A 252,530-nucleotide genomic window follows, 5' to 3' on the forward strand; every position below is an offset into this window, starting at 1 on the left:
TGTATACTTGAGAATATTTTGGATATATGCCTAGGAGTGGTACAGCTGGATCTTGAGGTAGCACTATTCCTAATTTTCTGTGAAAGCACCAGATTGATTTCCTAAGGAAGACCCTAGGGAAAATGTTCACTCCTCATTCAGAAGGACAAATGTGATAGGCATTGGAAGCAAGAGAAGACAGGAAACAGGACAGCAGCCTTCCACAGATAGCCTCTGAAAGACTATATTGATAGAGGCATCGAAGCAGAGGCTAAGACTCATAGCCAAACTTTGGGCAAAGTGCAAGGAATCTTATGAAAGAAGGGGGAGATAGTAAGATCTGGAGAGGACAGGAGCTCCATAAGAAGAGCAACAGATCAAAAAAGCTTGGACACAGAGGTCTTTTCTGAGACTGATACTCCAGCCAAGGACCACTCATGGAGATGGCCTGGAAACCCTGCACAGAGATAGCACATGGCAGCTCAGTGTCTAAGTGGCCTCCATAGTAATGGAAACAGGGACTGTCTCTGACAAGAACTGATTGGCCTGCTCTTTGATCACCTCCTCCTGAGGGGGTAGCAGCCTTACCAGGACACAGGGGAAGACAATGCAGCCACTCCTGGTGAGACCTAACAGACTAGGATCAAAGGGAAGGAGAGGAGGACCTCCCTTATCAGTGGAATGGGGGAAGGGTACGAGTGGGGAAGAGGGAAGGAGGGTGGGATTGGGAGGGGAGGAGAGGGGGAGCTACATGGGGGGATACAAAGTGAATAAACTGTAATTAATAAATTAAATAATTTAATGACTGATAGTGTGAAATCGTTGTTTTGAAATACATAGTTTGGGGCTGGAGAAAAGCCACAGTAGCTACAAACACATAGTGTTTGTGCAGAAGACCCAAGTTTGGCCCCCGGAACCCATGTCAACCAACTTACAACTGCCAGTAACTCCAGCTCCACGGGATCTGAGGCTGCTTTCTGGCTTCCACAGGCACCTGTACACACACACACACACACACACACACACACACACGTGCGCGCGAATAAAAGGAGGAAAAGAAATAATACAGTTTACATGCACCCAAAGTGAAATATTTAGTGTCAAAAGCTGAGTGTGTGATGATTAAATAGTAGCTCTTAAGAAAATGCCCTGAAACTTACAGATGTGACCTTTTTGTTAAAAGGGTTTCTGTCCACGTAACTGAGTTAGAGAACTGTGAGCCAAGAGTATATTATCCAAATTGGTGCTAAATTTAGTGACATGTGCCCTTAAAGTGCACATGGTGGGGAGGAGACATGATAAGGAACCAGACTCTTGGTCATATGGACCAGGCAGTAGAGACTGGATCTATGGTAGAAATGGGAAGGGAAAAGGGTTCTATCTTCTTCAAAGCAAATGCTGTCCTGCTAGCACTTTGGTTTCAGACTTCTGGCCTACAAAACTTCGAGAGAATGAATTCTCACTGTCTTAAGACATCTGGTTAGCTGTAACTCATTATGGAAGACCTCAGTAACAAATAGTTTATTCTTTCTTTCTCAGCATCCTCATGTTTGTAAATGAGCTGGGTACACACAAGCTTTCAACAAAACATATGTAAACCCACTGAACTACGATGTTTCAGGATGCTGTCCAGTTGTCAACAAAACACATTTCATGGGCTACACACTATTTGTGGAGCTGATTTAGACATCACATATTTCATTTAAGATGTTTTTTGCTAAAAATAGCTAAAATGAAAGATTATTCAACAAACATTCCCCTTTGTGGGGTTGAAAGTGAAGCAATAATAGTTTTGCCTAAATATGGATACATGTAATCAGAATCACTCAAATGTCAGACACAGGACAAAATGGCAAACTAAGTAGGAATGTTCATGAGTTGCCCATGAGGTGAGATATTTGGAAGCTATGTGGATGCTGAAAGAATGGTGTCAGCACAATTGAACGGAGACATTCATAAAATCATTGCTTGGATCAGCAGATAATAACTAACTATTTGGGAACTGGAAGGGAGAAAACGTACAAACAATCAAAATCAGCAAAGTGCATCCAGGAAATGTGGAATCCACATGTCATATCACAGGTCTGGGTTCCCCAAATAACACACAATGGAGTCTGTTTCAAATTATTCAGTGACTGCAGAGTCCACAAGTAACCACGGAAGAACAACGGATCAGCCAATAGCAGCCTCTATTTTATGTCTGACACTGTAGGGCCTGTTTTTTCTCTAGGGAAAGGTGGGTTCTATGTAATAGACTCAGTTATGCCCACAACGTAATTCCATCACATGTTGATAGTGCTATGGAACTCCAATGTTTGTAAATAGGCACCCTTGAAGTTCACACCGGACAATGCAGCACCCTGATGTGCCCAAGGGTTCTGCTCTGATAAATTCCACTATGAACATGAATATATAGTATTACATGAACTTGTAAGTTACCTGGGAACATAGTTGACTGCTTAGATAAAGGATTCACAGGGAGGGAATAGTTCTGCCTTTCCACATCCTTAATCCACTTTGTTTGAAAAGTGTTTTAGATGAAGAAGAAAGGAGAACAAGAATTTCTCTGACAGTGATGCTCTCATTGGTGATGTAGCTTGGTGGTGGAAGGGCACCTTGTTTACCAGAAGCCCTGGGTTTAACCCCTCTCACTGATTCTTTGGCCATGCTGGAGGTGGAAGTGAGAGGTCCAGGACTTGGGCCTCATCCTCCACTTCAACCAGCTGGAAGGCACCTGGACTAAATTAGACTCTGTCTAAACGTAACAAAGCTAGGTTGTTCCTGATAGCACTGGCTCTTATTTTTAAATTCATGAAAGCAATGTTGATTTTTTCTCTCTCAATAGCTGTTATGGTTTGGATCCCAAATGTCCTTCACAGTTTTTCTGTGGACACTGTAGCAGCTGGTGACACATTGAGAATGGTGAAATGTCAGGGGACCCTAGTGAGAAAATAAGTAATTGGTCTGGATAGCATTTTTATTATTGTAATTTGGTTTCTAATTTGGGTTTAGGTTGGCTTTAGGTGGTTTTTGGTGGTACTGGGGTCTGAATCCAGGACCTTGAGCAAGTTATGCAAGCACCCTGCCACTGTGTTACTTCATAGCCCAAAAGAAGTCACTGGAATAAGCATGTCCTTAAGGGGTACATTGCGACCTTGGACTCCGCCTCTCCTTTACTCCCTCCTCCCTGCTTCCCAACGCTAATGCGTTCAGCAGCTTTTCCTGCTCATGATGTTCCACAGATCCGACATGACACAGCCAAAGGGCCATGGACAGAAATCTCTGAACCTGTACATCAAAATCAGCCTTTCCTGCCTCCTAGCTGACCATCTCACAAGTCTCGCTATGTTGATGGAAATCCAACACAGCCATGGAGACGGCAAAAGAATCCTCAGAATATGTGAAGAATTTGCCCCCAAAGTCGTATAACCAATAAAGAAATCTCTTCCTTGCAAAGCCTGTGCTACTCCCTGGTTAATGGGAAAATGCTGCCTAATAAGGGCCTCGAGTAAGACTGTCTTTAATGAACTGACCACTAGCCAAGTGCCTCCCTCAGCCTGTTCCAACTGACTTCATTGGATATTCGTAAATGCCTAGAGCTTGTCTCCCTCCTTTCAACCATCCCACCTAGCACTGTGATCACTCCCAATAAGATACCCAATAAATGTTTAATAGATGAACAAACCGAAGGTCTAAGAAAAGGGGAAAGAGCTTGTGGGGAAGAACAGCAAGGAACATTTTGGAAGTGTTTTCCATTGCTATATGTAAGGGTCACTCACTGATAAATATGTCAACCATATTGATACACGAAGTACTTAAAGGGCATCAGTGCTCAGCAATATGAACTATTTGAAGTTTCAGATGAGCTTCAGATGAGCTTTTTGGTAACTAGATCCTGATCCAAAAGAAAATCTGATTCACGGCTTTGTACTGTTCAGACATTTGACAAAAATTACCCTCCAGTGATATTGAAGATTTGGCCTGAGAGTGATGCGGATAACAGAAATGAGAACTGGGAAGAAAGGAGCAGCAGTTTGCTTAAAGGTTTGTTGATGGTTTGCTTGGAAGTGAAAACCAATCACACTTTAATCTCAACTTCAGTTACTGATTGAAGTTTTCTTAGGATAAACAAAAAAAATCATAAGTAAACAAAAAAAATCCTAAGTTTTGTTGGTGGCACCTAAGTATTTCTGAGGTTATTAGTTGGTCTTTCTGTCAACTTCTAGGACCAAACTTCTAGTAGACATGAGAAGTTGGCAAACTGCCTTAAAATCTTAGATAAGGACACGTTCTTGTTTTATGCTCCTCTTGCAAAATCCACCCATGGTAATCTGAAGGTACTAGCCTGCACCATGATCATTTTTTCTGTTGAGTGCCCACTGTACCACTATTCTGAAGAGACAAAGCATGTACAAGATATGAACAATGGTGCAGGCCAGGAAGTCAGCAAAGAAGATTTTGAAATGATTTTTAAAAGAAATAAACTTAGAGACACAACAATTCCATAGAAAATATTGAAGTGTTGAGGAAAATAATAAGCCAAAATCTTAGAACAGACATATAAGAATTAATCTTAATTTCACAATAAGTGAAGAAAATTGGCTCATTTAAATGAGAGAGAGAGAAAGGAGACCAGGAAATGGTAGACCCAGTGGTTTCCTAAGGTAAAAACAAGGGGTCCTAGGATTCATGTGTGCCAGGGACCCACTGAAAGGCTTAATAGGATACAAAGAGTCCCCAGTTTATAATGTCTTGATGTGAATTTTCTTCTTTTATGATAGTATAAAGGTGACATGCATTTAATGGACAATATAATTAAAATTTCTGTTTTTATTTTGTTTCTCAGGCTAGCAATGCATAGCTTGATCCTATGTTGATGCTTGACACAGGGAAAATCAACAGATGCTCTGCAATGTGCTATGCTGGTATCTTTGATATTGCTGTTTCCAAACGACATCCCGTCTATAAAATGCCCATCTATGGTTTCTGCTTCTAGCATAGAAAACACATTTTCAGCTTCAGCTTCTGACAAATTTATCAGGAAGCCACTCCATTATAAGCCAAGGGACATCTGTATTTGAAATGGATATTAGCAATCAAGAGTTGACAAGTTCTAAGAATCCCTTGACAAAGTAGGTAGCCCAGTTTTTCTGAGGGCTTGGCTTGGGTTCTTCCCTCATGCCTCATTAATTATCAACTTTCCACATCCTAGCCTTCTCAGAGAGATTAAGGTTGTTCTTTGCTGACATTTAATTATTCTCCTGAGAGGAAGTTGTATAAGCATAGATTTTTCAAACACCTACTTCATTTAAGGTTCTTAAACACCTTTACCTTCCTTCCAATTACCCCAACCTTAGGTAGAAGATTAATAGGAAAATGGGCTATAGACCTATTATAGATTCTTCCTGCTGATAAGGATTGGTGGGTCCTTTGGGGATTACAAAACTCAGTTGTCAGAATTTGAGCAGTCTAGTCCAACAGCGAAGAAGAAGAAGAAGAAGAAGAAGAAGAAGAAGAAGAAGAAGAAGAAGAAGAAGAAGAAGAAGAAGAAGAAGAAGGATTCAGTATAAGTAGTTAGACTACGCCTATATGGTAGGAGTCTGCCAAAATGGCAAAACTCTGCCAAAGCAGCCGGAAAATTTCTCTGGAGTGTTTCTCTCTGTGAAGTCCAGTGAAGGATGCGAACTGTTGCAAAGAGCAGCAATGCAAAAGTGTAGAGATGCAGAAAATGTTTCACTGTCTGTGGGCTTCTATTTATCCCTTCTCAGAATCCACAAAAGATGTTTTCCATCTCACAAAAACCACACCCCTTGCACCAGGTAGTTTTCAGCTGACCAACATCACACACCTTTTCTTGGGGGCTGGTTTCTGCAAGAGCAAAACATTCCCATATCACACAGTTGAGACTCAAACAAAATGCACATTCACTTGGCACAACAGAGTTTCCGAAAACACCAGAAATTTCCACTTCAAAGTTGTTACAAATGAGTGAGCCTGACCCCAGAGTACCCGACTCTTTGGCTCACTATACAGTTTCTATATTGCCATAGAGCTTCCCTTTTCCCCCCCAGACATCACCACAATGTGATATATACATAAGCCATGAGGGAAAGGTTTCCCTCATAAGGTTTCTTATGAAGCATAAGAGAGCTTCATGCTACTGCTGCTGCCTCAAATACTCCTTTTCTTTTGTTTTGTAGTGTGTGTGTGAGAGAGAGAGAGAGAAAAGAGAGAGAGGTAAGCTTCATGTGCCTTTCCTGGAGAGTTATCCATCTTGGTTTTTAAGACAAGGTCTCTCTCTGGGCTGAGGTCACAAATTTGGCTAGCCTGGTTGACCAGAAAGGCCCAGAGATTCATCTATCACCATCTCCCCAGCACTGAGATTATAAAACACACCACTTCTCCCAGGTTTTACATGGGTTCTGAGAATTGAATACATCCTGCCAGACCTATAAAATTCTTTTTCTTTATAAAGTACTTATTCCCTAGTATTTGTGTCTTTCACATGGTAGTACTATGGCTTTGGACAATTAAACCATCTGAATCTCACTTTCCAGTTCAATAAAATAGAGATAGTAAAATTATCCATCTGCTGAGCTGCTGTGAGGATAACATGAAATGCTGAATGTTAAGCAGACACTATATATTACAGTAAGATTATAATGGGTGAATATGTGACTGTATGTTGTTATTATCATTTTGTTTTACCAACAGTGAAGCATGGAACTCTACACCCTGAGAAGAATCCAACCCAAGGGGTCTCCAGCCATTTTTTTTCTTCTGATCGTTGCCCTCTTTGGCACTCTGATGCACACACACACATATACACACACATAAAGATAGTAACAGATGTCAATCAATAGAGAAAAATTGAACTCATGATCATGGTTACATGAAGGACAATTCCACTAGTGTCAGACACTACTAACAGCCAGTGTAGCTAATGATTTCTGGATGGAGATGGCACATCTAAAAACTTAGAAGACAAGATACAGACTCACTTCAAAGATTATTTGTGTGTTCATCTGTCTCTGTGTTGATGTCCCTCATGTCTCATTTATTAAACTGTGTACACAAAGGGCTCGTGGTTTCTTAAATACTGTAAAAGCCATTACACTAAATTTAATTTCCACATACATGATAATGACAAATAAAAAAAAACTGCAGTATTTTGATAACCAAACTAGTGTTTCATACCTGAGGGTTTGGAAAGTATCTTGAAAATTTTAAAATTTCTCTCTGTGTGAGCATTCTTTATTTAACTTCTCATTTCTCTGCTTGAATCTTCACTTACAGAAAACTATCTTCATCACCTGATAATATACCTGATACCTAATACCTGATAATAAGCAGGTATTCTACTTTACATGGCCATACTTGGAATGGTCTTTGATTGTGACTTCCTGGTGTTTTGTGTGATTCATCAACAGAAAGCCCAGCTTTGAACAGAGAGATGGTCACATTTTATCTCTCTGAGTAATCCTAATAGTAACAGGATTGTCCACTCTGACACTGCACTCTGTTTTGCCTGTTTTAAGCACACTGTGCTGCAGGCTAGGAGATGCACTTTCCAAGGCTGGACAACTTCTACTGGCTGCACCCAATGGACCAGACCTACAACTTATTGGGAAATTAAAGCCACACTACTGAGGGATTCATTTTCAAGATATCACCTCTGCTTTGAAGCAGCAGCATCTACAAACTCACCAGCATGATGCATCTTGTGCTGACCCATAAGTGAGCACACATTTCCAGATCTCTTAGTGTTGTGTCAGGAAAACCAACCCAGCCACTATTAAGTCCAATAAGACCAAAATCTAATCAAGTGAAGGTCAGGAAAGGACATTGAGCCTCCTTGTTCCAGTATTCCCAGAGCTGTATTGTGTATGTCTACATCCTATCTGCTTCTAACCTAAATCCTCTATAATAACATCATAAAAATGAGTGTATATGTAGATATTCATCTATGTTGATATATATATATATAATTAGTATGTAAACAGGTATTCATCTATGTTCAGATATATACATCACTACTTTATGAACAGGTATATGTGCAATCATTCCCCAGCCCCTGGGAAAATGTTGTCCCAACACCCCATGGTATACTAAACTCCTTGGATGCTCAAACCACTTCTCTATAGCCACTATTTGCTATTTTGCATATGCATTCCACATATTTTAAATTACCTAGACTACCTAATACATTGTAAATGCTGTCTACATAGTTTTGTCATGAATTTTTTTAGGGAATAATGACAAGATAATCTGTATAAAGACAAATCAAAGCTTAATAATTTTGTCTTGTTTTTTATATAGGTGTGTGTGTGTGTATGTGTGTGTGTGTGTGTGTCATTATGTAGCCTGGCTGGCCTAGAACTCACTATGTAGAGTGGCTGTTCCTGAACTCACAGAGTCTGCCTGCCTCTACCTCCCCAGTGCTGGAATTAAAGGTATGCAACACTGTGCCCTGCTAAGAATAACATTTTCAACATAGAAAAATTAGATAAAAGTTGAACTAAATGTTTATGAACAAAACTTTATGCTTACTCAAAAACCAATTCTGTGCATATTCAGTACAGATGCAACTTTATGCAAAGAATTTCCATCTGCATTTGGTTTAATCTAAAGACTCAGAATATATAGATATAGCAAATAGGCTCTATAAATGTATCACAAACCTGTGTGGATACATGTACCTATAGGTACCTATGTATTATACGTGTATGAATGTGTCTGCATAGATAATATGTTTAAATATGTAATATTTGTTTATGTGCAGTAATGTCATTTGTTATATTGGAATACATGTTTATATGTGACATGTCTTATATATGTTATATGTTTTGTATAGTATGCTTTCACTTTATTACATTTTTATTGAAAATAAACTTATCATATAATATGTTCTGATCACACTTTCTCCACACTCATCTCCTCCAAGAACCCCCACCTCCCCACCTGCCCAAATTTCCAATTTCATCCTCTCTCTCTCTCTCTCTCTCTCTCTCTGTGTGTGTGTGTGTGTGTGTGTGTGTGTGTGTGTGTGTGTGTGTTTCAAGGGAGGGTTTCTCTGTATAGTCTTGGATGTCCTAGAACTCACTCTCTAGACTAGGCTGGCTATAAACTCACAGAGATCCACCTGCCTCTGCCTCACAAGTGTTGGGATTAAATACCCACCACTCCCCAGCTGCTCTCTCTCTCTCTCTCTCTCTCTCTCTCTCTCTCTCTCTCTCTCGAAAACATAGGCAAATAAAAACAATGAACAAGATTTTTTTTAATGAACTAATTAACAAACAAACAAAAAATGTGTCCTGGCAAGCTGCACCCTCCAGGGAGGGGTGGTCAAAGAGCTGGCCACTGAGTTCATGTCAGAGACAGTCCCTGTTCCCCTTACTAGAGAACCCACTTGGACACTGAGCTGCCATGAGTTACATCCATGCAGGAGTTCTAGGTTATCTCCATGCATGGTCCTTGGTTGATGTGTCAGTCTCAGAGAAGACCTCTGGACCCAGATTTCTTGGTTCTGTTGCTCTCCATGTGGAGTTCCTGTCCCCTCCAGGTCTTCTATTTCCCCCTTCTTTCATAAGATTCCCTGCACTCTGCCCAAAGTTTGGCTATGAGTCTCAGCATCTCCTTTAATACCCTGATGGGTAGAGTCTTTCAGAGGCCACCTGTGGTAGGCTCCTGTCCTGTTCCCTATCTTCTCCTACTTCCGATGTCTATCCTGTTTGCCCTTCTGAGTGATGATTCAGCCTCTTCCCTAGGGTCCTCTTTATTGTTTATCTTCTTAGAAACTATAGATTTTAGTATGTTTACCCTATATTATATGGCTAATATCAACTTATAAGTGAGTATATGCCATATGTGTGTGATGCAACCAGCCCTGATGAGACCTGATAACCTAGGGTCAGATAGAAGGGGAGGAGGATCTCCCTTATCAGGGAACTAGAGAAAGAGCATAGGGGGGAGAAGAGGGAGGGTGGTGGGACTGGAAGGAGATGAGGTGGGGGGTGCTACTGCCTGGATATAAAGTGAATAAATTGTAATAAGTAATAATAAATAAATAAAATTTAAAAACAAAACAGAAAAAGTGGAAAAATGAAAGAAAGGAGGAACATGGGAAATGCATACAACACACATGCACATAAAAACCCATAAAATCACAATATCAGAAAATGTAATGTACAAGCAAAAGACTAATAAGGTTTTTTGTTGTTTTTTTTTTTTTTTAACAAAGCAAAATAAGGCAAAATGTGCATTGGCCATCTGCTGCTGGGCCTGGGGCCTGCCCTTAAAGTGGTGGTTTGCATACCCAACGAGACTCCCTTAGAAAAAATTTTCCCCTTTGTGAGTGGTATCAGTTGGAGAGAGCATCTTGGTTGGGGATAGAGGCTCACGTCAACTTTCCCCTTCTCGACATTGACTCCCCTATGATTCAGACCTGTGCTCACCGCCACAGTCTATGTGACCTCATATCTCTGCCAGTCCTGCTGTATCTAGAACACTATGTTTCCTTGATATCATCCACTCCCTCTGGCTCTTACGATCTTTCTGATTCCTCTCTTCTGCATAGTTCCCACAGCCCTAGCGGGTGGGATTGATGAAGACATCTCACTTAGGGCTGAATGCTCTAAGGCCTCGCACTCTGTTCATTGTGCGGTTGTGGTTCTCTGTATATTTATTGCAGGAGGAAAATTTTCTGATGATGGCTGATCGAGACACTGATTTGTGGGTATAGCAGAATGTCATTACAAGTTATTTTATTGCTATGTTACTTTAACATAAAAGTAGCGTTTGGTTTTTCCTTAGGCCCACAGCCTATCTAGTCTCGGATTCTTGGCCACCCAAGAAGTGTCAGGCAAGGGTTCCACTTCACAAAGTGAGCCCTCAATCCAATTAAATAGTGGTTGGCTACCCAAACATCTGTGCCCCTACTGTGTCAGTGCTTCACGTGCAGGTCACCATCGTGGACTGAAGACTTTGTAGCAGGGTTGCTGTTTACCCTTCTCCTCTGTAAGTGTCTGGAGTATTTTCCTGAACACTAGCCAGTAGGGGAGAAAGCTCTAGGAAGGCACCAGATGAACTCTTCTGTGTTCACTGAGATATATGTTTATGTTGTCTTCAGCAATACAGCCTTAACATCAGTTTGTGCAGAACAGTCAATAGCCTTGACAATAGCCTTAAGATTTTGAGGGGTTTCCACGAGGCCCTTTTATATTGTCTGTGTATAATATTCATATATACTTATCATAAGTTCAAATACATATGTGTATTTACATATATGTATGCACACAATTATACTTGAACTTCTGACTTTCCCACCTCTACCTCCTAAGTGCAAGATTATAGGCATAAGATTTAAGCTCCAAGCTTTACTGCATGCTAAGGCAGCACTATACCTACCAGCTGAGATACTTTCCCAGCTCAATAGTAGAAGATTATGAGACCTGTAAAAGTCGAGGAAAGGTTGTAAATAATATCTGATCTCCATAGTAACATTTCAACATCAAAGTTGCACTCTGACATCCAAAGTCTCACCTACAGACACAAACAAAAAAACAAGCAAAAAATAAATAAAAGTCTAAGACAGCAAAGTACATATATGTATATGTGTATATCATCATCATCATATATTTATCATTATTATTATTATTATTTTATTATTACACAAATGTGACTTCCTGTCTTTGTTGTGAGGAATCCACCAGAGAAGACCACTTAGACATGGGTTTAAGCCAATAGAAATTCTTTATTAGCTAATTGGCACCTGCACTGAGTATTTAGGATTCCAGCATAGCACTAAGCTTTTCTCGGAATGAGCTTTTCAGCACACACACACACACACACACACACACACACACACACACACACACACAAGTTCTGGGTTGAACTACTTCAGTTAAGAAAAACAGCCAGAAGGAGAACTGCAGAAGTACAGAAGCTAACAACAAGGTTAGTGCATTAAGAGACTTTCCCTGAACTACGGTCTTCGGTGGACTGGGTCTTGTTTTTATTTTGGCAGGTCTCACTTGCTATGTTACTCAGTTTGGCAGCCTGGATGGTACTTCCATCATAGAGAAAGTTGCACTAAGGTCTGGGGACCTGTTACACCTTGAGCATATGCTATTCTAGGGAATGTGCTATGATCTTTCCCTCCTTCCCTCCTCCCTTCCCCCAATGCTTAACTCTATATTAAAAGCCTAATTAGCTCCAACATGTCCATACTGACTTGTCCTGAAATTCTTCTCCACAGAGAAGACAGTTGAGCCTCCCCACACTGCTATGGCACTGAGCTGCACCTCCAGCTATCATTGACAATATCATTTAAGTTTAACTAGAGATAACAAAAAGCCCAAAACAAAGCTTGGACACTTCGTAACTCAAAGTAAAGATAAGAACAACCAGATATTTTTTTATCTGTCAGCAGGGAAATTCCAGTAATCACCCTGACTTTGTCATGTAGTGAAATGCTGAGACCATATTTAAAGGTAACCTGTGCTCCTTCATAATGATGTACTATGATGCAGTGAAGATATCATGGTGTTTAGTGGGCTAATGGGTCACAGGCAAGTAATCTAATCCAAGTGTTTTATTGTCAGAACCCTTGAAAGCATGGAAACATAGAAGCAAGACCTTGCTTCTTTGTTTAACACACAACAAAAGCACATGCCCTCCATCCTTGCACATTTAGCAGGACAAAGCCAACATTTGGTGAATGCTAAGTACACAAAGACCTAGTCTGGCGTTTATTTACCATTTGTAGCTCAGGTTTCTCGGAGAATCTGAATGGCTTAGTTACACAGAAACCTGGGTTGTTTCATATACAGACCCTTGGCCGTATCAGAGAAACCCTTTTGTAATTGGGCTAGATTGAGACTCAGCTCTCTGTTTTAACAAAATATTGCTCTCATTACAATACTATAAGATACTTTCTCATTGTTTATGCTTTACAGAAACACTAAGATTTAAACAGTTTGTCAGGGCACTCCCAAGGTTGCAGGGCAAAGTTGGATGTTCAGTGTCAAGAATATTGCCTAAAAACCTAATGTTATCAATGAGCCATACCACAAACTGAGGAAGATACCTTTCACATGTCAGTATTTCTCTACCAACTGCACCAGCTTCGTCTGGGCATGTTGGCATGTGCTCCTATTGTGTGTCAAACCTGAAGTTCCAGCGCTTGGGAACTAGAGGTAGGGAAGATTGCTTCAAGTTCAAAGCCAGGACAGTCTACATAGCTAGTTCCAAGCTATCCTGTCTGTGCAAATCGATCAGATCTTGAAGAAGAAGATGAAGAGAAGGAGGAGGAGGTGAGGAAGAGCAGGAAGAGGAAGGGGAAGAGGAAGAGGGGGAAAGAGAAGAAGGAAGAAGGAAAGAAGAAGAGGAAAAGGAGGCAGCTCAATCTCCAGTTCATAGCATTCTAGCTCTTCCTTGTGCTTTTATTTTTTCCTTCTTGTATCCCATTGCCAAAAACCAACATCACATAGCTTCTTTAATTATATTGCTAGTTGGTGTCTAATTTCACTGTTATTGCTGTGGTAAAACATCCTGACAAAACAACTTTAAGTCTGAATGGGTATATTTGACTTACAGTTTCAGGTTACATTTTAGGGAAGTCAAGGCAGAAACTTTAAACAACTAGGCACATTCTGAAAAGAACAGGGAAAAACATGTACATGCATGCTCATTTTCAGCTGGTTTTGTTTTTTTGGGTTTTGTTTTGTTTTGCAGTCTGACACTGTTCAAGGCCCAGCCCATGAAATGGTGAGTCCACATGGGGGTGGATCTTCTCACCTCAGTTAATCCAGCTAAGAAAACTTCTTCACAGACAAGGCCTCAAGCCGACCTGAGCGCTCCTTCTCCCTAGTGACTTTAGGTTGAATCAAGCTGACAGTTAAAATGATCACACTTCGTATGTTATTTTGCTCCGTAGCTCAAGCACACTGATAAACTAATGGATGTCACAGTCTATTTCCTAGCTGCTTTCAGCCATATCTCCATAAAGTACACAAAATTGCTTCAAACCAAAATATTTGGGAATCCTAATTAGCCATAAGTAGTTGAGGCAACTTGTCAGGAACTGGAAAGTTGCTGCCAGCTGCACTGTTTCTCAAACAAAACACGGAGTCTGAGCACATGAATCTTTCAGCTGGGTAATATCACCACAGACACTTCTGTTCGGCTTTACATTCTCTTGTTTAAAAGTTTTGCTTCCTTATCTCTGAAGTGTGTGTATTTATAGGTGCTGCATGCTTCTAAAACATGCCAACGTGAAGAATGATGTGGCACTTCAGAAAACCTTTGACAGCAAGTTGAAATTGAGGTTGTCCAAGAACTCCGCAGTACATAGCGTTTCAGCCCATTCTTCAGCGGTTTGGGGAGCTCTTGCCTCTTGTTCATTTCTGAGTGTACACATCAGTATGTACTGAGACGTAGTGTCTGTCTTCCAGAAATCCAGAAGCATGAGTCAGCTATTCAACTACAATCTACAAATTTGGTAAAGTATTGTGTCATGGAATCCAAGGCTGGTCTCCAGGGCCCAAAGATTCACTGACCCACCCAGAATGAGAGCAAGCTTCCTGAAGCATTCCACAGTGACTTTCAGGTGAAATGTCAGGGATCTCGTGCTAGCACTTCTCCAGTATGGATGTGCAATTCACAGCTTGATGAATGCAGTGTGATAAGGTCAATTGCTAAATATCGTATGAAACAGAACCATAACTTAAAACTATCCTTATTTAATAAATAAAAGTAAGCAGTTTTCCCTTTCTATTTGCTTTATATCTCACTTTACAAAGTTATGAAATTATGAAGTTCACAGCTTTATACAAAAATGTAAAATGTTTAGAAACATCTTGGCAGTCAAATAATAATATCCTTTTAACTAGGGAAACTTGGTTGGGATATGCTGCAGGAATATGTACCCTCAAAGAATATACTCAAGTCCTTCCCTCCGTGACTTCACGATATAACCTTATTTTAAAGTATCAAGTCCATATATTCTTACTTTAAGATGATGTTGTACGGGAGTAGGGTAGAGCCTTGAGCAATATGATTGTTGATCATATAAAAAGGGGGGAGAGAGGCGGAATATTACTCAATGGCAGACTGCTTGTCGGGCATGTTTTGGATCCTGGCTTCAGTCCTCAGAACTAAAAAAAAAAAATTATTTTATAAAATTACAAAATAAAAGGGGGAAATTTGGAAATAGACATGTACAGAGGATAGTAGGAGAAAACAGAAATGTTTGTGAGGTTTATCAAAGATCTTGGGAACGTTTTTCAAATATGTAATTTTAATGTTATTATAATGCAGTTATTTTATATCATTTTCCTCATTCATCTATTACATGAAGTAAGATGATCTCTAATCAGCCTTATGCCCTGTGACCTTGTTGAACTTGTTATGAGCTTTTGTGGTTGTTCGAAACATGCTTTAGGAATGTTGATGACCATGCCATTCATAATTGAGGCAACTTTATATCTTCCTTTCTGATCTTGATATTTCAACCAAAAGCATTTTAAATGATTCAAATTAAATGTTTTTAACTATGAAAATTGTTTAGCATTTTTTCATACCACAACTCATTTTTCAAAACACGCTACACCAAATTAAAACTTTTAAATGTTTCCATTTTATAAATTAATGTGCACCACAGGTTTCATTACAGAGCTTTCAAACATGATTTGTTTGTGCTATCTTTCTTCTTCACCATCCCCTGACCTCCTTTTACCTTCCACTCTGAGCAGACTCTTCTGTCTCCATGTCACTTGTGTTATGTTACTCTCTTTTTCCCATTCCACAATATCCTTTTCCCCTCTCATGGTCCCTTTTCATGACCTCTACACACACACATACACACACACACACACACACACACACACACACACACTATGTAAGTAGCAACATGGCTCATCAGGAATTACACTTGGCTCTAAACATAACTGACATAGTTTAGTCCTCAGAATCCACATAACAGAAGGAGCAACCAACTCCCTCAAATTGTCCTCTGACCTCTATCTACATATGTGCTATGGCATGCACATATATATAAGCACATACACATAGAGTTAATAGTTAATTAAACTTAAATTCTACCATGTATATAAAGCACATTTTCAATATGGGGTATCATGATGTAGCTCAAGCCACCCTTGATCTCTGAGGCAACCCTGTTACCTCTAGAAGTGCCAGCATTACAGATGTGAGACAGCATACCCAGCTAAGTTTAAACATGCACACAACATTCCACAAATCTATCTGTTCTCCTGCTGGTTTTTGTTTAAATGCAGCAATAGAACAGAATAAGGTTTTATTTTTGAAGAACTGTGCTAGAGGAATTCACAGTCACATTTTGGAGTCAACCTATATAACATAACTTCAAAAGATGGGTAGAATTGCTAGAGAAATGCTTTTGGATATAAAACATCTAAACTAGGTTTTGAAGAAAGTTTGGTATTCTGGTTGAGGTAGGAAAGATACAGGACTCTAGCAAGGAAAGGGACAAAGGGAGAGATGAACAAAGCATGTTACAAGTGTAGATAGATAAAAGTTTCATGAGGGATGCTGACAGCTAATAGCACAGTGTCCCTAGTGGCAGGCTACTGGTTTCATGCTCTGCTTTAAGGTTTTTATATAGTGAAGTATCACAAGAAAATTGTTCCAAAATCACAATCAAAAATACTGTGGCCTTTAGGAAGAGATAGCCCTTCCCAACACCACTGCCACTGGAGGGTGCACATGAAGGTTCGGTGAGCTTGTTTGCATAGCCAAAGAGATGACCTTGAAGCCATCCTGACAATTTCATTTAAATGACACAACTGAAAGACCCCATCATATATGCTATAAAAATGATTTAATATATGTCAAATACTCATTGAATATTCTGAATTCAATGCTGTTTTTAAACAAAAAAACAATGTTTCAAATGTTTTTTAAACAAAATCCCAAACATTCGATTTTACCAATAAACACTTGGAAACCTGATGCTGGGGTGAAAGCCTGCTAACTCAAAGGAGCAGAGAAAGCATCCAGCTGACCTTCCTACTCAGTCCACATCCAAGAAAGAAAAGAAGGAAGGAAGGAAGGAAGGAAGGAAGGAAGGAAGGAAGGAAGGAAGGAAGGAAGGAAGGAAGGAAGGAGAGGGAGGGAGGGAGGGAGGGAGGGAGGGAGGGAGGGAGGGAGGGAGGGAGGGAGGGAGGGAGGGAGGGGCAGGAGGAAGGTAGGTAGGAAGGAAGGAAGGAAGGAAGGAAGGAAGGAAGAAAGAAAGAAAGAAAGAAAGAAAGAAAGAAAGAAAGAAAGAGAGGGAGGGAGGGAGGAAGGAGGAAGGAAGGAAGGAAGGAAGGAAGGAAGGAAGAAAGAAAGAAAGAAAGAAAGAAAGAAAGAAAGAAAGAAAGAAAGAAAGAAAGAAAGAAAGGGAGGGAGGGAGGAAGGAGAAAGGAAGGAAGGTAGGAAGGAAAAGGGGAAGAAAAAAGGAAGGAAGGAAGGAAAGAAAGAAAGAAAGAAAGAAAGAAAGAAAGAAAGAAAGAAATCTTCTCCACACTGTCTGAAAACCCTTTTAAACTGAATGTCTCTCCTTTCTACTTCCTGTGTGGCTCTCTATCCATCCTCTGGATTTCCTCTCACTCTCTGTGTTTGCTTTTTATCACTCGTTGTCAATTGGTTGCTTGCTCTGCCTCTAGACCTAACCTATGGTTGACTTTATTTAATCCTGTTTACAGAAAGCCCTTGGACTAAAGGTGTGTGCTAGGACTGAGCCACACCACAACTAGAAACAGATTTTTCCAGTACACAGTCGAGGGTTTCACAGTATGATTGAATATCCCAAAACAGACTCTGTCCATCTGGCTATCACAGCACATAGAAGTATCTGTAGTCCCTACTCAGGGACTGGAGCAAGGCTCCTGTGTAGCTGCTTAGTTCCTCCAGCACCAGCTTTTCCTGATTGTACGTCTGGAACATAGCAGCTTGTCCCGAGTCAGTCTTCCCTGATTTCACCTCCTGCAGAAGCCCTCCCCTGACACACACACACACACACACATCTCAGCTCTGCACAAGGCTAAAGGCAACACCTGAACAGAAACTGAAAGCCTGCGGCTTGACAGGAGGTACCGAGGATCAAAGACAGCAGAGTTGACTTCCAGGGACGGAGAAGAAGCTAGAGTACACAAGGGGCCCAGGTAAGTGGAGGATAGGGAGAGAGTAGACACAGAAAGGGATGAGCAGTAGCAGAGCCAGGACGGGGTCTACTCGAAATTGAATATAAAAATGTTCATTCATGGGAGCCGGAGAGATGGCTCAGCAGTTAAGAGCGCTCACTGCTCTTACAGATCTGCTGGAGTTGGTTCCCAGCACCCATACCCGGCAGCAGAAAATCACCTGTAATTCTAGTTCCAGAGGATCAACTCCCTCTTCTGGCCTCTGCTATGCAGGCAAAATTGTTATTGAATAGTAACAAAAAGGAACTTGAATTCTAATAGTTTGATGGCCAGGTATATTTTGCTACAAACTCATCATAAAGCTATTAAAAAGTAAAGCTCACAAGAATGTTCTACTCTGAGTGCAGCTAAATGTAGTTTCACCTTTAAAATACTCCAAGGGAGGGAAAACTAAAACAAAACAAAATACTCTGGGAATGCTTTTAAAGAAAGAGTTAGATCCAAGACTTGTAGGATTATCAATAACTGGTTTTGAACTGCCTTGAGTCTTCTAGTTGCCCCAGGCTCTCCCGTAATGTCCTTGCCTAGAGACCACGGAAACATGACATAACAAAGCCCTCTGAGTCTGGATGCCTGGAGTCCTGTTGGCAAAGACAATCTTAGGACAGTGCCAGAGCCATGTTGACAGCAATATCCTCACTCACTCTTGCTGAAGGGGGGGAGCTTGGTTAGGGCCGCAGTGCCTCAGACATCTTTCCTGATTGTCCAAACAGCAGCCATTTCTGTCTGCTCAGTCAAAAGTCCACAGGAAAAGTGAAACCACCCTAAGTTTTTCAATCAAGAAATAATTTAATGAAGGGACCCAGACATATAAAGCCGTTGCATGGACTGAGAAACCAATAGTCATGGGAGCTTCTGTCTAAATTCAATAAATCAGAAAGAACAAGCATTCCAAGAAATTTTCTACTAGCTCGAAGTGTTAGATTCTCAGGAGGCCACTTAACAGTCCTTTTCAAACACTCAGTTCTTTCATCTGCTAATGCTCATTCAGCTGCCTTTCACTGCAAACGAAGACGCACAAGTCTCCACCGTTTTCTCAAATTCATTATCTACGCTAAAAGTAGATAATGTGATATTTTAGTACTTCTGCCCTGCAATGCTGGACAGAACTTAAAGAACAATGCTGTGGTATTCTTCCTTCAGTTTAGTCCCTTTTTCTGTTGTACATTCTGCCTATCTTCTGCCCCATGGAAACTAGTAAGTTCCACACCTCATCATCCAAAAAGACACTTGTCCAGAGTTCAGATAACACTGTGTAAGCCACTGTGGGTGGAAAGGTTCAGGAGCACTCTCGTGGAGACATTTTCACAAAACCCAAGATTAATCCCCTTACATGAAAAGAATAGGTTATGCAATACATACCAGAGAATGTTCCAGTAAAACCAGCCAAGAACAAACAATCCAGAAATGTGTTCAACGCGTTGTCCAATCCCAGCACGAAGGGAATCCACAGAGTGGGCAGAGATTGAGAGATTCTCTTTACCTGGAGGATATTGACTCCTTCTTCCAGACCCTCAGAGCACACCTCTTCTAAAGTAACACTGCGTGTGCCTGATTATGTGTGTGTGTCAGACTCCATCCCTACCTTGTGAATTACTTGGGTGTAAGCACCACACTTTGCTGAATTTTTTATTTTTCTGGTACATAATATGAAACAAGTACATAGTAGGATGTATTCATCAACAAACAGAAAGCAAAGATGAAGACTGGAAAGTATCTTTCACATGTCTTGCTGGCTGCTTAACATTTCCGTATACATACTGTACAGTTATTTCCAATACCACATATATAATTAGGATGAAATGTTTTGGAAATAAAAACAGAAGAAGAAATTAAAGGTAAGACAGAAGAAGAAATTAAAAGGTAACTAATAATAAAAAATAAATAAATATCTTAAAAAAAACAGAAGGAATAAAAATTTCTTAGGAAGACAAAAATGGAGATTTGTGGAACTTAGCCCACAAGTATTAATGTTGTTACATAGCTGTAGCTATTAAAGCTTGGGTGTAAACACTTGATGTTACTGAATGATCATATAACTCTCAGGTTTAACTCCTATTTTAAACTTGTGTGTATATTCATATATATTTATATGTATTTATACTCATATTTTACAAGTATAAGTATAAAATATCAGATATATATCATATATATTTTATACATATATATAGCAGTCCTATCTCAAATTTCACAAAAAAGAAAAAGGGCACTAAGAAAATGGACAAAAGAAAGAATTCACCATGTTGGAGAGAAAAAAATATCCACTGTTGGGGTACTCCCACCCCAACACACCCCATTCAACTTCTCTAAGCCCACCACAGGCATCACAACAGGCAGGGAGATGATTGATTAGAGGTGAAGAATGAAACTTGGGACTGTACTATCTTTGCAAGCACTGGGTAAAGCCTTCCAGAGACTGACCTTGTGGTTTATTCTTCTTATACACATAAGCACAGTAAAACTTTGCGAAGGCGTTTCCACGTGACAATTCTCATAACAGAGCTTCAGGAATGACTACATCCAAATCCCTTGCAAGGCTGCAAAGCACCTGTGACCTTTGCAATAAGAGTGAGTTCTGCTCGCTGATAAACAGAACTTAGGGCTAGGGCCTAAAGGAAGGATCAGTGATGAGCTTACAAATAGATTCTGTTGATGGAGGATACCAACTACATAGCCTCTTTCCTAGAGATGTGTTATAGTCCTTGAGAGCCAAAGCCCGAGATTAGGGCCCAAGCAATGCTGAGGATGTTGGAGGCATTCAAGCGGAGGTCGCTCCTAACAGAATAGCAAAGGATCATCAGATTGTTTGACCACTTCAATCCAGCATTTCAGGTGATCAGACGTCACTCATTTCCTTCCATTGGCAAAAATAGGTCCTCCTGATGGACAATCGTGGTTTCTACAATGCTAACTCTAAGGTGTGCTTCCTACAGCCACTGAAAATATTTTGAGGAATGTTTGAAAGATAATAAGCATACAGAATAATATCTCTTGACTTACTAAAAAGCATAAAATAAATTTAGCAGAAGGCTCCACGCAGCTCTGGATGTTCAATAGAATGAGGAAGAGTCTGAAGGCAGTTTTGAACCTGCATTGATTAGTCTCTTACACATCTGTCAAACAGCTTCCAGGAAAGATACTGGTAATGGAGCTAAATCAAGATCATTTCTAGAGCCGGGCTCAGTGGTGGATATCTGTAATCCTAGCACGCAGGGAGGCAGAGGCTGGCAGATCTCTGTGAGTTCAAGGCCACGTCTACAAAGTAAGTGCAGGACTGGCATCCATTTTGTCCTCCTACACAAAACTGGGCTCCCACCTCTGCCTCCCTCAGTTTTGGAACTCCAAGCCTCCATCACCAGCTGTCCTGAAACAACCACAACTCATCTTGATTAAGCCGGCCCTCTTTGCCATCTGTCTCGGGCCTCGGAGCCCTGAGCTCCACTTGGCCAGGTGTTCATGGCCTAACTTAAAAGAGAGTAACAATTATTTGCAAAGAAATCTTTTCTCCCACCCCACACTCCCCAGCTTAACCACAGATCTTCTGCCTCAGAATGACAAATTGTGAAAAATATATACCTTGGAGTCATTAAAGAAGGAAAATAAGGGATCTTATTAAGATTAGTAATCGTGCCAAGTAGCTGCTAACAGGTTATGACAGGGTGAGGAAATGAATAGCTGAAAACACAAGGGAGCAATGATCTTTCTCAACTTTCCATTTTATGCTTTGGATCTTTGTGTTCAGAGAGCCACAGAACAGAGATTAAACACATAGGAGGGGTTCAAATCCCAGATCCCTGTTGTCTACATGCACGACCTTAGCCACAGTACTTACATGCTTAGAGCAATGGTTTCTCCATTGTAACAGTATAATGTCTCCTTGTAAAATCACTGTGTAGACCAATATTTATTAAGATAATAAATAAATTATTTATTTATTTAATAATTAAATAAACTGTCCATCTATGGTTATGGACAGAAATAGAGTCAAGTCATGCTCAAACTTCTTCTGCTTTGTTATTGTTAATGTTTCAGTCTTCTCTCATTTTATCCACTTTATCCTTAAGAATTCAGGCAATCCAAAATTGTGAGAGTTCTAGACAGATGTTACAGTGATTGTTATTGGGTATTGGCAATCCCTCCAACATGAAGGAATGAAGGGAAACCTAAGGATCCTTCATTCTAGTCCACAGAGATCCATGTAAACTCTGTCAGCAACACTGATGATTAACACACGGAGGGAAGAGAGAGCTCATAATCTTCAGCCTATGTTGGATCTCTCATGTAAAGAAGTGGCTATACACCATAGAGAAAGGCATTAGGGCTCATGTCTCAGTGTCAAAACAAATATAATTTCAGAAGAATGTTCTTGGCTAATTTAAAAGTTGATTTTTACTATGTTGACTATGCCATCCATATTTGTTTGTTTTGTTTTAAATTTTCTTTGTACATGTCCCTTCTTTACCATTTCCAAGCCAAAGTACCACAGTTTCTCTATTATCAGTCATTAATGTTTTAATTACCCTTAGTAAGTGAATACTTGAAGAAACTGGGAATTCTCAAAGCTCTGGTAGTAACTCAAGAAAAAGTCACCAAATAATAGGGTATAGAAAAGCCTCGAGTAAAACTAGATGAGTATTGTTGGGAAGCTATGACGTAAGGATACACAAAGTCTTTTGTGTTAGAAAGTTAAAATGTGTCATTTAAAAGAAATAGCAACTATCAACCCTTTAGCTAAGGGGAAAAAAAGGCAGCTATAATCATTTAAATCTATGCTGAGAAGCATTTTTCATACACCAGTATATGAAGAATTTCAAGTTTTAAGTACAGTAAAAGTCACATAACCAAAATGTGACTCAAACAGGGGAATATTTATTCAGTCATTTATCTTACAGAGTTTCCTTTTCCTTAGTGGAATATTAAAGAAACCACGTAGGGTTTTTTGTTATTGTTGTTGTTGTTATTGCCTTTCACACTCTATAATAATCTTTTTTTCCCTCTACCAGCAGGAACACAACCCAGGACCTATGCTTGCTAGGCAAGAGCTCTTCCACTAGACTAAATCTCCAACCCACCAATGGCTTATCTCAACGGCTCTGGCAACTCCCTAAATGTATTAGCTACTTCTGTATTGCTGGGGTAATATACCATGACCGTGTTTATGTGCATTTTTGGTTCCAGTGGGTTAAAGTTCATGATGGTGAAGCCATGGAAGCAAGCAGCATGCAGAGCTCCCGAAGCAGGAAGGTGAGGGCTTGAACTGCAAGCACCAAGAGAGTAGTGCGACACAGTTTTGTAATCTCGGAGTCCCACCCCATGCGGCCGGGGCTACTTCCTCCAGCAAGGCCACACCTCCTAAACCTACCCAACCATGCCAACTGGGAAACAGTACACAAGCACCTGAGCCTATGGGAAATATTCTCATTCAAACTACAACACTAACTTAATACTCTGATTCTAGATTCAATCTTGACAGCCATCCTGTCTTGAAAAATAAGGAAGAAGAATGATTGAGAGAAGCACTGGATATTGCTCATCCTGTGTCCTCCATACACATACATATGCACACACCTACACACACAGACACCCATGAACACAAGCATGTACTCACATACACATACACACATTCTAAAAAACAACAATCAATTCCTTGGAAAGAATAATAAGATTATGCCTGTAATACCATTTGACCATCACAAGCATTTGTCTTAACAAATTTTTACAAATTCCAAAATCCTAACAGTCTCCAATCTCTCATGCTTGACCCTCGGTCCTAACACTTGTTCACTGCTAAAACATTACCAGTGGCTCAATCATCAGTAAATTTCAATACGACCAGTGTATTCAAGTTCAAGTCTGAGAAGGGTTTTGTTTTTTGTTTTTTGTTTTTTTAACAGATTGCCAACTTATTTTAAGGTCTTGTCCATCTCCTTATGATATGTTGAACACTGATTAGTAGTTTAGTAATTTTTAATATCTTTTTAGTTATTTGGAGCTGGGAATTAGTTTACTAAAATTCTTCCTGGAGGGTCAAAAGAAAAGAGATAAACAAAAATATTAGAATAACTAAAGGGGGGACATGCAACTGTACCAACACAGAGCTTTTTTATCCAATTATCTGTTCCTTTTCATGGGTGTTTCTTTGTTCTGCAGCATTCCAGTTATTAGATTGGCCACACTTTGAATAGTCATTTTTCTACTTGATCCTAGCGTAACCAGTGGATTTAGAAGCATGGGGGAAGTATCAATTGCCTCATGTGGGAAAAAGTTTTGTTTTTTTTGTTTTGTTTTGTTTTGTTTTTTTACTTCTCATATCCTTGGTCCTTACAAATTTACCTAATGGCATCAGCCCAAATTAAGCAGAAAACGAGGTAATATTAGTCTAATTATTTGGCAATTGTATTCTGAGGCTTATGTTGAAAGAAGCACAATTTAAATCACAAATCATATGAAACAGTAATTTGTTTTAAAATGCCAGATTTCTTGGCTCACACTCTAAAAAGATATTATAAGAGACCAAGTACAGCAGGAATTTTATAGGCTTGTGGAATAAAATATGTGAGGAATTTCTCTAGTTTATTTCCCTAAAATGAACCACACCATAAAAGTGGTTCCAGGGCATTTTATATACATACGAGTGTCCCTGAGCCCTCATAATTGCTGGGTTGTTAGACTGGCTTTCCTGTGAAAAAGCCTAGGAATTCCAACTGGAGCCTTTCCTGTCCCCAGTTGTTCCTGAAGGTTTGACTTAATTATCTAGCTGAGCTGCTGTAATTTGCATCCACAAAACTTGGTCCCATCGGGATCCAGCATAGCAGACTTTGGGGTAGCCGATTACAGTTTGGGCAAAATTTCTCAACACTGCCTTTACACCTGGCAGCCAACCCCAGGAAATAACATCCGCTCAGTTTCCATCACCCTCACCCCCTAATGTGTTTGTGTACTGCTGGCTGAAAACTGTAGCATGTTTGCAGTACAGATAGTACTCTGAATTAGGGTTTAAGTCGGTTCAGGCTCTCTCATGTGGCTGGAATGTTGGCATGGCTTGGAAAACAAAAGTCAACTTAACAACAAAAAAAGTTAGTTCCTCGAGGAAAGATGGCTACCGGGCCTGACAAACACATACGGCTGGATGAGGCTAACTCCACAGAGTGAGTTAGGGTGTCCTGGCCTTTCAGCCTCTGTCTGCAAACAGGGTGGGCTGTGTTCAAATGCCAATGTAATGATTGTCTCCACAGGTCTTGCTTTTCTGTGGTGACTTTTTCAACAGGAAAGCTCAGCAGTGCTCCTGAGCTCTCCTTTTGGAAGGCCCTGATAGCACTTAACAAGCTCAATGGATCATTGTTTGCAGACCTGAAATGTAGAACTCGGGCCCTAGGAGGAAAAAAAAAATTAAGTAAGATCATTGATTTGGGTATCTCAGTGTACCCTTTTTAACTTTTTCTCACTGGCTCTTTTCAAGTTTGCCTTAGATCTGTCTGCACTGAGCCATTTTAGAAACAGAAACCTGAAAATAACATTTCAAATGAACTAGAAATGTGGCACCGTCTACTTACTGTTGGGACATTCCCGGAGAGAATAAGATCTGGGCTCTGTAGAGAGGCATCAGGAGCTCTTCTGTTACCTCATCTAAGTTAGGCTTCACAGGGGCACAGATCAATTTAAATGGTGCCCCCACCCCAAATCCAGGAGCTTAGTGTGCTAAAATCACTATAAATTTATAGGAAGAAGATAATAAGTTCTGTCGACATGCACTTATTAAGTATCTCTCTTATGCCAGGCCCTCCAGTAACCTAAGCTACATGTCTTGTCAAGTTTACAGGCAGAACACCCTAGGTAGGTCTGTGAGTGAGCTTGCAAGTGTGGGTGGCACCCTCCCATGGCCTGGGGTTCTGGGCTGAATGAAAAGAAGAAAGTGACCTGAGCGGCAGTGTTCATCCCTCTCTGCTTTCTGACTACACATGCAATGTGACCTCACATTCCCACTGCCACGACTTCCCTGCCCTACCATAATAACTGCACTCTCACACTGTGAACAATCCTGCCTTCAGATATGTTTGTGTTCCATCACAGCAACAAGAAAGTGACTGGGCTGGAGAGATGGCTCAGTGGTTAAAAGCACTAGTTGCTCTTGCAGGGACCTGGGTTTGATTGCCAGCACCAACATGGTGACTCAAAATTATCTGTAATGATGATCCAGTCCTAGGGCACTCAAAGTCCTCTTCTGACCTTCACAGGAACCAGGCAGGAACGTGGTGCACATACGTACATGCAGGCAAAACACTCATAAACACAAAATAATAAAAATAAATCAGTCTAAAAACTTAAAGTAACTAATGTACTAACACTATACAAAATGAATAGCAGCGTTGAACATTTCTGAAAGTGGTTGAATCTGCCAAATACCTTCCATTGGAGCCCTTCAGTAAGCCTGTGTATTAAGTAGATTTCTGAATCATATTCCAGATCCAGTTAACCACATGGAAGGGTGGCAGCTAGCTGAACTTCTTACAATTCCCCTGACGACACTTTCAGTGAGTTTTTATTCCAGTCTCAAACCTGCCTTCACATTTGCACCACCAGGAAATTTAAAACCTCCAATGACTGGCACCACAGCAAACCAACCATGTCAGACCCCAAGAAGATGAGAAGGCCTAATGAGCTCTTGTTGAGTTTGGGTTTTGTTTCTGGAACTGCAGGGACTCCTAAGACACATCCAAGTCTGCAAACGACAGACACAGGCTATAAATATTGTAAGCATTCAGAAAAGGAGGCGGTCTGCAGTGGTCAGAGCCTACCTTTGCTGTCCTCTTCTACCTTGAAGAAGACAATATGTTCTCTTTGGAGAATGCCTGAGTATGGGTGGGTTATTATTAATAAAGTATTTATGCAGCGTTTATTCAAGACATAGCATATTTTATGAATGTCTATCTCTTAATCACATTTATCATCAATTTATCCCCTGAAATGTAATTAGAAGAAAATTTTATTACTACCTAAACTGTAGAGCAAACAAGCAGCATTTTCCTGAGGACACGCGGCAAGTTCATTCTAAGAATCAAACTATACTGATTTTCTCTCCAGAGCAAGAAAAAAACATTTGGACAGGCCTGGTTGATATGTATGCTCCTTGATGCTGAAGATTATTCAGTTTACCTATGACACCACTCTATCTAATAACTGCAGCATCCTTTGAGGCTTTTTCTTTGGGTTGTAAGAGGGATATGGGAAGGGCCAGCCATCCTATCTACCCAGTTCTCTGTAATGCAGCAATGCTGACCACATTAATGGGCATTTCATCCACCCATTTGCTGGGATTTAAGACCAATGCCTAATAAAGTCCCTTGTTTATTAGTAATGGAAGCAAAACCAGACTCTGAAGAAATGCAGAGAAGAAGCTCAAGGCTGCTGAGAGAACTGCCAGAATGAACGGGAATCGAGACAACCACTATCCAAATCAGTACACCAGGCTTTAGGCTGCAGCATGGGACTGAGAAGGCCCAATGCTGGACCTAGGTTCATGGTCCTCTAAGTGTGTGGGTATCAGAGCCACTCGGAAGATATATTAAACCACAGATAACTGCACCTGCCAACAGTTTCTGATTAGTAAATCTGGAGGCAGGGTTGAAATTTCATATGTCTAGCACGTTCTCATCTGCAGAGGCTGTTGATCTCAGGATCACACCTAGATCCCAGGCCAGGGGCTAGGCAGACCAGCATCTAAGAAGCAACTGGCAGTTATCAGCACCAGAGAGCTAGAAGCAAGCTGTTAAGTGAGAATGCTGTTAATGAGAACCAAATACAGAGCTCAAGGCACACAGTATGTCTGAATGAACATAGAACCCCACCTAGAAATAGAGTGTGATGGGAATAAGCTGAAAAGAACTTTAATCAGAAAAATTCCTGACTAAGACCTTTCTGCCAGATGTAGGTGAGAGGGAGGTCTTGGCCTTGGAAAAAAGTAAAAATTCCATATCTGGACAACTATCTATGATGGAGGGTTAATGAATTAGCAATTCTCCAACATCTCCAGGCAAGGATAAAAGTAGGGTGGCCAACCATACTGATTTTCCCAAGACTTTCTTAACTGTGGCACCGAAAGTCAAGATCTCCGGAAATTCATTGCTAGGCCAGCTATTCACCTCAAACGTGGTCTCAAGAGACTGGAACCTAGATCCACCTCATCTTGTCTGTGGCTCCACCATAAGAGGAGAACAGCCTGAGTGGGAAGAGGATCCACTTGGAGAGAAATGAAGAGCCAGGGCACTGATTGCAACATATGGCCTTGGAGAGAAAGGAAAGAGGTGCCCAGAAATACGGCCTGTAATGCAGAAGTACATTTGCTTTAAATGGGCAAAACATTTTAAATTACTCCCCCCGGCCTGCAGTTTTTCTAAACTCCCCAAAGTGAAAAAGTTCAGTACAAACAGAGCAAGCCAGACATCCCGTAGATGGAAGTCTCTCTCGCTGCCTTTTGACAATCATCACACACACTTAAGATCTCATTAAGTATAGCCTTAAAGGGCCCTGATACACACAGTCCAGCCAGGAGGGAAATAACATTTGTAAATATTAGTAGAATATCCTGTGGTCTTTTGGTCTCCCTGTAAAAATAATAATAAGCTATATTTAATAAACAGATATTTCATAATGATTAAAATGTTAAAAAGTATTTAAATGTAAGGAACCTTCTCTTGAAATGTGGATTCTCCATAAGATGTTTAGTGTCATAAGCTAGCCGCATGCCAGGAGCATTTTAATATCATGGACAAATATTAGTTACTGCCCACCAGAAAAGAGTGTATGCAGGCTACTATTGATAGTGGCACATCATACCAATTAAGGCAGCCTTTCGAGGCATCCTTTTGTAAAGCTATCCATATAGCATTCGAATCTTATTTTTCTTTTTTTAGGACTCAGCTTTAATAATGAGCACTGATATTCAGTAAATGGGTATATAATTCAATTTTGAAGGACAGGAGAGAATATGACATGATGTAATGACTGTGTAAACCCCAGATCCTTGGAGATTAAAAGTTAGAAAACAGAACAGTATCACCTTTCAAATGGTGGTTGGCCACTGATCTCTCCATGCCAAGAATGGTTAGACTCATGTCCCACAGCGGCCCATATTCAGTGTCACTTTCCCTATCTCTGAAGAAGATGGGGAACTGAAGAAACACAGCTTAGTCCTGTCTCTGTTTTTAACGTAATGTATATGCGACAGTTGTTTACCTGTCGGGCAGACTTAATTTAGTGACAAACTGCTGAAGAGAACGGATTATGCTTTATTTTGTTTTTTAAGAATTGCATATTTATATAGAACTCTTGCACTTTAAAACAACTATTCCTATGGGTAAGGCTTTGGGGTTACAGTTTATGGGTATCATAAATCAGCACAGGGTGCAGACACTGGGCCATTTTCTCTGGAGTCATTGCCTTATTATCAGGGCTAGACTTTAGTATTCTTCCCTGGCAAAGACACAAGATCTCACATCGTAGGACAAACATTCTGGAGTCTTACAAAGAAGCAGTTATGCTTCAGGATGTGGTGACGGAGATATGATCACATGGAGGGCCGACAGAGGAAATGACAATCAGGATTCGTCTCGTGAGCACCCGTCACCTGCTCTCTTCCTTTCCTTTCCTCTCTGTTCAATCTGTGACTCACCACGTGTATCAGTTACCACTGAAGTAAATAATTAGTAATAAAATCCCAAAGGAAAATCATTGGAGTGCATTCTTGGACACAAATTTTATGGCAGTAATAAAATAAATGAATCACTGAGTTGAGGACAGGCTCTATTACAAAGAATTTATATTGTGATATAAATTGGGGGAAAACTGTTCTAAACTCAATAGATTGACGAAATTAAAACTCCCCTTAAACATCATGTTCCCACAGAAACCAAAGACTTACTTTATCTCATGATCTGCATAGTACTACCCTAGATTCTTAGCTTGCCTCACTTATCCATCATTAAACGATTCAACATGTAAGTGTTGAACTGCCTATCAGTGGCTATACCAATAATAACTTCATTTATTGATCCACAAAATGAAACAGTAGCTATGAATTGAAAGGCTCATGTCAAGAAATTCATGTTAAGGTTCTGCTCCTATTTTCTGAGTGACAACCACATGTGAAGGATTGAGCTATAAGCACTTTAACTCATGAAGGTACTTGCCATGCAGTAGATATTGGGCTGGTTACTTTGATATGTTTTCTCATCTCACTTACATGAAACCTTCATCAGTACACATTTAGTTTTGACATATAGGAAATGGAGACTCAGAAAACTCAGGTAACTCATCCAAAACAATATAATCAACCATGCTTTAATATTGGCATTTTAGCTGCAGTCCCCTAGCTATTTCTAATATGTGATGTTTTCTGTCTTAAGTTCATGTCTTAGTTCTGCTCTGTAACGAATATAAAAGGGAGTATTTGGTTAGGAAGATAAGGGGAGGGAGACAAAGCACATAGAGTTTGAGCCAGCTTTGTCTACGAGTCAAGAGCTTGACTTGCCCTGTATCACACAGTCATAAGTCCAAATACAACATCACAGTGCTCACAAGGCGGGGAGCATTGTGACCAAAGGCAACCTAATAACTTGACAGCAGTGACCTAAACAGACAAGTGTGATATTTCCCAGCAGGAGTATTTGCCTATTTTAAATATTGTTCAAAACAACTCTTAGAACATATCTAAGACTGTTTTATTTCCATTTATGTTGCCATAATAAAAAAAAAAAGGTGGTCAAACAGCACTTTACAGAAGATAAGGTTTATTTGGCTTACAATTGCACGTTACAGTTCTTCATCTCAGAAAAGTCAAGGCAGGAACCCAAGCAGTTAGTCACATCACACTCATAGTGAGAGCAGAGAGAGCATAACGATATGGATCCTGGTTTTCTTGCTTCACTGTTATGCAGTTCAGGGTTCAGCCTAGGGAATGGTCCCTCCTGGGCTGGATCTCCCTACATCCACTGACAATCAAGACAGTCCCACACAGACATGCCCTCATTAAGACTCTTCCCAGGTGACTCTGAGTTGTTTCAAGTTGACAGTTAAAACAAGCCAGGTGTCGGGGTTCATGCCTTTAATCCCAGCACTCAGGAGGCAGAAGCAGGTGGATCTCTGTGAGTTCGAGGCCAGACTGGTCTACAAAGTTCCAGGGCAGCCAAGGCTACACAGAGAAACCCTGTCTCTAAACAAACAAAAACCTACCATGAATGTATAGCCCAGAACATTAATTATAAAGGAAACAAATGATTTCCCAGTTGAATCAGCATGAATCAAATTATACTTTTCTTGGATCTGCCATTTTGAAATTCTTCACTTGGTAATTCTTTTACTCTGTTTACTTAACGAGTGTGGGTGTTTTGACTGCAGGTTCATCCGTGCACCATATACACACCGGAGGCGGAGGATGCCCAGAAAATGGTGAGTATTAGATCTCCTGGGACTGAAGTAACAAAAAGTTGTGAGCTGTCATGTGACTGTTGGGAATGAACTCAGGTCTCCTGGCAAAACATCCAGTGTTATTAACCCAGGAGCCATCTTTTCAGCTTAACTTAGTAAGGTTTTTTAACTTCATTTTATTTACTTTGTGGGATGTAATCACTACACACGTTTAAGTTACAACACATATTCTGGAACTAGGCCATCAGGATTCAGATGGTGGCTCCATTTGCTTCCAACAGCAGAAATGTAAACATCTCACTCAGCAGAGTGGTCTAGCTTCATTTCTGTGGCTGTGAAGAAAACACATTGACAACAAAGCAACTTAGAGGAGAAAGGCTTTATTTCAGCTCATTACTCCAGTCTATTGCTGTGGGGGAAAATGAAGACAGGAACTTGGAACAGATATCCAGATTACATCCACAGTCAAAGGGAGAGAGAACTGAATACATGTTGGCTTACTTGACTGCTTGTGCTCAGATGGACTTCTGTACTTACATAATTCAGGATGCCTTGCCTAGGGAGGTGTTGCACCCATTTTGGGCTGGGTCTTCCTACATCAATGAACTTAATTAAGGCAATTCCTTTACACACATGCCCGGCCCCACTAACACAATGCAAACAATCCAACATTAAGACTCTCTTCCCAGGTGGTTCTAGGTATAAAGCTGACAGTTTAAGCTGACTATCACAGTGAGCTTCCTTTAATTCACCCATAATATTGGCAGAAAGTGCTTAGGGAAAAAAATGGTAACATTATAAATGCCAAATAAATACCTGATTTTTTCAAAAAGATCCAACCATATAAACAAATATGAACCTATGTGTTTCCTTCAACGTCCTTGTTTTCCTTCTTAGGTATGACCTTTAGCATTGTTTATTAGACATCCATGTATGTATACATATGTATACACTTGTCACTTCATACACACATTGAGCATGAATGAATGTTTCTTTTTTTTTCCATAAATATGAGCACACTTCACAATGTTCCTGTGTGTACTTTTAAATAGATCTGTCACAGTTCTTTATAAATGATTCTTACTATTCCACTCTGCAGATATACCATGAATGTTTAACCACAACCCAAATGACATATGCTTGTTATAGAGACAGACATGGAGGATTGGAGCTCACATAGCATCTTCATTGCTTGCTTAACTGCTTCATTTCTTTCTATCTAAAATATAAGACAGTGGTGCTATTTACATGGCTTCTAAATTATTTCCTTGGACCATCATGAATTAGGAGTTTGTGTCTCCTCTCATTAGTCAACTTACTGCAAAAACCCAAACAATTCAGTTGACTGTTCTGCTATGGACAAATGGCTGCATATACTGAGATATCTTTGTAAATGACATTGTTTCATAACAGTTGCTAGCTCAAGCTTTAACACACATACGTAAGGTTGGAGCTCTGGTGTTGTTAGTTTTTTAAATTTATATTCCTTTTTAACTTTTTCTTCCTACTCCACACCAACACCAGGAAGGAGAGAGAAAGGGGTAATGGGATAGGGTATGCAGTTCTCTTATCTGCTTCCTGCTGGTTGGGGTCATCAGGTTCCTTGGAGCCAGTCCAATCCTTGTTTCAGGATATCTCCAACTTCTTGTCTCACAACAGCAACCAGGAGTAGCAAGGGAGAAGCAGAGCAGCATTATTCTCTTCACATTCTCTGGGCTTTGGCACTTATTCTGTCTCCAAAGTCCTCAAATTTAAACTGTCTGAAGCTGGCAAAGAGCTCCTCTCAGAGCTCGTAGGAAGCAAATAGTCTGCTGCTGTGGACCATCTGAATCAGTCCCACAACCCACACCTGGGACCAAAACAAAAACTGTTATGCCCAGTTCATGAGACCCAAAAGACATTCAGGAATTGACTCCACTGTAAATACATCAGGGTTTATTACATATGTGTTCAAACATGGGACCCAAGTCTCCCTGATGCAGCAGTAGAGAAATGGGACCCTGATCCCTGGATGCACAGTGTTTTTAAAGGGAAAAACCAAAAGCTGGGGGTTTCCATGCCTTAGCGTTACAGGATTGGGTAAAAGTTATAGGGGCAAGGTGAGCCTTTGACTGAAGCTTAACTTACAATGGCTATTCTTCTAAACTACATCTGGAAAGTTGGGGAAAGTTTTTCCACCCGATTCTGATTGGTTGTTGCCAGGGGAATTATCTCTATTTTCTACCAAGTGTTTATTCTGTGATATTTCCTGGAAGCTATTTCTAGGAGAATTAACTTTGTTTTCTGCCAAGTGCACATTCTGTGATATTTCCTGGTACCTGAGTTCAGCCCCCAGTCACAGGTGTGCACAAGATGGCTTCTTATGTCAAAATGGAGTCACTCAAGCTAACTTAAACTCTTCAAAACATGTTTATATCCACAACACTCTGGCATTTTCTCATTATATATATTTGAAGTATGTCTCTGTGACTCTTTCCTTCCACATTTTTCCCTTTAGTCTCTGTGACTCTTAATCTCAATTGTCAACTTGATGAGATCTAGGACCACCTCAGAAGTGAGCCTCTATGCGTGCCTTTGGGGGATAATTTTTACTAGGTTAATTGAGGTAGAAAAAGCTACCTCACTATGAATGGCAATATTCTCCAGGCTGAGAAACTTAAACGGTATTAGAAAGAGGAAGTAAGTTGAGCACACGCCTTTATTCCTGCTTCTTGACTGTAGACAACATGTTCCCTCATGTTTCTGTTGCCATGGCTTCCCTACCGCAATGGACTATACTCTAGAACTGTAAGCCAAAATAAATCATTTCTCCCTTAACTTGCTTTTGTCACAGCATTTTGTCACAACAACAAAAAGAGGGATGAAGAGAATCACTGAATTTCTGTTATGCTTCTATCTGTTGAGCATATCAACAATCTCTTAACTGCATAGGAAAGAGTTAACTCCACCAGCCTGAGCTACCCAAACCTAGCCCATTCCCAGGATGGGCTTGTTTTCATGGCCCATGGCGAGTTCCAGAACTGTTAGAATGCCCTGAGAACTAAGGGTGTTTTGACCACTGGGAGCCTTGATCCAAACTATACTGTTTTGTCTGGACGATTCTGCCAACAATGTGATTAGTGGTAAACACCTGCTTGCCTGCTAGGCGTCTGGGACTTCGGTGGCTGTGGTCAGTCTACGCAGAAGGCCTTGAGTGAAGAAACGTGGACTTGTAGGCTCAGGCAAGCTCCCTGCAAACAATAGTGTGTGTGTGTGTGTGTGTGTGTGTGTGTGTGTGTGTCTGTCTCAGCTCATGCTGGAGAATTAAGTACACAGCATGCAATTTCACGGAAGGAACACTTCAACATTAAATTTTGTCATTTAGACATATGCCTTTTCCTTCCGTGATTTTGTATTGTCCTTTTACTGTCCTGAACTATAAGAGAATTTCTAAACCAAGTGAACCTTTTCAGGCAGCCTCTGAGCCTGGTGGTAGCCTGACTGACAAACTCTTTCAAAGAGTGACTAAAGATCACATGACAGTGTTGAGGAAAACAACTGTTTGCTGATACTTCCTAAAACAAGCAGGCTTTCTTCAGGACCTTGGTGGTAGGTAGAGAAAGCATGGCTCTGGGGTTTGGTATAGGAGGAACTAGGCTCACTCTGAATATAGAATGACCAAGTGTAAATTAATGGCCACAGTACAGAACGGTGATCAAGAATGGAAAACTACTAGAAGAGCCATCAGGATAAGGGAGAAGCTATGTGAACTGCTCCACCAGGATCCCTGTTGAAGATAAACTACAGTAATCTGACATCACCTGTGGAATGGTAGAAGATGAGGAACACAGTCAGATATGAAGGGTGATTAGATATAATGGAGTTTCAACTGAGGAGTTTTGTCAAATTGATTTTGCAATATTCTTGGCAAAAACAGAACTTTATGAGAAAGTGGCAGGTGGAACTAGAAATTTCAAAAGCCTGACTGACATTTAGCCAAGCATAGTTTCTATTGGTGTGCAAAGCACACCACACAACATAGAGCCAAGAGATATTGATATCACAACCGGCAATAACCTGCATGACTGTGGTACTGACCTGACTAGAGAGATGGGAAATGAAGAAATGATGGACACATGAACAGAAAAGCTGGGGTTGGCTGGGCTATGTGCTCTGATGAAGATGCTCTGGCAGCCGCAAATTCAGCATGTTTATAACATATAGCTGAATAAAATGGTGAGTTACCTAATCTTGATAGAAGGTCTTTGTAGGGGGCAGACTCAGGCAATCAAAGGAGGAAGCTGTGTTTGTTTTTTGTTGTTTTGGTTTGTTTTTTTGCACATATTGCCAATATCCTTGAGGGGAAGGCCTCACCATTCCTGTGAGCCTGACCTAGGAAAAGCCTTACTACTCCCATGAGTCTGAATCTTTGCAGTCCTTAACAAGGCTATGCCTGTGTCATGAATGCTCATTCATACAAGAGTGCACTCACTCCCCAAAATATTTCTTATAAACATAAAATAATGTTATGTAAAGCCAGGTGCAGCGGCGCATACCTGTAACCCCAGCACTCATGTTTGGTGGCTCACAACCTCCCATAACTCCAGCTTCAGGGCACCTTAATGCTTCTGGCATGAATGCATGTTCACATGAACTCATATGTGCATGCCCACATGCAGGTACACACACATACGAATAATTAAAAGGTAGATAGATTTGTTTAAAGGAAGCTGGCTCACAGCTTGAGGGTATAGGCCATCAAGCTGGGAAAAATATTCAGTAAGGATGTGACGCACTGGTCAAGTGATATGCTTCTTCCAGAAACTTGAACCTCCTAAACCTCCCCAAACACAGCCACCAACTGTGGACCAAGTGTTCAAATGCCTGAGCCTGGGTGGACATTCCTCATTCAAACTATCACAAGTATCTATAGTTTTTCTATTCCTTTTGCCACCTTGAAGGGAGACTAGACATAAAAGGGCCCTCGCCAAACCCAATAATCCTGGTACCATGATCTCACTTCCAGTTACCAGACTGGGAACTAAATCCCTGTCATTTATGACCTCCTACACACAGTTTGTGCTTCCTTGCTACAGTAATCTGAATTGTCTGAGACACCCACTGAAACCACATTTTTAAAAAATGTAGTAATTAAGAATAACAACATACAGAACGGACTTGTGGTCCAGAAGCTTTATGCAATGAGAAGCAACAGTAACCAGCCAGTTCACATGCAGATATATCATATTAAATTCGGTCATTTATTATCATAGCTCAAAATCTGTAACACAAAAGGTAAAGGATGAAAGAGAGATGGAGAAGAAATGAAGTAGAGGGAAGGAGGGGGATCCACAATCATGGTGGATAATAGCTACCTTACTAGCTCTCTCTGTATTTAATAAAATAAATAGGAATTTATTTTAATCAGTAGGAGCAGAAAGGATTGAACATGAGCATGTTCTTTCAAAGACCAAGACCAATGCAAACTAAAAGGTAACGGATGTCCATGTTGACCCATAATTGTTCCAGGAAATAGGATTTGAAGTGGTGGTTGGGGAAAAACAACAAAATAAGTTGAGGTAGCCTAAATTATTTGTCTGTAAGAGGAGAAATATGACCACTGAAAAGTATACCAATTAAATAAATGAAAATAAATTCAACAATCACAACAATAAATAAACTCAAGTTTAAAAGTTTAAAAATAGAATGTTGTATTAATAGTTTCACAGCACTGTAACAAATACACAACGTAAACAGCTTAAGTAGAGCGGTGCTTTGTTTTGGCCTGCGGTCTTACTGTGGATTTCAAGGTCAGTGGATCCTTGCTTTTGTCTCTAGCTCAAGACAACATATCATAACTGGAGAGGGTGGTGTAGCAAAACTCTTCACCTCATGGCTAAGGAGGAAAAAAAAAGAAAACAATGAGGAGAGTTGGACAGATCACACTCTGCCTCCAGCAACAAGCCCCCAGCAGGCTAAATGCCTTCACAGGGTGCTAATTCTTAAAAGCTCTAACTTCCTACATCCCTGGAGACCAACCTTCCAACACAGGCCTTTGGGAAACATTTTTTTTTTCATTTTTCTTATTAGTTACATTTTGTTAGCTCTGTATCCCAGCTGTATCCTGCTCCCTCATTCCCTCCCAATCCCACTCTCCCTCATGTCCTCCCTGCCCCTTTCCAAGTCCACTGATAGGGGAGGACCTCCTCCCCTTTCATCTGACCCTGTTTTATCAGGTATCTTCAGGACTGGCTGCAAAGTCCTCCTCTGTGGCCTAACAGGACTGCTCCTCCCTTGGGGGGTGGGGAGGTCAAAGAGCCAGCCATTGAATTCCTGTTAGAAATAGTCCTTGTTCCCCTTACTATGGGAAACCAATTGGGGAAACATTTCATATGCAAACTCTAACAAATACAAAGCTTTCAAGTCAAGAGAAGAAAATGTATCCAATGAAAAGCAGAAAGTAGGACTGGAAAGATAACTCAGCTTTCAATGGCATTGGCTACTCTTCCAGAGGATTCAGGTTTGATTCCCAGCACCCTCCAGCTTGCATGTCCTAAGCATCACCCCAAGCAGGGCCACTAGTTGGGGATAAAACATGTGAATACCTGAGGCCTAGGGAGACATTTCTTATCCAAATGACCATGAGAACCTTTTGCAGTGGCCAGCAACCAACTGTCAGTGCCAGGGAATCCAGCATCTTCTTTGGTTCTCCACAGACACGGCAAAATGTATACAGACATACATGCAGGCAAAACACACAAAAAAATAAAATAATATGTTGAGGGTTATTAATACTTATTACTGATTTATCTTTTAGTTAAACAGTGTTTATTCCTAAACACCAACATTTCCCCCTTTAAGCCCAGAAGGCTTATTTGCCACACTTGAAGCCATCTCCATATGGAGGTTCTTTGATGCTCATCATCTTCTTTGAGGTAGGTGGGGTGCTGCCAGGAGATGACCTATCTCATTGTCCAAGTGTCTTTAAAATAATAAAGACATTTTTAAATGCCATATTCTGTAGGTCTCTGAGGTTTCTGAAGACTTACCTATCTTTATAGAATCATGTCTATCTGTTAACCCTAGTATGTATACTCCTGTGATAAAATAGACTAATGTCTGCCATGACTATGAGTTGATTAGCAATTAACTTCCATTACCTAATACCCAGAACAGTTTGTAATAGCAGTTTAAGAGTATTGGAAGTAGCCTTGAATTTGTATCAATATACTAAAATTTACCAATGTATTGAAAATACTTATTTTTGTATCAATATACAAAATCCTATACCAGAGTTAAAAATAACCTTATTTGAGAATAACAAATTAAGCCTTAAGTTGAGTAGATTCAGTAATATACCTTTTGTCTTATTATTCCTATAAGATATCCCTGTGTTCCCCTTTCTTTCTCTTTAACCCCTTTTCTCCTTATCTAAGAAAGAAAGATAGAGAAAAGAAAAAGGGAAAGAGAGAAATCCCTGATTCTAACTTTCTTTTCTCTCTGAACCGGGCCATTAATAATTTATAACCATCACCTGATGACAATAAACATTCATAGCCACAGAAAACATCCAAAAACCTACCCAATCCCCCTTAAAGGAAATTTGACATCATTCCCATGAATTTTTCTCTAGCTGACCTTCTGGACACACAGAAATCTTGTTACGGGGGCCCCAAAGGAAATTGAGAAAAGTCATTAATTAAGCAAGCATTAACATCTTTGGTCCATTCTTTGAATGTTGAGAAATTTAAGGCTTAATAGAAGTCCTGTTTGGAACAGTCTAAAATATTAGACCAATTGAGATTAGTAGCTTTCTTCAAAGCTCTCTTGGGAGCAGGCTTTGATGAGAAACAGCAATGGAAGCAGTTGAGGCAGTAATAAGCAGAATGCTGGAACAGATGTCTCAATGTCTCAGCATGCTGGAAGGATGAATTCTGTCAGGTTTGATCCAGTATCTCCAGTGTTTGGTCCCTTTGTTCTGCAAACATATAATATCTCACAAGCATTGTACAGTCCTAAAATTATAAATGTATGAGATGTGCAGGAAGAAACTAAACTGTAAACCAATTTTATCTATGCCAATTAAAAGAATGGCATAATAAATTTTGAGGTATTGTGGCCAAGGATTTACTGGCCATGTAATATTGAAGTTCTGGTTGGAGACATTTTTTTCTTATGTCTCAGTCAGTTTCAGAGTTGTTCTCATGTGAAGGGATCAGCAATTTATGTTGCCTGTTTTGTTTGGTCTTCTTGATTTCTCTCGTGTGTGGCCGAGATCTTCAGGTGGTCTTCCTCTGTCATTTCTGATTTTTATTAGTTTTGATGAAACCCATAATTTCCCTTCTCCTGTGTGAACATATGCAAGATCTCTTCCCCAGTGTAACACATTCCCTGTTCTCCATTTTGGAATTTGGACCTTTATTGCTGCTCTAATTCAGCAGTCCTTTCTAAATTCCATTGTGTTTTAGCAGGTGTGTTACTTATCTCATTTAAACACTTTAAAATTGATAAGTCATTATTTAATCTATTTGGGGGAGATACTATATTTCCCTTCTGTTTTATGACTGTTAGATATTTTCCTAATTGTTTGACCTGTAGGATTGTAAGTTGTATCTGTAACAGGTTTCATGTCATGTCTAAAATATTGTTGAATTCCAATGGATATACATGCTGAAGCACCATCAGCCCCAATTTGCAAGGGCATCTCCAAAACACACACTATCTCTAACAAATATGTAACCATAGGATCATGCTCTCCAGAATTTAAGGCAAAAGCCTACTGGAATTCTGAATATGAATCTATGGCATGCTGCTTGTATTTCAGTTCTCCAAACTCTGTAAAATGGAGCACACCGGCCACTGTACAACCTTGTTCTAAGACAACACTAAGCAGGATCTGCATTTCTACTTTAGCATCTAGATCTTCATCTAGTAACTGAACCTTGACCATACACACATAATATCCAGTCTGAAGAAGTTGGCCTATAGCTGTAGACTTTCTCTCCAGCATCTCAGTGGACTGCCATTTTGTAATATCGTCAAGCCTCTGTGGACTTTTCTCATCTGGAACCACCTCTTTTAGTGTTATTGTAAGTACCAGATTGTATTGTTCTAAAGGCTATTTTGATTCAAAGATTTCTACAACCTCTGTTCTATGGCTTTTAATTTTTCCTTACTCCTAGACCATTGTTCAATCCAAATAGGTTGGTCAGCCAGCCACCTTAGCAGTAAATCTATGGGTGTTTTATCAGCAGTGTCTTCCCAACATGAAGTTGAAAAGACGGCCTCTGCTGTATTTTCTTTATGGGCAGCCTGGACAAATGTCATTTTTGATGACTTTTTTAATAATTTTAACTTCTTTATCAGGAGTATTACCTGTTTGGGGGCTTGCCTTTCAAACTGGGGGTATGTTAATATGGGTTTTCCATTGTTGTATAGATCTCATCCCTATAAGTTTATAGCTAACTCAGCCATGTATGGCCTTAATTTTTTTTATTTGGCCTTCTCGTCCTGTACATTCAAGCCACGTGACACTTTGTTTTACTTTAGATAAAGTTCCAAATCCTTGGAATTGGATATCCACCTCTTGAAGTGACCAATCTAGGGGACAGGATTTAGGAGTGATAATTTTGACATCAGCCCCAGTATCCACCATGCCTTCGATTTCAATATTAGTTAAAATTACCTTTAACTTTGGCTGTTGATCACCTATAGAGGTTTGCCAGCATGTTTGTTTTTTGTTTCCTTCCTGGTGTTTTGATTTATCTATAGAACTTGCTCTGATCTCCCTGTCTGATTTTTTAATGCTTATTCCAAGAGCAGTGGTGTTTAATTTTCTTGTGGAGAAGTATCCCTGTCCTGTATGGGGGCCTTCAAGAGGCCCCCTTGGGCGTTTTTTCATAAAGGATTACCCCATTTTTCTGTTGCTGCTCTACATTCACTGGGCCAATGTCAATCCTTGTCATATCTTCTGCATATTCTAGGAAGCACAGACTCCCTTCTTGAATTATTCTGGTTTTCCTTGTAATTTCCTTTGTAGTAACCTCGCCTACCACAATTATGGCATTTCCCAAGGCCTTTAGGGATAGCTTCTCCTACCAAGGTCATACTGGGTGAGTGAAGTCTGATGTCAATCATATTTCTAAACCATTCATCTATTGGTGCAGAAGTTGCTCTTAATAGCCTTATTGCCTCTTTGCATTCAGTATTAGCATTTTCAAAAGCTAAAGATTAGTGCCTTTCTAGCTAGTGGATCTGACATACTTCTATTCACAGCTGAGGTCAATCTTTGCAAAAAGTTAGTGAATGTTTCACTTGGACCTTGTATGACCTAAGCAAATGGCTCAAGCCTTTTTCCTGATTCCTCAACCTTGTCCCAGGCATTTAGAGCTGCTAGCCAACATAATGCTAAGGTTTCTTCATTATATACAGCTTCTATCTCTGCATCAGTATATTGGCCATCACCAAGCAGCTGTTCCTTAGAAACAACACCACCTCTGGCTCTATTTTAGTAGGCTATCTCTCTAGCCTCTTCTCTTCACCATGAAAGCCATTGTAAATATGGCCCAGGGGACCTCTCAAAGTCTCTAATACAGGATGGGGATAGTCCTCCACAAGAAAATTAAACACCACTGCTTTGGGAGTAAACATTAAAAAATATTGCCTTTGCCATATCCTCCCAGTCCTTTGGGATTACTCTACTTCTGATTGACCAGGAAGTCAGCATTTGTTTTAGAAATGGTGAATGCATTCCAAGATTAGTGACGCTTTCCTTAAATTCCCTCAGATCTAGCACTTCCACAGGACACCATTCAGCTTCGTGATAATCCTGTGGATGATCATCATCTGCTGGTCTCTGTTGTAAACTAACTGGATAAGCTAACGTTTGTTTTCTAACACCTTTGTTTTGGCTTTCTTTATTTTTATCTTTCACCTCTGCCTGAATATTTTCTTCACGTACTATTCTAAAGTCTTTTATCAAGGTCTGTACCCATTTTTCACATCTATCTTTCTGTTGTTTGTTTTGTTCAATAATCTCTTGAATCTCTTGTTTTATGCCTTGCTTCCAACCTTCATTTTTTCTTTATATTGTTTTACTTGTTCTTTGTGTTGTTCCAGTATCTTTTCTAAAGCCTTTACCTTTGAGAAGACATAAAAGGCTAATCTAATGATTAAAGTTAAATTGAGGACTATGATTGTAACCATATTCATAATTTCTAAATTTTCCTTTATTTCTGTCTTAAAACCATAGAAGAAATTGTAAGACCTGGGGTCTCATAGCTCAGGAGTTCAATCGCGCCCTTCCCAGAAACTCCCCCAGACCAAGACTCGTTGCAAAAGCAAGAGGTTTATTAACCATAGTACAACGGGGTCACCCTTGCTGGTCAGCAAAGAGTGGCACCGGGAGACAAAGGCCTTTAGGTTTTTAAAAGAAAAATTGTGGGAGATTTGAAGTTTAAGTTTTGGCAATTTAGGATTGGATGAGGAAGCTATCAAGTAAGATAATTGGTTAGGCTTAGGTGCTCAAGCTTGGCCAGTCCTGCCAAGTGTGGATGCAGCTGCAATTTAAGGTGGGGGTGGTTAGCTCATCCTTGAAGATTAGGGTTGCGGGCTCTTGGCTGGAGGTCAAAAGCTACTCAGAAGAAGTCTAGGTTTGTTGCTAAGAAATGCTATCTCAAGGACAAGGGTCTGGTCGTTCTTTTGCTGAGTGAAGGTCATTGCTTGCTTGCCCTTTTTTTATATCTGTCCTCACAGATAGGGTCACATTCCTTCACTCTCTGGAAAGGTACTAAGAGGCTTTAGCTTAACCTGGACCTAAAACTCAAAACTATAGGCTTTAGAGGACATATAGGTTACAAAGTTAGCCTAACCCTTTCAAAATTATCAGCCAACCTCCAAGAAGTCTGTTTTATTGTCTCTCCCATCCCGTTCGCTTTGTTTACTTAAAATTTGTGTGTGGCTTAAACAAGTTACCTGATCGTAAGTTCTGTTCCCTGTCTATGTTCTTTTGTGCTGTGCTTTGTCTCACAATGCTCCTGTTTATCAGCTCACAAAAAAGAGGCGTGGTTTTTCCTCCCACCTGTTTTACCTCATCTCTACTCCTTTCCCAATAGGTTGAGTTCTTGTCTAACTTGAAAGAGCACTTAGTTTAGACCTAATAAACTGGCCTTTTACCTTTACATAAGCTTTTGTCCTGAGAAAGCAGTTTAAACAGCCTCCCAGCTTTTCTTCCAGAGCTTACCAGTTTAGATGCTTAAGGCTTCTCAGTCTGTCTTGGTTCCTGCTTCCTGGGAGGAGTATTTTTTCTGCCTGCCTCACTGGATCCTGACCCCTTCCTCACTCTGTGAAGTTATTGGGTCCACAAATGTTTGCATTTCAGACAGGCAAGAACCCCTTCTCAAAGGGATTTTGCTTTCTCCTTGGCTCACAAAGTCTGGCTTTGAGAAGCTTCCTTGTTAAAAGAGCCACTTTTCCCCTCTACCTAAAGAAACGCCTCTCTGAGGTTTGTATGTATCAATATTTGTTTTTCTGGAGCCTGCTGGAGGCCCTGCTGCTCTGCGGGGGTCTGTCTCGTCAGCAATCTGTGAGCTTTGAGTTTAGGGACTTCCTTTGCTTTGTTTTTAAGGACAGAACTAAAAAACTGCTCTAAGTTTTACTTTTTATGTAAGTTCTTACTAGATTATTGTAAATTCTGCCACATGTTGGTACGCCATTTGTTATGGGTTATTAATATTTATTATTGATTTATCTTTTAGTTAAGCAGTGGTTATTCCTAAACCAGTTGTATACCCAAATCACCACACAGAGACTGGGATTTATTTAATTAACCTAGAGCACAATGCTGGGCAATAGTTACTCCATCCTAAACCTCCAAGCCTGCATAATTTCCTCCCATTCAGATTTCTCACATTATACGTGCTTTTAGTCACATCTTAGGTCCAGTTCATCTCTCCTGATGGTTCCAAGTTCTCTCCTGCCAGTATCTCCTCTCCCACTCCTCCCACTTGCTTCCATCTCCTCCCCACAGGGCTGGTATATTCCACCCTATTCTCTCCATTGCACAGCAATGGCTGGTTGTTTTATTGAAAATACAAAGAATAAATGGTGGCATGTTTACGCAAACTTGAGACAGGTAATGCTTAGAATAAGCATCACAATGCAGTGTCTGAATTGAAACCAAATAGTGGGGAAGAAAAATCAGAGTTTGAATGAACAAGGGTAAATTGTATACATTCCACAAGAACATTATACCAACACTAATAGTAAGAAGTTGAAATGAAAATGAGAAACGTCCCTTCTTATAAACAAAACAAAATAATGCCCAGATGGCCCCGCTTATCATTTCTGCTGAACTTTCAAAAATTTGCTTCTTTCCCCCATTATCATCCCTGGCACTATATGCAGTTTTAGTAGGCTGCTTTGTCGCTCTAAGCCTTGGTTTCCTCTCCTAGATGCTACAGTTGTTATTATAAATAAGATGCTTACCTGGATGGGAAGGATTTAATATACATTATCTGGTAGTTTTCCATTCGCACTATTTTTACTAGTATGGTACGGTTGCTTCAACTAGTAGTGCTCACATCTTTATAGTTCTTGAGCTCCTCACCATGGCTGATGTAGGCATAAGGATAAGTCTATCAGCATTTTTAAACTGACTTAAGCAATTACATAAAAGTAAGTCTTAGAAGCATGGTGAATGTTTCTTAGGAAAACAAATGCCATCAGAAGAAGTCTGAATTAGAATTAGGAATGTGACTTAAGTTGATACAGTGATTGCCTTAGTGTTCACTAAGCCTTGGGCTCCATCCCCAGCACTTCATAAAACCAGGCATCACAGCACATGCCTTTAATGCAGCACTAGGGAGGCAGAGGCAGGGGAAACAGGAATCCAAAGTCATCCTTAGCTATACAGTAAGTCTGAGTTCATCCTGAGCTACATGAGACTCTGTCTCAAATAATAAGTGTAGTAACAACAGCATTTTGTTACTACATTCTGCATTTTCCTGTCAGAGTTTTACTCCAAAGAGCAGATAGCACAGATTAGGCAATGCTTCACAGTGGAAAGGAGCATAGCTTAGGAACTGGTTCAGAAATATTTGAGTTCTCTTGCTTTATTGTTTTAATTGGTTGTAAGTTAAATGAGTAATCTTATATGCATGCTGCATTAATTCAGAAAGTGACAAATTTGAGTGTAAGTTGAATTCTTACCTAGTTAGAATTCATTGAAAATAATTACAAGCTGGCAGAAGCCCATTCCTGTCAGTGATTTACTGGAAGATCTATCTAGTTGCCCAGCCCAACTTCCTACATCCTTGCCATTACTTAGAGAAAATAACAATGGGAAGTTTAGCTTTGCACAAGTCAATGTTTTTTTTATAAAAAAAAAAAACACAAAAACATATATTTATTAGATTTCTTAGTTGCAGAAATTTAATCATTTTATCAGTTAAGTGATTGGTGGCTTATCACTCTTGCTCAGATTCCAAGCCTTTTCCAAACAGATATGCTTATAAACATAGATCTGGAGCCTATGAAGCTATTGCTTAACATAGTGAAGTTCAAAATGGGAAGAAACTGGCTTCATACCCATTCTCTCCAAAGACACAGTTGCCTTTTTTTGCCACTAGAAACATAATGGGGATAAAAATGCCTGAACTCATTGCAACATGTTTGGAAAAAAGAATGTTAGTGTGAAATATACAGAAGACCCAATTCTGCATTTTCCTGTCAGAGTTTTACTCCAACGAGCAGATAGCACATATTAGGCAATGCTTCACAGTGGAAAGGAGCATAGCTTAGGAACTGGTTCAGAAATATTTGAGTTCTCTTGCTTTATTGTTTCAGATAATTATTTGACCCCTTTGTGACCTTCATTTCCTTAGAAAAAATATTCTGAATTTGATCTGATGTTTTAAAAGCTATTTCACTGAGCAAAGTACTTTGGGTATTTGTGAATTTACAAAATGTTCTTAACCTCTGAGGACAAAATAAATAAATAGGTTAGAGAAAATTAAAACAAGCCCAAATGACTGAGTGCATGTTTTGAAATCCCTCAAGTACAGGAAGAACGTAGGTGGAATAAAAAAACAGTCAAACTGGAGCAGAAATCTAAGGAAATCTCTGAAGATGTCAAAAATTATTTTATATGAATCATTGTGTTTGTGTTTCTTTGGTTATTCTTCCAAAGAAGAGGAAGAATTGTAAAAAGCATGAAAAAAAAATACTTACTGAAATTCACTGTTCAGCAAGAACACCTCTGTACCCAGTGAGTCTTCCTGGGCTGTCAACAAGTTCACCATCAAAAAGAAGTGGCAATGCTAGGTGCTGAGCTTGTGGAGAAGCATGAGCAAGGTGGCATGGTGGCACAGGCCTATTATCCCAGCCCTGGGGAGGCTGAGGTAGGAGGGTCTGAAAGTCAAGGCCAATTTCAGCTGTAGACTCTGGGCTCCAAAATGGGACCCTATGGAAAGAGAGACAGCTCAAGGAAAAGAGATGGAGAAGGGGAAAGTGGTACAGAGAGAAAGAAGTGAAGAGAACCCTGTGTAGTGACACATGCTTGTAATGCTTTAACTTGATGAGCAGAGGTATGTTTGCTAGTTCAAGATCATCTTTATAGATCAAGTTCATGAACAACCTAGGGAACATGAGACCATGATTGAAGAAAATAAAAAGAAGAGAGAGGAAGAAAGAAAGGGAAAAGAAGAGAAAGGAAGGACCAGGGAAAGGGCCAGAGAAAGGAAGAAAGGAGGGGATATATCTGAATTAGACAGGATTCTTGCCTACATGAGCTTCTTTAGGTGATGAAACCAGGTGAAAGATGAAACACACTGCTGAAACACTCAGACTATAAGAATTTTCAAGTCATAGGAAGATGAACTCTACTCTTGTTCAAAGCCTTTCTACCCCTGAGAGTAGCCTTACTCCTACATCTAGTCCGGAATCCATAAAGTGTTCTAGTCCATAGTTACTTATACCTCCTGTTAGATTCTTTTACAAAATGCCTCTCTGTTCCCCGAATATTCTTTATAGGGGTTCTCCATATTGTCTGTAAGGTCAAGAGAGTTACTTGCCCTTAAGAATGCAACCTAGCAATCAGAGACAAAAGAACACTACAACTAAGATGAGAGATTTCAGAGCGAGAGGACTCTGAGAATCTAGAATCACATCACTGGACGACTTTAATCCTCAGTTTCCCCATCTGTACACTGAGGCTACTAGTAGTCTACCTTGTGGAATTGTATGGATCAAATGAGATGAAAAACTGTACTTAGGACAGTCAAGGCATAGAGATGGATGTGACCAGCCTTGCCTATATGTATATTAGCATTTTTCCTCCATGAAATGAAAAAACACCTGACAAAACCAACTCGTGGAGGGAAGGGTTTGTTTTGGCTCATGGTGTGAGCATAGTCTGTCATGGGTGGAAAGGCACAGAAGTGAGAGGGGCTTTAGCAAAAGATGCTTCTGACAGTTGGGGCTGTTGCCTCCAGAGTCAGGAAGCTGAGGAAGATTAATTCTAGTGCTTCTCTGGCTTCCTTCTGTTGTGGTTGTTGTTGTTTTCCTTTTATTCAGGGTAGGGCCTCCAGCCCATAGTATGCTGGATCCACATTCAGGGTGTGTCTTCTCTTCATTAATCCACATTTAGTGAAGGATGAAACTTCCTCACAGATATACCCAGAGCTATGTTGCCTAGGAGAGTCTAAATCCAAACAGGGTGACCATAAAGGTTAACTCTCATAGTAAGTGTGTTCGTTGAGGCGTTCCATAGAGAGTTCCTAAATTCCTGCTCTCTGCCAGAAAGCACTCCGGGACTGAACCCCAAAGATGAGCAGGAAGGAAACAACACCCATGTATTTGTACAAATATTACATATCAATTAAAAATTTTTTAAATTTATTTCACTTTCTAAATTTTTTCTTTTTGTTCTTTTTTGTTTTTGTTTGTTTTTGTTTTTTTTTATTTATTTTTCGTTCTTTTTTTTTTAATATCCCAAACCAGTTTCCCTCCCTCCTTTCCCCCAAGCCTCCCACAACAACCATCACCACTCCTCTCCCCCAGATCTCCCTACCCCTGCTTAGCCTCAGAAGGAGCAAGCCTCTGTTGGCCACCAGTCCACAAAAGACAGGAGGAGCAGAATGCTAGGCTTGGAAGGCCCCAAGCACAACAGAACAGTCTTCTGGAATCACTTTATCAAGATAGTTCAACTTTATTCAGGGAGAACAAAGGCTATATAACTGCCTGGGGGTGGGTGGGGGAATCCCAGGATAGGTGTACATAATTGGTTATAACCAGGCACTTCAAGGATGCTTGATTTGCATTAAACAGCAAAGAACATGTATCAGACATGGTTTCGGCGTCCGTCTAGAGACACTCTCCAGATGAGGTCAGGCAGAGAGTAGGAAGTCCTGCTGAGGAGAGAGAGTCTTCCATCTAGCACCCAGCTCAAAATGGCTATTTGGACTGGGGGTTGGGGGGCTGGAACCTCAAACAGCAGGGTCCTCCAATAGGGACATTAACCAAACACTGAATAATAAATTACAATAAGACCAGGCACATACCATGACATCAAGGCCGGACAAAGCAACCCAATATGGGAGAAAGGGTCCCACAAGTAGGCAAAAGACAAAGTTTTAGACTTCATGGAGCCTCCCCTTCTCTTGTAAATGAGAAACTAAACTCAATTAATACAAAGTACATTAAATATCATTTGTATGTCCATAGTACTTTGTGCAAAACAGAACCTAGGAATGTGTTGAGGAAACTATAATAAGAAGACGAAGAAAGAAAGGCATGCTTGGAAAATCTTGTACTCCTGGGCAAAGAAAACAGCAATTATGTGAAAAAGCCTATTGTATTCTGCTAAGAAAACTTTCTGGAACCTAGTCATTTAGCATTTCTTAAAAGCCAGCTCCCTCATAGTTTAAAATAGAATAGATTGCACAGAGTTTCCACCCCAACGCACCACATTTTGCTTGTGTGGCACAGGAATGTGAGGAAGGAGCTAATTTTTGGAGCGTGCTGTTCAGCCAGGTGAGCAGGACCACCTTGTGTTCTGGGCCTTTCAGCCTAGAGCGTGTGCCAGTTGGAAGCCTTGGCTCTGCTCCTCCGCCTTAGAGGCCCTGGAAGCAACCAGTGGCCAGGGTCACTGCAAGAGGCCAGCGGGCTCTATGCCTCCGAGCTGAGTCTCACTCCTCTAAGATTTGAGTTACAACTGGAACACAAGTTCCACCAGCACGCCCAGCTACTCAGGATGTGTCCACTTCCCAGTAAACAATGAATTTAAAAAGAAAAAAAAAAAAACCCTTCCCTTTAGTTTTCAGTCTAATTATAAAGATGTATTTAATTCACTGGAAATAAGTGGAAGCTGTAAGTTCATGGAATAAGGGTACTTTCCTTAATGCCAAGTTTTGAGAACCATGGGGAAATTTGGAAGGCCCTTGTAGAAGACCTCGATTCTGGTTTCATCTTTAATTAAGTAGCTTTTTGAACTTTAACAAAGTAACTAACTTCTTTGGGCTCCAATTCTCATATCTGTGTTCTTTACTTGTTTTATTTCAATAATTTATTAAAAACCCATCCATCATATGTCTAACTCCATCACATGTTTCACAAAATAGCCTAGTGAAGTGCTCTGTTAATCCATTTGGTGCCAGCACAAGTGCTTGACGCCAAGTAATTTATAAAGAGAAAACCTTTCTCACAGGTTTTGAGGCTAGAAGCCCAAGATCAATATGCTTATATCTGGTGCCTGGTGAAGGCCTTCTTCCCAAGTCCTCTGGAGGTAAGAGACCCTGTCCTCATGTCAGAAGTCAGATGGTGCAGAGAGAAAAACTGCTTTCATCAAACCTACAGCAGTAACCCTGGTGTCCTAAACACCTCCAGGAATGTCCCCTTCCAGTGGGGATTAAGTTTCCAATATCTGAGTTGGGGACAGGACTCATTCAGACCACAGCAGATCTTTATGCAGGACAGTGAGGAAACGAAGGCTAAGGTGGCCCATTTGTTTCCCAAAATGGATAAGCCATGCGGCAAGGTGTGATCTAAGATCCTGATGAAGTCACATCTGCTTCCTACCAAACTCTAACCTTTAATTTGCTAGAATGTGGGTGCCTCTGTGTTTGTGAATGATACACCTTACAAAAAAAGCACATTGCCTTCTTGAACTTTTGACTTCCATGGGTTCTACTTCACCATTTACTTATACAATAATCCCTTTGTTCTATACTTCACAGTGGAACAATTTAAAATCACTGAGTTTTACACAGAGGTATCTGAATTTCATCTTACAGATTTCAGATTTGATCTCAAGAATAGAGTCTGTCTTCCTTCTACCTGTGACCCATTAATGGTGGAGAAATGTTGTCTAGATCTAACCTACCATATCAATTTCCCACACTGTTGGGCAAATCAACCACTATACCAAGTCACACCTAACACACACAACTACTTCTGACTGCCTTATGGGTAAAGACCTGTCCCATTGCTAGCCCACCCACTAACTGGTTATTGAGTTATGACAACATAAGATCAATAAATCCTTACCCATCATGACAGAAAGACTATGTTTAAAAACTGAAAATGCAAAAAACAAAATAATAAGCAAGACAGTTGGTAATTAGTGAAAGACAGAGAAGACACTGGCTTCACGAAGCTTTCGATGGGGGATACTTACCAAATGTGAAGCTAATAGAACACTTTGAAAGATCCAAGACAGGTCTTGGATTCAAAATCATTTCCATTTCCTGTCTCGTTTTCTACAGACTGTTCAACTAGGAATCCTGCTCTTGCACTGCTGACCAGTGACCTTCCAAGGCAATATGAGTGTGTTAATAAGCTATCTGATATGATGCAATAAGTGACTCTTCTAGACAACCAAATGTGCAGAACTAAGCCCTTTGCTGAACTTCAGCAAAGAAACTAACTTCTTTGGGCCCCCCCTTTACATATCTGTAAACTGAGTGTCCTATACCTGCTTCATTTCAATAATTTATTTAAAAATCACCCATCATATGCCTACAAATGTTTTCATAGTCTCTATACTGTGATTCCTCTCTGTCGTATCATGTTTACAATAGTGGATTGAGCATCCGGTCTGCTGATTTCAAGGCCTGACTTACAGGTGCTGTTTGCCCCTGCCTATTGTTCTTTCAGCTAATCCAAGGGGTGCAGCTGCAGCCATTAAGGATTTAGTGAAAAAACACCCAGTGTCATGTCTCCATGTGATAAATACCACAACCAAAAGTAATTTGGGATGGAAGGGAAAGGGTAATTTCAGCTTACAACTCTGAGGATATAATCTACCACTGAGGGAAGTCAAGGCAGGAATTTAAGTCAGGAACTGAAGTAGAAGCCATGAAGGAATGCTACTTATGGGTTTGCTCCTCCTGACTTGCTTGGTTTGTTTTCTTACACTCCCTAGGACCAGCTGTCCAGGGGTAGTGCAATTTACAATAGGCTGGGCCCTCCACAACAATCATTTATCAATTAAATGCCCCCACAACCTTACCTACAGGCTGGTCTTACTGATGCATTTTCTCATTTCACAGTCCCTCCTCTCAGAAGACTCTAGCTGGTGTTAGAAACTAGCTAGCATATATCATAACTTACCTCACAGAAGAGACTGTGATCCATGTTCTCTAGTGGTAAGTCTTAAGTATTTGGTTTTAATACAGTCATAATTTTATATCACTAAAAAATTTGATTTTTAATGTAATACAATGATAGAAATACATGGTATTGATTATTAGTACAAGCAATAAATGTTCTCACAGTGCAGCCAACAGGCCTGTCTTCACAGAGATTTGTTTACCTAATGAAGACTGCCTAGGAAAAGTTGAGCCAAGGGTTTCTGACCTCTGCTTTACTCAAGGTGTTCTATCCTGGTTATTTGGTTTCCATGGATATTAATGAGTTCTGTGTGCTTCAGAAAGGAACAAAGCACTTGCTATTTCCTAGACTGGCTCTTGGTAGTCCAAGCCCTGTTAGGTTGTCAGTTGCTCTCAGAAATCCTGTTCACATATTTAAATGTAACGTTAGCATTTCCTTCATTGGCTCATTAACTGCCCTTCGTGCAGGTTAACCAGTGGCCCCAAAAGAGGTCTCCAGTTTCTATACAAGAGTGATGAGCAATTCACACCCTGCACCTCAGCCAACACAAATGTTGTGACTTTTTACAAGCAGCTGAAGTCCCAGAAGGCCACGCGGTTCGTGGCATGATATATGTAGAAGAACAATAAAAATTTTTATGGCTCTGGGGGAAGCCAACAAGTCCCAAAAGTGCCTGAGGCAGGTAAGCTGGTGTGTCCTCAGGTAGCCTCACACTGTAGCCACTTCAGGAGACCAGATGTGCAGCGCCTGGTGGGCAAACTTCAAAGTCATCTAAGACAAGCAAGCACATTTGGGTTGTCTGAGAAGCAAGGGCAGTAGTTTTGAAGCATGAAAGCTAAATGTTTAATGTTTAATGGACAGCATGGATTTTTTACCCTTGAAATGTCAAAAATGTACATTCCACTCTCTCTCTAGTAAGAAACAGACATGCTGACAGAAGTCTAATCGGGATGTCTGTGCCTGAAGCTCCTAACGTTTGTATCTAACTTCTGTCTAATGAAGGCGCCTTCTGAGAAGCTACATTTGCAGCCTGTATGTCTAGCAGAACATTACATGGACATTTGCCCCTTTGGTCGCAGGCTGCCAGGGCGGTTTTGCATCAGTGTAGATGCCTTTCTCTTCACAGGAAGGTTTCTGGACATCACATCTTCCTACCCTGAAGAAGTACGTGTCTTTTGAAATCCAGTTAGTATTTCAGGCACCCAGCCAATGTACAGATAGTAATATCTGTTTGTATGATTAAGAAATTTTAGGACTCTAAGAGGATTTGAAGAAATTATATTTTGGATGGGGATTATCTTAATATTAAGTCTGGAAAAGAATAAATGACTATATCATATATATTCTCTCTCTCATATATATATATATATATATATATATATATATATATACACACACACACATCCAGTGCCATGTCTCCATGTGATAAATACCACAACCAAAAGTAATTTGTATATATATATATATATATATATATGTGTGTGTGTGTGTGTGTGTGTGTGTGTGTGTATTTGACTGGTTTGAATCTTAACTGTCCTATAGGCTTGAATTTTGGGTGCTTGTTCTCTGGCTGTTTTGAGGGGCCATGGAGCATGCCCAGGGATGTTGTCAAGAAGTGGAAATCCTCTCAGAGACTGCCTTTCATCAACTAGCCGAGGAGGTCAGTACTGAGACCAATCAGAAGATGTTATATGTGCAGCCACCCACAATACAGAAAAGACTGCTGTGGAGGAGGAAGTGGGGAGAATTGTTCCCACTATGAACCTTTTTTAGCATATACTCACTGAAGTACATATACACACTGAAGCTATGAAGTTTGTATAATTCTCTGTGTGCGTGTGTGTGTGCGTGAGTGTGTTATACTGCCAAACTATGAGCTCCTCCATCTGAGGTGATATTTTACTAAATGTCATCATTTGTGCATTGTATTGTGAACAGTCACTTTTCTTATTGCTATGACAAAACACTGCACAGAAGCAACTTAAGGGAGAAACGATTAATCTGTGCTCACTGTTTCAGAGACTTGCAGGTCCATTTTGACTGGAGAGACGAGGTAGAGTATTGACTCCATGGCAGTGAGCTACAGCAACTGCTGAGGTCACCGTGGTCCAGGAAGCAAAGACAGCACCAAACCAGGAACTCCCTATAACCTCCATAGACTACTCACTCCCAAGTGCTCTACATCTGCCATCCATGTTCAACTCTTACAGGCTCCATGGCCCCCCAAAACAGCCAGAGAACAAGCACCCAAAATTCAAGCCTATAGGATAGTTCAGATTCAAACCAGTCAAATACACACACACACACACACACACACACACACACTATATATATATATATATATATATATATATATATATGAGAGAGAATATATATGATAGTCATTTATTTTTTTCCAGACTTAATATTAAGATAATCACCATCCAAAATATAATTTCTTCAAATCCTCTTACAGTCCTAAAATTTCTTAATCATACAAACAGATATTACTATCTGTACATTGGCTGGGTGCCTGAAATACTAACTGGATTTCAAAAGACATGTACTTCTTCAGGATAGGAAGATGTGATGTCCAGAAACCTTCCTGAGAAGAGAAAGGCATCTACACTGATTCAAAACTACCCTGGCAGCCTGTGACTAAAGGAGCAAATGTCCAAGCCACCCTACAGATGCACTCCTGAACCATACGGAAAGGCAATGTTTAGGAGGCTCTGACTTAACTACCTGAATGACAGCACACACTGTTCCCATCCAGATACACTTGTTAATGAACCCAGAAGTCCCTGGCTTTTGCTAATGACCTCAGTTGGGATATTTTTTAAGCAATCTTCCTCTGTTTTTTAATTCTATGCCTTGCCTGTGAGAATTCCCATGCCAGAAGAAAATATGTTTTTGATTTTACAAAGAAACATTACCTAAATTAATGTTTTCTCAGTAACAATGTCTTCATGTTACAGACCACCTTTCCATCCTTGGGGGAAAAAAGAAAGCGACAGAACACATGCAGAGATCACCTTCCTCTACCACAGAAAACCTTCCCTTCCTCTCATCCAAAACTGCCACCTCTCCCCTGCCAAATGTATTTCTCACAATTCCTTAGGCTTTCCCTCCAGGTTTTTAATTTTCAAAGTCTGGCTTAACAGCCACAATTTAACTTGGGGTTTGTAGAGATCAGACTCTAAGAGGATATTAATTTTTTTTTAATTGAAGATACTCGTCTTAACATTCATACAATGTTCTTAAATAAATCTATTAACTTCCCAGATAAGGCTGCTAGTAAATCATTAGTTGAGCATAACTGATACTGAATTAATGTATATTCTATTAATGAGATCAAATGCAGAATCATGTATTCAGAGAAGTCCTATCCAATAGAAACATAGCATGCATACTTACATTTTTGCACAGCCACATTCAAAAGTAAAAAGATTGAAATTAGTATCCTATTTAACTCAAACTGGTATTATTTCAACATGTTCTTAATATTTAATATTACTAATGAGATATTTTGCATTCTTTACAAAATCTCATACTTGTGGCACTTCCCATAACCTGTTAGCAGCTTGTCTAGTGCTCAGTAGAGCCAGGCAAAGAGAATAGTGCACACCTAAGGGGTGCTAAGTGTCAAAATAGAAAATCCATACCTTAAACTGTAAGTCAACTTTCTAAAAAATTGTATTTTTACTGAAAATTTCTATTTATACTTATGGACTATACCATGATAACTCAATACATGTTTACAATGAGTACTGTTCAATGTACTAATCTCTTCAACTGCTAGTCATTTTTATGTGTTTGGAATGTTGTGATATGCTAATTATTTTTAAATACAATGGATTTTTTTAGGCAATGGCTCTCCTTTCATGCTAACGAGGAACCAGCAGAGGATGCTGGAGAGATTGCTCAGAGGTCAAGAGCACTTGCACTCATAAGGACTAGAGTTTGGATTCCAACATCCACATGGCACATTAGGTATCTAACACATACCTATAAACCCTGTCCGCAAGGAGAACAGAGACAAGCAGGATCACTGGAGCTTACAGACATCCAGCTTAGCTGAGAAAGTGTGAGCCCCTAGAAGAATCCTGCCTCGAGGGGGAATAGGTGTGCAAACACTCTTACAACATAAATATTGTATTTTAGCATTCGTTTTTGAGACAAGGTTTCTCTATCTAGCGCCTGGCTGTCCTGGACTCTCTTAGATCAGGTTGGCCTCCAACAACTCACGGAGATCCTCTGCCTCTACCTACCTGAGTGCTGAAATTAAAGGTGAGCGTCACCATGTCAAGCTCATAAATATTTTGAAAGAACAGTAACCTGAAGTGTTCCCTGTGAGCTTCGGTGCTCTCATGCCCACGTATGCATGCCCTCCTGGACTTTCAGGAGCGCTATTCTGTCCTTCTACCGCTCCTGACTACGGGGGAGCAGCTTCAAGCTCCTGTTGCCTTGAATTCCCTACTTTGACGGGTAGAACCTAGAACCATTCTATTCCAGGATATTCTATCAGAGCATTTTGTCACAGCAACCGGAGGGAGGTTAAGACACAAGTGAGAATGTGTGGCATGTCTCTGTACCCGATATAGTCAATTTCTTATAATGATCTCAAGATCCGTCCACACTACTAAAGATGACAGCTTTGTTATTTTATATGGCTTAGTCATATTCTGCTGTATATATAACATGCTTTTCTCTAGTTACTCATTCACTGAATCTGGGGTGAGTCCATATTGTGTCTAGTATGAATACTGCTGCAGTGAACGTGGGATTTCATCTGCTTTGGATATAAAGCAGTAGAAAACTGCTAGATCATGTGATAGGGTGTTTTTGCTTTGTTTTGGTGGTGGTTTTCTTTTTTAGCTAATTCCATATTTAATAAAATAATACCTATTTCTAAATAATACCATAATTTCTAAATAATACCATAAAATACTACCTATTTCTAAAATTTCTCTTCTTTAGCAAATCAGAAGCACAACTCTTAGTTTGACTTACAAATTAAGGGATTCCATTAGGCTATTGCTTTCTTATTAACTGTCTGCTAGACTGAGATTTGATCAGTCAGAAAAAGATGACTGAAACTTTAATTCCAATTCTAAGCCATTATTTTCTGATTCACCTGGACCATCATTTGAAACCCCACTTTCATGGGGTTTTCATGCACCTTTCATGGATGTTCAGGTTCCTATTTCTCATCTTTCAGAGGCTTTATTTGAAAGCTCATGCTTCCATAGCAAAAAATAATAATACTAACAATAATAATGGGCCAAAACATCAGACATTTCTCAGTTTTAGAGGTCAGAAGTCAAAGGTCAGCTTTTCAACATGGTCAAGTAAGGATGTACCTCCTGGCTTGCAGACAGTCACCTTTCACTATGTCCTCACAGGGAAAAGCTGTCTGTTCTGCAACTTCTATGGCTATTATGCCTATTGTAAGGGCGATGTCCTCATTATCTCCCTGAAATTTATCATCTCTCAAATGCCATGTAATACTTTTTATTGCTTGACAACTAGACAGGATCCAGAATCACCTTGGAAACAAATCTCTGGGAACATCTGTGAGGGAGTTTATTTATATTGAGTTAAATTAGCTGGAAAGATTTCATACTGGACTTGGGCAGCACCATCGTTTGGCCTGGGGACCTGGGCTGAATAACAAGGAGAAACCAAGCTGAGAACTAGCATTTACCAGTCTCTGCTTTATAACCACAGAAACAATATCACTAGCTGCCTGGGTCCTTTCATCATGTCTTCCCTAGCACAAAGGACTATATCACCTCAAACTGTGAGCGAAAATAAGCACTTAAATTGTACAAGTATTTTATCACAGCACTTAGAAAAGTAACAAAGGCCTCATCTCCAAACACCATGCTGTAGCCCAGGCTGAACACAAACTTAAAGTGACCTTTCTTTTCAGCCTCCTGAATGCTGGGATTACAGACATAAGTCAGGCTTTGAGATTGTGTTTTCTTGAATGATACCTGTAAGTGTTAACTAAATGACCAAGTAATATAACTTTATTGCTTAATTATACTGCTAAAGACATTTCTAGTTTCCTTAAAATATATATAATTTTATAAGCAGGAATTCACTTAATGAATTCTGAACTAAAATATCATCATGCTAAAAAGCAGATAGATAGATGATGGGTATCCATAAAAATAATTTTCATGAACAGTAAATTTCAGAAAAATGATGAATTCTACTCATGGTTTTTCTAAAGAGAAGGTGTGGTCATTGGGCATGGTGATTACTGGGCAGTTAGAGGTACTTCTAATGCTTTGCTCTGTACAAAGACAATGTAATTATGAAAATAACTGTGAATGTCACACAGGATTTAATATTACAGCTGAAGCACCATCAAAATGTATTAACCTTCCAATAATTTCAAGAAATTGAAATGAAATATGCTTGGCAATAACTGGACATTTTGACACCAATAAAAATATTTTATGTAGTTATGTGATAAAAATAAATGTTTTATTTTTAAAAATCTCCAAAGGGAGTTTTAACTGGGAAAAACAATCATAATTAATAGGATTTCATGCAGGGTGCAGGAGCCAAAGACAACATTTTAGACCAGCCAAAAGTGACGCTATTCTGGTCCTACATTTCTAAGATCTGACCACCTGTAGAGATCTTTAGTTTAGAGAATTAATTTTCCAAGTATGGACACACTGAGAGTCTCTCACTTTTACGTGAGTTTCTACTATGCCAAAAGGAGCTGAATGCACACTTCAGCTTGGTGCGCACCTGTTCCTTCAGTACAGAAGCCAATGTGTCACTACAGGTACCATCTTGAGAAAAGGTTTTGGGCCTACTATTTCTGAAAACATTGGGAAACTCAGATTTGGGTTGTAATATAGAATGTGTATAATGCAATCAATATTCACATGGAGCCATGAAATTATACAATAGCCAAGGACTCATCATGACAATTCTGGGGGTTGATGCAAGCAAAAATGTACATCACATATATTCCTCTCGGTGTATGAAGTGATAGAATTCCACTCTCCCCTCATACCACAGCATATCAGAGCATATGGTGCTTGTTCCTTGCTTTAGGAATTGTAAATAAAGGTGCTACAATCATGTGTATGCAGGTTTGTTGTGGGCATGTTTTTGATGCATTTATGTAAATAGTAAGGAACACCATTGATGAAATACAGGAAAATTCAGTTTTGTAAAAAACTACAGAACTGTGTTCCAAATGACTATGCCATTTTGCATCCTCACAGCATTTGTTGTCAGTGTTTTGTATTTTCTTCATTAAAAGTGTGTAATGGTATCTGTGATGGTTAATCTTGCTTGTCAACTTTACTGGATCTGGAAGAAACTAAGAGATAACTGCTAAGAACACACCTGTAAGGGATTTTCATGATTAGGTTATTTGAAGCAGGAAGATTCACACTAAATGTGGGTAGAACCTTATGGTATCGGCCCAGATAGTAGGAGGTGCGAGACAAAGCTTTGTATTTAGCCCCACTGCCTAACTGTGTGTCAACTGCAAGTCCTACCTGGTTGATGCTGCTGCTCCCACATTCCTTCACTGATATCAGACCCAGGTCTCCAGGTTGGGGCTGCTGAGGCATCCTGCCTCATGGACTGACAGGGTCTAGTCCCAGCACATATTCAGGGCTTCCCTATGAGGAGATAAGGACTCAGCAAGGGAGGAGTGAGTCATGTGAGGTGGCCAGGGGAATCTGCAGTCTGATTGACTAGCAATCAGGTTGCCTTGTAACACAGGTTTCACAGAACAAAGACAGAATAATAATTATCTAAGAAGCACAGACTATATCGTTTTGTGTCTGTACATGAGTTTGATTTTTCTTTACATGTCCAGGATTCATGTCACAGTTCCGTCACAATTAGAAAGTACAAATTGAACAGATTTTATTTTTATTATTATCCCTGTAACTCCAAAGAATCTTAAAAAAGTCTTTGTCAAAGCAAACACATTTATTACAGGACAGCCCACTAAAAGCAGGTGGCATTTGCAGTTCTAAAGCACTCCAGACAAACAGAAAATATCTGCCCTGATCTTCTTATGAATAGCAAATACTACTACCTAACTCCTTTTACCGTATCATTTCATCGTCTATGCTATAAAATAGGAAAAGATTATTTTAGTCCACCCATCTTATTTACTGAGTCCTATTCCTCTGTATGATCCCTTATCTTTAAACTACATTTTCTGAGAACTCTAAGCATATTGTAAAAGGATGCCAATTATCTCTGTTTACCGTGCACTAATTATACTATTTGAGTTTCACTAGGGGCAGATACCCCAAGAAAGTTCCTGGAGTTACAGCCTTATTGAGAAACCCCTAGCTTAGTGCTTATCACAATCTCCAGAGCATAAGGAAGACTTCCAAATAGGCCAGATAAGGTTATTTCCCTAAATGCAGGAGAGTAGCAAGTTCCTAAAAAGACTCAGACAAAATTTTCTTGGGAAAAAAGATAAAATGAATCATAATGCAGGAAGTCCCCAAGAATGCAACACAGACCAAAACCTAAAAGTGAGAGACAGAATGACAGCAATCACAGCATTCAGTTCAGGTTTGTTGGAACTGTGTCAAACAGCTGTGCCAGTTTCATGGCTTTTGCTGTTTCCAATGGATATCGCTCTACCAATGTACCAAAAAGCTACTAGGTTCTCAGTCTTTTAAGTGTGAAGAATATTATTAGACTAATCTGAGTGTACTGTATCACACAGTCTGATAAATATTTTACTATGTATTCATTCTATCAGTTCTGTGCCTCTGGAGAACCCTGTTTTGTGGCTGATTTAATTTGCAGTTTTAAAGATATATGAGAGTGTGCTTCATATGCTTGTCATCTGTACATTTTCTTTAGTGAGTTATTTCTTTAGGTCACTTGTACACTTTTATTTTGAGAGGATAGTATTTTACAAGTTTTAAAGTCTTTTTAATATTTGAGATTATAATTATATTTGTCCCTTCCCTTTCACCCCTCTAAACTCTCTCACGTTATCCTTCATTCATGGCCTCTTTTTTCACCATTATTGCATATATACACACACATATATATTCCTAAATATAACCTGTTCAGTCAAGTGGTGCTTGTATGTATGTTTTTAGGGCTGATCATTTAGCACTGAACAACCAATTGGTGTGTTCTTCCCCAAGAAAGACAATCTCTTCTACTCCTAGCTTTCCTTAGTTATCTTTAGTTCTTTGTGTAGAGGTAAGGCTTTGTGGGCTTTCTTGGTCTACTTTTGCATGTCTGTTGGTGTCATCCTTGTTCTGCTCATGTTTGGGCAGTCATGTGGGTAAGATTTTATAAGTGTAGATTTTGATGTTTGGAGACACAACTGTACAACAACCCCCCTGATCTTCTGTTACAGTCTTTCTGGCTCCTCTTCTGAAGTGTTCTGTGAGCATTAGGTGCAGGAGTGTTTTGTAGATGTATGTTTTAGGACTGAGCTCCACAATTCTACAATTTTTTTATCCTTTTTTATTGTTTTGTTTTTGTTTTATGTTATTTTTTCTTATTTTTTTACAATTTATTTACTTTATTGTAAATTTATTTCTTTTTTTTTTTTTACAATTTATTTACTTTACTGATTGTAGCCCCCTCCCTCATCTCCTCCTGGTCCACCCTCCCCCCCATCCTCCCCTCATCCCCCAACCCCTAGTCCACTGAAAGGGGACTATCTGACTATCCCCTACTATCTGACCCTAGCCTATCAAGTCTCATCAGGACTTCCTGGATCCTCTTCCTTCGTGGGTTGTCAAGGTTGCTCCGCCATGGGGAAGTGATAAAAGAGCAGGCAACCAATTTCATGTCATAAACAGTTCTTGCTCTCCTGACTAGGGAATCCACATTGAGACTGAGCTGCCTATAGGTTTATCTGGGCAGGGTTCTAGTTACTCTCTATGCATGGTCCTTGGTTCATGCATCAGTATCTTCAGGCACCCCTGGGTTCAGAGACAACTCTACATTTTGAATGGTTGTGTTTTTCTATGGTGGGCTCCATCTGTTGCAAACAGAAGTTTCCTTGATGAGGGGTAGAGGCTACAGTTGTCTATGAGTATAGGACAAAAGTTTATAGATTGTTGTTAGGAATTATGATGGTTTAGTAAACTAGAGGTTGTAGATTTTTCACCACTATCCATGGCATCACTAGTACTAAGTGTTTTCGTTGGTTTACTGTAGCACGCATGATTTCCCTCTTATCAAGCAGGTCTTAAGTCCAATTAAAGAGCTGTTGGTTACTAGCAAGGTATGTGTGCCACCAGTACACAGAGTTATCAAACTTGCACATTTTTCAATCAGGGTGGTCTTTAGTGTTGACTTTAAGAGTTCTTTTGAACATTTTGGCTAGCAATTATTATCAAGACATGTCTTTGGGGGACTGGAGAGAGACTCAGAGGTTAAGAGCACTGGCTGCTCTTCCAGAGGTCCTGAGTTCAATTCCTAGCAACCACATGGTGGCTCACAACCATCTGTAATGATATCTGGTGCCCTCTTTTGGTGTGAAGGAGTACAGGTAGACAGAACATTGTATACATAATAAATAAAAATTTTTTTTAAAAAATTCTATCCTTTCTTAAAAAAAAAAAAAAAAAAAGACATGCCTGAAAATATTTTCTTCCAGTCTGTGTCACAGTGTGTTCAGTATTATGATCAACCTTAAGGAGGTATGGAGATATTACTTTACAGAAGTGAAAACTATTTTGAAAGAATCTTATGATTCTAAATATTCAGAACCAAACTTCAACGTGCACACACACACACACACACACACACACACACACATATACACAAGAATGCCCTTATTTAAATCTTGCATTATTTAAGTACTAAATTTAAGCACAATTGACTGGAGTGCCTACAGTCCCCTTATATTAAGAAAGGTAATTTTGTTAGGGTTGGTGCCACTCCTTGATATCAATGATAACTGCAACTTGTGATTTCTGTTAAAATACAAGTCAGGCTAAGGTGGGAGAAGAACTATTTCTTACCAGAAAAGGGAAGAGGTATTATGTCATGCTAAAATACTCTTGGACCAAAGCCTTCTTCTGATTAGAAATAAATTTTATTATAGCTTGTTATTGAACTCTTATGCCTCTGAGAAATTTTAATTTTGACTACCAAGAGAAAATACAACCATTAACCATAGTTAATGGATGGCTGGTACTGGTACATGATCTCAACACCATATCATCAGCAACCATAACCAGAGATGGAACCAAATACCCTTAGAATAATCAATTTTAAACCTCTTGGAAATATAGCATGACTGCAACAAACCAGAAAAACGCAGGACTCAAAAGAACTGTGGCAGTTCTACTGCACTCATGGAATCCATTTCTAGTTAGCTTAAGGGAAAAGAAATTCTTCACAGGATAACCAGGGTGTAACACAGCCAGCTTTGAGAGGTCCAAAGATCAGCTTTAGGCTGAACTTTCAAGAGTACCTCTTAAAACCATACTGCACAACTGAGCTTCTGGCACTGTCATGGTCAGACAACTGTTGAATCAAGAATGCACTGCTATAGTTGATGGTTCCAGGCCAGACCATCAAAACCATCCCTTTTATAGCCACAGAATTCGGGAGCTGTGCCTTATCCACACAGTTGAGGAGCTGAAGATTCCATATAGCCCTTCGGGAAAACCAACTCTGCTTGCCAGCAAAACTAGCATAGTCAATAGAAGTCAGTCTATATCTTAGTGTTCTGCTCACATGGCTGTAAAGGACTGGTGAAACCTAAGTCACCTCTAAAACCAGAGCCTCAGAACAGTTTTAAGGTCTCCAACCTCAGTAACTTCAGAAGCCACGATAAAAGGAAGATTAAAAAAATACCCAATGCAGCGAGAGTGTCACACTCACACAGACAAGAGAAAAGCAAGGGTGGGACTGTCAACATAAAGCTTAGACATAATTTCAGAATTCTAACTGTGAACCGAGTGAACAAAGGAGTTGAAGACAGTCCCAAAGCAACCAGAGCAGTCACCAGCGTGACTGATCCATCAGCATCAAATCTGTCAGAAACCTGACCTCCAACTCTCCAGGGTAGACAACTGAGTACAAGCACTGAGCTAGAGGACCATGCTCAAAGAAAAACAAAACAAACAAACAAACAAAAAAAAAACAAAAAAACAAACCCCTACACTCTGAAAAGCTTGGAAGGCAGAGAAGACTCTTTCTTCTAAAATCCTAAGAGCTGTTCAGGGATGTAGCTCATTGCTTCTGGACTTACCTAGCATGTACAAGGCCCTGAGTTTGATCCCCAGCACTGAAAAAACAAAGCATGGCAGGACATACCTGTAATCCCAGAGTGAAGGCAGCAGAATCAGAAGTTCAAGGTCATCCTCAGCTACATAGAAGCTCGAGGCCAGCCTGGGCTACATAAGGCTCTGTCTCAAAAAGAAATAAAAATGGGGGCTGGAGAGATGGCTCAGTGGTTATGTGCACTGACTGCTCTTCCAGAGGACATTCAATTCCCACCACCCACACAGCAGCTCTTAGCTGTCTATAACTCCTGTTCCAGGGATTTGACACCTTCACACAGACATACAAGCAGTTAAAACACCAATGTACATAAAATAAATTTAAATGTACATAAAATAAAAATAAATTTAATAAAAGAAATCAAAATAATGAAAATAGGGGCTGGGAATATAGTTTGGGGATGAAATGTGTACATAGGTCTGAAAATCTAAGGTTCAATGCCCAACATCAAAAACAAAAGAAGAAGAAGAAGAAGAAGAAGAAGAAGAAGAAGAAGAAGAAGAAGAAGTAGTAAAGCCAGTCATGGTGGCACATGCCTTTAATCCCAACACTTGAGAGGCAGAGGCAGAGGAATCTCTATGACTTAGAGGCCAGCCTTGTCTACATAGGGAGTTACAGTCCAGCCAAGGCTACAGAGTGATACCCTGTCTCACCTCTCCCCTGAAAAAAAGGGCAAGTATGTACAAAAGTACAGACAAGTCACAAAAGAAGAAATTCTCATGATGAACATATGAATACAAGCTTAATCTCAATCAGCAGTCAGACCAATTCAATCTAAAACAAATGTCTAATATTAAATCAAATAATAAATCTGCCACCAAGAGATGGCAGGAGTACAAACAAGTATGCTAGGTTTGGAGAGAAATGGGTAATAGCTAGAAAAACTGAAATGTATGTAATAGATCTCACACCAGGAAATGTATGTCCAAAAATGGAAGAAAATTAAGGAAGTTGTTCTTGAGAATTGTAACAGACAAACCTTGGAAAAAGTCAACATTTATCAACAGGCATTTATTTATTCTAGATAGAAGTTTTTAAACAGTACATTATGGTGTGGTATCTAAAAGCAGTGAGTAAGCTTTACTCATCTATTAAACATAAGCCCTGAGGGTGCAGACATGCTCAGCAATTAAGACCCCTTCTTGCTTTTCCAGAGAACCCATATTCAGCTCCCAGCACCCACACTGGGGCAGATTAAAACCTCCTGAAATAACAGCTCCAGGGGCTCTTCTGGCCTCATCGGGCACCCTTACACACATGGAATACATCCACACACATACATATATACATTAACAAACAAAAACACTAAAAAAAACACTTTAAGTTTTAAATTTTTGAGTGAAAAAGAAATTGAAAAACAACATATGCAACCTTTTACTAGCTATACACTTTTAAAAATACATTTTACCAAAACTTTATACTTATGAATATATGAATGCGAAAGTATAAAAGAATCAGTCAAATGATTATACACCATTATCCATAAGACGTTACCAAGAAATTCAGGTCAGGGGTGGGAGAGATATCTCCAAAGTTAAGAGTATTTGGTTGCTCCTGAAAAGGTCCCTAGTTCATCTTCCACCACCCAGTGGGGCTAACAACTGTCTGTAATTTCAGTTTCAGAGGGTCCAACACCCTTTTCAGGCTTCCTGGGCCCTGAACGTGCAAAGTGCACAGCCACACATGCAGGCAAACCCCCATTCACATGAAATTAAAGTAAATGTGTGTTTTCTTAATTGATCTTGCAGATGACCCAGTTCTGATTCCCAGAACCCACATGGGTCATGGAGAGATGACTCAGTGGTCAAGCACACTGTCTGTGCTTGCAGACGACCTAGGTCTGATCCCAGCACAACAACCAACATCCTCCCCTAACCTCTGCATGCATGAACACGGGCAAGCACGTCCATACACTCATGTGCATACAATACACATCTTTTAAATTCTCTGCTTCTCCATGAAGTTAAGGACCCTTTGTTCTCAGGTTCACAATCATCCATAACTTTCGTTCCAAGGGATTAGAAGCCTTTTCTGACTTACTCCAGCACCAGGAACTCACATGGTTGCACGCACATATACAAAAGCAAAACAATAATCCACATAAAGAAAGTTAAAAAAAAAAAAACCTGAAACCTTAAAAAAAAAAAAGGAACTAGAAATATATAGCAAGTTAAGAGCACTGGCTGCTCTTCCAGAGGACCTAGGTGCGCTTCCTAAACACATGGCAACTCACCATTGTCTGTACCTCCAGTTCCAGAGGATCTGACCCCTTCTCCTGGCCTCTGCAGGAACTGCACACCCATAGCCCACAACACAAATGCAAGTAAAACATTCACATTCGTAAAAATAAATCTTTAAAAAAAATTCAGGCCACAAAATGTGGTAACTTGAATGCAGAAAGAACGGCCATTTCGTTTTATTTCTTGTACTTGAAAGTTATTTTAAGGATGAATGTGAAAATAACAGTAGTACCTTCTTTTTTTTTAATTTTATTTTTATTAGTTACATTTTGTTAATAGTAGTACCTTCTAATGGCACTTTAAAAAATGGTGTTTTTTTTTTTTTTTGCATGTGTGTGCACTTATGCCGCCATACCTATGGAGGTCAGCGAGCGACCTGTAGGAATAGGTATTTTTGCAAGTCCTTAGAAGTTAAAAGTGGAAGAAAATTTCCAAAAGGCATTAGTAGTCACCTTAGTAAAAAAAGTAACCGAGGATGGTCAAAATAAGCGTAGTTGATAAAAATAAACATAGGATGTTCATAAGATCAAATCTGATGTTGGTGGTTACACAATATTTAACTACTTAAGAGTTCCAAGATAATCTGCTACACTGCTGCCTTGACACAAAACACTTTCACCCCAAACTCCGCCCCAGCGTCAGGCCAAAGCGCATGCGCGCGCCCGGCGCGTGCGCACTTAATGCAGGCCGGTGAGACGCGGAAAAGGAAGATGGCGGCGCCGAGCCTCCCCACGCCGTTGTATGGACACGTGGGTCGCGGAGCCTTCAGCGACGTGTACGAGCCCGCGGAGGACACGTTCCTGCTGCTGGACGCGCTCGAGGCGGCGGCGGCGGAGCTAGCAGGGTGCGGAGAGGGTGCGCGCCGCAGCGGGAGAGAGCGGGTGTCCTAGAGGCGGAAGCCGGAAGCTCTGCCGCCCTTCTCCGGAAGTAGTGTTCGGCCCACCTTCTGGTGACGGTCTGCCGAGCAGGGTTGAGGAGGAGTTTCCCGCGTGCGGAGACCTTAGTGCGCGGGCAGGTGTCTCACGAGGCTGAAGGTCACCCTGCCGTGCCTTTCAGCTGTTAATCTAAAGAGTAAGCACGCCCTGGAAAGCACCCTAGTGTCGCGACCAGAGACTAGATGTCTCAATGTTAAGATTTTTAGTAAACACTTAAATGTCGCGTAGGGTTATTTTAACCCCGTAGTGCATAAATAGCAACCTTTGGCAACGGAAGGACACAAATGATGGAGTAGAGATAAACCCTCCCAACGTACCCAAGGAACAGCCGTTAGCCCTGCGAGCGCATGAAATGTTACTGCAATCGAGAAACTGAATTTTCAATCGAATTGTTAGAAACTTAGTTGCATTTGGTCAGAACTATTATGAAAGATTTACATAGTTAAATGCATCCGCCTGCAGGATCTTCACTCCCCTATTGGCCATAACCTTTAAAGACAAAAGTAATAAATGCCCACATGTTAATTTTTTAGTGAATTTGAATTTAGAGCGGCAAGACGGCTCAGCTGGTAAAAGCCTTTGCTGTCAGCCTTGGGGACATGAGTTCAGTCCTCAGGGCCTTACGGTAGAAGGAGAGAAACTACAGGTTGTTCTTGGACTTTCAGTTGTAATGCTGTATGTGTCATCCCAACACATAAACACAAAATCTAATGAAACAGTTTGCTGAAAGAATTTGGGTCATTGGCTTAATGGTCAAGATTTGAACTGGGTTTCTCTAGAACGAAATAGCCGTGTTTACCCCTCTTAAGCTTTGTCATATTTTTCTACTTTTAAAATGCTCTTAAAGAGAGTCTTTCATCGTAGACGGTGGAGGATTTAGGTTTACTGGAAAATCTGTGGAATGGTGGGTTGTAATGTGTATGCCCAGTGTAGCCCAGAAAGATTTACAGCTACAAATTGCATTGCAGAGCATGCTGTAACGGAGCTGACCTTGTTACAGAGGCTTGGAATTCTAATTATTTATGGGTCTGAAATGGTTATTTCTAAAAAGAAGCCACCTGGTAAGATTCACAAGCTTTAATATGACCCAGTAATGTCAGATAATGTGGCTGGTCCTAAATTGAAAAATCCTGTAGCTCCTCCTTGAGTAGTTGTTTGAAAAGTTAAGTGCCAGAGATTCCGGTTAACTATCATCAGGCCAGTCAGTCATGAAAATTAAGTAGTGCTTTGGTATCCATGTATCCATGTATAGTGCACCATGGAAATAAATTTATTGAAAAATAACAAAGATTTTTAAGTTTAGAAAGCCAAGACTATTGGTGCTCTAAGATCAGACACTGAGGTACTTGCCCACATTAGTATTCAATAGAGAGGTCTCAGTTCTGCATCTGTCTAGGTAGGAGAAGGGCTTTTACCCCTAGCATATGCTGCCGATTTATTCAGATACTTCAAGGTGACTGTCAATCTGTTATACCCCTTAACATTTACCAGGTTTGAGCTATGCAACAAGCACCAAATGGTTGTCAAAAACTGTAAATTTCCCTTATATATCCCTTATACATATATTTCCTATATATTTGCAAGTGAATGATGGTGCTGGGAAAATACAATATAGAATAAGAATTACCCTCCATGAAAAATATCTTCATAGGAATGAAACAAATATTTTGTTGTTGTTGTTGTCAGAGTGGAAATATGCCTTGAAGTAGGAGCAGGGTCTGGTGTGGTGTCTGCATTCCTCGCCTCCATGATAGGTCCTCAGGCCTTGTACATGTGAGTATGTGATGCCCTTCCACACATCATAGGTCATCATGACTGTGGCAGCTTGGGTGAAGTACTTAAAGTAGACAGTATATCTTTCACAGTGTTTCAGTAAGGACTCGTCACAAATTATGCTTGCCCCAAGTTATAATTTCATGTTCACTGTTTCATCCTGTGTGATTTTAGAAGCAACATAACTTTAAGTTATCTCTACTTTGAATCATTTTCAGGTAAACAGTTTGTCAGAAAATAGATAGAAAGTTAAGTTTCCTTGCAAAGAACTTGAGAATATAAGAGCTAGGAAACAGTCATCAGAAGATTTTGCCACAACAAAACAAATGTGCCTTCTTCAGCTTGTTATTGTCCATGTATTTTGTGTAGCAGTTTCTAATCAGTAATTTCTTCCAGTTTTCATTTTGCAGGCTGCTTAAGCCATACTAAAATAAATTCCTTCAGATGAGTGAACAGATTTGTTAGCAACACTTGTCATCAGTATAACAAGCCTTTGTTCTCTTTTCCTTTGCCATTATAAAAACATCCTGATTTTTTTTTTTTTCTGTGCAAGGTAGAGTTAGCAAAGCATCCACTCAGTAATGGATTTGTGTCCATACATTATCCTGATCTTTTTTTTTCCTGTTTATAGGTGCACTGATATCAATCCTGAGGCAGCCGCATGTACGTTAGAGACAGCACGCTGTAACAGAGTTCACATTCAGCCAGTAATTACAGATTTGGTGAGCTTTAATCCTTGTTCAGTAGTAATCGATTTCTTTTCAGTTAATTGAAGATCAATAAGTTTTGATGCAAATAATCTTTGGTAATTTTTTTTTATGAGACAAAATCTCATGTAGCCCAGGCTAGCCTCAAACTTATTATATAACTAAAGATGACCTTGAACTTTTTTGTTCTTATTTTTTTTAAAGATTTTTATTTACTATGCGTACAGTGCTCTGACTGCATGTACATCTTCGTGCCAGAAGGGGTCACCAGATCTTCTTATAGATGATTGTGAGCCATCATGTGGTTGCTGGCAATTGGCATTCAGGACCTTTGGAAGAACAGTCAGTGCTATTAAACTCTGACCCATCTCTCCAGCCCCTTGTTTTTATTTTTAATAAAAATTTTCTCTTTTTTTTTTTTTAAGATTCTATTATAATTACATAATTTCCCCCTTCCCTTTCCTTTTTTCTTTTTTTTTTTTTTTTTTTTTTCTCAATGCAGTTTATTCAGGAACATTGAACAATCCTCGGACCCCGGGGAAAGCCAGCCCACAGCTTAAATAGCCTCTGGGTAGCCAACCCAGGCGTGCCACGGGGGCAATGCAGATAGGTCCACATACATGGAAGCAAGCCAGATCCTCGGCCTTAGCCAAATGTGGAGTTGTTCGTGACAGAGAGCACTCACCATCGGGAAGGTGGAAGGCGGAAACCAGCTCCATCTTTAAGGCATAGCATTCCGCAGCTCTCTACAGTTCCCCCTTTTTGTTTTAGACGCATCAGGCAAGAGTAGAGGTCTGATCTCTGATATTAGAAATAAATTGGGACTTTGTACCGATGTTCATTTAGGTGTCATCCACCCAAAGAGCATCAGACCCGTCCAATACCTTTTTCTCAGAGGCGGGACCTGCCCTTTCCTTTTTTCAAACCTTCCCATATGCCCCTCTGTGCTCTCTTTCAAATTTATGGCCTCTTCTTTTCATTAGTTGTTCCATGCATATACAACAACTAATGAAAAGATTAGTGTATGTGCACATATATATATGTGCATATATACATATATGTGCACATACATGCACACACATATATGTCATATATATGTATACTCCTAAATATAACCTGCTCAGTCTGTATAAAGTTACTGTATGTATGTTTTCAGGCCCGACCATTTGGTATTAGATAAATGCTGGAGTTACAGGTATGCATCCAGAGAGTAATTAACTTCTGACCATAAACAGGGCAAAATGTGATTTTGTATCCAGTTCATACTGGGTTAAACTTAAAAAGCGTATGCACAGCTAGTGCAAGAGCCTGGATGATGTCACACATTTTTTTTTTTCTTTCTTAGCTCTGAGTTTCTCTGGTGTATCTTTGGCAGTCTAACACCCTTATAGTAACAGGATGTTTGCATTTCTGAGTCTTATTAGCAACTCCCCATGGGAAGGAGTATCTCAGCAGAAATCTTGGAACGAGAGTTGTTTGGGTCATGTGTCTCAGGACTGGCGTTTGAAGAGTGGCTTTGACCTGGGTCATAGTCCCCCAACCCCGTTCCACATAGATCCTACCCAAGCTTGAGTTGAGAATGAAAGGAGATACAATATCCATGTCTTAGTCACTTTCCTATTGCTGTGAGGAAGGAAGAGGGAGCTAGGATAAGAGAGAGAAGGAGGGAAAGGAAGTAGGGGTGTGGCAGGACAGGACCTGGCATGGGCTTTTGAAACTTCCAAATTGAAAAAGCACCTCCAATGGTATACCTCCTCCGAGGCCATATGAGCCTAGGGTGCCAGGCCCACTCAAACCACCACAGTCCCATCAAACAAGGATATGTAAGCAGAAACAAGGAATACAGGTCCTGGGACAGGCAAAATAAATGATAGCTTTAGAACCACTGCTAGTTATTCATTCATTCATTCATTCATTCATTCACTCAGATGGTCATTCACTCAGACAGTTCTCTGTATCCCAGTCTGTCTTAAATTTTCAGTGTAACTGTAGATGACCTTTAATTGTAGCTTCTCCTGTCTCCAGATGTAGATCACTACATCCCTACTTCATTGTTTTGTTTTTATAATTTTTGAGAAAGTTTTAAGTGTATGTGTATGTAGTTTGCTCTTCATGTATGTCTCTGCACCACATTTCTCCAGTGCCCACAGAGGCCAGAAGAGGGCATTGGATCTGTTGGGACTGGAGTTACAGATGGCTGTTCGTCACAGTATCGGTGCTGGGAGTTTTGAACCTTGATCCTCTGTAGGAGCAGCCAGTGCTCTCAACCTCTGTGCATCTCTTCAGCCTTTCATTGCTTTAAGAAATTCGGATGATATCATTTAAGTTTCAGTTACTCATAGGTCCTGTGGAATAATTTCAGATTTGTGGTATTTTTAGTTACAACAGTGAAATGCTGTTCATTGTCAAAACTCAAAATAGCATGCTACAGGTGGGCATAAGAAACAGAATGCTTTCTGTGCTGCTTTTCTGGGGTGGGGGTGGAGAATATAAAAGTCTAAAAAAGGCAAAGGTAGCTTTGAACTCTCTTTGAATTAAGAGTGACTCTGATCCTCTGCCTTACTCTCCCAAGTTCTGGACTTGCTGCCATGCAGTGTTACACCCAGCTCTCTGGGATTGGTGACCAGCATTGTTCTAGCCCTGACGAGGACAGGCAACTTTACTAATGTTTCACGTGTACAGAAGACTTAGCATCTAGAATTGACCCCAACAGACAAGAAATTCTTTTCATATCAACAAAACCTCGCATGGTGATGTAGAGCTTCATGTCTCCCCAGTGTCTGTAAAGAACATTACGCCTGGGTTTTGATAGACCAGTAAACCAGGCAGAACAAACCCTGACTATTTTTGAGACAGATATGGAAATGGAGGTGTCTTTGAATACTACAGTGTTAATAAAAATATCTCTAGGGTTATAGCCTGGGTCTCCTGTCCAGCTCTAGAAACCACATAGCAGCTCAGGGATGTGACTGAAGTTCTCCATGTTGGAGTTAACTCCTTAGTAGTTAAAGTTTGGCCCTGAATTAAATTTTGACAGGCTTCAACAGAACTATTACAGTCAATTTACAAACTCTTTTATATTCAAAGATTGTTTGAATTTTTACATTAAGGGATTGTTACAGCTATCATAGAAAAATTCCTTATTTGAGCTTACATGTTTAAAAAGTAGTGACCAGCTGGATATGGTGGCTCATTCCTATAATCCTGGTACTCAAGAGCATCAGATGGATTTCAAGTTTGAGACTAGCCTGGGCTACATAGTGTAACTCCTTTCAGAATTGTCATTGTTCTTCATTTTTAGAATACAGTCTTTAAAAATACATATTATGTATCTCCTTACATTGTTAAAACATACAATCACTCCAGACAATAGTGGTGCAGGCCTTTATCCCAGCACTAGGGAGATAGAGGCAGGTAGATCTCTGAATTTGAGGCCAGCCTGATCTACAGAATGAGTTACACTTTAGCCAGAGCTAAAACAGAGAAACTCCATCTCGGAAAAAAAAAAAAGTGTCAGTTACTCTGAATTGTATGGTGCTAAGGAAGATGCTGACAGTCCTTCGTTATCTTTTCACTGTTGTCCTGTCTCACTGTCATCTATTGGCGGAACATCTGTCCTCCCTGTTCATGTGCTTCATGCAAGAGAAGCAGACACTTCTGACTTGTATTTAATGTGAGGGCCACCCTAAGTGTCCCTAGTGCAAATGAAGTCTGTGTTTTGCTGCATGTATTCACCATTGCCAGGGCCTCTTTCACTTACTTATTTTTCAGTTCTTGGAGATGTTAAGGCAGGGAACTGGCCAGGCCTGGCTAGAGATGCCTAGAGATGTAATAGACATTTAGTCCTTGGTTACTTTTTATTTAAATCTATTTTGATGTCAGAAGTTTCTGGTTCAACATTTTGAACGTTCCTTTTTTTTTTTTTACAAAATCCAGTCTGCAATTATTTCTGGATAGCTGGATAGTACAAAACACTGTGAGTTACAAAGCAAAAGCTTCTCTATTTTCCTTATCTAGCATTTCTGGAAAATTATATTTTAGAGTGTTTGTTGTTGTTTTGGGTTCTTTTTGTTTTATTTATTTATTTTATTTTATTTTTATTTTTTTAAGACAAGGTTTCTCTGGGTAGCTTTTTTGCTTTGTAGACCAGACTGGCCTTGAACTCATAGGATCCACCTGCCTCTGCCTCTCTGACTGCTGGGAGTAAAGGCTGGAAATTAATTTCTTTCTGGGCTTGAAAATGAAGTTTTGTATGTGCGAGTGTGCATGCATGCATATACCCACCACACCAACCAGTTCTTGCACTGTTGGAGGAACAGATAAATCATCTTTTGGTTTGCAGGCAAAATTACATCAAAATTATTTCAAAGAATAATTATTGTTTTCCTTTTTAAATAAGCAGAAAAGGATCTGGAGAGATGGCTCAGCAGTTAAGAGCACTGGCAGCTCTTACAGAGGTCCTGAGTTCAGTTCCCAGCACCCACATGGTGTCTGACAGCCCTGTATAATGGGATCTGATGTCCTCCTCTAGCCTGCAGGCATTCATGCAGACATAGCCCTCATATACTTAAAATCAATAAATAAATCTTACAATTTTTAAAGAAGCAGAAAAAGAATTACTTCAAGTAATTTTTAAAGACAGGTCTTAGGAATTCTTTTTGAATTATAACTTAACAGGCTTATCAGGATAATAAAATGGGATTGAGTATATAAATCTGGATTGGAAAATTCTCAGATATCACTTCATAATATATGCTCAGTGTTCATAACCCAGTGCAATATATGTCTAGTGTTCAGATGGTGTGGCTGAAAAAGAAGTAGCTTTATTCGTAGCTTTCTATCACACACACACACACACACACGCACACGCGCACTCGCGTGCATGAGTTTCTTAGTTACAGGAGATCATTGTGTAAGTTATCAGAGATATCTGTCTAGCTCTTCACAGATCTACCGGAAATACATTTCATAGAATCAAAGCCCACCTCATAGCTTCTAAAAGTGAAGGCAGCGTGTAAACATGTCTGCTGTTGAGTAGATGCCATATTCAGCATGTTTGCTCTTACCTCTGCTGATTTTTAGCTTAAGTTCATGTAACTACGTCTGCATGAGAAAATTAAATATTTCTGTCTGTAAGTACTTTCCCTCCTGAAAACATGCCAGAGAGTAATTGTAAAGACTTATTTATTACTTAAATCAGAATTCAGTTTAACTGTATTGTTGCTGCATTCAGGTCCAAGGCTTGCTGCCCAGATTGAAGGGGAGAGTGGATCTGCTGGTGTTCAACCCCCCCTATGTAGTGACTCTGCCCGAAGAGGTAAGACCCACAGCAGAGGCTAATCACTGTTTCCAGCTGTTTTCGGAGAAAAAATGAACTTCATCCGACTTTGATTATGGCTGCTAACAACGCTCCTCTCACTATACATACGTTGTCAACAGATACTGTAAGTGACAGAGAAGAAAACAAATACTGATGGAAGTACAAAGTGTAACCTGTCTAGTCAGAATTCTCAGCCTGATCAGACCATAGTGTTTAAGCTGACCCATTACTGTAAATAACACATTTACAAAGCAGTTTTTAAAAATACTTCTAATCAACTATAAATTCACCAGCAATTTCCTTCTCAAAGTCTTGGGTGTCATCCCATTACATTATCAGAAATTAAGTGTCTAGCCAATCCTGATCTTCCATAGGGAAAGAATAGATATTCATGTATTTTAGAATCTCCACAGTGAGGAGGTAAGCCATATCATCGTTCTCCTAGAAGGTGAAAGAACATAGTAACAGACGAACACTAGCTTTTCTTTAAGTGTGCTTGTTGTATTCTTTGGTGATTTTTCTCTGACAAAGCTGGTAAATATTATGTTCATTTCCACTCTAAGATGAAAGGCTTCCATTTGCCTCTTATGACTGCCCCCGCTGTGCTCACATGAACTGAGGAGCCGGAAGTCAGTCAAAAAGGGAACAGCACTACAGTGTCTTATATTCTGCTTACTGCTCCTTTAATAAAATACCACACCTTGGGTAACTAATATATATATTTATCACAGTCTGGAGGCTGAGGAGACCAAGCCCAGAGTGTGTGGCTCTGGCAAAGGCCTTTCTGCTGTGTTATGACAGAGGCATCACATGGTGAGAATGAGCAGACATTCTCTTCTCCCTTTTAATATGGCACCAACCCATCATGGTCCTCATGATCTCTCTAACCCTAATCAAACTACCTCCAAATGCCATCGGCATAGCAATAGATTGTTTCTAATACATAAACTTCAAGCGCAAGAAAAAGCTATGAAAATGAACCCTGTAATAAAAATGGTTCAATCCAGGCACAGATGGCTAAGTGGGTAAAGGTGCTTGCCTGTGAACCTTATCCCCAAGATCCACATGGTAGAAAGTCCCCCAACAACTGTCCTCTGACCACATGTATACCCACACACCTACACACAATAAATCTAATTTTTAAGAATGTTTCAGTCCAATAATTTAAATCCTTAAAAATTGTTCAGTAGCTGGGTGTGGTGGTGCACGCCTTTAATCCCCTAACACTCAGGAGGCAAAAACAGGCAGATCTCAGTTCCAGGCTAGCCAGGGCTACGAAGTGAGACCCTATCTCTAAACAAAAACAAACCGCTCAATAAGATAAAAACTGAAATGGACAGAAGCTTACTACATTTCTATTTATAATGACTGTGTCTGTAGCAAGAAGGGCTAACTCATGGTTATGGTTTCAGTTCATCCTGAGAAAGCCAGGCAGTAGAGAAACAGTTGTGAGGCCCGCTTGGAGCCTCATTGTATTTCTAGTTGAAACACTAAGACTCAGGTGTGTCTCCTGAGCCTTATGTCTGTTGAGATACAAAGACCAAGCTCTTAGGCAATGTCTTAGGAGATCTGGTGCCTTAATTCCCAGAGCTGAACTATTAGATGGGATCAAGACACAAGCCAGGCAAGATTCCTCAGCAGGTAAAGAAAGATGCTTACCACCAAGACCTGAGTTGTAACCCAGAACCCACATGGTAGAAGAAAACTCACTCCCCAAATTTTCCTTTGATTTTTATGAGCATGTGCACATGTGTGTGCACACACTTAGTTTTGTTTTCGTTTTAATCTAGCAAAATAAAAAAGCAGTGGTCTGGAAACGAAACAATGATTACAGCCCATAAAGTATAAAGGCAAAGTAAAAGCAATCACAAAGGTTAAAAATACAAAGACTTAGAGATGACATCCAGAAGACATAAATAAGCATTGGAGCCTTACAAATCTGTGGCTGTACTCACTGTCACATTCAGAAACAAAAAAATCAAGTGCTGTGGGTTGTATGTGTGGTCTCTAAGGAACAAGAGTGGACCCACTCGATGGCCCAGGGAGCAAGCAGTCAGAAGGCCACTATCATGTGCCTGCAGCCTTCTGAAGTGGAATCCTCTCTGCTTTGGCCTCAGGGTTGGGCTGCTGTCAGGCATTCCTGAAGTCATCTTCAGTTAGAAGCAGATAAATGAGATGCAGTAGCCTGGAATCTTATCATAGGATCAGTGTGAGGCCTGATAGGGACTGACCCTTGTTGATATAGCCAGACAAGTTCCTACAAAATGATGGCATGAACAGAGATGGGTGTACTGAGCAGGAGGAGCTTGCCCAGAAGAAAAGCAGAGGAAATCAGGAAAAGGAGGTCTCCGGAAAGAAAATTCTGATGTAAAAGTAGAATTAACAGATCTCCTAATGAGATTGTGAAAAACCGTATTGAGAATGGGCAATAGGTCTGGGAATAATCAGAATTAGATTCAAAGAAAATAGACATAGCAAATGTCAGACACCAGCTAAATAAGATACATCCTTTTAGTAAGGTACTGTAGCAACATAATGAGTTAGAACTATACCAGAGGAAATGAGATTTCCTTGAGATGTTGAGTGATGGGCCTGGGGTTGTGATTGAGTGGATGAGATGCTTGTGAAAGTGAAGACTCAAGTTAGTATCCTCTGAACCCATGTAAAAGACATGCAGCAGTGCATCTGTAATCCCAGCAGACCTGTGGCATGGTGGTAAGCCCACACAGCAGCTGGCCTGGTATAGGCAGTGGTGAACAGGAGAGACCCCCACGCCCCACAAGGTAGAAGGCATGGATTATGTCTGATCTGCACATGCCTCCACACACATACATGCTACTCATGACATCACCTGCACAAAAAGAGAGGCAGGGAAGAATGTGGAACAGTCTTACATTCTGAACCTCTGTTGAAAACAAAATTGCTGAGGATAGGGGAAAGGCAGACAAGCAAAATAGAAAAACCTGCCCTTACAAGCAGGTATACATACTTTTTTTGCATTGTAAAATTAAGTTTGATTGTAATACAAGGACTTATTTTAAATTGCGAAACATGCCATTATTAAGTTACTAAAAACAAAAAGCATGATCATATATAAAACTAACATCAAGTATGGGTAAAGGCCACGGTAAGAAATAAGAACACAGTGTGTCAGCATTGAACTTAATTTGCATTGATCTCTTCACAATATTCCTGTGGTTTGGATTTAACTCAGGGGCCCATGCATGCCAAACGGGCTCTGACGCTGAGCTATATTCTGTCCCTTGGATTTTTGAGACAGGGTCTCACCATGTAGCTCAGGTTGGTCTTGAAATTGCAGCCAGCCTTCTCACTTCTAAGTACAGAAATTGCAGGTGTGCCCATTTGCCCAGCATGCTGTTGTATTTGTTGGGTGATTAAAAGTTCTTCATAGCATAAGGACTTCAGGAGTTTGGCAGAGTGAGATTCAAAAGCCAAGGTACATTCGTGTGATTTGTTTTGGTGATGTTTTAATGTCAAAAAATTTGCAATCTCAAACCTGAATCAAAAGTCTCTGTGATTGGTGGCAGGTAGGAAGTCATGGAATAGAAGCAGCTTGGGCCGGCGGCAGGAATGGCCGGGAAGTCATGGACAGGCTCTTCCCACTGGCTTCAGAACTCCTCTCCCCAAGAGGGCTCTTCTTCTTAGTGACCATCAAAGAAAACCATCCAGGTAATAAAAAGACAGCTTCTCGTTAACTCTTTATTTTGCTGACAACAAAAGCTTAAGTGTAGAAGACCCTAACTAAGTAACTTATAAACTAGCCTGGGATGTTGAGCAACTTAATCACTCACAACAGGTAATATAGCCAGAAGTTGATATTGAAAGAGGAGACTTTTAAGAGGTAAAATGTTTAAAAACTGGTTTAAAAACTTGTCTTCTTGGGACAGGGCAGTTTTCTGTCATTCATAAACTAATACTCATATATAATCTCTGACATCTAAGAATTCACCCTCAGCGTGGGTTCCAACAATAATAGAGAAGTTGGTTACTCCTATAACATCTACACCTGGGAACATCGTGAAGGCAGGCCACTGCTGGAGTTAAAAGGACTCATAGCTTGATGAATGGAGACTGATTACTTTTTCCCCCAGTAGTACGTATAAGAGCTTCCAGCACCATGAGCACTAGCAGCGAGGTGAAGCTTGCAGTCCAGGACCAGCTAGGTTTCTAGAGTGTGGGGTCTTCAGCAATATGGTCTGATAGGGTAAACCATAGATTTGGCAATGGCCTGCAGGGTTTATTGGGCAAGTTGGTCTGCGGAATCCTTTTGGTCAACTAATAAAGATACAGTCAATTCTTTGTGCGGGACAGAGTTATTTGGTACTCTGTTCTTAGTTCAGTCTGAGGTGTTTTTTTTTTTTAAACTAAGATTTTTCCTTTGTTTTGTTTGTTTGTTCTTTAATGTGTTTTTGTGTGTATGCCTGGGCTTATATGTACCATGTGTGTGCAGGAGCCTAAGAAGGCCAGAAGAAAGCATTGGATCCCCTGGGTAATCATAGAGATGGTTGTGAGCTGTCATGTAGGTGCTGGGACTTGAATCCAGGTCCTCTGCAAGAGACATAAATGTTCTTAACCACACTGAGTCATTTCTCCAGCCCCAGATTTTATTTTCAACAAAAGTAAACTGATTGACACTTCTCTGGGCATTGTCAGGATTCATTTTGTCAAAATTTTCATTGACCTCTTCCAGAAAGGATATATGGTAGAGATTGGCACCAACCAGCTAAAAACTTGATTGTTTGCTATAATAACATGAAACAGTTATTCTATGCAGTCTGGTGGGCTAGCTGTACAAACCAGGCCTTTTGAGGTCTGACCCTCAGAGCATATTAAAGCTGTGTCCCACCTCTCTGAATTCCAAGCTTAAGTTAGCAGACATTCATTATTTAATCAGAGGAATTCAAGGTGTTTATTGCTTGGTGATCATGCATATCATCAAATGATTTAATTGAATTTTACCTTTGTTTCTTTCATTTTAGAAGAAATTTTTAAAATACTGAAGACAAAAGGTCTGCAAGGGACAACAGCACTTTGCAGGCAAGCAGGCCAAGAAATCCTGTCAGTCCTCAGGTTCAGCAAGTCTTGAAAGCCACTGAAGTAATAAGCAAGAGCTGCTGGAAGCTGGACACAACTCAGTAGGCTTGAGAGTGATGCCATTCCCTGCCCAAAAAATTTATCAGATATTTTCATAAAGAAAAAGTAGGGCTGGCTAGTAGTGGCACACACCTTTAATCACAGCACTCAGGAGGCAGAGACAGGAGATCTCCGTGAGTTCAAGGTCAGCCTGGTCTACAGTCTAGTTTCAGGACAACCAGGGCTACATAAAGAAACCCTGTCTTGAAAAATTAAACAGAAAAAAAAGAAAAGAAAAAAGGGGGGACTGGATAGACATCTTAAAAGGTTAAGACATGGGCTGCTAATACAAAGGATGGGGGCTCAGTTTTCAGTACACACAGGGTAGTTCACAGCACCCATAACTCCAGTTCCAAGGGATCCTGCCTTTTTCTGATGCTAAGAGTACCAGGCACACCCATGGTATACATACAAAATGTAGCAAAATACCCATAAGTAAAAACAAAATAACTAAACCAAAAAAAAAAAAAAAAAAAAAAAAGGATGCAAAGCTGGGGCATTTTGTTTTCAAAGAATCAAGCATATGAGTATTTCTGTACATATGCAGATAAATGTATAATATTTATACTTACATTTTATATATTTACATATGAAAATGTTTGATTTAGCATTAGCTATCATAGCAAAGCAGGGTGATTGCCCTAAATGTCCATCAGAAAGGACACTGGTTAAAGTAAATCTCAGTTTATCCATACCACTGAACATATAGCCATGAAACATGGTCCTGAACTGGAGGATCCATGGCAGCTAGTTACAACTGAGTACAGAAAAGCTGCAGATGAATTTTATTCCATACATGCTACTTTAAAAAGCCACCCAAAGAATTGATGTGTGTACATAGCAAAGTTCTGGGAAATAAACTGCAGGAACAAAAGAACTTTCAGTCCTTTGTGGTGGGATTTGTTTTACACGATGGTAATATTAAAGAGTGACAGTGGATTATCATAATCAACCTGATAAAGAATCTTAAATGCAGTTAAGGGCTGTGTCTCCATTCTTTGAACAAAATAGCATCAGGGGTGAGTGATGGCATCCAAATAGTCCAGCCTCCTATGGAGGTAATCGTAGATGATAATTTGTAGGGATTTTGCCCACCTTCCCTGAGATACTTCCTTTAGAAGTGGCAATGCCCCAGTGGACAACCCTTTACCTGTGTGGACATGAGAGCACTGACTGGACTCAGTTAAATATATAGATAGAATTTTTAAAAAATTTTGTTTTTGTGTGTGGATATATGCTGCATAAGGCCAGTACCTATGGAGTCCAGAAGACGGTATCAGATGCCCCAGAACTGGAGTTACAGGTGGTTCTGAGCCACCCAACACAAGTGCTGGAAAACAAATTTAGGTCCTCTTGAAGTGCAGTACAGTGCTTTTAACCAATGAGCCACCTCTCAGCTCTGTATATATACTTTTGAAAGTGGGGTGTGAAGTTGCAGATAAGAGGAAGTTGATGTGTGAATGTGATCAGGATAAACTGTATACATGTATGAAATTTTCAAAAAATAAAATTGATAATCCCCAGTTCATGATAGAATAACCAGGGTCAGGATAACTTGGTGATCAATATTCTGTATTCAGATCTGTAAAGATACAGTATCAGGCCAAGGGCTGTCACTTAAAGCAAGAGCAGTTGTTGGATTCTGAGGCCTGCAACTGCAGTTTAAGATAGGGCCTGCCAGAGGCCCTGTGTGGAATCCCCACCTGACACCACAACCTCAACCACTGCACTTGCTGGACTATAGGCAGAGTGCCAGAAGAACTTAACACTGCAGCCTGGGCATGAATATGGAAGGAGCAGTTGTAGGTGAGACTCTCAGGTACTCAGGAACACTTGTTTCCAACCTAAAGTCTTGCCTCTGGGTCCTGTGGAAATGCTGCAATGTGCCATACTTGGGGAGTGGACTGTTAGGTGAAAACTTGTTGACTTTAGCAAGCAGCACCAATGGAAGCTCCAAAGGGAAAACCACACCACTGAACTGTCAAGAAAAGTACAGGGAAACATACAGGGTTGCATATTTTACCTTGCCTGCAACCTGCATTAGTCAGGTACAGTTTCATTGCTGGCCAGTAAAACCAGGCTCCTACACAAGAGCAGCAGACATAGCACAACAATTAGTATGGACACTGGCATGGTCTCCACCAGTCTGTCTTGGTCCTAAGTCCTGTGGGGGTGAGAACAGGAGTATAGCCTCACCAGATGCATACTATACAGGAACTCTCAGGGAGCCTGAGTCTTTCCTTTGCATGCTGTCTCTTGGTGTACCTTATGTTTACCAGACTGACCAGACTGCTGTGGAGAGAAACAGTAACCATGTTTTCCTGCTCGGGTTGAGAAAGGATGAAATGGAACAAAGTATATGACACTGTGAAAATGCCCTAATTAGGCCCATTTCTTCAAATGCTACCCTCCAGCACCCTACTGAATCTGAGTAGTAGACAACGAATTCCAGGATACCTTGGTGTTACTCAAAGGAATCCTTAAAGTTCACAGTAAATTAAAAATACCAGTGACAGATGAATACCCTTCCTAAGTAAGACCTTTTGTAAGGAATATTCGCAAATTAAAAGACAGGACTATACCAGGCAGTAAAGGATTTAACCACAGATACACATTTCTTTTCCATCTAATTTAGAGCAGCAGAAAATAAAGAATAGTTGGGGTATAAGACCTGGAAGATAAAATTTAGTGAGAGTTGAAGAGCTGCTGGGAGGAACAAAACTTTAAAATGTTGTGATGGCTATTCTTAGTAGTCAACTTGGCTACATCTGGAATTAACTAAAACCCAAGTGGATGGGTACATGTGTGAGGAATTTTTCTTAATTAAATCATTTGAAATGGGAATACCCATCTTTAATCTGGACCTTCTGAAATGGGAAGATCCATCTCTAATCTGGGCCATACCTTCTGCTGGGTGGCTATATAAAGGACGTGGAAGAAGGAAGCTTTTGCTCTTTGCCTGCTAGGTGCATTCTTTCACTAGCTTATACTGAAGACCAGATGAGACATCCAAATGTATTTGCCCAAAATGGCAATTAGGAAGACTGGCAGGTATGATGTTGAATACTGGTTAAGTGAAGAAGCAAGTTGCAAAAGATGACACAAGTAGGATAGCACTCTCAATTTCTTTACAGGAAAAAAAAAAAAAAGATTGCTATACATTATTTATGGATACAAACAAACAGCATAAAGTATAAATCATCAAGTAGGAAGGAGATGCACAAACTTCAGAACAGCAAACTAGCTCTGGAGAAGGAAGGAGAATGGGCCAGAGAATACAAAAGAGTAACATTTTATTTCTTTAAAAATCAGAAGCAAATACGGCAAAATAATTTGGGAGGAGTTCATACAAGGGATATATATTACTATTTTCTGTATATTTGAAATATTCTATAATGGTATAATAATCAAATAATTACACCATAAAATTTATGAAGTGTTAATATTATTTAAGTCACAGAAATGCATATGCATATGTGAAATGATGAGAAAAATAAGAATTAAAAATAAATTTTAAAAATTGCTGTTTGGCTTGAGGTTAAAAGTACATTTGTACCAGGGCTTTGACTCTCAGTCAATTTTAAGGCCCTTTCATGCTAAGTTTATCGGGGCTGGTATCCTGTCTATGAGTGTTGTCAAAGCTAAATAATAAAACCCAAACGTGGTATTCTGAGTTTCAGTCTTGCTTCTGGAAAGCTTTTTTTAATTTTTTTTTTTTTAAAGCATATCAACTGTAGTGAAGTGACAACTATCCACACAAGTCTCACAGGAAGTTTCCAGAGTGCTGAGTGTAAGGAGCTCCTGATGCCCACACACTGCAGGAAGCCAAAGCTCTACTTCTCTGTCTTCTCTTTTGCTCAGGCTTCAGGTCACAAGTCAAGAACCAATACTGGAAAGGTTATAAACAAAATTTTATTGTAAAACTGCTTTTAAAGGAAAAGAGTAATTTTCAAAGGGGCATCGCCATTCTTGTGACTACTGTGTCAGAGGCAGACATAGAAAGGTAAGAGTGTTGTAAGGGTTTAAGAAGAGGTAGTAGAATTTTGCTATCTACACTTCACTCTGTTTCGCAACCTCAAGACTGTAAGATAATAAATACTACACAGAAGAAAAAATAATCAGGAGACAGACAAACTGATGCTGCATCTGTAACCCACACATAGTGCTCACTCTAGACTGCAATCCTGACCAATTTTATACTACTTCAATAACAGTCTGTTGACCAGTTGATGGTAAGCAGGAATTTTATTTGACAAGAGTTGCACCTTTCTAATTAAACATTTGCAACACAGATGATGAACTGACCTTTTAGGTATCCTAACGTCTAGACTAGATATGAAATGGAAGACTGTAGTAAATTAGTCTAAGATCCAAACTTCCATACTTTATACTTTGGATATAGTTAAAGGCAATGGTACTGTAGCCAATGGCAGTTTTTCACTTGTTTACATACTGCAGTCCATTAAGACTTAGTTTCCCCAGACTTGGTGGTTACACTTTAATTCCAACACTTGGGAGCCAAAGGCAGGCAGATTACTGAGTCCCAGGCTAGTCCAGAGCTACACAGTGAGATGTTATCTCAAAACAAAAACAGAAAAACTTAACTTTACTTACTACTAAATCCTTCATTTCTGGTAGTTTTAAATAATTAGCTCACAAAATTTAAAGTCTCCTACAACATTTTTAAGTATTGGTTTTTCCACACATCATTGCACTTTAGTAATACTTATTCCTTTCTTAATAGACAACCACCATTTTACTTCACAAGAATAATTTAAAAACTGCTTCAAATTCCCACTCTTTGGAGACTCACTGAACGGAGTAATAACTTCATCCAACAAATTTACAATTCAAATTTCATTAACATATGGAAATAATTCTTTCACAAGCTAAAGATTAATGTCATGGATATAATTTATGAATTTTGTAAGTCTCAACAGAGCTCCTTGGAGTTCATTTCATTCTTCCATGTGAGGTTTCAGAGCAGGCTTCAAACAGCTTTGGATATGGATGGAAATAGTTTAGTGTCACTTTATCATCTATGAAATTCACTAATTTTTACTTATTGTTTGTCATCACCAACAAACAAATCTTAGTTTTACCTATAAATTTAAATCAGTTCAGTTCACTTGCCTTACACTTGGACTGTTCTACAACACAGACCAATAAACTGGATGGTTTTATAAGTTATAATATAGTTTATGCTTTTACAAATTTCAGTTCTATAATTTAGGATATTTTTGAGAAGAGATATATTTATTTTTAAATATACAAAGAGATTAAGCCATTGATATAAATATTTTCTCTCAAGTATGTAAAAAGAAAGTTTCCAAAGATTTACAAAGCAAATCTAAAGAGAGGGGAGCCTGACTTGAGGATCACATAACAGAGATGGCATTTCTGTCATGCTCACTGGCTTCCTCACATTGGTACTTCAAGATGAAACCAAGTCCACTGCCTCTGGCTTGACTTACTGCAGGGAAAATTTCCAATGAAAAAACACCTCAGAAAAAGGTCTCACGACAGAGTGGACAAGTTGATTTGTTGCTAGATGTAAACCATTTGTACTGGAAAAGAAAAGGTTTTAATGTTAAAATAAATTTTAAAGCTTTCAATTTCATAATCTGTAATGACAAAATTAGAACATATTAAGAATTTTGCCTTCCATCTCCAAAATTAACACAACTAAATGCTCTTTCTAGAGGCTACACTGTGATCCCTTGGCCCTGTATACTAAGGCTCATTCATAAAACTAAGGTAGAAGAAATATATATGAAGAAATGAACTCAACATCCTACAAAGAGCAAAAGATTCTGATGCTGGGCGGCTGTGTCAAGTCTTGTAGTGTCCCATCCTGGACCATTAATTCACTAAATGCTAAGAGCCCGAAAGTATCCATTCCTTAAAGTGCTTTGATGCACCATCTCAGTAAATCACTAATAATCTTTTACTGATTTTTTAAAGTCACTTCTTAATATCTACTATAAGCATATATTATTTTCTTAAATTGTGTGTTTGCATAACAGGAATGTGCAGTGGTGAGGACATGAGGTCAGGGAACAATTCCTGTAGTTTGGTTCTCTCCTACCTTTACATGGTTGCCAGTCTTAGGCAGCAAGTGTCTTTACCCACTGAATCAACTTACCAGCCCTACACACCATCTTTCAAATAAATATCACACATATATACAGAGTACAAAAAAAAAAAAAGAGTAAGAAATATCTCTTTGCCTTACCAAGCAAGCAGAGTGGAACTTTTTCTTGCATGTTCTACATGCTTTTTTGGGAAGAGAATAGTTGAAACCATGAATAACTGAGAAGCAGATCATACAATCTTCAACACCCTCAAATCGTTTGTCTACATTATTCTTCCATAATGCTAAGCCTTCCATAATACTTCCATTCTGTAGTAAAGAGGAAAGAGAGTCACCGATACTGACAGCCTCCAGATGGTACTTTTATTCACTCCCACAAAATCAAAGCTGAATCGGGCTGATTGATTATATTATCTCCTAACTTCCCTAAATGTTATTATAAATTATCTCTGAATTTTTAGGAAGAAATACAATTTTTCTCATTAAAGACAGTTTTTCCAAGAAATAATTGGTGTTAAAGGCTTAAATAAGATTCAGGTAGTAGCACAGAAGGGTAATTTGGAAGCGGGTTAACCAAAGCTAAGATGTACGAGAAACCCACACCTTATAAGCTAATTTAAATTTCTTTGTTTGGGCTTTTTAGTAATATCTAAGAATGTATATCATATTTCACATAATATATTTTGATCATATCTACCAATTGCTCCTTGATCTTCACTCAGATCTGGCTCTGCCTAACTATTACCCAAACTTTGTATCCTCTTAAAAAATATATATATAATTAAAACAATTTTAACATAATATTACCTATGTAGGAATGGCTGGTTAGCAAGGTCTCAGAAGCCCCCAAACAACAAAGGCTTCTACTGTTACCCCTGGCTGCCCACCAGAACTAGATAAGACACAACACACTTTTGTTGCAGAACATAGAGAAATCAAACTAGAACTGACCTGAGCACTTTCTCCCTGCTTTCAGTGTCAGAAGGTGCTATGTAGGCCACTAGGGGAGAAAGCACATTAATTGTCTTCTCCAGCCTTGGACTCTACTATAATACTGACTTTCCAGCAGGAGGTACCCACTGGTGCAACAGTGACAAGACTGCTGTGAGGGGAACCTGCAGCTTTTTCATAAGCCTGCTTCGTAAGAGGGGTTCAAACCTTCCATAAACCTGGTCAAAGCCCGTGTCCATATTTTATTTTGCCAAATGACAAGCATGTTTTTAGCTTCCCTGTAAACATTTATGTTTCAAACCCGCAGATAAATGATGTACTTTCTCAAGTGGGCAGCGATACAGAGACTGATAGCTGGTCAAATGCCGAGACAATATGTGACAGTTGGCTGCTAAACCCTAAACAAGGCAACTGAATCAACCACCCAAAGCTTAGGAAGAGGGAGCAGAAAGATGTAAGCAGCAGAAGCTATGAAGGAATGCTGTCTGCTGAACAGGACATGGCTTCTGTACTCAAGAATTCACTGCAGCTATGGCACAGAGTCAGCCAACAAGATCAGTGCACAGTACAGCAGGCATGATACCAACTCAGGGGAGTGGGGCTACTTATGACATGAAAGAGATGACAGATAAAGGACAATGAGTTGAGAGGGAGCTGGAGAGGGAAGCTGAGAGAGCCTATGCTCAAGATACAGTGTATAAATATAGGAAACTGGAAAAAAATAAGATATTCTTTAAAAAAGAAAATACCTTTAAAGTCTTCTGAACCAATACTTTAAGTGTTAGCTCTAGCTTCTCTAAGGAAGTTAGTCATTTAGAACAGCTTTCCTAATTTTCAACTGATAGTGATGATATCATCTGACCTTGCAATTGATTCATAATAATAGAATAGAATTTTGCTTTAAAATAATTTTTATTGTAAAATATATACTTTTTTGTTTTTATACATATAAAGAAAACTGGAGATTTATAATTTGTTTAAAGATCAATTAAAAAAAGTTGAAATGCAGGAATAAAGGTAACTGGGAAAACATTCATTAATACAGTCTCTCCTGAGAGCCCCTTCATTTCTTTAATACCATGTGTTATTCGACATCTGCAATGTGAATGCAATAAAGCCCATGTCTACCAAACAACAGAAAAGTAATGACTGAACTTTGAAAATTAAAGCAGAAACGGCAGCTTTAGGAATGCATTTGATGCATTTATCCAAAAATTTTTTTTAATTTCCACTTTAAGCAAAGAGACTTTGTGTCTAGCTGCTCTTTCCAGTAGATCCTCTCTCTGGTCTGAAGGGCAAATGTGTAAGCAGAAACATACCTGGTGGGTGAGGTAAGTGCTTAACTGCAGCATCCAGTTGCGCCACTGCTGCACAGCCACCCCAATCCTTTTCCCACTTTCCACTGTTATGGAACCCAAGGGATAATTGGAAGGCAACTGTATTATAAGTTCAATCACTATGTCTTCAATGGTGTAAGTAGCCATCACTTCCCGAGTAGTAGCTCGTGCCTTAACCTACAACACAAGAAAGGCGTTTTTTCTTTGCCAAGTAACTTTCTATTATTATTGAAAGTGAAAACACTTTGACAGATCTACTAACAGCTGAAAATTACAAAGGAAGATAAGGAGAGGAACATATCATTTATCAGGGACCAGGCATCACCTGGCATGTGGCAAAGCATGAAAGCACATGCCTTTAATCCCAGCACTCTGAAGGTAGAGGCAGGGGAGACCTAGACTGGCCTACACAGTGAGTTTCTGGTGAGCCAAGGCTACAAAAAATAAGATTTTAACATGCTTTAGAGTGACTTTATGACACTTGGTTACTCTTATAAGATATACTTTGTGCATAGGAAGTACCAAACTGTAATTAGGTCTTAACACAGGAAAGCACTGTTGAACAGTCAAATGCTGGGTGCTTACCATGTCTTCCTTGACAGAGGAATCAGAAAATAAGGTGAATCATTTTCTATAAATTAAGGGTTATAATTTGTGATGACATAAGCAATCAAAGCTATAACTACTATTTTTTTCTAGAAGTCAAGACAATACTAACCGTCATGCCATTGAATAGCTGTGTACTTGTTTGTACAGAAGATATTTCTTGAAAAGAAAGAACATTGCTGACATACTTGCTGGTAAATCTATCTACAATATTGAAAACACGCTTCTCACTGCTGTTCCACCACAGCCTAACCATGGCAGGCAAGTCTTTTAAAGTCATATGATAGACTGAACATGCCAAGTGTGGAATATGGTATGGCAGAGTTGCTGTTTCTGAAGAAAAAAAAAAATTCCAAGTTAGTGATGTGCACTTCTCACCTGGAATAGCAGACTAACAGTATATTTCTGAGAATAGTGTAGTAGCTCATAAAACAGGAAGACCGCAGTTCAAAGTGTTAGCATCTGCATGCACACTCAAACTGAACTACAACAATGACATGAGGTAGCAGTGAAAATCCCACTAATACAGAAAAGTCTAGAAATATCCTTTGTTTCACACGAAAGACCACAAATGAAATGGGACAAGTGTTTTTTTAAAAGAGAAACATTTAAGTGTCCTTTGTGGGTTTTGTTGGTTGTTTGTTTTTTGATTATAAAAGTGAGTTGCCTCCTTTAATGTCCCCACAGCTCATTGAGTTGCTGTACTGGAAAAAATCATCCCAGGGTCTGGAGAGATGATGGCTCAGTGGTTAAGGACCCTTGTTGCTCTTGCAAAGGAACTAGATTCCCAGCACTCACATGACAGCTCACTATGTCTGTAATTCCAGTTCTAGGGAACTGACATCTACCTTCTTCTGGACCCTCAGGGCAGAAACATGATGCAGATACATGGAGGTGAAACACTCATAAAGATGAAATAAAATAAACCTAAAAAAGTTGAAAAACAAAGCCAAACACCTAATCTTTACACCACGCAAAGCATCTTCAGAGCAAGGATTTTTCAGAGTTCTTCATGGGCACAGTTATATTACAATACAGCCAGGTGCTCTGCATTTCTATCTCCTCTCATTTCTAACTAAAATGTAAGTTTCCAGTGAAGAACATAAACTTCACTTACTTTTGTTTCATCAATCAAATAGAGATAGTGGGGCGTGGTGGCACATGCCTTAAATCCCAGAAGAGGTGGACAGATCTTTATGAGCTTGAAGCCATCCTGGTCTACACAGAGTTCCAGGCCAGCAAAGGCCAGAGAGTGACACCCTTTCTCAAAAATGATTCATATAGAATATTAAGTTTCAAAAATTAATGAAATTCTGATCCCTAAGTTCCAGCTATCTGTCCTATTAGATAAATTTGAAAAATCTTGAATTTCCACATCCTCCTAGCTGAAACTCCCATTGAAGGTCATCCTCGATGTTTAGTACAACTTGGTCTGAGCAAAGTTTCTAAGAAGGATGCATACGTGTAGCTCACTGACCTCTAATACTCAGCTGAAGCTCCTCAGTGAAGAATGTTTTGGGGTCCTTATTTGACACCTCAATAGCTGTCTCTCCATAAGTAGGGTTTTCTGGCATAAGTCTGAACAGATGATAGAGTAATTTATTTAGACTCTTTGTTTTCCGAAGGTACATTGAATACAGAGCACGAAGCTGGTGGGAAGCAAAGAATGGATTAGTAAACTCAACTAAATAAGGCAAAAGAACAAACTAGTAGATTATACAATGATATGATAAGATGTATTTCAACACTTGGAATTATACAGAAGAGGCCAGTGTAATTCAGTGGCCAAGCATTAACATGCACCGAGGCAGTAGGCTCATCTACAACACTGACAAAATAAGAGACAGAGAGAGTGAGTGACTGAGTGAGAGCTCTATTACAGGAGCGCTGCTATAAACGATGTGAGCATATTTATTTCCCAAATGTGCTACGTGCATGACATGGCACTGCACTTCTCCTCGTTACTAGATATATACTTCTAGCATTACTCTCAGATCAGCTCCCCATCAATACAGTCACGTTGGTTTGCAGGCTTTATCTGAGCCAAGACTATCTAGTTGCCATTCCCCACAGATGACTAACTCATACTCTGCCACACATTCCTTCCACACCATAGTCTTAATCTTGCAAATTCCTGAGTAAAACTAATTTCATTTTCAAGTCTAACTTTATTCTACATCAAATATTATGCCATTCTTTTAGAACAGAACACACAAATGAGTAGCACAAAATGTTTTCACAATTGTTTCACCACTAATCAGGAAATTCTACATAAAAATTTCAATGATTTTTATGGATTTTATGGATTTCTATGATTTCATGGATTTCTAGTTCATCTTAAAATTAGGAAAATCTGGCACCCTAGACCAGACAGAACTCTGGGTGATATTCATGCTTCATAACTACCTGTTTCTCAATAACCAAGCCTGTGATTTCACATCGTTATTGCTTTGGTTTGGATTACTTTCTTTGTATCACACACCTCACAGCACAAGTCATAAGATCTGGAGTTGATTAGGACATACTGATAAAACACCCTTGCAATGGAGAAATCTAAAGACAGAACCTTTACCAAGTAGCCAAGTTTTACATCACCAACACACCAAACCTAAGACAGCAAGCCACCTGACTTCTCAGGAGAGGCAAGTACCTCTGCTGAGAATCATGGTTCAGTCCAACACTGCACATGTGTGTGCTGGCACACACCTATATTCCCAGCACTTGGGAGCTAGAGGCATGTGGATCAGAAGTTCAAGGACAAAAAAAAAAAAAAAAAGAAGAAGTTCAAGGACATCGCAGCCTACCTAGTAAATATGAGGCCAGCCTTGGCTACATGGAAGTGTCTCAAAACATAAAGGGCTAGAGAAATGGCTCAGTGGCTAAGAGTGTGTACTGCTCTTTTAGGTCCTCATCTCAGTTCCCAGCCTCTCTGGCAGGCAGTTTTAACTGCTTGAAACTCTAGTTCTAGAGGTTCTGACTTCATAGGCATCTACCACATATATACATAATTAAAAATTAAGTAAATCTTTTAAAAATTAAAATGATAGAAACTGCATCTCTGTGGGTATGATTTTATGTTGCTTACTATTAACGGTAGTGGGACATACCTATACCCGCAGCATTTGGAAAGATAAAGCAGAAATACTGCCACAAGTTGAAGACAAACCTGGAGCTAGACAGGAAGTTCCATGTCAGTCTGGTCTGCAGAGTGAGACATTTTTAAAAAGTTGTAGGGAAGCTGAAAAGACGGCTCATCAGGTAAGACCATGTGCTGCTCTTGCAGATGACTAGCCTTGATTCCCACGACCCATACTGGGCAGCTTACAACCACCTGTAACTGGCTACAAAGGATCTGGCATCCTATACCCTCTTCTGGCCACTCACAAGCTCACACCCGGACACTTACATACTTTTGTTGTTGTTTGTTTTTGTTTTGTTTTTCAAGACAGTTTGTCTCTGTGTATCAAGCCCGAGCTATCCTGGACTCACTTTGTAGGCCAGAATGACCTCAAACTTACAGATATCTGCCTGCCTTTGCCTCGCAAGTGCTGGTTTAAAGGCATGTGCCACCAGGCCCAGCTATGACACTTAAACAAAAGTAAATATATATGCATACTTAAAAATGAAATAAACATCTTTAAAACACTGTATAGAAGTTCATGTATCAGGAGGATTAATAGTGTGAAAATGACCACCCTACCAAAAGCAATCTGCAGATTCAACACAATCCCCCATCAAAATCTCAACACAATTATTCACAGAAATTGAAAACAATAATCTTCTATTTCATATGGAAAAACAAACAAACAACTCAGGATAGTTAAAGCAATCCTGAATAATAAAAGAAGTGCTGAAGTATCATCATCCCAGATTTCATGTTGTAATAGAGAGCTATAGTAATGGTATTTGCATAAAAACAGGTATATCTATCAGTGGAATAGAACTGAAGATCCAGAAATCACTCCACATTCCTATAAAGGTCATGTCTCAAAACTCACAAAGAGTTTTGTTGTTGTTTATTTTTAAATAAAGTATGAGTAGTTCTGAAGAAATAAAAGCTAAAATTGTACATGATAGCACACACCATAATGCTAGAGCTGGGGAGGCTGAGGCAACAGATTTGAGTTCAAGTCCAAGCTGGATTATATAACAAGATTCTATCTGAAAAATGAAAGAAGGTAAGAGAGTGTGATATAGGCAGAGAGGTGCAGGAAAAGGAGGGGAGAGAGACTGAGATCTTTCTTCTGAAATGTGAAATAACAGAGACATCTAGTGGCCACTGTAGTAACTAGATAATTAGGTTATTTTTTGCTGGATTAAAGTTTTGACAAGGAGGAAATAGAGCTCATGATTGGGTAGTCCTTCAAAGACCGTCCTCAGAACACTAGTTTTCAGTGATGTAGCAACTGAATCTCTGTGGCAAGATAATGACTTCCATCAAAAAGCAACCCCCTAATTCCAAATCTCTAAAATCACTGTTAGAACACAAGTCAGACCATAAAAGATCTTTCTTTGAACTAGAGAAATTAGTTGTTTACATCCTGTAAGGTTGAATGTCCCAGACCCATTTCCAAGATTCACTCTGGAGGAAAGAAGCGTGCATTTGGAAGAATAAGTAATCCTGGCAAGCAGGTGTATGAACCTGGCTTGACAGGTTTAGACTGAAATGTAGGGCATCCCTGTTCTGAGTCAAAAAGATAGGAAGGCGAGAGCTTTGAGAAACACATTGCAACAGAGTAGTCCAAAGGGGTCACGTGTAGTTATTCCATAGCATTCTCACCATCAACCATTCCAAAAGTCCCGTATTTATTTACCTGAGATGAAGCAGCTTTGAAGAAAGTAAGTATTAGCTTCCAAGTAAGGAGGTATCCTAGAACATAGCAGAAATCCTCACTCAGTGGCTTAATGGTAACTATGTGCCCCACAGGAACACAGCCCAGGACATTCTCCAGCAGGTCCTCCTGAGTGCTGAGGAGAGACATCAGCGCTGCCGGTGGTGACCTGAGAAGCAACACAGTACCATGTACTTGTCTCTCAACAAACTTAAACGTACTTAACAACTTCAAGCTTTAAAAAAAGAAAATCTTCCCTTATTTTTTAAAAATAGATACTAGATGTCAACACCCAAACACAGTTGCAGAAAATACCTATCCCAACCTCTGATTTATAGTTCAGAAAACAAGTCCCATGGCCAGAGAACAAATGCTTATTTTGTAAAAGCATTAGGCTCCCATGTTGTGCTGAGCCCTTTACAGTGTTGTACCAAGAAAGGGGAGAAGACACTGAGCCCCGCCTTACTTTGCATTTCCAGTTCGTACTGTCAACTTACTTAGCAGTTAAAACCTCTCAAAAAGGTCATCATAATTTATGCAAAGGATAAACTTTTCATCGGAGTATTTCTCTTTTGAAAAGCTTGCTGTTCACATTAACTCAGTAGAGTTAACTTTCTCTACTGGATCACTTAACTCAGTACTGTTTTCATGTGAAATTAGGAGCCCTAAAAAGTAAAATCCTCACTGGCCTTTCAAACTTTTGTCCACAGTACTCTAACCTGGTTCTTTGTTTTGTTTTTGTGTATTTTCCCCTGCTGGCATCCTGCTGCTAGCTCATAAACCTAGGCTTTCTCTAAGCTTCCATTATCTTCCTGGTCTATAACAGTTGTCATGACTACCTTACAAACACCATCTGAAGTTGCATTCCATACTGCCATCCAAAACTGTTATATCACTTCTGGAATGGTTCCACCTCAGCTTGCTTCTTTGCGAAGTATACAGCTTGCGAAGTATGCTTTACCTCATGTAAGAATCAGCTGGTGGCATACTATGTGCTAGCAAATGATGTCCTAAATCCTTAATAATTCCATCTTCACAGACTATATGTGATGTGTATGTGTTTGCCTAGATACACATGCACAGGCAGAAGAGGACACAGGGTTTCTTCCTCTATCACTTTCCAACCTCTTCCCTTCAGACAAGGTCTTCTCACAGAGTCTAACATTCACTCTGGCAGGCAAGCTCTGGGGACTTGACTGCCTCTGGGCACCCTGCTCCCAGTCCTGGGATAACAGGTACATCTGGCCATGCCCAGCACTTACGTAGGTACTGAGGATTCCTAGCCCAATACTATTTTTAAGGCCATCTCTTCTCCTGCTCCTTAACTACTATTCTAGCATCACCTTCCCTGCTTTATACACAATAATTCATTTCAACTCTCACTGAACCAATGAGAATTACTTGTGGGTTTGTGGTGATCCCAATCACTCTGCATGATATGGAAAGTAGGATAAGGGACAGAAATTCTTTCTGTCATAGAGCTTGCTGAATAATTCACATCTCCCCTGTATATCCTGAACTGTCACGGCTCAGTGTCTTTGCCCATTATTTCTTCTGTGTCCTACTGCAATGTCTATCCTTTTTCTTAGCACCTGTCACATGTACATCCTGTTACAAAGAGCTGCATCCATTACTTTATAAGTTCCTTAGCAAAATCAATGTGCTTACTATATATTGTTCTTGCCCCTCAACACCTATATTTTGTGTACAAATAGGGCTCTATAGATACCTGAAGTGCTTCACTATCTACACAACGACCACACGGCCGAAGTTTTGATGAACAGCAGCATACTGAACTGAACTGATTCAGAAATAAATAGATAGACAGACAGACAGAGGGTAGGGGAGATGGCTCAGCAGTTAAGAGCACTGAGGTTTGATAGCCAGCACCCACGTAGCATCTCACTGTCATCTGTAACTCCAGTACCAAGGACTTTGATGCACTCTTCTGGCCTCCACAGACACCAGGAAACACATGTGGTACACTGATATACATAAAGACAAAACACCCATATACATAATTTTTAAAATAAAAAGAGAAAATCTTTAACATCAACTTTAGATTTCATTTGCCTTATAGAACTTCCAAAGGGTATGCATGCAGAATTAGTACAAATTCTAGAGTCAGAGTCTGCATTTCAGTTTCCTAACATCAGGAGGCAAAAGATAAGAATCTAGAAATTGAATTATGATGGAAAATGGAACTGGGATGACTCAGTGTGTGAAGCACTTCCTGCAAAAGTTTAGGAACCTGACTCTGGATCCCCTGAGCTCATGTAAAGCTGGATGTGGTAACAGAGCTCTTCAATCCCAGTCCTCAGAGAGCAAGATGGGAGACAGAGGCAGGAGCATCCCCAATGGCTGGTGGGCCAGCTAGCAGGGCAAATTGCAACAGCAAACAAGAGACTACCACAGACAAGATGGAAAGCGTAACCCCACCCCCACAAACACACACACATACACACCAGGGTACACACTCATACATGCAAACATACACTCAACCTTACAAGGCTGGTTCTTCCTCTTCGTCTCCATATGACTTCAGATTATCCTGATCATACTGTGGTAATTCAGGCATCAGTCTGAAAAGCAGAACATCACTTTTCAATACTGAAATTGTCTACTGTTAACTTGTGCTTAAGGCCAGCAGGACATACTTTGTGTGGAGTATATCTTTTAATAATTCTTTATTCTTTTCCAAAATAACTACTTATGGCCAAGATTATCTAAATACTGGGACAGAATTACACTGGGACAGAAGTGACAAGGTCAAAAACTTGTCCTCCCCATTACTAGAATATATAATCCAGTCTCATTTCTCATTTAATTTTTTTAAAGATTAAAAATCCATGCGAGGGCTGGAAAGGTGGCTAAATGAACTTAAAAAATATATAGCATGTTTCAGAGACTAAAGTACTCATCCAACTGAAGATGTCTTACTTGTATAGCATGTGATAAGCAGCAATCTGCACAGGTCTGGCTCTGAAGAGCAGCAGTGGGGTCAAAGTATTCAGCAAAGTCTGCAGGTACTCTGGCAAGTTTGTTTTCTGGCTGGAAATCAATCTCACAGGGAGCTTGTGACTCAGCAGCTGGTCCTTCGAGATATACGTTAGCGTTTCACACATGGGTTTCAGCATTGCGTTCTGAAAGGAGGTTTCAGACAGGTCTTTGTTTTCTCCTGATATAAAATAAAGAAACACATACAACTCATAAGAAAGAAACTGAGTGCCTTGATCAAATATATTAAGAAAACCAATTAAAAACTAGATACAATTATTACAAAAGTCCTGACGAGAAACAAACTGCTTTTCCATCCCCCTCAACTGTTAAAATGAGCTCTACCACACACTTTTAAAAGAGTCACTCTCTAGAGGGATTATAGCCATGTACTCTGCTGAATTACTGAATCTTAACTTGCAATAGTTTCTTGATACCAAGCCATCTTTCACTCCATCTGTACCATGAAGCAGCAGCATAGAGACTGTCTCTAAGAAACCAAGCTTATTTTAAAATTTTCAACAGTTGTTTTCAGTAATTATCATTATGCCCCTTTGCACTTACCTATAGCAGTTACCAAAAGAGGTAATAGCAAACTGTGGATGCCTTTAGAAAAAAACTCTTTCCACTCACTGAGCAGATTTACAGGAAGATTGCCAATGGTATCTGGAGTTACTGAATCAAAAAAGGCACTGAGATCACAGGCCAGGTCAAAGCTGACACAGGCGAAGAGTTGTACAAGTGGAACAGAGTACAAGGCCTGGTTCTCACTGGTTGTCTAAGAAAACAATAGAAATGAAATAGGTAACCAGGCTGCTACCAGAATACCACAAACAATGCAGGATGAAGCATTTGTTCATCACTTTGAATCAGAGGAAGAGAAGAAAGAGGAGGAGGAGAGTGAGGAAGAAGAGAAAAAGGAGAAGGTTGTTAAAGTACATAGTTCAGGAGAAATTCATGTATGTTTACATCAAACAGCTTTCAAAAGTAAATACCAGGAAACTAACAATTATCAATGAACAATTTATTCTAAAATGAACCTTTTAAATTTGTAAAGTCAGAAGAAAATGCTTGCTTTTTCCAAGTACATTAAGTACTCATTCTTTCGAGCTTTACAAGTTGAACATTAAGTTATCTTAAAATAAAAAATTCTAGGATGAGATGGAGCTGAAATCTAACTCACCAAGTGGTAACATGGCAAAGCAGACTCTCACCACATCTGCCCTGACTGATCTGCGTTCACAGACCTCAGAAGTTACTATTTCTATAGTTGCTTTGATTTGTGAAAAGAACACTAATTCTACGCGCAATGTGTTTACCTTTCACAAATTACTTAAGTATACTGCACAGCATACTTTAGAAAAAATTATACCCCAACAGACAAAACACAAAACAAAAAGATCCCAAAATCTTGCCATGTGAAATCTAACCTAAAAAGACTGTGTTGCAAATACTGAATTAAAACAAGTTAATGGAAGATTTAAATGTAGATCTGACACCTGGACTCATGAAATTGCTATCCTTTTTCTGGTCTATCCAGCACTAACAGGAACAGCTCCAATGTATTTTAAATGGTTTCTTGACAAAGAAACTAATGAAACTCATGATTTAAAGACAGGGTAGAAAGCAAAGGTATACAGGAGTGGGCAAAGACCACACAGAGCTGATGACACGTGTAGCTACTTTACCTCCAGCCAAGCCAGCATGGAACACATGACAAAGTCCCATTCACTCTCCGCTAGCGGGTACGAGCAGTGCTTCAGAAACAAGGAGAGGAATCGCATGATTTCTGTGTTCACTCCCAGAACCTCAGGACTTGCTTCTGATAAATTACTGTGATACAGACAAAGACAGTCAACTAAAGAATATTCCATTTTACAACAGGTATGCATAAGTGATGCCTTAAATATCTACTAAAATTTTGTTAACAAAAAAAAAAAATTGTAAGGATAAAATACTGAATCGGGGTCTACATTTTACATGGGGAAAATAAAGTATTACCTACCAACTGAAAAGAAAAATATCTTCATGCTGTTTCTTCCAGCTTATTATGATTTTTAATATACCATGCAATAGCTGTTTGTCATCTACACTTCTGGTTTGCAGACAAGAATTAAAAATGGCAAGATGTCCAAAAGCTCCTAAAGGAAAAGTCAGAGTGAAAAGAAAAATAAATTTTAAACAGCTTCTATAAAGCAAGTCAACTCTGGAAAGCTAAAAAGGTAACACACAAGTTACCTTTTTAGAAGCTTTTCTTCCAAAAGAAAAGCTTGAGCCTGTGTCCCTACAATCTCAGCCCACGAGAGGTAGAGATAGGAGAATGCTCCCATCCAGACAAGTCTGGGCTACACACAAGACTTTGTCTATGTATAAATTAACAACAATAAGCAAATCTATTTAAAAGGTATTATACTAAAGAGTCAAGAAACGAGCTTCTCAACCCTATGGGCACAGGTGTGTCTCCATGCTCACCCAGCATATAGTCTAGAATAGGGGATTAGAAGGGAAGGAGATAGGAAATGCATGGTATTGGAATTTATAGTAGCCTGTTCTATTTCTGTATATAGGAAGGAGCCTTTTCTACTCACCTTTCAAAAACAACAACAAAAATGCACAGCTATGGAGGGTGAAGTTAAATAAAGTAGAAAATAAAACATATAGAATTGTAGAATTCTGTAATTAAAATATTTACTCAAAAAACATAAAAGCTTTCTGGTAAGCTTTTATACTATAAGATGTTCAAACCTTCTAAAGTAAAATTTCTAAAGAAAATTTTAAAGCATTTCAAATTCTACTACTATAAAACACAAAGTCTGCTCTGAAAGCCATGATCTTCCTTGAGCAGTGTCCAAATTAATACATTTAAAATGCCTATAGGAGTTACACCACTCAGCAATTTAACTTCATTCCTATGGGACCCTATCATTTCAAAACCCATCTTCTGATCATGCAGCATCTCTAGTTAAATGTCAGCTCAACTGAACTATCTGCACTCACTCTGCAGACCAGGAATGTTCTTTCCAATATGCACTAATGTTCAAACATGTACCTCAACACCTTACTTGGGAAGCAGAGGGAACGCTCCTTTCTGCCACTTCCACAGCAGCATACTGTGTGTGCTCTGCTACACTCAGTTACAATAGGATGGAACATGACTTCTCTCTGTCTTCTCTACAATAGGAACTGCATGGATATGCTTATTAAATCAATAAACACATGAACTAACACACTGCAGAGTTCAAAAAACTTTCAAATTCTACAAAAACTATTCTTTTACCTTTAGATGTGCAATCAATAGTTGACTATGGAGAAAGGAGACATGGCTTTAAAAAGCTACTTGGGTGGAAGGTTGAGGATGTAACTGTTTAGTGGTAGAGTGCTTATCTGGAATGCAGAAGGCCCTAGATACCCCAGGACCACATGATAAAGCCATAGATGGAAACAAATGACTATAAGGCACTTCTGAATACAAACTTTCTCTCAAGGCTTTAGCACTTCTGTTCAAAAGAGGTAATGGTCACTCTTCCATCTTAGCAATTACCAACTTGACAAGTAACAAAACTATGAGGTAGAAACAAATGAACTCAAGTAGACTTTGCCACTTGTACCTTTTTTTTTTTTTACATATTAAGAAATCCTTCTTTAATCTTAAGAAATTATTAAAATGTAGAATGTTACCCAGCAACTAACCATTAATACTGCAAAGGTCTTCTTTAGTCCAGCCCAAAAAAGCAGGTATACATTGAGCACTAAATTCTTTCTTTTCTTCTTTAGACAAAAATGGACAGAGACTTTGAATGGTATGCAAATTACCTTCTGTTAGAGGGAAGAAACTGTTTAGAGAGAAAATATTACTTACAGTTATTCTATGTGTATAGCTATTTTGCAAAATTCTGTCATTCAGACTATTCTAAAGTCTAATGTACAAATACTTGTCCCAAAAAAGAAACCATGAGACTGATGATTGCTAATTCCAATTTTTTTTTAAATTTTGTTGCTTTTTATCTTTTCTGCTCATTTCTCATTTTTGAAGTGAACATTCATAACTTTTCTAGGGTGCGGTGATTTTCCATCTTTACCAGTGGGCTGGACTGCACACAGCCTAGTAGAGGAGTGTGTTTGCACAGCATTTACTAAGTCCTGGTATCAATGTCTAACATCAAGAAAACTAAACACATAAAACCCCAAGTTTTCTATGCAGAATGGTACCAATGATTAAAACAGGACATACATCTAATTAAGGCTTATTTTTGTTATTTTTATTCTTTTCTTACTTCCCATAAGTAAATAAAGTTACCTCAAATAAAATTTCTTAATTTTTTAAAGATTTAAAAAACTGAAATTCAGTTAGCAATTCTATAGTGCCAGAAAACACACAGTATTCCAGGCAGGTCAGTAAATGCAAGAGCAATCTGAAAGTGGAGCGTACCTGCATAGCCACCCCACTCTGCTCATCTTATACATTACTGCATTCTGCTGTGCACTTTCATACAACAGTCATTTATTTAAGAAAAGACAAGGGGGCTGGAGAGATGCCTCAGAGGTTAAGAGTACTGGCTGTTCTTCCAGTACTGAGGTTCTGAGTTAAATTCCCAGCAACCACATGGTGGCTCACAACCATCTATAATGAGACCTGGTATCCTAGTCTAGGCATACAGACAGACAGAACACTGTATATAATAAATCTGAAAGAAAGAAAGGAGGGAAGAAAGAGAAAGAAAAAGAAAGAGAAAGAAAGAAAGAGAAAGAAAGAAAGAAAGAAAGAAAGAAAGAAAGAAAGAAAGAAAGAAAGAAAGAAAGAAAGAAAGAAAAAGAAAGGATGGACAAGGGTCTGGAGACAGTTCGGTGGTTAAGAGCACTTATTGCTCATACAAAAGACCCCAATTCAGTTCCCAGCACCCACATGGCTGTTACAATCACCTGTAACTCTAGTTCCAAGGAATTTAAACGCCCTCTTCTGGAATCCATGGGCACCAGGCATACACATGGTACACATATATCCATGTAGGCAAACACATAAAATCAAAACTAGGGAAAAAAGTAGAGGCTGTGAGACCAGGAGACCAAGAAAGGTGCTATTAAAAAAAAAAGAAGAAAAAAAATTTTTTTCCCACTTCCATACAACAAATAAGGTATAGGTATGTTGAGAACAGAAAGTATTCCTATTAGAAGATTTAATTTAAATTTATATTTACTAGTGTTTTGCCCAAATTTCTTTGTGTACCAATTGTATGCCTGCTGCCTTCAGAGATCAGAAGTTCTGTCTGATCCTCTGGAACTGGAGTTACAGATGATTGTTGGTAACCATGTTGGTGCTGGGATGCTGGGAACTGAACCCAGGTTCTCTGCAAAAGCAACAAGTACTCTTAACTACTAAGTCATCTCTCTGACTCCCTAACCAAAAGATTTTTGAGGAAATTGGGTTTATAAAATGTTCTTTTTCTGAAAGAATATAAATGTTCTTGAAGCATTAAGTTAGAAATGCTTCAATAAAAAAAAAAATCTGTTAATTCTAGCACTCAAGCAGCAGAGGCAAGCCAGCCAGGTTTATAAAATGATGCATTTCAGGTGAAGCAGGGCTGCATAGTGAGACCCCATCTCAAAAACCAACAAATGTGACTCCAATCAAACCCTGTTCAAATCTATCAGACTTTAGTGCTCCTTTCCTTTCATTCAATTCCCTCACTGCCCAAACCTTGATTTTCTTGATTCACAACAGTGTTCACTAATCACACATGGCTAATGTAACTAATTATAATAATAAATTGAAAAGTGGAAAGCATATTAATTAATACCTTTCTTTTCTTTTATAATATGGTTTTACTTCATCAGATGAAATACTTCGGGAAAGGATCAACTTAGCAATAATAAGAGACCAAAGTGTGCCATTTTTTCTAGATCTAAAAAAAAAAGAGGTAAAATATAGATATAAATACATAGATAGATACATAGATAGATAGATAGATAGATAGATAGAGGTATGGATCAATAATTCTGAAAATTGTTAAGATTTTAAAAAATTGTTATCAGGATTCCATCTACAGAATTAAATAAATTTTGATCACTAAGTAATCCAAAACTTTGAACCTAAATGCCACTAATTACCCAAAGGTAGTTCTTCTCAACTGGAACTGAGCTCTCATTCCCAGGTAAAATCAAAGTACCTCAAGATCCAATACGAGATGACCTTAAACATCTGACTTGAAGACCAGAAGGCACAGAAGGGAAAGGGCTCTCTCCCGGAAAAAAAACTGAGTCTTAGTGAAGGGAGACTATTAGGAACTCAGGTTTTGCATTGGTGGTTCAGTAGTAGAATTTTCTATTAGGAACTCAAGAGGGAAGCCATGTAGACCAGGCTGGCTCTAGTACACAGATATCACCTGCCTCTATTTCCCATACAGAAATATGGGTACTGGGATTAAAAGCCTGCATCACGATGCCCATCAAGCTGTGTCAGTGTGGACCAGTGATACAGAGGAAGTCTAGGACCCTCATACTCTAATACTGGTAAACTAAAACAGAAAAATGTCATTCAAAAAGTTAAACATCTAACTACTGTAATGCTACAAGGACTATTCTCATGATCCATTTTCCTCATCTGAGAAGGATCAATTCATAGCCACAACATTAAGATACATCTAAGTTACAGGTACAGTTAAAAGTACAGGTTGAATTTAGAAGCAATGGGAAAATCAGTCACATGTAACAAATTAAAACAATGTCTACAGACTTCTAATTCTTTCATCTTCTGCCTCATGAATGTATTTACGGATTAAATAAAAGGCAAAATTCAAACACCTCCTCTAGAAGATTACAATCTATAAAGTGCTTACTATTTGTGGTGGTTTGAACAGAAATGGTCCCAATAGACTTATGTGTTTGAATGTTTGCCCCATATGAGTGCCACTTTTAAGAAGTCTGGTTTTGTTGGAGGAAGTATCTCACTGTGGGGGTTGGCTTTGAAGTCTCCTATGCTCAAGCTACACCCAGTATGATACACAGTCTCCTTCTACTGTCTTTGGATCAAGATGTAGAATTTTGGGCTCCTCCAGTACCATGTTTGTCTGCACATTGCCATGCTTCCTGCCATGATGATAAAGAAGCAAACCTCTGAAACTGAGAGCCAGGCCCAATTAAATGTTTTCTTTTATAAGAGTTGCCTTGGTCATGATGTCTTTTCACAGCAATAAAACCCAAACTAAAACACTATTAAAAGGGATTTAAATCAACATTCTGATTGAAACAAAAGCACAAAATGGGCTTACAACTTAAAGATGGGAAAGCCATAACACAAATAATTACTTTAAAAACAACTGAAAGGTAGTCTTACCTGTTAAATAACAGCTCCAAAAGGCTATCTGTATTACAAAATACGGATAAGTTGCCATAAGTTATATTCATTTTTTGAAGCATTTCACAAAATCCAGTTAGAAAAGATGGTGGATTGTCAAGTTCTTCACACCACTGCAATGAATACAGCAGCTCTGCAACTAAGAGAATGGAGAAAGCCAGTTATCAAAGGCACACTGTGTACAGTACCCAATGCTGACTGTACTGTCATGTACTATCAAAGCTTGTGGAAAACTGAGTCTGGGGCTCTTCCTTGTCTCTTCCAAAACTCTTGTCGTAAGACAAGCTGGCTTCCTAATTCTGTAACAAGAAAGTCAGTAGGCATCTGAGGGCACTGAAAACATGGTGGTAAGGACAGGGATAAAGCTATGTTTCCACCTAGCAATCAATGCTTATCCCACAATCTAAGAACACCTGCAATGGAAAAAGGTTTCATCCATGAAAGTGAAAGCGGCTCACCCATGAAGAGGGCCAAGAAGACTCTACACCTGTGTCTCTCCTTGCGTTGGTATCTGCTGGATGACATTAAGTGCCTGCTATGATGATGTTATTTGATGGTATTCATTCTTTTACACGTAAGCTTAACTGTAGCTGACACTGTTTGACCAAGGCTCAAAAGGAACTCTTACTTTTGCCTCAGTTGGTTTCCCCCGTTGATTTCTGCTGGATATCTGTAAGCTTAACTTGAAGATGTTACCTTTTGTTTACGCTCTTAACTGAGCTGTTCCAGTCATCTGTGCTAGATGCTGTGACTGTTCTATCAGGTACTTGCTATTTCTCCTTTCACTTTTGCTTCTTTCACTTTCACTTAATAAATTTGCTTGCTCAAAACCTAAAGCACAGCCATCATAGCATAGAGAACACATGGTGACTGGCCATTGAAACACTTTCACCCTGTACCCATTTTCTAACTGTGCTCACTCATATAAAAATAGCTATCAGCTGGTTTTCAAATTGCTTTGAGATTTGAGCGGATAATTAAAGTAACAATAGCTGCCAGCATAAAACAGTACACCTTTGTTGGGTGCAGTGGCATGTACCTACAGTCCCAGGCACTAGAGAAGCTAAGGTGGGAAAAATCAGGGACCAATATGGTACCTAAGTGAGACCCCATTGCAAAACAAATACCACTCCTCTTCCAAAGAGAGCCCTAATTTACTAGATACTGGAAACAGCTAGCAGCCAGGAGTGAGCCAGTCGTGGTGGTGCATGCCTTTAATCCCAGCACTCAGGAAGAGGTAGGCAGATCTCAGTGAGTTCAAGGTGTACTTGGTATACAAAAAAGGTAAGGGCTCAGCACTTAAGAGCACTTGTCAAGGTTTTTTTTTTTTCCCAACACCCATACCAGATAGCTCACAGCCATCTAACTCCAACAGATTAAACACCTTTGGCCAGAGGGCAAGTGCATTCTCATGTACATATGCACACACATACACATAATTAAAAATACAAATGAGGAGCTGGAGAGATGGCTCAGAGGTTAAGAGCACTACCCGCTCTTCCAAAGGTCCTGAGTTCAATTCCCAGCAACCACATAGTGGCTCACAACCATTTATAATGAGATCTGATACCCTCTTTCTGGTGTGCAGGCAGAACACTGTATACATGACAAATAAATAAATCTTTAAAAAAATACAAATGAATCTTAAAAAACAAAAACAGGAAAAAACAAAACAAGAGATTCTAGCCTAAGACAGTAGCTTCATGACAATTAGGCAAACACATGATCCAATGTAAACTACATAAGTAAACATGGGGAGGTAGCACGTGCCTTTAATCTCAGCACCTAGGCTAGCAGGAAAATGTCTGTGGGGCCATCAGGGCTACATAGTAAGCCCCTGTCCCAAAACAACAAACCAAAAAGTAACCATACACCTCAGTAGGACACTGCTCTGTATTCAACTCTCTTAGGGCTTTTAGAATAAAAGAACCAAGAGTCTAAAGCAAAACTTCACAATCACAGATTGTTAGCACAGCAAAAGCCAAAATTCTTATAAAATCATGTGTGAGTCATGAAGTCAGGAGCCTTGAAACCTGGTCCTCCAATAACAAACACTCTTAAGTTAGTAAAAACAATTACCTTATTTAACTGACAGCTGACAACACTAGCCTAGCAATTTGGGAGACAGAGTTTGCATCCAGCCTGGTCTACAAAGCAAGTTCTAGACCCGTTAGGGCTATACACTGAAGACACCATCTCAAAAAATTTCCATCAGTCATTTGAGAAAGATGACAATGATTAAACGTCTCCATACTTGGTAAGCTATGGCAGGCTGAGAGTTTATTAAAAAAAAAAAAAAAAAAGGAAGGAAGGTGCTAGAGAGATGGCTCACTGGTTAAAAGCCAGAAGACCTGAGTTCAGTTCCCATCAGCCATATTGACCTACTCAAATCTGCCTGCACCACTAGCTTCTGCGGTGATCTGAGATGGTCTTCTGGCTTCCAGGAATGGCCCCATGTATAAAAACATAAAGTAATACAACAGCTTAAAACTGGTAAACCAACAAGAACAAACCATCATCTTCTACTTTTCTGTTTGGACAGTCTCTGAGCAATGTAAATAAAGTGCAGCACTCAATAGCCAAATGAAATTTCATCTTTCTTCCATAGAACATGTATTCTCTCACATGTATGCAAATTTTCCATTTGAATACTACTGTGTGCAGGACATACCTACAGTATTACAAATGGGGAATTTTGTTGGGATTCTAAATCTTCTTGAGCTTCAACATTTGAGTGTCTACCTGTCAATAAAATAATTAGAGCCATAAAGGTAAGTATGTTCAAAATCCAAAAGAAATTTCAGGATCCTGATAAAGCACGGAGCATTACACCAACTGTCTTCAGGGCATGTGACACAGAATCTCCTTACGCTAATGTTATGCCAGCTTAAATAAAATAACTGAATTATGCTAAATTATGCTGAATAAGTAATAAGATTATCGCATATCTAAACCAAATTATAACTTTCATTTAAAAACACACACACACACACACACACACACACACGCACATATATATATAGCCTATTTAAATCTTCATAGACTTACTTATTTTCTCGAGGACATTGTTTTCTAGGACTAGTTTCTTTTTCTGTACAGTTAAGATCATTTTGCTCAATAATGATGAAGTACACAAATGGCTGGGAAGAATCTTTGTGTCTTGTTCTTTAAAATCAGTCTTGAAGCATTCATAATTTAAACTCAACCTTCCCTCTAAAAGAGGTCTGTGTAACCACTGTAAACAGAACATACTAAATTATATGCAAGTTCATTGCTATTCTAAATTGCTTATTATCGATTTCTAATTTTTGTTCACTATATTACCCAGTTTCTTTTGTTCAAATGAGGCTATGAGAATATGTAGCTTATGTGAAAGCACAGTAGCCCAGAAGCTTTGTTTGTATCAGAGCAGTCACCACAATGCACAGTTCTTTAAGATAACCAAAGACAGAAGCAGACCTTAGACCTTATTCCTCTTTACATGAGGCTGACACCAGTGTCAAATGGTATATTTGCATTAATAACAACTGTTATTAATGTTCAAAGACATAAGAGCAATGCAAGAAACACTGTTAAATTTTTTTTTTTCGACTCCAGGGTAAACAGACTGAAACTGAATGAAACAAACTTCAGAATGAGATGTGTTCTTCAGCATTAGACTCACCTGAATAGGAAGAGACTGCCTCATCCTGTCCCATTCACTGTCACTGGGCATTACACTTCCAATGTAACCTCCAAGAAGAGAAGAATCCTTGCTCTCTACAAGAGTGCTCAGCAAATCACCAACAGCAGACAAGAGGACCTGAAGGCTAAAAACAATGCAAAGAATGGCTATAGTTATAGTACAACCAGGTTCAACAATCTAGTACATCCAATTATAGAAATAGCATACCTGAGCACAAGAACACAGAAAAGAGAAAGTGATCTTTCCTACCCCTCACCATAACTAAGTAAGATGTGCAGACTCAAAAGTGGGGGTTTAATCTCACATTTATAATCTGAAACTGAGCGATGCTTCTATCTCTGATGTAGCAGATGACCATTTTCAGATGTGAAGTGTCTGAAACACAACTTCCTAATGGTAAGAAGATGAGTATTTGAACCAAGCCCAAAGACACTGTATGCATTGTTTTCAACCTCACTATATGGACAGCTACATAAAATGTTCTTGTAATCCCGTATCTTACAAATGAACAGCCAAGGACAATTAGTATTACGGTGGCCATTAAAGATCACAGTTAACATTCCAAAATCTTTAACAGAATAATGCCACACCATGCTACTAACTACAGATAGTTTAACAGTTAAATAATCGTTCAACTGACAATTTAAATGAATAATGTTATGACAATATGTTTTCTGAAAAATCTGGGCGGCCTAGTTTTGTAAGACTCTTACACAGACTGGAACTCACACTTATCCATGAACTTTTTTTTTTTTTAAGGCTGGCTTTCACTATGTAATCCAGAATGGCCTCAGCTTATGATGCTTCTGAGTGCTAGGAATATGGACATGCACTATTATAGCCAGAATGAGATCTTACACAAGGGACACTGTGCAACTGTACACAAAAGGTTACCTTGTATTATCCAAAGCTGAAGACTGAACCTGGTCCTTCAGCCACAGAACAGACAAACGTAGGAAGGTACTCTCATATGTACTTGCAGTTTGATGGACCAATAAATTTATGGCAGAGAGCAAAGTATTTTTCAGTTTACAGATCAGAAAATCTAAAAACCAAGGTATTATCAATAATTTGTAATCTCACTGAATAAACTCTTATCAGTACAAAACATCTGAAACAAATTTGCTGAGATCTTTAAAATGTTATTTTAAAACAAAATACAAAATTACACTCTCATAAATAAAAGAAAATAACTGCCATATTCATGAAACAACACAATCTAGTTTGTACCATAAGACTATAAATGATAAGGTAGCTGTTTTCCCTACCCTGAGCTTCTTTACCAAAAGTCACTGTCCTTTGAGGCATACAAGTTATCTTTCCCAACAGAAAAGTAAGTATTAAAGACAGGGCTAGAGGAAGAGAACTTGCATCTATAAGATTTTTACTGTTTTTGTAAAAAACAGGGTCTCCTTGGGTAACCCTGGCTGGCCTGGAGCTCACTATGTGAACTCATAGATCTCCTGTCTGAGCCTCCTAGTGCTAGAATTAAAAGCATGCACTACCATGCCCGGCCTCATCAATATTATTTTTATGTTCCTTTCCCAGATAAACTTGAATACAGAGGGCAAAAGTTTAGTCCTTACAAGACAATCTCAATTTCATTTTTCATACATCAAGAATCTATAACTTGGGAGCTGGAGAGATGGCTCAGAGGTTAAGAACACTGTCTGTTCCTCCAAGGGTCCTAAGTTCAATTCCCAGCAACCACATGATGGCTCAACCATCTATAATAAAATCTGGTGCCCTCTTCTGGTGTTCAGGTAACCATGCAGGCAGAATGCTATAAAATAAATCTTAAAAGTGAACTCCAGTGATCTATGAGAACGGGGTGGGTGTGCATCCGCGAAAAGTTAGGGTGAGGAGTAGGGTGAATATGATGAAAATACATTGTATGCATGTGCCTAATTTTCAAAGAACTAATAAAATATATTGTAAAAAAAAAAGAATCAATAACTTTTACTATAATAAAAAGATTTATCACCATCATCATCCCTTTATAAGTAAGGAAATTGAGTCAATAAGAAATGAGGTACAGTAGGCATGGTAGTGCACACCTTTAATCCCAGCACTGGCGAGGCAGAGGCAAGTAAATCTCTCTGAGTTCAAAGCCAGTCTGGTATACATACTGAGTTCCACAACAGTGAGACTCTGTCTCAAAAAAAAACAACAAACAAAATAACACACAAAAAGCAATAAGAGAGGCTAGAGAGATGGCTCAGAGGTTAACTGCACTGTCTGCTCTTCCAAAGGTCCTGAGTTCAATTCCCAGTATCAACATGATGGCTCACAACCATCTATACTTCGGGATCTGGTGCCCTCTTCTGGCATGCAGATAGAGCACTCACATACCTAAAATAAATAAATCTTTAAAAGAAGAAGAATGGAGGAAAGGAGAAGAAAAGACAGGACAGGAAAGGAAAGGAAAAGAAAGGAAAGGAAAAGGAAAAAGGTGAGGTACCTGGCTGGTAATGTCTTCAGCAGATAAAGGTGCTGGCCCTAAGACTAAGTACCTAAGTTCTATCTCTGACAGCCATGTGGTAGGAGGAGGGAACCAACTCCTGCAAGTTGTCCTCTGACTTCCACACAATCACAGTGCCAAACACTCATGAACCACAAATGCTCACACATACCTGTACACACATACAAAATAAATAAATATAATTCTAAAAGAAATAAAATAGCCTATTAGTGCTACTGAATGAAGAGGTGAAGATTCTAAATCATTGAGTATGGCCCCTTGCACAGTGGTTCCTTGATAACAAGCATGCACTTTAGAAATTTTTAGCTTGGTTTTTAGAACTGAAAACATGACGGTGCTATTTTCTCAAAGTTCTTTAAACTAACAAACATTACAATTCAAGTAATAAAACCTGGGCACTTACACTCACTATGAAGTCAGAGCCAGAGATTCCCAATAAAACATTTGAGCAGTAGGCTATTACCTGGCAAGTGATTTCGTTCATTGCTCTGAGCACATAACTGAAAGAGAGTTAACATCAAATCTTCAGCTGGTGGCATTAGTAAGCCTCTTCCTGCTGAACTGAAGTAGCTATGGGCCACATCACAGACAAAAGACACTGAGGAGTCACCGTTCTCAGCTTCTGACAAGTCTTTTGTTTTGGATAAAGTTTCATGAAGTTTAGCAATAATTCTTCCAACATACATTTCTCCAATCAAGTAATCTACAGGAAAAAAAAATCCAAATAGGCAAATGTAAAGAGTATTAACAATACATTTTGAAATATCTAACCCTTTACTAGCAATCATGTAGATCTTTCTGATGTTTTATATTTTTAAAGCCATATATGTATATATTAAACAACAAAAAATATTTAAAAACTCAATCTGCCCTCTCATATGTAAGAGCCCTCAAGTTTAAAAATCAATTTTAAGGTAAAACCCAGCAATAGCGTATAAAATTCAAGAGTGAGCTGTTATGTTCAAAAATTTTTAAATCAAAATTAATACTATATATCTTTCAAGTCACAACATGTAACAAACACAGTACTTATAACAAATGTAAGGTATTATAGAAAACATCCCTTATCTCAACCAACAATGTTCGGACTGAAAATATGGAATTCCCCCAGGAGGCAGAAAGGTTTATCAATCCTGCTATAAGACAGAAGTTGTGATCCCTACCATTTTTAACATGTTGGGATATTGCCAGTCTTAGCAGAGTCCATTGTTCTGAGGAGTGAGATTCAGAAGATCCTGTAGATTCCAAGTCCTTACCACAAAGACAGTCTGCCAAGGTAACCAATTTCTCTCCAAGAATACTGCCTTTTAGCCAAGGAGTTACTAAAGCATGTTTATCTGAACTAGAGCATGCCTAAAAACCATAAGAGTAAAGATTAGAAGCAAAATCAAAAGATGTGTCCAGATTATTGCATGGCTCCCACTGGCTCCCTTCATCATGTGGTCCTAACTGTCCCCACTGCTCTTCCACTACCTTCCCACTCCCCAGAACGCTGCTGCTGATCATTCCCATGCTTTGTTGTTATCCTCCAACCATGCATATTCCCATATATCAAAATCCCACTTAGTCTTTGAAAATCTGTACAAATCCTATCTGTTTTTTCAATATCTCTCCATCCATTCTAGTATCTTGTCTTTCCAATGAGACTGTGGGTTCCTTGCCAGCAGACAGTTTTAAACTTCGATACCTGCTACCAACCCTGATATGTTCAATGAACAATGAATGAACTCTGAAGATAGATTCATAAATGGCCTCTTAATAGTACATTTTTGTTCATTAATTTTTCTCAAATTAAAGAACAATTAATATATAATGGCCAATGACTTCAATATTAACAGTGGGGTTTATTTCTCCAGAGTCTCTGAAATAGAGTGCCTAGGGCCAAGTATCTAATGATAACTTTTTTATTTTTGTTGAGTGGGGAAGCAAGAGGAAAAAAAACAAAACAAAACAAAAAAAAAAAACTTGTAAATCCACCCCCAAAACCATGCTGATCCATGTTCCCAGAGCTTCTTTTGCTTAAAGGCTGAGAAGAAAGGAATTTGCAACTTGATTCATTTCAAAGCAATCTGGAAAAAAGAAAACCCAAGTGCACGTTGGGTAGTGGCTAAAAACTGCTTATCTTTTATGTTAAAAATTTATAGACAATCAGAGCTTACATTTCAATCTAAGCCTTATCATTTAACTAGCCTTATGATGTTTGACAAATCTCTCAACCAATCTGGGCCTACTTCCTAATTTGTAAAGCAATAGGCTTAATCTTCAGAAACTGCAAGTTTCACTCCTGATAGAGAAAATAAATGTCAGAGTAAAATGTCTCTCAAGTTACTGAGACAGGGTCTCAATGCAAGTGAAAGACTCTCTGTAGCAGTAAGAAGCCAGGAGAGCTGGGAGTCCCAGGAGCCCAATGAAGGGGGCCTTACAAACACCGCACAGGAAGATGTTCTTCTGCACAGACACAAGCAACTGGATGACCAGGCAGATACAGATGATTTCAAGCGGGTGGATATACATTTACTCTGTCTTTTCTTAGTTTTTAAAAATTACATTTGTGGTGTATATGTGCGTGTACATGTGCATATGTGTGTGTGTGTGTGTGTGTGTGCACACGCACGTGAACAAGTGCATGTGTACATGCATGCACATTGTATGTATGTGGACACACAACTTATGGCACAGGTGTGGAGATCATAGGACAAACTGCAAGAACTGGTTCTGTCCTACCAAGTGGGTCCCTAGGATCAAACTCAGTTCATTACCTTTACCCACTGGGCCCCTATCAGTTTACTCTTAGTAATTACTGACTCTCCCTATCCTGATTCAAGGCTTATCACCCAGCTAATCCAGCTCTTCATGTTGCTTGCTTACAAACTACTAAATAAATGTAAATGGTCGGCTTGCAAGTTATAATCTCAATAAACATTAAAAAAATACTTTGCACTCACATTCAGTAAAAAATAAAAAATTGATAAATTGATGAAATGGGGAATGATATGAACATAATTTAAAAAGTTTTTTTTTTTTTTTTTTTTAAATAGTGCTAAGAATCAAACCCAGGGCCTCCAACATACTTGGAAAGTGTTATACCTCTGAGCTATGCTAACAACCATGAAGTAGTTTCACAAAATAAGAAAGTTTGTGAAAATTAAACAATGTAACTATATTTAATCATCACCGAATTGTACAAAAAAACACAGTGGGACTGAAACATAGTTCAATGCTTGCAAAGCATGTGGGAGGCTTTGGGTTCAATCCCCAACATAGCAAAGAGGAAAAAAGAAAAGAAATGTTACGATAGTTTTATCTTGTATATTTCACTACAATTTTTAAAAAAACATAAACTCACATAAAGTGAGAAAAATCAGTAAAATATGTTCTAAGAGGAAGTCTCTTAAGTAGCTGATCATAAGCATCTATGTTTGAAAATTTGGTTGTCATTTAAATCATCATTAGGAAATAATACTAAAGCCATTTTTTAAAAAATTCCAAATTTCATCCTTTGATTTCATCTCATTACTTTTTTTTTTGTTGTTGTTGTTGTTCTGGACTCGCTTTGTAGACCAGGCTGGTCTCAAACTCACAGCTATCTGGCTGCCTCTGCCTCCCACGTGCTGGCAATACCGGCCTGCACCACCTCACCCGACATGTCTCCTTACTTTTATTATCTGTTTTCTCACTTAATCAAGTGGCAAACTGTACACGGCTAAGGCATTTTCACATCCTGCATGGTTCTTACATAGAAAAGATTTTCCAGATGTGCTCTGGTCAGAGCTAGAACCATTCACTTCACTTCTACAGAACACAATAAGCAGAACCTTGTAGCCTCAATTAGAAGACAACACAATGCTGTCTGTATCTCCTCCTAAACAACAAGCTGGACTCTTCAGAGTCAGTTTCTCATTAGAATTTAAAATAATAAAGATGTGCTGTATCACACACTTGACCACAGTCAGTATAAAAATAGGACTGTGGTTTTAATTTGTCTATATCCACACACAAAACCAAAAAAGAAAAAAAAAAAAAAGAGGTGGGGGATGCTTAAAATACCTTTTCAATGATCTGAAGAAGAGAACTCCATTTCAGGTCCTCCTGAAAGAAGAAAAGAGTTAGAAAGTTACAGGACTAATAGGAACACTCTAAAAACATAACTGAAGCTCTGCACATCCAAAACAAAACTGCATCACTTTAGGCAGTCCAGCTTTAAAGAGACGAAAAAAGTGCACTTTAGTTACCAACCTTTTGTCACTGTGGAATTAATCATTACTTCCCAAATCAGTGAAGAGCATATTGTCTTTAAACTGACATCCAGAGTCAAGTAAGTAATCCAAAACCAGCACCCATACAGGTTTATTCTTATCATGCATCACAAAAATGTTTGTAAAAGACATATGAAGTAATACCTTGGTTAAATCATCCAAGATATCTTTCCTTTCCACATCATTGTCACAGCATCGGAGGGCACTATACAACATGTCCACCAGGAAGGCCCCATCCTTCTTCTGGCTCTCATTTAGCCAGCCTACCAGTTTCTGATATAAGAACTGCACTGCAGGATTTTTTTGTGCAAGTTGGGCTAGTTCCAGAGATTTGAGTTTGTCAATATTCTTCTGATCGTCACCGAGGAGAATTTTAAATACTTGGCCTGAGGAGAAGGAATCGAGCAGTGTAGAGAGAAAGTGCATGTGTTGTTCTGACTTCTGCTCATTGACAAAGTCAATGCTCACCTCTGCAAGCTTACACACTAAGTCTTCCAGATATTTCTTCCTTAAAGGAGACACAAGGTCTAAAGAATTGTGAGATTCTGTCACTCCTTCAGAGCCTTCACTGTTCTCTCCTCCTGAAGACATGCATTTTTCATTCTCCTTATTAACTTCAGGCGTATCATCAGCAAACCTGACCTTGCCACATTTCTTTCTGTTTGACTTCAATGAGCTCCTTGGCTTCTGAAGGACCCCCACTAGGTTAGACACACTCAAAACAGACCTCAGATCCCCATCTGGCTCACTGATTTTCTCCACACAGATCTCTGACAGTCTTTCCCAGAAATTTAGCAGAACATTCTCCAAGTTGTAATCCGTTTCAGCCTCTTTTTCTCCATCTGCTTTGGTTTCCCAAGAACTTAATGTTTCTGCTAAATGGTTAAACATTGACTCATGTTGCAATCCTGGGTCTTTGAGAATTCTATCAATAAATGGGATCAACTGAAAGAGAAGGTAAAAATTTTTAATTTCAATTTTCAAGGAGTTTAAACAATGTTAAAAACAGCATAAAAACAGCCTCTTATTTGAAGGCCAGGGAGATGGCTCAGTCAGCAAAGTGCTTGCCAAGCCAGGATGAGGACACCTCACTTCAATCCCCCAAATACATATTAAAAAAGGAACAAAACAAAACAAAAAACTGGCAGATCCCTGGGTTCACTGGCCAGACAGCCTACCCAGATCTGTACATTTCAATCCTGCTTCAAAAAGCAAAAAGAGAGAGTCCTGAGAAATAACACATGAAATTGTCCTTTGGCATTCACACGCACTTAAACATGCACATACCTCCTCCCCTCCCCCATCTCGTTTTCCCATCAGATCTCTGAAAACAGTTAACTTAAATATTTTCTGATCATTCAAAAAGGTTGACAATTTTACTATATTCCACCTCAATTAATTTTACGATGTAATCAACCATAATTTATAATCCAGTTTTCTTTGTATCTTCTAAGCTCAATCAGTTATTGCATTTTCCCCACTTAATTAAAAGATACAAAAAACATACAGGACTAGCAGCTGCCAGGTGAGGTGATGTATGCCCATAATTTCAGCCCTTGGGAAGTGTGCACATAAGGATCAGGAGGCCAGTGTCATCCTTGGCTACAAGGAAGCTGATGGCTAGGGTGGGCTATATAAGACCTTGTCTAAATAATAAAGAAATAGACTGTAAGCTATTGGGAAGATAACAGGCATTTAAGCATCAAAAAGCACCTTTCCTGAATTAGAAAGGTAAGAGATAGATCTTGAATTCAAGGCCAGCCTGGTCTACAGAGTGAGTTCCAGGACAGTCAGAGGTAGAAAGAGAAACCCTGTCTCAAAAAACCTTAGGGGGTGGGGGTGGGGGCGGGGGAGAGAGAGGGGGAGAGAGAGAGAGAGAGAGAAAAGAAAGGAAGGAAGGTAAGAGATGGTAATGGGGCTAGAAAGATGACTCAGTAGTTAAGAGCATGTACTGTTTTTGTGGACGACTGAAGTTCAGTTCCCAGCACTGTACCTCTAATTGCAGCTGCAGGGGATTCGAATTATTCATCTAGACTCATCAGGTGCCTATATACACATGCATAGAGCCATACCCCACAGATAGACATAAAATCTTTTAAAAATCCAAGAGAGAGCTGGGAGGCAGTGGCCCACTCCTTTAACCCCACTACAGCAGAGGTAGGCAGATCTTTTTGAGTTCAAGGCCAGCCAGGGCTATAGAGCTAGTTCCAGGATAGCCAGGGATGCACAAAGAAACTCTGTCTTGAAAAACAAAACAGAGAGAGAGATAGAGAACCTGTTCATATGATGATCACAGACAAATACAAGTGTTCATAAAGGGGTAAATGCAACTGAGCATTTTAGAAATATCAAGACTACTAAATAATTGAAACCTACACTACATATCACCAAAAGCACCATGCAAATTCTGTTTTAAACTGTCTCTCTACAGCAATCAGAAATTTAAATCCAGAGACAGGACTTGATAAATTAGTCTATGGATATTACAATAGCAACTGGAAGTACAGAATTTTTACTTATATGGTCAGAAATACACCACTCAATGTGCAACTATTAAAGTGAAATCCTTACATGGAAGGCTACCAAAAACTACCAAAAACCTTCAGGAAGACACTGATCTCGAGTCTTTCCTCTGGGTGCAAAGCACAGGTGGTCTGCAAACGTACCTGCTCATTGATGAGCATCTGCTCCATATCCTCCTCGCCTAAGTTTTGTTGCATTATAAACCGTAAACATTCAAAAAACGCAGAGATGATAGCTGAGCACTCAGAATAGTTTGCTTTGGTTTTCTCTGTTGACAGCCTGAGAAATAATAACTGTGGATTATTCTTCCAAGAAAAAAGAAATTAAGAACTTAGAATTGGGGCTGGAGAGATGGCTCAGCAGTTAAGAACACTGCTCTGCCCTTCCAGAGGTCCTGAGTTCAATTCCCAGCAACCACGTGGTGGCTCACAGCATCTATAATGTGATCTGATGCACATTTCTGGCATGCATGTGTACATGCAGATAGAGCACTCATACATTAAACAAACAGATAAATAAAATTTAAAGGAAAAGAACTTAGAATCACTAAAGACATTAAAAAGATATCACACTAAAGATTCAAAACCAAATTATTAAAACTAAAAAATAAGAGCAACCAAAATATTATAATTGATGATAATGTAAATGTCAAGAACTATAAAAAAGAAAAAAATTTGATTTCAAACCTAGGTTAAGACAACATATTTCCTGTTTATGCATCAATCCATATATAAATATGAAAGATGAAACACAAGCAGAGAAATTGTGATATTTAAAATGTGAAAATAGTACAAAATAATTATAAAAATATACACTTTATTAAACAAAAGGTGAACTTTTTAAATTTTTTTCCTTTTCATTTATTTATTTATTACAATGTACTCACTTTGCATTCCAGCTGTAGACCCCCTTCCTCGTTCCCTCCCAATCGCACCTTCCCTCCCTCTTCTCCTCCCATGCTGCTCCCCAAGTCTATGGATAGGGGAGGACCTCTTCCCCTCCATCTGACCCTAGACTATCAGGTCTCCTCAGGACTGGCTGCACTGTCTTCCTCTGTGGCCTGGTATGGCTGCTCCCTCCTTAGGGGGAGGTGGTCAGAGAGCCAGCCACTGAATTCATGTCAGAGATAGTCCCTGTACCCCATACTAGGAAACCCACTTGGACATTGAGTTGCCATGGGTTACATCTTGCAGGGGTTCTAGGTTATCTCCATAAATGGTCCTTGCTTGGAGTATGAGTCTTAGAAAAGACCCCTGGGCCCAGATATTTTTGGTTCTCGTTGCTCTCCTTGTGGAGCTCCTGTCCTCTCCAGGTCTATCTCCCACTTCTTTCGTAAGATTCCCTGCACTCTGCCCAAAGTTTGGCTATGAGTCTCAGCATCTGCTTTAATACCCTGCAGGGTAGAGTCTTTCAGAGGCCCTGTGTTGTAGGCTCCTGTCCTGTTCCCTGTTTTCTCCCTCTTCCAATGTCTATCCTGCTTGCCTTTCTGAATGAGGATTAAGCATCTTATCCAGGGTCCTCCTTCTTACTTATCTTCTTTAAGTGTACAGATTTTAGTATGTTTATCCTATAATATATGTCTAATATCCACTTATGAATGAGTATATACCATGAACTTTTTAAAGTGTTAAATAGAAGTAACTTTTTTTGGTACTTGGGCATGGGACCTGTGACCTTGCACATGCTTATAAGGCAGGTAAGCTTTATCACTGGTCCTTAAACAGCTCTAACATGTAATTGTTATGAACATTTAAAAACTAGCTTATAAGCGGATGGCACATGCCTTTAAGAGGCAGGCAGATCGCTGTGAGTTTGAGGGCAGCCTGGTCTACAAAGTGAGCCCAGGACAGGAAACCCTGTCTCAAAAGCCAAACAAACAAACAAACAAACAAACAAAAAAAAAACCCAAAAAACCAATATTTAAAAATATTAAAAAAAAAAAAATCTAGCTTATTTTCTGGATTTGGACATCTACATTTATCAATATAAAAATACCATGACTCATTGAGAAGATGATCTATTTCTGTCTAGGCACTTCACTGTATTTAATCTTTGTACTGGATACTACCATAAAAGCTTTGACAATTTTCAAAGAAAGAAGTGAGTTGGCTGTCAGTCCATGTCCTATAATCCTAGCCATCTAAGAAGCTAAAGCTGAGGCTCAGGCACCATTCTGCCCTGCTTCCTCTTTCCTATTTCTCAGAAAGCTTTAAGTGCTTAGCAAACAGAAGAAAAAAAATGGTGAAATTCAAATAAGAAGGAAAGCTATGAGAATAAAAACAAGAGAAATCCCTTTGCTTTTAAAATCAGAATTTAGGCTGACAAGATGGCCCAGTAGGGTTAACAGCACTTGTCACAAAGCCTCACAAAGCCGGAGTGCCAGAGTTCAATTCCTAGGACATACACAATGGAAAGACAAAAGAGGTTCTGCAACCTGCACTTTAACTTCATACATACACCATGACACACAGGCACACACATGTGTGTGCACATGCATACATACACCATGAAACACATAATAAAGAAATAAATGTAATTTTTTTAAAGTTAAAAAGATATAATTGCTTACCCAGTAACTAGAGAGGTGAGAAAATTTTTGAAGAAGTCCAGCTTTGGCTCTGTAATGTACTGGGGAAGTTTGCTGATAAACGGTAAAAGATAAGGATATATGACAGCAGCTAGACCCCGGCCACCTTCACGCACCATAGCCATCAACTTGGGAAACACACTTTTTTTTGCATTTACATGAAGCCAACAGTCCTAATAACAAAAACAACAACAAAAATTACAATAGTAATTAAAAATTATAAGCATGCTTCTCAAAAGAAAACAAATCTCAAAAATAAAAATCAAATTAAAAGAAAAGACAAAAGAAAATCAAGCTGAGAATGGTCACGGAAACCTGTATGGCCAGCACTTATGAGGCTATATAGCTGTACATATTACTATATATTGCTATATAGCAAGACTCAGCCTCTAAGAAAGAAAGACAAGAAAGAAAAAGAGAGGGGGGGGGAGAGTGAAAAAGAAAGAGAGAGAAAGAGAAAGAAAGTAAAGAAAGAAAGAAAGAGAGAAAGGGGGGGGAGGGAAGGCAAGGAAGAAAAAAAGGGAGTAGGAAAGGGAATTTAAGATGTATGCCATTTTATTGGCCAGTTCAACATGTTTAGTTAATTTGTTTAGCATTATTTCCAATGAGTTTTATTATAGGAGAATGTGTTGATCTCTCTCATATGGCATTTAGGGAAGTATGCCTTCCTTCCATACCTCAATAGTTGTCAGTGTGTAGAGCACAGCTTCCCAGAGAGATGGGCAGACAACAGGGTCGCTGTCATCAATATTAAGCAGTACAGATGAACTCACTTTGGAAGCTTCCTGTTTCATCACCTGAGGAACATGTTGGCACAAAGCAGAAACTAACTCAAAATATGCTGAGCGGACCTAAAAGAAACGGAAAGTGGAATTAAATTAAACCCTGCTGATGCGTGACACAACTAATTATGGCAGTGGCAGGTGACAACTACTCACAACTTCCTGTCCATGTAACTAAACGCACTATATAAAAATACCTTCTAAATATTAAAGAGCAACAATCTAGCCGGGCACAGTGTGCACACCTGTAATCCCAGCACTCAAGCAGGCAGAAGCAGGAGGATCTTTGTGAGTTAGAGGCCAGCCTCGTCTACAAAGTAAGTCCAGGACAGACAAGGCTACACAGAGAAACCCTGTCTCGAAAAAAAAAAAATTAACTATCTGGAAAGATATTCAGAACCACCAAGACAAAATAAAGGCTGAAAAAAATATAAATTTTAACACAAATTGTACTTAATAACAGAGGGGTTTCTTATATATCGAAGCAAATATAAAATATGACATTAGCTACAACAAACAGAGAGAAAAGCAAGCATAGCAATACAAGTTAATCATCCACAAACTTCATAACAGTGCTTATCTAAAGAAACTAAATTTTTGCTGGACAATGGTGGCACACACACCTTTAATACCAGCATCCAAGAAGCAGAGGCAGAAGGATCTCTGAGTTCATCCAGCCTGGTCTACAGAGCAGATTCCAGGACATCCAGGGCTACACACAGAAAATCTGTCTCAAAAAAAAACAAACAACAAAAAGCATTCTATCCATTTTCAGGATAACAGACCATAGATCTAAAAAAGAAGCATTTTCCTAAAGCAAAAATGTATTAATCTAATAAATTTAAATGTAAAGCTCAAAGGTAGTGGAACATTTAATGTTTTCCAACCAACTCAGTTGACATGCTGAAACTTAATTGCTGTGTGGAAATAATTATTAGGTAATGAACATATCACATTAATAAACACAATTAATACATAACAAAAGGAAGCTCAGCATATTGGCAAATGACTTTAGTCCCAGCACTCAGGATGCAGAGGCAGGTAGATCTCTGTGAGTTCAAAGGTAGCCTAGCTGGTCTACAAATAGTACTAGTTCCAAAATATCCAGAATTATATGGTGAGGCTGTCTCAAAAAACAGAACAACAACAACAACAAAAAAAAAACAAAACAAAAAAGCAGGTAAACGGCGCAGTAAGAAACTACACAACTACACAAAAGGGTTTGAGGGAGCAAGTTTGCCCTTTCAAGTCTTCCAACATAAGAGGATGCAGTGAGAAGAACCCATCTTTGAAGCATAAACCCATTTTTGAAAAAATATTCTGTAATTGAAGATATGCTAAAATATGCATCGAGTCGGATAAAAATATTTTTATAATAGTTTATTTTATAGCATAAGTGTTTTTGCCTGCACTTACATGTGTACCATGTGCATGCCTGATGCCTGCAGAGGCAAGAACAGAAGCCAAAGCTAGGGGTGGAGGTTCTAAGAAGTTGTTTGAGCCCGTAGAACTGGAGTTACCCATGATTATATGCTGTGTGGGTGATGGAAACTGAACTCAGATCCTCTGCAACAGCAGCAAGAGCCCAAACTGAGCTATCTTCAGTTCCTCCATCAATACTTAGCTGGCCTCTGTAACTGGGAGATATATATTTCTACTTTTATGACTTATCTGGATTTAGTAATTTTGTTTGAGTAGTATGGATGGGCTAAAACAAGCAGATTAAACAATCAAGTGGAAGACTAAATAAAAGAAACTATCCAAAAGCAGCACAGAGAAAAAACTGTGAAAAAAACACATGAGATATATATGATAGACTACAGATCTAATCTATAATTAATTATAACACCAAAGAAGAAGAATGAAATAAAAGAAATAACTAGAGGCAATATCTGAGAATTTAGGAGGCAATTAAATATCCCAACCCACAGATTTAAGAATTCTAATAAATCGTAAGCTAGACACATGAATGTGTGAAACAAACTTCAAACCAGAACATATCATACTGAAATTAAGAAAATGTAAAGGGCCAGGTGTGGTGATGCACACCTTTGATACCAGCACTTGGGAGGCAGATGCAGCTTGAACTCTGTGAACTCCAGGCCAGGCTGGTCTATTACACAGAGAAACCCTGTTTGGAAAACAACAAAAAAGAAAATGTACAGAGAGCTGGTAGTAATGGCACATGCCATCCCTCAGGAGACAGAGGCCCAAAAGTGAAAATACACACCTAGCAAAGCATGTATATCAGTTCAATGCTTAACAGCAACAGAGAAGTAAAAATAGATTACAAATCTAAGAAAGACAAGTACATCCTGAAGGACCAATCACAGAGATGTGCCTGCATGATTTTAAACATAAAAAATAAACATGAGCATAAATACAGCAAAATCAGGGGAAGTTACAGAAAAGTTTTAAAATAAAAACCATTATGATACCTGAGGTACACTGTGTTTTCCATACTTCCAAAACTTATTCTGTGATAAAAGTGACTTAAATTTCTCCTCCAGAGCCTCGAGCTCATTGTTAGGTAAGAAGCAAAGCACCCTCTTCAGTGCCAATAAGGAGCACGTCACAACTCGATGGAATTTGGCCTCTCGCTCTTCCTCTGGAACAGTTCTGGATTTGAAAAATAAATGTTAGAGTGCAAAGAAGCCAAACTACATATTTGGCACCTTTATATTAAATATTTTTTAAAACTTCCACCAGCTACCTTATTTTCTGTACCTTTTTCCTGTCTGCAAACACCTTTCAAAATGTAAGCACACACAGAATGTTTTCTCAAACTTATTTAACATGAGTACCTATGTGTCTATGCCATGGTGTGTATTCGTATGTGCATGGGTGCATGCTTGTCTGCATGTGTATGTTTGTGCGTGTGAGCTGGAAGTCAGAGGATGAACTGATGGAGTGCTTTCTCTCCTTCCACCATGCAGGGCCTAAGGACTGATATCAGGCTGTGAGAACTGATAGCAAGTGCATTTACCACTCAGATATCTGGCTGGCCCACAAGGAGAATTTTAACCACACATTTTGCAAGTAACAAAGGAGAAAGCAAATGCAAAGCTAACAGTATGGAGTAAGTAAACAAGTATAATGTTCTCTCAGCAACATGTACTAAACAATTTGAGGAATGGTGATAAGGCATCTGACTACTTTCCTTGATTGAGTCTTAACAGTTTGGTTACAATATAACAGTAAAGGTAAGGAAAAAATTTTACTACTCTTTTTACACAACTATTTAATAACATTTTCAAGTATACCAGACCTTAAAATAGTTCTTGTGGCTGTGACTGCCAAAAGGTTAATAAAGCAAACAAACAAACAACCCAAAAAACAAAAACAAAAGACCAAACAACAAAGCAGAAGGTTGTGGTGCATCCCTTTAATCCCAGCACCAGGAAGGCAGAGGCAGATGGATCTATCTGTATTTGAGGCCAGCCTGGTCTCCAGAGTGGGTTCAAGGACAAGGGCTACAAAGAGAAGAAACCCTGTCTTGAAAACTAAAACAAAGAAACAAACATACAAAAAAAAAAAAAAAATTAAAATTCTAATACAATTACATACGTATCTCAGAAAATTTACATTTAACAACCAGCCAAAGTTCAGACAAGCACCATGTAGCATACTCTGAAATAATTTCATCTGTATTTGGAATTCATTCTCAAAATATGTCATACCGAAATCACACACAGCAACCAAGGAAGTAAATAACTAGTGTTAGTTACTTAGAAACAATGTAACTTACTGAGGGTCACTGAGTGTATCAGGAGTTTCTTTTAGAATATGATCTTGTAGTACCTGCAACAAAACAAAAACCAACAAAACAAAGGAACTGTCAGTAGTAATCAGATATAGGGAAAATCATGTTTTAAAAATTTCCATATCCTCAACCTACCTATCCATTTCATACATCAAAGCTAATAGGTTTTTATTTTGCCCGTTTTTCTCTTTCTACCTATCCCCCACATTGGCTGCTACTGAGGTAAAAACAGGGTATTTTAGGACGGCTCCAATTCCCATCAAGAGAACTTTTCCGCTAAATACTTGCAGCTACTTGTCATTCATTATTCTCACTAATCAACTGAGAGACAGATTAGGCTATGCTTTCCTTTTCCATCTCAGGCCCACAGAGAGCACACACTGTGCACGTGCAGGTCAGGGGAAGGCTCTCTCTGCCTTTATGAGGGTTGTAAGGAACAAAATCAGGGACTTAGGCTCACTTGGTGACCACTGTAGCCACGGAGCCGTCTCGCCAGCACCTCTATACCCTCTGAGGCTACAGAAATCTTTTATGTTGATTGCATCTAAGAAAAGAGACACAGTCTATTTCTTCTTTACACATTTGGTAAAAGAGTTATCAGATGCCTGAGAACCCTTGGACACCTTAGAAACACAGGGACAGAATGATTCCAAAAACTCACACTTGTAATTTCTTCCTTACAAAACGCTACAGCTTCAGGTTGCTTGCTTGGAGGGAAAGCAGCTTCAAATGCATCTTTTGCTGCAACTGCAGCTGGTGGATATGTATCACACTGAGCCATTAGCCAATGTCCCATTACACTTCTTAAGTATGGAGCTAAGTGCTTTTTTACTTTAAGGATGAGTTTTTCAAAAGCTTGATGCGTAGCTTCTCGAACCCGGCGATCATGATCCTGTTAAAAACAGAAATGTGATCTAAAACAATACTAATATTTGTAAATATTCTACAGTAACTCACAGCAGGAAATCGTCTATGTATATAATCAAACTCATATTAGCTGTTGACAAGGTAGAGTAATAACTCAGTAGTGGAACATATGTTTTAGGTTAAAAAATGCCCTGAATTCAATTACAAACCATGAAAGAGAGAGAGAGAGAGAGAAAGAGAAAGAGGAAGAGAGAGAGGAAGAGAAAGAAAAAGAGAAAAAGAGAGAAAGAAAAAGAGAAAGAGAAAGAGAGGAAGAGAGAAAGAAAAAGAGAAAGAAAGAGAGAAAGAGAAAGAAAAAGAGGGAAAGAGAAAGAAAAAAGAGAAAGAGAAAAACAAGATAAAGAGACAAAGAAAAAGAAAGAGAAAGAAAAAGAGAAAGAGAAAGAAAGAAAAGAGAAAAGAAAAGAAAAAGAGAAAGAGACAGAAAGAGAGAAAGAGAAAGAGAAAGAGAAAGAAAGAAAGAAAGAAAGAAAGAAAGAAAGAGAGAGAAAAAACTTGGTTTGAAATAGAGAATTTATTGTTTCGTTACCAGCAATTATGTGAAATAATCCCCACTTTTTCCCCCTTTCCAATGAAATTATATCCAAAATAGGTTCAAACACGAGTAACTATAAGAAACTCATTCTCAATCTTCTGTAGCAAATACAATAGAGAAATCTTCTCCAGAAATGAATCATTTAGGCAGAAACAGACTCATAAACTCTAATGCTTACAAGGGAAATTTTGCAGAAGATTCTTGGCCAGTATGGAAGAACCCCTTTGACAGCTTCCGTGTCTCTCTCTGTGCACATAGTTCCAAACTCTTGCATTGCCTGGAAATATTTAACATAAACAAGAATTAACAAATGTTACATTGCCCACTAATTTTCTTTCTTTTGCTTTGGAAACTTAGTCTATTTTATTTAAAAGGAGAATGAACTATTTCTGTCTATTCCACAAGGAAACATGAAAAATCCTTTCAAAATCTACTACAGCAGAAACTTAACCATTGACTTTTAGAACAAAGCCAAGTGGTAGCGGTGCATGCCTTTAATATTGCCACTTGGGAGGCAGGGGCAGGCAGATCTCTGAGTTCAAGGCCAGCCTGGTCTACATAGTGAGTTCCAGGACAACCAGGGCTACACAGAGAAACCCTGTCCCCAAAATAAATAAATAAATAAATAGATAGCTAAATAAAGGAATGAATGAATGATAAAAGGGTAGGGCATCAGCTACCTGAAGGCTGAGGAAGACTACTTATCTCTGAGTTCAAGGCCAGCCTGGTCTACATAGTGAGTTCCAGGACAACCAGGGCTATACAGAGAAACTCTGCCTCCAAAAACCAAAATAAATAAATAAAGGAATGAAGGAATGAATAATAAAAGGGTAGGGTATCAGCTACCTGAAGGTTGAGGAAGACTACTTAAGTCTATAAATCTCAGAGTAGCTTAGCAATATCACAACACTGCCTCTCAAAAAAAATTAAAAATAAAAATAAAAAAATTGTGTAAATAGTGTGGAGACAGCTCAGCAGTTAAGAGCATCGGCTTATCTTCAATAACCCAGGTTTGGTTCCAGGCACCCACATAATGACTCACAGCCCTAACTACAGTTCCAGAAGATCCAATAACTTCTCTTGGCCTCTTGGGCACACATATGGACATAGGGCCCATATATTAAGGCGAAAAACTTAAATACAAACATACATAAATTCATACATAACAATAACCAGGCATGGTGGCTCACATCTCTAATTCCAACACTCAGGAGGCAGAGGCCGAAAATTGTCACAAATTTAAGGATAGCCTGATCTACATAGTAAGTTCCAGGACAGCAAGGGCAAAACTCTAAAAATAACTAAAAATTAAAAAAAAAATTACATTCTCCTATCATGAGTAAGTCTATCATGAGTAAGGTTGTAAAATGTGGTTCAAAACTTTCAGAGCAACAAACTAATTTATAGCCCAAAAGATAAATGTCAACTAAACTTACGTGTCAAAAAAAATTACAACTGTAAAAGAACTAATAACAAATTACTGCACATTTTTCTTTACATCAAATATATCTAAATTTATTCTAAGAAAACTATATTCTTTTTTTTAAAGATTTTTTATTTTTTTTATGTATATGAGTGTTCTATCTACATTTACATCTGCCAGAAGAAGGAATCAGTTCACATTATAGATGGTTGTGAGCCACCATGTGGTTGCTGGGAATTGAACTCATGACCATTGGAAGAGCAGACAGTGCTCTTAACCACTGAGCCATCTCTCCAGCCCCGAAAACTATATTCTTAACTGTTTTTGTGAAAACAGGGAAACTTGCCTTTAATTTTGTTATGACATCTTTTTTAGAAAGTTTCCGAAGCACCATTCGGAATTCAGCATCTACGACACTGTCTATGTCTTCAGCTCCTTGAATAGCAGGAACATAGCCAAGGTCACTGTGAGATGTTCCAAAACCAATAAATCCAGTCACTGTTCCCTGCTCCTTGGCAAGGAGTTCTGCAGCTCGGCCGCTGTTTGAAGGCTGATAAAGAAAAGGGGGAAAAAGAATCAGAGCACATTCTCACACATACATTAATTAAAAGTACTTTTTCTTTAAGTTAATATTTAGCTGGGTGCAGCGGCAAACACCTATAATCCCAGCCGTGGGCTAGGAGGCAGAGGCAGGCAGATCTCTGTGAATTCAAGGCCAGCCTGGTCTAAAAAGTGAGTCCAGGACAGCCAAGGCTACACAGAAAAACCCTGTCTCAAAAAAACAATAATAATTTTAATTATTAATAATAAACTGATTCTGTTTTGAACTACTTTCAGTATACTGACTAATATTTACAATATACAAATCTTCTACTTCTAAAAGTTAGGGGATCTGCTATTAGAGAAAAGACAAATATTTGAACTATACAAAGAAAATTTAGTCACTATTAACTAAGAGGCAGGTGGATCTCTGAATTCAAGGCCAATCTGGTGTGCAAAAAGAGTTCCAGGACAGTTAGGGCTACAAAGAGAAAATCTATCTTCAAAACAAAAACTAATAAAAAAGCCACAAAAAACAAACTCCTACTACTAAATCATTGAAGGCTGCAGTGAGAACTGAAGCATCAATTTGATGGTGATAACTAGCAGCAAGAGAAAATGTATCAAATCCCAGCCTCCCGTTTGAAACTACTTCCTTAAATGGACAAACGGTGACTTTTACTCAATTTCTACTGTGGGTATAATACACAATTACTATTCTGATCTTTGCAGGTTAGATACTTATACTCCTACTTAAATAAAAATTACAACCTAAGGGCCAAACAAAATGGCATAGAAGGTAAGTACACCTTATGCCAAGCATGAGGACCTAAGCTACATCCTAGGACCCACATGGAGAAAGGCAAGAACTGAATGTCCTCTGATCTCCAAACAAGTGCACATGGGCAAGCATGCTCATGCAATACAGAAATAAATAGTAAGAAGCACTTAAACAAAACAAAACAAAACAAAAAAGAACATTGGGCAAGCCAGATGGTGATGCACACACCACTGGGGAGGCAGAGGCAGGCATCTCTGAGTTTGAGGTGGAGGCCAGCCTGGTCTAAAAGCAAGTTCCAGGACAGCCAGAACTACAAAGAAACCCTGTCTCACAAGCAACCCCCCCCCCATAAAAAAAAGAGAACCTTGGGCAAGAGTACTAATATAGTCTTTAGAAGACTTGCCCTCACCCCCCCAAGTATGAAGTTCCCCAGAACCCATAAAAAGAAGTGTGGTGTGGTTGCTTGTAACCCTGACCCTAGAAAGGCAGAAACCCCAGGTCTCCTTGTTAGCATCTCAGTGCTCTCCAGCCAAAGAACAAGGTATTTAACAATTGAGGGACAACAATCAGCTGTGTGGTGGTGCAAACCTGTAATCCCATTCCCCAGCATTTAGAAAGGGAGGTGGGAGGATTTTGGTGTTAGAGCCAGACTCAGTCCAGCCTGATATATATAGGACCAAGTCTCAAAACAAACAAAAAGAACAGTAGTTAGCCATCTTAGTTGCACAAGTCTGGGATTCCAGCACTAAAGAGGCTGCAACAAGATCACAAGCTTGGGGCCAGCCTGGGCTACATAAGAAGTCTCAGACCAGGCTGTACTACATAGCAAAATCCCAAATCAAAACAAAACAATAAAACCAGACACATATATCTATAATCTATAAATATATGTGGCACCCAGCACTATTTTCTATTGAACATATGCTACTTGTTATGTTCAAGTCCAGGCCCAGTAAGATGGCTCACAGGGTAAAAAGCACTTGCTGTGCAAACCATCAGGCAATCTGGACTTGCAGGCTGGGAATCCACATAAAGGACTTAAGGAATAGGCTCTAGAAAATTATCCTCTGACCTTCCCCATTGGAGGTAACATTTTAAAAACTAAACTTCAGGGGGCTGGAGAGATAGGTCAGTGGTTGAGAGCACTGGATGCTCTTCCAGAGAACCCGGGTTCAATTCCTAGCACCCACATGGCAGTTCACCACTGTCTGTAACTCCAGCTCCAAGAGTTCAGAAACCTTCACACAAATATACACAGAGGCACAACACTAATGGCCATAAAATAAAAATAAATAAGTTTAAGGGCGCAAAACATTTTCAGGGATAAGTATATTTAATTTCAGACTATAAATACATATTTGTTGTTACCCAAGGGAAAAAAAGATAACTTTACCATGGTCAACATTAAACAAATGCCATTGATTAAAAAAAAAGAAAAGAAAAAGAAAAAAACAAAAACAAAACAAAAAAACAAAACAGCCAGTTTGGTCTACAGAACTAGTCCCAGAACAGCTAAGGCTACATAGAGAAACCCTATCTCAAGGGGGGGAAGGGAAGTATTGTGCACTTCTAGTGTGACAGACTAAGAACGGCATCATACAAAGCAGTCTGGTAAGAAATGGCTTAACTTGAATTGATATAAGGAAACGATTAGATGAGTCTAAATAAATCAAAGTAATGGCCAACTCTTCCTGGTTATTATGATATAAAGGACAAGCTCATCCTTGGAGCAGGAAACAAGAAACTATTTAAATCAAAAAGCTTAAATAATGGCAGCCAAAGGAAATGAGAGACTTGACTGAGCCATAAATGCTTTTTAAATGTTATTATAAATGCTTGCAAAATGTTGTTATCTAAAAACAGCATTAAGCCATTCGTGGTGGTTCATGCCTTTAACCCCAGCATTTGGGAGGCTGAGGCAGACATATCTCTGTGAAAGAATTCCAGAACAGTCAGGACTAGTCAAAATGATAATAGTAATAATAATAATAGAATTAAAAATACAAAGGTTAGTAAAATGTGAACTACAAGTCTGTACGTTGTATTTGGGTATTCTGCCATGGTGAAAGTTTTGTATTTTATATGAAGAATGGCATTGTGGTATTGTTTTCAGAGTATATAAAGTTGAGAATTTAGAATACACAAGGTTAAATACTGAAATTAACTCCTAAGGGTCAGCAAAATTTATAAATTAAGAAAGGAAAGAAAAATCTGAACAAATATTAACAGCTGATAACTGGAAGTAAATATGGAAATTTCTGGGCTTGGCACAAGTCTTTAATCCCAACACATTCAAGGCAGTGGAAAGTAGGTCTCTGTGAGTCCTGTTGGTCGTCTTCATAGTTGAGTTCCAGGCCAGGCTGAGCTACACAGTGAAACAGTTTCAAAATACAAAAACAAAACAAAACAACAACAACAACAAAAACAGCAGAGTACAGTGGCACATGCCTGAAATCCCAGCACTGGGAAGGAAGGCAGAGGCAGGCCAGCCTGATCTACAAAGTGAGTCCAGGACAGCCAAGGCTACACAGATAAACCCTGTCTCAGAAAAAGTTAGGTTGGAGGTGGGGGAGAGGGAGAAAAGGAGACGGGGAAGAGAGAAGAGGAGAGAGAGGGAGAGGGGGAGAGAGGGAGAGAGAGGGAGAGAGAGATAGAGGGAAAGGGAGAGAGGGGGGAGAGAAGGGGAAAGGGGAGAAAGAGGGAGACAGGAGGAGGGGGGAGAGGGAAAGGGGGGAGGGGATAGAAAGGGAGAGGGGGGAGAGGGAGAGGGGAAGAAAGGAAGAGAGAGAGGAAAAGAGAGAGAGGGGAAGAGAGGGAAAGAGGCAGAGAGGGAGGAGAGGGAGAAGAGGGGGAGAGAGGAAGAGAGAGGGAGGGGAAAGAGAGGAGAAGAGGGGGACGGATGAAAGGGTAGAGAGAGGGAGGAGAGAGAGGGACAGAGGGAAGAAGCAAGGGGGAGAGGGAGGGAGAGAAAGGGAAGGAGAGGGGAAGAGGAAAAGAGGAAACAAATTGCAGATTATAATTCTAATAACCTTACCCTTTTAGTGAATAAAGTTTTTATTGTGACAAAAATTCAAGTGAAGCAATTAACATGGTAATTAACCTACTGTAATTGTTAGGTTTTGATAGTGAAATCACTAACGATATCTAACTCAGAAGTGGTGGAACAGTTCTATAAAACCAAACTGTGCTAAAACCAGCATTTGTGTGTGTGTGTGTGTTCCATTAGGATAGGTGCAGCAGAAAAACACCTGCCTTTACAATGTTTATAAAGCAAGATAGAAATTACAAGGTACGCAGTGTTAGCATGGAGAGTAGCTACAAAAGGTGACTGATACTGGAGGAAGGGTGCACTGAGGTGTCCAGAGCCACCTAACACATGGGCGTCCGGAGACTGCCAGGCCAAGCCAAGACGTGGCGAATTCAGGGTGGCCAAGATGAAGCAGGAGGAGCGAGGTGAGCGTGAGGCCAGAGACCCAATGGGCTACAGCGACCTGACACCGGGCATATTATCTACGGGCCCAGGCCTTGGCCTGGAAAGCCACTGTACATTTCCGCGCAAATGAAGCCCACGTTGGCTTCTTCCCACAGCTCCTACATCAACCTCAGACACCTGGCAGGTACCACCCGGGGGCACCCTCACACCGTTTCCCGGTGACACCTCCCTGTGCGCGCTCCTGACACGCACAGCTCCGGCGTGAAACGTCGTTTGGCTCCTAACTCCTCGACCTGCCCACCCGCGGGGACGCACACTCGGGAGGTCACACGCCGCCCTCACGGCCCTCTGGACAGCGGGCAGCGTGCCGCGGGCCTGCCCTGCCAGGCCTCACCCTCAGGTTCCCTTTGGTCCGCTGCTTGTTCTTCCCGCCCATGGTCGCGGTGGCAGCCGCGTTCTCTCTCTTGAGAGACGAAGTTGACACCGCCGAACCAGAACTTCCGGTCCCTCCGGCCGGAAGGGGACTCATTGTAGCAACTTCCCCCCCGGCCCACCAGGGCCTTCCGCTTCCCACTTCCGCTCCCGCCTTCTCTGTCAGGACTCTGACCAACCGCTGCCTGAAACGTAACAAAGAAAGCCACACCTGCGTGAGTGGCGTCACTGCTGGCCAATAAGAAGCCAGGATTGAACCTGGGGCGCCAAATCACGTACTAAGTACTGGCAGTGTAGAGATTCCTTTCCTAAGGGTGGGGATTTGACTTCGGCTCTATTCTCGCACAAGATTACAATAGAATGATGTCGCAGCAACTGTACTAAAAGGAGCTAGAAGTAAAGAAAGTGATGTAATCATCGGCATGAAAAACAGACTCTCAGGCCTAGGACTAAACAGTCATATTCTGAATTTAACAAGACTCCCGTTCGTACTAAAATATGGATACTGTTTTCATGCTATATTCTTTGTAGATCTCCCCCTCTTTTCCATATTAAAGTGAGGCAGGAGTTAGGTCATGAGAAAAAAGCCCACAGAAAGCTGGATGAATCAAACTGAAATATCTGACATATCTATATCGTATGAAATTTAGAGTGCAGCTCAATGGGAGAGTACTTGTCTACTACAGACGAAGGTCTAGTCGAATATCTAGCATCATACCCTCAAAATTCTCCTTAATGAGAATTTAACGAGCATCAAAAGATTATCAGTGAGCTATTATGTGTCTTGATGTAATGGAATAGAAAGTATTCAAGACCTATTAAATATTCTTGCAAAAAAGTCTAAAAAGAGTCTAAGTTTCATATCTAATAATTTAAAGGATACAGAGGGCATATAAAATGACACTGGCACAGTCCAGGAATTCAGAATGTTGGAAATTCTACCAAAAAAAATAGTTTCACAAGTAAATATAATGGTGGGAAGAAGGGAGAGAAATATATTTTAAAATGCCTAAGACAGAATTTGCAAATATAATGTGTGGCTCTTGTTTGAATCGAATTATATGCCAATTAAAGGAATGTGAACTTAGATTGGAATTTTTTAATTGTAAAGGTTTAGTTTAGTATGCACACCTGTGTTTGTGTGTGTGTGTGTGTGTGTGTGTGTGTGTGCAACACGCAGATACCCATGGAGGCCAGAAAAGGAAATTGTATCTCCTGGAAGATACAATTTCAGGCTTCTGTGAGCCACCTGACATGGCTGCTGGGAACCCAAGTAGAGTCCTCTTAGGAAGGGTTCTTTTTTTTTTTTTTTTTTTTTTTTTTATTTATTATTTATATGGTATTCTGCCTGCACACCAGAAGAGGACACCAGATCTTGTTATAGATGGTTCTGAGCCACCATGTGGTTGCTGGGAATTGAACTCAGGACCTTTGGAAGAACAGCCAGTGCTCTTAACCTCTGAGCCATCTCTCCAGCTCCCGTAGCAAGGGTTCTTAAACCTTTAAACTTTCTCACTGCGTTCAAGCACTGGTAAAAGTGGCATCTCAAACATCATTGGAAAAACTAGCTGCTGTTGGAGAAAATAACTATTTATTGCATGCCTCACTTCAAAATGTTAAGTGTGAAGCCATCAGGGCTGACATTCAGTGGTTCTGGGGTTTCATAAAGGCTAAGTTAAGGCGCTTACTGCTCTCCCAGAAAACCCAAATTCGGTTTCTAGCACTCTCATCAGTGGCACATAACCATCATGTGAGATCCAGCTCTGGGCGATCCAACACCCCGTACTGATCTCCACAGGTAACCACATGCACAAAAATAAAAATAAATGTATTTGTAATGAAGCTATTAGATATTACATAGGGATACACACGTATGCCCTGAAAGTACAAAGAAATATGAGAGTGCTATACACTTTCCATCAAAGAGCAAGACTGTAATCAGCAGCAGTACAGGAATTGGAGACTCTGAAAAGATTTGTTAGCAAGGTGGCTCAGCTCCAAATCTGATAATCAGAGTTCAATTCCCAGCCAGGATCCACATGATGGAAAACCAAAACTAAATTCTGCAAGACGTTCTCGGCCTCCACATTCAGTACAGAACACATAGGAACACATACACATGGACACACACACACACGTGTGTGTGTGTGCTCTCTCTCTCTCTCTCTCTCTCACACACACACACACAAAGTAAATAAATAAATGTATAAATGTTTAAAAAGTAAAATTATACCTGGGGCGCAGTGGCACACACCTGTAATCCCAGCACTCAGGGAGGAAGAGGCAGGTGGATCTCTGAGTTTGAGGCCAGCCTGGTCTGCGCAGTCCCAGGACAACAGAACTACATAGCAGGACTCTATCTCAACTAATTAATTAATTTGAAATATAAACTGGATGAATACTATTATTAAAATCAAAGTATAAGCATCTAATTCACGGTGAAGAAAATCTTACAGATGTGTGTACGTAAATTTATAATAAATACAATATAGAAATGATAATATAGTATAAATTAATAATAAAGGTATATTTAGTTATTTTCTCCAGCAGCAACTAGTTTTTCCAATGATGTTTGAGATACTATTATTATCAGTGCTTGAATGCAGTGATTATATATACATACATATATACAAAAATATACATATGAATTTTAATTTAAAATATGGCTGCTTAAGCAAGGGATCACACCCAAAGACCTTCTAGGTCTGTGTGATACAGCTGAAACACAGACATTCCTTTACTCCCAGGAGACAGAAGCAATCAAATCCCTGAGTTCAAGGCCAGTCTGGTATAGAGAAAGAGTCAGGTAAAGAAAAGCTTAGATCCAGGTATTGTGGTACACACCTTTAATCCCAGCACTCAGAAGACAGAGGCATGCAGATCTCTGAGTTCTAGTCAGTTCTGTTCAGGCAGTTTTCAGTTGAGTCAGTGAGTTGAGTTGTTTGTTGCAGTTCAATTGGTAGAATTCAGAGGCATTTTACCAGGAGAGTTTATAGAGAGAGGTTGGAAGAGAACAAACTATACACAGTTCAAGACAGAATGAACCAAAATGAGAAGGAATCAGAAGATTAAAACAGACTACTAGAGATAGGTTGAGGCTAAATGGAGCAATTCAGTCAGAAGCTGAAAAAAGCCAGTTTGAATCAGTCAGCTTAGAGAAGAGTTTTGAGCCAAACAGCTGAGTCGAATCTGCCAGCCAGAATTCAGAAAGAGCTAGAAAGGGTGAGCTATTCAGCAGTAAGTAGCAGAGGCTGAAAACAGTCTAGGCTAGATTAGACTGTACGGAGGCTAGAAGCTTCTAGGTAGACCAGGGTTAACAGATGGAGGCAGGAAGCCTCTGAGATGACAATTAAATCAGTTGAATAAAAGATACTTTAACCAGCATTCTGAAAGGCAGACACAGGCAGAGCTCTGTGAGTCATAGGCCAGCCTGGTCTACAAAGTGAGTCCAGGACACTCAGGCTACACAGAGAAATCTTGTCTCAAAAAAACAAAAACAAAACAAAATATATATGTGTATACATATATATCCATACATGTATGTATATGTATAAATATATCCCCAAATCTTCATCCCAATCCTCAAAAAACATAATAAGAATATTTCTTTTAAAAAACCTTGGAGCTTGGCAATGGTAGTAGATGCCTTTAATCCTAGCACTTGAAAGGCAGAGGCAGGTGGATCTCTGTGTCCTGAGTCTGAGGCCACCTTGGTCTACAAAGCAAGTCTAGACAGCCAGGGTTTGGTCACACAGAGAAACCTTCTTTCAAGAAAACTAAATAGGCAACAAAGGGAGTTCCAGGACAGCCAAGGGTACACAGAGAAACCTTGTCTCCTAAAACCAAAACCAAAGTAAACAAACCAAAAAACAAAGACTTTACTGTTAGTATATGGAATGCCAGGGTAGTTTCAAAGCCAAAGCTTTGAAAAAAAAAATCTGACAAACTTTTGACTGCTGATAACAAGCATAGAGACTTTAAAATTTCATTTTATTTTGAAAGTCTGGAAATAGCCAAAGGTTAATTTTGGGGCCACATGTGACAAGTAAGTAGGACTGGCATCTCTGTAGATGTCTTGGCCCATCATTCCCTTCTCCTGCTGTCACTTCAGAGTGCTGGGATTATAGGCATGCACCACTGAGCCTGGCTGGCAAGGCATGTTTTGACACATGCATCTCAACTGTATTAATTTTTTTCTTATGTCCCCAATGCTATAACACTCTAGAATGGAACTAAAATTACATTTTAATATAGAATGGGAAGAAGCAATGAAAAGAGGAGCAGTGGCCCAACAGTCTGACCACCCCCCTGCTCAGTCACTGTCCTTCTACACCGAAGAACATCTGGAAAACATCCCCACATCCCCTGGCATTTAAGAACTGATACAGCTGACCGAAGTCCATGTGGTTTCCTCTGGCTCCATGGACACTGAAGGCCTTTTCTTCAAAAACTGAAAACTTCTGTTGTTTTGCCATTCCTTCAGTTGTACCATCAAAAGGAATATCTTCTCGATGGCGAATTAAAATTCTCTTCCAGTTTAATTTTCTCAGTCTGAAAAACAGTTTTTCAAAGTAGAAAATTTCCAAAATATATTTCCAATAGCACAGAGAATAGAATTTGTTAAGACACACACATATCAGAATTGAGAGTGGTTGTACAGCACTTAATCCCAGCACTTGGGGGGCAAAGTGCAGCTCTGTGAGTTGGAGACCAGCCTAGTCTACAGAGTGTGTTCCATAGCATCCAAGGTTATATAATGAAATCTTGTCTCAAAAACAAAACAAACCGTAACAAAATGACAATAAATTACTTACTAGTATATGTTCCTGTAAGTAAAGAGGCAATCTTGCAGGGGCTTATTTTCACCAAACAGTTCTAGTCATGATTCCAATGAAACATTCATTCATGGTCATCATTATTTTCTCCCATTAGACTCTGATTTATTTTGTGAGAGGGTCACGTGACTCTCAGGCTGGCCTCTATTTTGCTATGTCACCAAAGGTGGCACTGAACTCTAGATCCTCTGATTTCTACCCTCAAAGGGCCAAGATCACAGCCATGTGGGGCCAAGATCACAGCCATGTGCCTCCATGCGTGCTGGATGTGGTGCTTAGGACTGAACCCAAAGCCTTGTGCTTGCCAGGCAAGCACTCTACTAGCCGAGTTACAAACTTAGCCACTGCTGCAAATATTTCAGAACTCTTCAAATGCTTAAGGAACTTCTCAGAACTAAACAGAGAAATAAGGTCAGTGGATATCCCCCTGAAGCACAAGTATTTCTGCATCTCTAGCATCATCTTTCACATTACAATCACTGATGTGATATATAACACAGGTGAAAACCCACCTTGACCAGAATTCTTCACAAGCACTCTGTAGGCCTTCCACACAAACAACACCAGGTTTCCCAGGCATGCTGAACCCACACAGGGACAGCTCCTTTGCCCACTCTAGAATGCTTTTTCTTTTGCATTTGTTGTAGATATGATGGCTATAGATCCAGAGCCTTGTGACAGTGAGGTCCACTGGCTGGACGGTGCTGTCCTTGGTGGGGGAGACTGAGGTATCTCTGTCGACATAGTCAGAGGCATGCTCTCTCACCCACTCTGTGGCATTCAGTATGCAGACATCTCCAAGATAGTTCTTCTCCAGGTGTGCTGTCAGATCTGTGTTCAGCTGAGTCTGCTGGGACCTACTCAGTGACGCTGATCTGATGAAAACAGACAGGGAAAACTTTGGTCAATTTTCTTGGAAAAGCAAACAAATGCAAGGAATACTTTTATTTTCACTTTGTCCTGTATAGTGGACATGATTTCTGTACATACCTGACTGTAATTTCGGGCAAGACTGTAGGGTATTTAAAGGGAAGAATGCAAGACAGAGAAAACATCACCTGAGAAGAGGAGAAAGAAGAAGATAATGCTGTTATTTACACACACACACACACACACACACACTATTCTTGACATGCTCTAATTTTTTCCAGAACAGAACAGAATTACCATTGCTTCCTGAGCTAAGTCCAGGTTCATATTGATCGTAAAGTATACTTGTGACGAGCGCCCCTCCATTGTCCTCTTCTCAACACAATCTTTCAGCTCCGCTAATGCCAGCTGGTCATTCACTGTGAACTCATTCTCACCAGGGAACATACTGGCCAGGAGATCTAACTCAGAGAGCTGGGCCTCGGCCTGCTCTATCTCAACCATGCTGAGACTTCCGTAAGTCCCTAAGGAGTTAAGGATAAAAGAAAGGATTTATACATAGGATCTTAGGAGACTTCAACAGAGTGACATGGTCATTTTCTCTAAAAACACTTAATTCCTTCATAAAATTTTTTAAAAAAATAGCCAAAGTCTTTCCCCTCTGTTATTATATATTCCCCTCTGTTTTATATATTATGCGCTAAGGACCAAAACAATTAGGCAGGGCTGGAAGTAGTGTAGTAGGCAGGAGTGCTGCCTGTTCTTCCAGAGGACCTGAGTTCAGCCCCAGTGCCCATGCTGCTCCGCTCACAGTGGCTTGTAACGCCAGCCCCAGGGAGCCTATGCTTTTCATGGGTACCTGCAGATATACGGCATGCAGTCTCTCTCTCTCTCTCACACACACACACACACACACACACACACTCACAGGCTTTTTTTTAATTAAGTAAGATACTGAAATTCCAAAAATCTATGTAGTATTCTGTCTCTACACAGTGGATTATCTAGACAGTTGATCTGGCATTTCTAGTTACAACAGTGGCTGGTCTCCTTGAAGAAAAAAACTAAGTAGTCAAAAGGCTACAGCAAAGATACAGTCAGAGGAGTGGCTGTGACCAGTTACACTGGAACCCAAGGTGAACAGAATAAGACAGCAAGTTATGGGTCTTTCAAGAAAATACTAACACTTACTAGTCTTTTACAACTTTTATTTCTTTTATATGTGTGGGTGTTTTGTCTGCATGTATGTCTGAGTACCATGTACTTGTCTGGTACCTGAAGAGGTGAGAAGAGGGCATCAGGTCCCCTGGAACGGGAGGTAAAGTTAGTTATGAGCCACCATGTGAGTGCTGGGAACTGAACTTGGGTCCCCTGGAAGAGTGGTCAGTGCTCTTAACAGCTGAGCCACCTCTCTATCTCCCATTTATTGGTCTTTAAGTGGAAGAGACAGATGTGTTGGCTCATATCTGCAATCTTAGCATTCAGAAAGCTAGAAAACTGCAAGTTCAAAGCCAGCCTGGCTACAAAGTGAGACAAAACAAAGCAATAAAATGTGAAACAATATATAGAAAGAAAGGAAGAAAAATAGAAAGAAAGAAAAAAAGAAAGAAAGAAAGAAAGAAAGAAAGAAAGAAAAGGCAAATCTTCCCATAGCTCAGGCAACCACTTTTAATGTTTTAAAAGTACAAATTTAAAAAGCTGGAACTGCAGAATAAAGTTAAGCTATGAAGATATCATCCACTTTCAATGGCTTCTTGCCTTAACTATGTAAGTCTTAAATCCAAGGCAGAGTTTTGATGGTTCAGATCAGAAAACTAAAGCTGCTGGCCAGGCATGGTGGTGCATGCCTTTAATTCCAAAACTTAATTAAACTGAGACAGTAACTCAGGAGGCAGGGGCAGAAGGATCTCTGAGTTTCAAGTCCAGTTTGGTCTACAAAAACTGTTCCAGGCCAGTTAGGGTTACACAGTATAACTAAAAAGAAAAAAAGAAAAAGAAAAAGAAAAAAAAGAAAGAAAAAGAAAGAAGGAATTTAAGAAACTAGTTTAAAAGCTAAACCTGTTGGTGTATACCTGTAATCCCAGTAGAGCCAGGTGGATCTTCATGAGTTCAAGGCCAGCCTGGTCTCAAAAAAAAAAAAAGAAGAAGAAGTGGAAGTAGAAGAAAAGCAAGAAAAAAAAGAAACTAGTTTAAGAAACGCTTGTTGTTGTTGAAACCTGCGTCAGACTTTAGCATAGCAAAATTGTAGCCATTTTGATTTACTCTCCATTTTGATTATAAAGTGAGATTAAGTTCAAGTTTTCAGGGTCTGCCTTCCAATGATTACTTCTCTATGCTTTCATTTCTCAAACTTTGTATACTTTGTTACTAGGACACTGTAAAGTCCCCCAACTGCAGAACCAATCAAATTAAAGGTCAGTTAGATACCCTTTGTCTAGCTAGTTAAAGTGATATAATGCTGCCCACCCCTTACTACCTGGTTGTTTCCTAGTAGGGGCTTGTTACTTACACCTGGTTACAGTTTTGCTACATGTTTGTTACTTAGTTGCAGTTTTTCTTACAAAAAGCCTGATTTAGGTACAGACCAGCATCAGTTAGGCTCCCAAATCCTTTCTGTGACCCTGATCTTGATCAGTCTGGAACAGGCCTTCAATAAACCATCAATATCTCACTGAGATTAGTATCTGAGTGTGGCAATTCTTGGACTACAACAATGAAAAAAAACAAACGTTATAAATTCATTAAAATATACATTGTTATTAATGTTCATGAAATAGCTGCTTTAAGACAGAAAAACAAAAAAAATAGTAAAGAGAACAACGAAGTATCATTATTATAATTATTAGTGTTACTATCTTATAGAGTTTGGGATCAAAGACATGGTCTGGAGCAGTGATATTTTTGGTACCTGATCACACATGCATGATCATGTAAAAAAAAAAAAAAAAAAAAGTAAAAAAAGAAATGTACCAAATAGCTAACAGTTGGCTCAACAAGGTTGAGAGAAGACTTCCGCTTCCTAGTTTATACCCTTCAGACATACAAAAGATGCCTTCCCATATGGCTTCTATGAAAAGCAAGTAAGAAAGTGTAGTTACCCAGGCAGTAGTGGCACACACTTTTAATCCCAGCACTCAGGATGCAGAGGCAGGTAAGGCCTCTGAGTTCAAGGCCAGCCTGGTCTACAGAGTTTGTTCTGGGATAGCCAACGCTACACAGAGAAACCCTGTCAGGACGCTGTGGCCAGTGTTTAAAAGGATGGGTGAGTTACCAGGAATATGTAGCACAAGCCTTTAACTCCAGTACTTTGGAGGCAGTGATAGGGACAATCTCAAAATCACTGAGATTGTCTGGGTCTAAATAGTGAGATTATGTGTCAAAAGTAAACTAAAATAAACAAATAAAAATTTTAAAAAATTATTCCTTTCTGTTGCAGGATATATGACCCCAGGGCTGTGAACTGTAAAAACCCGTTTCGAGTTGTGGAGTAGCTCAGCTCTAGCACACACCTTTAACCCAAGAGCTAAATAAAGTTAACCATAGGTCAAGAGGCGGATCAAGTAACCAGCTGACAGGGATTAAACAGAAAGGGGGGCAGGGACATTTAGAGAAAGGCATGTAAGATGGTGTAGAGAAGAAGGAACTTTTGGCTTTTGGTTTTTGTCTTTTTCCTTTTGAGTAGAAGGGCTTTTTCTTTCTTTTTTTCTTTCAGACAATGGCTGAGTAGGAAGATCAACTAGGTGCTTTCTCTGTCTCTCTGAGCTGGTAGGTTTTCACCCCAATATAGGGCTCCTGAGTCATTATTGGTAAAATCGAACACATGGGATTTTGGTTTTTAAAACAATGCTGTCAACAGTTATTTGAGTGCCTGCTATGATTTTTCACTGCTCATTAATTCAGAAAATGCTCCAAACACTTACGTGTGCCAGGCATTGTACTTGACACTTAGAATATAATGTTGAATAAAAGGAACAACAAATATCTCTGCTCTCGCAGAGGTTTAATTTAGTGAGAGGAGTTCTTGACATAAAAAAAAAACCACAAACGGTTGTAAAGTGCTTAGTGAATAACTATGGTGAAGACTCTAGACACAGCAAGAATACTGAGCAACCATTGGCCAAGGGATGTGAGACTATGTAGGGTTATGAGGAAAGGCAACTTCTTGGTTGTCAACTTGACTATATCTGGCTGGAATCAACTAGAATGCAAGCTGCTGTGCACTTCTGTGAGGAAAAAAAATTTTTTTTTGAGATAGGGTTTCTCTGTGTATCTGTTCTGGTCTTGCTTTGTAGACCAGGCTAGCCTTAAACTCAGAGAGTCACCTACTGTGCTGGGATTATAGGCATACAGCTCTGAGCCAGGGGGAAGGATTTTCTTGATCACATTATTTTTAAGTGATAAAACACCCTAAGTGTGGGGAAACAGATAAACAGATGGGAAATGAGGAAACTGTTCTTGGTCTGCTTGCCTCACTGGCAATTTATCTACTCTGTTCCCACTGCCTTCTTTTGATGGTATTAGAGATACCTTCTTTGGGCTCCTGGACTTTTCCAGTACCAGACTGGCACTGCTGACACAGAAAGCCTTGAAGACTGAGCAACTATTGAATTCTCATCCTCTTCAGCGTGAGACAACCATGGTGGACTACCTGGGTCATACTGTGTAAGCCTGTCTAACAAATCATCATTTCTAGGCAAGGAGTGTAACAGCATGTTCAGAAAACAGCAGTCAAGGGTGTGTTAGACCAGCTGGCTAAACAGAAAGCAAGCTGGGGACAGAGTCAAAGAGCACAGAACCTTGGATTCCATCCTCACTGACACAGAAAGCCACTGCAGGAATTTAACTCATGAAGGGATCTCTACCCACTGCTATGAAGAAGCAGGGAGAGCTGGGAGAGATGAAGGGAGCTTGGATTAGGATAGTTGTGGTCAACCTAAGTGATGGTAAAGTCCTAGATATGAGAATAAGAACCATGAGATTTGCTGATGACTTACATAGCTATGTAAGAATGACCCCAAAGTTCAAGCTTCTGGAAAGATGGATTTATCATTCATTTAGATGAACATAATCGTGGGAATGTGATACTTGCTCTTTGCACTTTGACTAGCACTGCCTATTAATAATCTGTTCAGTAGAGATACCCAGCAATCCTTGAAGCACACAATTTTGAGGAGACAAACACTTAGGGTATTCATCAACTCTTAAGTCATGTGGCTGAAGTTGAGGGAAGGTCCTGGTCAATGTGGGGTTTTGGAAGTAAACAGAAGTAGCAAGTAAGTGTAGCATGGAGCAACCCACGCAGACAGCTGCGGGAACGAAGTTACTAATCAGTTATTTGCCAAATTATTCGCTTTCAAGACTTCACTCCCTGCCCCCGTTAAAAAAAAAAAAATTCTTAAAATAAATTTCTAGCTCAAGATTGTTGTGAAAAGGTAGATGAAAATGAGAATTTCCTTAATAGGGACGATTTTCCTTTTTGAGAAAGGGTCTTCCTTGCTAGCCTAGAGCTCGCTATACAAACCAAGATGGCCTAGGATTCACAGAGAACCAACCCCCACACACCTGCTAGCCCTGCCTTTATCTCCCGAGCGCTGCGACCCCGTGGAATTATTTAGTAAGGAACTAGACCAAAGCTCAGGTACCCACGTGAAAACGCGGGCACAGTGACAACTGACTGGGTGGCTGTGGACTGTGGGCGGGGCCAGGAACCACCGAAGACCAATGGGCGGAAGTGTTGCTTCCACCACCGCCCGTTCGGTCCGCTCCAGGAAAGAGGCTCTTAGTTCCGCTTAGCCTGAACGCTCCATCGCCACACTCACCAGAGCCGAGGTTCCCGCACTGCCGACGCCCCGCGGCTGGATGCACACTCACAGCTCAGGTCTCACCCAGCGAGAGAACGGGAACGGTACGACCTTTGAAGTCTTCCTGAGGGAAGGCGGCTAGCGCTTTGCGGACAGGCGCCTGCGCGTGAGGATGCAAGTCCCGGAAGCAGGAAGCTCCTCACTTACGGCTTAGCTTGATATCTGGAACAGCAAAGGGATACTTTGACCCTCCAGGTGCTTCTGGGTTTTTTTGTTTGTTTGTTTGTTTTTGTTTGTTTGGTTGGTTGGTTTTGGTTTTCAAGAGTTTCTTCTCTGTGCATCCTTGACTGTCCTGCACTGGCTTTCTAGACCAGGCTGGCCTCGAACTCACAGAGACACGCATGCCTCTGCCACCCCGAGTGCTGGGTGCGCCACCGCGCCCAGTTCTGCTCCTGGCTTTTATTCTTAACACTTCACCATCCCGGATTCACTGTCTTACTGTCCGCTGGGGCTGTGGGAGTGTCAGAGAACCAGCAAGGAATGTCAGCCAGCAAGCTTCAAAACAAATAAATCTTTATCTATCAGCGAGGGCAGAAACATTCAGTAGCTTCCATACGGTATAGAAATGACGGGTCTATACATGACGCGTCCCTGCCCCAACGACTATTTTTTTCTGAAGCTAAGCAAACTTTACTGAAGCAATGTAACTTCAGCAAACAGAACTTGGTGTGTACTACGGGGCTATCTGTGGTCACGTCTCAAGAGATGGATGCTTTTCCAGAAAAAGGGAAAATTCTGGGCCTAAAAAGTGTTTAGTAGTTGAATTTTGACTACTGTTATGGGTTCAAAAATAGCCACATACTGACCACTCGAACACCAGACTCACACTGGTGGAAGTTTATTGAAAGCTGAACAAAGTCAGGGCCATAATCTGAGCTCATGAGCCAGACTTTGACGCCAGTCTGTTTCTAAGGCAGGTTTTTATACGAAAAGCGGTAACCAGGTATAGGAAGTGGGGGGTGGGGTGGGGGAGCATTACATCATTTTGACTAGCTAAACATATTGCATCTAGGTAGCTTGACAAAGCCCTTCAAGCTGATTTGCTGGGAATTAGGGTAGGGGAGCTTTGGGGGGCTATCCACGTTTCCGGAATATAGTAAGGAACATAGGATGTTGCGTTTGTAACTCTTGACAGAGCATACATTTATCTTTAACTCAAGCAGAACATGCGTTTATCATCTATTTTATTCTAAGTAGCAAGTATTTAACTATTGAATTGTTTCCTGATCTCAAGCACCTCGGGCCTGAGAACTTGAACTTAATTTCACCTTATAATCAAAATGGAGACTTGGAGACAAAATGGCTTCTGATATGCTAAAGGGGACAACAGGTGTTAACAGAGGAGCTACAGTTATGCTAAGAACTAAGGTGGAGGGGCTATAATAGTTTAAGCAGGTTAAGCAGGTTACAACACTGCTAGAAGCAAAACTGACATAAAATCTGTTTTCTTTCCTATCTAACAAACTTTTCCTAAGTGAGAAAAAAGCTCAGGATCTCCAAGACAAGGCAAACTTTACTCTTGATCGAAAGGGAGCTCTTAGAAGAAGGAACACACAGACAGGAAGTGCATTTGGTTTTTTGTTGTTGTTGGCTGGTTAATGAGATTTTATCAAGGTTTATCAAGGGTTTCTCTGTGTTACCCTTGCTCTCCTGGAACTTGCTCTGTAGATAAGACTGGCCTTGAATTCTTCCTCTGCCTCCCATACTCCCCACCACACCCCAGATTTAGTAATGTCTGAATACGTTTTGCATTGTCCCTAGTGAAAAGATGTAACTGCTATCTAGTATGAAATGCTGTTTCACTCCCTGCAAAGCAGGGCAGATTTTCCTATGGCAAAAGTTATGTAAGACCTGGGGTCTCACAGCTCAGCTCAGGAGTTTTAAGATCACGCCCTTCCCAGAAACTCCCCCAGACCAAGACTCATTGGTTTATCAACCATTGCACAATGGGGTCACCCCTGCCGGTCAGCAAAGAGTGGCACTGGGAGACAAAGGCCTTTAGGTTTTTAAAAGAAAAATTGCGGAAAATTTAAAGTTGCAGTTTTGGCAATTTAGGATTGGATGAGCAAAGTAAGATAATTGGTTAGTCTTAGGTGCTCAAGCTTGGCCAGTCCTGCCAAGTGTGGATGCAGCTGCAATTTAAGGTGGGGGTGGTTAGCTCATCCTTGAAGATTGGGGGCTTCAGACTTTTGGCTGGAGGTCAAAAGCTACTCAAAGTCTGGGTTGGTTGCTAAGAAACACTATCTTGAAGGCAAGGGTCTGGTCCTTCTTTTTGCTAAGTGAAGGTCATTGCTTGCTTGCCTTTTTTCTATCTGTCCTCATAGATAGGGTCACATTTTTCCATTCTCTGGAAAGGTACTAAGAGGCTTTAGCTTAACCTGAACCTAAAACTCAAAACTATAGGCTTTAGAAGACATACAGGTTACAAAGTTAGTCTAACCCTTTCAGTTACTGTTCTCAAATGATATGGTGATGGAGCCTGGCTCCATCTTAGCTTAAAATCCATCTTATACTAAAGACAAACTAAGCTCATTCTGTTTGTGATTGAATTTCTGTTTCTCAATGATTGAGATGCCTCACCTGTAACCTTAACTACAAGTGGTTCTATACTGTTGGTTTCTGGAAATGGCAACCATGTCTTTGTTTCAAAACTACCCTGCAACCCTACCTGTATTTCAAAAGGTTATTTGGACTACGTGTTATTTGGACCATCTTGTTATGACCTTTTGTTATGACCACCTTGTAACCGTGTCTTTGTTTCAGGAGGTTGCTATGACTAATTTGTTATGCTTATGTTCTGCTTCTGTAACTCCCCTCCCCCATTTGCCTGCAAATCCCCCATTTGGAAACTCTCTACCCCTGAGCTATAAAAACCTTGCCTTCCTCAGTCTAATCCCAACCTCTCTCGAACCCCATTTTAGTGGGAGGCAGTTTGTGTACACGAATAAAAAAGCTTGCTGTGATTATTTGCTTGCTGTGATTAATTTGTGCATGAAGATTTGGCTTGGTGGTCTTTCCCCTCCTGTTTTTTGGGATTAACAGATGTTAAAAAAAAAAAAAAAAAAAAAAAAAAAAACCTGATCTAAAGGGGTGTGGAGATATGGCTCTTTTAAAGGACCTGAGTTCAATTTCCAATACCCACATGCCAGCTCACAACTGTCTGTAATGCCAATTGCAAGGGATCTGACCTTCACACTAATGCACCTAAAATAAAATTAAACAAATTATTAAAAAAAAAAAAAACTGATCTAAAAAAAAAAAAAAGATGTAGGTGTTAGGTCCAAAGGAAACTCCAATTCTTCAAACTCCAAAAGGCAGAAATGAGCTTGTTATACCCAGTTCGCGAGCCCCCAAAAGATATCCAGGAATCGACTCCGTTGCAAAACACATGAGGGTCTTTTTATTGAAAAATTACAAGCTGCAGCTTGGGCTACACAGCCCCACCGCCGAAGCGGTGGGAGCTGAGCGCGCCGCCCCAAGTTAGTTGGGTGATTTATAAGATTCTGGTCCCTCCCAGCATGCCCAAGGCAGGGGCAGTTCCTGCCTGGCAAGCATCTATTGATCAAAATGCTACATTTTGAATTGATTGGCTATAGGAAGGTCCCCAGACCATAATGACCTGGTGTCCCTCCCTAGGGGAATGGGCCAGTTTCCTAGCAACTGTTATCTTTAGTAGATGGGGAAAGAATGCAGTAAGGCCGTCCTTCCCCTCAGGGCATTACTAGACTTCTCCACCCACATAGTTTAGGCCTTAATCTGCTAATTTTTAATCTTTTTGGTCTCTCAAGCTCAATTTGGGCTATTTCTTGTGGTTAAATAAAAGCCACATTCCTCAGGAACTTGTTAAGCTATTTCTCTACTACCAAAAGGAGTTCATTTTCCTTACCCTAGGCAGAAGGGACCTATAGCTACCTGTGATGCTTATTAGCATGTCAAAGCTCATGCTGGCCACCAGGCTCCCTCAGTATCACAAGTACCTGTTACATTTCCTAGGCCCCAGCTACTCATTTTCCTTATAACCCTGCTATTCTTGGATATTCTAATTCTGTGTGTGTGTGCTCCTGCTTATCTCAGTTTTCCTTACTCTCTATCCCTTCCTATTGCCCCCTCACTCAAAGATATCCCTGGCCATTCCCAATTTGCTGTCCATTTTCAGTCTTTCTCTTTTCTGCACTCTTCCAGATGCCTCTGGCTGTTCCCTCTCTTGTATTTACAATTAAAAATCTTCCCCTTTTGCCAGTAGTCCCAGGGAGGCAGAGGCAGGTGGATCTCAGAGTTTGAGGCCAGCCTGAAAGAATCAGACTAACTTTGTAACCTATGTTTCTTTTAATTGCCTTATAACTTATATTTGCAAGTTTTAGGCCCATGTTAATTAAAGCCTCTTAGTGGTTCTCCAGAGAGCCAGGGAATGTAAAAGTTCCTGACATTAGCCATTTGTGAGGGCAGAGATAAGGAAGAGAACAAGCAGAGATCTCTACTAAATGGAGAGAAAATCACCGGCTGGCCACCAGTGAGATGGGCTTTGTTTGGAAACTGGGCCAAATGGCCCCAATCCTTCTCCTGACCTTTGATCCAAAGCCTGTAACCCCCACTCCTCAGAACAGACATGGGATGAGTTAGTCACTCTCCCATCTTTAACTGTGGATGGCAGAAAATTCCAAACTGACTTGAAGATCAGATATTTATGACAGGGCTGACTGGACCTAAGGGTGACCAGAACTAACCAATTAGTTTAAAAGTTAAACATCTCATCCAATTCTAAATTGCCAAGATAGCAACCCCAGGAGATTCCCACCTTGTGTCTTTTAAAAACCTAAGGTCTTTGTCTCCCTGTGCCACTCCTAGCTGACCAGCAGGGTGACCCCACTGTGCAGTGGTCAAGAGGAACCTCTTGCGTTTTTGCATCAATGGATAATTAGTATCCTGAGTTCTCTTCATACCTTCTTATATTTAGGCTCTTGCTGGGCCTAACAAGCCTGGGCTACAAAGTAAGTCCAGGAGAGCCAAGGCTACACAGGGAAACCCTGTCTTGAGAAACCAAAACCAAATCAAAATAAAACTTCCCCTTTGTGTGGAGCCATAGAATAGCTGTTTGACTCTTGCCTGCTTGGAATCTATGATGCACATTGTGCCTCGCATGGTACAGTGATTTTCCATCCCTGAACCACAGGTGCTGCTTTGGGCTTTGTAGAGGTTTGCTCAGCCCTTTAGATTTGGCAAGGTATAGTATGAGAACTTTCCTCCCTCTTTGAGAATTTCCTTGAGAATGTCCTGCTTTGCGATTTTCACTGAAACTAGTTCCTCCCCCCAATTGCCCATTCTTACTGTTTATAAGCTGTTATCTAAAGAACAATAAACTAAGACCTGATCAGAATTTTGTCTTGTCTCCATTCTTCATGTCTCTTGTCCCATCCCATTCTCACCTCCTCTCTTAGGGTCTCGTTTGACTGACCTGTGGGACAGGTCACCCCTTAACCATAGCATAGAGCAGTCATGTCATCAGTTTATATACTAGAAACCATCATGAATATTTCATCATACCAGCTTTGTCACAGCTTATGAAAAATAAATTGCAAAATAAGAACAGGTCTCTCAAAATACAAGAGCATGTACAACACTAGACTTTAATGTTTGTTTCTTTTGAGCTAAAAATGAAATGTCTATTTTTTTTTTTCAATGCAGTTTATTCAGGAACCTTGAACAATCATCTGACCCTGGGGAAAGCCAGCCCACAGCTTAAATAGCCTCTGGGTAGCCAACCCCAGCGTGCCATGTGGACAATGCAGATAGGTCCACATACATGGAAGCAAGCCAGATCCTCAGCCTTTGCCAAATGTGGAATTGTTCCTGACAGAGAGCACTCACCATCGGGAAGGTGGAAGGCGGATACCAGCTCCATCTTTAAGGCACGGACAAAAAGGGGCAACTGCAGAGAGCTGCGTAATGCCGTGCCTTAAAGATGGAGCTGGTATCCGTTACGCAGCTCTCTGCAGTTGCCCCTTTTTGTTTTAGACGCATCAGGCAAGAGTAGAGGTCTGATCTCTGATATTAGAGATAAATTGGGACTTTGTACTGATGTTCATTTAGGTGTCATCCACCCAAAGAGCATCAGACCCGTCCGATACCTTTTTCTCAGAGGCGGGACCTGGGGCATCAACCCCCATGCAATCAGACATGCTCTTCTCTGGGTCGAAAGCGGCTGACCCTGAGTGCAGTGCTTAGCCTCACATCCTGAGCGTAACATTTTAGCTTTTTATGGTATCCAACCATGCTTGGGGAGACTGTCCTGCTTCAATGGCTGTAAAGGCCTGAATGGTCATGGCTGCATTACGCTGGAAATGTCTATCTTAAATTTATATTTGCTTTGTTTTGATGACTGCACACATCTGTGTTATTCATATGCTATTATGGTCACTCCAGAAAATTCCAACATTTTCCTTCTTAGTTCCTACACTTCTCCAAGAGGTACTTACTACTGCTCCCCAGACACACATTTTGTGTGCTCTAGAACTTAAGATGGTTCAAATCAAACAGCAAGTGTCTTTGTTTTCAGTATATTTTAATTTATATCTCTATTAATGTTGATATTTCCTTCAGGATAGTTTACATTTACTTAATTTTTGAGTGTGTATGTGCATAGCATGTATGTGTTCCATGGCCTGGGTGTGGAAGACTTGTTTCTCTATTTATTTTTTGTTGTTACTGTTTTTGTCATCATCTTCCCCCAGGCAGGATTTCTCTGCCTAACAGGTCTGGCTCTCCGGGACTCATTCTGTACATAGACCAGGCTGGCCTCAAACTCACAGAGTTCTCTGCCTCCTGAATGCTGGGATTAAAGACTGTCTTTCTCCTTAGCTTTAAACTCAGGTCACCTGGTGTCAGAGCAAGCTCTGCAGCCCTCTGAGCCATCTCAGGGCCCCAACATTATACTGTAATGATGCATCAATGTTGGCTTGCTTAGTAGTGTTCTGGTGATAAAACAATCTTTTCCTCCTATTTTGTTTTTAAGTGGTGCTGTAGATCCAATCCAGGACCTGGTGCATGCTGACCAGGTGCTCTCCCACTCAGCCACAACCCTAGTCATTTTCTATTTTTTGTTTCCAATATTATGGCTACATGATTTTTCTTACACAGCACTTTTTTTCTAATGAATACATTTCCTCAATACTTAAAGCACTTAGTATGCTCTAGACACTTCTAGATATTAGAATTATAGACAAATATGTATGTCCTCCATATATGTGTGCATGTAGACACATACATCTGTATATGTCCTCCATTCATACATGGAAACATGCAAGTAAATGTCTCAAAATGATGGTTAAGTGGCAGAGATGTCAAATAAGATGAGAGTGCCTCAGCGACCATGTTAGTTGGGCTGCTTAGCTTGTATCTGTGAGCATGGTAAGGCACCAACCACAGAAAATTAAGGGACAGAACAAGGCAAAGGAAGCAGGCAAATACAATGATGGGGAAAGAGGGGAGAGAGGGACTTGTCATTGGGTCTTAAAAGTACTGAGCTTTAAATTCTCTTCCCCTGCCTGGGTACGGTGGGCACGCCTTTAATCCTGGTAGTCAGGAGCATTAAGGCTGGCTGTGCCCTGATAGTTCTCAGCCAGCCTGTTTTACATACTTAGTTCCAAGTCAGCCATGCTACACAGTAAGATCTTGTCTCAAAATAAGTGAGTAAAAGAAAACCCACAATATTTTATCACCAGTAAAGAACAAAAAGGTTAGGGTTCCCCTCCCCCCAAAAAAAATTAAGTATGCATTACACTGGCCAATTTGATCACTTATTTCACAACTGTTTTGAATATTTAATTTATAATCGGTTAGTTGTCAGGAAGTCCATGTACCCAGAAACAAGCTTAAGATGGATTATAGAAGGATTTCTAGTGCTTAAATAAAAGCCGGCATTCTTCAGGAACTTGAAGTTTTCCCTCCCCAAAAAGACTCATGTCCCTTGCCTCTCTCTGGCAGAAGGGGCATATGATTCTCCATTGACATACACTTGTGGTTGTCCATCAAAGTCCATGGTGGCCTCCAGGCTCCCTCAATCCCCATTCACAAGTACCTGTTACACTGTTCAAAGCACCCACACTAGCCTCCTGGCCCTTCACATCCTGGATTCTTTCTTGCACTGGACTCTCCAGATGCCTTTGAATATTTTCTATCCCTATTCACAACGGAGCAGCAGTTTCAATGGTTTCTTTACTGAGACCCCTCACATACGCAATTAACTGTTCTTTTATTGTGCTGCTTACCTCTGCCTGTTCTGCTACTGACATCCATATGTAATTTTTTCTGTGATTACGGTGTCTATTGAGATCGTTTAATTCCTGTTACAAAAAGCTTGGCAGAAAGTGTGTACTTACTGTTTTCCATCAACCAACTGTAAATGTTCAAGAGTTTACACATTAACACTTTCCTTTAACTCCTGTCAGTTTTGGCAGGGTCAACAAGGTGAACGTCAAGGTTGGAAGAATGATTATTCACTTCTATAAGTGGATAGGGCAGAATTAGGGAAAAATGAGAGCAATTTATAAATGTCTCTCTGCAGTTGGCCATACTGCAGAAAGAACGTAGTTAAGAGAGGTGACTTGAAATCCAGGACATTTCAAGCTTAGACCACCGCCTGACAACCACTCTCCAGGAGGTTTGAATAACTCCACAGGTGACGCTGGAGCCTTGAAAGTTGGCCGAACGCGCACGCGCAGTCCCAGGCGTCGGGGACGCCAGCCTCGGCCGGGCCATTTCCCACAATGCCGCGTCCCGGAAGGGTAACTGGTTCGGCGGCGTCGCTCGCTAGTCGTCACCAGGAGGAAGCGGAGCTGGCGGCCGGCTCCGGGCCCGTCGCGGGAGGCAGTTATGGGCTCCGTCGTTCCGGGTGAGTGAGTACTGGCCGCTGCCGCCGCGGCCTCGCCGGCTGGGAGTGCTGACAGCCCCGGGGGGCGGCCGGGAACCGGGAGCCCCGGGCCGGGGGACGTGGCGCGGAGCTGTTGGGTGGGGGGCCGGCTGGCGTCCGGAAGGTGGCCGGGTGGCTGGCGTGCGAGCTCCGGGGAGCTCCCGCTGGCACCATGTGGTTTGTAAGCGCGGCTGGCTCAGTCATCCCTGGGTGACAGTCTATCCCAAACTTGAAAGCCAGGTTTTAGACCTGCAGACGGGTTTTCCACACGCCGGTGGAAGAGGTCTTCCTCGCTTAGGCAGAGGAAGACCGGGTGGGCAGGAAAGGAAAGCAGTCGGCTTAATAAAAAAGATGACAACATATGCGAGCAATAGTTGGTCGAGCCAGTAGTTGGCCGGTTCTTACCTAAAAACTCTGAAAATGCCTGGCAGAGTATTAATGCTTTATGGCACCCTTTCCCACGACTCATCAGTTGTCTTCACAGCTGTCAGAATTTTATTGTAGCTTCTTTCAGTAGCAAAGACTGACTTCTCAGGTCCACTGCTTGCCCTCATTAAAAATTTGTCTTTCAAGTTTTCCTTTGCCGTCTCAAAGGAAACTGCAGTACTTAAACCAGATTTTCTAGTGCCGTCTTCACAGCTGCAGGCTTTTGATTAAATTATTTGCTGCCTTTTTAATTGTCACCTGAAGTTTTGCCCTTTCGTCTGTCTGTCTGGTACTATTTATCACCTGTCTGTCTGTCTATCTGGTACTGTTCTTGGTTTTTCAAGACAGGGTTTCTCTGTGTAGTCTTGGCTGGCCTGAACTACCTTTGTAGACCAGGCTGTCCTCTAACGCACAGAGATCCACCTCCTTTTGCTTCGCCAAGGGGCTGGGACTAAACGTGTGAGCCACTACGTCCAGATTCTGGTACTTTTTTGTTTTTTCGAAACAGGGTTTCTCTGTGTATACTTGGCTGTCCTGTACTTGCATTGTAGGCCAGGCTGGCCTCGAACTCACATAGATCCTCCTCCCTCTGCCTCCCTGAGTACTGGGATCACCACACCTGAAGCCAGCACACCTGAAGCCACCACACCTGAAGCCACAACACCTGGCTTCTGGAACTATTCTTATTTGTTTTGTATTCTTATCTGTCTATCTATCTATCTATCTATCTATCTATCTATCTATCTATCTATCTCTATGTCTGGAACTTGTCTTATCTGTTTTGAGACAGTTTCCACTGATCGATCGATCTATCTATCTATCTATCTATCTATCTCTATGTCTGGAACTTGTCTTATCTGTTTTGAGACAGTTTCCACTCTATAACTCTTACTGGCCTGTAACTTTCTAACTGATTTGCCATCAGAGTTTTTCTTGAGGACCTACTGTGTACTTACAGTAGGCAACATAGACGGTCTGCCCAGAACCAGTTCTTCTAAAATTTCAGATTACATAGAGCAAAAATAGCATGTTCAGATTATGGATTTGAAAGGCAATTTGCTGCAGTAGAGAGACAGGTAAAGGAGAGTGCATCATTCTTTCTTCTTCTATCGTTTTCAAGACAAGGTCTCTCTGTGTAACCTTGGCTGTCCTGGAACTCCCTCTGTAGACCAGGCTGGCCATGAACTCAGAGATCTGCTTGCCTCTGCCTTCTGGTTGCTGGGAAAGGCTGGGAATAAAGCGGTGCTCTACCACCGCTCTGCTATGGCATGTTTTCTTAAAGCTTCATTGAAGCCCAGTGAGTTGGAGGGCAGCCTGGACTACACAGAAAACCTTGAAAAACAAAAACAAACAAACAATTAAATTAAAAAGTATGGTAGTTTAAATAGATTTGGCCTCTATAGACTGTGTTTGAATACTTGGCCCACAGGGAGTGCCAGGATTAGGTGTGGCCTTCTTGGAGGAACTGTGTCACTATGGGGGTGTGTTTTGAGGTTTCCTATGTTCATGCTCCACCCAGTGTGGAATGAGAGCCTCTTCTAGGGTGCCTTCAGATCAAGATGTAGAATTATCAGCTCCTGCTCCACCACCATATCTGCCTGCATTTCCCCATGTTTCTTGCCATGATGATAATGGATTGACTAAACCTCTGAATCAGCCTGCCCCTAGTAAATATTTTCCTTTATAGAGTTGCCTTGGTTTTGGGGTCTCTTCACAACAATGAAACCCTGACTAAGACAGAAGTTGGTACCAAGGACTGGGGTATTGCTGTGATAGACGTGGGTTTTGGGTTTGGGTTGGTGGTGGTTGCTGTTGTTTTTCTGTTTTGTTTTGTTTTTTAGGAATGTGGATTTGAGGTGTTTGGATCAGAAAAGCAGCGGTATGCTTTGTGTGGGCCTTCATGGGCCATACTAGTAGAAACGTGGTACTGGCATGATTTGAACTTTGGGGACCTAGCTCAAGAAATTTCAGAATTTTAGTAATTGCCTAGAGTTCGTTCTTGGAGAAAATGTTTTGGTGAAGAATGTGGCTGCTTTTTGCCCTTGTTCGAAGACTCTGTGATAGGTCTCCAATGATGAAATGAGCCAGTTCAAGCCAAATTAAAGTATAAAAGCAAGCTTATTGGGGGCATCCCTCAGGTAGGTTTACCAGTCCCAAGGAACAGGGCCAGGGAAGTCACCCTTGCAGACAGGGAGAGAGAAGAGGGGCAAGAAGAAAGAATGTGCTCACAGAGAGAGAGAGTGGGTAATAGGGAAGAGGGAGAGAGAGAGAGAACACCAAAATGTCGGGATTATATAGTGAAGAGCCTCTGGGGGAAAGGAAGCTCAGCTCCTGGGCTAGAAATTTCAGGGTAGAGGATGGGGAATGCCAGCCATGCCCTGTAACAGGTAGGGACTGAGGGATGCTGGGAGAACTTAAAGGCAAAGTCCACTTTGGTATGTTAAATAGGCACCTCAAAGGCTTGTCCCAGGTCTGAATCCCAACATCCCAGCCTTTTGGTGATAGTCATGACTACTTCCTGCTGACATTGGGGATTCATTATTGGAGATCCAAAAGCTGGAATGTGGCTAGGTTCAGGAAGAGCATGTTGCTGTTCAAGGTCTACAGGTCCATCTGGGGAGATGGGTGTGAAGGCCCAATTGAAGCAGTTTGTGAGGCTGGACCAGAGCACCTGTGGGTAGCCACTTTGGAGCTGTCCTGGATACAGGTTTAGAGGAAACACCTGGCCTTGGCAGAATACTGGAACAGATATAAGTGTTACAGGCAGAAAGTAAAGTTAGACCCTCAAACACTTTTTTAGATCCTTATAACTTAAGCTTTCACATCCTCAGGCCTTACATAAACTTTTACACTTTTTTGTATACAATTATTGATGAGACACAGGTGGTTGATTACTGGGAGCAGTCACTGTAAAGTGAGTATCTTTAGATAAAGGAAATAGTAAAAAGTTACTTTCATTAGTCTAATCTTCAAACCCATTAGAGACCTGAGGAAAATAAATTGTAATGTAAATAGCCTATGTCTCAATTAAAATGGCAGAGACTAGTCCATAGTCCACTACCTAGACAGAGAAGTTAATTAACTATTATAAAAAAAAAACTGTAGCTTAATATAGATTATGGTGCTGGCAGCCCCTTAGTTAACATGGCAGTGAAGCCATATTTCTTTCCTATAACAGAAATGGCTGCCAGCCATATGCCTGCCCATAATCAGTATGGCTGTTAAACATGACTTCACCTTCTTTATCCTATGGTTAGGATGGTGACCAGATACATGTTTATATCCCAGAATGGAATCATACCACATGGTTTAACATGATCTAAGCACAGAATTTCAGTTACTAACCCTGAGTTGTGAATTTTAAATTAATCTTTTGTTATAAGTTTAAAACCAAATGTTGCAGATTACATGGTTTTTAAAGAGCATACTATAAATCCTTATATAAGTGTTAAGAGCATAATCTTTGTGTGTGTGAGAGAGCAGAGTACAAAGAAATCAGTGATAAAAGAGTGGAGAAGTAGAACTTTAAGTGTAGAGCACAGCAAGTATAGATATATTTGGGAATCATTTGTCCAAGTAAATTTGGAAATTAGGGGTGTCAATTTATAATAAAATGAGTCCATGAAGGAACAGAGGGTGTTTAGCTTAGTACAGGCCAGCTGCGGGTAACCAGGAGGTAGAAAGAGCATATGGCCCACGTGGGTGAGCTGAGAGCCAGAGCTATGTGGAGGACAGAACTGGCTAAAGAATAGAACTCTAGAATTTGTAATTGAATTCACACAGACAGATAATCTGTATACCTTAGGAGGGTCAGATCAGCAGTTTGGCAGGAAAAGATATGTTGTAGTGAAGGAGGGTGTGGGATGAGAGCTCAGTCCCCCTCCCCCCAAAAAAACTGGATGTAGAGAGTTTAGACTGAAGTTGTCTGTGCAAGGTCTTAGACAAACCCGGTTTGGATAAATTTGCTGCAAACACCCTACGGTGTCTGAAAATCGAGGCTTAACCCCGGAGGAGGAGTCCATTTTCTCAGCCTTTGCTGAAAACCCAAAGACTCAGGGCAGCATCCCTCTCTGAGGGTCCCACTCAGGGGTGGGGTGGCTTCAAGTCAATGTTTATCTTTGAATCTGAAAACTCCCCATGGAACAAAGACTGTCTTTGTTCCAGAACGGACATTCTAGCCGTGGTGCAGCCAGGGACCCAGAATATATACCAGGTACTCTCATAGGCAGTGGCTGGGAACAGATTGCTCACCTAGTCTAAAGTCAAAAGTCGGTCATGTCAGGTGGAGAGAAACATAGGGGAAAGGAGTGCTGTCCTGTCCTCCCTTCTCCCCAATCCTCCATCTCTCTAGTCCCTTAAATGATATGCAAGCACCCAGGTCAACTGGGGACTCAACGCCTCTCAGTCTTGGCGCCAGACTATAGGTATTTTTCTGTGATGAAATGAGCCAATTCAAATTAAAGTATAAAGGCAGGTTTATTGGGGTCAGCTTTTGGCAGGTCCACTGGTCCTGGGAATGAATCCAGGGAAGTAGCCAGGCAGATAGGGAGACAGAAAAGGTGAGGAGGAAGAAAAAGTATGGACAGGCAGAGAGAGAGATTGAGAAAGCTGACTGAGGCTGGATTATATAGTGAAGCCCTGGAGAGAAGGAACCTCAGCCCCTGGGCTAGAAGGTTCAGGGTAGAGGGCTGGGTATGCCAGCCATGCCCTGTAACAGGTAAGGACTGAAGGATGCTGGGAGAACCTAGAGGCTTTGGTATGTTAAATAGGCACCTCAGCTCCCTATCCCTGGTCTGAATCCCAGTAGTCTGCCTGGGGTGGGTTTTGATTAATTGCATTGACAAAGGAAATCTCAAAAAAGCCTAGACTCTGTCCTGTGGTTCACTCTTATGAAGAACTTTAAGTATAGCAATCTTAGAAAGGAAAAATACAAACCGAGCATGGTGGCATATGCTTGTGATCCCAGCATCCAGGTGGATCTCTGAGTCCAAGGCCAGCCTGGTCTACAGAGCAAGCCCAAGACTGCCAAAGCTACACAGAGAAACCCTGTAAGAAAGAGAGAGAGAGAAGGAAAAAAGGAAAAATACAAAATACAGGGTTCAAGGATTAAAGGGGCATGAGGAAGTAGAATGGAGCTAAATCCTGTGTTCAAGTATATTAAGTAGAATTAATGGAGTGGTGACCTCGAGCAAGATACACCCAATAATTCAGTCGCTTTGTGTAGGAGGATAGTTCAAGGCCAGTGGTGTTTTGAGTTGTAAAGTGCAATGGACATGCAAAGCTTTGAATGTGGCTTTGTTGAATTTTTATTTTCTAAATTATATAAATCATTTATTTCTTTCATATTTTGTTTTTTTGTTTGTTTGTTTGTTTTTGGTCAAGCCAAGTTTATCTTGTTTTCTAGATGGTAATTTTGTGTCAGTGAGAAATCCATAAAGTGCCAACATGGGAAAGAAACGAACAAAAGGGAAAAGTGTTCCAGTTAAGGCTTCCTCTGAATCTACAGGTATATTTTACCAATTGTTATTAAATCCTGTTACTATACTAAATGAATAATTCCTGGTAAATTTATTTCTATGCGTACCAGTGCTTTTTCTTGTATGTATTCCTGCACTATGTGCATGCAGTGCCTCTCAGGGGCCAGAAGAGGGCATTATATCCCCTCTATTTGGAGTTACAGATGGTTATGAGCCACCACCTAGGCACTGGGACTTGAACCTATCTGGAAGAGCAGTCAGTGCTCTTAACTGCTGAACCATCTCTCCAGTCCCCTAAATGATATGCAAGCAGTGTATGTGTAATCAGGGGTTTACTATTTATTTTTATTATCTGTACGGTTGTTTTGCCTGCATGTGTGTCTGTGCACCATGTGTGTGCAATGCTTGTGGAGGCCGGAAGAGGGCATCCCAGCCTCTGGAATTGTAGATAGTGGTGCTTGTTGGCTGCCATGTGGGTGTTGGGGTTGGAACCACAGGTCCTTTGGAAGAGCAACAGGTGCTCTGAAACACTGAGCTGTTTTTCCAAACCTATTTATTTATTTATTTTTTCTAATAATTTGTTTTTATTTTATGTGTATTGGTATTTTACATGCATGTGTCTATATGAGGGTGTCAGATTCCCCGGAACTGGAGTCACAGACAATTATGAACTGCTTTGTCCGTGCTGGAAATTGAATCAAGCTCCTTTTGAAGTATAGCGAGTACCCCTATATATTTATTTTATTTTTTATAAGTTTTAGTTTTATGTGTATAAGTCTTCTGACTGTAAGTATGCAGTATGTAGCATGTCTGGGCAGAGCCTGTGGAGGCTAAAAGAGAAAATTGGAGCCACTGAAACTGGAATTAGTGAACATGGTTGTGGCTGAACCTTATCTCCAGTGCTTTTAAGACAGGGTTTCTCTATCTCTGGCTGGCCTTGAATTTACAGAAGTCAGCCTGCATTTGCCTCCTAAGTGCTAAGATTAAGGCATGCACAACCACACGCAGCCTAGATTTTATTATTGTATGTGTGTGAAGTATATGTGTGTTGAGGGGAAGTAGTGCCTGATGCAATAGTGTGAATGTGGAGGTCAGAGGACAACTTTCAGGAGTAATTTCTCTCCAGCCAGTGTGGATTTTTGGGATCAACCTTAGGTCATCAGTCTGGCCCTATTGTAATATTTGTCTATGTGTCATTTGTCTTCTACATTCATCTTTTTAAATTGTTTTATGTGTAATGGGCATTTTGCCAACATGTGTTTTTTTTTGTTTTTTTTTTTTTTTAAACCACATGTCTGCTTGGTTTATTGGGAGGCTAGAAGAGAGCTTTGGATTTCCTGGAATTGGATTTACACACAGTTGTGAGATGTTCTGTGGGTGCTGGGTTCTCTGCAAGTTACTTCACTGTTGCTGAGCCATCTCTCCAGCCTTACATTCACATTGATACCTTATTGATATAAAGGATCATGACTGCATATGCTAAATATCATGTTTTCAGAATGATGTTTAATTTATGTAGTGAGGAGTTGAATACCTGTTAGTGTTAGGCATTGAAACATTTGCTCTACTGTTATAAATGTAGAAATCTTTTTACCTTTTAGTGTGGTCAGTGGAACAATAATGGTCCTGATAGCACAACAAAATGCTTGTTTTCCTGAACCTTTACTGGACAGTAGCAATTGTAAAACTCTTTGCTCATTTGATGTTTTAAAGGATAGTTCTTTCCCCCTCCCTTGTAATCTGATTCTTTACTGGGATGTAGTGGTTTTTCTGCATGACCTTATTTATGTTAACTTCTTAATTCCTGTTCATTGGACAAGAAGCCAGTTGTGCGATTTGATTAGTTTCTAAGACTAGTTTCCATCAAACAACTCAAATTCATCAGAATGTCTCCAATACCCTTTAATTACTTTTCCCCAGTCTGATTTCCAGTTGCAATTCTGGCTGTCATTTTTTGTACATTATATGACTTCATCATTTAAGGAGATAGCATACATTTTTACACACTTTTATATGGTAATTGGTCTTTTGGATTTGCTCTATCTATCATATATCTATTTATTTATTTGAGACAGGGCCTCTCTCTCTCTCTATATATATATATTTTTAATTTATTTTTTTTTCTGGCTTGGAATCCCATGTGTAGACTAGGGTGGCCTGAACCTACCAGAAATCTTACTTGCCTATGCCTCCTAAATGCTGGGATGAAAAGGTGTGTACCACCAACCTGGGTGCCTTTCACTATTTGAGGACATGGTTTTCAGTATGAGTTTTGAAGTAAAATAAGACTTGACTCCAAATTCTGGCATAGTCATTCAGTAGTTACTTGCTTTTATATACTAATTTTTGTTTTCTCATTTGTCATTAGAAATAATAGTATCTTCCTTCTAGGTAATTATAAGGATTAAATGAGATGAATGCATATACAACAAGTTATAGGATGTATTTAATCAATAGCGAAGACTTGATTACTGCAAATATCTTTCAGTACTTCACTTTATCTCTTGAACTTTTTGTGTCATTAGATTTTTTTCTAAGGGATAGTCAATTTGAGAAATTCTTATTCATCGTCTTAGTTTCTGTTCCTGGTGGCATGTGAACTGCTTAAGAAAGAAGAGGAGTGACTTGGTCACTTTTAGGTTTTCTGGGCCAGCATCATGTCAGGCCTGTAGTAGGTGTGTTACTGAATGAGTGAAGAACCTCTTTCCTGTCCTTCAGAGATCAAAAAAAGACATACTACTAAAGTCTTTACTTTAATGAAAATACCCAGGTAAAAATAAATGAGTTTGTAGATATGATTATATTTAAAATATAAAAATAAAATTTCTGTCCTTGAAAGATGGCTCACAAAGTTAAGAGTGTTTGCTGTGCAGTCATAAGTCCTGGAGTTTGGTTTGCAGTACCCACATAGCCCAGGTTTTCCACAAATGCTCTAAGGGATCAGCACTCTCCTGGTCTCTGGGCTTGCTCTGCATGCACACACCCCCGTATGCATTCACACACTTACACAGAAATAAAAATAAATCTTAAAAAAAATGAATTTCATATTTGTGAAAACTCTTTCTCAGAAGAGTTTGGGTATAGCTTAGTGGTAGTGTTAGTCCAGCGTGTGAGGCCACAGTCTTTCCCTGGTACCACAAAGAGAAAAAGGAAATCAGAAAGTGATGCTCATCCTACTGACTGTGGTTGTGCACTTGGACCAGTATTTCTGAGGGCAGAGAGGGATGTTTTTGAGGGCATAGAGATCAGTTGACAGAGCCCTACCCTGCCACAACCACACACAGGCATCCTTCTTAAACAGTCTTGTAATTTCAAATGTTAGACAGAATGATGAGTGTTCTGATAGTCTGAAAGCTCATTAGTAAATTTAATGTTGAAATTTGGATACATTTCAATATTTGCAGTAAAAATCGAAATTTAATCTTATGTTGCTTTTCTTTTTCTTTTGTCAATAGAACCAATGTGCAGACACCTTAGAAAAGGGCTGGAACAAGGCAATTTGAAGAAAGCTTTAGTGAATGTGGAATGGAATATCTGCCAAGACTGTAAGACTGACAGTAAAGCAAAAGATAAACCTGAGGGAGAGGCAGAAGACCCTTCAGTTTGGCTGTGTCTTAAATGTGGCCACCAGGTATGCTTAGACTTTAATAAGTATGAGACTTTAGGAAGCTCTGAGTTTGCTTTGGTAGGTCTTGTGTAAAAACAGTTTGGCTGGCTAATGTCAGCGCTCTGTCTATCTGATTCTGAGACTAAAACCTTTTTGTTTGTTGGTGTTTTGGGAGGGTTCCCTAAGGTACCATGGTTGTAACAGTGAGGGAGTAGTAATAGGCAGAGGGCAGAGGAGGATGAAGAAACAGTTGCAACAGAGCGCTAGTGAATCGCAGACTGACTCTGGTGCTTGGGATGTGTCCTGAATAGAGGAAAGCTAGACCTTTGTGCCTGTGCAGAACAGGCCTTGCTCCTGGAGAGAAGTTGTAACCTTTAGCAAGGCAGCTAGCTCCCTTTCACTGAGGATAATTCTGGGGATGGTTGGATTGGGTTCCTGTCTTTATCAAGTTGTATTTCAGTCAGCTGGAGGAATGAGTACCTTGGTCTTGGAATCTGACTGGAGCATCTCATTGTCTACTATATATCATCAGCCCCCTGATATGGTCAAAGTACTAAATAAAGCTCAGGCCCTTGGTCACCATTAGTTGGTGGCATGTTTATTTTATCTGTCTGTCTGTCTGTCTTCTTTCTATTTTGAGACAGGGACTCAATATATAGCTCTTGCTCACTATACAGATCAGACTTGGCCTTGAACGCACAGAGATCTGCCAGCCTCAGCCTCTTCAGTGCTGGGATTAATGTTACCTTGCCCAACTGGAGGGCAAGTCTATGTTAGGAAACTAGACTCCTAGTCAGTCTTACCATGAAACTACAAGATAAGACAGACAGCCAATTTTTGCTCCATTTAAAAAAAAAGATTTATTTATTTGTTGTTTTTTATTTATACAGTATTTTACCTGCATGTGAGCCATCAGGCCAGAAGAGGGCACCAGATCTCATTATAGATGGTGGTGAGCCACCATGTGGTTGCTGGGAATTGAACTCAGGACCTCTGGAAGAGCAGCCAGTACTCTTAACCTCTGAGACATCTCTCCAGCCCTTGCTCCATTTTTTAAAAATAAATATTTTAAGCTTTATTTTTAATTATGTGTATTGTGAATGTCCGTGGTGGATATGTGCATCTCAGTGCAGGTGTTCATGGAAGCCAGAAGAGGCTGGCACATTCCTTGGAACTGGGGTTACAGGTGGTTGTGAGCCACCTGGTGTGTGTGTGTTCTGGGACTGAACTGGATGAGTGGTATGCAGTCTTTGAGGCTGAACCATCTCTCTCTCTCTTTTTGTTTTGTTTTTAAAATTTTATTTTATTTTTATTAATCACAGTTTATTCACTTTGTATCTCAGCTGTAGCCTCCTCCTCCACCCCCTTCCAATCCCACCCTCCCTCCCTTTTCTTTTCCTGTGCCCCTCCCCCAGTCCACTGGTAGGGGAGGGCCTTCTCCCCTTCCATCTGACCCTAGTCTATCAGGTCTCATCAGAACTGGCTTCTTTGCCTTCTGTGGCCTGGTAAGGCTGCTCCCCCATCACATAGAGGTAATCAAAGAGCCAGCACATGAGGTCATGTCAGAGACAGTCCCTGTTCCTATTACTTGGACACTGAGCTGCCATGGGCTACATCTGTGCAGGGGTTCTAGGTTATCTCCATGCATGGTCCTTGGTTGGAGTATCAGTCTCACAAAAGACCCTTGTGCCCAGATTCTTTGGTTCTGTTGCTCTCCTTGTGGAGCCTGAACCATCTCTTAAGCTCATCCCATTATTGTTTAAAAGTTGAAATTGTATAGAAATAATTACAGATTTAAAGGTAATTATAGTCCTAAAAATTGACACACATACTCTTAGACATTTTGCTTAGTTTCTCCCAAATTGATACAATATCATAGCTAAAATTTTGACATTGATATAATTCATCAACTTAGATTTTCAGTCTTAGTCCTAGGTGTCTGTATGGGGGCAGTTTCTGTGTGGTATACCATTCTTTTACTTGTGTAGATTTATGTATCCACAGTTAAAATACAAATAGTTTTAGTATCATGTAGAGGTGTTGTATTGCCCTTTCTAGTCCCACTGGCACCCTTCTCTGCATACCAAAGTTCTAGAAATTTTGTATGGGGATGATGTGGTTTTTCCTCATAAGGGGATAAGCTTATGCTGCTAGGCATGGTGGCTTTTAAAGCAAAGTCTATGGATGAGTTTGTTCTGGTGGCAGTGATGGTAAAGGTTTCCAAGATTAACGAAATAACATTAACTGACTTCTATAACTGTGAAAGTACTGAGTACATTTTAGTCAAAGAGAAAAGCATGAGCATTAACTGATAAGGAGAGTTGTGGGTAGGGCTTGTTTAGCACTTTAAGAGAACAACTCATACTGTTTTTAGTTGAACAGTGCATAAAAAGACCATCATTTTTAGGAATATTAAGCTGAAAATATGTATATGATGGAAGAAGCTTAAGAGAACCTTTTCAGGGGTTGTTATAGAGTCTGAAGGAGATCTGATGTGGATTGATGTGGATCTGATTGGAATGTGTGGGTGTATGGTGGGGACAGAACCAGGATCTTGTTACACAAGGCAAATGTTCTACCATTGTGTGGTTGTGTTTTCATGGCGACTGGAAAGTATAAATAGTTGAAAAGGAAGAGTAATTTTAGTGCCAAAATGTCCTTTTTTCTTGAATATTCTCAGTTGCCTATGGATATTTAAGTTAAAAAGAAAACCCAGACATTGCAGAGGCTACATTTTTTTTTTTAACGTCTTTATTTTGTGTGAATATGTGTGTGCATGAGTTAGGGATGGATCATGCCCAGGTGTGCTAGCAGAGGTTAGAAGATAGCTGGAAGGAATATGTTCTCTCCACTAAGTTCTTGGAAAACCAAAATCAGGTTTTACCTGTTGAACCTTCCTCATTAGCCCTCAACACTTTATTTTTGAAATTGTAAAAATGACAAAGTTCTTGAGGTACATGTATGTTCATGATGGGTTATAAACTAATCTGGTGAGTTTTTGGCTTTGAGGCTTATGATTATGACTCCCTAGGGCTGTGGCAGAGATTCTCAGGAGCAGCATGCCTTGAAGCACTACATTACACCAAGATCTGAGCCTCACTATCTGGTGCTTAGTTTGGACAACTGGAGTGTCTGGTGAGTTTCAACTCCTGTACCTATTGACTAGGGATTATCTGAAGTACTAGAGAAATAAACTATTAAAAAGTAAACTTGTACTGGCTTGTCACTTAGCACTGCATAGCAGAAAAACAAGTTCCTTGAAGACAGGGATCATCACCTCTTTGTTTCTTTTTCTTGTGGTGGTGTTTTTAGTGTAAAGATAGGGACACCAAGTAGAAATTTCAAATAAGTGAGAATATAGTAAAAGGATATAGTAAAATTTCTACAAAATTATTGTTACGTCATTATGTTGTCTCCTAAATTATAACATTAACTGTTCTTTGTTTCATTAAAGACTGCTTTTACAGTAGCATTTGTTGAATATCATCTGTCACCTGTAACATTTGTTAATTTTGTTGGCATAGGTCTGTAGTTTAAATGACGTATACAAAAGACTCTGTAGTGCATGCATATGAGTGTGCATGTTGTACATGCAGAGGCCAAATGGTATCTTCCTCTGTTGCTCACCACCTTACGGCGTCGAGACGATCTCTGTTGAGACAGTCTCTCACTGAAGGGGAAGGTTGTTGAGTGTTTGTTTGTTTGTTTGTTTGTTTGTTTTGTTGGTTGGTTTAGCTAGCCAGGGGACTCCACTGTACAATATTAAAATTACAGGCGAGTGTAGACATATGGGGAGTCAAACCCAGATCATCATGTTGTGCAGCAAGTGCTCTTATGCACTGAGCCATATCCCAGGCCAGAACAGACTTAATGGATGAAGAGTGTCACTCAGCTGTGGAGCACATGGCTAGCATGCATGAGACCTGTGTTCCGTTCCTAGAACATCATATGGGGGAGAAATGACAAAAACCACTTTTTGATTTTAATGATGTACCCTGTGTTTGCATGTATGAGGACAGAGGACAGCTTTCACGAATCAGTTCTCTCCATTGGGTTCTGGGGATTGAGCTCAGGTTGTCGGGATTTTGACACAAGTACTTTTATCCAGTGAGCCATTGCCATCCCTGCTTCTGTTATTTTTAGTAGAGTAACTTGACAGTTAAATGATTTGTCTGTCTGTCTTGTAGTTTTCAGTTTGTCAATTTTTTTCTCTGTTATAGGTGTTACAAGTGTGACGAGGAGGTCAAATACTGTAGTTCAAACCGATTGGGCCAAGTGGTTGATTATGTTAGAAAACAAGCTGGAATTACAACTCCAAAACCAGGTAAAACAATTTATTTCTTAATAGCCATCTATGGCAATGTTGGATTTGTGTAGCTGCTTTTATTTACTTACTCACTCTTTTTTTTTTTTTTTTTTTTTGAGACAGGGTCTCCCTGTGTAGTCCTGGCTATCCTGGAACTTGCTATGTAGACCAGGCTGGCCTTGAGCTCACATTAATCCTTCTGTCTCTGTCTCTCAAAATGCACCATGTCCAGACATTCATTTATTTTTTGTGACCATGTTTTTCTGTAGATGAGGCTTGCCGGGTGTTTGAGTCACCTGACTCAGCCTTTTGTTCACTGGATTACAGGTGCATGACCCCACACCCAGTTAATTTGTTACTCTAGTATTGCACATAGCAGGTAAGCCATGACTCATTTTAAACCGAGAAGCTATTTTTGGTGTTACAATTAAATACAATTAAATAGGGTGTGAGAAATGATTTAGTCATGTGTGATAAAGGGCCTGGACTAAGGTCATTGAAGGTCAAAAGAAGTAGGCACTCCTCTCATAGCTCTGGCCCAGAACTTACTATAGACTGTGTGTGTGTGTGTGTGTGTGAGAGAGAGAGAGAGAGGGGCAGAAAGACAGACAGAGAGACTGTGAGAGAGAGGGAGAGGAGTAAGTGTGTGTGATGGAATCATAAGGACTTTCTTTTTCTATTTTTCTTTTATTGAAGGTTTTGTAAATGTAACTTTTATTGACCTGATTCAGTTGTCAGCTCCAATGTTTTTTGCCTCTGTCTGCTAACCTCAACCTAGTCCTGGAAGCATCTAGTCTCCATACAATCTAAGCCTAGAATGTTTCCAGCCTCTGAGACTTACTGCTGAATAAGCTCTCTCTCTCTCTTATTCTCTCACTCTCTCCCTTCCTTCCTTCCTCTGTTCCCCCTTTCGTTTGTTTGTTCGTTCCTTTCTTTCTTTTTTTAGTTTTTGGTTTTTAGAGATAGTTTTTCTGCATAATAGCCCTGGCTGTCCTCTACACCCTTTGTAGATTAGGCTGGCCTCGAACTCACAGAGATCTGCTAGCCTCTGCCTTCCTAGGATTAACGGTGTGTTCCACGGCACTGGTAAACTCACCCTTGTATGTTCTTGTCAGTTCTGGCTGGCTGGTTCAACTCAGCTATTTTGGCTCAAACTCCTCTCTAAGCTTACTGATTTGACCTAAAAAAGCAAAAACAAACTGGAATAAGACAGAACAATTATAAAAATAGCCAAAGGACAAGCACGAGAACCACATAATATAGATGTAGAAACACACATGTCTGCATACACAGAAATCTCACAGAAACACAAAACTAGAAATCATAATAGATACTCAAAGGCCTTGTTGGGGGCAGGGTTGCTATAAAGCATTAGAACACAGAGAACCTCCAAAAATGCCATTGAGTTCAATTGGAGATAGCTTCTGGGTTAGGGATGAGATCAGGTCATGTGTCTTCTTCCACTCTGAGAACTGGGACTCCATCTGGTACAGACCCATGCAAGCCCTGTGCTCTGGAATCTCAAAATTGTGGTGGCTTTGGATTGCCTCATAGGGAGTGCTTCTGAGACCTGTCAGGTGTGGTCACTTTGGATCCCAAGTAGAAAGTGTTTCTAGATATTGGATGGGCTGGGAGGGGTCGTGCTAAGAGAGTCCATAGGAGGGAGGAAAGCTGGGTGTGTTATGAAGGTCTGTGTAGACCCTTGAGAGTGGGTGCATAGAAGAAGGAGAGGCCACAGCACATGGTCTGCTACAAAGCTGGGGATGAGACTAGGGCATTGGATTAGAGGACAGGAAGGAGAATGGAGGTTGCTTATCTGATTTCTTGGGTGGTGTGTGTAACAGGTTTCCAGAAATGCCTGTAGATTTAACTATACTATATTTAGTGTGGTATATTTGTAATGGAAAACTTTCAGTCTATCTGTTAAATAAAATGAATACATACACATGAGTTTTTAGACAAAGGTTGTGTTTTGTTTTTTGGAGATTCTGGACTTCTATAGCCCTGGCTAGCCTAGAATTCACATAGATCTGCCTACCTCTATCTTCCAAATGCTGGGATTAAAGGTATGTGCCACTGTGGCAGGCTAGAGGTAGGGTCTTCTGTAGCTCTACTGATCTTACATGTATTCAAGGATGACATGAGGTTTTGATCCTCCTGTCTCCACCTCTCACGTGCTGGTATTACAGACATACAGTACCACTCTTATGAGATGCTAGGAATCAAACCCTAGGCAGACCAGCCTCGCACTCACAGAAATCAACCTGTCTCTGCATCCTGAGTGCTTTACCTATGCTGCTACCACCACCCAGCATTTGTGACTTTCTTTTTTTGTTTGTTTCTCAATGTAGCCTTGGCTGTCCTGAAAATCACTCTGTAGTCCAGGCTGGCCTCAAACTCATAGGGATCTGCCTGCCTCTGCCTCATTGAGTGCTTGGGTTACAGCCATGAACCACTGTGTTTGGCTATTTGTGACATTTTCTAATGGTCAGGCGCTTAGGTTCTTCCTGAGTGAATTGGCATGGTGTACAGTGTTTGCTTTAAACTTGTTATTTAGTAACTTGTGTTGACAAATGTCTTTTTCAAGCCCCAGTTGTTTATTTATGTCAAAATTGGATTTTGGTTAGAATTAATTTGAACATATTATGCTTACATTGCTCTGTGTTCTAACTGTGCATGGTAAGATATTTTCATATATAGAGATATTTATGTAATAAAGAGAAGACTTCATAACCAAAACATATGCTACTTTTACACTTGTCAAACTTGATTATATCACCAGTTCTGAATGTCTGTTGCTTCTTTTGTGAGCTTACCACTACTTGTAAGTATCAGTCAAATCCATGCCAGTGGTCAACACTAGTTTAAAAATTCTATTTAAGTGTTCTAAATGTCACTTTACATTTAACATAGGCATATTCTATACTTTCCCAAATCTTCTTTTTCTTCTTTTTATAGCAGAGAAAGATAATGGACACATTGAACTTGAAAATAAAAAATTGGAGAAAGAGAGTAAAAATGAACAAGAGAGAGAGAAATCAGAAAACATGGCTAAAGAAAATATTCCCATGGACTCTGCTTCCCAGATAATCGTGAAAGGACTCAGTAATTTGGGAAATACTTGCTTCTTCAATGCAGTTATGCAGGTGACAAAATTATCTTATGCCCTCAAACTCTGAAGGTAGAGATAGTTGTATCCTCCTGTGCATTCAGTGTAACAAGTGCCTATTGCAGTAAAGCACTGGCCAGCACTGTTAGCAATGGAGTTTCAAGCAGTCATAGCCCCTGCTCTCATGAGGCATCAGGGGACACAGGACAGCCTGGTACAGAAAGAAAGATGTAGTGGTAGTAAGTCGTGGTGTGAGTTACTGTTGGGATGTAGGAACAGGTATTTCCACCCCAATCATAGCAGGAGAATGCCCCTCTGAAGTGATGTGTGCGCTCAAACCTGCTTCATGAGCTGTGGAGAATTCAGAGAAGAGCATTCTGTAGTATTTTCTCTTGTTGGTAGAGATGTAATGAAGACTGCAGTGTTGGTTGTAGTTTTCTGTTTTGGTAGAATAAACACATAAATGCTTGAGTGGCTTGATTATTGATTTTGTTTCTATCCTGCATTACAGAATTTGTCACAAACACCAGTACTTAGAGAACTACTAAAAGAAGTAAAAATGTCCGGAACAATTGTTAAAATAGAACCACCTGATCTGGCACTAACAGTATGTATTTGATGCAATTTAACTTTACTTATTTTTATTTTTAATTTTGAGACAGGGTCTTGCTCTGTAGCTGTCCTAGAATTTGCTATGTAGATCAAGCTGACCTTGAATTTAGAGATCTACCTGCTCTGCCTCCTAGGTGCTGGGATTAAAGGCGTGTGCCACTATACCTGTCTCTTTAGTCATTTTAAGATAGGTTCTTCTGTATATCCCAGGATGGCCTGACAGTTCCTATGTATCCCAGTCTGACCTCAGATCTTGGCAGGCCTTCTGTTTTGGCTTTCTAAGTTCTTGGATTGGAGGTGTATCTAACCATGCTAAGCCAGATTTTTAAAATAATTGACCCAGAAAGATATCTCCGTGGTTAAAGTCACTTGCTGCTAAGCCTGCTGATCTGAGTTCAGTCCTTTGGACTGCCATGGTAGAAGGTGAGAAATGACTCCCTAATATTTTTTTCCTGACTTCCACGCTTGCATGTGTACTTACTTATTTCCACAAAATAAATGTGTATAAATAAATAAAACTTGACTTTGTAAATGTACATATTCCAGTTTGTTCTGAGGAATTGAAACATCTCTGCCTTTTTGTTTGGTTTTATTTCAGTCAAAGTTAAACAGTTTAGAAACAACTTAGGAGCTGAGCAGTGGTGGCGCACACCTTTAGTCCCACTGCTTGGGACGCAGAGTCAGGCAGATCTCTGAGTTCGAGGCTAGCCTGGTCTCCAAAGCCAGAATAGCCAGAGCTACACGGAGAAACCCTGTCTAAAAAACTAAAAAAAGAAACAACTTAGGACAAATAGCTGTTATAAGAACCGTTTACTATGAGTATGCCATGGGTTTTTTATTTGTTTGTTTGTTTTGTTTGGTATGTGTGTGTTCTACCTCCCTGTTAGGAATGTTGTTAATTGTGAAGCCCCCAGCCTGCACTGTTATTTTTTATTTATTTGTTTATATATGTATGTATTTTATGTGTATGAATGCTCTGTCTACATGTACAAATGCATGTCAGAAAAGGGTACAAATCCTATTATAGACAGTTGTGGGCCACCATGTGGTTGCTGGGAATTGAACTCTGGGTCCTCTGGAAGAGCAGCCAGTGCTCTTAACCACTGAACCATCTCTCCAGTCCCTGTGCTGTTGTTTTTAACATCTTTCAATTTGACTTAAGTATTATGTAGCCAAATAAATTACCTTATCCATTGTTGTTAGAATTTTGCCTTAGCTTTCTCAATTCTTAGGTAATGAGTTTCTATCCATTTAAAACTAAAATAGAGATTAATTTTCTTTTAGAATTTTATTATTAAAATTGTATGTGTGAGGTGTGTGTACCATGTTTGTGTGTGTGCCATGGTATGTAGCTGGAGGTCAGAGGACTACTTTACTGAGTGGGTTCTTACCTTCCACCTTTCCACAGTTTTGGGGAACTCAGGTTTCAGTTATGCACAGCAAGTACTTTAACCACTGAGCTTTTTTGCTGGCCCAAAGCTGATTTTGTTTGTTTTTTGTTTTTGAGACAGGGTCTTTCTCTGTAATCCTGGTTGTCTAGGACTTGCTTTGTAGACCAGTCTGGCCTTGAATTCACAGAGATCCACCTACCCCTGCCTCCCAAGTGCTAGGATTAAACTGACTTCCAGGAGAACTGATTCTTTTTTTGAGAGAGAGAGAGAGAGAGAGAGAGAGAGAGAGAGAGAGAGAGAGAGAGAGGGTTTCTCTGTGTAGCCTTTGCTTTCCTGTACTCACTTTGTAGACCAAACTGGCCTACAAACTGCCTCTGCCTCCCAGAGTGCTGGCCTTAAAGGCCTGTGCCACCGTGCTTAGCTCAGAGAAACGGCAAGTTTCTGTATCTCTTGATATACACTTCATATGTTTATATTGGGCAGTTCCATCAGTATCATTGGCTTATTACATTTTGGTTAAGTAAATGATTAACATTTGATTGAAATAATTTTTATTCCTATTTGCAGGAGCCTTTAGAAGTAAACCTTGAGCCTCCAGGTCCTCTTACTGTAGCTATGAGCCAGTTTCTTAATGAGATGCAAGAGAACAAAAAGCAAATTGTGACGCCTAAAGAACTATTTTCTCAGGTCTGTAAAAAGTGAGTATCCACTTGATTGTGCTTTGCGTGCATCAGTAAGATGCTGAGAAAAAAAGTTTTAGACTGATAGCATTAGAGCCAAATGAATAAACATATTTCATTCTGATTTAAATTATCACATGCTTCCTGTGATAATTAAAGCTGCCTAGCATGTTCTTACAATAGACACAAATTTTGAGAAAACTGTGACACTGTTACTCAGATGTAACTCTAAAGCTTTAAGTAGTCAATTCATCACTTCTTTCCTTTCATCTTTTTTTTTTTTTTTCTTCAGAGCAGCACGTTTTAAAGGGTACCAGCAACAAGACAGCCAGGAGCTACTTCGCTACCTACTGGATGGGATGAGAGCAGAAGAACACCAAGTTAGCATACTCTGAGAATCCAGTCTTGTACTGTCATGGGCTCACCTGCCATTTCCTGCCAGTCACAGAGGCCACTGTGCTTTTAGACACTTATTAATGCCAGGTTTTCCAGCCAATATTCTTCTTCATTAGAATAAGTGAAGAGGATTAAAGCTCTTCTCTTAAATTGAGATTTTTTTGTTTGTATATTTGTTTACTGGATGCTTGCAGCAGTACCACATTTAAGGGCTCTGTTTACACTAGACTCCACCGGGAGAGATGCAGAACACTGGGAAACATTTCTCCCCAAACAGTCCTTGTTGCAGCACTCTTTCTCTGAGTATGGCTTAATACAAGTGCTAAATCCGGGAAGCATTTTGAATTTAAGAGTCAGGGGATGGTTTTTACAACTAAAAACTTTTTTGTTAATTACTAGGATATATAATGTATTTTGGAGGTATGACTTTTATTAATTGCAGTAACGGTAACAGCAGTCATAACTCATTGTTCACTTATACTCGCCTCTTTTGTGTTTGATATGAATTGTCTTACCTAGTTCTTGGCAGCCATCCTATGAGGTAGATTATTTTCTTACTCCGTAGGCTGTTGTAGAGATGTCCCATGCTTAGTTCAGGTCACTCAGTAATGACACAGCAGGACAGTAAGTGTTGGATCTGATTCTTCTAGCTCTGGGGTAGCCTCGCTAGCACTAAGTATCACTGTTTTCCTGAGGTGGGAGCATGTTCTGAAAAGCAGTGCTGAGTAGGTTTAAGACCTGGAAATGCAGAGATCACACCTGTATTCAGAGCCTTGATTTATAGGCTTAATAGACATGATTTTTTTTTTAGCTCCTTGAATTAATTTTGAAAATGTGATTATCCCAATAATTTGGGGAGCTATATCTTAATCCTTTCTTGAATTTATTACATATTTTCTAAGGAAAATAACTTTAAAATTTAATAGTATATATATATTCATTTTATTACTTTTAGAGAGTGAGTAAAGGAATTCTTAAAGCATTTGGTAATTCTACTGAAAAATTGGATGAAGAAGTAAAAAATAAAGTTAAAGGTAATGTCTGACTTTTTGAACTAACACACTATAGTTGAATTCTTCTGTACCGTAGGACAAGATTACTGGCACATATATTTCAAACCCAGAACCATTTAAACAGAATTTATCCGTGTCACCATTGAGCTTTAAAAATTAATTAGTCCTCCAGTGTTAAATACTTTGGAAAAGTTTATAATATGTATGTATTCTGTGTATGCATTAATATGTTGAGATCTATAAAGATAGAATTGAGATAGCGTCACAATTTTTTTCAGAAACTAAATTAATAAACAGTAAAGTGAATGGCACCAGTTTGACTTATCAGTAGCTGCTTATTAGTCATAAAGTTGGCTTAGCTCCTGTTGTGTCTTTTAAGGATTTAGGACAGGGTCTTACTCTAGCTCAGGCTAGGCTAGAACTCGCAAATCTTTCTGCCTCAACCTCTTGAGGGCTGGAATTACAGGCATGACCCACCACTTGTGGCTTTGTCCATGGAACTTAATGTGACAATGGTGCTCTCCTGTAAAGACACAACTGCCTACGTGGAGCTACTGACCATTTGACACATGGCTGATGAGACACAAGAACTACATTTCATTTTTATTTAATTTATGTAAAATGTAAGCAGCCACAGTGACTAAGGGATTCAGGTTCCGGCCACCTCAGTCTCCTCAGCCTCCCATCTGCTGTACAAGTATTTTCCTACACCTGGCACATACCACTTGAGTAACGCTTATACAGTTTCTGTATTTTGAAAATTAACTGATTAGATATTTGGACTGGAGAGATGGCTGAGAGGTTAACAGTCTGGTTGCTCTTCCAGAAGTCTGTGCTCAATTCCCAGCAACCGCATAGTGTCTCACAGCCATCAGTAATGAGATCTGGTGCCCTCTTCTGGCGTGCAGGCATACATACAGGCAGAACATTGCATAATAAATAAATAAATCTTAAAATAAAGTGATTGGATAGTAAAATACTCTCTGACTTTAAACATGTCAAAAGTATTGGTAGGGCTGTAGAAAATCAAAGGGAACATTTTCCCTGATAGTTCCTTGGGTTGTTGTTTTGTTTTTAAATATAGGAAATGTTCAGTTTTAGAGCTCACAAACCAAGTTGTATGTTTTCTCCAAGTTTTCTTTTTCGAAACTGCAGTCTCTTATCAATACTGGTTGGTTGTATTCAAATGTTAGTGCTGGAACAAGGCAGGATCTAGGAACTAACTAGGATCAACTAGCAGAATCTGGTATTGTCATCTTACAGGTAGATGATAAGACTCATTGACTTGTTTCTTACTAATAGACTTTAGATAAGAACATTAATATTTATAAAAGGTGATTGTGTCAGTTATGTTCTCAGTGGTAGAATGTATGCTGCTAAATTGACAGCTTAAAACTATAATACTGGTAACTATGAATAGAAGAAACTGTTTAGGGACAGGAAATTAAAGGTAAAACCTTAGATAAGTAATTTAAACTTTTCTCAATTAATTTTAAGAAATAATTGTGATTTTTTTGTTGTTGTTGTTACAGATTATGAAAAGAAAAAGACAATCCCAAGTTTTGTGGACCGTATCTTTGGTGGCGAACTAACTAGTACAATCATGTGTGATGAATGCAGGACTGTAAGTGGTTATCTTTTGGTATGGAGTTGGACATTAGTACTCACTGAGGGCAATTAGTATCAATTCTTTTCTCGGACAGAAGTACTTAGTTAAATATATTGCTAGTTGGTTTTGAGATGTAGCCCAGGCTGGCTGGGGCTCACAGCCCTGAGTCCGGGGCGCCCAGGTGTGCACCCCCATGTGCAGCCCTCACAGGGTGTGCTCTTTACTGTTGTGCGGTTCTTTCTGTTTGTTTGGTGGTGTTTGCTTCTGTTTTGGTTTTTAAGACAGGGCTTCTCTGTGCAGCCTTAGCTATCCTGGACTCACTTTATAGACCAAGCTCCCTTGAACTCAGGCCTGTGCCACTGTGCCCAGCTTGTATTTTTTTTTTTAATTTCATATTTTCTTAATCCTTTGCTTATTAAATCCCACCTTCTACCCCTCATCTCTGGGTGGTGGGAGAGGAATCCTAATAGGTAATATTTAATGTGAGTGTCTTTCTTTCCAGGTACGAAATGCTTTAATACTAAGCTTTAATTTTTTTTCTTTTCCTTTTACATTGCCTCTTTGGTTGGTTAAGGTCTCCTTGGTGCATGAATCTTTCCTTGATTTGTCACTCCCAGTTTTAGATGATCAGGTAAGACTATTTTATTTTATCAAACAAGATTTGTTTCCCCATGTGTTCATTGTGTCTTTGTTTGATCTTATGAGGAACATCTTACCTTTTAAGGATGTAGTGTTACCAGCCAGCCCATGGAAAAATTTTCCAGGGTCTATTAGAGATGGAATCATTTTTAGGATTTGAAAAGAAAAAGAGCTATTTTCTTTATTAAAGTGTCTAGAATTCTTTGTACATATTATCTTGAGAGTATATAGGCAAATATTTTTTTTCTCATTAAAATAGCAGTTTTCATTATTTAAGGCTTTCCACAAGTCCTTTGCAGTCTTAAGTGCATAAAGATTAAATAAAAAATTATCATCTCAGTTTTATACCATATTGCTTTGGTTCCTTTAAGTGGCTCTAAGATACAAAAGAATGTTGCTGGGTGTGGTTTCTAATGGCTTTAATCTCAGCTCTGGGGAGGCAGAAATAAGCAGATCTCTGAATTTAAGGCTGGCCTGGTCTGTAGGGGGTTCTAGGCCAGCAAGTGACACAGTGAGAACCCTACTTGTAAGTAAATAATTGAATATTGAATAAATCATAATTCAAATTCATATGAATTAGGAACCCTTTGCCCTGTTACGCAGAGTAATTAAAGTCTTACCAAACTTTTATTTACTCTCCCAAAACTATCATTTACAAGCAGAAAAAGGAAAAAGTAAAGAGGAGTTCTGTGGTGGGATATAGAGACCACAAACACAGAATATGGTTGCAAAAGAACATATATAAAACATGCTCTGGCATGTAGCCAGTAAAATTATTTTCGTTCCTTTTTTACCATACTTACATGTAATACTTCCTTTTTTGTGGGAGTATGCAGCAACTGGCTGCAGGTGCTCTTGAAACCCCGGAGGAGCTAGAGATAGGGGTGGCTGTGAGTCACCTGGCATAGGTCTCTCCTTAACTGCTGAGCCATCAGTTCAGCCCCTGATGCTTTTTTGTTGTTTTGTTTCATATTTTCTCAGCACATGATGATTGTTGTCTTTATATAATGTTTCTTTTTTCTGTCTCTTTTTTCTTCTTTTTTGTTTTTTGAGATAGAGTTCTCTGTTTAACAGTCCTGACTCTCCTGGACTTACTCTGTACACCAGGCGGGCCTAGAACTCGCAAGAGATCCACCTGCCTCTGCCTCCTGAGTACTGGGCTTAAAAGCGTGTACCACCACAACTGGGCCTTTATATAACTTTTTGTATATTGTGGAAATTATAAGAGTAAAAATCATTAGGTTACATGAATTTTCATTTGCCAAGTAGTAGTAGTAGTAGTAGTAATATTTTGTTTTCCTCCTATTTTAAGAGTGGTAAGAAAAGTATAAATGATAAAAATGTGAAAAAGACAATGGAGGAAGAAGATAAAGACAGTGAGGAAGAGAAAGATGACAGCTACATGAAAACAAGAAGTGATATTCCTTCAGGAACAAGCAAGCACATACAGAAAAAGGCAAAGAAGCAAGCCAAAAAGCAAGCCAAGGTGGGTAACTATAAGAAAAATTATGCTTTTCCTTTATTCATTGTATATTTACTTTTTTTGTTGTTTGGTTTTTTTGTTTTTTGAGATGGGTTTTCCTGGAACCTTGGCTGTCTCTGTGTAGAACAGACTGGCCTTGAACTCACGGAGATGTGCCTGCCACTGCCTCCCAGAACACTGGGATTACAGGGGTGCTCCACTACCACCAAGCCCAGAGCTTCAACCATGCAGCAAAGAAAATGCTGGGAATGGCATGGGCTTTTGAAACCTCTGTGCCTGCCCCCAGTAACATATGTCTTCCAACAAGGCCACACCTCACATGTACCTGTGGGGACCATTGTATTCAAACCACCACAAGAGGGTAATCATACACCACTTCATCTAATAATTGGCTGCTCAGTTTTAAGTTTTAGAGCTCTACGTAGATCACTTCTCAAGAAAAGACACCATCCCTTGTATTGCCATTTCCACAGTAGTCCAACGTTTTGATGAATAGTGATTATTCTTGATTTCATTTAAAGAACTTTTTGTCATAATTTACTTGAACTCTGATAATAAAGGAATTTTTTAAATCAGAATTTGAAAGTGAACACTCCTTATAAAATGACTTGGTTGAGAACCAACAAAATATGATGTGGTATGTGCACTCATTTCTTTTTCTGTTTCTGCTTCTCTCCCTCTTTCTCTCATTATGTATACTTCTGACACAGAACCAACGAAGGCAACAAAAAATTCAAGAAAGATTTCTTCACTTAAATGATATCTGTACCACTGACCACACTGTAGACAATGAGAATGAAGCTGAAATCTCACTTCTGGGAGAAGTGGAAGTGGATATTGAATCCAACCATGTTTCTCAAGAGGAGGCTGCACATACAGAATTTTATGTTAATCAGAAAGATTTGAATGACCAAGAGAAAATGATAGAAAGTATAACTGGCAGTCAAAACTGCCCAGAGGACCTGGATGTGAAAAGTGTCAACACTGAGAGTGATCTGGGGATTTTGACATCTGCAGCCAAATGTCCTAGGAATTTAAAAGGTGCCTTCCAGGAAGAAAGGACCAGTGGAGAATTAGACATTACCAGTGGTTTAAAAAACCTTAATTTGAATGCTGCTGTTCATCCCGAAGAAATAAATATAGAGATTCTGAATGGCAGTCATTCTCCTGTGGCAAAGGAGTACGAGGTCATGAATGAGGATCCAGAAACTGCTTTCTGTACCCTTGCAAACCGGGAAGCCTTTAGTACTGATGAATGTTCAATCCAACATTGTTTATATCAGTTCACCCGTAATGAGAAACTTCAAGATGCGAATAAACTGCTTTGTGAAGTGTGCACAAAACAGCAGTGTAATGGACCAAAGGCAAATATAAAAGGTATTTAGGTTTTTTTCTTGCTGTTAACACTGATATTAAAGTGCATATTTTGCAGGTAGAATACTTGTGAATTATAGTCTCATGAGGGTGTGGAGAGTTACTAGTGCCCTCTTGCTTGTAAATATTTTAATAGAGGAAACTTTATTGGCATGGCTAATATACTGTACCCTAACAGCAATAAAGTGGAACAGCTTGTTTTCTGGTCTCTTCCTAAGGGTAAGTTTCCCACTGGAATGCTGTCATAACTTCCTGGCAGTGACTGGTTCTCTGCATTCTCATATCCTTGCCAGAATTTGTGATGGTTCTCTTCTCCCTTACATCAGGGAGTCGGTGTTCTTATGTGGCACCCAGAGCAAAATGACAGGCTTTCTCGTCTCCTTTCAATGTGGAACAGAGAATATCCCTTTTGAATTGCTTTGCTCATGTTATTTGTTTGAGTAAATGGGATTGAAATGGAGTAGGGTGTCACGGATTGTTGAAGACCTTCACTAAAGTAGAAGTATTTGAAAGTCATTTATTTACATGTAGATACAAAGAATAAGTAATGTTTTAGAGTAGGCAGTGGCAAGCAAGCCAAAATCCATAAGCTTAGTACTGTTTTTATAGTCTCTTAGTAAAACGTGTTTCTTTCGGTTTTAATCATTTTCATAGAGGGAGATGTGCCAAGTACCTCCAGACATCTTGATGATGTAACGGTTCTCCAAGATATCTTAACTTTATGGTGTGTGGGATTGAACGTAGGGCCTTGTGTTTTTTGGTGCTGAGTTGTACTTTAAGCCTTAAACAACAACAAAATTCTGCTTGAGACTCTTTTGCTTATGTAACCCTTGCCTGTCCTTAAACTTGCCATCCCCTGCCTCTACCTCTTAAGTACTGGGACTATAGGCATGTGCTACCATGCCCCTCACCTCCTCAAAACTGCTTTTAATTGGTATTCATAAGTGATTTGATGATATGGAACACATACTTCCAACCCTAATTCAATGTATTGCTTACTATGTGACATTATTTGGTATATACTGAGAAAACACTTGATTTTGCCTCTTGGTTAATAAACACACACACATTTCCCTGCAAGATTTTGTTAATCCTGGTTTTAGGGTTTGAGATGATCTTATAACAGACTGAATGTTTTGGTGCTAACATGTCTCCTTTCTGTAGGTGAAAGGAAATATGTTTATACCAACGCCAAGAAGCAGATGCTGGTTTCCCTTGCTCCTCCTGTCCTCACACTTCATTTAAAGAGATTTCAGCAGGTACTCCTCATAATCCTAATTTGTTTAAATATGTAATGCTTACTTTATCTGTTCTGAATTTGTTTCTGCTTTCTCTTAATTCCAATTTCAAAAATGTGGGCTATTTAAAAGAGAGATGTATATAGGTTTGTTAAAGTGGAGAAATTTACAGTCCTGACTTCTAGAACTCAGGTTTGTAGTGTCTTATTCAAAGCTTAACTTGAGATTGGAAAAACACCAGTTTACTTCTAAAAACGTTTTTTTTGTTGTTGTTGTTTTGTGTATTATATCTTTTTACTGACTTGATAAAAAGGTGTACATTGGATATTCATATTTTGTGACTGGATCTTTTCTGGAGATTTGATATATTACTACAACTTTCAAATTTTCTAGGATTTTATAGGCATTTTCCTTCTTATTGGTCAAGTTTTGTCTTGAATAGCTGGTTGGGTCTTACTGGCATTGTGTGAGCATGGAGCATGAACTGAAAAGTGATTCAAGGAAAATATTTTGCTATTGCCGAATTTCAGGAACTGAAAATCTCTGACTCAATCTCGTATTTGGGATGGCTAAGGCACAATCGGGGAACTCTCATCTGTAGTTTTGGTAGTGTGTAGTACTTAAAGAAAAACCTAAACTAGTTGGAAACAACCATTGAGGAAAAACTATTTCCCTAGAAAGGGCTGGGTATCGGGATCTCATTGGACATCAGAGGGGACAGTCTGTACAGCTTTTCCAGGAAAAGAACTCAATCTGTAACTCTCCTTTTTTTAGGCTGGTTTTAACCTACGCAAAATTAACAAACACATAAAATTCCCGGAAATCTTAGATTTGGCTCCCTTTTGTACCCTTAAATGTAAGGTAGGTAAAAACGATTTTTAAGGGAAATTGTTAAGAGAAATCATATCAAATACTTCTCCAGTATTTCACAGTAAGTATGGAGTTGATATAGTTTTTGAAGAAGGACTGGGATGTAGCTCAGTGACAAAAGTGCTTAGCTATAATTATTTGATCATTATATCTTTATAATTTCAAGATCTGAGATAAATCATTTTGAAGACTAGCTTATTTTAGGTTGTCTTAGTGACTTTTCTATTTTTGTAATAACATACCATGACCAAGTCAACATATAATAAAAAGTGTTTGTTTGGGGCTTAATAGTCTCAGGTTAGAATTTATGACCATCATGGTCAGGAACATGGCAGCAGTTAGGCATATTGAAGAGCTCATGTCTTGAGACAACCATGAGGAAGAGAGAAATAACTGGGAATGAAGTAAGGCTTTTGAAGCCTCAAAGTAAACCTCTTAGTAACATACTTCCAACAAGGCTTCACATTCTAATACTTCCCAGTTTCACCAATTGGGAATCCAACATTCAAACATAGGCCATTCTCATTTAAACTACCACACAGATAAAATTATTTTGACTTATTATGGGTATTGTTATAAATAAAAATGGTATTAGGCTAAATATCATTTAGTATTAGCCCCATGGTTATTTCGGCGGCATTATTGAACCTGCTCTCATTAAGATATAGACATCTGTTAGATTTTTTTTAATAGCTTATTTTTATTTTATGTACATTGGTGTTTTGACTGCATGTATGTCTATGTGAGAGTGTCAGATCCCCTGAAACGGGTTACATACAGTTGTGAGCTGCCATGTGGGTGCTGGGGATTGAACCAGGTTTCTCTGGAAGAACAGTCAGTGCTCTTAACCACTAAGCCATCTCTTCAGCCCACCTGTTAGATTTTATTTACCTTGGGCTGGGTAGATATTTCTACCTAAGCTATCTCAATAACCTCCCTATCTACCTCCTAGCCCCCATCCAGTGTAATCTGCCTTAATTATACATTCCTATCTGGGCTACCTTCCATCTATAATCTTATAAATGCTTGCTTATATTTTTCATCTTGGTGTTTTTTCTCCATCCCTGTCATCCTTGGGATCTTTTTCTCCCAGCCCATGTGGTTCCTTTCCCATACTAATCCATTGTGGCATCCTCCCTCCTCTTCCTGACTGTCTGTTTCCCTTGGTTCTCCTGAACCCAAAGCCTGGGAACCTTAGCCACGCCTACCCCATTCTACCCTGCCCAGGTTTTAGATCTTTTGATCAACTAATAAAGAATAATGTCTTAGGAAGGTTTACACAGCAAGGATAGGGCATAACCAGATCTTGAGAGCCAGTAATTAGCATCAAAATACAAGGATCAGACCAAGCCCCCCAACTTTATCAAGACATTGTCTTAATGGTTGAGGGTACAAAAGAAAGAAAAGATGGGCAGATATATTACTAGTTACTCTCAGTTTAATACAAGGTTACCTTGACAGGGTAGGTATACATGGAACACATAGTCTGCAAAGTCCTGTATATTGGTGTTTCAGAGAAGGCCATATGAGGTAGAACAGGTACAAAAACAAAATAGTATGAAATAGGGTAGTACTTGCAAAAGACTACCAGTTTTACAGCTTACAGAACAAAGCCTAGGGATTATAAGCCAAAGGTGATAGAAATGAGGACTTTCATGAGGAACTTGGCCTTAGTAGGTGTGAAAGCAATTTGGTGACCAAGTCCCACCTGACTGTTAACCTAGGATATATGCTTTAGTGTGGAAGTTGGATCTGAGGACAGACTGAAAAGGCTGAGTTAGGGAATTGAATCAATTCAATTAGTAAAGCCAGGAGAAGGAGGGTGAAAAAAATCAGGAGATAAAATTAGACTCTTAGTGTTAGAAAGGGAGGCAGAACCCTTTAAATGGATTTTGAGTGTGACACAGAGTTGAAGATTTCTGGATCCAGGCTTGAGTGAATAGACACATGGGGTGCTATAAGTAAAGATAGTGCCAGGCATGATGGCACACTTTTTTTTTTTTTTTTTTTTAGGTTTTTTTCAAGACAGGGTTTCTCTTCGTAGCCTTGGCTGTCCTGGACTTGGTGTGTAGACCAGGCTGGCCTCGAACTCACAGTGATCTGCCTGCCTCTGCCTTCACACCCAGCTCATGCCATATACTTTCAGTCCCGGCACTCAGAAGGAAGAGGCTGGCATGGCTTACAGTTTGTTCCAGGATGGCCGTCCCTGTCTCAAGAAACAAAAGCCAGGGAATACAGGAAACAGGCTGGAAGGATTGAGATCAGCTTTGGATACACTGATTTTAGATATCTTTGATATGCATGCACCTGAGTCTTTTGGAATGTACATATCTTACATCCAAGAAAGAGGTCAAGGCTTGACATACAGATTGGAAATCAGTGCATAGACAGTAATTCAGAATGAGATGCCATTTGTGTTGAGCCCAGAAGATAGGACATAGTCAAGAACAAGAAACAAAAGCATTTGAGTGGAGGAAAGATGCCAGTCTGTGTCTTGGTTGGAAAAGAATTTCAAGGATCAGAGAGGTCATGCTGCTGTACTGCATTTTAGTTGCACTGTTTTAATGGAAGCACAGTCCTTGATGTGTAAAAATCAAAATGCCTTTCTCATTCTGGTATGATTTCAATGTTAGTATGCACCAAATTGTCATTTTTGTTACTGGGCACTGCTGTTGCTGCTTCACGGGCTACTTCAGACTGTACATAGCAGAGTGAAAACTGAAGGGTACTTGAGGTTGAAGAGCATAGAATAAGTGAGAGTTAGAGGAATAAAACACTACCGACAGACTGGGCTGTTTAAGATGTCTCAACCAGCAAGTCTAAAATCCAGTGTTATGGCTGAAATTGAATGACACTAAAAACACCATGCATGTCACCAGCACACATACCTCTTTGGGGAAATGTAGGACTTGGTTTTATTTGGGGAGAGGTTGCAAAGGCAAAGGACAATTTTGAGGGGATGGGAAGATGAGCAGAGCTGGGGTGCATGATATGAAATTCACAATTTGAAGTTACCAATAATCTTAAGGATTAAAAAAATGTATCAAAAAGTTCAGAAAATATGAGAATATGGAGGCACAGTTCAGGGTAGGACTGTTGAACAGTGGTGATACTTTTGCCAAGAACACAAAGGAAGATGGCCCCTGCTTGAGGGAATTTGCATTTGTCATGAGATCTATGGTACAGGGTCATAACAAGTACCCTTCACTTTTGGTGAAAAAGTACAAAATGCAAGCTAGCCTTACAATGTTCATATTGGTGGCAGAACCAGCATGATGGCCAGGGGTCTTAAGGTACTTTGAAATTTTCCTGAGGCCTTTTATCTGGCAAATTTGAGTTCAGTTAGTATCTATAGCATTTCATTTTACATGTGGCCCATGAATTAGTTTTTGTATCATGGAATCAACTTTGTAATAAAGGTAAAGGTATCTCTGTGGGGTATGAACAAAGAGGTGATGTGATAAAGACATGCTGTGAATGTGTCTTGCCAAGACGCATCTATATAAATGGGACAAAAATAACAATTCAGGGTTTTTGTTTTTTTTTTTAAGAACGTTGCTGAAGAAAGTACAAGAGTACTGTATTCCTTATATGGAGTTGTTGAACACAGTGGTACTATGCGGTCAGGGCATTACACTGCCTATGCCAAGGCAAGAACTGCCAGTAGTCATCTCTCTAATCTTGTTCTTCATGGTGACATTCCACAAGGTAAGTTATCTTGGAATTTAACAAATTTTGCAGATCACGCCAGTGCCGCACCCCCCCCCCAAAAAAAAAGGCAGCTCCAAGCCTTAATCTTTCCTTTTGTATTTTCTGACAGATTATGAAATGGAATCAACCAAAGGGCAGTGGTTTCACATCAGTGATACACACGTGCAAGCTGTTCCTGTAACTAAAGTCCTAAATTCACAAGCATATCTCCTATTTTATGAGAGAATACTGTAATAACATAACAAAGTGCTTTCTCTGGAAATAAACCAATGGCTTTTATACTGGCTATAACAATAAAAAGTTAAACTATAAATCATGTTCATCTAAGTAAATGACAGAAAAAAAATCATGTTTATTTATTTAAATATGGGCAAAATAATTTACAATAGTTTTTGTATTACTGGTTTTTATTCTTTCTAGTTTCAACTTGAATTACTAAAGTCCTGTGGTTAATCTGACTGGGTGGTAGTTCTTGTCTTATCAATAAACTGATATCCCCAAAACTTGTTTTACTACTTAGCTTTTTAAATTGTATTACTGGTTAACACCTTATTCTAGTGCTGGGATTAAGCTTTGTTTGAGAAACTGATCTCACAGCTATGCCAGCAGAACGGTACTAAAAAAAAAATCACCTAGTATGCAGTGAGAAGGCTTTGGACACTGTATGATACTGGGTTTTCAAGGCTGCAGGTTTATTTTAGAGGTAAACAAATTTCTAGCCTCTTTTAGTCTATTCAAAATTGTCTTTCCCTTGTAGAAAGCAACTGCTGCCAACAACATAGACACATGGTATGACGGTCATAGCAATTTATTTTCAATGAGAACAGTAACGTGACTTGCTTGCCTTGCTTACAGCTCCTATCTTTAAAAAGGCTGACATAAACAGCAATTAATCAGACACACATTAACAGTAACATGTTTATTTTATACCACCCGGCAGAGTACAAACACAAATACTTTAAGAATGAAAAGAAAACATCAGGCAAGTTCCACTCTACAAATAAAGCTTCACCTAGGACAAAAAAGTTCCTCAGTCATTTTGGTCATCATCCCAGTCTTTCTTCCCACTTGGAGGTTTGGGCCCACCAGCTGGTTTTGCCATGATGATCTGAAAAACAAAATTCAAGTTAAGTAGAATAGACCACTCTTCCTCACTTGTCTATGTGGCTCTGTGGAACCAAACTTATGTCCTCATGCTCTCCCATCTGAACTAACTCCTTAGCCTGAACAATTATGTAAGGGTTTACTACTTTACCAACAGTCTTCATCTCAATAGTGAAAAACAGTGGGAATATTGTCAACTCAGGTCCTCTCCCCTCTGTAAACCAGTGACAGACTTCAGGTTGACAATCCTTATGATAATTAGCTTCAGGGCTTTACCATACTTATTTCTTTTCTTATCACTCCCTAGAATATCTGCACATGGGGGTTCCAAGATACACTCTCCCAATATACATGTCTACCCTCCGTCAATTTAAAACTGCCAAATATTCAATTTAGGCCAGCTATAATCTCCATATGTGAGGGTACAAAGATACTACAAAATATAATCAGAAGTGCTGTATCTACTATGAAGTTTGCCCTTTTAGCTAGACCCTGTCCAGGCAGTGCGGTCCCTGGGATTTGCCTTTCTCACCATTCTGGGCCAAGCAGATGCACTACTCTGCCTGACTTGTCTATGTGGCTCTGTAGAACCAAACTTACATCTTAATGCTTGCAGGGCAGGCTCTCCCATCTGAACACTTAAAAGCCAGCCTGAACACTTAGAAGCCAGCGAACTCCACAGAGTTCAAAATGACTAAGATCTCACAGAAATCTGCCTGCCTCTGCTTCCCCCGTGTGCTGGGATTAATGGGTCACCAGTTGTTAAAGAAAAAGACTGGATTCTCATTTTTCACTCACCTGATCCACTCGAAGTACAGTGACTGCAGCATTAGTGGCCAATTTAATAGCCCAGTATTTTCCCAAGTAAGTGTCTAAAATACTGGCTTCTAACATATCCTTTACAGCAGGAACTTCAGCCTGTCAAAACAAAACTATGTTAATTCCTTACATGTGAAAGTTTATATTAAACATAAAACGTACAAGGCTCCTACACTGCAACTTAACTAGTACTTCTAAGTAAAAATCAATTAAAACAACTTGTAAAATCAGACTGCTATTTTGCACCAATCCCCCCTTTACATGCACTGCTTCTGTTTAGACTGTATAGATTCATGAAAGAAAAAGTAAAAATTTTTAACAAATACCTCAATATCCAATCCCACATTTTTGTTTCCTTCTTGGTGTACTGCATAAAGTTTAGAGATAATTTCATTGGCCTTCACACCAGAATTTTCTGCCAGTGCCCGTGGAATAGCTTCAAATGCTTCAGCAAACTTCTTAATAGCGTATTGTTCAAGTCCAGGACATGTCTAAAGTAAAATGTGTTTGTCAATGAATTTTATTAAAAAGGAAATGAACAGAAAGGCAATTTATATAGAAAAAGTTATACCTCTCCATATGATGTGATTTGTTTGGCCAATTCAATTTCTGTTGCTCCACCTCCAGGTACAAGACGCTTATCCTATTAAAAACAAAAAAGAACCTAAAATGGAATATTTCTTCACACTATACTTTTTGAGTAGGCACTATACAAAATTTAAGAATACACTTAGTGAAATCAAGTGGCCTGGTCACACTTTCATGAGAACCCATAAATACAGCACTAATAGTGCTTCAGCAAGAGGAGGCAGTCCATACTCTGGAATAGCTTTGTTTGCTCCTTTTTAGTTTGTACCATTTGTTTTTGAAGGTTCAGTTCATTAGCAACTGATAGGCTGTTAAACATGAGAACATCAGGATGTGTGGTTTGAGTCTATCAACTGTTTTCAAGAAATCACAAATTTCTGAAATTGTAGATACTGACCCTTGTGAGAACTTTGAAAGTATTAACTCCATCATCTACTGCCCTTTCTATATCGTCCATCAGATTATCTGTAGAACCTCGAAGAACTATAGTAGAAATGGCACCATCTTCTTTTTCTGCCAATAAATAATTTGTGGATTAAATGAAAGAAAACATACCCCATAATTGTGTAAAACATATCTTACCATTGCTACATACCATGCTTAAAAACAACCACCTGTGTATCCCCAACTTCTGAGAGGTAAACACTGTCACAATGTCCCATTTCTTCAAGGACAGGAGGAGTCTACAAGAAAACGATTCTTATAGTAAAATTTCAAATGTGTTCACCTATCTTTTGTTTTCCAAAATACATACCAATTTAGGAAGAGCTGTGGCACCAACTGTTTTACAGAGTCGTCTGAGATCCCACTTTGAGTTCAGCCTTCAAAAAGAAAAAGAAAATTTAGATTCAGTCATAAAATGCTGAGAATAAACAGCAAAATAAAATAAGCTGGACAAGGTGGCACACAGCTTTAATCCCAGCAGTCACAGACAGGCAGATCTCTTTGATTTCAAGGCTATTATAGGCTACCTGGCCAGCCAAAGTGCCCTCAAAATAAAATATCAGTAAAGTTGCTTTCACTCCATTCTACTTGAACACATTTTTTATTACACTGAATTGGGAAACCAAGAAGCTGACTACTGACTTTGTGAATTCAACAAATCAGCCAGTAATGCCACATTTGAAGTTTAAACAGCATGTCTGGAGCCAGTGTAACAGTACACATCTTATTCTTGGGAGGAGAGAGGTGGGACTGAGTCTAGATAGTGAGTTCCAGGCTACACAGGAAGGCCCTATCTCAGATGAGTAAGTATTTGCCAAATTTACAGCATTATTTTAGAAACTGGGGTTTTATAGTCTGACTTCCAAACAGGAGTCCAGCATGTAGGAAAATTCTTTACATGAGAAATTTGTACAACTGTACAATCTATAAGGGACAGCAGAGACATTACTATGTCTACATGATTTGGTGCTAGGTAGTAAAAATTTGTTTTATGTGCTCCAAATGAAAAAGCATTTTTCTTGACTCATACCTTAGCTGATAAGCAATTAAATTTGTATCAACCGTTCAGCTTTTCCTTTTCCTTAGAATGCTTTTTCCTTTTCAAATAACATCTACTCATTGGTCCTTGGACCCTCCCTGCTTAAACGTAAGGTTTATCTGTCCCTCTGATAAATCCTTTTGCTATTTGATCTAAGTAAGACCTTCATTTTCCCTTTATCAGCTGTCTTCAATTTACTGGATTTACTCAACATTAAGAGTAAATTAGTGTTGTTTATAGAACGTAGCTCTTACCTCACCAACATGATATTATACTTGTTAGCATAATGAAGAGCCATGTCTGCCACTTTGCCACCTGTTACTATGACATTTGCACCAGTGCCAGCAATAGCTTTCACTTGTGCATCCATAAGATCTTCTTCTCCCTTACTGAAGTTCATCAGTTCTTCAGCAGTCTTAATCAGCACTGTTCCCTGGAAAATGAGGAAAACTCTCTTTAAAATCATTTCATAATTTTGGTGTTAAAAGTTTTTAGATGTTTTACCCAGTAATTTAAAGATCTGAGAGAAAACATGAAGATAAATGTTTTAATATGAACCAAAATATATACCATATACAAAATTAAAGACCGTCACCTTGTTCCTATACCCCCTTACATTAAAGCAATTCCATTTGCAATGCAATAGGCAAACATTTCCTTTAGAAATGTCAGACAGGTATTTGTTTGGAATATAACGATCAGTGTCACTAAAACAACCTATCCTCAAATTTTCACTGAAACATCGACTAAACAACCATTCTCATTCTCCCCTCAAATCTGTGAAATCAACAACTGAATCTGCCAAGGATGTTTGGCATGAATCCAGCTGATAAATCCATACTGATAAGTCAGTCTTTAAAACTGACTTACCATTTTTATATTGATCAGCATTGTTAAGGGTATAGAAATGTCAACATTCACAAAAAGTGGTTTCATGAGCATACAAGATACTCATTATTAACAAAGAGCTGTAAGAATACATACTGAGGGCTGGAGAGAGGGCTCAGTAGTTGGGAGCGCTAGCTGCTCTTATAGGGGACCCAGGTCCAATCCCCAGCACCCACATGGCAGCCCACAACTGACTGCAACTCCAGTTCCAGGGAAACTGACACCCTCACACAGACACACATGTAGGCAAAACACCAATGTACATAAACTGCATATATATAAATTATTAAAACAAAAAACCAAAACACTACCACCACAAATGTTTTTACTTTATTACTTGGTAGCTGAAGCAAGTATCTATGGCCTGAAAAAAAAAAATTCTGCCATTTTCAGTTTATATATATACTAGCTTAAGTATATACTAGCTTAAGAGGAAACCCCACCTCAAAAAATATTTAGAGGAAAAAAGCAACCGAAATGTACTTTTGAAACCACATACCTTAGTCTCCGTTATCATGCCATCAAATGGACAAGAGTACACAGCTATTTTTGCATCTTTGACAGATGTTACATCACCTTCAGTTTCCTTCTTAAAAACCATGCCATGTAATACTGAAGATGAATAGATACCAGAGCCCTAAGGAGTCAAACACCAATACTGTCATTGGAGTTAAGTTTTTAACGAATGTTGTACACCAATGTTAATAGGATCAGACAGTAGGCATAGACAGGCCGTTCTTCTCAACAGTTGGAAGCACTACTGAATTAGCCACTATTGTGGAGGGAAAGAACAAAAACAGAAAGCAACAAAGACATTTATTTGCCTAACATAGCACTTGGCACTAATATACCAGGTAGAATTGCTAGTACTACAGACAGAAGAACAAAGATGATTCCATCAAATGTGCGCCACCTCTCCAGCCCACTCTTTTACATTATTCTAACCTCTAACTATCAGGGGGAAATATGACTCTACAAGAAAATATACTTTTAATAACATCATAATTTATTTAACACTAAATGTTACAAAATGATGCCTTAAAACAGTGGTTCTCAACCTGTGCGTTATAACCCCTTTGGGAGTCACATCAGATATTTATATTATTCATAGCAGCACAATCAGTTATGAAGTAGCAACAAAATAATTTTATGGTGGAGGGTCACCACAACATGAAGATCTGTTTTGAAGGGTCACAGTGTTAGGAAGGCTGAGAACCACTGCTCTAAGATAGAAGTACTAAAACTAAATCATGGGATAAAATTTAGGGGCAGACAGATGGCTCAGAGCCAGGTTGCTCTTTCAGAGAACCCAGATTTGATTCTGTACCCACATAGTTGCTTAAAACTATCTGTAACTCCAGTCCCAGGAGATCTGTCTGATGCTCTCTTCCAACCTCCACAGGAACTACATGCACATGGTTCACAGACATAAATAAATGCAAGCCAAGACTTGCATACAAATTAAGTTTTAAAAAGAAGCACACAGGGTGCAATGGCACACCTGTAATCCCAGCACTTGAGGAGGCAGAGGCAACTGGCTCTCTGAGTTCGAGGCCAGACTGGTTTACACAGAGAAATCCTAAACCCTGTCTCTGAAACAAACAAACAACAAAACAAAACAAACTTTGGAGCAGAGTAACAACTGACCTTGGACTGGCAATGTACTTTCATGGCACAGTGCTTCCCTGGCATGTGCAAAACTCTGGATTCAATCCCAAGTACTACAAAAAGAACAGCCCCTTCAAAGAACTATTTGGGTAATAATAATTCACTTTTTTGAAACTTACCAGAATCTTACATACTCTGATGTTATCAACATTGAAATTGCCAGAATCAGGAAAAATAGATACTGCGAAGAAAATGAAACATATTTTTTAGACAACAGAGACACTATCTGAGTCACATTAAACATAAAGAACTTTGGATATGTATGCTCCCCCTACCCTTACTTACCACATGCCTGAGCAATGAGTTTGGCCAGAAATGTTTCACTACCGTACTGCTTACTCATTATGGAGGTCCGAAGCAGAGATGACACTTCATCAATATCTCGAAGGTTTTTTGCAGAACAACATACCAAATCAGGAAGAATCTCATGAGCTTTTTTGCAAGCAATTTCGTAGCCTGATATTACCTAAACCATGAAGAAAAATGTTTTAATAATCTTAATTTTGACATGACTTATGCCGATAATCTAATAAATGGGTATTTTTTTCTATTTTTCTATAATTTTTTCTCATTAGTTACATTTTGTTATAATGGGTATTTTCAACAAAAAACAACAAGCGTTTGTAGAGGACACATGGTAGAGTCAATAGCTACGGACACAGCTTTGATGACAACACAAATTTCAATCCTGATTCTACCACTTACCTTGATCAAAAGTTTTATTTCAAACCTTTTTCATATGAACAGAATCTGCTAAGAAGGCTTAGCAATAGGATTCCTCTGAGGACACACCACATGTGAAACATATGGCCAAAGCCTAGCACTGTTAAGTCATTCAACGCTAGCTATTCTTTGTAGATTTGAAGTTTATTTTAAAAGTCTTCATTTGTAGATGGTAAATGTACACATACGGGCGTGTGGTGTATGCGTACAGTGTACGCCTGTGTGAATATCCAGCTGTACACATGCATGGCGGACAGAGGCAGATGTTAGGGGTCCTGCACTATCTCTGGCACACTCCCTCATGACAGACTCTTTCAAGCAGAAGCTAGGCTGATGTTAGCAAGTTCCAGTATGTTCCTGTCTTTATGCCTACCACAATGGAGAAATTTCAGGTATACCTGAGCGTTACATGGGTTCTAGGGATCTAAACTAAGGTCGCTGTGCTTGCCCAGAGTGCTCTTATCTACCTAGTGCTGAATTTTAAGCTTTGAGCAACAGTATACAAGTAATCAAATATAATTAAAATATAAGATGAATACTTGCCTCTGATACTGACAGACCAATCCGCAGAAGTTCTTCAGCTAGTTCCAAAAGAGCTCCAGCAAATACCAGAACAAAGTTTGTGCCATCTCCAACCTCTTGTTCTTGCATGTGAGAGGCCATCACAATCATTTTTGCAGCAGGATGCTGTACCTGATAAAGAGGGATTAACAAGAAAAATATTCTTACAGTTTGAGCAATACAAAGTCACTCCTTTCCTCAGAGGGCAGGGAAATGCCACCTGATCAGTTGAAACTATGGCCTATCAGCATCAACACAGCAATACAAATGAACAATTTCAAAGCACCTCTGACAGCCATCTATTACAGCTCCATAAGGCTGCTGCATTTATTCCTAACTTACAAAACAAAGTATTTTCAACCATTAAACTTAGCAATTTTGAAGCCTTTAGAAGAGAAGCTGGAGGTAGTGACACATACCTTCCAACTGTCATTTTCTCATCTACTCGGCATAAAACTCTAGTGTCATCCCTGATCCCACCCCTCCTGGACTTCACTTCTGACACAATGTCTTGCCAATTCTATGTACTGACTTCTTGATACTTCAAAAAAATTTAGCCAGGCGTGTTCGTACACGCCTACAGCCAGCACTCAGGAGACAGAGGCAGGCAAGGATCTTTTGAGCTGGAGGCCAGCCTGGTCTGCAGAAGAAGGCCAGGCCAGCCAGGGATACAGAGAAACACACAAAAGTCTTCAGAAGATCTAAATGAGATATCACTCAACTTGATTAAGAGTCTCAGCATCACTTATCTTTTAAACATGGTATTGTTTAAAAATGAAAGGGAACATATAACTTCCTTTTCTCTTTTTTGAGACAGGATACATGTAGCTCAGTCTATAACTGAGGATGAATTTGAACTTCTGCTCCTTTCGCCTTTACCTTCTGAGTGCTGGAAATCAAACTCTAGGCAAGCACCCTACAAACTGAACTATACCCTTACGCCTGAAAAAAAGCAACAAAATTCTCAAGTTCTTTTAGATACTCTTCAATTTAAATTTTCAACAATGGAGACTGAACCTAGGGCTTTGTGCATGCTAGGCCAGTGCTGCATCACAGAGCTATCTCCCCAGGCCACTCTTAGAAATCAAGGGTGACTCAAACTCTCAAACTACAGTTGTTATTCGTCTGCATGTGGTCACGTGTAAAAGCTGGTGCTTAGAGAACGGAAGAGGATGCTGGGTCCAGCAGAGCTTGGACTACTTGTGTCATGAGCTGCCTGGGGTGGGTGCTGGGAAATGCCAAGAGTACTCTTAAGCATCAAGTCACCTCTCCAGTCCTCATTTCATTTACCATGAAAAATTCCTCCACAAATATTCTGTGAACTTAAATTTGTCCTTAGCATATCACATGAATTCCTATTAGAATTCATTTATAATGAATTGATCATCACAGCAATACTTCACAACTCACCCATAAACATTAATTTAAGATTTTTAAAGGATTTATTTATTATTTATACAGTATTTTGTCTGCATGTGTGCCTGCACACCAGAAGAGGGCACTATATCCAATTATGGATGGTTATGAGCCACCATGTGGTTACTGGGAAATAAACTCAGGACCTTTGGAAGAACAGCCAGTGCTCTTAACCTCTGAGCCATCTTTCTAGCCCCCTAATAACTTTTTTTGAGTAGCCAAAATGGTGAACCTAAAAAGTGCACTTATAAATCTTCACAATAAACTTGAGAAAAGTAACAGCTCTTTATCATTTAATTTGAAATAGGGTTTTATCTATGTTAAAATTGTGGGAGTTGTTGATGGTTTTGAAAAAGACTTACTTCTAGCTCTCTTAAAATAGTTGCTGCATCATTTGTCACGAACAATTTCTCCAAGCGATTGATGACCATTTTATTCATTCCTCAAAAAAGTTGCAAAGAAAAAAAAATCCATTATTATTCAAATATTCTCCCAAATAACCCAAGAAAATCATGGTCAGAAGCTGTACGGACTTTTAACCCTCTGAGCAAACTATCTGTATCTTTAGGTGTATGTAACAACGCATGGGCTTTCCTTGAATAAACATCCACATACCCACCATGTAGGAAGGGCTTGATAAGTACAAATTAACACATACAAAAATAATATACTTACACACATATGGTTTTCTGCTTAATCCAAAGTCTGTATTCTTAACTCAACTGGTGGTTAAAGGTAGTGTCCTTACACTATGTCCAGTGTTCGGACTGTTCAGCCTTCCACAGCACGAGCTAAGCCAACAGTGAGTGTGCTGTAGTTTTCCTACCACTTAATAGGGTAACAGTATAATTTTAACTTTTCCAGAGAGCTGAATTTCTGACTGAAAGTTGTAAGTACACTCGTGCCACCAATCATGAATCAACTTACAAGACCTGCCCTGTACATGTAACACCCTCAGGACAAACATGAGAGACAGCCAACACACACTCACACCACTCTGTCTTTTACAGCCTGAATTTGGCCATTACCATTTGGTCCATATGCTGTACGAGTGGTCTGAGCCAGCTCCTTGCAAGCTTGTATATTTCTATACACAGCCTCTTCTAATCCCGAAAAATGCTGCAAAAGAAAACATTGGTGTTGATGAATCCTGATATTCAATACTAATTCATATTAACAAAGCTTAGTTGTTCCTATATCAGCAATTTCCCCCAAACGGCCAGAGACTATGATTTATTCAAAAGCTAAACAAAGACCTGAGTATAGTCTAACCCACTACCCTATATCAAATTCTCTTCCACCCACCCATAGTCCCCAATACTTGCAGTTATTACCATCTTTGGAATCCATCCTTTTTCTTCCCTCCTACCACTCTCTTCTTATCCTCCCTCAATCCCATGAACCTTTACACTACCCCCTCTCCTGCCCAGCTAATGTCAGGACTTTATTGGCCACTCAGGGATGATTTTGGTGGTGAAGTTAAAGTCATTTTGGTTGAGGGAGGGATTGCTGGTAGAACAGTAAGAAGTTGGGAGGGGGGGAGATGGAGACAAACAATTAACATCTAAATACATGGTGATTCTAAATCAAACCCCACATATCTGCTTACACAGAATAATGAAGAATTTTCAAACACAGGATATCGCTATTCATTATATTTCTAATAAAGAGCCAAGATCACATAAGCATTATCACATGAAGACTGGAGTCCATCTAAACAGCCTTAGTTTTCCCCCTAACTTACTACAACAAGGCCTTGGTAATTTTTCCTACCTGCAAAATAATAGGATAATTAACAGTTCTTACTTGACTAATTGTTTAGACCCTCGTAACTACTGAAGAATATTCTCCCTCCCACCCTTACCCAAGAAAACAATCTACCATTAATCTACAATCCCAGCCCATCAATACTAGTTTTTAATTTGAAATTCTGTTAGGGGCTTAAAAGATGTCTTCTCTGTAGTCCTCAGGACTTATTTGAAAGCGGTTCTGTGTGCTACAGTGCTAGCCTGAGTAGGATGCTTTACATGTATCATTTCTTCAATCTAAGTAAGGGAGGAAAAGACCTAAATTGGAAGCAATGACCCTCCCAAAGGAAACATCAGTATCATTTTCCAGAATGCACCAACTTATATTAAATTCTGACATCCATTTAGCATGCCAAGTTGTCACTACAAACGAGAACCTAGCTATCTAAAACTGTTAAGGGTCTTCTATTTCCCCTATGACCTTAGATTCAACTCACTTATCTATTTCTACAAGTCTTAGAAATATGGACGACAAAACAAAATTATGTGGCAGCTTGAACATCTTGAAACAAATCGTTCCATAACCAGTAAGAAAAAACCATAAGAAAAAACAAAACACTCTTTTAAAAATACGTTCAAGAGGGTAACACTATTTTATTTGAGCTGGGACCTTACTTATCTTGTGGGCTACTATGTCGGATGGTCAGAATTCAAAGATATCATTTGGCACAGTCTCAATCTAGAAAAGGTAGGTTTTTCGGTCAGAATTCAAAGATATCATTTGGCACAGTCTCCTCAATTTAGAGAGGTAGGTTTTCAGTAGAGCTAGGTTGGAATCGGACGTCGCCGGGTGGTTGAACAAGTTGTCATGTTTCTCGGTTGGAAGAGCAGGCTCAAGGACTGCTATGCGGGGCTCCTGTCCCTCCCATCCTAAAACTCCCGGGCCGTAAAACAACCGGTATCAATTCCGTCCAAGTTCAGCAACTGCACCGCCTGCTCCGTTAAGGGCGGGGCCCGTGGGCTCCAGCCCACAGAGAAAGGCATGCAGGGCTAAGATGCAAACCCGCAGCCTCGTCCCGTCCCGCAGGGCCACCCCTGGTGGGGGAATAACAAAATGCCCAAGGGTTTAACGACCTGCTAGCCAGAGCACACCTCCCTTTCTAGAACGTTCTCTCCGGGCCCGCCCACAGGCCTTTGGCGGGCGCCCCGAGCACGGGTCCGCTCTCCCCCCCACGCCATCTCTCCAGGCCACTTACTTTTGCTCCATCCTTGAGCATCTGGGCAAAGCCCGGGGCCTTGGGGACGTGAAGCGCCATGGCCAGGCAGCAATCGACCGCTCACGCGCTCGCTCCAAGACCCGGAGGAAGCGGGGTGCGCGCACAGCCTGCTGGGAACCGGACTTTGCGTCGCCTCACGCTCCTCTACGTCCAGTCATCCCGCCCCTTCCCCGTCAGGTCGTCTGAAGTATCGCGAGAACGAATGTCCAACACTAGGGTGGCCTCGGCCAACCTGCCGATCCTCGATCAAGTCGATCGCGGAGCCCGGCGCGTGCGCCCAGCCGCCGACTGCCTTTTCTCTGTCCCAAGTAGGCGAAGTGGTAAACGCTGATCTGGACTCTCGGCTTGTGACGTTTCTGCAGCGGACACTGACCACTTAACGTGCATTTGCACTTACTCCTGCGGAACCAGCGCCGGGACAGGCTGGCTTCTGCTCGAAGTTGGCCTGCCCCGAACTTAGGCAAACGGCTCTGTGGGATGGGCGCTCTAGGACGTGCAGTGCCCACGTGTGGCGGTTCCGAGTGGTCGGGTTAGGTGGAGTTACCTTTCGTTACTGTTCAGACTTAGGGAAGAATATTATCTCCAGTTTATGGAAGGGAAATGGACGTCCGCAGTTTAAGTGATAGGCCAGCGGTCAGGCTGCAAGATTTAACCACTTTGTACACCTTTTTTTTTTCCTTGCTAAGAAAAAAATCCCCTTCTACCCTAGAGTCTTTACCACGTACGACTACCACGTCTTCCCAAATCAACACAGTTAATGTAAATAGAAGAGTTTCACAGAGAAGGTCAAGCACTCTTAAAAATACAGTTTAAAAAAATAGAGAAAATGTTTATCTACTGTCCTTGCAGAAAATATGAGATGTTTTGGTGAGTCTTCTGGACATGTAGAAATTAAAGTTTTCTTTATATTGGGACAAGTTCGTAATTGCAATTATACCATCAACTGCACTTTTTTTCTAATAAGCATTTAAAATTTGTAATCATGAAAATAATACTTTTTGCCACATGGTAAATGAACCGTCTATATTGGAAGACAATGCAAGAGATCAGTGGTTCTCAAAGATTGGTTTAGACACCTCTGAGGCTCTCCAAGATCTTTCCAGGGTCCATAAGAATGAAAAAATTCATATTAATTTACTTGTATCTCCTGTCTACCTGTGAGGAGTTCTAACGGCCTATGTGGTGTTTATTTCTCAGTATGAATGTGAAAAGCATAAGGAGCCAAGTTGTCTTCCACTAAGTCACATATAAAATATTTGAGAAAAAATGTTACTCTTCAAAGTTATTTTCAATAATTTTATATTAGCTGGGTGGTGGTGGTGGTACTTGCCTTTAATACCGGCACTTGGGAGACAGGCAGGCAGAGCTCTGTGAGTTCAAAGCCAGCCTTGTTTACAGAGCAACTTCCAGGACAGCCAGGGCTACACAGAAAAACAAACAAATGAAAACCAACCAAACAAACAAAAATAGCCTGCAATGTTCATTGTTAATGTTTTTAGATGTTAACAATGATTGATTACTACAATACACGTTAACTAACAATCATTAAGGGATTCTGTCTTGTTCACAAACCATCATTGAGGGACTCTACCGCAAAGCAGATGAGACCTGGACAGTCAAAGATTTTCTCATGCATTAGCTAAAAAACAAAAATTTTAAACTCATATTTCAAAGAACATCATTTATGAGCATAGCTGACACAAAATAAGAGTGAAAGTTCTTGGATTAAAAGTGTGCATTAGAGCTGAGCCAGACCAAAAAATTAACAGATTTTTACAGTTCACAATTTTGGGGTTCACAATGGGATCAAATATCCTGTAACACCTGAGAGAACAAGCTAGATACAGGTGAAGACGGAACATGCCAGAAAATGAGAAGGAGCCAAAAGATTAGAGCAGATTGCTGGAGCTAGTTTGGGGCCAAGCTGAGAGAGAAGCCAAATTGAGTAAGTCAGCTGGGAGAGGAGTTTGAACCAGAACAGCTGATTTGAACCAACCAGCCCAGAACTCATTAAGAACAAGAAAGGATGAACTTGTTAAGCGGTAAGTCTCAAAGGTTGAAAATGTTCTTGGCCTAGGTTAGATTGTACGGAGGCTAGAAACTTCCAGGACTAAGACTAGGTTAGCAAACAGAGACAATAAGCCTCCAAGACAACAATTGAAACAGGCAGATAAAACTTATTTTTACAAACAGCATTCAACATAGTTGGTAAGAAAACCCAACGTGATTGAAGAAGAAGCCCACAAATGTTGTAGAAACAGACAAATTCTGACAGAAATATCACAGAGGAGAGGGGACATCTGATAAAATGCCACAGAGGAAAAATTCTTCTGGGATCATCTGCAGAGGAAGATTCAGTTCTTCGAGTTCAGCTGGATGCCTACAGAGACTCCAGAGACCTCAGAGCAGCAGGAGGTTCGAGCCCAGAGCAAGGAACCATGCAGGGGCCTCTGAGACAGTGACTCACAGGAGGCCAACCCAAAAGGCAATTTTAATTATATAGACAGACTTTTCCTGCATTAAAAATGGGAAACTCCACTTCAGATCCCTTGAGAAGAAGGGTAGGAGTTGAGGGGAAAAAACATTACTTTGAAAAAGCCATTTGCAATACTCATTGTAATTAGGACCACTGGAGTAAACCCCTCTCTAAACTGTCAGTTGCAATCTTTATATTTTTTTCAAAAAAGATTGAAAAAAATATCTGTACAAGAAAAATTAGCTATAAAAGTACAAAGGCTTGAGAGACAAGAGACAAAGGAACTAAGAGAACAGAACATGTTTAACAGAACCGATGGTACCTAATGAAATTGAGGATCAAGAGAAACAGTCCATTGATAATGAATGGGCAAGAAGCCTGGCTTGCTGGACTGGAACCCAGATAACTGACATGGAACTGGACATGGAATGAGAGTGCCCAAATGTCTAGTGTATGTATGGATTTATAAAGATCTAATTGTACCTTGATAAACAGGAAGAGGGAATAAGATTAGTTAAAAGGCACTGGATTGGAAACTGGAAAGTGGTGGCACACATCTTTAATCCCAGCACTCGGAAGGCAGAGGCAGGTGGATCTCTGTGATTTTTCTTGGTCTACAAATTGAGTCTATGACAGCCAAGGCTACATAGAGAAACCCTGTCTTGGAAAAAAAGGAGGAAGAAGAAGAAAAGGAGGAGGACGAGGTGAAGAGGAAGCTTCCAAATGAAAGGCAGGACTCAAGAAAGTGACACAGAAAGACAGCAATGTAGATGATGCAGAAAACAGATGCCCCTGCTTAGAGACAGCTTAACAAACTAGCTGAAGAGGGACAGATAGTTAATCAACCTGGCAGACTGAAAAACCCTGATGCCAAAATGAACTGTTGTTGAAGGATAGATGACCAGGACTGCAATTATGGAGGATCATTGCATCAGTGGCTGAGTGGATGGATCTTCATAAAGACATTTGGACTCTTAAGTTTGTGGAATCTATAATTGTTACTATTGTAAATTTAAACTGTGTACAATTTTTAGCTTAAACAAAAGGAGAAATTGTAGAAAAATTTTAATTCAGAACATATCTGCTCTGGCAAGAGATAACATCCAAAGACCTTCAAGATCTATGTGATCAAGGTGGAATGCAAACACACCTTTAATCCAAGAGACAGTGGCAAGCAGATCTGAGTTCAAAGCCAGCCTGGCATAGAGCAACTTTCAGATAAAGAAAAACTTAGGTCCAGGCATGCTGGTACACTTTTAATCCCAAACAATGAAGGTAAAGTTAGTTTGTAGAAGAAAGCACTCATGTTTGAAAGTAATGTTTAATTGGGTGACAGAAAAAGTGACAAATCAGAAAAAAGATTTAACAGAATAAGTTACGCCCAACTCTCATGAGAAGAAAGGGGAAAGGGAAGCTACTTAAGGGGCAATGTAAATAAAGAAAGAAACAGTTTTACCGGTGAAGTTTTACAGAGGGAGGTTGAATGAGAGAACAACCTAGACACAGGTGAAGACAGAATGAGCCAGAGAAGGATCAAAGAAATTAGAGCAGATTTCTGGAGATAGTTTAGGACCAAGCAGAGCAATTCAGGGGCTGAGAGAGAAGCCAGATTGAATAAGTCAGCTAGAAGAGTTTGAGCCAGAACAGCTGAGTTGAGCCAGCCATCCCAGAGCTCAGAAAGAACAAGAAAGGGTGAGCTTTTTAAGCAGTAAGTCTCAGAAGCTGAAAACGTTCTGGGCCTACGTTAGATTTTAGAAGCTTGCAGGACTAGGGCTAGATTAGCAGAAGGAGGCAATAATTCTCCAAGACAACTATTGAACCAGGCGAATACAAACACCAAATTCTGGGATTGTGGCATATACCCCATGCCTACCTGGCCCATAGTTTCTTTTAGGTACTTACCATGAGACAGTACTTATTTTTGTGATTGGACTGCTAAGGATGCTTGGTGGTTCAAATACCAAGCCATTGTCATTCTCACTTGTCCTATTCTTAATGTTTTGGCTATTTTTATTGCAATGATTTCCACTAGGGTTTTCAGTGGGGTCAGTCATTAGTCTCAGAGAGTAAAATTAAAGAAGGATATCCATGTGTCTATTTATGTAGCAGTCTGCTAGAGCAATTACATTGTCTCATTGCTATGTGACAGCCCATTTCCTGTTCCTTAATAGAGCTTCCCTCTGCTGACTACATGCCCAGCTGTATCACAGAGGAGAATGTTAAGTCACACCAGCATAGGGTAATGGCTACCAAAATTACCTTCCAAGGGATGGTCATTTCTTTAATGTTGTTATATAGTAATAACATAGGAAAATAAAGTCTAATAATTAGAAATGAACTCTGGGCATAGAAAAGAACATTTATTTAGGAATCATCAGTCAGAAAGGAGAGGTACAGGAAATATATTTAGAAAATTTAATGACACCCACTTATCTCATGATGACATTTACTTTGTCAAAAATCCCAACAGAAAATAAATCAAAAGTAAGCAAGGAAAATGTCTTTTTCTGAGCCCATATACTTCCTTCTCATCTGTGTTATGAAATAAATAGTGGCCCTTCATTGAAGCCTTTTGTACTAAGAATTGTTGTGAAATGCTTTTAAATGTCCGTAAGCCTTATAGTCTTCTTCCTCATCTAGAACAGATAAGAACAGATATGAGCATGCATGAGTGAATAACAGTCAGATTTATTGATGGTAGCAAGAGGTCAGAGGTAGTGATAGGCAAGTGATAAACCAGGAACTGTCATACCTACAGAAGACCCCAAAGCCGGAGAAACACAAAAGAGGCCACTGCATTTAAATAACTTAGAGTGATTATTGTCTATGAATAAACACAATAAAATAACCCCTGTACCTTGTTTGAGCAGTCATCTACAATAAAATATTATTTAGACTTTTGAAATATAGTTTGTTTTTGTTTTTTTTGATACAGGGTTTCCCTGTGTGTAGCCCTGGCTGTCCTGGAATCACCCTGTAGACCAGGCTGGTCTTGAAATCACAGAGATCTGCCTGCTTCTGCCTCCTGAGTGCTGGGAAAAAGGGGTGTGCCACCACCACCTAGCTTAATATTTTGAGGGTGCTCTTTCCTTGTCTGGAGAATCATTTCATAAAACTCTCCATTCCTATATATAATATGTATGAATAAAATATCACATTTAACATTAGTGAGAGACCAATATCCAGTTAGAATTTGAAACAATGTTGCAATGGCTTGTATGCAGATTTTGAACTCTTTGCTACACTCATGAAGACCAGCTTGCTACCTAGATTTGTGCCATCTGAGCATCTAGGTGATTTGTTGAATTGCACCTGTAAAAGTCTGTAGGATGAGGCAGCTGACCTTACACACTCACCCCCATTCCTCATGCTCCTTCCCACAAGTGCCAACTGTAATCTTGGTTTGGATAACATCGGGAAAAACAAAGAAAATTACAAAGAAGATACGAAGCTTTGCTGCCTCCCAGCTAACAGCTGCTGGGAACTCTGGGCGATTGAGGGAGGCCATAGACTACTTCTTAAGGTGCTGATTGAGACTTGGGGACACCGGTTCCTTCCCTTAATATAAAACCAATTTTGAGCCAAGTCATTTAAGACCTTTTGAAAACTGACTCTGAAATAGCATGTGATATCCTGAGGAAAAAAATAAACCATGATTTAGTAAACTAGATGATCCATGGGGAAAAGGCAGCTTTATATGGTGTTCTTACAAAGAGAGAAAGCATGGTTGATAAAGTGAGGCCAGAAAAAGAAAAAAAGACCCTTGGCACATCCACACAAGTCCCAGCTTGAAACGGATATCTCCCTGTTTGCAGGCCAGGAATTGCTGCCACCAGCTCTGAGAAATGGGTAGGATCCTCACTGAACTGATGAAATGGACAGTGTGCTAAACAGCATTCTCAGGGGAATGATGGCGTAATTTCTTCTTGTAAAAATACTTATTGATATTGTTTATGTGTATGTGTGTGTTTGTGTGCACCTACTTTTGGGTACCCCCCAGAGGCCAGAAGAGGGTGTCAGGTCCACTGGAGCTGTAGTTAGAGGTGATTGCCCTAGAAGGGTGCTAAGAATGCAGCTCAGGTTCTCTGGATACATATTCTTAGCTATTAATCCATGATACAATGGCTTCTTTTTTCTATTCTATTGAGATAGGGGCTCACTATATAGACTTAGCTGGCCTGGACCTCCCTGTAAAGAGCAGGCTGGCTTTTAACTCACGGAGATCTTGCCTTCACCCCCAAGTGCTGGGATTAAAGGCATGTGCTACCATGCCCAGCAAAATGATGTTATTTCTTGATAATCGTAACATTTACAAGTGTTCCTTCAGTGTCATTTCGCCAGAGGCAAATTACTGTTTCATCAGTAATTTGTGATCGTGATGACTAGAGCTGGCTTCCGTTTCACTGATGATAATGGTCATGGTGAAATGAGAATGATGATAAGGTGCATAGCAAAGCATGCTCACAGTAATTTGGCCATATGGAGATGAGCAGTTGATGCCTATCTGCTCCTCAGCCTCCATTCTCACTTCACTAATCTTGTAATAACCAGACTCTGAATTCTTTATAAAGATGAATGCTTTTGGACTTCACAGTATTACAAATTGGGTTTTATTGGGTAATGGTTATGATGATGGTAAGATCATGAGATGCCATGCGCTCCTGTGAATGTTCTGCTGAGGGCTGTGTGAAAATGATTTTATTGGAGCTTCTAAACCACATTGACAGAAAGCCTTGAGTGCATTCCCATTTTACTTAAAACCAACATTCCATACAAGGGTTTGTAGGACCCACCATGATCTATGCCCGCCTTCTCGTGTACTATGCTTTCTACCCTCCCTACCACAGCTGTGCTGCAGACTTCATAGTCTTGAAATGCGCCACTCTTAACCCTATCCCCTCTATAGGACTCTTTAATGGCTTCCTTCTGACCAGAGTGTCCTTCTCTTGGTCCTTATCATAGGTGATTCTGTCTTGTTATTCAGGTCCTGGGTCAAATCTCACCTCACCACAGAGAATTTCTTTGAAAACAGTTGTTTAAAAAACAAACAAAACAAAACAACAACAGCAAAAAAACCTCATCAATCTCTCTCACATTAGCTTCCTTTATTTTCATTCTAAGACCTAATACGTCATCCAGTAACATCTGCAGGCATGGGCTCTATGATCTCTGCAGAGACCAAAATTCATGGATGCTCAGTTCCCCACTTAAGACGGTACAGGGCTGTAACACACATCATCTTGTACACTCTACATCATCGCTGTTACTGACATTACATTGCTAAAGTAATGAAAATGCCATGCAAATAGTTGTCATGTGGACTCTTCAGGGAATGACAACAAGAAAAAGTCTGTACATGTTTTTTCCAGATGCAATGTAAAAAAGTACTTTCTGTCTGTAATTGGTTAGACGTACAGATGGGCAATTCACAGATGTAGAAGGCCAATTGTAAAACCAGCAAAATTTCCTTCTTCTCAAAAAGTTTATTTCTCCCTCCCCCCATCTCCCAGTGTGTGTGTGTGTGTGTGTGTGTGTGTAGGGGGGTGTTTGAGAGTGAGTATGTGTGTGTGTGCAGTCTGTGGAGTCAAAGTTGGCCTCAAACTGAAGATGCTTCTTACTCAGCCTCCCAAATGCTTGAATGGCAGGTGTGTGCTCTACCACTTCCTGCCAAGATGATGGATTTTGTTTGTTTGTTTTTTGTTTTTGTCATTTTTGTTCTTCAGACCAGTTCTTATGTAGCTCAGGCTGACTTTGAATTTGAAAGGAAGCTGAGGATGACCTTAAACTTCTCATTCCCATGCTTCCACCTCTGAGTTCTGCCATTACAGACCTGGCTTATGTGGTGTTGAGGAACTCACAGCTTTGGTCACTCGAGGCAGGCACTCCACCAACCAAGCTACATGACCATCCATTTACATTTTTGTTTATTTATTTTCCTTTTTGAGATAAGATCTCATGAAGGCCAGGCTGGTCTCACAGTCTAAGTGTCTGAGGATGATCTTGAACCTCTGGTCCTCAGACCTCCCAAATGCTGACATTAAGCACATTTACCACCACACCTGGTTTTATGTGGTGCTGAGGACTGAAGCCATGGCTTCATGCATTCAAGCAAGCACTCTACTGACAGAGGCACATCCGAAGCCCTATAAAAGCTTGATCGAAGGCCTGTGTATCAGAGGGAAATAAATACAGCAGTATTTTTCAAGTGTGGAGCTTGAGAAATGTCGATACACCCAGAGCTGTGAACGCATTTCACTTATGTTCTGAGAACACTCACTGAACATCTATCACCAAGACAGTTTCCATGATTGTTTTCACCCACAAAAGTGAAACTCAAGGAGGTACATAAGTTCCCTCTGCCCCAGACAAGGTTTAGCTGTGTAGCCCTGGATGTCCAGGAGCTTACTCTGTAGTCCAGGCTGGCCTTGAACTCAGAGATCCACCTGTCTCTGCCTCCCAAGTGCTGGGATTAAAGGCCTGCCCTACTACCACCTGCCTTAAGCACACAGTTTAATTGTCAAAGATTGGTGATTTAAAAGATTTTATTTTCTTCTTTTTTAATTTAAATTTTTTTTCAAAATTTATTCTTTATATATCCCGACTGAAGTCTCCTCCCTCAACTCCTCCCAGTCCCACTCTCCCTCTTTCTTCCCTCACCCCCTTCTCCTAGTCCACTGAGAAGAGAAGCTCTTCTCCTCTGCCATCTGCCTATAGCTTTTCAAGTCTCATCAGAACTGCCTGGATCCTCTTCCTCTGTGGCCAGGCAAGACTGCATCACCAGGGGTGAGTGATCAAAGAGCAGGCAACAGAGTTCATGATAGAGGCAGCCCCTGCTCCCCTTACCTGGGAACCCATATGGGGACTGAGCTGCCAGTCCGCTACATCTGAGCAAGGGGTCTAGGTTCTCTCCATGCATGGGCCTTGGTTGATGCATCAGTCTCTGCAGGACCCCCCCCCCCAGCTCAGAATTTTTAGCTATGTTGGTCTCCTGTGGGGATCCTGTCCCCTCCATGTCCTTCTATCTCCCCTCACTCTTCTTCCATAAGACTCCCTGCACTCTGCCCAAAGTTTGGCCATGAGTCTAAGCATCTGCTTCAATCCCCTGTTGAGTGAAGTTTTTCAGAGGACCCTCTATAGTAGGCTCCCATCCTGCTTCCTCTCTCCATCACTTCTGGTGTCTATCCTGTTTGCCATTCTGAATGAGATTTGAGCATCCTCACTAGGGTCTTCCTTAGTGTTTAGCTTTTTTAGGTCTGTAGGTTTTGGTATGGCTATCCTATATTATATGGCTAATATTCGATTATAAGTGACTGTACCCCATGCCTGTCTTTCTTTTTCTTGGTTATCTCACTCAGGATAATCTTTTCTAGTTCCAACTCTGAGATTCCATCTAACATCAATCAGAATGGCTAAGATCAAAAATTCAAGTTGTTAGTATTTAGAAACCTGTTCCTGGGTCGCCTAGCAACCTATGATGTCATTATGTGTCTCGGGCCAGGTGGCCACACCTGGAAAGTGTGGTTACCCTGCCCCTTAAAGGGAACAACCCAACACGTGGTCCCTCTCTTGCTCCTCTCTTGCTCTTGACCTCTTGCCTTCTCTTGCCCTCTTGCCTTCTGACCCTCTCCCCTTTCTCTGTCGGGGCGCCCCCACTTTCCCTCATCATGTCCTGCTCTCCCTTCTCTCTCTCTCTTCATCTCAATCTAATATACCTCTTTCATATAAAGTCTGTTAACAGTCATTTAATTGTCCCCAACACAAGTGACAACACATGCTGGAGAGGATGTGGAGAAAGGAGAACCCTCCTCCATTGTTGATGGGCGTGCAAACACTTTGGAAATCAGTCTGGCATTTTCTCAAAAAAAAAAAAAAAAAAAAAAAAAAACCTGGGAATATCATTGCCTCAAGATCCAGATATACCAGTCCTGGGCATACACCCAAAAGATGCCCCACCAATCAACAAGGACATTTGCTCAACAATGTTTGTAGCAGTTCTATTCGTAATAGCCAGAATCAGAAACAACCTAGATGTCCCTCAGTGAAGGAATGGATGCAGAATTTGTAGCACATTTACACAATGGAATACTACTCAGCTATTAAAAACAAGGAAATCATGAAATTTGCAGGGAAATGAATGCAACTAGAAAAGATCATCCTGAGTGACTTAAAAGTTTAAATGGGAGCTTAAGAAAAAGCAAGCAGATGCTACCCCTTTCATTTCTTCCTGTGGAGAGTAAAGGAATAGGACCATGAAGGAAACATGGACACTGCCCACCAAACTGTTCCCTTGCCTTAACTTATGTCATTTACTTATTTACATGTAAGCCATAAAAAGCGGTATGTATAGTGAGCTTACTCAGTTCTTTACATTATGTTCATACAACTGTGCCTATTTTGCTTCTAAAATATACTAAGTAGCCTGCAGAGGGTGCACTTTTCTTATTTTTACCTCCTCAAGCTTGTGCAAAAGAACAGGAAGTTTTACAAGGTTAGGGGTTCAGCTTCTTTTTCTTTTCTTTACTAAATGTTGGAATATGGAATATGTAAAAGGCAGAGTGGAAAGGCAGTCTCTTTTTAGCTGTTTTAATAACAGAAAAATCAATTTTGATGATTTTCTTTCAAGACTGTAGTCTCCATCACAGAAATCCAGAACTGGTCAAAAAGCAGAGAACAACTGACTATGAGGTTCCCAACCCCAACTGATACATCTACAATATAGCACACTACAGTACAACACAGTACAGTGCAGAGCAATGCAACGTAACACAACATACCGCAACTCAATAAAATACAGCACAGTGCGGTGCAATCCCAACGTCTAAGGCTCAGGGAACATTGCAGAAGAAGGGGGTTGTACAAGCCAGAGGACCAGAATGCCTACTACAAGATAGTGTAGGGAAGCTACACCTATGGAATCTTAACAAGATGGTCACCCAAACAAGACTTGCACAATGACAACAGCAGTCACCAGAATGAACGAGAGAAATCTTCTCTTCCTCCTCCTCTCCCCCCCTCCTCCCCCTTGGTTTGTTGAGACAGGGTTTCTCTGTGTAACAGTACTATCTGTCCTGGACTCGATCTGTAGACCAGGCTGGCCTTGAAGGCACAGAGATCTGCCTGCCATTATCTCCTGAGTGCCGGAACTGAAGGCATGTGCCATCACTGTAAAATTCTTTTTTTTTCTTTTTTCTTTTTTTTTTTAAGTGTGGAATTCTTAACAAAACTGTGATCTCATTCATGGACTGATTCTTTTCCAAATTCCTGCCTCCCTGGAAGTTACTTTTTTTAATTAATTAATTTATTTTATGTATATGAGTGCTCCGTTTTCATGCACACCGGAAGAAGGAATCAGATTCCATTACAGATGGATGTGAGCCACCATGTGGATGCAGGGAACTGAATTCATGACCTTTGGAAGAGCAGCCAGTGCTTTTAACTGCAGAGCCATCTCTCCAGCCCTGTAACTTACATTTCCACGTTGCTCTTTTCATTCATTTATTTTCATCCTTAAAATAGGATATCACTGTGTAACCGTGACTGGCCTGGAACTTGCTGTGTAGATCAGGCTGGCTTTGAATTCACAGAGATCCTCTGCCTCCTGAGTGCTGGAATTGAAGGTGTGGACCACCATGCTTGGCCTTTATCTTACTCTGTCTTTCTTTTTCTCCGCCCCACTCCTGAGTGTATGTATGTGTATGTTTTCATGCTGAAAAATGTTTCTATTTGTATTCCCTTTCTATATGGGTTTTATTCAATGGAAATATAATGCAAGCTGCATACATAACTTAAAATGTCTTTGTAGTCACATTAAACAGCAAAAAGAAACAAGTGACATTAATTACACATATTATTAATTCTAAATTACTTTTTTAAAAAAATCTAGTTTTTTTTACCACTACCATTCATTAATTAAAATATTAATGAATATTATTTTGGTGAATGAGTTACATTTATAGAACATTCCAAATTAAAATGAACATATTCCATTGATCAATAGCCTTGTGAAAAAGCACCTACAGTATCGGACAGTGTATCGCTAACTTCCTTCTATCTTTCAATTGTCCATCCTAGCCAGACTAGCAGAAAGCAGTGCACTAAAAAAAATCACCTCCCCCTCAGGGGGGAGCAGTCTTACCAGGCCACAGAAGATGACAATGCAGCCACTCCTGATGAGATCGATAGATTAAGATCAGAAGGAAGGAGAGGGGGACCTCCCCTATCAGTGGACTTGGGGAGGGGCATGCATGAAGAAGGGGGAGGGAAGGTGGGATTAGGAGGGGAGGAGGGAGGGGTTTTTGGGGGGATACAAAGTGAATAAGGTGTAATTAATAAAAGTTTAAAAAAATGCTATGCATCCAGGAACAACTCATGTCGAATTTTTCACCAGTTTGGATAGTGTAGGAAACATAGGAGATAACCTGAGTTTCTTCTGAGACTGTCACCAACGTCTGCAATCCTTTTCCTAGAATGAAGTAGCATTTCCTAGGCAGTTTTTCAGAGGCTCAGATTCCCTCTTTTCCAACATGAGGTGTCTCCTTTATTCTCCTGAGCATTTGCTTGCAAGTGCATAAAACCTGCCCTCTGTTGGGCATTTTCTATGTGTTAGAGCATGGGTCTAATTCACTGCTCACACATAAAATTCCACTTGTTGACAATATCCTTTTGGGTATTTTTATTATCTCCTCTGTTTTAAGGTGAGGAAACAAGTAGAGGAAGCTTAGAGGTGTTGACCAACACAACCCAGTTACAAGATGGCAGAGCTATCTTTAGGGACACTTCCAAGTTCCAAGGTCCATAACTACCAGCTCCCGAGTGGTGGTTATTCTAAGTAGAAGAAAAGCCAGAGTTTAGTAATCCTGTAACCAGACCTTTCTGTTTTTCAGGAAAACACAAATTTCTGCCTGGGGCGGAGGGAGGTTGAATGGTTTCTCCCATTAACATCCAGGATTAGCGCTCGCACTGTTGACTCCAGCATTTGTGCCCTTTCCCTTGACTAGAAATGTTTCCAGATTTAAACTCTAGTTTGTAAGGACCATTACGGACCACGTCCAAAGAGGAAGCAAGAGGTTTCAGATTCGTTCCAGAGCAAAAAAGAACTGACATGAGAAGGTTTGTGTGAGGTCACTAGTCTCACTGTGACTTTGAGTTGGCCTTGATCTTTATTTAGCGTTTCAGTTTTATGTTCTGCAACAAGTTTGGCCATGTTGGAGGACCATCCAAAGGTCATTGAGTTGGCTGCTGGTGATTGGGCGCTCACCCGGTCGCCAGGGTCTATTACTGTGCCGGTGGAAATCCCCAGCTCACCTCTGCATGGTGTTCCAGCCACTTTCCGAAAAGTCATGGCCTTTGCAGGCTTTTTGTGCACTACTCCGTAAGAGCCCAGGACTGTGGGGACCTGGGTGAGAGTGGAGCTCTTTGACTGGGCTTTCCATCTCTGTGGGTAGGCTTTTGCTTCAAGACTCCTATTGCACTTTCTCACTACAGGGTGTGATTTGAAGGGGAAAGGCTCTCCCTAAATAACTTAATTGTGATGCTTTTTATTCTTTGATTTGAGTGCAAATATTCTGCTGTCTCTAAATATCACAGTGAGTATCACAAAACTTGTTTTCAAATGTTAGCTCACTCAACAGTATAACAGGCCATCATCTGGATTTGCACTGATCTTGAATTATGAAAAAGATTCTGTTAATCAATCAGTTTAAGTGTTCTTACAACTTTTGTTTCTTAGTAGATTTGTTAAGTCTAGAGACTCTGCCAAGTATGTTAGCACATGCCTTTAATCCCAACACTAGGGAGGCAGAAGCAGGTCCTAGAGCTCTGTGAGTTCAAGGCCAGCCTGGTCTACAGAGCTCGTTCCAGGATTCCAGGATAGCCAGGGCTATTCAGTGAGACTAGAGACTATCTCTCCATTAGTTGCTTAACAAGACAATTGTTTTTACCTAGGAAAACCAAACACCATATTTGAGTTCTTGCTGTGACTGTTGGTCACATCAAGTGATCTGATTCTCAGGTTTCTTTACTACTAATTCATGAAAGTAAATTCTTTTCTTTTTAAAAAGATTTACTTCTATTTTAAATGTTTGTGTGTTTTGTATGAATGCATGTTTGTGCACCACATGCCTGCAAGGTGCCAAAAGAGATGGGAAGAGGGTGTCAGGTTCCCTAGAAGAAATAGTTGTGGGCCACTATATAGGATGCTGGAAACCAAACTTTATCCTTTTGAAGAGTAGTCAGTGCTCTTGACTGCTGAGATATCTCACTAGCCCATAAAATTACTTTTCTTACAGAATTATGGATGACCTCTATGCATGAGGACTTTGAAAATTATTAATTATTCAAATGCTATTTTACACCAAATTGTTACATGTCTCTGAATATTTAAGTGCATAGGTGCTATTATTATTTTGTGTGTTTATGTACCATGATTCAGCCTAGGAACAATCGAGGCCATAGTTATACTCTAGGGATAGTGGTTCTCAAACAGAAGTCATTTTGTCTCCTTATGAGGCATTAGGCAAAGACTGGGGTGGAGGAGGGGACTATTTTAATTTTAGGGAGCCACGATTAGGAGCGTTAGCACTGGTATCTGGTGGGCAGAAACTAGGCATTTGCCTAAGGACAGATGCACACAGTTATCTGGCCCTGATGCTAACAATGCTGAGTCTGAGAAAGCTCATCGAAGAGTAGAAGAGAAGGTTTTTCCAATGCATGCCAGAGCCACGGTGTGGGATATCCTTGACTAAACACAAGTCAACAAGCCTCAAACCTACATTTTCTTTTAAAAGATCAGTTTATGTGCACCAGTGTTTTGCCTACATGTGTGTCTGTTTACCATGTGTGCGTTGTCCACGCAGACTAGGTGTCTCTCAGGTCCCCCCAGAGCTGGATTTGCAGATGGTTGTGAGCTGCCATGAGAGTGCTGGGTGTTTTCAACCCCTGAGCTGTCACTCAGCTCATCCCTACATTTTCTGACTCAGAGAAGGACCAAGAATTGGAATTTCTAAGGCATTCTCAGGTGAAGGTGCTTTTGCTCGCCAGGGGTCTGATGCTCTGAGAGCCATCACTAGAGACAAATCTGTCAGTGTGTGCGCATTCTTAGGTAGCTTTGCTTAGGCAGCGGAACAAAACGGCATGTTACTGAACGCTGAGAACTTTGGATTGGGAGGTCAAGAAGACCAACACCAATACAGAATGTGGGCTGCTCTCCCCATGCCAGACTGTGCAGGGCCTCCACAGGCTTCTGAAGAAAGGTGCCCTCAAGGACTCAGGCTCCATAGTCTTTCCAGGCATTTGGTTCTACTCTTACTCATTTTTTACTTTTTTACCCTTGGCCCCTTTTCCTCTCTGCCAAGGGTCTTCAGAAAAGTGGGAGTTTTTTTTTAGGGGTTCTTTCTACTTGAAAGTCACCCTGCACACAGTGAATACAAGTTCAGAGTATCTTGTCTGGTCTGTTACTCTGGAAAGAGAGCTGGGAACTGTGTTTTTGGTGTTATCTGTAGTTCTTGTGAAAATGCAGTTTCAGATTCTGTAGATCTGGTGTGGGGTTTGAAAGTTTGTATTGCTGAATAAGCCCTAAGGTGATGTAGACTTTGCTGGGAAAAAAAACAACAACAACAACAAAACAGTGCTTGAAGTAAGTAGCAAGACTGAAGTTTGAAGCAACTAATGATTTTCAAGGAGATAATTATAATTAGCATAAAAAAACAAACAAAGCAGAGCAATCCTACTGTAGCTGCTCCTAAGAGAAATAAATGTATTGAATTTGTAACAGTGACACTTAACCCTGGCTCCACGGTGCTGCTTATTATTTTTTTTGCACAGAAAATATTTCTGGAAGCAGATGTTTATAGTGAGATGTGTGCTGGGTTGGGAGCTTCGGGGGCTTTGAAAACCTATATCTATACAATTGATCCTGTTAAGAAGTAGAGTTGAAAATAGCTACTGGGCTTCAAAAAAAATGTATTGGCAAATGCATCGATTTGTTGTCAGCTTTAAATGAGAAAGTAGAAGACAAAACACTATTCATTTGTTTGTTCATTCATTAGGCGTTGACTCTGGACCAAGCCTCCTAGGCATTGGGGAACATGGCAGATGCAGCTTCCTGCTCTCATGGAGTTTCTAGTCGCTTGGTGAAGACAAGCTTCAGAGAGGCAGGCATGATGATAGGGTAAGGCTTTTGGCCTCTGTTTCTTTCATTCATCTTGTATTAATTATACAAAATTCTAGGCTTCACTCTATTTTTTTTTTTCGAGACAGGGTTTCTCTGTGTAGCCTTGACTGTCCTGGACTCTCTTTGTAGACCAGGCTGGCCTCGAAATCACAGCGATTCCCCTGCCTCTGCCATCCTGAGTGCTGGGATTACAGGCATGGCCACCATGCCCGGCTCACTGTAATATTTTAATGAACGTATATAATGAACTTTGATTACATTGGAGATATGAAAATTCGAGATACGAGGATATAGAGATAGTAAAATACTGGGTACCAACGAGCTGTAGAAGGTGAATGATCATGCTTTAAAAATCTGGGGGAACAACTTCTTTTTAAAAAAATTAGATGTAGCCAGAGGCGATGGGATGGCACAAACCTGTAATCCCAGCACTCGGGGAGGCAGAGGCAGGCGAGCTCTGTGTGCTGGAGGCCTGGTCTACAAAATGATTCCAGGACAGCTAAGGCTACACAGAAAAACCTGTCTCAGAAAAAAACTAGATTTATTCATCTTTTTTCACTTACGTTTTGTCTGCACGTATGCATATGCGCCACATGCATGCTTGGTGCGTGGACGTCAGAACAGGACATTGAATCCCTTGGACTGAAGCTATGGATGCTTGTGAGCTACCGAGTGGGTACTGAGAGTCGAACCTGGGTCTGCCACAAGAGCAATGAGTGCTTCTAACTGCTGAGGCATCTCTCCAGCTGTGGGGGTGGGGGAGCCTTCTCAGCAAGGTGGGGTTTACGCTGACATCCGCAGGTCAGGGTTGCAGGCAAGTTTAGAGGTCCACAGATGTGTAAGCATAGTGCAGTGAGTGTGTCTGAGCATAGGGAAGGGAGGAGCATTACCCTTGGTTTTGGGGTTTGGGGAGGAGCAGTGCTTAACAGGACATGTGACTACAGGTGACAGAAACCAACTTGAGCTTAAGTATAAAAGGGAACTTCATTGACTGAGGAAACGGAACATGGGCAGAGCTGGCCTTAGCTACAGAGAAGTGAAATAATCTCTCTTCCTCTCTTCTGCTTCCCTCGGAAGGCTGCTCTTGCTCTCTCCCTTTGAAGTTGCTTCTTCATATGGTTGGAAAACCACGGGTTAAGATCTCAGATATCTCAAGATAGATCTTGGTCTCACTACTGCAAAAAAGAGTAAGGACTCCTTCCTTCTAGAAGGAACATATTAATAACATCCCCATGAATTCTGGCAGGATCTTGATGAGCACTGTGTGCAGTCCTGACCCAATAACTACGATTGGGAGAAAAGTAGTTCAGACTGCCCATCTCACAAGAATCACAAGGACACTCTAATACCTTATGGAGAAAAGAATTTCGGTTGTTGGGGAAAAAAATGTTGCAAAGTGATGTTAGGCAGATAGAAAACAGTTTGCTCCAAGTATGCAGTAGGAGCAAGTAGTGAGGTGACTCAGTGAGCAGATGTGTTTCCTGAACAAGCCTGGCAACCCGAATTTGATCCCTGGAACACATGTAAAGGAGAAAAATGGCTCTACAAAGTATGTGGTAGGAGTTTGGAGTGGGTATTCATACCATATTCACCCACTGGAATTTTAAAACATATGATTTTTCTTTGTTTTTAGATTATTTTCACTGTTTTTAATTAATTAATGTATCTGTGTGAGGGGGTTTGCACACATAAGTACAGTTACCTGCAGAGGCCAGAAAAGGACATTGGACACTCTGGAGCTGGAGTTATAGGTAAGTGTGAGCTGCCAGAAGTGGGCTCTAGGAGCTGAACTAGGGTCCTCTTCAAGAGAAGTATGTGCTTTTAATCATTGAGCCATCTCTTTGGTCTAGACACTGGACTTATATTTGTTTGTTAGAGGCAGGCTCTCATACTGTAGCCCAGACTTGCTTTAAACTTGTAGCAATCCACCTGCCTTACCCTTCCTAGAAATGCCATCATACTATCCTTGGTTTTGAATACTTATAGGATATCTGTACTATATGGGAGCTGAAAGATGCTTAGAAAGGAAGAAGGAAAAAAAAAACGCCTTTATATTACTGTTATGTACAAAACATGAAGAGATGGAATAAAAAATAAAACCTTTTTTCATCACAGCCATTACTGTGACTGCTCTTGAGATGCAGCTCAGCACTCAAGTGTGATGGCAGCACAGTCCTCGGGCCCGGAGACAGATTTATTATGAGGTTATTTAGGTCATAGCCTTCTTTCTCAGCTCTTTTGAAATTAATCATTTCTTCTATAAGCATTATGGTCAAATAAGGTGATATGTAGTTAAAGCAATTGATTTCTCATAAACTAGGCAGAGGAGAAGCATTCCAACTTAATTAAAACATGCAAGGTTGTAATTTATGCAGTGTTTACAGTTGGTGGAAGAGGGCTAGCCATTCATGCCTTAATATTGGAACTGACAGAAGCAGGAAAGCCCTTGGTCTTTTTTCAACCATGTTGGCTCAGTTGCTATGCACTGAGCAGGTATGACTGGACAAGACTGCAGAAATATCTATTGTAGCGAATTGTAGACTTGGCGAAATGTTGTGTATGCATAATGGAGGGGATTCATTTTGTTTTATTTTTTTTGTGAGAGTTTGTGTGTCCTGTATGTGTGTGGTGTTTGCGCGTGTGTGCAGATGCACCTCTGCATGCAAAGACCATGGCTGGAAGAGCATGCTGAGTGGCCTGCTCTAGCCCTGTACCTCTATCCCCAAAGACAGGATCTTCTCACTCACCCAGAGATAAACTGGTGGCCAGCAAGCCCCAGTGATCCTCCTGTCTCTGCTTCCCATAGTGCTGTGGTTATAGGCATGCCTGGCCATCCCTGGCTCTTTGTTCTGCAGGAGCCGGGCATCTGAACCCAGTTCCTCATGCTAATGTAGTTAATGCTCTTTCTCACCGAGTGATTTCCCCAGCCCTGATGTAAGGAACCTGTAAGGAAAACATCCAGGCTGTATATTACTTAGACCTGCACTACTCAATACAGTAGCTAGTTCTTGAGACTAGGGAGGTAGCTGAGTTGGGAAAGTGTTTCCCATAGAGGTGTGACTACAAAAATTTGATCTACACATGGCGATCAGCATGTGTAGTCAGCATACCGGAGAGGTGGAGAGAAAGGATCCCTAGGGCTTGTTAGACAGACACCCCAGCCTAACTGGTAAGCCCCAGGTCCTTGTGTGGGCCCTATTGAAACAAACAAACAAACAAACAAACAAAGCAAATAAACAGGTGGGTAGGTCCTGGGGCATGACACCTGAACTACCCTTTAGATTGCACACTTACACACACACCCTCATCCCTCTTCACCTCCCAATCCCCCCCAATCAATTCTTCCCTCATAGCCTTCACACTTGCTGTATGGTTCATGAGACCAGCATCTGCCACATTGAACAATTCCTTTCTTTGCAGAGTTCTGTTAGATGGTACTAACTGAAAGCATCAACATGTCACTCCCTTTTCTTTGGAGTGAAAGAAGTTTAATAAAGCTTTTTATAGAGACAGTTTAAAATGGTTTATCTTATTTGTATGTAGGGTTTTTTTTTTTTTTTTTGGCCTGGAGAAGTCAGAAGAGGGCATTGGGTCCCCTGGAACTGGAGTTATAGTTGGCCAGTTATACTGTGAGCCACCATGCTGAGACTTGCGCTCTGGTCCTCTGAAATAACAAATGTTTCTTAACCCCCAAATAAAGCTTTAGTGGAGGTTTTTCTTTTCTTCTACCCACTGTAAGAATGGTGAAATCTCTCTTTAAGGCATACTCCGGATCAGGCGCTTCTCTTTCTTTTCCAGGTCACCTCTCTGCCAGAGACCATTGTTACTTTTGCTAGAATTTGGTTATGGTTTGAGTGTCAGTTTCGTTTGCTGGAATCTTGGTTCCCAGCATGGCAGCGCTGAGAGCGGTGGACTCTTGAAGAGGTAGGGACTAACGGGAGGTGATTTTGTTGTGAGGGTGTTCCCTGGGGTGTAATGTATTGTGGGGATCTAATTAGCTTCTACAAGGACCGCTTGTTAAGGAGAAAACAAGCCTAGCTCCTGAGTCCCACTGGCTTCCTCTGTTATATTGTCAGGTCTTTGACTTGCACAGGTTTTTGTCATGATGACTTCTGCCGTGGAGAGATGTAGGGAGGAAGATTTCATGAGAACTGAGCTGCTGCAATGTTCTTGGATCTTTAACACTGTGTGCTAATAAGACCTTTATCTATAAAGTGACCAGACTCAAGTCTTTTGTTATAGCAACAGAAAGTGGAATAATACAGCTTCCAATCTAGACAACTTCACAATTCTCCCATTATTTCTTCTTATGTATGGTCTTCATACCGTTGAATTTCAAAAACCATATGTTAGGTGTTGCAGGATATTTGGTCCCATTGTGAACCCCAAAATTGTGAACTGTAAAACTCTGTTTCTTGTTTGGTGTGGTTGAGTCCTACCTCACACCTTTAATCCAAGAAATTTATGTTTATTGTAAACAGGTGATTATGGTTTAGCTCAGCCCTAGCACACATCTTTTATCATATTCTATCCTATTCTGTACACAGGATCTAATACAGTTAACACTAGGTCAAGAGGCAGAGCAAGAAACCAGCTGACAGGGATTAAAGAGCAGGAGGGACTTTGAGTTGAAGGGTATTTAAGACAGCATGTATAAGTAGAAGGGGTTTTAGCTTAGGTTTTAGCTCTCTAGCTCTGTGGCTTTTGGGGCCTTTTGGGCTTTGAGCTATCAAACCTCTGGCCTTGGGTTCTTTGGCCTTTTCTTCCTGGGCCATCAGCTTTTGGGTTTTTTTTCCATCCAGACCTGAGCTGAGAAGGAAGGTCAGCTGGATGCTTTCTCTGACTCTCTGAGCTAGCAGGTTTTCACCCCAGCATCTGGCTCCTGAGTCTTTATTGGTAAAATAGAATGGTTGGATTTTCTTTCATTCTTTTTTTAAAAAAAAAAAAAAACAACAGTTAGGCTTGAATTTCTCAAAGAGAACAAAAAGAAATATACAATAAGACAATCAAGTTTGTTGCATTTTCAACAAACATAATTTCCACTGTCTTTTTGAAATAAAAAAGTTATCTTTAATCTTTACAATACACAGGAAAGGTGTTATCATTCCTCTTCCCAAAGACAGAAATTAAATTCCAGAGGAAGCAAATAGCTTATCTGTATTCTCCCAATGTGAAATGGCAGAACTGTTGAGGAAATGTATCATAACGATGGCGGACAATTTTAGAAGGTGTAACTTGGGCTGCCTTGCCAGACACCTCCTAAGCCTTAAGGACATTGGTTGCTGGGTTTCTTTGGTTTGAAGGCAGAGATTCATACACATCTGCCTTACCTGTGCATTCATGGGAATTCACACCCTCAGATGTGAGAAGAACGCCATTCTCATGACACTTAAGCATACTTTAAAGATTGTTTCAGTGAATAAAGATGCCAAAGCTGCAGGTAGAATTTCGACATGGCTTCTACGCCTTCAGCAAGTCGGACCTGTTTTCCCAAGCTCTAGCGAACTGGTTTCCTTATCTTGAGCGTGAGTCGAAGTTTTAAAATATTAGAAGTTTCAGGGCTGGAGATATGGCTTGGAGGTTAAGAGTACTGGCTGCTCTTTCAGAGGTCCTGAGTTTAATTCCCGGCAACTATAAGGTGGTTCACAACCATCTATGAAGATACTGTTGCTTTCTTCTGGCAAGCTGATGTACATGCAGACAAAACATTGTATACATAATAAACAAATAAGTCTTTGACAAAAATTAGAAGTTTCGAAGGCACAGTGAAAAGGATTGAAAGACTCATTGCAGTTCATACACAAAGCTTACAATAATAGCCAATCAAAATAAGAAAAATGTCTCAGAGCAAGTAAACATAGTGAGATTGGTCACACTGTAGGCTTAGATTTTTCATCAAAACCTATTTTATTTAGGGTTCTTAAGCACCTTTACCTCCCTTCTAGTCCGGCCCCACCACCAGCAACCTTAGGTAGGAGATCAGTAGGGAAAAAGGCTGTTGTCCTCTTTTATCTACTTCCATGGGTCATTAGGAGATTACCAGACTCAGTCATCAGGATACCAGTCCAAAGGCAACAAGAAGCAACAACACACAGTCAGCGAAAGACTAAAGCCTCAGCTGGATTGCACAGAGAAGCTCTCTGTAACACTTCTCTGCACCAAGACCAGTGCAGCGACGCGGATCCAAACAGCGACGTCGCCTGTGCATGGGCCTCTATATATGTCCTCTCCTCAGAGTCCACCCTGAGATGTTCTCAGCTGGCCAAAGTCACGCCCCTCACATGAGAGAGCAAAACATCTCGTGCCCTCTCAAAAGCCAGCCTGGGCAAAACAGCACATGACCAAACTCAGTCGTCAAGGAAACCAGAAATTTCCACTTCAATTGTTGACCAGGCTGCCCCCTTTAGACACATTTCTGTGCTTCCATGTATTCCAACCCTTGTCCTTAGAGCTGTATACTTCGTTGCAACAAAAGTAAGTTTGAGTCCCTTGATTATGCTCATTGCAGCTGGGAAGAACTCAGTGAACATCAGTAACTCCTGAGCTTGTTAGTTCCCTCCCCCACCAGGCTGCCTTATTATTATTATTGTTGTTCTTGAGACAGAGTCTCCCCATGTGACCCAGTCTGGCCTTGAACTGAGGATCCTCCTGCCTCAGCCTCCTGAGTGACAAGTGTGCACCCCCGTGCCGGCTTTCTCTCCAGATTGCCCTCCAGCATCCTCTAAGTGGCAGCTCCTGCGTGCATAGAGAGCAGTGGCACTGCTGCGGGGTGCATAAATCTCACAGCTTCTGGACTCAGCTGACCTGGGCGAGCTCCTCGAGTACTGCAAGCTTGGAGAGTCAATGGGCACTTCAATTACGAGAATGCTTTAATTTCACATCGTTGGGTCACAAATGACATTAAGTCTAGCAGTTTTAAAAAGCAAGTATTTCTTGTCTCCCGTTTTGTGTGGGCCAGGAAACTGGGCACAGTTCAGTTAAATACCTCTGGTTCAGGATCTATGACAAAGCCATACAAAACATCATTTGCATGGCATGAAAAGAGGGGGTGACACATGTTCTCTTGGGGCCATAATTTGGGGATGCCTGGCAGAGCTTCTGCTGTTTAATAAGTTGATTTGGAATTAGATGTCAGGTGTCTCAATTAGGGTGTTTATTGCTCTGATAAAACACCATTTCCAAAAGCAAGTTGGGGAGGAAAGGGTGTATTTGGCTTATACTGCCACATCACTGCTCATTATCAAAGGGGGTCAGAGCTCGAACTCAAACTGTGCAGGAGCTGACGCAGAGGCCATGGAGGAGTGCTGCTTACCCACTTCCTTACAGCTCGGGGGACCACCATGCAGGATGGCAGCACCCACAATGGGCTGGGCCCTCCCACACCAATCAATAAGAAAACACCCTAAAGGCTTTCACAGTCTCACGGAGAGATTTTCTCAGTTGTGGTTTTCTCCTCTCAGATGACTTTAGCTTGTCAAGTTGACATAACACTAGCTAGGACACAGGGTCACACTGAGTGCAGGACTAGATTAGCCGAGCAAGGCTCACCTGACACCCCTGTTCTCTAAGCGATCTCACTTAAAATGTTTTTATCAGGGATGGAAAAATAGCTTAACCAGGGAAAGACACTTGCTGCCCAGCCTGAGGACCTGTGCTCTGTTCTCACACCCTGTAAGTAAAAGGAAGAAACTAACTCCTGAAAATTTCCACTTGGCATCTACACATGAGCTATGGCGTGTGCATCCCGCACCATAGTACATGTACATGTATGTGCACATACACAATACATATAATAATTTTAGCAGTGACTTAATGATCATTAAAAGTAATGGTTTTAATTCTACTCAATGATGCATTAAAAACTTTTTTTAACTTTTATTAATTACACTTTATTCATTTTGTATCCCCCCATACGCCCCTCCCTCCTTCCCTCCTGGTCCTACCCTCCCCCCCTTCTGCATGCATGCCCCTCCCCAAGTCCACTGATAGGGGAGGTCTTCCTCTCCTTCTTTCTGATCTTAGTCTATCAGTTCTCATCAGAAGTGGCTGCATTGTCAGGGTTCTGGGTTATCTCCATGAATAGTCCTTGGTTGGAGTATGAGTCTCTGGGAAGTTCCCTGTGTTCAAATTTTCTTGTTCTGTTGCTCTCCTTGTGGAGTTCCTGTCCTCTCCAGCTCTTGCAATTTCCCACTTCTTACATAAAATTCCATTCACTCTGCCTGTCAGTTGGCCATCAGGCTCAGCATCTGCTTTCACAGTCTGCATGGCAGAGGCTTTCAGAGGCCTTCTGTGGCAGGTTCCTAGGTTGTTTCCTGTTTTCTTCTTCTGGCTTTCAGAGGCCCTCTGTAGCAGGTTCCTAGGTTGTTTCCTGCTTTCTTCTTCTTCGGATGTCCATCCTCTTTGCCTTTCAGGATGGGTATTGAACATTTTAGTTAGGGTCCTCTCTCTTGCTTAGTTTCTTTAGATGCACAGGTTTTAGTGGGTTTATTCTATGTTGTATGTTTATATGAGTGAGTATATACCGTGTGTGTCTTTTTGCTTCTGGGACAACTCACTCAGGATGATCCTTTCCAGGTCCCACCATTTACCTGCAAATTTCATGATTTCCTTATTTTTCATTGCTGAGTAATACTCCATTGTATAGATGTACCACAGTTAAGCATTTGTTTCAATATATGCTTACAAACTGTCAGTGTTAATCTACTAACTAATGGTAAGACAGTTTCTTTGTGGCTGTAGATTTAAAAAAAATATGAACAGATTTTCCATTTCCCTTTACTTCACAAGATCTCTTTTTCTCGTGTGTGTGTGTGTGTGTGTGTGTGTGTGTGTTTGTAGCACACTATCAGAGGAAATGACTGGGAGATGGAGAATGTGGTGGGTAGAATGGCAAATTCACGTTGCCAAGAAAGGTATAAATCATGCGAACAGTTAGAATCCCAAGGCCAGTTTTGGAATCACCTTGTGGAGAACTTTGCAAAGATGATCCCTCTTGGTAGAAGAAAGACAAAATTATTTTTTTTCTCTGTGAGAGTTGGATGAAGTTTGGATTTCAGTCAGCCTTGTCTCCTTTCTGGTGAACTTTATGAAAGCACCATCTGTATAACTAAGCATGGCAGACCTGTAGCTTCCTGGTGGCAAAAAAGACTCTTGGCAATTTCACATCAGTTGATGTAACTGAGCCCTAAAAACAGGGAAGTTAATAAATGGAGAAACAGGTGCCAGGAGAAAGAATGAATCTCAGCCTTTGAAATGGACGCCACATTTGGATACAGAATCATGATTGGTTTGATATTGTTCTTTTTTGGGAGGGGGGTAAAACTAATTCTTGTTCTCTAGATAAATGGTTGCATTCTCAAAACACAGGCTACAGAACACAGCTTTTCCACCACCCCTTCCTCTCACACCATATATTCTGGGGACACAGGCTGCCATATTGTGAGGACACTTGAGCAGCCCCATGATGAGGTCCTCATGATGGGAAGAGAGGCATCTTGCTGGCAGTTATGAAGAAGCCAGCTTGGCAGTAACTTAAACATCCAGACACGATCAAACCTTTAGAGCACTGTAGCCTCATGATCCAGACGACCTTGTGCGCTTTGCCTGGATTCCCAACCCACAGGAACTGTGTGAGCTAATTGATGGTTGGTCCTTTAAGCCAGGGATCAAGAGCACAGTTCTAAGGTCTCACCCAGCCTGTTGCCTGCTTTTTTGTTATCCTTTTCAAAAGCTTTCATTTATTTTAGTGTGTATGTGTGCCTGTGTGAGTGTGTGCATACACATTGGGGTGCATGTGCCTGTGTTCATGCGTGAACACCAGTGTGCAGTGTCTTCCTACATCACTTTTCACCTATTCCTTTTAATCAGGGACTCTCCTGAATTTGTCTTTGAAACAGAGGTTCTCTCTTTTTTGTTTTTTTCTCTTCTTTCTCTCTCTCTCTCTTTCTCTGTCTCTCCACAGGAGAATCTGAAAAGATGACTAAGAGAAACCTATGAAGGTAAACATTTTTAAAATTTATCTATTTATCTAGTGTGTATGCATGGAAGGAGGCCAGAAGTTGACATTGGGGTCTTCCTCACTTGCTTTTCCACATTTTTTTTTTTTTTTGAGCTGGATTGTCTTACTGAACTTTTGTCTTTGATGACATCACCAAGCCTTGACTCACCTACCCTGCAGCTGTCTTACTCCTGTGTTGGGAGTTTCCATCTCCACAAATTACTGCTATGATGCTGCTAATGGTTTCTTTTTTATTTCTTCTTGATACATGTTTTCCTGAAAACTGGATTCAGGCTTGTTCCCCCCCCCCCCCGCCCCCCGGCACTACTCTTCAGACAGTGGTCCATGGTCCCAGCACCAGCACTTTTTAGACAACCCCTTAGAAAACAAGAAGAAGAAGAAGACAGAGTCACATGTTCCTAAGTAGAATCAAGGATGACATTTTAAGAGCAGGTGCACACCGCCGTGCTTGGCTTGTGCAGGGCTGAGCCTTGATCCTAGGGCCTTGGGTTAGGCAAGTACTAGCAAATATGATTGGCTAGATAAAAGGCCAACACACCTGGGCAGGGCACAAGTGAGAGGTGGAGCTAAGTTTCTTGGGCTTGGAGGACAAAAGGATCACAGGAAGAGAAGAGAGCAGGTACTAAAGGAGAAGGAAGTGGGACTGCCGTGGGTTAGTGTGGAGAGAACCTCGTGGCTGGGAGGAATTTACTCTGAGGATCAGCATGGAGAGAAGCAGCCTGGATGGAAAGCATGTGCTATATTTATGGAATATTGGATGCGAAGTAGCTCAGATAAGAATCATTAAAGCAAATGTTGTAGGATGTGGGTCTGGGAGGTAACAGGTAGCGTAGGGGGTTTATTCTGCCCAACCCCAGGCTTAAGGAATATTAAAATCTAACAAGTGTATGTCTTTTGTTGATACTGATATCGGTACACTTATAGCTAATCCTTTTTCTTTTTGAAAAATTTTATTTTTAAAATTGAGTGTGAGTGTGTGTGTGTGTGTACTCGAGTGCACAAGCGAACATTTGTGTGCACATGTATGTGAGTGCCAGCACAGAGGTGTCAGTGCCTGGACAGCTGGAGTTAAAAGCGATTGTGAGCCACCTGACATGGGAGCTGGGACTCGAACTCAGACTCTCTAGAAGAGCAGCATGTGCTTTTAGCCACTGAGCTGTCTCTCCATTTGTTTTGTTTTGTTGTAACTTCAAGTTATTTCTGTTTTTCTATCAGAATTATATCTCATATCTGTGATTTATATAAACTGTTCCAGCCTCTGGAAGGGAGCCCATTCTGTAAATGTATTGATCCCAAATGTATTGATTTCTTCCCTGGTGAGCATGGTAGGTCATTTCATTTTCAAATTCACTGTGCAGAGAACAAACAGTTCTCAGGAAAACCAGCTCTGCTGTCTCCCACTCTGCTCTGAACAGCCTTACCTACTCACTTTGAATCTGAGAACTTCCTTCCCTTTCAAAGCAGAGAAAGCCTGCCTGAATTAGAAAAGTCCGGGGTGGGAACTTGATCCCGTCCTGATCAGGAGCATTTGGAATTACACACAGGAAAGACCTGGGTATTTGTTGAGCAGCGTGAGCACAGAATGTGTGCAGAGCCTCTCCAGTTTCAGCACTCCAGGAAGCATCACGCCTGAGGTGCCATTGCTGTGACTGCACTGAGTCCTTCAGCTGATCCCCCCACACACACCCTGGGGAGGGGAGATTCTTTGTGTGTATGCGTCTCTTCTAAAAGCAACCTTCCTGTAGTCTTTTCATGCCTTGGAGACACACTGGCCTGTTTTCTAGGGCATAGAGGGCGTAGCACCTCCCACAAAACACACCACTTTCTCTCATTTATTTAAGAGCTGTTTATGGTAACCAGCTCTCCTGGGTGTAATTCTGGGTCCCTTTGGAAGACACTGTACAAAGGCCTAGTGGAAATAGGCAGAAATTTTTCATGCTGGGATGGTTGTGTTTCGTGAGGAGAAGGGAAGAAGCTGTCACTGGAAGCTCCTGTTCCTCCAAGGTCCAGGTGAGTTCTGCTCATCTGTGCACTCCCAGGAGACCCATTTGCTGATGAGTCCTGGGCTTGCCTTGACCCCTGCTTCCTATGGCTCCAACACTAAAAGTTGTGCTTCCTCGAGAAACTCACCTACAAGTTCATCTGTCCTTTTCTTGGTACCCTGTTCTTATGTTATGCCATGCCAATGATTAGCCATCAGCAGACCTGATTTTCCCTGCCACCCTCCACTTAGCTCCTAACACTCAGAGCTGAGATGGAATCATGAGTAACAAGTCTGTGTATGTGCCCATGCATGCATGTATTGGACGCGTGCACAGTCCCAGAAGAGCCCCTGCCTCTGCTGCATCTAAAAACACAAGCTCTCAATGGCCTCAGATGCCATAGACTAGTATTGAGTCAAGACTTAGCTTTGTACTGCCTCTCAGTCACGTGTGGAGAATCTGTCTCCTTTGCCAGTCTTAAACCCCAGATTCTGTCTTGCTCTTTCTGAACATTTTGACCAGACCTAACCAAGGTTTGATTTATTGAGGAGGAAAAAAGCCAGGGTATACTGGACTTTATGGCTGACTACTAAGAGAAGAAAATTGTTAGCATTCAAAATCCGAGGTACATCAAATTCTGACTTATAAAGAGAATTTATCTGCAACGGAAGATGGAATTTTAAGAATAGAAACAGCACTGACACTGCTGTTAGCATAGATTTAAGAAATGCACTCCAACATAATAAAGCATGACAAACTTACAGCTGATATTATATAAAATGGGGAAAGACTGAAAACATTTCCTCTAAAAGCAGGAACTGGACAAGAGTGTGCACTTGCCTCACTCTTCAGCTTAGTGCATAGGCTGTTAGGTGGAGCAATAAGGCAAGAGAAATAATAAATGGACAACCGAGAAGACACAAGTCAGGCCATTCCTATTTGCAGATGAAAAGATTCTGTCCCTAGAAGTCATAGAGGATTCGACAGAAAACTTTTAGATATGAGCAAAACTTTCAGCAAAGTAGCAGGGCACAAAAATTTTAAGCATCGGCAGTTTTCTTTATACATGTATAATAAAAAACCAGAACACTTATATTCATAGTCATATCATAAACACACAAACAAAACAAAACAAAACAAAACACTGGAATAAACTTAACCAAGAAGAGGAAAATGCCTGTACAATGAAAAAAAAATAATGAAGGAAAGAAGAGAAGAAGCACTTGAAGGCGGAGAGACCTCTTAAGTATATGGATTAGGAGAACTAATCTGTAGGTCAATGTAATCTTTATCAAAATTCCAATGATATTCTTCACCAAACTAAAAAAGACTAGTCCTAAAATTCATATGGAAGTACAACAGACAGACATCCTTCTTCCCAGGATACCCAGAGCAATTTTAAGCACAAAGAGTAATGCCGAAGGCACCACAATATACACTACAGGAGCTAGGCAGAAGCCTTGTCACCAAACCACAATGACCTGAGTTCAGAGCTTTAGCACCAAGATAAGGAATGTGTGCAGTGGTGTGTGCCAGTAACCCAGTGCTGTGGAAACAGACGGATACCCAGTCCTGGCCAGTCAGTCTAGCCGAATCCGGCTGAATGAGAGACTCTGTGTGTGTGTGTGTGTGTGTGTGTGTGTGTGTGTGTGTGTGTGTGTGGGCACGCATGCACATGAATGGAGGACTCTGAGATGGCCCAGTGGTTAAAGGTAATTGTTTCCAAGCCTAATGACCTGAGTTCAATCTCTGAGAGCCACAAGGTGGAAGGAGAAAACTGACTTCCATAAGTTACCTTCTTACCTCTGCATGAATGCTGTAGCATGAGCACTTTCACACAAACACACGTACACACCCTAAATGAATTGTCATAAAAACAAAATTTTAAAGGCTAGCAGATAAAGTACTATTGCCAAGCCTAGTCACAGTCTCTGGAACCCCATGGTAAGAAGGAGAGAGCTGACTCTTGACAGTTGGTATCTGACCACCACATGTGTACCTCGGCTCATCCATGACTGCACAGGCACAGGTGCACACAAACATGCACAGCATAAAAGAAATGAACAAATATAAAAACATTAAAAAATTTCTGGGCGTATACCCAAAAGATGCTCAACTATTCAACAAGAACATTTGCTCAACTACATACATAGCAGCTTTATTTGTAATAGCCAGAATCTGAAAACAACCCAGATGTCCCTCAACTGAGGAATGAATACAGAAATTTTGGTACATTTATACTATGAAATACTACTCTGCTATAAAAACAAGGAAATCATGAAATTTGCAGGCAAATGGTGGGAACTAGAAAAGATCATCCTTAGGTATCTCAGAACCAGAAAGACATGCATGGTATATACTCACTTATAAGTGGATACTAGACATATAATATAGGATAAACATACTAAAATCTGTACACCTAAAGAAGTTAAACAATAAGGAGGATCCTAGGGAGGACGCCTAATTCTCATTCGGAAAACAAACTGTTTAGATACTGGAAGTGGTAGAAGAGAAGGAACAGGACAGGAGCCTCCCACCAATATCCTCTGAAAGATTCCAGCCAACAGGGGATTGAAGCAGATGCAGAGACTCATAGCCAAACTTTAGACGGAGCACAGGGAATCTTATGAAAGAAGGGGGATATAGAAGGACCCAGAGAGGACAGGAGCCCAACAAGGAGCCCAACAAAGCCAAAATATCTGGGCACAAGGGGCCCTGCAAAGACTGATGCATCAACCAAGGACCATGCACGGAGAGGACATAGACCGCCTGTTCAGATGGAGTCTTAATGCAGCTCAATTTCCATGTGGGCTCCCTAGTAAGGGGAGCTGGGACTGTCTCTGACATGAACTTGGCTGCTTGCTCTTTGATCACTTTCCCCTGGCAGGGCCACCTAGGCAGTCCACAGAAGAAGAGGATCCAGGCAGTCCTGATAAGAATTGATAGGCTAGGGTCATATGGTAGGGGAGGAAGACTCCCCCTTTCAGTAGACTAGGAGAGGGAGATGTGGGGGGACAGGGAGGAAGGGTGGGACTGGGAGGAGATGATGGAGGGAGCTACAATCAGGATATAAAAATGAATAAATTATAAAAAGTAAAATAAAATAAAATAAAAATTGAGTGACTGAGGCATCACTTGGCATCACTTTTGCCTCCATTCACAAGAGTACACACATAAAAATATACCCAACTCCCAAAGCAGAGCAAAATCATAGTAACAGCATAGCCCTCAAACAGGCACAAAAATCAATGGAATCGAATAGAGAACCTAGAAACAAACACAGCTCTATCTATAGGAAGGATGAAAGCTGATTCCTATGTGCCACTTTCTACAAAAATCAACTCAAAATGCATCAAAGAGCTTAAGGTATGACCAGAAACTTCACATCTGCTAGAGGAACAAAAATCACGAAATTATCTAAAATCACTTCAAGACACAGGCACATGCAGAGAATATTTGAAAAGGACTGTAGCAGTACAAAAAATAATACCCACTATTGACAAATGTGATGCAGAAGATTGAGAAGCTTCAGTACAGCAAAAGAAGCAATGGATAAGAGACTGGGAAAGCATCTTTGTTAATAATATAGCTGACAGGGGATTAATATAAAGAATACATAAAGAACTAGAAAAAAACCACACCCAAACTCCATATTTTCAGTCAACAAATGAGGGAAATGAATTGAACAAATAGTTCTCAAAGGGGAAATACAAATGGCCAAGACGTCATAATAAAAACAGTGGTCAGCATTCTTAGCCATCAGGGAGATGTGAATCAAAACTGCATTGTTACTTCCTGGTGAGATGGTGGGCTAGATGCTGCCTCCATATGACCCAATGAAAGAGAGCCAGAAGAAGATCTCTCCTATTTCAAAGAGAGAGGAGGAGGAGGAACTTCAGAAATTTACACAGGCAGCAGTAGAAGAAAGAAGAGAAAAAAGACAATGTGCTGTGTCAGAAGAAATAATCCATGCTGACCAAGACTCCAACCATATAGAGGTGGCCTTGGTTGGTCTAGGTAGAATGTGAGATTGAAACGGCTGGACCAGACACTCTGAGAGCTCTGAGGCCAGATGGTGCTCTCCGCAAGGGACTTGGCCCTTGACTCAGAGCCTTCTTATCTTTAGTATTTGATCCTCAGCTGATGCGAGTCTTGATTTATGTTTTCCCATTGGACAACAGGGTGGTTAGGCTGTGTGTAGGCCTATAAAAGGCAGCATTGAGTGCTTCCTTTGATGTGTCCCGCCTTGGCCTTGGCCTCTCCAGTCCTGGCTAACTTAGTCTTCTCCATGTAAGGCTCTATATCCCACTCCTAAAAGCTCTAATCTGGGGAACTGAGTCTGAAATAACCCCAAAGGTATCCTGTTTAGCTTGTCATTCTAATACCTAAGCCCCTGCCATGACCATTTAAAACCCCTCTCACCTTTCATTTAGCTAAGCAGTTCTTTTTTCATATCTGACTTGTTTATGGATGTGTGTCCTTTTCTTTATCCGCCACAGTTCTGCCCCTCTGAGAAACATTGATGGAAAGGCTAGGGGGTGAAGCAAACGGTCCTTTTATTAAACTGTAGACTCGCTAAGGAATTGAGTGTTGATGGCTTCCATTGTCTCCCCTAAGTGCTTTGGTCAAAATTGTGGTAAGCTGAGGGTGCAACCTGGATGCAATAATGGTCATCCTTTAGGCAGTTGCTTAGCTTCTCTTTGCTTTCATATTCCCATTAAAATGGGAAGGTTAAAGTTTTTAACCTTGAGAGGAGCAGGTGCATCATTTTTAGACTCTTCAGCTCACATTTGAATAAAATGGAAATCAGAGCCCCCTGCTCAAATTTTAAAATATATAATATAGAATATATAATTTATTAATTCACTTTGTATCCTGAATGCACCTCCTCCCTCTTCTCCTCCCTGTCCCATTCTCCCACCCCATTTTCCCCTTTGCCCCCTTCCCTTCTCCTCAGAAAAGGGGAGTTCCCTACCCCACCCTTACCAAACCACCCCAGCTTATCCAGTCTCATCAGGACTAAGTGCATCCTCTTCCACTCTGGCCAGACAAGGCAGCCTAGCTAGGGGAAAGTGATCTAAAAACATGCAACTGAGTCTATGTCAGAGATAGCTCCTGCTCCACTTGCTAGGGAACCCAGATGAAGACTAAGCTGCCAATCAGTTACATATGTGTCAGGGCCTAGGTTCAGTCCATGCATGCTCTTTGTTTGGTGCTTCAGTCTCTGTAAGCCCCTCCCTGCTCAGATTTTAAGATGACAACATCTACGCATCACAGAAGGGTCCCCTTCTGAAAGTTAGGCCATGTGTCACTGCTCAGGAGGAGGGCCCCATTTACAGGATTGTTTCTAAGAATTAAATTAATTAGTACTGAAAGCCCTTAAAGTAGTGTCTGTCACTTACTCATTCTGTGAATATCAGCTAACTAGAAAGTGATGGTTGAGTGGTGTGGGAACCAGAAGGATGGTGAGTAGCTCAGCATGACAGTGGTGTAAGGCTTGGGCTGTGCCTGATGGCTCTCTGCATAGCTTACTCGTGGATGTTCTGCTGCTCTCTTTAATCATGTTGATTTTCCCGAACATTGTGTTTGAATGCTTTTCTGTATTCCATGCACAAAAAAGAACAGTAGCTCATGATTTTTATTTGATTTATTTTCTTTATTTACATTACTACACCATGTTATCATGAACCTCACAATATAATCACTCTGTTACTTGACAGACCACATTATTCCTTTTATACATTTTTATTTATTTATTCATTCATTCATTTAATGTGTTACATGTGTTTGCCTGAGTGTATGTATCATGCCATACACATGGAAATGTCATGGAGGCCAGAAGGGATGTCAGATTCCCTGGAACTGGAGTTACAAGCAGTTGTGAGCTATAATGTGGGGGATGAGGACCAAACCTGGGTCCTTAGCAAGAGCAGAAAGAGCCATCTCTCCAGCACCGTGTGATGTTTGCTCATTGAGACTTGAGTATCAAAACAGTGGGGGAAACCTGCAGGTATACATATTTAAAAAGTGTACATGCCAGTGTAAGTGTTATCTCATGTGTTAAATGAAGGGGTGGTGAACAAGGCTGAGCCTGGCTCCGGCAGTACCGTTATAATCACCTGTCCCAGTTGTCCCCACCATTCATGGAGGAACTAGTAGGAAGACTTAGCTTAAAAAGATTGTTACCATACTTTGCTCTAATATATCCCCAAAGGAGTTATTTCTAAAAATCTCAGATCAATGGGTGACAAGATTTTCTTGAAACAATCATTTATTGCGAAGGGAACCTAATTCAACTGGGTTTACTTTTTCTTGTAAGGGAATGCCATTCTTGCTCATTGTGAGTCTCAGAATCTAAGTCTGGAAAGAAGATTTTAAGAGCATGCTAATTAAGCTCTGCAGAAAGTACTGGGAACATTTTGAACGTGTAGCCAGTTTTACCTTACAGGGTATGAATTGGCTACAATTATGCCAGGAGGCATTTTAAAGCAACACGCTTTTACATAGCGGAATGATTTCCTGATAAATACCTTTCCTTTTCATAGAACTGAGACTGCAGATGAGAGTATGGATTTGTTTAATTTACATTGTTTGGTTAATTTGAAATTCTGCAAAAATGCTGCTTTGGTTTTGAACTGTGGTCTTTGAGCCGTCTTGCTGCCATCTCAAAAGAAAAGCATCTGTAAAACCCTCCCTAGCTGTTCTCCCCAATAGAACTAGCACACATCTAAAGTGTAAGATCTGAGATTCTTAAATCCCTAAAGGAGTTCATCTCCTGACTTTCAGTGGGATTTTTCTGTTCCAGGAAAATGTCAGTTTCTATTCCTGGGCTCTTCTAGGAAATCCTCGGCCCCATTTAGCTGCAGCAGCAATGGGGAGCTAGTCCTCCACAGATGGGCTTAACGTGCTATTTCTGTGTTTCGTTTGAAAGGCTGGGTGGCCATTCATTTGTGGTTAATACTGTAATTCTTAAAAATGTCATTTTAAGAAGAGGATGGAAATATCCAAAACTCCATTTTCATTCGAATGGTGTCACTGCTCAAGCACACACAGAAGTGTCAGCAAAAGTGTCTGTTTGTGTCAGACAACTTGTATGAATTGAAAGGAGCTAAGCTAAAAAAAGGCGGATTGACAGGTGTCTTGTTAGACCTCTGCTCTTAGTCATTTTGTATCTGCATAGTGCTTAACACCCCACTTCTAAACAAGGATTGCACATTTGTGTGCCTTCAGGAAGACGTTCTGATGGATGATTCGAATACACTATTTTAGGATGTGATGGCTTAATTTGAAAAGTGTTTTGATGAACAAAACATGATCACTTCCTTGTCAGTGTTTTGGGAGTCCTCAGGTTTCACAGTATAATCAGGGAGTGAATGGATATTGCTTGGGTACCAAATATTTGATGACTAAGTGGGCTTGGCAGTGAAATTGGAGGTTGTGTTGGTAGCTGGCTTCAGCAGGGAGAGGAGGAGGGATTATCTCCATTCTGTGCTTTTCTTGATGGCTGCTGTAAAATGTATTTTTGGTTTATTACAAACCAGTTCACTCTTTTTACTGACTCAAAGCAAAGGGGAAGAATTCTGTGAATAATCAGATTTTCAATTAAAGCCCAGCTCTGTCTCCTAAAATGAACAAAATTAGAATTGTAAGAAATATTGCAAATGATCACTTTTAAATATCTCTCACCCAAAAGAGACAACAAGGCTGAGAGATGCTAGGCAACAGTCAGGATAGCCAGATAAGTAAGAGACAACCCTAAGATGAAAGAGTCACAGAGAGGCGTGATTCTCTGTGGGACTGGTCTTTTCTATAGTTTATGTTAATGACTTTTCACTCCATAGTCAGACGCTAAGACATTCATTCCCCACTATACCTTCCATGTTATTTTACATTTGAACTCCTGACGACATTAAGCATATTTGAATTAGTAATCAAACTGATGAAGTTCGACTCTGGCATCATTAAGAACGGACCACCACGAACAGGAAAATCACACCATCGCCCTATTAGCAGCTTCTCATCCACTTGATCACTACAGTTCTCTGTCTCTATCTTTGTAACACTGTTCAAGAATGGTGTCTACACTCTCCTGAGGGCTGGAAATAAAACTGCAAGGCATGGAGCACACATGCTAAGGGCTTTAGCAAAAGAATGAATAAAGGATTTAAAGAGGGCAAAACTGGATGACCACACAGAGACGGTGATGGTCGTGAGTGACGATGCTCAAAGCCACAATGTTGGCATCAAAGCTGGAATGTTTGAAGGCGCTGAAAGGCATGTACAATGGCCCCACTGTGGAAAGAGGAGCAGCCTGAGATGAACCTGGAAGAGAATACAAATTATACATGGTTTGAACACTGGGCTAAGGGAGTTATCCTCTAGGAAAGAATAAATCAAATTGATTTTTCTTTTTCTTTTCTTTTCTGTCTTCATTTTTTTTTTGTTTTTGTTTTTGTTTCTTTAGACAGAGTTTCTCTGTGTAGTGTTGGCTGTCCTGGACTCACTTTGTAGATCAGGCTGGTCTTGAACTCATAAAGATCCACCTGCCTCTGCCTCCTTGAATGCTGGGATTACAGGCATGTGCCACTGTGCCCAGCAATCAAATTGATTTTTGAGAATAATTTTATTACATATTCCCTAAATCTTCTTTGTGTGTGTATCTATGTGTCTGCGCGTGTCTGCAGGTAGAGGTCAGAGCTTTGTAACATGACGGCGGTCAAGTAGTCTAAGCACTTCCTCTTCCCATGACGGCGGTCAAGTAGTCTAAGCACTTCCTCTTCCCAATGAAGCTATTCCCGTGGCCGTCAGACCTACTTTTTCGGGACCTGGAAATAGGCTGCTCTTTCCTCTTGGCATATGGGATCATGCTTATGTCATCTGAAGGGTCACTTGCTTTGGAACATTCTGTTTCCTGTGCCTCAGGAAACTTGCCTGGTTTATCCAGTGACTTTGAAAAAAATTGTATTGAGTATGATTTTTAAAACTTACCTCCACAAAGACAAAATATATCAGGGCACAGGGACCCTCTATGAGACTGTTTCTCCAAACAAGGACCATGTATGGATATAGCCTAGAACCCCTGCTCGGATATAGCCCATGGTAGCTCAGTAACCAAGTGGGTTTCCCTAGTAAGGGGAACAGGAACTATTTCTGACATGAACTCAATGACTGGCTCCTATTAACCGCCCCCCCCCCTCCAGGAGGAACAGTCTTGCTAGGCCACAGAGGAGGACATTGCAGCAGTCCTGAAGATACCTGATAAGCTAGGGTCAGATGGAAGGGGAGGAGGACCTCCCTTATCAGTGGACTTGGAAAGGGGCAGGGAGGAGATGAGGGAGGGTGGGATGAGGGAGGGTGGGATGAGGGAGAGAATGAGGGAGGGGGCTATGGCTGGGATATAAAGTAAATAACCTGTGATTAATATAAAAAATAAAAATTTAATAATAATAAAAAATTACCTTAGCTGCAGGGTATCGAGGCAGATGCTGAGACTCATAGCCAAACTTTGGGCAGAGTGCAGGGAATCTTATGAAAGAAGGGAGAGATAGTAAGACTGGGACAGGACAGGAACTCCACAAAGAGAGCAACAGATCCAAAAAGTCTGGGCACAAGGCTCTTTTCTGAGACTGATACTGCAGCCAAGGACCACTCATGGAGATGGACTGGAACTCCTGCACAGAGGTAGCCCATGGCAGTTCAGTATCCATTATCCATAGTAATGGGGACAGGGACTGTTTCTGAAAGGAACTGATTGGCCTGCTCTTTGATCACCTCCCCCTAAAGGGGGAGCAGCCTAACCAGGCCACAGAGGAAGACAATGCAGCCACTCTTGATGAGACCTGATAGACTAGGATCAGAGGGAAGGGGGGGAGGACCTCCCTTATCAGTGGACTGGGGAAGGGGTTCAGGTGGAGAAGAGGGAAGGAGGGTAGGATTGGGAGGGGAGGAGGGAGAAAGCTACGGGGGGGGGGATAAAAAGTGAATAAGCTGTAATTAATAAAAATAAAAATAATTTTAAAAAGATGACACACAACATAAACCATTAGAATGCTTTCAAAAAATAAACAAATAAATAAAAATTACCTTAGGGGCTGGAGAGGTAAATGTGTGGTTGAAAGCATTTCTTGCTCTTACAGAGGACCTGGGCTCAATTTTCAGTACCCACCTAGTGGATCACAACTGACTGTTACACCATATTCAGGGGATTCATACATCATCTTTTGGCCTCTGCAGGCACCAGGCATGTACAAGGTACACAGACCTACCTGTAGGCAAAACACTCATACACATAAAATAAAAATAATAACACACAACTAAATAAAAATGATCTTAACCCTAAGATAATGTATGGAGCTATGAAATTAGGTTGGAAATAATTTTTTCTTTTAAAATATAAAAATTAGGTCTATTTCTTTCTTTTTGTTTGTTTGTCTGTTGAGAATGTGTACATGTGTGTGCATGCTTGAATGTGTCTAAACCAAAGGTCAGTGTCTGCTGTTTTTCCTCTTTATTTCTTGGCCTTATTTATTTATTTTGAGACAGGACCACTTTCTTGCCCTGGGGCTTGCTGGCCAGCCGAATGCCAGGACCCTCCTGTTTCCACACCTTTAGAACCGGAATTACGAGCATGCCACTAAGCCTGGCTTTAATTTTTTAATGTGAGCTCTAAGGGCTCAAGCTCAAGTACTCACAATTGTGAGGTGAATACTTTGTGTGTCAGTCATCACTCACATTTACAGTGGGTCTTCCCACTGCAGTTAACCTAGACTAGATCACCTCTCATAGACATGCCCAAAGATTTATCTCCAAGGTGAGTCTACATAGTCAAGCTGATAATCAGTATATCATCACAATTTTATCTGTTGTCAATTTGACAATCAAACATATAGCTTTTAAGCCAAAACTTTCTGCTCCTTGTCTTCATAGGCTTATTATCAATTCACAATGGAAAACATTATGATTTTAAAAGTCTTATAATCATCAATAGCCTGGCCCAGCATTGTTCCATATTTACCTCTAAAGCTCAAGATGTCTTAACTGTGACTCCCTTTAAAATCAAAAGACAAATTACACATTTTATACATACAGAGGCATAAGTGAACACTCCCATTCCAATAGGGAGGGAAAGAGATGTAACAAGAAAAGCCCAAACCAAAGCAAAAGAAAAAACCCAGCATGCAAACTCGAATTGCTGAAGCTCCATATCCAGGGTCTGAGCTCTGTGGTGGTGCCATTGCATTCCACAGTGCTTAGGCAGCCCCACCTCCATAGCTTGGCCACATGTAGCACACAGAGCCTCTTTCTTTCTTTTTAAATTAATTTATTATTTTTTAAGTTTTATTTTTATGTGTATTGGTATTTTGCCTGCATGTATGAGGGTGCCAGAATCCCTGGAACTGGAGACTAGAGTTGTAGAGATGTGGGTGCTGGGAGTTGAACCCCGGTCTTCTGGAAGAGTAGCCAGAGCTTTTAACTGTCAAGCCATCTCCTTAGAACCATAGCTACTTTCTTAAACCAGCTCTATTTTCATACTTGAAGCTTCCCTTCAAGTCTACATGGCCTCGCAGGACCTTCTTGCAGAGATTTTAATCCTGTTGCACATTGCTTGGCTTCAGCAGCTCTCTGGAACTATGAAGCCAGACTCCATCACCCCCTCCATCTTGCAGCTTTCGTGCCTGTAAAACCAGCACCATGAGCCTAATGCTGCCAAGTTCTGCTGATAGCTCATGATAGAATGCATCTAATCCCCTTGAACCTCTGGTGACCTCTTTGTGTCTTGGTGGCTAACTCTGCAAAATAATTTTTCTACGAATATCTCAGTTACTGTTTGATTGCCAAAGTTGACCAAGGCAACTTTTATTTTAAAAAGTATTTAATTGGGGGGTGGGGTTGGTTTTCAATTTCAGAGGTTTAGTCTGTTGTCATCATGAGAGGGAGCATGATTGTAGGAATGCCTATGTTATTGGAGAAATAGCTCAGAACTACATCCTGGTTCACAGGCAGCAAGCAGAGAGAGAGACAGAGATAGAGACAGACAGATAGACACACACACACACACACACATACAGAGGGAGACAGAGAGATAGATACACCCACAGAGAGAGCGAGACAGAGACAGAAACAGAGAGAGACAGAAACTGGACCTGGCATGAACTTTTGAAACCTCAAAGTTCATTCCAAGTAACAGAGCTCTTCCATCATGGCTACACCTCCTAATCCTTCCAAAACAGTGTACCAACTGGGAACTAAGCATGCAAATATATGAGCATACTAGGGCCAGTCTCATCCAAGTCACCACAAGGCTGTTGTTTCTGAGCATGGAACCCCATCTGGAGCATTCTCAGTTCAGGTTTCTTTTTGCAAATACATTTGCATTTTTACAATTTGGAACCTTGGAGGGGATATGGCCTTACCTTTAGGGTACCTCTCCTATTGTCCCAGAAAGAGAATGAGTTTTCTCTTTAATAATTAAAGATTCTCTGTTGTCTGTCTGTTCTCTATTTGTCCACAGCTTTAAACTTGCTCACAGTGCAGGGTGGTTTGAGTGAAAATGGCTCCCATATGCTGATAGGGAATGGCATTACTAGGATGTGTGTCCTGGAGTAGGTGTGCCTTGATGGAGGAAGTATGTCACTGAGGGAGGGTGGTGGTGGTGAGCTTTGAGGTTTCAGAAGCTTAAGCCAAGCCCAGTGTTGTTGCCAGATGATTCACCTCTTGGCTACCTCTTCATCACCACCATAACTGCCTGCATGCTGCCGTACTTCTCGCCATGATGATACTGGACTAAATTCTGAAATGGTAAGCCAGCCTGAATTAACTCTTTTCCTTTATAAGAGTTTCTGTGGTTGTGTTATTTCTTCACAGCAACAGAATACTAATTTAAGACAAGTTCTTTTCCCCCTTGGAAACTTCATGAACTAGGCCTCTACTGTTTGTGTTTTCTGTAGAGGAATGTTAAATTCAGAACATATGGCACTCAACGTAGAAAACCCAAAGTGATTGAAAAAGAGAAAGCCTACAAATACTGCAGAAACAGAGGAATTCTGACACAAATATCACAAAGGACAGGAGACATCTGACAGAAAGCTGGGGAGAAGAAATTTGCCTGGGATCATCTCCAGAGGAAGATTCAGTTCTTCGAGTTCAGCTGGATGCCTACAGAGACTCCAGAGACCTCAGAACAGCAGGAGGCTCGAGCCCAGAGCAAAGAACCATGCAGGGGCCTCTGAGACAGTGACTCACAGGAGGCCAACCCAAAAGACAATTTTAATTATATATACAGACTTTTCCTGCATTAAAAATGGAAAACTCCACTTCAGATCCCTTGAGAAGAAGGGTAGGAGTTGAGGGGATAGAAACGTTACTTGAAAAGCCATTTGCAATACTCATTGCAACTATGACCACTGGAGTAAACTCCTATCTGCTGTCAATTGCAATATTTATATTTTTCCTTTCAAGGATGAAAAAATAGCTACAACACAAAAAAATTAGCTATGATAATACAAAGGCTTGAGAGACAAGAGACAAAGGAACTAAGAGAACAGAAAATGCTTAATTGTGAACCTATGGTACCTAATGAAATTGAGGATCAAGAGAGACCATTGATAATGAATGGGTAAGAAGCCTGGCTTGCTGGACTGGAGCCCAGATCATTGGCATGGACATGGACATGGAATGAGAGTGCCCAAAATTCTAGTTTATGTGTGGATTTATAAAGATCTAATTGTACCTTGATAAACAGAAAGGGAATAAGAGTAGTTAAAAGACACTGGATTGTAAACTGGTCATGTTGGTGCATGCTTTTTAATCCCAGCACTCAAGGAGGCAGACAGGAAGAATGCTGTGAGTTTGAGGTCAGCCTGGTCTACAAAATGAGTTTAGGACAGTCAAGGCTACACAGAGAAACCCTGTCTTGAAAAAAAAAAAATAGAGAAGCTTCCAAATGAAAGGCACGACTCACGGAAGAGACTAAGAAAGCAGTTGCCCCTGTGTGGAGACAGCTTAACAAACCAGCTGAAGAGGGACAGATAGCTTATCAGACTGACAGAGTAGAAAACCTTGATGCTGAAATGGGCTGTTGCTGATGGACAGATGATCAGGACTGCAATAATGAAGGATCACTGCATCAATGGCTGCTCTGTGCTCAGCCCCCTTTCTCCTGCTTATGCAGTCCAGGGTTCCTGTCCAGGGCATAGTACCATCTAATTTGGTGTATATCTTCCCTCCTCAGTTACACTAATATAGAAACTCTCTCATGCATGTGCCCAGAGATTTGTATCATGATGATTTTTTTTTCAACTTGGAAATCAATACAAATCATGACTCTTAGTATCCTAAGTGTTTTCTCTTAAGGTAGTTAGACTCTACGAAGGAGTTTTTTCCAATTTAAAGATCTGATTGCTGGAATTTTGGAAGGCAAGTAGGAAAGAGGGGTTGAGCTGGGTGGTAGGGGTCTCAATGTGTAGTATTATATACTAACTAAATCTACATTTTTCAGTATGATTCTAACTCTCAATGGTTACGTGTAGCTATCAGTTCAAAACTTCTCATTGATGTGATGCAGAGACAAATACATCACTCTTCTCTGAGTGGAGCAGAGATGAATCTCTTGTCTAAAAAAGCAGAAGAAAATCTCTGAGGATTTGAGTGATCCTCCCCTTCCGCCACACATACCATTGTATTATGAATATTTTCATACATCTATAAACTTCATTGGAAGATTTATAACAAATACCGATATGCTTACCACCTAAATTCTAGTATTAATTTTACTATTCTTGCTTTATCAAATAGCTATCCACCTATATCTTTATTGTATATTAGCTAATTAATATTCTCATTTTTGATGCATTTAAAAGTAAACTGTAAGCAGCAGGGTTTTCCCTATGAAATACTTAGATACACATTCCATTAAGTAGAACTTGATATATTTTTTTGTTTTGACATATATTTACATAGAACAAAATACATATATCACTATGTAGGTCTCTGAGTTTTGAAAAGTGTGTAGGTCTGTGGTTCCTCAGCCTCTGTCATGATTTAGACCATCACTATCCCATGAGAACGTGCCTTAAGCTCCTCTTCCAGTCAGCTCTTACCCTGCCCTGGAGAGGCAATCAACTCTAATTTTTTTCTTACCTTTAATTTACTCAGCCTGCTCTAGAATTTCACATAAAGGAAACCAGATTTTAATTCTCCTCTGTGAAAAGTTTCATAAGAGCAAATGCTTTTGAGAGTCATCCATGTTTTACATGCATGAATCGTCTGTTCTTTTTCATTGATAGACAATAGTCTACACGAATCTACCACAGTGCTTGTGTTTATTCTTCTACTGTGAAAATCCACAAAGTTTCCAGTGTGGAACCATCATGAATATGTAATACATATCTGTGTTTTTAAAAGATTTACTTTTATTTATATTTCTGTGTATCAGTACATATTTGCTTCTGCCACATACATACAGGTATTCAGAGAGACCAGAAGAGGACATCAGATCCCCTGGAGCAAGAGTTATAAATGGTTGTGAGATGTGGGCGCTGGGTACTGAAGTCTGATCAACTACAGGAATAGCATGTGCTGATATACAGCCACAGAGTCATCTCTCCAATCTGTTAAGTCTGTTTGTTAGTTTTAAATATGTTTTGGGTATAAAATGCAAAGATTAAAATTTATTTGTTTACTTCTAAAATTTATTTAATGCTCACTTCTAAAAGAAACTCTCATATCTTTTTTTCTCAAAATGGTGGTAACCATTTTCATTCTCAACAAGATGTCCAGTTGTTCAATATACTTGACACACTGTTGTTGAAGCCGGTCTTTTTCACCTTTTTTCCTTCTGGGCTGTGTATGTGTGTGGTGTAGTGCCCACTGTAGTCACCATTTGTATTTGATTGCTTCTTTTTTTAAAAACAAAATTTTTATTAAATACAGTTTATTCACGTTGTATCCCCGCTGCAGCTCCCTCCCTCCTCCCCTCTCAACCCCGCCCACCCTTCCTCTTCCCCATCAGTGTACCTCTTCCAGTCCACTGAAAAGGGAGGTTCTCCTCCCCTTACCTCTGATCCTAGTCTGTCAGCTATCAGACAGACTGGCTGTCTGATAAAGAGTGGCTGCATTGTCTTCCTTTGTGGCCTGGTTAGGCTGCTCCCCCATCAGGGGGAGGTGAACAAAGAACAGGCCAATCAGTTTCTGTCAGAGACAGTCACTGTCCCCATTACTATGGAACCCACTTGGACACAGAACTGCCATAAACTACAATATGTGCAGGGGTTCCAAGCCATCTCCATGAATGGTCCTTGGCTGGAGACCCCTGTGTCCAGACTTGGATTTGTTGCTGTCCTTGTGGAGCTCCTGTCCTCTCCAGGTCTTACTATCTCCCCCTTCTTTCATAAGATTCCCTGTACTCTGCCCAAAGTTTGGCTATGAGTTTCAGCATCTGCCTTGATACCCTTCAGGATAGAGCCTTTCAGAAGCCCTCTGTGGTAGGCTCCTGTCCTGTTCCCTGTTTACTCCCTCCTTGGATGTCCATCCTCTTTGCCTTTCTAAATGGGGATTGAGCATCTTAGCCAGAGTCCTCCTTCTTGATAAGCTTCCTTAGGTCTACAGATTTTAGTATGTTTATCCTACATTATATGTCTAATATCCACTTGTGAGTGAGTATATACCCTGTGTGTCTTTCTGCTTCTGGAATACCTCACTCAGAATGATTTTTGTCAGTTCCCACCATTTACCTGCAAATTTCATCATTTCCTTTTTTTTTTTTTTTTTATCACTGAGTAATATTCTACTGTGTAGATGTACCATAATTTGTGCATCCATTCCTCTATTGAGGGACATCTGGGCTGTTTCCAGCTTCTGGCTATTAGCAAATAAAGCTGCTACAAACATGGTTGAGCAGATGTCCTTGTTGTGTACTTGAGCATCTTTTGGATATATGCCTAGGAGTGGTATAGCTGGATCTTGAGGAAGCGCTATTTCTATTTGTCTGAGAAAACCCAGAATTGCTAAAACAATCCTTTACAATAAAAGATCTTCTGGCATTATCTCCATCCCTGATCTCAGGCTGTACTATAGAGCAACAGTAATAAAAACTGCATGGTCCTGGCATAGAAACAGAATGGTGGATCAATGGAATTGGATAGGAGACCCAGAAATAAACCCACACACTTGATTTTTGACACCTGATTTTTGACAAAGATGCCAAAAACATACAATGGAAAAAAGACAACATCTTCAACAAATGATGCTGGTTTAACTGGATGTCTACATGTAGAAAAATACAAATAGAGCCATACTTACCACCCTGCACAAAACTGAAATCTAAGTAGATCAAAGACCTCAACATAAAACCAGACACACTAAACCGCTTAGAAGAAAAATGGGGAAGAGCCCGGAACTAATTGGCACAGGAGACAATTTCCTGAACAGAACACGAACAGCACAGGCTCTAAGAGCAACAATCAATAAATGGGACCTCACGAAACTGAAAACTTCTATAAAGCAAAGGACACTGTCATCAAAACAAAATGACTGCCTACAGATTGGGAAAGGATCTTCACCAACCCTATATCTGACAGAGGGCTAATATCCCATATACATAAAGAACTCAAGAAGTTAAACAGCAACAAATAAAGTAATCCAATTAAAAAGTGGGGTACAGAGCTAAACAGAGAACTCTCAATAGAGGAATATGGAATGGGAGAGAAACACTTAAAGAAATGTTCAACATCCTTAGTCATCAGGGAGATGCAAATCAAAATGACCCTGAGATTTCACCTTACATCCATCAGAATGGCTAAGATGAAAAACTCAAGTGACAACACATGCTGGAGAGGATGTGGAGAAAGGGGAACCCTCCTCCACTGCTGGTGGGAATGTAAATTTGATTGCTTCTTGAACAGACTCCTAGCAAATCTTTCAAATCTCCTTCTTTACTTACACTTTTAGAGGCGCTTGAAGCAGGTACTAGTTCTAGCAAATTGGGGAATTTCACAGTGGAATCTATTTTGATTCATTCTTAGCCTCCTTCCACTTTAAATGTGTTCAACTGTCTTTGGCTAAATCACTCCTTGACCTTCTTCTATTAAATTCCTGCTTGCAAATTTTTGATCCTATTGTCTCTTTCCCCTGTCTTCTTCATTCTTGTGAATTTATGCCTAAAGGCTAAAACCAGTAAACAAATAAATAATAACAACAACAACAGCAACACATTATTGCTTTAGTAGAATTTTGGAACTAGGAAATATTTATGCTTGTAGGTTTACTTGGAAGTGCCTTGAAGAACAAGTATGAAGGTGTTGGGTGGTAAATTATTATTTGACACAAAGGCTATGGAATGATATATGCTGTCTAGGACACATTAATGGCATGAAATGATTGATGGACCTGATTCATCATTGTGGCATGCCATATAAGTTGGGGTTAATTCTAGGTGACATTCTATATGGGAAAGCCCAATACATGCTCTGAACTCTATGCCGAGATAACTGCAAAAACATACAGATAACAAATGTGCTCAAATCAACTTCTTAGTTTAGTTCCACAGATTGCTTCAGCTGCTCCATTTCTATGCACACAAGGAAGGTGAACCAGAAGAAGACCAAAGGTGGGGTCCAGAAAATCATAAGTTTGCTGTTATTCTATGTTTATTGCCTTTCTGAAGAATTATGAGCGTTAGCTGATAATTATGTGTAGAGAGATAAAGGAAAGAAAATCCCAATTTCAGTGAGATTAAAAAAAATTTCCTTTCCTTTTCCGGGTCATAGTTTGCTTTCAAAGGTAGCGTTTGGTGGTGTACATGTACATTTGTAGAAAAAGGTGGTGAGGATGGGGCTGTCCAAAGCGAGGATACTACGTGCTCAGCGTATGTCCTTCTGTCCTGTAGTCTACAGTTTCCTGAAAAAGGCATGTGACTCTATTTTTATTTTTTAAAAAGATTCTATTTTATTCTAATAGTCTGTGTTTCTCTGGTTATCTATAAAGACGTCATTAAAATTCTTGCACAAGGAACAACTCATGATTCAATTCTCTGGAGGAAGCAAACAGATTTGTATCCAAAGTCATTAGCTTGTTGACATGAGTGAGTCCCTTTGTAATCCTTCAGACTTTGCATTTTTCCTTTATTAAGAAATAGCTTCTTAAGCCAAAGATCTAAGAGGACCTGACCAAAGCAGTATCTTCTGGATATGAAAGGACTCCTGAACTGTTGAACTCACAGTAGCTGTGCTTGCCTTCGCCCTAGTATTGCCAGATCAAAAGAGCGAGTATTCTAGAGTGGAGGGGAGAGGGGCTCATGAGCCTTCACCCCTGGCTTAGGAGGAATGAGCAGTTGATGGCTTCTGGGGAAGGGGAGCCAGTTTTCTTTTAAGGGTTAGGCTCCTCATAGGCTAACCATGGTACACCAGACGGTCCCATACTCTGGAGTATATGTGCAGTACAAAGTGGACACTTAGCTTTTTTTTAGAAAGGGATGTGAAGTTGAGAGGGGGTGGGAAGAGAAGAGGTAGGTCTGGGAGGAATTTGGGGAGGAGTGGGAGTGAATATGATCAAAATACATTGCACGAAATTCTCAAAAAATTAATAAAAATATTTAAAGAATACAAGAAAGAACATCTTGAAACATTCTAGCAATAGGAAAACAACTCCTTCAAAGGCAGTCTTAGCCTTGAAAAAGATTTTGGTGTGTTGTCGAAAAGATTTATTTTTGGCAACAAATTGAGTGTAATTTCCAAGTTCTGGAACACTGAGCTAATATCTGCAACTTTTTAACTCTCTGTTCCTTTATAAAATAGGAATGTGAAAGGGCAGCCTTGCACATTAAATACCATGTGAATTATCAGAGACGTCTAAATATCCAGCATTTAGTGTTGGCCTCATGTTCAGAGTGTCTCACTCTCATCTTGAAACCAGAGTATTTCATGAGGCTGACACTTTTGATCCTTGAAGGTACTAGCCTAGAACTTTTGATTTCCCCTTTCTTCACCCACTTCCATACTTCCTTCTCTTTTCTCCATCCCTTCTTGTTCCATTCTTCCCTTTTTTTCTTTATTTTCCTGTCCCTTCCTGGCATAGATTTTGCAGTTGAAAGAGTGTTTTGCCTTACTCAATATCATGACATGAATCCATGACATAGGTCTCATTTGATAGAGTACTTGCTCTCCTAACTGTAGTAATGACAATGGCATTCGAGCTTGGCCTAAAGATTCACGAAAAGGACTCTTCTCTTCCCTTTGGGCTTATAAATCTGGAAACATGTGTAGGCAGGTAGTGGCCATGTCATGGGGACACTGCATCTGCAAATGGAATCAGTATAGACTAAAGCTGCCCCAAAGGTAAAGAAAGTTTATATGATTTTTGCTGTTTGAAAATATACTTATGGAACTAGAAGGTTCCTGGATTTTCCAGGTTTCTGACCCAAACTGTCCCTTTGGTAGTTAACGTTATGTTAACTTGGTTAGCAACAGTTCAGAAACTGACAACTGGATCATTCAGATCTACCCTTCTATTTTCTCTCCCATCATTCATTTGTAATGTTTGCGATGATTATTTTCCTTTTTAACTCTCTCTTGAAATAGAAGGGTTTATATGCAAAGCTGCACACCTAAAAGGCAACAGACTACTGTAACCATTTCTTTTGATTGCCAGATTGACAAACTTGAGATTCACTTTAGAGACAGGAATTCCTAAATTCGGTTAATTTGAGGTTTCTAGGAACAGTTCAATACATTTTCTTAATAATTCTCAGTAACAATAAGACCTTAAAAATGAAATGTCTCAAAGGCACAGAGAACGTGGCTGTTTAAGGCTCAATTCTAAGAGGCTTGTGTTTGTTGCTAAGCTTAGTTGTGGTTAGAAAAATAATCATGAACAGCAGGTTCTCATCACTGTTCTGCATGGTGTGTTACTCTGCTAGGGATGTCACAGGCACTAGCCAAATGCTGACTGCAAAAGCCATAAAGGTAAAGCCCCAGAAGGACACAGTCCTCATGTATGGTTTAGTGTTGGCAGGAGCCCCAGGATTTTGCATTTCTGAATGTGTTCTATGTTTATGCTTTTCTGTATTTGTTTCATTTCAAGAATGCACTGTGTTCAGTTGAATTGCATTTAAATGTGTTGTGTTGTTTATATTTAAATAGACTTTCTTTTATAAGATCTCTAAAGATTATGTGATACATTTATGATTAATACACATTGTCAAAATTGGAATATAGACCAAAACTGGGACATGAATAGTGTTCTCTTTCTGTGAAGTAGACTTCTAAAAATCCATGGGCCTGGAAAGGTGGCTCAGAGGTTGAGAATACTAGATGCTCTTCCAGAGGACACGGGATGGATTCCCAGCTCACAACTGTCTATAACTCTGGTAATAGGGTAGCTGACAACCTCTCCTAGTCTTGGCAGACACCAGGCACATATTTGTGTACTTGACACACAGATACACACGCAAGCAAAACACCCCCACACATAAAGTAAATAAATAAACTAAGACTAGAATGTGCTCAACTTTCTGTGTCCAATGGTCAATTTATAGTGAAGATGTAGAAAGAAACATATTAAAAGACATGGTTATATTGAGAAACTATAGGTTTTTTTATTTATTTAACAGATTAAAAAACTGTAAAAAAGAAGTAGGTGGTAGATAATTACAGAATTTTTTAAAAATGTAAGAAACATAGCAAGTTACTACAGTTGGATCTTTTTTATTACACCTTATTCACTTTGTATCCCCCCTGTGGTTCCCTCCCTCCTCTCATCCCAATCCCTCCCTTCCTCCACCCTCCCCAAGTCCACTGATAAGGGAGGCCTTCTTTTCCTTCCTTCTGATTCTAGTCAATTAGGTCTCATCAGGAGTGGCTGCATTGTCTTCTTCTGTGGCTTGGTAATACTGCTTCCCCCTTAGAGGGAGGTAATTAAAGAGCAGGTCAATCAGTTCATGTCAGAGACAGTCCCTGTTCCTATTACAATGGAACCACTTGGATACTGAACTGCCATGGGCTACGTCTGTGCAGGGGCCTTAGGTTATCTCCATGCATGGTCCTTGGTTGGAGTATCAGTCTCAGGAAAGACCCCTGTGCTCAGATTTTTTGGTTCTGTTGGTCTCCTTGTGGAGTTCCTTCCTCTCCAGATCTTACTGTTTCCCACTTCTTTCATAACATTCCCCGCACTCTGCCCAAAGGTTGCCCATAAATCTCAGCATCTGCATTGATAGTCTGCAGGGCAGAGCCTTTCAGAGGTCCTCTGTGGCAGGCTCCTGACTTGTTCCCTCTTTTCACCTTCCTCTGATGTCCATCCTCTTCGCCTTTCTGCATAGGGATTGAGCATTTTTGCAAGAGTCCTCCCTCTTGATTAGTTTCTTTAAGTGTACAGATTTTAGTATGTTTATCCTGTATTATATGTGTATATGAGTGAGTATATACTGTGTGCGTAATCTTTCTGCTTCTGGGATAGCTCACTCAGGATGATCTTTTCCAGATCCCACCATTTACACACAAATTTCAACATTTGTATATTATATTAAAAATTAAACATGAATTGAGAAGATAAGGTGTAAGAAAAGTGGAAGTTTGAATAATAAATTAATCATAAAATTAAAATTCTAGGGAACTGTTTTCATGGTAGTTGCTTGAGCAATAGCACTTTTTGGTTTCTTTAAAAAAAGCCTTTTTTTTTTTTTTTTGGTTTTGTTGACAGTGCTCTTTATCTTACAGAAGCTTTTCAGTTTCATGAGGTCCCATTTTTTTCATTGTTGATCTTAGAGCCTGAGCTGTTGGTGTTCTGTTTAGGAAGTAGTCTCCTGTGCCAATGAGTTCAAGGCTCTTTCCATTTTTCTCTTCTAATGGATTTAGTGTTTCTGGTTTTATGTTGAGGTCTTCGGTCCACTTGGACTTGAGTTTTGTGAAGGGTGATCAAGATAGATCTATTTGCTTTTTTCTACCTGTAGACATCCAGGTAGCACCAATTGTTGAAGATGCTATCTTTGTCAAAAATCAGGTATCTGGGGTAGGGTGTGGGCAGAGCACCTATAATCTTAGCACTAAGGGGAGGCAGAGACAGGCAGGTTTCTGTATTTGTTCTTGACAATTCCACACATGTGTATCGTGCATTCTGATTACTCTCAGCCTTCTTCTGTTTTCCTTTCCCCTATTACCACCTCTCCTCACTTCAAGTCTCCCTTCTGTATTCATGTATTTCTGTCTTGTATGTGATCAGTTGAGTTTAATCAGGGCCATCTATGAGACCATGAGCACATCAGTGGGGACAAAATAGCCTTCCTCAGAATATATCACATCCAATAGTTCATCAGACAGCGTAGGGTTCCTAGCAAGCCCTTCCCTGACCCATACATAATTGACAGGTCGAGTCTTTGCAGGCTCCCTGAAGGCAACTCCAGTGGCTGAGAGACCATGATTGCATCAGCTATGTCATACCCAGAAAATAGTAACAGTTCTTTCCCGTCTTTACCTCATGTTCTTTCCCCCCACTTTTATTATTATAGTTTTAAAAAAAGGTTTATTTATTGTATATGAGAGCTCTATCTGCATGTACACTGCATGCCAAAAGAGGGTATCGCGTCCCAGTATAGATGGTTGTGAGCCACCATGTGGTTGCTGGGAATTGAACTAAGGACCTCTGGAAGAGCAGACAGTGCTCTTAACTGCTGAGCCATCTCTCCAGCCCCATTGTTTTTCTTTTATTAAAAATATTTTTATTACTCTGTGTGTCTTTCTGTTTCTGGGATACCTCACTCAGGATGATCTTTTCCAGTTCCCACCATTTACCTGCAAATTTCATGATTTCCTTGTTTTTCATTGCTGAGTAATATTCCATTGTGTAGATGTACCACAATTTCTGTATCCATTCCTCAACTGAGGGGCATCTGGCTGTTTCCAGATTCTGGCTATTACAAATAAAGCTGCTACAAACATGTTTGAGCAAATGTCCTTATTGTGTACTTGAGCATCTTTTGGATATATGCCTAGGAGTGGTATAGCTGATCTTGAGGAAGCACTATTCCTAATTGTCTGAGAAAGCGCCAGATTGATTTCCAAAGTGGTTGTACAAGTTTACATTCCCACCAGCAGTGGAGGAGTGTTCCCCTTTCTCCACAAACTCTCCAGCATGTGTTGTCACTTGTGTTATTCATCTTAGCCATTCTGATGGGTATAAGGTGAAATCTCAGGGTTGTTTTGATTTGCATTTCCCTGATGACATTGAACATTTCTTTAAATGTTTCTCTGCCATTTGATATTCCTCTATTGAGAATTCTCTGTTTAGCTCGGTACCCCATTTTTAATTGCATTACTTTATTTGTTGCTGTTTAACTTCTTGAGTTCTTAATATATACTTGATATTAGCCCTCTGTCAGATATAGGGTTGGTGAAGATCCTTTCCAAATCTGTAAGCAGTTGTTTTGTTTTGATGACAGTCCTTTGCTTTACAGAAGATTTTCAGTTTCACAGGTCCCAAAAGTCTGGGCACAGGGGTCTTTTCTGAGACTGATACTCCACCCAAGGACCACTCATGGAGATGGCCTGGAAGCCCTGCACAGAGGTAGCCTATGGTAGTTCAGTATCCAAGTGGCCTCCATAGTAATGGGGACAGGGACTGTCTCTGACATGAACTGATTGACTTGCTCTTTGATCATCTCCCCCTGAGTGGGGAGCAGCCTTATCAGGCCACAGAAGAAGACAATGCAGCCATTCCTGATGAGACCTGATAGACTAGGATTAGAGGGAAGGGGAGGAGGACCTCCCTTTTCAGTGGACTGGGAGAGGACACGGGTGGGGAAGAGGAAGGGTAGGATTGGGAGGGGAGGATGGAGGGAGGTAGAGGGGGGATACAAAGTGAATAAACTGTAATTAATAAAAATAAAAAAATAAAAAAGAAATATATTTTGTTTTGAAACATATCATTAAAATGTACGGTCTTGCCACCGAATTTTGGTTTATTTTAAATAGTAATGGCTAAAAAATTATTATTATATATCTCTCTCTTACTCTATGGGAAAACTCAAATTTTTAGTAGTGTCCTATTAAAAACAATTACTTGCTATTTATTATCAGTACCAGTAATTATGATTGAGATGAACATAAATAAAATGCAATGAAAAATTGAAGAAAATATTTTTATTAATTCTTTGAGAATTCCAAACAATATATTTTGATCATACTACTCCTCTTTCTTTCCTCTAGCTTCTCTCAGATCCACAACACCATGCCTCTCTTCCAACTTCATGTCCCCCTCTCTGTGCCCCTCCCCTGCCTCTCTCACTGACACAGGGACTCACTCTAAAGACCACTGTATGGAAACTCACTATGTAGACTAGGCTGGCTTCAAACTACAGAGCCTGCCTGCCTCAGCCTCCCAAGTGCTGAGATTAAAGGTATGCAGAACCTTACCAATTTTCTTCTCTCTTGTAAAATAACCCATTGAGTCCAGTTTATGCTGTCCATTTATTACTGGGGTTTGGACCATCTACCAGAGCATTATTGGACTGACAGCAGTCACAGCCTTAATGACAAATGACTCTCCCTTCCCTAGAAGCCATCAGCTGCCTACAGCAACTCAGTTAGGAGCTTCAGGCTAGGCTGTTGACGGGTTTGATCTTGCTCAAGTCTTGGGCAGGCAACCGCAGCTGCTTTGAGATTAGGAATGTCCAGAAGACAGTGTTTTGCTCCTAGCTCCCCAAACCTCTAGCTCTTACAATCTTTTTGTTCCTTCTTCTTGGATGGTCCCTAAGCTTGTGTGAATGTGTGCATGAGATGTAGATGTACCATTTGTTTCTGCTACCTAACATTCTTTCTAACCTGTTCTACAGTGTTCCCTGAGCCTTAAAATAGGTAGTGTAAATGTTCTCGTGATTTTTCCAACATTTTTACCCCTTAAAATAATGACTTTCACTTATTTTTTAAATTATATTTTTGGCATTCTTGTATACATTAACTCCACTAATGTTAATAATGATAACGTACATTCCCCCCCCCACACCTCATTCCTGGGGAGATTGAAGTGTGGATTATTTGATTCAATTAACTGAAGTCATGGGAGAAGAACCAGACTGGGACCTAGACAGCCAGATTCTTAGATTCTTGTGTGTTGGCTCTGACTTCAGTGAGGAGAACAGAGAATGAATGATGGTTGTTGTGGCTGTGTTCTGGGAAGTTTTATTTACAGAGATAGCAGTGTGGATTGACCTCAGAGGTCACAGTTTTCCACCTCCCATCTTACTTTCCCCAAGTCAGAATAGCTAGTGGATATTACCATTTTTTTTTTTTAGTAAGATTCATAAA

General features: G+C 40.2%; 5 protein-coding genes and 1 long non-coding RNA gene across 11 annotated transcripts; 3 read left to right on the forward strand and 3 right to left on the reverse strand.

The window, feature by feature from the left end:
* The first annotated feature begins 67,373 nt into the window (after positions 1–67,373).
* On the forward strand, positions 67,374–80,830 carry N6amt1 (N-6 adenine-specific DNA methyltransferase 1). 2 transcript variants are annotated; one of them, XM_021648011.2, is made up of 6 exons: positions 67,374–67,547; positions 69,325–69,411; positions 70,043–70,133; positions 75,352–75,435; positions 78,987–79,128; positions 80,439–80,830. In XM_021648011.2, the coding sequence occupies exons 1-6, from the start codon at positions 67,384–67,386 to the stop codon at positions 80,543–80,545; spliced, it is 675 nt and encodes a 224-aa protein (XP_021503686.2). In that variant the 5' UTR covers positions 67,374–67,383; the 3' UTR covers positions 80,546–80,830. The 2 variants fall into 2 exon arrangements, with proteins under 2 accessions (XP_021503686.2, XP_060226666.1); XM_060370683.1 differs by lacking the exon at positions 69,325–69,411.
* Positions 80,831–84,486: 3,656 nt separating this feature from the next.
* On the reverse strand, positions 84,487–133,026 carry Ltn1 (listerin E3 ubiquitin protein ligase 1). Its single transcript, XM_060370682.1, has 30 exons — positions 132,872–133,026; positions 128,070–128,273; positions 126,479–126,577; positions 125,500–125,730; positions 124,824–124,876; positions 123,514–123,694; positions 120,971–121,144; positions 120,276–120,466; positions 117,850–117,985; positions 115,328–116,128; positions 114,975–115,016; positions 112,091–112,280; positions 111,391–111,630; positions 109,340–109,490; positions 108,425–108,569; positions 107,809–107,995; positions 104,740–104,899; positions 103,205–103,309; positions 101,100–101,242; positions 99,415–99,550; positions 99,098–99,242; positions 97,974–98,187; positions 97,353–97,590; positions 96,920–96,994; positions 94,395–94,581; positions 91,058–91,229; positions 89,693–89,913; positions 88,957–89,151; positions 86,828–86,995; positions 84,487–86,159 (listed from the first exon to the last, which is right to left on the reverse strand). Exons 1-30 carry the CDS (start codon positions 133,004–133,006, stop codon positions 86,097–86,099), a joined length of 5,382 nt encoding a protein of 1,793 aa, XP_060226665.1. The 5' UTR covers positions 133,007–133,026; the 3' UTR covers positions 84,487–86,096.
* A 2,714-nt stretch (positions 133,027–135,740) lies between these two features.
* Positions 135,741–144,964, reverse strand: Rwdd2b (RWD domain containing 2B). 4 transcript variants are annotated; one of them, XM_060370684.1, is made up of 7 exons: positions 144,434–144,964; positions 141,200–141,319; positions 140,687–140,734; positions 138,912–139,138; positions 138,735–138,802; positions 138,257–138,619; positions 135,741–137,460 (listed from the first exon to the last, which is right to left on the reverse strand). In XM_060370684.1, the coding sequence occupies exons 4-7, from the start codon at positions 139,116–139,118 to the stop codon at positions 137,226–137,228; spliced, it is 873 nt and encodes a 290-aa protein (XP_060226667.1). In that variant the 5' UTR covers positions 139,119–139,138; positions 140,687–140,734; positions 141,200–141,319; positions 144,434–144,964; the 3' UTR covers positions 135,741–137,225. The 4 variants fall into 4 exon arrangements, with proteins under 4 accessions (XP_060226667.1, XP_021503683.2, XP_060226668.1 ...); XM_021648008.2 differs by lacking the exon at positions 141,200–141,319; XM_060370685.1 differs by lacking the exon at positions 140,687–140,734.
* Positions 144,965–153,209: 8,245 nt separating this feature from the next.
* Positions 153,210–185,634, forward strand: Usp16 (ubiquitin specific peptidase 16). Of its 2 annotated transcripts, XM_021648002.2 has the most exons (18): positions 153,210–153,362; positions 159,211–159,312; positions 162,739–162,914; positions 165,922–166,025; positions 167,111–167,214; positions 170,155–170,342; positions 170,817–170,912; positions 172,876–173,006; positions 173,281–173,368; positions 174,340–174,418; positions 175,930–176,021; positions 176,581–176,637; positions 177,958–178,131; positions 178,839–179,505; positions 180,667–180,761; positions 181,515–181,601; positions 185,162–185,318; positions 185,431–185,634. In XM_021648002.2, the coding sequence occupies exons 2-18, from the start codon at positions 159,252–159,254 to the stop codon at positions 185,553–185,555; spliced, it is 2,481 nt and encodes an 826-aa protein (XP_021503677.1). In that variant the 5' UTR covers positions 153,210–153,362; positions 159,211–159,251; the 3' UTR covers positions 185,556–185,634. The 2 variants fall into 2 exon arrangements, with proteins under 2 accessions (XP_021503677.1, XP_021503678.1); XM_021648003.2 differs by lacking the exon at positions 159,211–159,312 and having other exon boundaries at positions 153,230–153,362.
* Positions 185,635–186,225: 591 nt separating this feature from the next.
* On the reverse strand, positions 186,226–197,735 carry Cct8 (chaperonin containing TCP1 subunit 8). The gene is made up of 15 exons (XM_021648005.2): positions 197,576–197,735; positions 195,600–195,690; positions 194,934–195,013; positions 193,138–193,287; positions 192,157–192,337; positions 191,991–192,052; positions 190,703–190,840; positions 189,570–189,748; positions 188,587–188,653; positions 188,428–188,515; positions 188,230–188,345; positions 187,816–187,887; positions 187,571–187,735; positions 187,224–187,343; positions 186,226–186,429 (listed from the first exon to the last, which is right to left on the reverse strand). The coding sequence occupies exons 1-15, from the start codon at positions 197,633–197,635 to the stop codon at positions 186,352–186,354; spliced, it is 1,647 nt and encodes a 548-aa protein (XP_021503680.1). The 5' UTR covers positions 197,636–197,735; the 3' UTR covers positions 186,226–186,351.
* A 13,648-nt stretch (positions 197,736–211,383) lies between these two features.
* Positions 211,384–219,103, forward strand: LOC132648598 (uncharacterized). Its single transcript, XR_009587030.1, has 4 exons — positions 211,384–211,512; positions 214,118–214,239; positions 218,041–218,166; positions 218,336–219,103. It is a non-coding gene; the product is annotated as an uncharacterized LOC132648598 (long non-coding RNA).
* The last annotated feature ends 33,427 nt before the right edge of the window (positions 219,104–252,530 follow it).

The sequence above is a fragment of the Meriones unguiculatus genome, chromosome 17 (assembly GCF_030254825.1).
Source record: "Meriones unguiculatus strain TT.TT164.6M chromosome 17, Bangor_MerUng_6.1, whole genome shotgun sequence".
NCBI classification, from domain to species: Eukaryota; Metazoa; Chordata; class Mammalia; order Rodentia; family Muridae; genus Meriones; species Meriones unguiculatus.

Bases quoted from the DNA above. Each gene is read 5' to 3' on its own strand.
- Cct8 (XM_021648005.2), bottom strand. From the start codon at position 197,635: ATGGCGCTTCACGTCCCCAAGGCCCCGGGCTTTGCCCAGATGCTCAAG. The intron at 195,691-197,575 runs GTAAGTGGCCTG...TTTCTTTTGCAG, and splicing joins TGCTCAAGGATGGAGCAAAA to CATTTTTCGGGATTAGAAGA. The intron at 188,516-188,586 runs GTATGTATTTTG...GTTTTCTTGTAG, and splicing joins CCACAGCTCTTCCTAAATTG to ACTCCTCCTGTCCTTGAAGA.
- Ltn1 (XM_060370682.1), bottom strand. From the start codon at position 133,006: ATGAGTCCCCTTCCGGCCGGAGGGACCGGAAGTTCTGGTTCGGCGGTG. The intron at 123,695-124,823 runs GTAAGTTACATT...TTTCAAATCCAG, and splicing joins GATACACTCAGTGACCCTCA to AACTGTTCCAGAGGAAGAGC. The intron at 103,310-104,739 runs GTAAGACTACCT...TTTTTTTTTTAG, and splicing joins TTGGAGCTGTTATTTAACAG to ATCTAGAAAAAATGGCACAC.
- N6amt1 (XM_021648011.2), top strand. From the start codon at position 67,384: ATGCAGGCCGGTGAGACGCGGAAAAGGAAGATGGCGGCGCCGAGCCTC. The intron at 69,412-70,042 runs GTGAGTATGTGA...TCCTGTTTATAG, and splicing joins GGTCCTCAGGCCTTGTACAT to GTGCACTGATATCAATCCTG. The intron at 75,436-78,986 runs GTAAGACCCACA...GATTGGTGGCAG, and splicing joins TAGTGACTCTGCCCGAAGAG to GTAGGAAGTCATGGAATAGA.
- Rwdd2b (XM_021648009.2), bottom strand. From the start codon at position 139,118: ATGGTTGAGATAGAGCAGGCCGAGGCCCAGCTCTCTGAGTTAGATCTC. The intron at 138,803-138,911 runs GTAATTCTGTTC...TCCTCTTCTCAG, and splicing joins ACTTAGCTCAGGAAGCAATG to GTGATGTTTTCTCTGTCTTG. The intron at 137,461-138,256 runs GTGGGTTTTCAC...ACTGTTTTTCAG, and splicing joins TGTGAAGAATTCTGGTCAAG to ACTGAGAAAATTAAACTGGA.
- Usp16 (XM_021648002.2), top strand. From the start codon at position 159,252: ATGGGAAAGAAACGAACAAAAGGGAAAAGTGTTCCAGTTAAGGCTTCC. The intron at 162,915-165,921 runs GTATGCTTAGAC...ATGACTCCCTAG, and splicing joins GTCTTAAATGTGGCCACCAG to GGCTGTGGCAGAGATTCTCA. The intron at 170,343-170,816 runs GTGACAAAATTA...CCTGCATTACAG, and splicing joins TCTTCAATGCAGTTATGCAG to AATTTGTCACAAACACCAGT.